At 40.1% G+C, this 288,358-nt stretch overlaps 3 protein-coding genes and 1 long non-coding RNA gene across 14 annotated transcripts; 2 read left to right on the top strand and 2 right to left on the bottom strand.

Moving 5' to 3' along the window:
• Nucleotides 1–52,509: 52,509 nt before the first annotated feature.
• On the bottom strand, nucleotides 52,510–158,766 carry MYRFL (myelin regulatory factor like). Its single transcript, XM_033116129.1, has 25 exons — nucleotides 158,434–158,766; nucleotides 132,584–132,674; nucleotides 118,123–118,190; nucleotides 117,781–118,024; nucleotides 116,896–116,987; nucleotides 112,402–112,552; nucleotides 108,696–108,891; nucleotides 106,583–106,659; nucleotides 105,299–105,409; nucleotides 103,493–103,583; nucleotides 97,415–97,615; nucleotides 84,937–85,045; nucleotides 84,069–84,178; nucleotides 71,588–71,754; nucleotides 70,930–70,993; nucleotides 67,673–67,758; nucleotides 64,870–64,944; nucleotides 64,733–64,788; nucleotides 64,433–64,612; nucleotides 58,938–59,000; nucleotides 58,180–58,267; nucleotides 56,104–56,178; nucleotides 53,264–53,384; nucleotides 52,849–52,923; nucleotides 52,510–52,724 (listed from the first exon to the last, which is right to left on the bottom strand). Exons 1-25 carry the CDS (start codon nucleotides 158,477–158,479, stop codon nucleotides 52,638–52,640), a joined length of 2,724 nt encoding a protein of 907 aa, XP_032972020.1. The 5' UTR covers nucleotides 158,480–158,766; the 3' UTR covers nucleotides 52,510–52,637.
• A 10,191-nt stretch (nucleotides 158,767–168,957) lies between these two features.
• RAB3IP (RAB3A interacting protein) lies at nucleotides 168,958–200,895 on the bottom strand. 6 transcript variants are annotated; one of them, XM_033117014.1, is made up of 12 exons: nucleotides 200,696–200,895; nucleotides 198,944–199,017; nucleotides 191,689–191,964; nucleotides 190,705–190,963; nucleotides 182,242–182,337; nucleotides 181,183–181,260; nucleotides 180,322–180,525; nucleotides 177,788–177,916; nucleotides 176,415–176,527; nucleotides 172,823–172,922; nucleotides 172,666–172,735; nucleotides 168,958–169,889 (listed from the first exon to the last, which is right to left on the bottom strand). In XM_033117014.1, exons 3-12 carry the CDS (start codon nucleotides 191,937–191,939, stop codon nucleotides 169,807–169,809), a joined length of 1,383 nt encoding a protein of 460 aa, XP_032972905.1. In that variant the 5' UTR covers nucleotides 191,940–191,964; nucleotides 198,944–199,017; nucleotides 200,696–200,895; the 3' UTR covers nucleotides 168,958–169,806. The 6 variants fall into 6 exon arrangements, with proteins under 6 accessions (XP_032972905.1, XP_032972903.1, XP_032972904.1 ...); XM_033117012.1 differs by lacking the exon at nucleotides 198,944–199,017 and having other exon boundaries at nucleotides 200,696–200,873; XM_033117013.1 differs by lacking the exons at nucleotides 198,944–199,017; nucleotides 200,696–200,895 and adding an exon at nucleotides 200,490–200,611.
• Nucleotides 200,125–215,052, top strand: LOC117028438 (uncharacterized). Its single transcript, XR_004424125.1, has 3 exons — nucleotides 200,125–200,323; nucleotides 209,359–209,522; nucleotides 214,433–215,052. It is a non-coding gene; the product is annotated as an uncharacterized LOC117028438 (long non-coding RNA).
• Nucleotides 215,053–229,645: 14,593 nt separating this feature from the next.
• Nucleotides 229,646–275,332, top strand: BEST3 (bestrophin 3). 6 transcript variants are annotated; one of them, XM_033117006.1, is made up of 10 exons: nucleotides 229,646–229,855; nucleotides 231,502–231,670; nucleotides 235,084–235,178; nucleotides 235,659–235,892; nucleotides 247,730–247,884; nucleotides 249,057–249,134; nucleotides 249,234–249,386; nucleotides 252,603–252,683; nucleotides 254,360–254,511; nucleotides 274,169–275,111. In XM_033117006.1, the coding sequence occupies exons 2-10, from the start codon at nucleotides 231,519–231,521 to the stop codon at nucleotides 275,109–275,111; spliced, it is 2,043 nt and encodes a 680-aa protein (XP_032972897.1). In that variant the 5' UTR covers nucleotides 229,646–229,855; nucleotides 231,502–231,518. The 6 variants fall into 6 exon arrangements, with proteins under 6 accessions (XP_032972897.1, XP_032972899.1, XP_032972901.1 ...); XM_033117008.1 differs by lacking the exon at nucleotides 235,084–235,178 and having other exon boundaries at nucleotides 231,575–231,670; nucleotides 274,169–275,332; XM_033117011.1 differs by lacking the exon at nucleotides 231,502–231,670 and having other exon boundaries at nucleotides 229,837–229,855; nucleotides 274,169–275,332.
• The last annotated feature ends 13,026 nt before the right edge of the window (nucleotides 275,333–288,358 follow it).

Genomic DNA, 288,358 nt, shown 5'->3' with positions numbered 1-288,358 from the left:
AGATTATCACATCTACACAAAGAATTTTCGAGGTTTAAAGTGAGATAGTGCGTACACCCAGTCCCATGCCACATGCAAAAGTAAGTATTTGATTAATGTCTGCTGCTGCTGCTGTGGCTGCTTGTTCAGTTTTGCCTCTGCACCAGGCACTGGGCTAAACAATGGAAGAGACCACCAGACACAACAGTAACAAAACAGCTCTCCAGACATCCAGGAGCTCAGCCTAAAGAGAAATTATTTGCTTATAGACAGCTTAACTCACTCTCCCCCAAAATGTTCTCTTATACATGTATGACCTCACTCAATTCTCATTTTTGCCAGGTATGAGTAATTTTCTTGGTTGCCAAGAGACTAGGAGATTCCAAATGACTTGCCCAAGGTCCACACCTAACTTGGAACAGATTTTTTTTTAAGTGAACATGACTCAAAGGTATGTTTATCACAGCAAAATACACTTAGTACAAATAATCATAACCAAATTACTGAACTCAGGGCTATGAGAGACGGACAACCAATGAAAGCAAGAGAAAACTCCTCAACATTTTTTACTCAACCCATGCATTTGAGTTAGGGTTCAGGAAATAAGATCACTGTAAATATAATAGGAAGTCATCAAAAATACTTCTCTACAACTGAGATTTTATTCATGCTGTCACATTGGAAGAGCCACATGCCAGTCTCTATCTCTATTTCTATCTCCATCTCTATCTCTCTGTGTTTAAGTGGAGTGGAGATTAGTAGAGAGATACCCAGCATAAGTAGTTAGTAAAATAAGCTCTATGTCGTAGTATATCTTCCTTAAAAGTGATCACTTAATTAATTCAAGAGCACACCTGTCATTTTAATTCTGATTCTCTCAATACATTGAGCGTCTGTGAGAGGTGCGGCAGTGCCATTACATTTCACTTTTCCTGGCACAGTAAGAAAATAAGACAAACTCTGCAGTCACTGACACTCTCCCCACTGCCTCCGTAGGAGACCTGGAAAGCAACAGCCATGATTGTAATGAAATCGTGCGGTTTGTTCCTCATATTGCAGTTTTCGTTGGTATTGTCTATGCTATCTATTTTTCTGTTTAATGGTCAACTGGCTATTGCTAGCATTTACCACTACATTTTCATGGTTTGTTTGGGTGACCCAAGATTTGGTCTTCTCTTAAAGATCCCTGTAATTGCTAGATCTCCTTGAGGATGGAAAGGTGACCATGATGGTGACAGAAGAGGAAGTCGCTGGGGGTGTGGGGTGGTGGGAGCAATTTTCTAGCAAGTGTGGGGTAGAGGCATCTGGGTCCTGCAGTGTGACATTGGAGGAGCTCTGGGAGTCCACCTTGAGCACCACTGGGACTAGGAAGCAGTGGCAATGGGGTCTTTACTACAGACCCTCTCCCCAAATACTCATATAGTATGGTTGGGCATTCCTGGTTGCGTGGCTTCAGGTTCTAGTTCCTCTGCCCTCCCACAAATTCTGCAAACTGGCTAATATCCTTTAATATGTTTCTTTCTTTTTTAAACCAATCCTAGTCCCTTACCTAATCTCTGCAGATTGCTCTGTAGGAGTTAAAAAAAAAATTGATAGGTTTTACACACTAACATGTCCAAAACACTGTTATGTGATAAAAGCAAAATAGAGTATCACAAAACAAAATGGCATATTTCTTCATGTAAGTATATATTTGTAAAGGCATAGATAGCTTTTGAGAGACTAGAAACCCCAATGATGATAGCAGCAGCCTCTGGGGAGGGGAGTGGGAATCGGGGAGCGAATGGGGGAAATACATGTAGCCTTGTCCCTTTTACTCTATATACTTCTTGAATTTCTACAAGGAGAATGCTTTCAAATATTGCTTATGTACGCAACACAGCAAAACAAAACAAACAGAAAAAAGAAAACCAGTGGGCGAGAGTGTAGCCAACAGAGGCTTCTCCAGGTCCTTATCAGCTTGATTCCACTGAGCTAATACCGTGTTTCCCCCAAAATAAGGCCGAGCTGGACAATCAGCTCTAATGTGTTTTTTTGAGCAAAAATTAATATAAGACCCGATCTTATTTTACTATAAGATCCGGTATAATATAATATAATACAATATAATATAATATAATATAATATAATATAATATAATATAATACTGGGTAATATAATATAATACCGGGTCTTATATTAATTTTTGCTCCAAAAGACGCATTAGAGCTGATGGTCCAGCTAGGTCTTAGTTTCGGGGAAACAGTAGTACAAGCATTGTATCATGTACTAAATACAGCGGAGACAAGAATGAATGAGGGCGGGTCCCTCTGCTCTCAGCGGGCTGGACAAGCAGACACACAAACAGATAAATACTATACAGTGTCCTAAGTGGAAGGATAGCAATGCAAAAAGGGTTTGTGGGGAGCCCAGGGAAGGGTGCTCCTAACCTGCTCCAGGATGCATGAGGGGCCACAGCAAAGATTTCCTTGAAAAGGTGACATGACTCTCCAAGTCTTGAAGTGTAAGATAAAAGAAGGGAAGGAAGGATTCAGAGTGTGCCTGACATGTTCTACGAAGTGTGAGCAGGATTAAAATCGCCCTCTCGCTCATCTTCAACCAAGCTGTTTTTGCCCACCGTGTGGACAAGACAGCCGTGGAGGAGACAGCTGTAAAGCAGGCCTCACCGGAGGGAACTGAATGACTGGAAGCACAATCCGAGCATTCAGTCTGAGCTGAAGCAGGCACGGCCGGTCCCGAGGCCAGCTCAGGGACAGCTGTCTCCATCACTGGTAGTAACGCTGCAACCAAGAGGCTTCCTTGGGGCAGACAGTCATCACTCCACCAGCATCTTTTTCAGGCAGTGTGTGGGCATCATCTAAGAGTTTACTATGTTAGAAACTACTGAGGACTTTGTACAAAGATCACAGGATCAGGTACGGGAAGCTCTGAAGGGTAAACCAGCCAAAGCTTGTCTTCCCACCTCGCACCCTAAACATGTAGCTTCGTCCCACCTTCTTTTTATTGTCTACCTTACTCCTTCTTCTTTTCTCTCACCAGCTCTTCCCAACTTCTATTGGAAAATTCAGATTTTTCCTTTGTCTCAGAAGCCCATCTTTGTCACTCCAAGTCTGACATGTCGCGGTTTAGCTAAGTCTTGGAGACAGTCTAATTACGTCAACCTGCTGACATGATGATGGAAGATAATGGCTTGATGAGTTACTCCCTCCAGGTAAGAGATTCATATTTTAACCAAGTCTCTAGGGCAAGCAATCTCTCTGCCCAAAGAGGGAACACCAATCCATGGGAAATGTAATCAGTGTGTCCTCCCTCTGCCATCCTGGTCAGATGTAATGATCCGGGCTCTGTACCCGCTGTGCTACATCACAGTCCAGTTAGGTGCCTGGGTCCAACTCCAGGCTGGTGTGTGAGCTCCGTGAGGGCAGTGCTCAGCAGAGAGCTCAGTGAAAGTTGGCTTGAACTATTGGTGCTGAACTCCAACTTTTCAGTGTTTTATTAAATGGAATGTATTGCATGCATACTGAGTGGATCATGGAATCAAGGAAAGAACTGGAACAACCAGGTTGCAGGGAAAAGGAACGGGCACTTGACAAAGTCATGTTTAAGAATTTGGTGGTTTTCTTCACTATGAGCACCCTGGGCCCTTCATCATTAACTGTTCTCTACAAGGGCTATGACTACATTCCACCTCATTAAACGCCAGTCACACTCTTAGTTTTCAAACATGGCATGCATGCCTACATTCAAACTGTCAAGTTATGTTAAACATGCATTAGCTTGCTTTTAATTTAAACCCTATAGCCTTCAACGATTTAGGGGTAAAAGGGAGAAAAATCCCACTACAAAATTTCAAATTCAATTGCTGGGGTTGGGGAGGGAAGGGGAAGAGGGCCTCTAGGTCCTATAAATAGAATCTTTTGAGATTCAGCCTTCTCCATGAGCTTCTCCCCAGATGCTTAGATCTGCCCAAGGCCCCCTCCTCGGTGGTCCAGCAGCATTTCTTTGGCACTTAGAATATGTGATTATCTTGTCAGGGGCCATCATGGGTGTCTATCTGCCCCATGAACTATATGTGTCTCAAGGAAAAATACTGTATCTTACTTCCTGCCTGGCGTACAGGAGGAGGTCCATAAATATTGAATGAATTAATCTAAATGTCTTTAAAAAAAAAAAAAGCCCACATGCACTTATGTGTGTCTCTGTATCTACATCTAAAAGTCAGGGTCAGAGGACTCTAGTGACCATCCTGCTCACCCTTTTATTTTAGGTAGAATTCTAATAAGCTCATCTAGTTTCCTGCCTACTAAGAACAACAACAAAAAATGGAACAACAAAAAAAAAGAGGGAATGCAGACTGCTTCTAGAAGAGAACATTCATAGCAGCAGTAAGTAAAGGCCTACTAGAGATGAGGGAAAGAAGATTAGGAAAAGTGTCAGAGCCTGGCGATATGTACAGTCATTGACGTCAATAAGAACAATGCTGATTCACCAAAAGACAAATAGATTGTACTCCACAGACTTTGGTTCAGCAGGCAGAAAAATATATAATGTTTTTAAAAGTTAAAAGAAAAATGTTATGCAACATTTAATTTTTTTTTTCTTTTGGATATGTCATCTCTGTCCAAAGAGTAATAGATGAGAACTGCTATGTGTGTTTTTTATTAATTGTTGTTTTTACAGAACTCTCCTATGGTCCCTGCTTTTAATTTTAAAGCAGATGAATTAGAACAGTTTGTATTTCTCCCTTCCAAAAAGATCACACCAAAAATGAATGACTTTGGTGGCTCCTAACCAAGTTTGTCAGAAATAAAACATGACTTTTCCTCAGGCACCTTTGCAACCTCCCTAAGAAATGGCTGGAGAGACAGGCGTTGTCCTGCCCTCCTCCACACACTCCCAGAGTGTAAACACTGCAGCTGCTGGCGTGGCAGAGGCAGGTCGGAAAACGGGGCTTTCTACCGCTCAGTCCTCTTCCTGCACCACTAGCTCCCAGCCTCCTGACCTCCTGAAGGGTGACACTCTGGCTACAAGCAGCCTTTGTCAGTCTCCACCTTCACAGGAAATAAACGCCCAGAGTCACTGGGGTAACAGATACAGAAGCACCAACACATGTGTGAACAGCAGCTCCTCCACAGAGGGTGGCCGTGGGAGCTCCTGCCTGCATTTCCAGCTCAGTACACCCTGAAGGCCTTGGCCATGCCTAACTTTTCAGAGCTCAGAAACAGCTGTCCTGGCCACCCAGTTCCTTATTCCTTTGGCCTGATGCCTTCTACATAATTCCCTGCCTCTGGTGTCCAAGGCCTCCAGCCTTTCAAGGATCAGAGGCTGCTGCTCCCAGCCCAGCCACTCCCGCAAGCTGGGTCACTGCCTTTCCCTCAGCTCCTAAAGTCCCAACAGGGAAAGTGGGGCGGGGGTGACAAGCTCCTCGGGTACCACCCAGTTTCTCAGCGCTCGGCCCCACTCTGAGGAATCCAGACTCATCCTTCCCATCCAATCTACCCTCTCTCCTTTAGATCTCTGTGCACGACAGTGAGGGAACTGTTGGACTATTGCTCAGGCCTTGGGATCAGGCTGCGTCATTGAAGACCATGAGAAGAACAGAGAACAGAAAATCATCACGTGCCCCCAAGAGAGACACCCCCAAAGTCCAAGCAGCCCTTTAGGTTTAGAAACACAGTAGTGGCCTGTTCATTAACTTCTTCAATGTTTTTGAGAACTAAGAACTGTGTGACTAGATATTCATATTCTAATCATTGCCCTTTGATAACTACTTTTTAAAAAATGAACAATTGACACCACTTAATCACATCACAAGTCTCTATACAGTTTTAGACATCTAAGGCATTTAATACAATTTTTCATATTGCTTAACTCAGTGACTAAAGAGGTTCAATTTAGAATAGATCTTCGGAAAATATGGTCGTAAAAGTCCATCATCTGCTTAACTGGAAAAACATTCATAAAAAAATGCAGAATGGTAGTTATGAATAATGAGAAGGGGGGAGAGATCCAAAATGGCACAGTAGATAAACACTGTGCCTGCTTCCTTCCGTGAACACATTAAAATTACAACTAAATTATAGAACAATCAACCTGGAGAACCGTCTGAAGTCTAGCCAAACAGAAGTCCTCCTATAACTAAAAATACAAAGAAGCAGCTACATCGAGACGGTAGGAAGGGCAGAGACATGGAGTGAGCCACAAACCTTCCTGTGGCGGTGGAGAATCAGGAGAGACGTCTCAGCCCCGGATGTTCCCATGGAGGAGTGACAGACCCCAGGCCCCACAGAAGACTCCCCAACCCGGAGTACTAGTACCGTGAAGAGTAGTTCCCACAACATTTGGCTGTGAAAAACAGTGGGGATTCCAACAGTTCAGGTGGGACTGACGGCTGCGGGAAACCCAGACATCCTCTTAAACGGCCCGAGCACAGATTCACTCGCTCGCAGGCACTCACCTTGGGCTCCAGCGAAGGGACGATGCCTCAGGGGGCCTCAGAGACATATGGGGGCAGACTGAGTAGTGTGGCTTCAGGGGGACACTACAGTCAGCATTTTCCTTGTGAGGGGTCTCCTTCCTGTGCAGCCAGTAGGCAGGCGCCATCTTTCCTATGTTGAGCCCGCCCCCTCTGGCCAAATCTCAAATCTGAATCTGACTGGCCTGGTGAGCTCTGCTCCTCCTCTTCCTCCACCCTGCTGACTCAGCTGAGACCCCGCCCCACGCAACTTGCGCCCGGCTGGAGTCACTTTCTACGTGAGCAGCCAGCCCCTCCCACGTTGCACTCTTTCTAGGAAAACTGTCAGAGTCCATGGGCCCCAGGCAGGCAGTGACTGGCCTCGGTGTGCTCTAAGACTTTTGCTGAGTAGCTCCAGGCTCAGCACTGGCACCAAACCACAGTCTACATTAACCTGGTGACCACACTCTTCCCACTCTAGTGACTCCCTGAGATCCTGCCTCATTTAACTTATGTACTGCACGAGGCTTTATCAGTGGATGAAACTTAAAGGAGCCAGCATGTGGCAGCAGGTCTCTGAGTGTCCTGGCTTATTACAGAGTTACCCGAGGCCTGGTACTTGTGACAGCCATCCTCGGTTCACAGTGTGTCCTCTCCCATACACCTCCAAGTTTAGCACAAGCAGCGAACAACTGAGGATTGTTTTGTAGCTCCTACTAGGTAGTCTCTGGATGGTCACAGGCAGTGGCTCACCTGGGCTTGCACCAGAGCCCCTCCCAACAGGCCCTAGAATCAACATAACTGGAGATTGGCTTCACACCACAGCAGAGCACCACCTAATTAGCCCCAAAAGTGGCACACACAAAGGGTGGTCTCAGTAGGCATAAGAGTCTGCGGGGGGGAAATCCCACTCAGTGGGGTAAGCTTCCGTCACAGCAGCCTGTAAGCTGCGGACATGGCCAAACCCCAGAGGCAGTCAGCCTAAGGGTCAATACCACCCATTGATGTGCCAATAGCAATCAAGGCTCAACTATAACAGGAGGGCACAAACAATCCACAAAAGGGACACTCCTGGAGCACCTGGTTCAGGTGATCAGGGAGACTGTGCCACTGAGCCCCACAGGGCACCTACTACATAAAGCCACTCAGCCAAGACTGGGAAACATAACGGATTGAACTAACACATAGAAACAAACACAGAGAGGCAGACAAAATGAGGAAACAAAAAAATGTGTCCCAAATGAAAGAACAGGAGAAAACTTCAGGAAAAGAACTAAATGAATGGAGGCAAGCAACCTACCAGAGACAGAGTTCAAAACAATGGTTATAAGGATGCCCGAGAAACTTCAACAAAGAGATAGCAAGCATAAAAAAGGCATAGAAACCATAAAAAAGAACCAGTCAGAAGTGAAGAATACAATAGCTGAAATGAAGAATGCACTAGAAGGGATCACCTGCAGACTGGATGAAGCAAGCAGAGGATCAAATCAGCTATCTGGGACATCAAGCACAGCAACATTTGCATCATAGAGGTACCAGAAGGACAAAAGAGAAAGCAAGAGATTGAGAACCTAGTTGAAGATATAATGACTGAAAATTTTCCTAACCTGTGAAGGAAATACACATACAAGTGCAAGTCCAGGAAGCAGAGAGAGTCCCAAACAGGATGAACCCAAACAGGCCCACACCCAGACACATTATAATTGAAATGTCAAAGGTGAAAGACAATTGAGAATCCTAAAAGCAGCAAGAGAAAGGTAACTAGTAATTTATAAGGGAGCTCCCATAAAACTGTCAGCTAATTTCTCAACAGAAACTTTGCAGGCCAGAAGGGATTTGCAGAAAATATTCAACGTGATGAAAAGCATGGAACTACAACCAAGACTACTCTACCCAGCAAGGCTATCATTTAAAATTGAAGGACAGATAAAATTTCCCAGGTAAGAGAAAGCTAGAGGAGTTCATCACCACCAAACCAGTATTACAAAGAATGTTAGAGGGACTTCTTTAAGATGGGGGGGAAATCAAAATTATGAATAAAATGACAATAGCTGCATATCTACCAACAATTACTTTCAATGTAAATGGATTAAATGCTCCAATTAAAAGACAAAGGAGGGCTGAATAGATAAGAAAACAAAACCATTACATACGCTGTTTACAAGAGATTCAGTTCAGATTGAAAGACACAGATGGAAAGTAAAGGGATGGCAAAAGATATTTCATAATAATGGAAACGAATAAAACAAAACAAAAAAAGCTGTGGTAGCAATACTTACAGCAGACAAAAGAGACTTTAAAAGAAATGCTATAAGAAGAGACAATGAAGGACTCAGTAATCTCACTTCTGAAGAAATCCAAGCTACTTCAAGGGGCCATGTGCATCCACATGTTCATTGCAGCGCTGTTTACAGTGGCCAAGATGTGGAGGCAGCCTGGGTGTCTGCTAATGGAAGAATGGATAAAGAGCAGGTGGTACAATATATACAGTGGAATATTGCTTGTCCATGGTTCTTCCCATCTGCGGCGGCATGAATGGGCCTGGAGGGTGTTGTGCTGAGTGGAGTGTGTCAGACAGAGAAAGACAGACGCGATGTGATTTCATTTATATGTGGAATCTAAGAACAAACAGAAACATACTCATAGATACAGAAAACATTTTGATGGTTGCCAGATGGGAGGGGGTTTGGGGGTGTGGGTGAAAGAAGGGGAAGGGATGAAAAAGTACAAATTGGTTGTTACAAAGGAGTCATGGGGATGTAGGGTATAGCATTAGGGATATAGTCAATCGTATTGTAATAACTATTATGGTGTCATATTGGTACTAGATTTGTTGGGGTGATAGATGGCAGGGTATTGGAGGGCAGGGTGAAAAGGTGAAGGGATCAAGAAGTACAAATTGGTAGTTACAAAATAGTCATGGGGATGTACAGTAAACCATAGGGAATATAGTCAATAATATGGCAATAACTATGGATAGTGCCAGGTGGGTACTAGACTAGTCGGGGGGGGAGGGTCACTTCTTAAATTATATAAATATCTAACCACTATGCTGTACATCTGAAATTAATATAAAACAATATTGAATGTCAACTGTAAGTGATAAATTTAAAGGGAGGGGGGAAGGGAAAGATAAAAGGGAATAAGAGATCCAAATTTCCAGGTATAAAACAAATAAGTCATGGGGATGTAATGTCCAGAATAGGGAATACAGTCAATAATACTGTGATAACATGGTACGGTGTCAGATGGTTACTGGACTTATCATGGTGATCACTTCTTTATGTATATAAATGTTGAATAACTATGGTGTACACCTGAAACTAATATAATATTGTATGTTAGCTATATTTTTAATAAAAATATTAAAAAGAAAAAAAGATATGAGAAAGATATGAGAAGAGAGAAGAAATGGGCAGCAATGGGATATGATATTTACTGATGCTAAGATTTGAACTGGTAAAAAAATGTCCAATGCCTGCTAACTTTTTACCTCCTTATGCTTCTTTCCTGTCCAGTGTTGCCACATGGAGCCTTCTTGGAAATGCAGTCAGCCATCAGGCAGGCATAGGTAGTATTAGTATCGTGTGGGTCGGGCATGGTGAGGGCCTAACATGCAGGCTGATCTCGGGAACACTGGATTATCATAACCAGCTACCAAGAGGCCTAAATGAATGATGATACTCAAGCCCACCTGAAAGAAATGGTAACGGGGCCATTTGCTTTCTGGGCCAGGACTTTGGGGTTAATATTCCAGATAAACAGAAGAGACCAAGGCTGCCCCCGCCCCCAGGGACACAGAGTTACCTGGGAGGACAGGGATTCCCTGGGAGAGGCCACAACTTGAGATACCTACAGACTCTTAGTAGAGGAGTGCTTTTGGGTGTGACACTACAGGGCAACTGGAAACACGGAAAGCACGGGTTGCCAGAGGACATCATTGTCACCACCTGGAGAAGCCTCAACTGCAGTAGGAAGGAAAGAAGCCAGTGGAAACCAAGGTGAAAAACTAACATGGAGCAAGCCCCCTGATGATCTTATTGGAAACCCTCAACTTACTCGTGGCTGCCAGTCCTACTCCTAGAGGTCCCAGTTATGTAGTAACCCTTTTAGGTTAAACTGAATTGAGTTGATTTTCCGTCATATACTAACAGAATGAACTGACAAACTTGGCCGTTTTTTGACATTGAATTTCCTCAGGACTGAGGAAATATGAGCAGAACTAGAGAAAGCAGAGCTCATAACTCAAAACTACTAGAGAACAGTAATCTAGAGTGTAGAGAGAAAGATAGAAAAAAAGGATTGTGGGAGTGAGGGAATTGTTTCCGTGATATAATTTGTGTTATAAGTGATGATCGCTAACTACATCTATTACAAGTACGATGCTCTTCTGAATGCCTTTCTGTATTAATTCACTTAATCCTCCCACAAACCCAATGAGGTAGGGATTAATATTATTGTCCCCATTTTGCAGATGAGGAAAATCAGGGCATAGAGAGGTTGAGTAAGTTGCCTGATGCCACACAGCTAGGAAATAGAAGACCTAGGGTTCAAACCAAAGGTAGTTTTGTTCCTCAGCCTTAACTGCTACACACACAGTCACACCTTAAACAGAAATGAATTTGCTGTCATGACTGGTTGTGTTGGAAGTCCTGCTTATAAAAACTATGATAAATGTTGTGCTTCCTTTGATCTATTGCTTTAGTCGCTCAACTACTGATTCCCTTGGAGGAGCTAGCCACATAAGAAAATGAAAGCAAAAGCCTACTGAATTCGTTTTATTTGTCTGTGTTTTAAGATAGAGAACTATAAACTATTTTGCTCACTTAAAAACTTTTGAGAACAAAGCTTGTGGAACTTGTCAAAAGAGAAAACATAAACAGAACCTACTCTTGGGTCTACATATTGGCCATTAATATGAAGAGAAATATGAAGAAGGGAAAAGAAGGTAACTTAAGAAGAGAAATGGACCAGGACAGATTACCAAGATATAAAAGAGATTGAGACAGCAGGGCAGAGAAGGAAGACATTAAATAATTGAAAAAGAAAGCAATATACCCTGGCAGGCTAGACACACTGACAAAAGAGAAAGTTGTGGGAGGAGGGGGGGGAGAGAGAGAGAGAAAGAGAGAGAAAGAGAGAGAGAGAGAGAGAGAGAGAGAGAGAGAGAGAGAGAGAGAGAATACTATCCACAGAAATAGAGTTAAATTGCCAGTTCCCTGAGGACAAGTAACATGTCTTCTGTTTGCTGTTATTTTCCCCAGAGCCAAGCACAGTGCCTGACATAGACACTCAACAAATAGCTGTTCGCTGAATAAATGAAAAAGTGAGACAAAAAACACACACACAAAAAAAAAACATAGAAGACAACAGATAGGAAAGAAGCCTGTATAGTCATTAAGCATACAGAGTATGGAATTAGGTGGGCCTGGGTTAAAATTTTGGCTTTGTATCTTCAGATTTGTATGATTTGGGGTAGGGCACTTACTACATTTAATGTTTGTGTCTGTTCGTCACATGTAAAAATAAGACTATGTTCCAGATATTTAGCTATTTATCTCTTCTCTCCAAACCTCCCTTCCGCACTCTGCTTTGGGATGCTGGGGCTGCAACTCTGCAGACCACGTTTCAGCTTTGCCAACTGGTTGAGAAGGAAAAGGGGCCTTATTCCTCCCACCTGCTTCCTGTTCCTCCCACCTGCTTCCTGTTCCTGAGAGCCTCGTTTCCCCCAAAGCTTCTTCACTGCAGGAGCAGTTCTTTTCTGTAGCAGCAACTAACCCCAGTTTGCAGTTTTTCCAACACCTGCAAAGCCAGCTTCCCTGGGCCCCCCTCAGAGACCTTAGCACCAGCCAAGGCCCCCAGGCTCAGGTCTGGAGCTCCCCTCCTGTGTATTTCTAATTTTAATAATTCCAGCCTCTTCCCTTTATTTTTCCCCGAGCCCCCTCGGGGTGCTCGCGGCTTCCTGTATTTGCTGCCTCCTTGATACAATAGAGCTCTCTTTTTACCCTTTTAGTTAGTAGTTATCAGCTTTAAACCTGGTTAGCAACTCTTTGTATTCTATTTTCTCCGTTTAAATAACTAATATGGCTGCTGTCTCCTGCCTGGGCCCTAACTGAAACAGGATGGTGACACCTACTTCACAGAGTCGTGAGAATGGATGTGCAAAGTGCTTAGAATATTGCCTGAGTGTCCTAAGATCTCAGGAAATGTGAGCTATATAACATATAGAGACACAGCAGAACATTTAGACAGTAATACTGGAGATGACACAGATGGCTTTCATAGGTCAACACCTGGACTTTATGACTTTGACAGGTGTGCTCTGCCTTTACAGCACAGATAGAGTACCCGAGTCACATACCACACGTCATTGAATCTAAGATACCACTGATTGTCACACACACCATTCATTCAGTGTGTCACTGAGAAAATTAAAAATCACTATCAACTAAACGATGGTATAGCATACATTGTAAGGCTCATTCTGATATTAGAAATATTAAAATGTAAAAATAAATGTGTGCCTCCGAAGTGATGAAATGCAGTGTTTACACTGATGCTTGGTGAATTTTAGGTAGCCCTTGGATGGCTCGATAGTCATTCTTTATCCCTTCCTCTATAGTACCGACATGAAACACACACACAGGAAAGGTGAAGAAGAAAAGCATTTCCTGGCCCTGTATGGATCCTTATTCGAGGGTCCCTGAGGAAACCGACAATTGGAAATTGACCCCAACAAAATAAATCTTTCATTTGGTGTAGTCTGCCTGTTTTAACCGAGGGCGTACGTACTTCCCTCACCCAGCAAAGCCTTCTTGTTTTCTGCGCAAAAGAATCTAGCACAAAAACACAGGCAAGTCAGAAGTGTGCTCTCTGTTCAGACTCACAGGGAATGGGAACCTGAAGTGGAAAGTGTTCTTGCTTGTTAGCATGACCAGCGGTCTGACCTAAAACTATCCTGTGTTTACAACACTCTGTGGGCTTTTATGCATCATGAGTAAGTTTGGATCCAAATATGTTTGTGGAGAGTGGTTGTAATCAGAAAAACAAGGCATGCAAAAATAATGCCTTGTGAGTCAGTGTATTTCCTGTCCCGAATAAGTTCTTACTATCACTGGCCTTGCACAGCCCCAGTCACATTAGGAAAACAGCCTGGAATTGACTGCATAGCACGCAGATTCAAGAGCACCTGCTGAGGACAGGACTGAGGGGGCAAAAGAGAAGGATGATGGGCAGTTGGTTTGAAGAAGAAAGGCGACAAAATGAAAACTCCTCAGATAGTTCTCATTGGCCAGGATTGATTATCTTTAATTTTCAGGCATTGGCCAAGTAGGGGAACTGCAGCTCATCTCCACCCCGCCCCCCCAGCCCTCCTCTCCGTCCTCTGACTTGATCTGAAGGTGGAAACATCACAGTAGAGCCTCACGCCTCTTCTGAAGTGCTGTGCACTCAGCCGGCAACACTTGTTTGAAAACCCTTGCTGTACTTCTCTATCCTCACTTTCAAATTTTTGCCTGGGATGTGTGAAGAGCAGAATTTAGCCCCAACATGTAAGAATATTGGAAAGGGGACAGTCTGGGCTGCATAAGGACTGGGAAAGGGACTTCAGTGGGACACTCAAAGTGCTTGCTTCATGGAGGTAAGATTCTCTGTCAGGAACCCTAAACAAATTCCTGGAAAGAGAGGATGCATGAAGAGGGAATTAGATCAAACAGGTGTTGATCTGATGTGTCCTGTTTATTGTACACTTATTATGTGGCTACCATTGTGCTCGGCGCTGGAGACGCAAAGACCAATAAGGGAGTTCTAGCCTCTAGGAGCTCATAGTCTAAATATATGTGTGAACAAGCAACCCAATACTTCCCAAAGGTATAAAAAAAGCAGAGTTGAAAGGTCATTTCCACAGGAATAACAGAGGAGGAAGTAAATTAAGAGACAATCACCACAGGATGTTTGCACTTGCTATTCTCCTTCTCCCTGGCTTGAAGCTCTGGTCTGGGATATCCTTATGGATCACTCCTTCAGCTATCCTCAAAAACAGGGCCAGTATCAAGGAGACAAGCGTAAAATGCATGATTCTGTAGGGTTTGTGCCATCCCTAGATCCTCCAATCAAAGACTAAATGTACCAAATCTTCTACCGTATTACCTCCCAACTTCTTCGCTCACAGCACTTTCTCTCTCCACTTGTGTGTCAGCTTTCCTGTGTGCTAAATCTCTCATACGTGATCCGTATTTCTGAATAATATGTATTCTGAGATAAGCCCCTCACAGAAACGTAAGTTGAGCCCCTCCCATAACCAGTCATGGTCGCGCTGTGCAATAGAGACATGGCCCCCAGAGCTCCAGGCTGCAGAGCAGTGCTGAGGCTCTCAGTGCAGGTCCAGGGCAATAGTGTGCTGATGCTGGCATGGCTCCCAAGAACCAATGATTAAAGTCTCAAGAACTTTGCAAGCCAGTTGATGACATGTTGGTAGCTTGAAATCAGCCATCGTGTGAGTACTCAAACCATGGAAATCAGCCAACAGTCCACACTGGCTTCTTTTCCTTCTGTAAAGCTTCTTATTAAGGATTTACTAACACACCATTGCCAAAGATGATCCTTCTGGTTGCACAAAACAGCTTTGACCAAGTAGTTCCTTTAGCAAAGACGAGACAAAGCATGTAGAAGGGGACAGAGACAGCACCCTCCTTCATCCTAAGCAAGGACAAAAGTCCTCACTTCTCCATGCTCAACTATTCCCCAAAGCAGGGGTCAGCACACTTTTTGAAAAGGGCCAGATCATCAGTATTTTCAGCTTTGCGAGCCATTTGGTCATTGCTGCTACTATTCAACTCTGCTTTGTAGCACAGAAACCACCGTAGACAATATGTGAACATTGGGTGTGGCTGTGTTCCAATAGAATTTTATTTATGAACACTGAAATTAGAATTTCATATCATTTTTTACACATCACAAAATATTATCCTTCTTTTGACCTTCTTTCAACCATTTATAAATGTAGAAACCATTCTTAGTTCACAGCTCTACAAAATCAGGCAGTGAGCTGGATTTGGCCCGTGGGCTATAGTTTGCTTACCACTGCCTTGAAGTATGATACATTGACAGGAAAGATGATCCCATGTCTCAGAGAATAGGAATAACAACTCTCATTACCGAGTACTTTATGCACCAAGTGCTATCCCAAAAGGTTTATATAAGTCACCCATTTAATCTTAAAATGATCCAAAGATAAATACTATTATTGAAGCTTACAGAAGGAACATAACGGGGCCAAAGTCACACGGAGGGAATGTGGCAGAGCTGGCTGAGTTTGAACTCATTTTTCCTAATTTGAAAGTTTGTACGCTAGCCTATGCCACCCCAGTTTGAAATCCTGGGTCTTGTGTGCAGGGAATAATCTTGATCATTCGCCACCAACGCACACGTTTATCCTCCTTCGGCTGTCACTTGCAGCGAGCCCCTTTCCCTACTTTCTCACCAGTCATAGGCCCTAGAAAGCATCCAGCAAACTTATCCCAGAAGAACAATAAGATAGGTGAAGTCACACTTGCACCTTTATATTTTTAAAAGAACTTCATAAAATATGGAAATAGGTTGAGTAGCACTTGTGATATATTTCCAAAAATCAGTCTAAAAGGAGGCACCTGGGTCACATGAATCCCGGGGCTGGGCTGCGCCCTTGACTGACACAGGGTGAGTCTGAGCTAACAAATGACTTCTCGACCTCAGGAGCTGGCAGGACAAAGCTAAGTGTTCTACTTCATGCCATTTTTAAAAATAAGGCAGAGAAAATGAATTATCGAGGACAGTGACTCCTAGCAGGAAAGCAGGAAAAAAAAATTATTTGGTGTGTGTGTGTGTGTTTATGGAAGTGATACTCAGAACATTCAGAAATGGGAAAAAACATAAAGTATACAGTATTCTAGGAGATAAAGTGTAATAATTTCTGTAATTATCTTGCCATTACTTTAGTAAAAAAAAATCTGATGACACAAATACAAACTGTTAATACTGTGTTGTTAAATGTGAGATGTTTCATTATTAGCAAAAATGTTTGCTAATAATAACACAAATAGTATGATGAACGAAAGCTAGATTTTTAAGAGGAACATAAATAACTTTGTTTAGCTTGAATTCTAGGATAAATCAGAGGGATGGTGACCTGGGTGCAACTGAGTGTGGTATCCTGACGATGACTTTCCAGTTCAGGTCAGCCCTCACCAGATGACCCCTCACTTGGCAAATTCATTTTACTCAGCTTTGAAATAAACTCAGTCTCTCCTTGCCAGGAAAACTCAGAAATCCAGGCACACACTTAAAGTGACGTGTAGTTCAACCTTGAAGATCAGAATAAACATTCACTGGCTTATGGAAAGCTGATTTGTCTCCTTGGGAAGCTAGCTCTTTAAATAATAAAGTGCCATGCCTGTTTAACCTTGAAAAAGGTCAAGCTACTGGTGATGGAGCCGGGCTTCAAAAAAAGAACCAGATGTCAGAATGGGAACGATCAAGAAGACTGATGGTAGGTAGTGCTGGTGAGATTGGGGAAACAGGCACATACATGCACTTTTGGTGAGAGTGTCAAATGGGGCAATTATCCGGAAGGAAAATTTGGCAACGTGTTGAAAAGGCTTTTTAAAAACTCTTTGATTTAGCAATCCCATCTCTAGAGATTTACCCTAAGTAAATAGTTGGATAAATCTGTTCAGATGAACAAACAAGATATTAATTACTAGAAAGTTTATGGTACTGATAAATGGCCTGAGCATTTATCAATAGGAATTTGGTTAAATAATTATGGCATATCTATACAATGAAAACCATGAAGCCATTAACTAGAATGATATGAATCTTTATTTATAGACATGGAAAGATAGATGTTTAATTGTTACTAAGTTGAAAAAAATGATGTGTTCTCTGATTTTATGGCGGGGGGCATGTGCATGTGCATGTATATGTGTGTACACAAGCACACACACCAAAAAATCTGCACAGCACAATTTTTACAACAACTTGTTTTCTGAGTAGTGTCAGCTTAACTTTAATCTTTACAATTCTCTATACATTCTGAATTTTCAGGAATAAGTATGTATTATTTTTTAATTAGAAAAAAAAATTAACCGAAACAAAAATTCTCCAAGAACTATTCTAGTGATATCTGGCTGTCCTCTTCCTTTAGTTTTAACGCTCTAGTTAATTTTAATAGTTTTTCTCTTCATGACATCTGCCAGTTTTATACATATATATATGCATATATATATATATATATATATATATATGGACAATAAGATATATAATAGAGAGAGAGACAGAGACGGAGAAAGAAATGACAAAAGAGGGCTACAAAATTTATAGTCTATTATAACTACATTTAACAAGTGAATGCTTGTATCATCAAGAAAAACATTCTATATACTTCTATGTAACAAATAGGATTCATGGGGAAATTTTTATTTGCAATGTACTACAGACTGTGTGTAGTTCTGTAATGGGCCACAAAGTTAAAGTGGTATGATGAAGTTCTTTCTCTTTTAACCTTGGTGGAGTATCTCTAGGCCTGGCTGTATAGTCCTTTGGAGATAATATCGGAAATCAAGATATCCATCAAAATTTGAGGCCCTTTGGGAATGCGTGTCTGGAGTCAGATGACTGTGCTGACATCCTTGTAATAGCCTCTGCCTCTGTCCGAAGCTGCTCTAGTTCAGTACAATGGCATACTTCATTTGATGTAGCCCCCGCTGCTCCCTCTTTCTAGCTTTCCAGTACTCTGAGTCTCCAGGCGTACAGCTCCCAAATACATTCTAGGAGCTCCTCAGGTGATTTCAATCCAATGGCTTCCACATTGGAGAATCTACCAATCCCTGTGTGAGAAATATGGCTACCTGTTGCAGGCCAGTAAAAGCCCAACGCCACTCATGGTCCTGTGGTTTCTTTCTTGCCTGCGGAACCAAAGTTTTAGAAAAGTGACTCAAGAGCTGCAGCAAGACAACAGAGTCAGTGATGGGAACTACAGTGCTAGGGGTGGACCAAGGAGCACCAGACACCTGCCTGTGTTCAGGAAACTCCAGATACAGCCCAAGACCACAGCTGCACTAATGGGGCATCAAGCTCCAAACTAAAAGCAGGAGTTGTGTCAACATTTCCGCACGAACGGGAGACTAGGCCCTGGCCAGATGCCACATTTGAATGACTGAGCAGGCTGGGCTTCAGCATTCTCAGCAAGACAGAGATGGATCATTCACAGTGATTTTCTGGAGCAGAACCAGTGGAGCCAACTGCAATAACGCTCTTTGTTTGGCCAAACGTTCCGGTAAGCTGGATAGGAACAGACACTGGGAACGGAAGAGTCCTCAAGCAGCTCCCACGGAAAAAGCTGAATAAGGGTGACCATTATGAAAGAAGAAACAAATTTAAGACCCTCCAAAGCAACTCTGCAAGTCATGTGACCTAATGGGGGCATCAGAAACGGACACAACAGACAAGTCCGGCAAGTGCTGCTACAAACAGGGCAGATGCTCTGGGAAACATTTTGTTTGTTTGTTTGTTTGTTTGCTTTGGAACCTTCTGTTCAGGGACATGAGTAGTCCAGGCAAGGCCTCTCCCTTATTTGACTGATAAGTTGTTTATATAATAAATTACATTATTACATCAATTCATTTCCATTATACCCATCACCACCACCCCCATTTCACCACAGGCAATGGTGGCTTCTTTCACCACCGGCAATCACTGTAATGTGTTTAGTGTGAATATTTTTATTTGCACGTGTTTTTGCAAAACACATCATCTTTTTTGTTCGTGGATTTTTAACTTACACAAATAGTTATGTTAAACATCTCATTCTGTTTTCTAACTTTCTCACTAAGCATGAGCAAGGCTGTATGTTGCTAAATTCCATATGGCTGTGTGTGTATATATATTATATATATATGTATATTACATATATATATAATATATATCATTGTTCCTAACTGCTGTATAATGCCCAGTCACGTGCCTCCACAACATTTTACCCATCTGCCTTCCCAGTGATGGACAGACACTCACTAATATTACAATTAACATCATTGTATGCGTGTGTTCCCTTATGGACCTGTATGAGAATATATATCCAGGAGCTCAATTGTTAGAACATTGGATGTGCATATACTTAATCTGACTAAATTCTGCAAGATTACTTACCAGAATGGCTGCCCAACCTCTACTTGCATTAGCACTGTGTGAAAATTCCCGTTTCCACATACTCAGGGCAGGGACCACTTATAAGAGGTAGGTCACCATATGGAGCCCTTCCCCTGTAGACTATGGATCTTTTGTGTCTTGCTCTCAGACTGGATGCCTGAGTCACAATACCTGAGGAACTCCTGGCAGTTAGTACTGAGAATTCCCTTTGCTAGGGCTCCCTAGAAGAAAGATGAATTAATGTACCCCACTGCTAGTCAGTCATGCGACAAATATTTATTGAGTGCCTACTAAATGCACAGCCCTGTGCTAATGGAGAAAACCTCATGCGGTCTGTGCCTTTTTGTATTTAGAAATTACTGGGAAAGAATGACATTAATTCAAATTCTTACAAATAAATAACGACAAGCATGCAATGTGTTGAATGAGAATTTTAGGACGCTGTAGGGAACCTTACCTAAACAAGAATAAAAGCATCATGAAGGCAGTGAGTTTTTAATACTGTACTCCAGCTTCTAGAAGAGTGCCTGATACATAGTTGGTCCTTGTTAAATAGTTGCTAAATGAATGACTAAAAGAATAGAAGGTCAGTGTTCAGGGAAGGCCACCATAAGAACATGGCATTTGAACCAAGCCTTGGAAGATGAGCAAGGGTTAGTCGGGGCATAGTGGCAGTGGTGGTGTTACCAGGGGCTCTCCCGGATAAGGAGCTGGGGGTGGGTGCATGAAAGCACCACTAAACCCATCTGTGGAAATATTCTCACATGCCACCTCAAGCATGCATGCTCTGGAATGCTGATCTTCTTCAACAAGGTTGTTGGGACTGAGTTCAAATCTGTGAGGTAGGGTCATAGACAATAAAATATCCTGCAGCCTCAGAGCAGAAGACAATGTTTCTGTATCATAAATTGGTTAAAAAAATACGTTTGCATCATAGTCAAAAGAGAACAAATTTGGAATCAGAAAGACCTGAATTTGAATCCTGCTCTATCTCTTGGCAGCTAAGCAAACATATACAAGTTACCTAATCTCCTTCAGTTTCCTTATGAGTAAAATATAGGAATGATAATACCAATTTTATAGGGGTTTTAAGAAAATTAAATAAGACATCTATAAGACATGCTGTATAATAACAAAATATAGTATCATAATGATAATAGCTGCCTATTACTAAACACTTATTTGCTAAGCACTTTACTTCAATTCTGTGTTTTATCCCTAGTACCTACCTCCTAGGATTTTGTGTACACATAAGCACTTAGAACAGTGCCTGGCACATAAAGCACCCCAAAAGTGTTAGATATTATCACAAAATATCTATTTTCCATTTTCCAATATCCAGTATTTCCATTTTGCAGATGAGGAAACTGGGGCTTAGAGAGGTTAAATAACTTACCCAAATTCACATGTCTAATAAAGTGGCAGAACAATCTCAGCCTCCATACTTTATGCTGAGTGTATGTAGGGCCTGGCCCACAGCAGATCCCAAAATACCTGTCAGCCTCTCTTCCCCACCCCCACCCCCATCTGCCCACCATTTTCCCACTTCCCTCCCTTGAGTAGTTAGCAATGAGGAGCTCCATAAAGCCCTCAAGTGTGGACACAACTGTAGTGATGGGATAGTGTATCTCAGTGTTCCTCTACACACACACATCCCTCGCAGAGATTTCTGTCGAGTGTGGAAAGCAGGCCATAAGTATTGTAAACAGACAGAACAGAATGCACCCAGCTTACTTCTGGGCACTCTGAATCTTTACGACAAACAGATGTGGAATCCATAAGCCTTCTTTAAAACGGGAGGTAATTTAAATTAGGAAATATTGAGTCATTTTCTCACTATCTCTTGAAGAAATGGGAAAATTCCATTATGGTGCCTAACAGCTACTATGAATTTAATTTCTAAAGGAATCCAAAATTGGGCAGAATCTAGGTTCCTGAATTCTGGGTAGTCACTGGAATTTTATTTTAAACAAAACAAACCCAAGGCATGAAGAAGCTCAAGTATTCCGGAGAGAGGATAAATCATTTGAAACAGACATATGGGAGCCTGAAACATTCCTTTTACTCTCTCTTTGTGCAACTTATTTTCCAAGGAAGATTCCCCTCAGATGGAGAAATCTGTTTCCTGAGAGAGTCCAGGAATTCTCTTGGGGTCTCTTCATGATCTGGTTGAAGGTACAGTGATTAAGTAACTCCGTCCAGATGAAGAGCCAAATGTTTTCTATCCCCTTTTCCCAGGCTTCCTTTCTCTTCCTCTCCCCCTTTCCCAATTCTTTGAGCTTTTAACCCTGTGATCTCTTCCTAGCACATGAGTTTTCAGGGAGTGCACTAACCAGAGATGGAAAGGATTTATTTTGCAAAATTAGTCTAAATATTTTGGGCTTTCAGCCAGGCACAGAAAAGTCTTCTGAAAGTGAGGAAATGTGCAGACCCAGGGAAGAAAAAGAAATCCTCAGACACAGTATGGGGTGGTTCCTGACCAGATTTGTGAAGACTTCATTCGTGCTCTCAGAAAGGGCCATGGATTGAATCTCTAATAAAGACTGATGCTCAAGGGAAATGGCTGAAATCACACACACACACACACACACACACACACACACACACACACACACTGAATGGGAGAAAAGAAGATGGAGAGAAAAAATGGAGACAAGTTAGACTGTGTGAATTTCATACTAAAGAGATACTAAGCAAACTTGAGGGAATTGCATGGTAAGTTAGGAAAATAAAATAAAATAAATCTGAATGCAAATACAGAATCTATTTTACAAGGTAGGCAAAAATCTAAGCAGTTTGTGTTTTATCATGAATAAAGGTATATTTCCAGCTATGGATGATTATTTAGAATAACTTGTAAAATGAATCCTTTCCATTTCTGGTTAGGACACTCCCTTTTCTCCTGAATTGGTATCTTCAAATAATGAAAGGTGGTATCTGTGTGTGTGTGTGTGTGTGTGTGTGTGTGTGTGTGTGTGTGTTGAATTACTATCTAGATAAATGTGTACTACGTGTCATATTGATTTTCTGGTAATTCAACACTAATTCCTGGCAAAGTATCCTGGGAAATTCCAGACTTATAAAAAGCCTTTCTGGAAGGTCGCAATCAAGATGAGTATCAATCCAACTGTGTTTCAAACAATTCCTGCATTGCTTTTTCTCCTCTTTGAGTAAGAGCTTTCCATTAAATTGCTAGTATTTTAAGAATTTGATCTAATCCTCAAAATATTTCAGTAAAAACTGTGACAAGTGTTACCACTACAATTCTCCAGAGATTAAAGAGAATGCACTTAACCATGTCACTGGTAGCCTTGAACATAAACATGGAATTTCATAACTCATAGTTTAATGAGAAGTCCATCACACACGATAACTTCCTTGCCTTTAGGAATCAGAAATAAACTGTGCTTCATTACTTTAAACCTGAATTTTCTTTAACAATAAAAGGAATTTTCTTTAACAACAATAAAAGGAAGCTATACTATCAGATTCTTTTTCATGCAGCACCAAATCAGTCAATTCAGTGAAGAAAAAAGAAAGACAAATTAATTCAGCTGGCATTAAATAAGTAGAAATAACCTAAAGCTGGGTCAGTTAGCTGCAATGAGATAATGAAAGTGCTTCCTCCACCTGGACACTCTCTTTTCCCCCTCAGCATCATTTCTCCAATTCCATGTGTTTTAGTTCTGTTTGTGTAAGCTGAAGCTCGTGAATATTAGTACTAGCATTACTACTTCTAGAAATAGTAACAGTGAACATGAGCACATGGGTATTATTATAATTCCCATTTTCCAGATGAGGAAATAGTCTTTCAGAGTATTAAGTAAGTTGCTCAATGTCACACTACTAGTGAAAGTGGAAGAGCAGGGTCCTACTGATCGAAGGCTGTGCCAAGTGCAAATCGTTATGGTAGGCTCCAAAGCGGACCATTTGCTAGCCCTTCCCTATAATTCAACTGTTGGTTGAAGTATGCCCCTCCCACGCTTACCTGTACTTCAAAGCGGGCTTTATTCGAATGCAAACTCTATGAGGGTAGGGACTGAGTCCATTTTATCAGAACTGCATCCCTGGCGCTTAGAAAGTAGTCAATGGTCTATAATCAAGGCCGGTTTCACAGGTCTTTGAGCAGGGCGGTGGCGCAGCGCCCCCACTCAGAGGGGATCCATTCTTGGGTTTAATGCTCTGTACGTGCCACCTGGAAGTTCTTAGTAACTGTATCTTTGAAACTGTGTTTTGTAGATAAAGTCTGATGGGATAATGGAGCCCGGCAGCGTACGTGGAACCTTGGCTCATGCGCGGTCTGTCCCACCTCCCACCACCCCTGTCCCTACCGCGTGCTTCCCTGAGTTCTCGGCTGCCCCCTACTCACTCATGGTGCCCTGGCTCGCAACGAGGTTACGTGGTGGGTGTGAAGGGGACTCCCAGTCCGGCCTGCGTCTGGCGTGGGCGCTGGAGGGTTGAATCTGGGCCTTCAGCATCTCCTGGAGGGGCATGGCAGCAGCCGTCCCTCCCTGGTCTGGCCGTGGATTCAGTGGGCGCCTCCACAGCAGCAAGCCTCTCATCCACACCTGATCCAGGTGCCAGGGGCATCCTGGTGTGTTGGATGCTGTGCCTTGGAGGACTTACCTGTCCCCAGACAGGGCCCAACACATCAGGCCTAGTGCTATGCAGGGAATCATGGAGTGGGGCCCAGGGCGCCTGTGCGGATCTGTTTTTCCCCAGGAGCGTCCCTGTACCTGAGGGAGCACGGCATTAAATGTTATAGGAAAATTAAATCAATTAAATTAACAGAATTAAATAAATATTAAATAAAAAATCACCTTGACAGATCATGAGAGAAACCAGAAAAGAAAAAGTTTAATGTTTCAGTACCTTTCACCGTCCTTTTTTTCCTGCTTTTTGAATGGGGGCTGCAAAAGGCCCCGCTGATAAGGTAAAGTGGTCCTGTCAACAATTATGTATTAAGTTAGTAATTTCGACTCTTGGAGATCAAAACTTTCAGGTCTCAAAGTAACCAAGCACTAAGATCCAGGTCTTTTGGTACATTTGATTATCTCTGTTTCGGTACTGGTGTCACTTTAGTACTTAAGATCCTGCAAAGATTTTTGCTGATAAAGTATGTATCTCAGTTACTAAGTTAAACTTAGAAGCAGAACCTCATCCAGTTTTTGTAATGTATTTTCGCAAACTACTGTAATAGCAGCAAATCAATGCCAGTGTTAAACAGGATAACGTTCTGTGAACTTGGTTCTCCTGCACCAGTATTTCAGGACTTTGGGCTTGCCATCCCCAGGGCTCTCAAATCGGCCATTCTGTATAGCTGTGCCTTTCATTCTTACACTCCTCCCTTTTAATCATCATGCAGGAAGAACATCAGATTGAGCTTAGACGGAGGAAAGCTCACCTCCATTATGTTGTAAGACATTAGAGATGGTTTGAGAAACAATTTCTGTTCAATCAGATAGTGCACTTTCAGCCACTATTGAGGTGTTATTTTCTTGTCCATTGTTTTCATTTAATGCTAAATTTACTTTCTATTTTTTAATGATTTTAAGAACACTCCAAAGGCTTCTGAATATACACGTGCAGTTATCCGTTGTGTACTGTCTGGGAATTTGATAGTCATTGTTTTAGATAGCTGGATTTTATGCTGTGGTAGTGGTGCTGTTACACTGGTATTGCACAGGTGTAATGGACCATCTGCTCCATCACAAGGAGAACGTGGGGCAGTGCCACAAGCTAGAGACTACAGTTCTCACTGGTTAGAATGTCCGTGTCCTACCGTACGCATATTAGCCACAGGTACTATAACTGGAGATGACTTTAACCTGTTTATTAGAAGATTTTGAACAGGTTTGAATTATTGCATGAGCAAGGTTTTGAATTTCATTTAACACAGAGCTGAAAACTCAACAACAGGATAAAAACTTTTTAACAAAGCTACCATTCAGCTTAAATGTGCTCATTTTGGCTTTCATGTGTATAAAATTTTATTTTTTGAATTGTAGCAATAAAACCCTCTGCACCTAAGGCATCTTAAGAAAGTAGTCTATATAGCCTGCATTGTTTTCTTTTCTGTATGTTTTGCAGGTAAATATGTACATAAAAATAAATATGTATATAAAAAATCATACACCCAAGAACTTCTTGACAATCAGAGCTAGAATGGGCCACGGACGGACACCTAGGTGAAATCTCCCATATGAGAACTCTGGCTTCGATGGACAAATTTACCTGTAGACATTTATTATTTAACCAATAAAGTTCTTAAGAGTCCATATGATCGCTTTTCGATATGGGTGGGCCATTTTCTAGTCTGAACCCATTTCCCATGGTTCCCTCGTCTCACATTTGACTGCCTTCACATCCCTACACTTATGCATGTGAAGTTTGGCCCCTGAGACATTTGTGTGTTTTTCTCCTGTTTAACTATCATGTAGGAAGATCTGTCATGTCCCCTTTTAGGAATGTAATTCTACAACTTTGTTACCAAAGAGAGTTCATAAATACCATGATGTCTTTGAGAGAAGTAATTATTATGCAGTGTAACATTTTTACATTTCCCCTGTCCCTTACTGGACTATGGACTTTTTTTTAAAGGCACATGTATTAGTCATGGTAGTCTAGCTGCTAAAACAAATAAGCCTCAACCCTCACAGCGGCTTAATACAATAAAGGGTTTTATTTTGTGTGGGGTTTTTTTTTGTTTGTTTGTTTTTGCACTCATGTCATAGTCCAATGGGAGTTAATTGGGGGTGATTTATTCCAGTGTCCCAGGTTCTTCCATGCTGTGATTTCCTCATCCCCTAGGTCCTCAGAATCTCCCTCTAGTTCGTCAGCATTTGGCTGAAGGAAAATAGAGCCTGCGGGGAATTGTGAGAGAGGTTTTTAGGGGTGGGGCCTGGAAGTGACATCCATCATCTCCACACACATCCTACTGGCCTAAACTCACTCACCCGGCCCTACTTAACTGCAGTGGAGGTTGCCAGCCCTTCTGAACTGTACTTTCTAGTGAGGCTCTTTCTGAAATTCAGATAGGCATGGGATTTAAATACAGGGAATGGTCAGCTAATGGCTTGCTTTTAAGCCTGTCGTCTACATTTGAATTTTGCTCTACTCTAAGTTTAAAACCGACTGCAACTTTACTGGCTGTGTGGTTTGTGGCAACCTTCTTGTATTTAACCTTCTTGTTGCCTATTTCCATCTAGCCATATGCCTAGAAAGAAAAAGAAATAGGGTTTGGTGCTATGCTGGGATTGTCTTTGTTGTTACAGTAAAGATCATATGTGATATATTATTGTATATATACGATAGCTGGCACCTACGAAGTATTTCACAAATATTTTCCAAATGAAGAAAATAAATGAGGTGGGTTCATTAGAATGGGGTGGATTCTAGTAGCAAAATGAAAGTTCTGACCTGGGCAGATTTAAAATGAGAGGAGTGTTATTTAGAGAAAATGAGACTTCAAGGAGTTGACTGGAATCATTGGTTCTTGTTTGTCCTCTGCCCCAATGACTAAGTAGGTACAGTTGTATGCAAAGTCAGTCTTCTCTACCCCATTTACTTTTCCTCTTTTAGTAAATTGCTTCTTTCCCGATTAGATTCTTTTCTGCTTATATTTGTCCATTCTCCAAAGAACGTGCTAAAGGTTTTCCCAATTCTGATTCTGCTCTTTCTGTCGTGTCATCAATTGCCTTAAAAACACTTCTATCTGCAAGACAGTAGTGGCTCAGTGGAGCATAATAAACTTCAGCTCGGCTTTAGGACAAAAGAACTGCCACACAGACATGCCAATCAATAACACATCTTCCATAAAATAAGCAGTCCCCTAAATGGGAAAATACAAATGCAGTACCCATTTCCATCCACTAACTCAAGTGCCAGAATTATTCCCTTTGCATTTTATTTTATTTTATTTTTATTTTTATTTTTCCCCCTTCTTCCATGGTGAGAAGGAGTCTGAGTATTATTAATAGCTATATGATGTTAAAGCAGGGAAACTCAATATTTATTAAAATGGTGTAAGTACAAGCCCAACATGCAGCAATCAGCCTAAAGAAACTTAACCCGACACTGAAACTTGGATTCCTCTCGTTCAGTACTCCCACTTGCTTTTCTGCTCTATTTCATTTTCTGTCATAAAAATTCTCTCTCCACAAGAATGGTAAGTCCGGAATTATATTATTGTTATCTAATCTAATTATAGTTGTCAGCTCTAAACATGAAAGTAGCAGGAATAGAAGTCAGAAATTCAGACATTACTTTCTTTGCCCACAAAATAAATGTGGCCTTTTCACAAAAAATTAAACTTGAGTTTCTCAAGGATGTTGGCTTTCAGTCATTACCAAATGTTGTATAAAAGTCTCACGAAGAAATTAGATTTCACACGTTGGATTACTTGGTAATAGTAATAGTAGCAAAAGGAGCAAAATAGTAATAGTAGAAACAATACCTTATGAATGTAGCAAAGCAACCATGCCCCAGCCAGTTGGGTCATCATCACAGCTCAGTATAATAGAGATAGAGTAGCTTATTATTAATCCAGTTATGCAGAAGGGAACACTGAGAAATAATGTGATTTGCCCATGAGCATACATTTATTAAGTGGCAGAAATGCGACCATAACCCAGGCCATTGTCTAAAAAACTTTAATCCTTTCTGTTCTCTGTTTATATGCATTTTGACTCTATTAAATTATGTTGTTTTTATTTTCACATTAACTCAAGGACAACATCTTAGTAGAACATCTGGATTTAATATTCTTGCCATAGACTCTTGAGAATCTGTTCGTTTGAAGGGTTTTTGTCAACAGTTAACCCTTCAGACTGCCTCTCAGGAAAGCAAAGGCAAGACAGTACAGAATTGGAACTGACATTTTTCAGTAGTCAGGGAACAGAAGTTACTTTGTATTTTCTGCACAATGAATCATTTTCAGTTAAGACAGACCGTTGGAGCAACCTGTATCCGTCTTTAAGCACCAGCAGTTTCCAGGATCCAGAAAGGAGGAGTGAGTCACTGAATTGTATGTTTATGTCATAACCCTGATCAGGCATCAACAGAATGGAGAAGATTTAGGAAGTCTGGGACTGCAACATATTTGCAGGCCCAGGCAAAGACCTGGAGTCTGAGCATAGTAGGGAGGCCAAGGGAATATCAATCTTCTGATGAGAAGGAGGGCAGAAGAGCAACGTAGGCGAATCCCAAGGCAGGTCTACAAACAGTCCCTGTTTGTAGGGGAAGGGACAATAATATGTGTAGCACAACAGGAAAATTGACTGAAGCCAAGATCCCTGTCTTGAGCCCCTTATATTCTAATAGGGAAGCTATGACACAGTTACTAGGTATTATAGCCAGGATTCCAACCTAGGCAATCTAGCTCCAGAGTCCCCAGGCACTTCATGGCCCAAGGCATAATTGGTAAGGGCAATAAAAGACGTTCCAGACAAGTACCACATGGGAGCAGAAGGAGGAAGAGGGGCAGGCAGATGACATTCTGCCTGAAGGGAATAAGGAAGGCTTCACAGAGAGGTGCATTTAAACTGAGCTTGCATATTGGGGGAAATTTTGGTAGATGCAGAATAGAATGTGATTGATGGAAAAACCCCACCTAAAATGGTTTAGGCTAAATGAAAACGTTTTGGCTACATGTCTGAAAAATCTAGGGATAGTTCTGGCTTTGAGCTCAGCTTGATTGGGGCTAATATTGTAGCACTTTAGGGGAGGGAGGAAAAGAAAGCTATTTCCTCTACTCTTCTCATTTCTCCACCTGGAGCCCTACAAATTAAACTGACATAAAACAGATTAACTAGAGAAACACAAACGGAGTTTATTAACATGTACAGTGTGCATATATGTAGGAGACACTCAGTGATGAGTTACTCAAAAAGGTGGTTAGCACTTGGGGGTTATAATAGCATCTTAACAAAGAACAATAAATTTGTAGAAAAGTGACAAGAGAAAGGAAAAGGTTTTAGGCGTCCAAGGGCAGCAAACTGTGGGGAGGTAAATATATAGGGAAAACTAATAGAGCAAGGTTTGCTTGTGCAGATCTATCTCGGCCCCAACTTTCCATTTTCTTCATGGCCACAAGGCTTCCTCAGGAGAGGGAATTTCTCATTTTTCAGAAGTCCTCATTTCTCAGAAGTTTCTGCTATTAGTCAGATAAGGAAACCTCCAAGAAGGCTTCTTTCTGCATCTGCTGATTCTCATTTTCCTCTAACTCAAAATAGTCCTAATGCCAAAGTGGCATATTTGGGGTGGCATATTTGAATCCCACACAGCATCTTCAGGACCTGGTTTTCCACTCTCTCTTAGCTCTGCTTTTGGCCACATTGGCCTGACCCTCCAGGGATGGGTGAGTGGGCCTCTCCTCCTAGTAGCAAGACAGCTGCCTCCATCCAGTGGCTGGGCAGACTATCTCCAGGACTGTATTCCTTTTTTTTTTTTTAATTTTATTATTTAAACTTTTATTTACTTAAGTGTGTTTTTCCAGGACCCATCAGCCCCAAGTCAAGTAGTTGTTGCAATCTAGTTGTGGAGGACACAGCTCACAGTGGCCCATGCGGGGATTGAACCTGGAAACTTGTTGTTAAGAGCACCACACTCTAACCAATTGAGCTAACCAGCTGCCCCAGGACTGTATTCTTAAACACTGTGCCAGACTTCTTCCTGCGTGGAGGAACTCAGACTTTATCCTGAGGAGACAAGTTTTTGTGTGGAAATAATAAATCAATTGTCTGTATGTTTCTGTACCCCGATATTAGAATACCTGTATTTAGCAATCTGAGTTTACCTTCATACTTGCTCCAGCCTCAAGCTACTTTGGCCTATATGGGTTGCCTGTGTAGGTGGGGACTAAACCTATTTGACAAGGTAACATTCAAATGGTTCACCAACCCATAATGCTTCTAGAATTCCATCCCCCAAGATTTAGAGCCATTAAATGGGAAACCAAAGGACGTGTCAATGAATTCTGAAGGTTACTAGTATCTAGTCCAATACAGCATCAACTGAGATTTTTGCTTTAAAAGATATGAATTCCAAGAAGGCAAAAAAACAAAAAACAAAACCAAAAACCAAAAACAAAAACAAACAAAAAAACCCAACCTAGAAGTGCATTTAAATCTTATCAAAAAGGAAAAGAAATGTTTGACTAATCACTGGAATTAATATACATGAAGACAGAGTTGTGATTCATAAGCCAAGTGGGGGTGGTCTATGGAAGATCCAAAGATTGTCAAGAAAAATTGTCATTGAGTGTTTAGCATTGCTCTTAGGAGAAGCTGCTGATATGGTGGCCTTGTAAGCACCGGGTTCACTTAGCAGTTGTATCCCCAAACCTGGGGATGGGTATCTGAGGATATCAACCAGAAGCACGGGCCTTGCTCTTAACTCCCTTCCCTCTGACTCCATATTTGCCAAGAACACATCTGATTATAATTAGTTTTCCACATAGAGTTTCCTTTAGGGAACAAATGATCAACTGGCATGACCATCCCAGTTGGCCTGGCAGCTTTGGTTCTCATTGCAAATGCACTGGCCTTCTGTGTGTGCACCACCTGCTTGAGAGGTGGATTTGCATGAACCTGATTACCAGAGAGCTAGTACGTTATGGCGCACTAACAAAATCAACTCAATTAACCTGGAAATGTGAGGTGATCCAACTAACTCACTCCCTTTCTCCTCAACCGGTCTGTTCCTGCCATTTGCAGAGGCCAGGGCAAAGGCACAAATGGAGGACTCAAGCCTGTGTCCTGCACCCCACGCCCCTTTTCTTCCCACATACCACTCTAACCTTCACATTGGGGTCTATATGAGCATCCACAAGCGTACCCCAGTCACCAAGTTCAAGGTCTGCCCCAATCCCTGCCACTCTTTGGCCTTTTGTCAGGCCTAAGCGTGTGCACATGGGAATGGCCATCTTTGGGAAAACAGACCCAAGGAAGAAGCCCAAGCAGGACCTGGCATTTTCTACAGGCCAACTGGCAAAGATGGTCTGTGGATAAGGGGTTGACCTCAGGGCGGGCACATCTCCTTGGCTTTACGGACTCCTCAGTGTGTAAAGAGGAGTTTGCCCAGAGGAGGGCCAGAGTAGGGCCCAGGGCAGGGACTCAGTCACTTAACTCTAAGGGTGAAACTTCCAAAATGACCATCGTTTCCCCCCTCTGAGGACATTTAGGAAAGATCATATTCAAGAGGTTACCTCTTGAGGTGACCTCTCTATCTCAGCTCTCTAAAACTGCAATACTTCCTAATAGAATGTAATTTGCCAAATGGTTGTCTAAGAGGGATCTGACTTAAGCCATAAAATTAAAGCTGTGTCTTGTTTGAAATTGCTCTCCAGAGAATTGGAAGAAACTTTGGGGTTCTCTATTAACATTTATAGCTGTTTCTCAAGCAATCAGACTAAATTCTGACCTATGTAGAAATGTTGTCCAAGGTCACAGCCTTATGTGTCTTAATTATAGTGTCAAGGACATAGGAGACTTTACTTAACTGCTAATGGAAGTGCTAAATCTGAGTGAATCTTAGTATCTTTCAATCTTCGAATCTTCCATAGACCATCCCCACTTGGCTTATGAATCACAATTCTGTCTTCACATATATTAATTCCAGTGATTAGTCAAACATTTCTATTCCTTTTAGATTTAGATTTAAATGCACTTCTAGGGTTTTGTTTCATTTTGTTGTTTTTCCTTCTTGGAATTCATGTCTTTTAAAGTAAAAATCTCAGTTGATGCTATATTGGACTAGATACTAGTACCAAACCTGAAAGAAAGTCTAGGAGCCTCCATTGGCCATGAGAAGACTGACAACTTTATAAATCTTTTCAGAGCTATTTCCATCCCTAGCAGGGTCACACAACAGGGAAACCGAGACAGATAAATTTTCAGTTCTTATTAAAATTAACTTACCAGCATTTTTTTTCATGTTCTTGGCGTATGATCTGGCGGGACTTGCACTCGTTATGGTAAATGATGTTTTTCTACATCCTGGGTTTGAAAGCAAGAATGCAACAGAAATGGTCTTCAAGCTTCCCATCATCCCTTCCCTGCCAATTCCTTTATCCATTATTACCTTTTCTGTGTCTCTAGACAAAAGAAACAGAAAAAGAGGCATTCTGGAGTGGCTCTCATCCTCACAGACAGGAATAAAAATAAAGTCTGGCAAATAGTACTTATCATGTGATGCCTCCTCATACGTTCCCATCTCAAAGTTTAAAATGTGTTCTGATGTGTGTACTCAAAGCCTTAAATAAATCAGACAGGATTAAATGAAAATCCTGAGATAAGATCGATGTGTGTGTGTGTGTGCATGCATGCACGCAATCGTGTTGATTCCCTTTGTGCTTGGTGCTTCTGGGGATCTATGACAGAGCCTGGAATGTAACTGCACACAGGTGTATGTCTTCTCTCAACTGGAGACAAGAAAAGGAAGGGTAGGAGGACATAGCCAAAGGAGACTTGATGGTTAAACATGGGGTGAGTGATTCCATGTTTTGTGAGCCAAAGAATATATTTTGTAATAAAATCAACATTTAGGTTGTATATGGCATATTTATGAAGAGAACAACTCCCCATCCCCCCCGCCGGTGATTCCTGATTCAATGTCCACATCTACACCATGGTAAAATTTTATAGCATGCCACATCTAAAGAGCTCAGAAAACTCTTTCTAGACAATTCCAAGCTCCAGATTGCCTCCTGCCTTTATTTTATATTGTTCTTTCTTCTTCCTATCTCTAAATTCTACTTATGACTCTAAGGCCACTGTCAGGCCTCACATTTTGCCTCTTGATGAGGTTGGGCAGAAGCCAGACAGAATCAATCTAAAAAAATGTGCTGCCAGAATAGGTGCTGGTGGTGGAGACATGTATCGACAACGAGACCTGGCAAATTCTGGTCATCAGCCTAATAAAGTAAGAACACGTGGCCGATGGAAAAATGTCCCAACAGATGCAGCAAACAGAGCCCAGACAACAACAACAACAACAAACATGTACAGAAAACATAATCATACTTCCAGGCCAGCAATGAATGACATCTGCGTTCAGAATAATGAAAACACAGACTATCAATTGTTACAAATTTTTGATACAAATATATTGCAGGATAAGATAGAAGGCAGGAGAGCTAAAATCCTTATGTGCTTTAATGTCCACTATTAAGGACTGATAGCAGCATATGCATATTATTTAGAAACATGGACCCACTACAAGAATAAAGAGCTAAAAGAGTGGAAAATAGTTGCCTCTGGAGAATAGAATGGGTGTGCAGGCAAGAAATGTAGTTTCAGCAGTAAGTTGACTAATCCCATTCAACTTCTGAAATCACATGCACGTATTACTCTGATAAAACACTTTTAGAAATTGAAGTTTACCCAATTCCATAAATCCATGCATTGGGAAGTCAATGTTACTAACTCCTCATTCCCAGTGTAAAGGCAAAGGTTCACAGCATCTCCCATCTCACACACCCCACCATTTGGAGCCTTTCATCCTGCGCAATCCAAAAACACTGAAACTGGGGCAGTGAATTCCCCTGGGCTTGAGTGACTATGAAGGTCTGTTTGCAACATTTCTGGGTTTTCTGCACACACAGGCTTCACATACAGGAGATATTATCGATAGTGTTGTTGAAGAAAGAATTATTGGATAACACTGACATAATTTGCAGTAAGAGACAAACCCTTGCAATACGAGGCTTAGTGTTTCAGGGAATGTGCCCCTTAAATTGCCACCGATGACCATAAATTTGCATTCTAAATGAAGAGGAAAACCAAGTAGGAAAACGTTAAGCAACTCTTGGTTTGTAGAGACAGGGTCCGGGGGTAACAGCCCCTTGGGAGTTTATACAATTTCTCTCTTGAATTCATTTGCACTTCTTCATTGTTTACTTGCACATACCTGGCTTCACCGACGTAAGAAAAGATTTTTATTTCTCTCTGTGCTTATCCCTTAGTTACACACCAGATGCCTTACCTGAAACTTGAACACTGGGGAGAGGCTGCTCCAAACAAAAGTACCAAAGCTCAGAGCCAGAGAGTTCCCTGGAGACAAAGGCTTTTAAAGCCAGTGGAAATAGAGAACTGCAGAATGAGGCAGAGGGGTCAGCTACAAACTGGCACCCCGCCCCCAGCCCAGGGTAACCAGATTCCTTACTGTCCTTGGGGAGAGAGATGCCAAGAGCACTAACTTCCGCCAGGTAAACGATGCTAATTCTAAAACCAACAGTCTCTGGGTGGGGTTGGAACCTCAGCCCGGAGAGAGCACCGCCAAGCACTGGGCTCTAAGAGCACTCCTGACCTGGATGCCAGGCACCCCTTTAGCCAGAGTTCAAGGCTCCATGCTTTTCAGGTCATGCTCCCAACCTCCTCCAGGCCAAGAAGACAAGGGGGAAAGAAAATACCGTTTGGCGGCTACTGCAGTCAATGCTGCCCATGGAACTGTTTGAAATATCAAAGAACCATTACAGCCTCAGACTGACCGTGAGTGAGGTGAACATGCATTCACACGGATCGTACTAGAATAGAAACCAGAGGGTCCGTGTGCAGTTATCAGCTCCACTACTTCCCACATCATAACGGTAGTTTAGTTATCAACTAGTAAATGTCGGCTACATAGCAAGAGCTCCATAATTGTTTAGTAATGAATGTTCAAATCATTTAAGCTTTCTGGGCCTCGATGGCTCTAGATTAAAAATAAGGGGGTTGGTGTGGTTTGGCAATAATGATGCTCACTGATATTTACTGAGCACGTACTACATGCTGGGCACTGTTGTGAGTTAATCAAATGTTTTAGTTGTCACAAAAACCGTACATATTATCTCCTTTTAACATACAAGGAAATCAAAGCACCAAAAGCTGAAGTAACTGGCCCAAAGTTACTCGTTTGGTAAGAGGCAGAACAAGGAGTCAAAACCGTCAAGCCCACGTGTTTACCCACTTTGCTTTGTCAACTTCTAGCTCCTACTATTATTATTCTCACTTTATTCATTGTTACTATCATTGGGAAGATATTTAATTTCTTATCCCAATTCTCTATATAATATACTGCCTGTTTTGCTTCTCATGGATTGGTCTTCTGTGTGTCCATCAATACCTGAGCCTCCAAACGTCACTGAAAAAAAAGCCTGTATATATAACTCAAAATGCGAAATCAGCAATTTTATACCTACCTGTGGGTCAAGTATGAAGGGGAGGGGGACCGCATGTGTATATGTCGGATGACAGAATCACCAACCAAAACACGCTGACAAGCAACTTAAAGAAGCAGCTCTAATAAGATGCAAGGACGAGGGTTCACTCAGCAATGTGCTGCTGAACCAGCTCTCTGAAATCCAAAGGCCTGACATGTACGTTCCCTGGGTAACGTCAAGAGCCAAGGCTGATAGATTCAGAGCAGCCGCAGTCACAGGGGAGGAAAAGCACAAGACTTGGATTCTGATCACTGACTATAGGTCTTACCCGCTACACACCCCTAGGCAAGTCTGTTTCCCTCTCTGAGCCGGCCTCCACTTCTGTAAAATGGAGATGTGTCAAGTACCTCACAGACTTGTGACTGAACAGGATGACATAGGAAAACACGTGGCAAACGATAAAGACTTGCCACTTGAAGTAGGTCCCCAGACCAGCAGCATCATGTCTCTTAAGAGTTTGTTAGAAAAGCAAATTCTCAGGTCCCCCCCTAGACCTACTGAGCCAGAACCTGCATTTCATCAGGTTAATCGTATGCACATTCAAGTTTGAGAAGTCCTGCTCTAAGGCACTGAACAAATGCAGCCCGTTGTAACTGGGCGCTCTGTTTTCCTTTCATATACTGCCAATGAGCGACAACATGGCCAAACAGAAAGGACTGGGCCTTCTCAAAGGTTTCCTCCTTCCGTGGGTCCTGAGGAGGTCACTAGGTAGGGCTGAGCAAGTTGTCTTATTAGCTCCCGGTTGTGCGTGAGAGACACTTACCACAAATACCTTCACAGATACCTGTTAAACTGCGTTGAATACTCTATCAGCTTCCTAACTGTTAAAAGACCTTTAATATAACTGTGAACCTATTAGAACACTGGGGGTTGGATAGATAGCGTGTAAGAACCCCTTGACATTTGTCTAGTAACAAGGTTCAGGACATGCTGCCCCCAAACTGTGGCACCTTGAATACTTTAAGATGAAGGAGTTTGAGAAAACAGCCAAAGAGGACCTCTTTCCCCCAATGGCCCTGCTCCTCTGACATGGCATAGAATTCCCATGTAAGAAGTGCCCGCCCAATATCCCAGAGACAGCTCCTTTGTCTGAAGACAAAGGGATGTGCTGAGAAGAATCTGAACAAACAGGCCTTGCTAACTTCCCCCAGCTTACTACACTTCCCTCACACTCTTTGACCTGTATCTCCACACAGCTGTCCACTCTTCATCAAACCTAGAATAAAAATACTCAGGGGTTACCATTTCTTTGGGTCTTTATTTCCTTATGGAAGCTCACATGTCACACAACATTTATACTAAATAAATCTGTATGCTTTTATCCTGCTAATCTGTCTTTGTCAGTTTCATTTCCAGACTCAGCTAGGGACCCTAAGAAGGTTGAAGAAAACTTTTACCTTCCTTATCCTAGTTTAACTCCTTTATATGTGCATAGACACACACATACACCATTGTTCCTTCTTTTTACCACCAACATCATTTTCTCCATCTTCCACTCCCCTGGTCAAAAATTAACCACATGAACACATATATTTTAATAACCTGTCAAAATGTCATAATGGAAATATTCCATTTGTAAATCACTATTTACAAAAAAAAAAATCTTTGTATTTCAAAAGTGTTTTAAATAGATGTCCTAAATTTGGTTTGTTTAAGAAACAGTCTGTTCCAGAAAGTCTATGACTAACATTTGAATGAAAAACTAAAACGCACTAAAGAAGTATTAGTGTGCAGACTTAAATAATTGTGCACTGTTCTAAAATTTCAAAGGTCAGAGACCTGAGCTCTGTAGAAGTGGGTCAGGGGATAGAGAAAAATCTGCCAGGTGGAGAATATCCCAGATGGGTTTATGTGCTCCTCAGGAATAGTGCTCGTCTAAGTTTTTTGTTTGTTTTTGCTCTTGCCACAAAGGAAAAGGAAGCCAACATATTGGAAAAGCCAAAAACACCCTCTCCTTGACCACTTGAGGGATGGTGTAAATGCCTGACCACTGCACTGTAAACCTGAAGCTGAATTCTAATGAATGTCAACTATAATTTTATACATATATATGCATCTCCACAAGAAGTGGAGTACAGCATTAGGAATAGAGACAGTGGAAATGTAACGGCTGTATGCGACATCAGAGGGGTAGTAGATTGGGGGAGGGGGGTTACCACTTTGCGAGGGGTATAAACGATAAATGTCTAACTATTATATTGTTTTGTATACCTGAAACTAACAAAAAACAAACAAACAAACAAAAAACCACCCTCTCCTTGAAAAGTGAGCTGCCAAGCACTGACTATCTGGTGTACGGCGTAGAGAGTTGCTGGGAGGGCTTGCTTGTCAAGCTCTTCCTGGGCCCAGGAACACGAGAGCTGAGGTAGAGCTGTATGTTCTGGGATACAACTGCATTTCCAAAACAGTTCGATGTGAGTTGGCTTCACTCTACCTCAGAAGTACGGCACTATCTGGTAACAGTGGAAAATCTATAAGAAGGTGCCCATACACTTCTATATACCTATGTACCTTTTCTGAAATCTACATTCACTTAAGATTCAAGCATGTCTACCGTGTTTCCCCCAAAATAAGACCTAGCTGGACAATCAGCTCTAATACATCTTTTGAAGCAAAAATTAATATAAGACCCAGTATTATATTATGTTATATTATAAAGACCCGGTGTTATATTATAGTAAAATAAGACCAGGTCTTATGTTAACTTTTGCTCCAAAAGACACATTAGAGCTGATGGTCCGGCTAGGTCTTATTTTCAGGGAAACATGGTAGCCGTGGAGTGAATCCCCAGGGTCTTTTAAATGAGAGACTGAGGGGCTCATCCTAAAGGAAGCAAGTAGAGGTCTATAAGTTTGGTCCTAGGACAAAAAGCAGCTTCCTTGGAGATGTTTCTAACATAGTAAAGTCCAACTTTCAGATCACCCCTTGATTCAAGTGGCATGAACTCAAACAAGGCGGCCAACTCCTTGGGAGAGGGGGCTGCCGAAACGTAGCTGCCTCAGGTCAGGTTCCATGGAGGACGAGCATTGGCCTCATTAGACCCAGCACTCTAGTGGCAGTGGTGCAGACAGAGCCATCAACGCAGGCTTGGCAGAGGCTGCCAAGGCACAGACCCTGAGGGCCAGTAACAGCCGTAACTTCAGCAGCTATTTGTGGCATCTTTGGTAGGTATCAGTGAGTGAGCCACTAAATTTAGCAGTGGTAGTGACAAGAGATAACTCCCCAAGAAGCCACAAAAGAAAAAAAGAGAATGGCAACTGTCGTGTCACCACTACGGACGACTGTGGTGCACAAATGACATACCCTTAGGAACACTGAGAACTATTTCAGGTAGAATTTGAGAGAGGTAGGATTGGTGGGGGTGTGTCCTACACTGCAAGCTACATCAGAGACAACGAAATATAATTCTGTGACTGTATTAATGAACTCTTGCTTCCCTCCCTCCATCCCAGGACTAGTAGGATATGGGAAACAAAGGATAAAATAGAAAAGTCTAAGTTTGTGGAAGCATGAGCTATAAAAATTAGATTTAGCCATCCAGGATGCTTACAGAAGGCCCAGACGGGGTACTTTATAACAAGACATCACTCTGTGGTTGGCAACATTTACTATTTAAACCTATAAATTTATATGTATACACACACACATACACACACACACACACACACACACACATTTGGTTAGATTCTACTTTATTTTCAATTCTCTTTTCTCCTACAGATACAATAGCACTGCTTATCTCAGGTGTAGTATTATATGCCAATTATACCTCAATTTAAATAAATAAAGAAAATTTAAAAATTGAAATAAAGTGGATATTATAAAAAATGATAGTACTATAGTACTATCATTTGAAGGGGAGGAAAATCAAATATTCAGCCAACTCAGCTCCTACCGAAACCTCTGCAGCTACTGATGAGCCACATATATGCCCCAAGCACAGGGCCCACAATTCTCCAACTATATTTTCCTTTGAACTTTTCCTAATAGAAGTCTCACTCTCATTCGCTTCTTCATTAATGGATAGCAGCACATTGTTCAAGATAGATAGTTATGTGAAATGGAGATGATAATCATATCTGTCTCTCAGAAATATAGGGATCAGGATTTCCGGTCAAGATGGCATAGTAGGTAAACACTGTGCTCACCTTCTCACAACCACATCCAAATTACACCTAATCTACAAAGTAACCATCACTGAGAATCACCTAAAATCTTGCTGAACCGAAGCCCTACAACTAAGGACATGCAGAAGAAGCCACCTCAAGACTAGTAGAAAGGGAAGAGATATGGAATGGGCTGGTCCCACACCCACGTATGACCATTAAAAATTGGGAGGGTTAACTTGGCTGCAGAGGTACCCCCCAGAGGAGCAAGGGGGTCCCAGCCGCTCCCCAGTCCAGAGCGCCAGTGCTGGGGAGATAAGCCACCATAATATCTGGCTGTGAAAACCAGTGGAGATTGTGGCTGAGTGAGATGGAGGGCAGCTGGAGTCCCAGGTGCTCGTTTTAAAGGGACCACACATGGACTTACTCACCGATGGAATCACTGGCTGGCTCTGAGCTCTAGTGCTGGGGCAGCAGTTAGAGAGGCAGCAGGGACGTACAAGGTCTGACAATTAAGTTTACAACTTGTTGCAATGATGTTGCTAACCTTTTTTGACATCAGAGGGATTATTCATTATGAATTTGTACCAGCTGGACAAATAGTGAACCAAGTTTACTATTTGGAAGTGCTGAAAAGGCTGCATGAAAATGTTAGATGACCTGAACTTTCCACCAACAATTCATGGCTCTTGCATCACGACAATCCACTAGCTCGTACAGCACTGTCTGTGAGGGAGTTCTCAATCAGTAAACATACAACTGTATTGGAACACCCTCCCTACTCACTTGATCTGGCCCCCAATGACTTCTTTCTTGACCCAAAGATAAAGGACATATTGAAAGGAAGACATTTTGATGACATTCAGGATATCAAGGGTAATACAATGATAGCTCTGATGGCCATTCCAGAAAAAGGTTTCCAAAATTGCTTTGAAGACTGGCATCGGTGCATAGCTTCCCAAGGGGAGTACTTCAAAGATGACCGTAGTGATATTCATCAATGAGGTATGTAGCACTTTTTCTAGGATGAGTTCGCAAACTTAATTGTCCAACCTCATATGGTGGGGAACTGAGTTGTCTAGCTTGGGATGGGGGCTGGAGGGACAGCTTTCTCCTGGATGGAGGAGCTGGCAGAGGGCACTGTTTCTTTGTTGAGCCCTCTCCCTTCTCAGTATACATATGCAAGTGACCTCCATATCTGAGTCTCCATCGCTAACACAGTTCGTTCACCATACCCTGGTGATTCGAGACCCCACCCCACCCAACTTTGGGGCACACCCATGCCGCTTCCAGGGAATTTTGCCGTACAAACCGCCTTCCTTGGCTCATGCTGCAGACTTTCCTAGGGACCCTCAAAGCTTCACAGAACTCAGACAAGCAGCATCTGGCTTGAGCGCATCCTGTACCTCTGGCTGAGCAGCCCTAAGCCCGAAAATTGGCCTTGTTTTGCAGCTTGGCCTCCCAAGACACTTCCAAACACGGCACATGATGCAGCCATCTGCAGATTTCTTTGTGGATTCTGCTGGGTGGTCCCAAGTGGGGCACTGGCTGCAGCTGAACTTGACCTGCAGTGGATCCCCTCCCAGGTGGCCCTGGGGCTGGCATCCCCAATGGCCAGCTTCAAAATGAACTGGAGTATCACCCAGTCACCTCCAAAGATGACACACCCAAGGGGCAGATTGGGCAGGCACCAGAGCACTGTTGAGGCAGATCCTGCTCTGTAGGATCAATCCTGCACCACAGCTCCTCCACTGTAGTCATGGCCAGTCCTCACAAGCAATGAGCCTGAGGGTCAATACCTGCCACTGATGTGCAAATAGCAACCAAGGCTCAACTACAAGAGGAGGGCATAGACAAAATCCACACAAGGGACACACTTAAAGTGCGTGGCTCAAGTGACCAGAAAGATTGTGCCACTGAGCCCCACAGTGCACCTACTACATAAGGCTACTCTACTAAGACCAGAAGACATAACAGCCCTACCTCATACATAGAAACAAACAGGGAGGCAGCCAAAATGGGGAGACAAAGAAACATGTCCCAAATGAAAGAACAGAACAAAGCTCCAGAAAAGAACTAAACAAAATGGAGACAAGTAATCCACCAGACCTAGAATTCCAAACACTGGTTATAAGGATGCTCAATGATCTCAGGAAGAACTTCAACAAAGAGATAGAAAACATAAAAATGGAGATAGAAAACATTAAAAAGAAACAGTCAGAAGTAAAGAATACAAGAACTGAAAAGAAGAATACATTACAGGGAATCAACAGATTAGATGAAGCAGAGAATCAAATCAGTAATTTAGAAGATAAAGCAGCAGAAAGCATCCAATCAGAACAGCAAAAAGAAAAAAAATTCAAAAAATTGAGGAGCGTTCAAAGGGTCTCTGGGACAACCTCAAGCATACCAATATTTGCATTATAGGGGTACCAGAAGGAGAAGAGAGAGAGCAAGGAATTGAAAACCTATTTGAAGAAATAATGACAGAAAACTTCCTTAACCTTGTGAAGGAAATAGTTATACAAACCCAGGAGGCACAGAGAGTCCCAAACAAGATGACCCCAAAGAGGCCCACACCAAGACAGATCATAATTAAAATGCCAAAGGTGAAAGACAAAGACAGAATCTTAAAAGCAGCAAGAGAAAAGCAGTTAGTTACCTACAAGGGAGTTCTCATAAGATTCTCAACTGATTTCTCAACAGAAACTTTACAGGCCAGAAGGGATTGGCACAAAATATTCAATGTGATATAAAGCAAGGACCTACAACCAAGATTACTCTACCCAGCAAAGCTATCATTTAGAATCGAAGAACAGATAATGAGCCTTCCAGATAAGAAAAAGCTAAAGGAGTTCATCACCACCAAACCAGAATTACAAGGAATCTTAGAGGGACTTCATCAAGATGAAAAAAATAAAAAATATAAATAATAGAATGGCAATAACTACATACCTATCAAAAATTAGTTTCAATGTAAATGGATTAAGTGCTCCAATCAAAAGATAGAGAGCTGAATGGATAAGAAAACAAGACTCTTACATATGCTGCTTACAAGAGATGCACTTCAGATTGAAAAACACACAGAGACTGAAAGTAAAGGGATAGAAAAAGATATTTCATGAAAATGGAAATAAACAAACAAAAAGCTTGGGTAGCAATACTTATACCAGACAAAATAGACTTTAAAACAGACTATAACAAGAGATAAAGAAGGACCCAGTAGTCCCACTTCTGCATATTTATCCGAACAAACCCAAAATGCTACTTCAAGATGTGCTCATCCATATGGTCATTGCAGCATTATTTACATAAGCCACAATATGAAGGCAACCTGGGTGTCCCTGAATGGATGAATGGATAAAAAAGAGGTGGTACATATATATAATGGAATATTACTCAGCCGTAAAAAAGAATGAAATTTTGCCATCCGCAACAACATGGATTGACCTGGAGGGTATTGTGCTGAGTGTAGTAAGTCAGACAGAGAAAGACAAATGTTATACGATTTCACTTATAAGTGGAATCTAAACAACAAAATAAACAAACAAATGAAACAGAAGCAAAATCTTAGACACAGAGAAATTTTTGATTGTTGCCAGGTAGGAGGGGATTTGGGGGAAGGTGAAAAGGAGAAGGGATCAAGAAGTACAAATTGGTTGTTATACAGTAGTCATGGGGATGTAGGGTATAGCATAAGGAATAGAGTCAATAATATTGTAATAACTATGTATGGTGTCAGATGGGTACTAGATTTGTTGGGGTGATAGATGGGAGGAGGGTTGGGGGGCAGGGTGATAAAGGTAAAAGGATTAAGAAATACAAATTGGTAGTTACAAAACAGTCATGGGATGTAAAGCATAGGGAATATAGTCAATAATATGGTAATAGCTATGCATAGTGCTAGGTGGGTACTAGCCAGGGGAATCATTTTCTAAATTATATAAATGTCTAACCACTATGCTGTACACCTGAAATTAATATAAAATAATGTTGAATGTCAACTCTAATTGAAGAATTAAAAAGTGTGGGGGGGAGATAAAGAAGAATAAGAGGTTAAAAATTCCAGCTATAAAACAAATAAGTCGGGGATGTAATTTACAACATAGGAAATATTGTCAATAATATTGTAATAGCATAGTACAGTGTCAGATGGTTGCTGGACTTATTACAATGGTGATCACTTCTTTAGCATAGGGAATATAATCAATAATGTGGTATTAACTCTGTATAGTGCCAGGTGGGTACTGTTGAATAACTGATGTACACCTGAACTACTATAATACTGTATGTTAGCTATATTTTAAATTAATAAAAAATCTTTTAAAAAAACAAATATAGAGATCAAATGCGATAAAGGGGCTATACTGAAGGTTTCATTTCTTTCTGTCCCACATTCCCTACTTAAAGAATCTATCCACCACTATGCCCAGCTTAAAAGGGGCATCTCTACCAACCACTCACATTCTTACCTGGCAACAGCTGATTAAATCTCAGGTGGAGAGCTGAGCCAGGCTGGATCAGTCAGATTCTCTTTCATAGGAATTAGAAATTTGAGAGACTGAGTCATGTTGCTCTGGAGAACCAAGTTGGAAGTTGATGGAGACTTGGGGTGCAAGACCACATTTTGGGGTAGTCATGATGGTGCAAGGGAATGAGTGAACAGAGAAGCTGGCCTACAGAAGGAAAAATGAAGCAGACTTGCAGAGAGAAGCAGGCAAGATGCAGTCCCCAAAGGAGAAACAGAGATGGTGGGGAGAAGCCTCTGGTAACTGTCTAGTTCCCATGAAGCTCGACACAAATGTATGTCCTACATTTGGTGTGTAATTCTTCTATGTTCTAACATGATAAACCCATCATTCTTTAGTTGCTTTAAGATTTTGCTCCTTGTAAGAAATAAAATAAAATAGGAAAGCAATAATTGTAAGACTGTAAAATGGAAAATGCCATACAAATGTGAGATTAGTTTTGTCTTTGAGGATCACTTAGGATGTAGCTGCTAAAAAGCAACCTGGCCTGCCATGCAAGAGCAGCTCTATGTGCCACCTTCCAAATCCTGAAGATGACCAACAACCTCATAAATAAGGTGTCAGGATCTGGAGTCAGCCAGTTGAGCACTCTGTGTGGAAAACATTCAAAAACTCTTGATGAGGCCTGGTAGTCCATCAGAATTCTTTGGCTATGTAGCAGAATCCAAACTCAGTCTAGCTAATGCAAAATGGAAATATATTAACCCACTTAACTGCTAAGTCCATGGAGGGGAGCAGGGCATATATGGCTTGAAATCTGTCCTCCTATCTCTACAGCACCTTCCTTTGCTTTAGCTTCATTCTCAGGCAGGCAATCTACCATGATGGTAAAATGGCCCCCAGCAGCCCCAGGCTTACTCCTACCAGCTTAATAATTCCCACAGGAAGTACCTCTCTTTATAGTTTCAAACTCCCAGGGTCACGTGCTCTTCTTTGGAGTGAGGGAGTGGTGTCAGCCTCACCTGATCCATAGAGATTAAGGGCTGAGGCAAGATCGTTTGCCAAAAGAAATTCAGGGGGTGCTGTTACCAAAACAACGGGGGAGCCATGCTGGAAGGACTTTTAAGAGATATTCCCAACTTTTCCGACCATGAGCACCGAGACTTAAAAATGAGGAGTAAACTTTCTTTAAAAAGGAAAACCTCTTTATATTAAAATGGGAAGAGTGACCAAAAGATTTGTGGGCATATGCTATACACTACCAGCCCTCGTCCACTGCACAAATATTTATTAAGCACCTACGACAGAGAGAGAGGTACCTGTTGATGAGTCACTCGCTGTCCTGAGGCTCAGACTCCCCACCCACAATCTTAGAGCCTGTTCCCTGAGTCATCCCATGCCCCACCCAACGTGTTTTGCTTTTCCCACAGTTTCTTTGAATCTCCTGGGACAAATGGCTTGCTCTTGGAGCTGAGGAAAACTGGGGGCGTCTTTCAGACACAGGAGTCCTTCTCCTGTAAGCAAAGTTGGTAGAAGAGCTACCTCAGGTAGAAGAGGGTGATAATTATTCACTTTGCAGTTCCTGGGATACTTACAATTAGATTCTTTCTTACAAAAAATTTATTCATACATAACTTCCACCTTTTGCCATTTCTCTTTTTAAACACACACGCACACACACACACAGACACACACACTCAACCATAGAAGTCTCTTCCTTCTTGAAACCTCCCCCTTTCCTCCCTTCCATTCTCTTCATTCTCTTTCTCATTTACCTGAGAAGCAGGATTTATCACTTCTTCCCTGCACTTTCACAGCACCATGTCAATGGCACAGTTACAGTGCTTTTCTTTTTGTGTGATGGCTAATTGTGTGTCTGTGTGGCTGGTCCACCAGATGGTGGATAACTCCAAAAGTTCAGGAATGATGCCATGCTTCAGTACCCTAGCACCATATATACACTCTGGCACACAGGAAGTCCTCCACCGATGTTGAAGTGAGTGAGAGAGTGAGTGAAAATGAACAAACTATAGTAGCCTAATTACTGTATAATGCATTAAATGTTTGGATATATTATTAAATATTCATTAAGTGATTTACAATTAATCTGCAATTAAGTTAAATACTTATGCAGTTGTGCTATATTGAATAAAATTCAGCAATGAATATAAACAATGAATAATAGGCTGTAGCTGACTATGAGGTTCTAGAATCCTCTAACAGACAATAGTCCATTTGATTTTCTAGTTTCTATTGGAAGTCATTTAGAGGTGCTTTAAATGTGCTTTGAGAAGAGAATAATAACATCTTAATATTCCAAATAGCAATAACAAAATTCACAATGAAAGAGTGAGAGGAATTCAAACTTGTTTTAGTATGCCATCTTGCCATACTCCCTGGTAAATAAGAGGAAATGTTCCTATTTATCCACCTTTCATTTAATAAAAATGTTTATTGAGCATCTATTGCATGCTAGGCAACATGTTTTCCAGGAAGAAGATAGTGGATGGTAATGTAAGTAATTTACCCTAAGCATAATGGAACTGAAATTCATTAAAAGAAGTGAGAATTTCCAACTTCTTCTTTACTTGTTCAAAATAACATCTTCCCAGGGACCATTCTTAATGATTCTTGCATCCATACTGCACCATCCACTTTACAAAAAGGTCTCACGTAAATATTTCATGTAGTGCTCACAATAACCCTTAGTGTAGGTAGGACTATTATGGATCTAATTTTGCAACCAGGGAAGTGAAGAATCCAATATGACACTAATGGCAAGTTATTGAGCCAGAACCAGGACCAAGTTTCCTGGCTCTAAGTTTGGTTCTTTTTCCAGTTATTCCACATTTAAACAGGAGGTCACACTGGCACAGCTAAAAATGGCTTGAGAACTCCACTCTGGCAAAGACTTGTTATCAAGAGTCTTTCTAAAATATGATCTCTTGTTACATTTGTGTGGGGCCATCAAGAAACTGAAGGACTGAGACTGTGATTTTTGGCACCTATCCCTCCCTCCAATTTTATGTCTTAAGAATTGACAAAGCTTTCCCATTCACAGAATCCAGCCAAGAAGAGATGAAGTTGTGTGCCGAATACTGTTGGTAAATTGGAGGTCTACAAAGCTGTGCTTCTACAAGCTTTAAACAACCACTCATCAAAAATGCACTCGATTCTAAATCCTTGGATGCTTCTTAAGAGCTCGACTGGCTCTTTAGAATCAGACACAAAAATCAATGACATATGTCCTTGAAGAAATAAAAGCCAAAACACTTTTAGCTTTGCCAAGTGAAGATTTTACTAAAGTGTTCCTTGGAGTGAGGTTGATATTTAGCATTCTTAAGTGAGCTGTTAAGCCCTGGTGCAATATAAATAGATGTAACTTAGTGGCTGGTGACAGGAGATTCCATTCATCTCTGTCTATCTACCCTCTCTCCATTCTGTATTATGACTAAATGGCCTCTAATAAATCCTATCAGCTTACAAGGCCTAGTAAATGTAAATATCCCCTACCAGGGCCATTAACACATCGATGCCTTTTTGGTGGTCTCTCAAAACTACAAAGAGTTGCAAAGAAAGGAGAAAATTTCCAAAGGGTAAGTGATGTGAGGCTAGGTACTGAATTGTCTTCCCCTCAAATTCATTGGTATTTGGAAATGAGGCCTTTGGAAGGTAATTCGGTGTGGATGAGGTCATGAGGGTGGGGGTGGTCATGACGGGATTAGTACCCTTATACGCGAGAGGTGTTTGCCCCCTCTGTCTCTCTCTCCACCTGCCTACCCCGGGTGATGGCCATGTAGGACGTAGCAAGGCAGCTGTTTGCAATCAAGGAGAGAGGAGCACTTACCAGACACTGAGCCCGCTGGCACCTTGATTTAGGACTTCCAGTCTCCAGAACTGTGAGAAATACATTCCTGTTGTTGAAGCCATCCAGTCTTAAATTTTCTTTTATGGCAGCCTGCGTTGAATAAGATATATAGCGTAGTGGAAAGGCATGAAATTTAGCACCAGGAAACTTAGCTCACCTGTTGTCCTCGCCTAACCTTTCTGGCCCTCAGTTTCCTTATCTGTAGAATGAATGGAGTAATAGAAATAGGTTCCATCCCTCCCAACATCACAAGGTTGTCAGGAGAATCCAGTGAGAGGAGGTTTATGAAAGTGCTTTGCAAATGGCCAAAACAATTGCTATTTTGCTTTTTTTCTTGAAGGTCTTTCGTTTTGTGATTCGAATAATGTGATGTTGGGAATCTGCCACTAAAGTTTAAATACGAAAATTGTACAGGAAAAAAATTAAAATGAAAAAAGAAGTAGGTTAAGAGCACTACAAAATTATTTTGTTTAAAAAAATGCTGTAGGGTTGAACGCATGCCTGCCAATTATTTTAAGTGAAATTTGATGGCTTGATTGTTTAAAAAAATCTGACAGCTTTCAACATTGTTTGAGTTCTTTTATTAGAACTCATGGAAAATTATTATAATTCTATTGTTATATGCTATATGATTATTTTATATTTTATAGTATTTTAGTATTTACTAGGTTGGTGCAAAAGTAATTGCGGGTTTTGCAATTTTCAACCTTTGAAACAACAATTACTTTTGCACCAACCTAATATAGTTCATATTCTATAGTATTCTCTATGATATTTGGGAGCTAATTAAATTGATATACAGAATCTGACAAATAATTGATGGACAATATAGGGAACTGAGATACTTTGGCCTAAAGTTAAAAATGATACCTATTTTCCAGGCTTGAACTATCCTACATTATCTCAAATGGGGGTGGCGGTATGTGATATTTCAGCCCAGCTCTCATGGACTTTTTTGCTGACTTTTTAAAAAAAGACATGTTTTATTTTAGAACAGATTTAGATTTACAGAAAAATTCTGAAGCTAGTACACAGAGTTCCCATAAACCCCACACCTAGTTCCCCTATTATTAACGTCTTAACATTAGTATGGTATATACATTACAATTTATAAATAAGCCAATATTGGTAACTTACTACTACGTAACTAAAGTCCACACTTTATTCAAATTTCCTTACTTTTTACCTAGTGTCCTTTTTCAGCTCCAGGATACCACAGCACATTTAGTCATCACATTTCTTTAAGCTCCTCTTGACTGTGACTGCTTCTCAGACCTTCTTGGTTGTTGATGATCTTGACAGTTTCGAGGAGTATCGGTCAGGTATTTTCTAGAATGTCCCTCCGTTGGGATTTGTCTGATGTTTTTCTCATCAGACTGCGGTTATGGGATTTGGGGAGGAAGATTCATATAGACATTTTAATTACTTGAATTTGAGGATATGTCAGAGAATTCTCTGGCATAAGGAAACATCTTTTGACCTGAAGCAGCATGGTCCACAGAGGACAGCTCACAATTGGGAAAGTGCTGCAAAAACAAGAGAATCTCCCAGCAAAATCTATTTTCCTCACAGGCTTAACTCATCCCAGAATGCCACAGATTGCCACAGGTCTGTGTACTGTCTTCATTCTTTCTTCCTGAAGGCTTTCAACCAATTTCCTGCAGTAAATTTTCTGTGGGAAGAAGACTTCCAGGATTTTCATGGGATTTAATGGGAAAACAGTATTCATTTTACAGAAATCCCCTTATAAGCAACATTACTGGACTGCATTAGATATCTGGAACCCTCATACTAACCTGAACGTAAGTACATGAAGAAGAACATGGAATTATGTACTGAAGATAATTCTTGTAACTCCTGCTGACAAGCATAGAAGAAGAATCAAATTAATGGAATATCTCCCACACCGAACACCTGGGATGCTATTAAAAAAATGGAGTGGCAACTACAGTATCTAGAGCTAGGTCAGGCTGAAACTACAACTCAGGAGAACCAATAAACTGGAGGAATCCTGAAATACTCCTACCGAGAATTCACTATCTTATTTTATTTTTCACAAAGACTGTGCTGTTAGTAAAAGGGAAAATAATTTTCCAAATATAAAAAATACATAAACATTATATAATATACGTGCATATGTTCTGTCTGCTGTTGGTTTTTTACAGTTGGCAAAAATACCTCAGTGTTTATTGTGAGTGTTTAGTTATTTAATTCCTTTATAATCCCACAATAACCTTAATAACAATTCCGCTCCGTGCAGGTATACCAATAATAGCTCATATATACTTAGAGCCTACCTGTTTTATATATTTTATCCCATTTAATCATATCTGTTGTAGATACTCACTGTCCTCTCTATAAATGACAAAATCGAGGCTTTGAGGTCAATAACCTGCCTAAGGATACACTGATAAAGTTAGAATTTGAATTCAAGACAAGGACTTTTTGGCTCCAAAGATTCAGCTTCTACTAGATTAAACTACCTTTATGTTGTTTAATAACTTATTCAAAATGTCTTCTGTGAGAACAAGGACCAAGTCCTTTCTTTCTTAATAGTTGGGGGTCTCACAATTTCCATCCACATGGCACATGTTTAATAATATTTGAAAATAAGGAAGAAGAGGATATATTATTACTACTGACTACCATTGTCAAGGTAAAAAAAATCAAATTGTCTCATCCTAATTGACTCAAAGGCCAACAGTAAGATTAGGAAAGACCAGCCATCCAGCACACCTGTTACCTGGAACCAGAGCTAGAGTGCCTTAAATCTTCATGCTGTAAGACGTAGAGTACCAATAGAAAATTTGAGGTATAGGAGTGCCAACAGATCAGGGGTGATCGGCATTGAAAAGATAGTTCGTTCACTTTGTGGGGAGTGAAATGTCTGGCTAGTGCATTGTTTTGTGCATCTGAAACTAATTTTTAAAAAATGCAAAAGAAAAAAAAAAGGAAAGGAAAAAAGGAAAAAAAGAAAAGATAGTTTGTTACTCACGGTTCTCAAGAAGAGGGGACATGCCATGCCTCGGGGAACTACACTGGGTCAGTCAGGAAACAGAGGGAGAGGGAGGAACTAGAGCAAGAGCCTTTATTATGGTTTCCACAAGAGTGAGTGGGTGAGCAGGGTAAACAGACTTAGGATTCAATAGTTTGAATAATTTCAGCAGGTTCTGGGACAAAGGAGCTGTCCTTAGTTGTCTGGCATGTGGCCCTGGGGTGATTAGAGCAGATGGAGCGGGAGAGCCTGATAAAGAAGGTGGTTGGGGTGTGGGCTCTGGATTGATTGGTTTGTATTCGAAAAGTACTCATGGGCAAGTTGTTTACTATCCCTGAGAGATGCAATCTGTCCAGGGTCAGCAAGGCCCTAAGATATCAAAACATCAGAATACACAAAATAAAAAACATAGTTAATATACTCCAGCTAGAGGATTTCTTGCTATTCTAAACTGGAAAAGGCATACAAATCTACCCATAAGCCAGGTAGATATATTCAAAGCTAATTCAGCCATAAAGAACTGAGATGGGTCGTAAAGGCCTGTAAGAGAAGCCCTCATATGTAAAAGAAAATCAAAAAGATGAAGCAAAGCAATGACAACTGGAAGATCAAAGGCAACTACCCATATCTGGGCCTAGATTGTCTGGGTTGCTTTAAAAGATGTGTTACAAGCTAGTGCTTCCATCTTTACAAGATATATTTTATCTCTCAGAGAGTTTAGTGTACATCAAACATTAAAAGTAAAGTTACAAGTATTTATCTTAAATCCACTTCATTAGCAAGCTACCTTCTGTAGTCTAGCATATGTAGTACACACACACACCACACACAAACACACACTCACTCACACAAACACATAGCAATAGTTTGCCTGAATGTGAGCTCAGCATCAGACACCACCCGCCCCTCCCGCCAACACACTGTATCACACGTTCTCAAGAGTCTACGTTTAGTGGGTCCAAGTTGACATGGCTGAATGGGCCTTTTTGTTTTCCTCCAAAACTTTGAAAATACATTAAGACAAAGTAAAGTTAGACCTGCCTAGTTTGATCTCATAGCTTCCTTAATACCAGAAACAGTATTTTCAAATCCAAAAGTGCTGTTTAATCCAGGAAATGTTTTATTCCTAGTCATGGCAAAAATCAAACACCACAGTATCTCAAGTTCCAGCAAACACTTTATTCTCCTCATTAATGTCTCAAAACTATTGGAAGCCCATGCCTGAACAAATCTGTTGACAATAAATGTGGGTGTTTTACAAAAAAAAAAAAAAAAAAAAAAAAAAGCAGAAAGAAGATGCAAGAGGGTATAAGTTTCTGTTAATCGTTAATCGTATTTCTGGATATTTTTCCTTAGTAAGGTCTCCAACCAAACTTGAATAAATTAGGCACAATGTCGATAGAAGTAAAAGAAGTAATCTGTAAAGAACATCCCAGCAAAATAAGGATCCGTGGAACAGTCAGCTAAATCCTGTCAGAACAGGAGAAAGAAAGGATTAATATAAGAATGAATTGTAGTTAAAGTATTTTATTTATTATTTATTTATTGAATGGTTCCTTTCTTTCTCATGGAAAAGAAAAAGAAAAAGGCTTACCGGTGCAGCTACACGGAAATGGTACGCACTATCAAAGAATGGGGCCACAGGGAGGCTCCAAATATGCTGAAATCCCTAAATAGTGAGTAAAAGAGAGATCCATTTCATAACCACATTTTACACTTAATTGGAAAGAGTACAGGCTGAAGAAGCATTTCCTTAGCTACTGCAGGAGAGGTATCTGTGACAATAGCTTTTGATAGGGATTGTTGGCATAGCTGCAGCTTCTGAAATAGGCACGGAAGATGCCTACTTTCCGGGCTTTACTCTTGGGACCAGCATCAGCAGGCAAGGAGAAACCCTGGTGTGTGGCTCAAGGTATCTCTCTCTTAGCATGGAACAGAGGTGGTGCCACAATTCTAGACACAGTTCTTCTGGAACAGGGGTATGATGCCACTGAGTTGGAAAACATTACCTGTGTCATCTCCTGGGAGACTTCTTGGTGGCTGTGTATCCCTTTGGCTTCCCTTTTCCTCTGGAAACATATATTTCCAAGTGTGAGTTTGCACTGGAAGACTATCAATGGCTCTGTTGTGCTTCAAGAGACAAAGGAAAGAAAGAGCAAATGGAAAAGCACTGGGCTACAACTTGATAAGAAGAGGGACCGATGGGAACATAACTTGGAAATCCATTCAAAGTTCCCCATAAGCATTGTATTACACAAAGCTCACTGAGGCCGGTATGCTAGCTCACCTCTCATTATTACAGAAAGAAACTCAATCTCTGGTGACTACTGCTATGGATGGAATGTTGTGTCCTCCCAAATTTGTATCGTGAAATCCTGACCTCCAGGGCGATGGTGTTAGGATTTGTGATTAGGCCATAGGGTAGAGCCCTTGTGAGCGGAATTGTGCCCTTATAAAAAGGATCCCAGAGAGCTCTCTCACCCTGTAGGCCATGTAAGGACACAGAGAAGATGACCGTTTATGAAGCAGGAAGCATGACCTCACTAGGCACCAAACCTTCTGGCACCTTGATTGTGGACTTCCTAAACTCCAGAACTGTGAAGAATACATGTTTGTTGTTTAAACCACTCAGTCTGCGGTATTTTTGCTGTAGCAGCCTGACTTGACTAAAACAACTACTGAGATAGCATATGACAGTCTCTAAAACCTAATAACTTACATCACCTCAACATCAGAACTTATCACCATAGATTTTTAAGTGAGTTTTAGATACATTCTTTCTCTTTTCACTGAAGCTGTATTTGCAACTATCTGAAGTTTCCAGGATTTCGGATTCTGCAAAATCCTGGTCTGGGTGGATATTGTTTGAAGCAGCAAGGCTGACAAACACGGGCAGGGATGTGGGGTGAGCCCCATCAGCCATCACGAGACTTTAAAGCCATCAGAGTGGAAGACCTGCCAGAAAGAATGGTTCTTCTCTGGAGGTAGGACCATTAATCATCTTGAAGAGGATGAGCTTCATCTGTCTTTAGAAATGATCTTTTTGCACAAGGGGGATAGCCTACAATTTCATTTGAGTATCTGAGATTTTTATTATTTTAAAATCTCCCATGTTAGAAAAATGGCTGACTTAGTGGCTCAAGATGAACCGGGGCCACTTCAGGGGCTACACTGTTTAAGCTTATCTACCTCCAGTGAAGCTACTGTGTTTCCCCGACAATAAGACCTAATCGGAAAATAAGCCCTAGCATGATTTTTCAGGAGGACATCCCCTGAACATAAGCCCCGATGCGTCTTTTGGAGCAAAAATTAGTATAAGGCCCAGTCTTATTTTTGGGGAAACACAGTAGGAATCAATGAGGAAATGTTAGTTTTGGTTACTTGGGTAGTGCTAGAGAATAGTAGTACACTTAACTCGGAAGAATAACACATGTGGCTTTTGCTCTGCCTTGAAATATAGTGAGTTCTTAGTCATGAAACATTAGCTGCTAGAAACAAACCTTTCCAAGGCAGAGCAGTTGGTTTGAGAGCCCATAGCTCATTGTAGAAGCAAAGCTGATGAGAGAAGGTATATGAAGCCTGAGTGAAACAGAGGAAGAGCCAGAGCAGGAGGAAAAGTGAGGGAGGAGGAATAACAGAGCTGGGAAAGCAGAGAGGACAGAGGAAAGGGACAGAAGAAGAAAAAGAAGAGGAGAAGAAAGGAAATGTGGAGGGAGGAGAAAAGTAGAGAGTAAAATCAAGAGACACAAAGTGAAAACCATCTATCTTCATGGTGAATAGTAACTTACTGTGTATTTTTTGAATGAAGTAGGTCAAAACTCTTAAAGTACCATAATTATTTAAAATTGATAAGAAAAGATTATAGAGTTTATGATTTTGGAGGAAAGGTTGTCATAATAAAAACTACCATTTATTGAGTGCCTACTCTGTGCCAGGAAGGGGCAACGGTCTTGCGTGTCTTAGCTCATTGCGAAGGCAGAAAACTGTGGTTCAAAGGATGGGCTGAGTTTGGAGCCCAGTTCCACTACTTACTAGCTCTGAGTTTCCTGATAGGTTTTTGTGGGTTTTTTTAACCTCTCTAAACCTCAGTGCTCCTATCTGAAAAATATAAACTAGGGGGAAAAAAAAAAAAAAACCAACCTCGGACCCAGTACCAAAGTGTAGAGTGTTTGGCATACAGTCTGTATGTAAATGGCAGCTTAGTAAATGGCAGTCATTAATTTCATTATTATGAACAGTGATTCCCACAGCAGCTCTACTTGTTATGGTACAATGTCAAACTCATTTTATAGATGAATAAACAGGAGCTCAGAGAGGATAAGTGGTTTCTCCAAGATTACAGATCTAGTTACGTGACAGAGATAACATTTGAACCCTAGTCTGCTCAACTCCAAACTCCTGATTCTTTTTTTTGCTTAACTCCCCTGGGGAAAGGAGGTAGTGTCTGCATTAGTGCTACTACCAGGAGCTCTCAAAAATATGCAGTCCCCCCATCCAGAGGCCATGCTATTACCCTTGTTCCTTCCCCATTTCAAAGCGACACAGCCAGGGCAAGTCTGCAGCTTGTGAGCATAAAACCCAAGGTTACTTCCACTTTTTAGGTGTGAGTGTACATCTTAGAGCCTTTCCATTCCACTGCAGAGAGCCTGGACGATCCCACCCAGCCCTCATTTTGAAAACCCCCTCCTCAAGCTGGCCCACATCTCAACTCAACCATCATTAATTAGTTAACATGGACGGATAAATTTCCACCTCCTAACTTACTGATAAAAAAATGTGGAGTAAATTCAGACTTTGTTATTCAAATAATGATAAAAAATGAAATTGTTTTTTACAGCTATGCACTTACTTGATTTCCAGAGAGAATTTGAGATTGGTGGGTGTGTGTTTATTAACAGGAATATTGTAATTATAATTTCCAGACCTAATTGTGGAAAACAAAAAACAAAAAAAACCACAAGTCAAAATATGCTGGAAAGGTATCAAATGGCTTTTTGTTACTCATTATATACTATGTAAACTGTGAAATAGTCTATAATAAATAGTAAATACAGATAATCAAGTTTACATGATACAGCTTTATGTTTTTCAGAGACATACCTGTCAAATTTCAAACTGATCTCTTTCAGGTCCTAATATATAAGATATACCACACAGATTTATAGTTTGCTAGAACAGACAGACAAAACGATGGCAAGTCAAATCCCAGGCCCAATGGACAAAACTGAACACACAGGAAATGACTTCAGTTCCCCTTAAGGAGATACAGATTTCAGAAGACAAATGAAGCAAAGGCCTCAAGCTAACAATCCCTCTGGAAAGGAGAATTGGAAATAATAAATTCCAGCTTTCCTACCGTAAATCACTCCCTTTTAGGAAACATTAGCAGGAAATATTATGCACTTGCAGAACTTGAACCAGCTAAAATTATTATAGTCCTAATTACCACCTAGTAATGGAGAACACACTGCAAGACAGAAATGCTTACGAACATTTCATTTCTTGTATACAAAGATTCTTTCCCCCCTTCTCTTTAAGAGACATACTTGGGGAAAAGCGGGAGATCCTTTGATTCATATTGTAATGAAAACTCCAGCAAAAAAGGTATATCGTATCTAAGTTGTTATGACCTGGCCATCCTTTAAATTATACGTAGAAACAACTTAAAAACAGATAAATGCGGAAAATATCCAGTTATTTTAGAGTCTCTTTAGTGAATACTAAAGTAAGTTGTTAAACATGAGAAAGCAAAAATAAATGAAATAGATCTGCTTTGGCATCAGAAGAGTGTTCTACTGGAGGAAGCTGAGATAAATATAGTTTAGGTCCTATTCTGTGCCTCCCAACATCTGTATGCTTCACGGCAATCCAACTCAGTAGATAGTATCTCCATCTTACAGATGAGAAAGGAATATGCAGGGAGAGTAAACATCTTGTCAACGTTCTGGAAATTGAACCAGAATCACTTCACTCTTCTTCATTATGTCACCCGACCACATTAATTAATGTCTGTCTCTGACTTTTTCAAGGTTATTGAACCTCAGGTTGCTTAACGACAAAATGGGGATTAAAAAATAAACAATCTAGGGATTGTGTGAGAATTCAATGAGATGATAAATGTAGAGGTGATAAACAAATCATAAAGCAACATACAGTTTATTTTTAAAACTCGGGACTACCAGCTTGAAGCCTAAGTTATATCAGGCCGAAAAAGGAATAAGGCTGAGAAGCCATAGGATTTGTGACGCTAGTTCTAAATATAGGGCTTTGCCTTTAACTCGGCAGGTATCCAATACACGTTTATCAAGGAAAGAAAAATAACTCTCCATTCTTAATGCCTACAACGTGCATATTGTGCTTGCTGAGGCTACTTGCACACTATGCTTCTAGATGTATCATTACTCCGGTACAGGTGATACAGCATACACTAGAGATGCATGTTGCTGAGAACTTGCAGTACATGAATTTTTTTCTCCTAGCTGAAAAAGCTAAAACAAGTTATATTTTTTCAGCAATTAAAATAATCATATCCCTTGTTATTTAAATATACAAATGTCAGCTCACTCATAACTTCCAGCCATCAGTAACAATGTCTTTCTTGTCTATAAAATTAATAAGCAGCTTTGCGCCTATGGTTTGTGCCCCCAGAGAGTCAGCCACAGAGCTGCCCCTGAGCTTTTTGCTTTGGACGAACCCATTAAACCAGGAGGCTGGGATCATTGGAGCCGTGGTTTATTGACATTTGCTAATACCAACCATTTTATGATTCCCTCTTCCACCATGTAACAAATGTGTTTTCACTTAAGGAGCTATGTAAGCACACATTGATTTTACCATGTAGCTCTAGCTTTTATTCCAGTCTCAAAAACCCAGAGCCTGAGTAAATTTCAGAAACAATCAGAGAGTGGTGAAGAGGCTTACCCACCCACACTGGAGTCTTCTACTGCAATACCGACGATCTATTATTTGTTGGATTTCCATAATCTGAATAGAACTGATGGTTGTATCAATCCCTGAATTGAGAAGAAATAGAGAAAAGAAAATAAACTCTTCTGCAGAGGGGAAAGAGTGTTGTGCTCCAGCACAGGGCCAAAATTTCAGAACGTACAAGAAGAGTTTCCTAGATAAATGGGTTCCAGTTGCATTCAAATGGAAAAAGAAGGAGAAGAAGAAAGGGGAGGAGAAGTCTTTTTTATTGTTGTTGTTGTTATAGCAAATTTTAAGAAAACTGAAAAAAAAAAAAAGCAAAACAAAAAGTAGGCTCCAATAGACAGCCTCATAACATCCAAAAGAATTTCTGGACCATGCAAGTCCTGCTAAATTGAAATTTATTGAAAATAGAGAGGGCAACATGAAATACAACCTGGCCAAAAGAGAAAGCTTTACAAAACTAGATAACAGAAAACAAACGGAAAATACAGTCCGAAAATAGAAGAAGAGGGAAATTGAAATAAATTATTAAAATCCATGGAGATAACCACAGCTTGTCTAATAATGAGCGAACTTTGCTAATGCCTCCTTAGTGGTTAGGCTGACTTGGATTATAAAAACATAACCCCTGGGTTTTTGCACCACGGAGCAGCCTTTGTCCCCATTCCTCTCTCCAGTAATGCTTTTACAGCTTGTTATTATTCTGCCTGGCTCCACAAATCAAAGAATAGAGTCACTTAAATTTAAACTTACAGTCACTCCCCCAGTCAGGGTTGGTTAGTGTCTCTCCTGCCAAGAATGATGTGCTTCTGTCATCTGAAAAGGAAAAAAGTCTGTCAGTCTTGTTCAGGATGAGAAGAAACCCAATGTGTGCCCTGGTTTGTCTCTGTCAATGGACTGTTTCCCCACTCTTTTCTGTCTCCCACCTTTCAACCCACCACATCCCTATCCCGTGTCTTACCGTGGATTCTCACCCTTCTCCAAGAAGTCATCTGCTTTGAGCTAAATTGTGTCCCGCAAATTCTCATGTATGAAATCCTAACTCCTAGTATCTCAGAATGTAACTATATTTGGAGGTAGGGCCTTTAAAGATGTAATTAAGTGAGGCTGTTAGGGTGAGCCCTAATCCAATTTGACGGGTATTTTTATACAAAGAGGAGATTAGGACACACAAAGAGGTGTGTGTGTGCATAGAGGAAAGACCTTGTAAGGACACAGTGAGAAGGCCACTGTCTGTGGGTCAAGGAGAGAAGCCTCAGAAGAAACCAGACCTGCTAACACCTTGATCTTGCACTGCTAGCCTCCAGAACTGTGAGAAACTCGATTTCTGTTGTTTAAGTCACCTAGTCGTGGTATTTTGTTAGAACAGCCCTAGCTGACGAAGACACTGTCCCAGGTTAGATCCAGGCAGCTCACAGTGCCCTCCTTTCCAATGCCAGAGCACATATTACTAAATCTCGTCTGTGGTGCTCAACCAGTGGTCAATCTATCACTATACTGAAGGGCACGTCATCTCTATTATTGTTTGACTTTTCGTGTATTTTTGCCCTTTCTCGACAAAGCCAGAATTAGGGAACTTCTACTAACATTCTTTGAATCCTCCGTAACTCCCAGTATAACGTGATCCACACAGGAAAAAATCGAGCTTGAGATAAGGACTGAGCTGCAGTGAGCTGAAGAGAGGAATCAGATCACGGGTGTGGGGCCAGAGTTTGCTTGTGGAAAAGGAAGCTGGAGCAGTGGTTATGATCGTCACAGCCAAATATGGCATTTTATTTATTTATTTATTTTTGAAGCTATACATGTTTATTACAGAAACTTGAGCTGGTACAATAAGTTGAAAATAAGAAGTAAAAATTATCCATACTCTTACAACCTTAATAATTGCGTCAAATTCCTTCCACTCTCCTCCCTTCAACCTACACGCTACACATACTCATATAGATGCCTGGGATAACCCTCTGCCTTTGTGTGTGGTTTAAACTTAGTAATAATTATATTATAAGCCTTTTGTCTGAATAAAAAATGATTTTTGAAAACATGATTTTTAAAATTATACCATTATTGTTAGAAATTTAGATTTTTTTCCCTTATAATAAATCATGCTGTAATGACATATCTTTTTGGTGTCTCTAATTATTTTCTTTTTTAAATTATTTATTTCTTTATTTTCAGTTACAGTTGACATTCAATATTATTTTATATTAGTTTCAAGGTGTGCATATAGCGGTTAGACATGAAATGTCAAATGATGGTTGTAAGGCTGTGAAAAAACTGTGTATCTTTTTAGAGTGGATAGTGAAAGCAATCCACTCCATCCAATTCAGTGGGTTGCTAAACAAACCTAACAAAAGCGTTTTAAAGGTTTTGCAGTTTTGTTTTATTTTTTAATTTGTAGATTTTATTCAAGTATATGTACTTTTCAAAAATTAGTTTCAGGTGTACAAAACAGCATAATGGTTAGACATTTACACCCCTCACAAAGTGACACCCCTAAGTCTACTACCCATCTGACACGGTACATAGCTATTATCTAGCATACGTACTTTTTATTGCCTTCCTTCATTTGCATTAAACAATATAGTTTTATATTTTTCAATATAGTTTTGGACAAAACACAAAAATCTTAACCTCTTTTTAACAAGAGACATTAAGTTAATACAATGTGTGCTCTTTCATGGGAAGTAAAAAGAGTCACGCTCTAAAACAAGTTTCTGTTACGAAATTTCAAGATAGGAAACAAAAGCGACAGTGGGGCCAATCACTCCTAAGTCTCTCTGTCCTGGTTGGTACTTCTCACAATACGTGGAAGGGCTTCTTTACTTGTGCCCTCACCTAACTGGGAGCTTCTGGAAGACGGCATCTTGTTCCCTGTCATATCTCCACATAAGGCAAGGAAGGCCAGGCTCCACTGCAGGTGCTCAAGAAATATTTGTGGAAGGAGAGAAGGAAGAGAGGCAGGGGAAGAAGGAAGAGAACAGGGAAGGCCAATCGTATACCCTCTAGAAAAAGGTTTCCTCTTGCACACTCAAAAGGGAAATCCCCCGGGGATGCGTGCAGAGGGATGTTGAAAATGGACGTGGAAAGCTGGGCTCCTTTACCCTGTTAGCAAATGGGAGAAAGACAGAACTTGAAGGCGACAGAGAATGATGCTTTCCTTGAAGAAGAAATGGATCTAGATATATGAAGAGTTTCTAGAAAACTGAATAGTTATTTCCCTTTGCATATAAATATATGTGCTGTCTAACAGGCGTCCAGATTGCTTGGATTCCAGCTATTCCAATAATAATTTTCAAGCACATGTCTTCTGCTATGAGTTTTGCTTATGATTCCTTCCACAGAAGGCTATGAATTTACAAGGCAAATGAGGCACAAAGGAAGGCGAAATCAGAACTTCTCTATCCCTCTGTTTTCTTCTCCTACCTTTTATTCTACTTTCCTGCTGAAGTTGCAGGTAAAGGGCTCATTGGAAATTCTATAAATAAAGCTACTGAGTTGCCTCACTTCCACAGAAGTGTGTTTTCAGGTTCCTGGAGACAGAGAATCCTAAGATAAGATTTAGTATTTAATGAGATAACAGTATTTTTTCAACAGTAATAAAAGGTGAAGTTGAGATCATGCAGATTTAGAATTATGAAAATGGCTTTTCAAAAGCAGGATTGGAAATAACAAATTTTAAATCACCTATAAAACACCTCCAATTTGTCACTTCTTTAAGGCAAGACTATTCAATTCTTTTGGTAGTAAATAGAACATTTCAGCTCTTCCTATTTTTCTCTAATTGAAAGAAAGAAGAGGGAACAACTTTTCTAGTATACCAGGGAGCCTGGTAAGGCAGAACTTAAATTTCATTGTTAGCCAGAGAAGCTGATAGTCGTATCTAGAAGGACACAGCCAGGCACCTTGCAACAAATTTTCTTTCTTTGGGAGATTCTTCAACGTCTCCCCTAGTTATGGGAAATAAGATGAGCAGATACTCTTGTCCCAGAGAAGAGAGTAACAAACCTTCATCTGGTTTGTTAACGGCTACTCTTCCTTTGATGTGAAGAGCTGGTTGCTATAGGACTGAATTTGCACGGATCAAGGATCAAGGAAGTTTTTGAAAATGAAGATTAGATCAGTCCATGACCTACCTACCTCCTCCTGTATAGGATCCGTTGTTCTCAGTACTTCTCTCATACCGGAGGTGGGATGGTCTCTACTGAGGACTACTCTCAGAAAAGGACAGGAGGGGCCTCAAGGTGGACTCCCAAGGTAAGAAAAGAATTTTAACAGCCACAAGTTTTCATGTGTTTTCACACGGGAGAAGGCTTTGGGGGATTTTTGTGGCAGTATTGGATTTTTTCATATTTAAAAATAGCGTGACGACGATGACTGAAACTAGTTTCTTTCTTCAAATTGAACCTTATCCTCACCCTACAGTGATACATGTTCCCAAGTTCAATCAGAAATTGCTTTCATGAGAAAAACAGTGCAAGCATTGCCTCCTGTAGGTGTGGGGGAAAGCTCTCTGTGCTTCAGCTTCCTCACTGGAAAAAATGCAGATAATATAATAACAGTGCCTCCTTTTAGGCTTGTGGGGCTTAAACGATTTATTCATGTTGAGGTTTTATGACAGTGCCTTGCACACAGTAATACTTCATTACATGAAGGTGATGATGATGATGATTGATAAAAGTTATTTACTCAAGACTAGAATATAGGATAATATCAAAAGGAAAAAGAAATTACATTGCCACACCCTGACTTCAACCACTGGCATTATTCTGTGTTAGCCATTAGGGCTGCTCGAAAATATTTTGGTTCATCTTCTAGCTGCATGTTAGGTCTGCACTTCCCCAACTGTTTTTAAATTAGACATGACCAATGTCACTTGTTACCATAGCGTCCTATTCAATCATACTAATAGATACTCATTGCTATTATTTTCATTATCATTATGATTTAGACACATAATATGTGTGTTTATAGAAGATTTCTAAAAACAATAAATTAGCATACATTTGGATGTATTGTATTTGCTCTTACAGAGGTAATTATACTTTTCACCCTTGATCAAGTTTCCATATTTTTAACATGAAATTCTCTTACTTAAAAAGCATCTGTGTGTGTGTGTGTGTGTGCACGCGCGCGCCTAGGAGGAAGATATTTTGAACGTGGAATGCCAACCTTGTGTTTTTCACTGACTTAAAGCTTACCTTGAACTCATTAGAGTTTCTAAAGCCTTTTACATTTGGGCAAACCCAAATTTACATCTGCCCAAACCCTTCTCGGTTTGGGCAGAGAGCCCAGATACTACATCATTTTTTAAATACTAAGTGAACCCCAAATTTTACCTAACCACATGTAATTACCTCAGTCGTGCAACTATTACTATCTTTGTTGGCAACAGACAAATGAAACCCTTTCACTTGAATTAACCAAAATTTCATCCCTGGGCAGGGAATTCAATAGTCACGCGCCACTTAACAACAGCACTATGTTCTGAGTAACGCATCTTTCGGCGGTTTCGTCATTGTTGGAACATCACAGAGTGTATTTGCACACACCTAGATGGTAGAGCCTACCGCACACCTGGGCTGTATGGCACAGCCCATTGCTCCTAGGTTACAAACCTGTATAGCACGTTACAGCACAAAACAACACAAGATTAAATCAAGATTAAGAGAAAATGATGCAACCAAGAGACGCGGCAAACATGACATACATGAGGTTGCTGCTGGCATAACACAGCATGCTGTTTTACAGCAGACCGTCTTTATAAGTAGAAAGAGTACTCTAAAATAAAGATACAAAAGTACAGCATAGTAAGTAATGATAAAAAAAAGTGCTGTAACATAGTTGCTTATTATCATTATCAAGTATTATGTGCTGTGCGTAATTGTATGTGCTATACTTTTATGACTGGCAGCGAAACAGGTTTGTTTACACGAGCACCACCACAAATGTGAGAAATGCGTTGCGCTAAGATGTTAGGACAGCTACGATAGGTGACAGGAATTTTTCAGCTCCTTTATCCTCTTATGGGACCACTGTCATATATGTGGTCCGTTGTTGATCAAAATGTTATGGGGTACATGACTGTCTTATAAATAATTACAAGTTTGTCTATGTGTTGTTTTGAAGATCTTGCCACCCTAAATAGAAGAGTGGGACCATTAACAGACTAGCCAAGTAAATATTGACAAGAGGGAAAAAAAACACCTCAGGTTCAAAGCGCTAGTTGTTTCTCTTTGAACGTCCTTTACCTGCCCATGGCCTCTGAGGGGGTTCCTTCTCCTTGGACGGTCTTTGCACAGGACTTGAGGGGACTCTTCTCATTCCCCAGATGGGGCAGCAATAAATCTCTTGACATGGCAGGATCTCACAGAAAGTGATCTCTGGAACTTGGAAGGAGGATTGTGTGGTTGCCAGAGACATATTAGGTGCTGCAAGGCATTGGGCAGGGGGAAAGAAGCGACAAGGTTAATCTGAAAGGTTGCTTCTTCTGTTGACAACTCACATAAAACACAGGCTGGATTTGAGGGTGAGGTATGTGAAGCTCTTACTTGAAGGGGAGGTGGCTGCGGGTGGCAGGGCCGGCTCTGGAGAGCTTGTAATATTGCTGGAAAGGAGAACAACGTGATTCGTGAAAGAAGCCTTCAAGGATTCTTCTCTTCAAAGGAAAACAAGACTAAACTCTCACCTCAGAGGGAGATGTGGAGCGTGTCGGTCTTGATCTTTTAAGCTAAGTATGTAAAGGGAGACTATCGTCAAGGCACTGTTACAAAAGAAGAAGAAAGCATTATGTGGCAGATTGGATTCCAGATATATCTCATACAACCAGCTGGCCAGAGATGCAGTCTCCTAGGCCACACAGATGGGGGGAGGGGCGGCCATGGCGGGCAGGATCGCCATAGAAACCAGCACAGCTACACTTCGCTGCCCTGGTGAGAAAAAGGCCTTGTCCTCCTGGAGCTCAGAGGCTCCTGGGGCAGTCCATGCTGATGGATTTTTCCACAGAGCAGCCCACTGGCCTGGCAAGCTGTCTCAGAAGCATCTGTCACTAGTGGAAGATTACAAGAGGAAGCGTGTAAATCACTGGAGGCAGCCCTCTGGTCCTTGCAGCAAAAAGTCAGAGCGAACTTCACATCCCACTGGCAGAGGAGGGCTGCACTGTGGAGCTGGGAGAAGACAGGCGGCTCAGGTTTAGTCAGCCGTGGATGCCAAACCCTTTGGCCACTGCTGACATCTTCCAGCTGCCTGTCTTTTCAGAGCACCACACACCCAATTGGACAGAGGAAAGAAAGAAAGGCACTAAAGCATCCATTTCCACACTCCATGGCTTTAAAATAATGAGTATATCCGTTCCCCCTGAAGATCAGAACTTATAGATTCAAATGAAAGCTTTCCTTAAAGGGTCTGAGCTTTGGGAAACTATTCCCAACAATGCTCACACATCCAAACACTCAGCATTCGCTTCCTCAAGGGAGTCTTTCGAACTCTCTCAGGAGCCACACAAGAAAGTCTGCCTGGTGACTTCACAATCCCACTGTGTGCTGGGCCTGACAGGTGGTGACCTAACTCGCCTTCCTGCCAGCTTGACTTCACACCTAATTCTATAGAATGAACTCTTCCTTGTTTTGTTCCCCATTAAAGGTGGTAGATGTTTATCATTAAATATATACACAGTATGTACCACATGTGTGAATTCCACTCATAAAGACAAAATTCCTAAAGTGTTCTCTGCAGCCGCTGATTACTGCCCAGGAAGCACAGCCCTACCTGGGAAAGGTAGTGCTGAGCCCCAAAGGTGCCATCTGACAGAATCTGTTGTGTTGCCCTGGCAACTGCTTGCGGTGGTCCAGTCTCCTTTACTTTGTTCTCCCACACCCCCCACTCTCTGTCTCCCTGTTACTAATCCTTAAATACTCTTTCTGATTTGTCTCTGGCATCTGCTTCAATGCACAGTCCAAGAGCTTGTAAAATCATAGAATGACATAGCCATCTGCTTCTTTGTTTCAGGGAAAATTCTGGTTTTTGACCCTTTTCAGGTAAACCACAGGCCAGAAACAGGATAATAAGCCTTAATTCGTTCCATTTATGGTCTTATCGGTCAATAATTCTGGAAGCACAAATAGTATGATAAGCACGTTAAAAGCAGTCTCTACATCAGATTTAGGCTCCCTAGAACCTTGCCATCAGGTTTTCATGGAGAATGCTAAGCGTGTCTGCTAAAGGTAGAGGGTCCCACTCTCCTGAGTTGGGAATCCCAGCAGAAGACAAGCTCACATAGGAGAGTGGGAAAAGTGCAACAGCTTCTAATGGGAATTCTGTGTCGTGGTTGGTGTCAAATACTTGGGGATGCCTCCCACAGCGAGCAGTAGCAACTGAGAAGTTAAAATGGTAAGGAGACAAGGAGACAGACAGACCCACGCTGTCTCCTATAGCCAGGGAGTTGCCTTAGGTGAAGGCAGAGGAAGCACCCTGGCACCATCCCTTACTTTGCCTCTGAGAATGACTGTCTCCCCTAGACAAGCCCCGAAGCCAGCCCTTTCCCATACCAGATAAATACCCCTCTCACCAGGGGAATGGTCAGGCTAAAAACAAGAAGCCCTGAAGGTCAGAGGCAAGATGACCAGGGCTCAAGGGGGTGGGAGAAGAGGGAAAACGGTGTCAAACACATGGTGATGTGTTATAGAAAGGTGCACTTGAAACCTATAGAATTTTACTAACCAATGTTACCCCCAATAAATTTAATTACCCCCCCAAAAAAATAGATGACCGGGCTCAAAGGCTGAGAGGCTATCACAGGGGCAGCCCAAGCCTGAAGACCAGAGGCCTGAGAGACTCCTGCCTCCCAGTAAGGGGTGACTCCCAGTAAGGGGTGACTCCTCCACCCTGCAGAGGGGGGCTGGCAGTCAAAAGGGACCCAGTACTTGTATAGCAAATACTTTGTCCTTACTGTATTTGTTTGCTTTAACTGCTCAGTAAATGTGGTTACAATTTCATCATAGTGTACTTCTTGGGGTAATCTCACAGTCCTTTTAGTATGAAATCTCCACTTAAGAATCTGGAAGCATCCTAATAAATATGAATGTCCAGGGGAGAATGGATTGTATCCAATTGCTTACTCACTCCCCCTTCCCCAAGTAGACAGGAAGGAGAACAATGAATTTTAGAAAGTTATTTGCAAGACTAAAAAAAAAAAAAAATACACGTACACAACCATATATGGCAAAGGCACAGTGAGCTGGTAAAATATATCAGTTGACTGAAAAAAAAAATCCTTCATCTCACATTTAAGTGCAGAAAGGCTGTGCTTTTCTTCACAGTATGAGTTTTTAAAGGGCTCCCTCACCTCTAAGCTGAATAAAAGGTCAAGGCCCGGTTTAAAGAGCTCCTTGTCTTCAAAGTAAGTAAAAGGTGAGACCTCAGTTCACATGTGAGAAAAGGAAGGTGGGAAGAAAAAAGAGATTGACACAGCGTAACACCGTAGTTTGTCTTACCAAAATGTCATCACAGCAATGAGAGTGATCACCAAGGTCTGGAAAACCCAGTTAGGACACAACTGGTTTTTTCCTGAAAAATAAATCTATAAAAAGATTCAGTAATGAGCAGTGATAAGTCGGCAACACGGTCTGTGAGAAGGACATTGGAAGACTCCCTCCCAGCAAGGATCTTTGCTGCTCCCTGGGGGTGGTGGATGTGCTCCCTTCAACCTACATCTCCCTCCTCCACTTTGCCTCCCTGAAAACAAAGCTCTTTCAAAGCCCACTACAAGTCCTTCCCTTTCCTTGACACTCCAGGCTTCAGGCATCTCTCTTTTCCCTAACATCCTGCAGGACGATCATCTGTACCATTCACTTAGCACTTATTCTTCAAGTTTTATGAGAGAACAGGACCTACCGGACAAGATACTCTCAGAACCCAGATGTCTCTCTTAATAGGATACTTTCAAAAATCAAAAGGTCTTCAAGATGGAATAAACCCCAATGGAAGAATTTCAGACATCATGACAAGCCGTGGAAAAGATTTTTGTGACATGAAGTACTACTAAGTACTCTGACACAAGGGTATCCAATTCTGTCTCCTATTTTTAAGGACAGTTCTGGGCCTGTGTCTTATTTATTTTTCTATCTATTCAACAAATATTCACTGAGTACTGCTATGTACAATACTACAGAGGATTTGACAATAAGCAAATTACAGTCCCTAGGAAGTGAATGAGGAAAACTTTTAGGACTGATCACATTGGCATAAAAACTGGCCTATGTGGAATGAGCCAAGAACTTCAGGATAGACAGCTGTGCAATTGCTGGGAAATCTGGCTAAACAGAGAGGAGAGGTTTTCTGTCCCCTTAAAGAAGGTGCTCCTTAAATATGAGTTTTCCCAATAGGGAGTATTATGTTTGCTTCCTCCTGGGAATATAGGGCAGAATCATGCTTTTGATCAGGAGGGAAATGGAGGATGGTGGTAGTTAAAAAAAAAAACAGCTTAAAATTGGTTTTTGTTTGAATTTCTTGAATATTAATAATGATGAACACTTGTACACATTTATTATGTGCCATAAACTCTTCTGAGTGGTTTACATATACTAATTTATTTAACCCTCACAATAATCCTCATAATCCTATAAGGCAGGTGCTGTTAACCCCATTTTAGAGATGGGGAAAAATGAGGCCCAGGAAGGCACAATTCCTCACCCAAGATCACACAGCTAGGATATGAACCAAAAAATATTGGGCTCAGAATCTGTGCTCTTAACCACAATGCTATGCTGTCTCCCCTCTTCCATCTGCAAAAAATGAAACACTATACAATTTAGACACTATTGTGATTATTGAAAAGGTCCTCGTGGCTTACCTAATGAACTCCTTAACCTGGTGATCCAGAAACTGAGCCTCACCTACATTTTCAGCCTCATCTTCTACTCTCCTCCCTAACCAACTCCCACCTACTCCTTCAACAAAACCAGTGCCAGCTCCCAGACCTTGGCTTATCCCATTCCATCTGAAACCTCTCCTACAGCTCCGGTTATAGCTAGCCCACACTTACTCCTCCTTGAAGGCCCACCTCCCGTAAGACTCCTGCAGCAGCACTCTGAGCCTCTCCAACTACGACTGTTTGTATTTTCTTCTGATTTTCCCTGTTTGACAAAATTTTCTAGAAGGGGCCACATCTCACCTTTACCTGCCTTCCACAGGCCTTGGCAGCCACAGTGCAAAGTCTCTGAGTTGAACACGTGCTCTTTAAGGCCCATATAACTTCCTGACTCTGTGTCCGCATCCCAACCCCCCCCACCCCTCCCCCCCCCGCACCGCCCCACCCACACACCCAAGACACTGAACCACTGAACATTTTTAATTTAGATCATGAGCCGTCAAGGAATATCTTCAGATTGAGCTCTCCATTCGTGCATTTATTTGACAGATGTTTCTTGAGTCCCTACTATCTGCCAGTCCCTGGGACACAGGGTGAGGAAGGCAGCCATGGGCCTGCTCTCATGGACCATACAATCTAGTTCGTATGCTGAGGAACTGCAAAATAAAGAGATTCTTTGGTTGCAAGATGGGACCTATAGAGGTTGCACATGACCAAATTGCACCAATCAGGGCTGCGATGGATGTAGATCCCATCCCCTATATCCCATTGCAAACTGGTTAGTACAAGGGACACCTTCCCTACACAGTATTTTTAATGTTTTGTGTTTGTTGAACAACCTGCTATGTGCTGAGCACGGCGCTGAGGGCTTTAGCTCATTTAATCCTATCAACAGTTTTGTGAGGTGTAATGCTATTCTCTCCATTTCCCAAATGCAATTAAGTAACTTGCCCAAGAACACTTCTACATATATATTTATCCATGCATTCCTGCTTATCGGTACACCAAGACACCTGTCAGCAGCCTAACATTGTAGTAGGTTTTCGTAGAATATTAAACTCTGTCTGAATACTTTTACACTAGTTCAATGCAGTATACCATGAAGAGTAGAGAGTAAAATAAGGCAACGGCCCTAACTAACATAAGGTCATCCCTTAACAGGATATAGATTAAGGTCCTGAATATCTTCTTTGGGGAAGGACCACCTTTGGAACACTGGTGGGTCAGAGGGAGCAAAATGACTTTCACGGCAATCTATGAATTGCAGCTAGAAAGGGAATATCATAGCTTCTCCCTCCCTGACATGTCTCTGCAATGGACAGGGTGTCCTGTAAGTTAATCAATGATGAACCTTCACTTTTTACTGTAAATGCTATCCTATTTGACGAAAGTTCTCGATTCATTCATAAAGTCCTCACATTTTAACCTTTGCAAGCACGGAAATACTTACTCTCCATTTGCATATATGGAACTAAATATCAAAGGGAAAAGAGGGATTTGAGGATTAACTGACATCCCTTTGGGATCTTCTGAAGTTAAAGATAAAGGACGAGGTAGAGTCAAGGCATCCACACAGATCTGACAGCCGGCGCCCTAGCCCTGTGGAAGCTGGTGAATTTCACCTGCTGAGGACACTAGAGATAAAAACTGGCAGAATAATATTTATGAAACGAACGTGTTCTGTACTCATTTCTCTAAACCTCTCTTTGACAGACCAGTTAATATCTACTAAAGGGATGGTATTTAAATACCTGAAGCACATAAAGATGCAAATTAGGGAACCCATCAACAAATAAATGAAGAAAAAAATCTTGATCAATTTCTCTAAAGACTTTTTCGTATAGAACGTCATCTCTGTTCATTAAATGTAAATTTATTTACCTTGTTGGGTTTTTTGGGAATGGCCTTTCTTGGAGAAGATGTGCTAACAGTTCTGCTAAATTTGCTTTAAAAAGAAAGAGAGAGAATTAATTACTATTTAAATGCCTCTCCAGGAGTTACATGACAAAGGCCCAGATGTCACTAACATAGCAGTATGATTTCTTTTGTAATACAGTGGTAATTTAAAAAAGGAAAAGTCAAGGCAATTGACAGTTCCTTTTATGGAAAAGAACTTTAGTAAGCATAAATGAATGCATTAAACATTACATTTCTCTTTATCTCAAAATTATACCCTAGGAAATGTGTATTTACCTCCTTAAGTAATCAAAAAAATGAAAGTTTTTTTCCCCCTTGAGGACAAAATATGATTTTCTAAATTTAGAAATGGCCACCTCCCCTAGTTAAAGGTGGAGCTACCCTTTTGCTAAAATACAGCACTTCCTGTAACAACTGCTCTTAAACAGATGTGTGATGTTTTGTTTCATTTTAAAAGCTGTAACAGAAAAAGTATGAAAATTATCTTATAGGGCAATTGTGTTCCAAAACATTCTAAAAGAAGAAGAGGGACTTAATCATTAGAAAGTAATGGTTGCTGCCGGATCTAGTCAGGGAAAGACTCCACTCCTTTTTCTCATTTTTGTGGCAGTCCTGGGTATACCTGATTGAGCTTGCTTCACTGGCTGAAGACTTCCAACTACTGCTGAGCCGCTTTAGCCTGGTCAGCTTTCTGTTCCATATTTCTAACTCTTCTATTCTTTCTTCAAGGTTGTTGGTTAATTTGCAGAGCTGCTTCACTGCACCTACATTTTCCATAAAGATCTGGTCCTAAAAATGAAAATAATACAGAGTGTATAAATTTACAGTTTGAGACCACCAGAGAACTGTCCGTAGCCCATTTGAAGACAGCTGGAACACACCACTGAAAATGGTTATATACATACACAACCTCAAGTTCATTCGAGATAAATCTGGAGAGGTTTGCAACTTACAGTGGTCCTGCTAAACTGCTGGCTGTGTAGTAAAACTGCTCATGTTCAATTTGCAATAAAATGGAAATATGTCCTTGTAACCCAGGAGAGAGGATGGAGCTGAAGGATATTGTCAAGTTTGGAATCTGAAGAATGATTTTCAATGGCCATTATACTGTGTTTGAAACTCATAAAAGGAAAGTCAGAGCAGACTTCTGAATGTTGATTTGTGTGTGCATCACTAAATCCTCATAAGAAATGACTCCAGTTCTTCCTGGTAAAATGTGCATCCAATTGCACAGAAGAAGGAAGGAGGAATGAAGACCTGGGCTTTTCTCTGAGTTCTGCCACTGACTATATGTGAGACCCCAGGTAAGACATAACAACCTCTCTAAGCTTTAGTGTGTTCATCTGTAAATGACAGGAAAATTCTGGAGGTGTTAATTTCTGCTTTAACATCCAATGAACTATCATGTGCAATTTATTTTTCAGCCTAACTTCCAAACAAAATTTAAAACAACAGTACACTTAAGTCTTCCTGTTCGATGACATGCCAGAAAGACCAAGAAAGGGGAAACCAACCAAAGCCATGGTGTGCAAGCTGGCATTACTTCCACCACCCATACAGTTCAGTTGTCTTAGGAACATGTGTGTCTGTCTCTCAGCCATAACAAAAACCTGGAAAGCTCTTATCAACATACACGCTGATACCATGATCTCTCCTCCTTCCCCCGTCTGTTTGCAAGTTCAGAATGCCATGGCACCTTTGGAGCTTATAGTGGCTGGTCCACTATTGTAAAGTGATGAGCTAGAGGCCAAAAGAAAAAGGCCGTTTTGTGGTTGGGGGATCAAACTCAAGAGTGTGTGTCCTTGAGATTCTCATCATGCACACCAAAGTTTTAAGAGTTTCAAATGCTGTAAAGCAAGGACTCGGAAAGGATTCAAAAGCTGAACATAGATTTAAGGCTAAGTTCATGCAGTTTAAAAGACATGTACACTGATATAAAACACACTGGGAAAGAGGTTAAGCATATAGTCAATTTCAGAATACTCTAATATTGTAATATTATGGTATATAGATCACTTAAGTCCACCATAAAGGTGAAAGGATGAAAGTATTTAAAATAAATATAGCTACAATAATTTGCTAATGGTGCACACATAAGAGGTAAATTATAACATCAAAAATAAAATGTTGAAGGGGGAGTGAAAGGGTAGAGTTTTTGTATGTGATCAAAGCTGTTATCTGACAAAAATAGGCTGTTATATCTATAATGTATTTTATGTAAGCCTTATGGTAACCACAAAGCAAAAATCTGTAGTAATACCCAAAGATAAAGAGAAGGCACAAAGCTTACCGCTAAGAAAAATCATCAATTTACAAAAAGAGACTGCAAATGAGGAAGACAGGAATAAGGGAAATACAAAACAGCTAGAAGACAGTAAGATAATATTAGTAAGTCCTCACCTATCAATAAGTACTTTAAATAAAAATGAATTAAATTCTCCAGTCAAATGGCATAGAGTGGCTGAATGCATTTAAAAGGAAAAAAAGAGAAAAAAAAACAAGACCCAACTCTATGCTGCCAACAAGAGACTCACATCAGCTTTAAGAACACACATAGGCTCAAAGCTAAGGGATACAAAAAGAAAATTCCATTCAAATGGTAACCAAAAAAGAGTAGGAGTAGCTATACTTATATCAGATACAATGGAATTAAAATCAAAAACCGTATCAAGAGATAAAGAAGGACATTATATAATGATGAAGGGGTCAATTCATCAGACCATATTACAATTATAAACACATATATATGCACCCAAACTGAGTTTAAGATGACTAAGTTCTAAGGATCTAATGCATAGCACGGTGACTACAGCTAACAATACTGTATTATATAGTTGATAATGGCTAAGAGAATGATAGGGGAGCAGGATTTTGCTACCCCAAAATATATCTCTTTGGCACAAGAATTATTTTAGGCTGATTATTTTCAAGAAACAAGGCTTAGGAAGAGCTTTGTACCTCCCCCTAAACTGCCTAAAATAATTGAGAGAGAGGGCCTGTTTCAGGTAGAAGAGCTATACCAGACATAGCTAGGAAGAAGATGATCTAGGTGTGGTCTACTGGATGAAGTGGGGTGGAGGGGCTCAGCAGGGGGGGTGTTTGTTTAAAGTCCTCTCTGTGTCTCACTGTTGCCACAGGGCATAGCAAACATTTGCTTTTTCGTCTACGTGGGAATTACCTTCGTCCCCTTTGAAGTCCCAGACTCCTACCCCCTTCTCTTTAGCTCTGGATGGCATCTAAGCCTCAACTGCCTGATGGCCCTCATATTCTCGTGGAACCTCCATATATACAAAATTAAACTTGGCTTTTTCTCCTGTTGATCTGTCTCATATCAGTTTAATTCTTAAACTAGACACAAGAACTTATAAGGGCAGAGGAGAAATTTTTCTTCCCTAACAGAGTAAACCTTAAATGTTCTCACCATACACACACAAAAAAGGTAATTATGGGAGGTAGTGTGTTAACTAACCTTATTGTAGTAATTATTTGAAAAATATAGTATATGTATCAAATCATCATGCTCTATACCTTAAACTTACAACGTTATATGTCAATTATATCTCAATAATTCAGTTGCAAGGGAAGATACTTTATTTAAATAAGATTGGACATGAATTGATAACTGGAATTTGAGTGAAGTATAAATGTGGGTTTCATCACCAGTGTCTCTAATTTTGTATATGTTTGAAATTTTTCATCAAAAATGTTAAAAATAAATAAATTACAAAATAAAACCAACCAAACAAACAAAAAAAATCTCCTGACAAAAGCTCTTCAAAAATTTCTAATTCTGGTACAGATTTTCTTTTACTTCTGAATGTGTTTAAATAAAAATAAAGCAGAAATGATGACGATAAACATAACATTTTATGGTTCTAAACATAGAAAATGTCATATGATAATTTACTGTTTACATTGTAGGAAGCCTTATACTGTAATTATGACTGTATTACGTAGTGTGTTGATGTCCACCCAGCAGTACAAAACAAAAGATTCCCAGCAATCATCTCTGATTCCTTCCCCCACCTTACTCCCCAGCAGGCAAGCTGTCACACAATGCTGTCAGTTCAACATCCTAAATCTCCTGAATCTACCCACTTCTCTCCATCCTCACTAGCACTTATATGCATGTGTGTGTGTGTTTATGTGTGTGTGTATATATATATTTATATATATTTAATATATAATATTTATATATATATATATTTAATTCTTCTTGGCAATTAGATTCTTTTTAATGTTTGCTTGCTACATTAATTCCTGATGTAGCCCCAATCGAAGCAGACCATGGAAAACGATGCTCAAGCCCAGGTTCAACCACGGTCAGCTCTGCAATGTCTCTCAAACAGGATTTTTACTGCTGCCTCATTAGAGAAGGGCAATGGCTGCAATTGTCCAGCTACTTGTCAAGAATGATTTTTTTAAAAAAAGAAAAACACCTCTAGTTTCTACAACTCAAATTTGCTGGCACCACACATCTCCCAAGTAGATCCAACAGGCCAGAAAATAACTCATGTGTTTTCCTATTTAAGAAGAAATGAAATAAAGGTGGATAGGGAATTTACCGCTACCATCCTAATTATAATTAAGGTCCTCACTTTATGGATCCAATGGAAATTTACCAAAAAATAAATTTCTAGGACATGCTATGGAGATAGACTCTTAGTGGAATACTTCTGACTTCTGTCCTCTATCATCATAGTGAAGCCAGTATAAATGCGTTCAAAAACTAACCTAGAATTTTTTGAAAGTCTTTTTTCTATGCGAGTGAACGGTCCCTATGAGTTCATCGTAAGCATAAGTGTACTCCTAGATGCCTGAGGGACTTTTTCTAAATACACACATCCAGATCCCATGGAGAGACTTGTATTCGTTAGGACCGAGATGGGCATAAGCCTGGGGCATTTTGAAAAGCTTCCCTCTCTGATGCCCACTCTTGCTTAAAAACGACTTTGTAATTACTCAACTCTGTCTAGTTATTTTTAACCATTTTCGATGGGACCCACTAGCTCAGCTGAAATGTGGCTTTATAGTTGTGATACAAAAATGACTAAGCCAGCTTGCCACCAAAACATTGCTCATGAGACCGTGACGGGGAAGTGGTAACTGCTTCACACCACACAAGAATCTCCCACCCACAGTTTCAGACTTACTTCGGGACGGGGGTACATACGGACAGAGTGAGCATACTCTTTGAACGCACCCGTAGGGCAGTTGGGCAAGTGCAAGTACACATGTAAACAACAGAGGCATTCGTGAAATCAGAGTTATGCTCTAGCTCAGAGTGGGTCCCTTACGTAAGCTTTGTCTTTCACCATAGCCCACTGCACACTCTGCGCCCCCACCGTACTCAACCATTTGCCCTTGGCTAAACATGTCCTGCTGTCTGTGGTCTCTGGAACTAGCACAGGCTTCTCCCTTTACCATAACCATCTGTCTTCCCTCTCTTCCCACCTTCCTTACACTTAGAGTCATATTTACATGTATTATAAACACCTAGTGACAGGGCCCCACATTTTGTGCACAACCAATTCTCCAGCTCAGGGCAGTAAGTCAGTACATATTTAATGATGAAATGAATGGTCTTACAGTGGTAGTTCTTGCTCTCTAGTGAGAGTGAAGACAGTGGCCAAACTTCTAGCTGCTTTTTTTTTTTTTTTTTTTTTTAAATCTGCGGTTGCTCTCAGAAAAACAAAAAGACTAAGGTCCAAATTTCCTTTTCCATGTTAGGAAATGCCCATGGAAATGCAGGCGAATTAAGCAAAGAAACACTAGTGTTTCATGTCCTCATTGCAATGGGATAGTGGGTTCAATTACACCCAGCAGGCTGGTTTGCACTATGGTTTGGTCCTTTCCTCTTTGAGAGGAGATTGGCTCAGGAAAGAGATGAATGTCCTTTCAGACCCCCTCGCCTCCAAGGAAACCTTTGGACTCCGCAGAACAGTTTGCAAGCTCCTGCCTGGGTCCCTTGCAGGTCTGACAATATATGAGCCCACAATAGTGAGGAGCAGACAAGCAGCGGAGGTGATTTTTCCTCTCACTGGAAACTACAACTTGTCCGCTGTCAACAACACTGAATAAGAAGGGTAACTAACCCCGATGGCAAAGAAAGCTTCGAGAAGTTGAAATAGGCTCTTATTTCTTTCCCAGTTAGAGTCACAGCCTTAAAATCTCTCCTTGTGGCATCTGATGTTGCAGGGACGGACGTTTCATAATCAGACCATGGGAATAAAACAGCCTGTAATTGAGCATTATGAAAATGATTGCCAAAGGGAGAAAAATTGTCTTTAGCCAATGGGTGTGTCTGGCAATTGTTTAGGCTTTGGATAAACTCAGCTTTAGATCTTTGTCCAAGAGTTTATTTTGTGGATAGTTCTCCAGGCCCTGACATGGATTTAAAAAAATAGAATCACCAAACCAGAAAAGCAGGCTGCTAAGATGGTGTGGAAGCTCAGACCTCCAGGTGACTTTCTAACAGGTCCCTGGCAGAGAGGTTTGCCTCACATGTATATTTCTCTTCAAGGAAGACAACTCTTGGGCTCATTGTCCTGGATGTTGTGTTTTGCCCTCTGCCTTAAGTTATAAAGGAGAGCACAGAGTTATAAAACAGTTTAAAAGTATGTGTTTCATTGTTGCCTTTTATTTGTTTGCTTTAAAATTCTTGCTTAATTTTTGTTACCTCTGTTGAAGTGCAATTTTCCATGGAAGGTCTGGAGTTTTTTGACTGAGACAAGTTGCTGACACAATATGTAAATTGCAGTTTTAGGTGTCTGGAACAATGAGTTCTTATCCCAACATTTTATTACAAAAATTTGCAAGCATGTAGAAAGGTTGAAAAAATTGTAAACGCCCAAATACCCACCATCTAAACTCCATAGTTAGCATACTGTTCTATTTCTTTTACCAGAACATTTAGCATACTGTTCTATTTCTTCTCCATCTATCCATTCAATTAATTCATCTTCTTTAAAGGCATGGGGGGAAAATGAGCAATAATGTTTTAAGAAGACATAACTATGAAAAGAAATTTTCCAAGAAAACAATAAATGGCCTACTTCTCTCTAAAATTTTTACCAAAAAAGAAGAGAAATTTCTCCCTGCTTACAGTGGAAGGAGGTCCTAGGAAAGAAAAAGATGATCTATCTGCAAATGGTGATCAGTTGTTAAAATATCCAGGACTGGTTGAAATAACATAGGAACTTGGAGTCAAATCCATCAAGTGAGTGCAACAGGGAATGCTTCCTCATGACAGTAAAGTTATCACGGGCAGTGAAGGAGTTCTCCTTCCTCTTTTGATGAGAAAAGAATGGACTTTTAAACCAACTGCTGAGCAGGTCATTTAAAAGCCCCCATTTAGATCCTGGGCGGGCTATTTGAACTTAAACTAATATAGAATTTTTTTATCACTCAGTTATTCTATATTGAAAAAAAAAATATGTCACTCTATTTAAAAAAATAATTTCAGAGACATGTGAAGTGGTGGCCTGTCTGAATGGCATCTGGAAAAATTTATTAACAATTAACCATTTATTAGGTTCTACTATGTTGTAGACAAACTTGGGAGTCCTAAGAAAACTTGCATTAACAAAACTCACTTATGAAAAACAATAGCTTCTTTGGTGGGGGACAAAGTGATTAAGGTAGAATTTTAACTCACCATAATGAAGTTATTTTTACTGTAGAACTGTAAGGAAGAAAAAAATTTGTTTTGTATAGCTATAAAAGTGACCTTATGATCTCCAAAACTTGCCAAGTTTTGGACACAGTTTTATCTGATGCTGAAATTTATGCTCTTAACCACAGTGCCATATACTATCGGCGATTTTTCAATCATCAAAGTCAGTGATATTTTGGTAACATTCATTTCCCTCGCCCCACTCTCCCTGCATTTCCTGGTTGAGCCTCTCTGCTCACGTGACTTTTTGGCAATGAGCTTGCTCCATATTCTCCAGCTTTTGCCCAATCCCTTCAACCTTCATAGGTCCTCTCCTTCCTCTACAGCCCTCACTGGATTTGTTCTGCTGCTTTTAGTCCTCTTTGCTTCTTATTCTATATGATCTCGAAAGCCTCTAGGGCCAGGCAGGTAACAGGAAGCAAAGATGTGAAGACATGTGAAGCCACCCCTCCACACGTTGTCACCAGATCTGATATTTCCAGGGCATCAGAAATCTGACCTTTGTGTGAGGATCTCCTGAATTTTGAAGGTAGGCACCAAATTTCAAAATGTTTAAAACACAGTGACAGGGGGGAAAACGTCTACAGGCCAGACTCGGCCCCAGACTTCCAATCTGTGACCTGCATCCATAACCTTTCCCTTATTCGTTGATATTTTATCCATGTCAGCCGCTTCCCTTCGACCCCACCTGCTCTCTCAAGTTCCACACTCCCAGTGGTCACCTCTGCACATTTCCATCGGACTGTTCAGCTGATATCTCAAACTCAAAATTAAACTCATTTTTTTTCCCAGACAACCACTTCTCCTTCAGGCGTCTTTATGTTAATAGAACCAGTTCTCTTCCTTTCATTTAGATTCAAAATTTCAGGCATTAACATACATACATTCTTATTGAAAACCCAGGATGTATCAGACACTGTACTAAACAACAGAGGATCGACAAGGCACATTCTCTGACCTCCAGAAGCTCACAGTCTACTGGAGGAGACACACCACCGAGAGAGAATGACAACACACTGATAAATACCCCAGAAGATGTGTATTCAGAGGCTTAAGTATGGAAACAGGATTAATCCAAGCATCATGGAATTTTTAATTCAACCAATATTCATTGACTTCCTACAATATTCTAAGCCCCGGAGTTAAAGCCACACATCAAGTACTGAAGAGACAGTTTTGAAAGACATAGAAGATTTTTTGCTCTCACACAACTAATTAGGGAGATTGGCAAAGAACAAGGAGGCAAATAAACAAGATAATTTTAGTTAGGGAAAAAGGTCTCCAGACTGCTGTGAGCAAGTTTGCAGTATGTCTCCTGCTCTGAGGCCCAGCTGAGAGGGCGGACAGGTTCTGCACCAGCCAGAGGGTGGACCGTTTTCTAATTACTACGAAGACATTATACACCCTCGCAGCGGCCCTGAATCTTACAAAGTGAAACCAAGTGGTGTGGAGACTATTCAGATGAGGTGGTCAGGGAAGGTCTTGCTGCTGAGTTCCAAACGATGAGATCATCGAAAAGGAGGGTGTTTAGTGCAGAGAACACTCAATGGAACAGCTCTAAGGCAGACACAAACCTGGGGAGCACGAGGAACAGAAAATTAAGCTGGAGGTTAGAGGGGCTAGCCACAAGATGTGCCTGTGTGTGCAAATGCATCGTATTCTGAAGGGTCTCAGCTTCTTTGCAAGGTGCTTTGGGGTTGATGTGAATGTTAGGGAATGACTTAGAAAGAGAAGATTCCAGCTAGGTTGCAAAGGGTTATCATAGTTTAGTCAATGAAGAGCCAAAAGTGGGAAAGGGAGATTGTATGATCAGAGATTTGTTTTCTTTTGTTTTTAAGGAAGACAAGTCTACTAGTGGCTAGCTAGAAAGTCAGTCATGTCATTATAATAGGGAGAAAATAGAAAGAATAAAGAGGGGAGATGATATACAAAAGATATTACCAAAGTAGGAACAATAGGACGTGGTGTCTACTTGGATACTGTGGATGAGAAAAAGGAAGGTTTGAGAGGCCACCTGTGATCCCCTTCCTCAGTCACACCTTGTCCTAAGTTCCTCATGGGTTTGAAGGTCCGCAAGTTCTGACAGTGTCTTCTTTCACTTGTCTCTCAGTCTCCCAGCTTCCTTTCCATACATGAATTCCTTCCTGGTCTCCAGATAGCCTCCCTCCTTCCTCTGAACTGACCTGCTACTTCGTTTATGCACCCCACAATACCTCTCACGTTGTACCTAGCTTAGAGCTTGATTACGTGTGTACTTGTTTTATCTGTAAGTTATCTGTAAGAGAGGAACCAAGTTTTATTTATCTCTGCATGACTCAAATGACAATTCCTGCCTCATTATAGTTGAAGGAAAAATAGAATCAATGAGTAAAAAGTAGCTACACATTAAGTTATAGTAGGGTGGTTTGTAACATGCAGTCTTAGCAAAACACACACAGAGATTAGTCAATAAATAATTATCCATAAGGTGAACTTCATCTTTATGTAGACTTAGTTGTGAATTTGTTTAAGGCAGTTCTTACATTGATTGTGTACATTTTTCTTTTTCTTTTTTCCCCCTTCTTCTGCCTCCCCACCCCCCACTCCAGTTCAAGCCATTGTTTCTCAATCTAGCTGTGTAAGACACAGTTCCCTGACCCATGCTGGTATTATGAGCCTTGTGCTTCCCCCTGGCTGAGGGAGTTGGTCACCAGTCAGTGGTCGGCTGCTCACGGCAGCTCTCGCGGTCTGCCAACCACTCGCGCTGGCCACTGGCTGCTCCTGGCAGCACACAGTAGCCCACAGAAGTATACAGCAGCCCACGCTGACCTCCGGCTGCTCACGGCAGCCCAGCTCCAGGGAGAGCCATTGTTCACAATCTTAGCTGTATAGGACATTTGGTGGAAGCGAAATGGAGTGAAGAGTGGAGAGACTGTATCTTAATCTGATCTCCACCAGTTACCACAGCACATGAAGCCCAGGAAGTCCTAGCGAAGTTCCTGAACGCCAGCAGCCCTGGATGTGGCCATCAAAGACACCACGCTGCTCATACAAATGGGTGCAAAGCCAGGAAAGCAAGAGGCTCTCTGTACATCTTGCTTTATTTTATAATTAACAAAGAGCATGGGACAACAGGAGCCGAGTTCCCTGTTTTCTTAATAAGAAAGAATAAAGAAGACATTCTGTGAAGTCCTCATACAGAATGTAGAGGAGGGAGATTCCACAGCCTGGAGAATTCAACCAGCAATTGAAGTCTATCCTCGGAAGGGAGCCCAAGGAGAAAGCCAGGATTCAGGGTGAAGATAGTCATCGGCTCTTGGTGTTATGGATTCTGTAAACGACAGTGGCCTGAGTGATGTCTCTGGAGATCATTATAAGATCCTGTTACCAAGAGAATCACAACTTTTCCACTCTGGACTCCTGCCGGTTTTACTTATTTATACACTGAACGCTGCCTTGATATGTTGTGCTCCTCAGGTGACAAATGAGCCTGGTTTTCGGGAAGAGGAATAGCACACCCTCCTTTCCCAGTGCCCGGTATTGCCTTCCTAGGAAAGAACTTGGGCTGTAGCCTCTCCTGGGAAAGGTGGTGAGTGGCCCTTGGAACTCCTGTTGCTAAGAATCCCAACTCTCCGCATTTATCTCAACTGGGAATGGGAACATACTGGGCCAGGGGGAGAACTAATTATTTTGCTGAAAAGTGAGAGTCATAAGGCCCTGGGCAGACATTACCTACAAAGAAAAGAGAAATCTCTTTCCTGAGTGTTCTAGGGGAGGGCCAGAAGTGATATCGCTGCTACCAGAGGTGGAATCCCAAGAGTTTCCACCTTGGCAGCCCGTGACACACTCCCTAGGCTGTATCCCGAGACTGACAGCTGTGCCTACGCACTTTTCTCTCACACCAGGAAGCTTGTGAGGGTGACTATTCTACAAATACCTCTGAATATATTCTGTATTTGAAGTAAATAGAAACTATGTTATGTTTTAAGTAAATCATTAGAAAAACTCAGTACTTTCTTCTGAAAAATAAATTTCTCATGATCTACCTCTCAAGTGAAATGATAGCCTATGTCTGAGGGAGAGACCAAGGAATTTCTTCTGGAGCCCAGGGCTGAGCAGGCCCTCTGATCCTGTTATCTAAGTATTTGTTGTCCATGTGCGTGGAGGTAGAAGACTGCGGAAGGGTCTAACATGAAAACGCACCCCCCACCTTGCTACTCCACGTATGGCTTACTGAGCAGCGGAAGCGGCAAAACTGACATCACCTGGAGCAGGGGTGTCCAAACTGCGGCCCATGGGCCAACTGCAGCCCGCAATCCATTGTTAACTGGCCCGTAGCAAATTCCAAAAATATATTTCGTTTACTTAAATAAATGACGTGAGGCAATACGTACTTCACCTCGAGTGAGTGGCCCGGTTGTTTGAGTATTTTACTGCCTATGGCCCTTGGCGAAAACCGTTGAAAAAAGTTTGGACACCCCTGACCTGGAGGCTGGTTAGAAATGCAGGACCTCAGATTTCACCCCATTCTGGTTGAATCAGAATCTGCATTTTCTCCCCCCCTACCCCGCTGATTCTTTGAAGTTGAACTGGCAGATTACAAATTCGTCTCCACTCAAGCATCTCTCGCAGTTACTGTAAAATCCCCGCAGCAGTCTGCCCTCCTAGCAGCAAATGTAATAATGCAATGGAAAGCAAATCAGCAGCAGGGTGAATCTGCAAAGCTTGCCAAAGAGGCAGGATTTAACAGAGTTAACAGACGTGATCTCGGAGAAGTACTCAAATCACACGCAACGCACATAGGCAAGTGAGGAAATGGCAGCCTTAGACCCCTTAACAAGCGAAGAAGAACTCATCCACAAACACGGTGACATTCCTCCAAAAAGAAAATGATTTGAATATCAAAGAACTAAGACAGGCCCTTGGGGAAAATGAGGAGGCTCATGAGTATATTTGCAAAAATGATCCACTTTATGACTGAGGAATGTGCTGTGAAAGTCAAACATACAAAAAACTATGCTCCAAAGAGAGAAACCAAACAACACGTCAGCCTTCAATCGTTTGAAGGAGGAGCACATTGGTTTAATGATAACTCAAATGATATCATGTGAGGTAAGTTATACTTTCATACGTTTTAGTGCCATTTTTCAAGACAAAGTCTAATCAGACTTGTTGTCACTATTTCTCATGATGTTGGGTCCTTGTTTTAAGTGCATTCCTGCTAGTTTCCCACGGCCAGTTTCCCTCCAGCAGTAAGACTCGCTGAACTTTAATGCTTATTGTTGCATACTCCTTTTCCTTGTTCCCTTACGGGACTTCTTTCTGGTGCCTATGACCTGTGTGGGAAAACTGCTACTCCACAGCTCAGTTTCCTGGTTGGGTGTTTTAGCACATTGTGATGTCACAGAAGGGGTTATAGCTCTAGTGGCAAGTATCTGATAGTGGTTACCTTATCGACCATAAGGAAGTTCTCCAACGTCTCTCCATTTTCACAGGTGACATCACCGACCTCTCTTACAGCTCTGGGCAGGATCTCTCGCACCTCCTGGGCAATCATTCCTAGACACAAAACACTCCAACAGGTTTAGTCAGGAAAAGACCTTTCTGGAGCAAATCTTCCCAGGCCTACATCAGAATACAATACAGACAGCCACAGGGGACATCTTTGCAAAGAGATGCTTAGCCCTTCTCAGCTTTTGCTTTGATCTCCGATGCATTTGAAGCAGAGAGAATTTTGAGCCAAGAACCACTATAGGATTAAAGTGGGAGTGTCATTTTCTTTACGTTTCCTTGACTTTGGGCCAAATGTTGGAAGGAGTAAGTACCTTAAAATTCCTCTACATAGAAGCAAGCGTGGGTCTTTAGCTTGAATTTTTTCTTTTCCTGCAGGAGGACTTTGCCCCCTAAATGGTCCTTCTTTCTTTAGGATTCCAGGCTTGTAATATAAACACCACTTGCCCCTTCTCTGACCTAGACCCGCCTACCCTGCCATCTGCTCTCTCCATCCCAGGACTGCCCAGTGCTGCTCCTCAGACAGTTTGAGCTGCCATCTGCCCCTCAACCTTCATCCCATGAGCAAGAGGACTCCAGTGAAAAGAAACAATATATTCAAAATACTCCACCAGGTACCTTGGGGTGCAGGAGTTGGGGTAGGCTTGAGTAAAGATGACATTTTTTTTAACGTTTCCTGTTCTGGTGATTATGGGTTTCACAGAGGACCAGTTAGACCAATAGGACGCTGTCAAGTGCCAAACCTGAAGGGTTCCAGGTAAAAAGGGAATTCAAATTTTAATAGTTGACAATGCCAAATTGTGTACCTGTTTGGTGGGCAGTGTTTATTCCCATCGCAGATGCGAATTCAGGTTTGTAGTCGTATTCGACAATCCTCATTTGGGCTATTCTTCTCAGCTGCTCATTTGTGTCAACCTAATTTAATTAAAGAAGAACAGATTTCACTTGCATAGGTATTTCGTATTCAAATCAATGCCCAGAGTGACCCAGAGAGATTAGGAAATGTTGAAAAATGGGATTGTGTTTTCCTCTTGACCAAACTATTTTAAGAAAAATTTGTATTTTTCTCCTTAGAGAAGCCAGCGTTTCAAGATTCATGTCAGTGACTTCCAGCCACTGATTTGTAAACTGAACCAGAGGTTTTATATCTAAATTCCAGGGCAAAGCCTCCCTCATTCATGGCTCTTGCCTTCCTTCCCTCCTCTGAAAGGTGAAGCCTGCTTCTGAGAACAGAGGTAGCTCACTTTGCAGAGAAACAATTGCTGTTCAGGATTGCAAAGTATCATTTCCAAATGAACACACAAGTATAAACACCAAACAAATAAAGTCTAACTTGTATTTATAAGTTGAAAATGCAATGTTTAGTTCAAGAACATTTGAGGTATAGATGTATCCTCTATTGTTGAATTGCTCTTGGACATTTTGCTAGGAAAATGTCTTCAGGTGGCAGATTACAAATCCAGGTTGCCCACCAGCTGGACAACCCAGAGCTTCCCCTCCTGGGATGGCTCCTCCCCCAGAGCACCCAGCCAGTGATGGTGTCCTCTGAGCTCATTGCTCTTGGAGGTTGTCACTGCAAATTCCTCAAAAAATTTCACTAGGTCCCAACAAAATGATAACAACAGTGAATTTTTCCTAAAGCTAAGTATATTTGATTCAAAGGATTCCCCTTTGAGGGGTTTTCTGTTTGTTTGTTTGCTTGTTTGTTTGTTTTTAAATGCATTAATGGTATAGCAAGGTTGATTTTTTTTTTTTTAATGACCTTATTCAACAAGTAAAAAGTTGGCAGCCCTAGGTAGGTCCCCTAAATTTTCTTTTAGTGAAAGGTTGTGACTTGGTTGGCACTTCATTGGCTAAATGGATGAGTTTTACTTCTGGTACTCACTGCTATTTTAATAACTGCTATTATCCAAAGCTTGGTTCAATGCATTCATTCCTTATTTTATTTGACTATTATTTACCAGTCACCTTCCACATACCACACCCTACACTAAGTGTTGGGACTTCCAAAATGGTTGCCTTTTAAAAGTTCAAGGTCTAGACAGGAAGGCAGACTCATCACATAGGGTTATATTACCATAAGATATGCAGGGTGATTACGGAATTATGAATAGAGAGAATCATTGGTGAATATCTAAAACACATTCAGGGGAGCGTAAAGGAAGGCTTCCTTGAGATGGTGAAGCACAACCAAGATCTTGGTTGTTCTCCAACATGTTCCATTCTTTTCACTTCAGGACTTTAGCTCATAGCAACTTCCCTGCACTCCCCACCTTCTCTTCCCCCAATTTAGACCTCCTTTCACCAGAGAAGCAGTTCTTGATCTCCAAGACTAGTAAGGGTCCCTCTGCTTATGTGCTAATGGCACTTGTTCTTTTCCTTCATAGCACGAATCCAAGTCATCACCCGACAGCTAGTTGTGTCACCCTTATTATGTCTTTCTTTTTTTCTTTTTTTTAAAATTTATTGGGGTGACAATTGTTAGTAAAATTACACAGATTTCAGGTGTACAATTCTGCATTACATCATCTATAAATCCCATTGTGTGTTCACCACCCAGAGTCAGTTCTCCTTCCATCACCATATATTTGATCCCCCTTACCCTCATCTCCCACCCTCCACCCCCATTACCTTCTGGTAACCACTAAACTATTGTCAGTGTCTATGAGTTTTTGTTTCTCATTTTTTTGTCTTGTTTTGTTGTTTTTGGTTTATATACCACATGTCCGTGAAATCATATGGTTCTCTGCTTTTTCTGTCTGACTTATTTCGCTTAGCATTATACTCTCAAGATCCATCCATGTTGTCACAAATGTTCCTATATCATCTTTTCTTACCGCCAAACAGTATTCCATTGTGTACATATACCACAACTTCTTTATCCATTCATCTATCAAAGGACATTTTGGGTGTTTCCATGTCTTGGCCACCATAAACAAAGCTGCAATGAACATTGGAGTACATGTGTCTTTATGTATAAATGTTTTCAGATCTTTTGGGTAGATACCCAGGAGAGGGATTGCTGGGTAATTCCATATGGTAATTCTATTCGTAATTTTTTGAGGAACCTCCACACTGCCTTCCATAACGGCTGCACCAGTCTGCTTTCCCACCAACAGTGTATGAGGGTTCCTTTTTCTCCACAGCCTCTCCAACACTTGTTACTATTTGTCTTGTTGATGATAGCCATTCTGACTGGGGTGAGGTAATATCTCATTGTGGTTTTTATTTGCATTTCTCTGATGATAAGTGATGTTGAGCATTTTTTCATATGTCTATTTGCCATTTGTATGTCCTCTTTGGAGAAATATCTCTTCAGGTCCTCTGCCCATTTTTCAATTGGGTTGTTTGTTTTTTTGTTGTTGACTTTCATGAGTTCCTTGTATATTTTGGATATTAGCCCCTTATCGGAGGCACTGTTTGCGAAAATCTTCTCCCATTCAGTTGGTTGCCTCTTTATTTTGTCGATGGTTTCTTTTGCTGTGCAGAAGCTTTTAAGTTTCATATAGTCCCATTCATTTATTTTAGCTTTTACTTCCATTGCCTTTGGAGTCAAATTCATAAAATGCTCTTTGAACCTAAGATCCTTAAGTTTAGTACCTATGTTTTTTTCTATGCAGTTTATTGTGTCAGGTCTTATGCTTAGGTCTTTGATCCATTTTGAATTAATTTTGGTACATGGTGACAGATAGCAGTCCAGTTTCATTCTTTTGTACGTGGCTATCCAATTCTCCCACCACCATTTATTGAAGAGGCTGTCTTTCCTCCATTGTATGTTTTTAGCTTTTTTGTCAAAAATTATCTGTCCATATTTATGTGGTTTTATTTCTGGGTTCTCAATTCTATTCCATTGGTCTATGTGTCTGTTTTTCTGCCAATACCATGCTGTTTTGATTATGTAGCCCTGTAGTACAAGCTAAAGTCAGGGAGTGTGATACCTCCAGTATTATTCTTTTTTCTTAAGATTGCTTTGGCTATTCGGGGTCTTTTGTGGTTCCAAACAAATCTGATGATTTTTTGTCCTATTTCTTTAAAAAATGCCATTGGGATTTTGATGGGGATTACATTAAATCTGTGTATTGCTTTGGGTAATATGGCGATTTTAACTATGTTGATTCTCCAATCCATGAGCACGGAATGTCTTTCCATTTCTTTGTGTCTTCTTCAATTTCTCTCAAAAATGTCTTATAGTTTTCAGCATATAGGTCCTTCACATCCTTGGTTAAGTTTATTCCTAGGTATTTTATTCTTTTTGCTGCAATTGCAAAAGGAATTGCTTTTTGTATTTCTTTTTCTGAGATTTCATTGTTAGTATATAGGAATGCAATGGACTTTTGTACGTTGATTTTGTAGCCAGCAACTTTACTGTATTTGTTGATTGTTTCTAATAGCTTTTTGGTGGAGTCTTTAGGGTTTTCTATATATATAGCATCATGTCATCTGCAAAGAGTGATAATTTAACTTCTTCATTCCCAATTTGGATGCCTTTTATTTCTTTCTCTTGCTTGATTGCTCTGGGAAGGACTTCCAACACTATGATGAAAAGCAGAGGTGATAGGGGACAGCCCTCTCGTGTTCCTGAACGTAGAGCAAAGGGCTTCAGTTTTTCACCATTGATTATGAGATTAGCTGAGGGCTTGTCATATATGGCCTTTATTATGTTAAGGTATTTTCCTTCTATACCTATTTTATTAAGTGTTTTAATCATAAATCGATGTTGTATCTTGTCAAATGCTTTTTCTGCATCAGTTGATATAATCATATGATTTTTGTCCTTTATTTTGTTTATGTGATGTATCACATTGATGGATTTGTGGATGTTGAACCATCCTTGTGCCCCGGGGATGAACCCCACTTGGTCGTGATGCATAATCTTTTGAATGCATTGTTGTATTCAATATGCTAGTATTTTGTTTAGGATTTTTGCATCTGTATTCATCAGAGATATTGGTCTGTAGTTTTCTTTTTTTGTGTTGTCCTTACCGGGTTTTGGTATCAGGGTAATGTTGGCCTCATAAAATGAGTTAGGGAGTACTGTCTCTTTTTCAATTTTTTGGAAGAGTTTGAGCAGGATTGGTATTAGATCCTCTTTGAAGGTTTGGTAGAATTCACTAGTGAAGCCGTCTGGTCCCGGACATTTGCTTTTGGGAAGGTTTTGGATGACTGATTCAATTTCGTTACTGGTGATCGGTCTGTTTAGATTTTCCAGTTCTTCATGGTTCAGCCTTGGAAGGCTATATGTTTCTAAGAACTTGTCCATTTCTTCTAGGTTATTGAATTTGGTGGCATATAGTCTTTCATTGTATTCTTGGATGATCCTTTGTATTTCTGTGGCGTCCGTGATAACTTCCCCTCTTTCATTTCTGATTTTGTTAATTAGTGTCTTCTCTCTTTTTATCTTAGTGAGTCTAGCCAAGGGTTTGTTAATTTTGTTAATCTTCAAAGAACCAGCTCTTTGTCACATTAATTTTTTTCTATTGTCTTTTTGTTCTCTATTTCATTTAGTTCTGCTCTGATTTTTGTTATTTCCTTTCTTCTGCTGACCTTGGGTTTCACTTTTTCTTCTTTTTCTAGTTCTTTAAGGTGTAACATGAGGTTATTTATTTGGGATTTTTTTTTGTTTCTTGAAATAGGCCTGTAATGATATAAATTCCCCTCTTAAAACTGCTTTCATTGCATCCCAAAAATTTTGGTAGGATGTATTTTCATTCTCATTTGTTTCTATGTATCTTTTGATCTGTCCTCTAATTTCTTCTCTGACCCAGTCGTTCTTTAAAAGTATGTTGTTTAATCTCCATGTATTTGTGTTTTTTCCTGCTTTCTTTTTGCAGTTGATAACCAATTTCAAAGCCTTGTGATCAGAGAATATGCTTGGTATGATTTCAATCTTCTTAAATTTGCTGAGGCTGATTTTATGTCCCAATATATGGTCTATCCTTGAGAATGTTCCATGTACACTAGAAAAGAATGTATAGTCTGATGTTTTAGGATGAAGTGCTCTATATATGTCAATTATGTCCATTTCATCTAATGTGACATTTAGGGCTGCTATTTCGTTATTTATATTCTGTTTGGATGATCTATCCATAGCTGTCAATGATGTATTTAAGTCCCCTACTATAATTGTGTTTTGGTCAATTTCTCCCTTTAGTTCTGTTAGTAGTTGCTTGGTATATTTCAGTGCTCCCTGATTGGCAGCATAAATATTGATGACTGTTATGTCTTCTTGTTGTATAGTCCCCTTTACCATCATGAAATGTCCATCTTTGTCCCTTGTTTTCTTTTTCACCCTGAAGTCTGTTTTATCTGATATCATTATGGCTACACCTGATTTTCTCTGGGTACCATTTGCTTGGAGTGTCAATTTCCACCCTTTCACTTTGAGTCTATACTTGTCCTTGTAGCTGAGATGTATCTCTTGGAGACAGCATATGGTTGGGTTTAGTTTTTTGATTCAATCTGCTACTCTCTGCCTTTTTATTGGTGAGTTCAGTCCATTTACATTTAGGGTGATTATTGATACGTGAGGATTTCCTGTCATTCTATCTTTAGTTTTCTGGTAAGGCTGTGTCTCCATTGTTTCTTTGCCTTTTTGTTGTTGTCTATTATTTCTGTGTGGTGGTATTCTATGATGTTTCCCTCTGTTTCTTCTTTTATTACAGTATATATTTCAGTTCTGGATTTTTTTTGAGTGGTTACCCTTAAGTTTATGAAAGAAAGTTTGATATTTAGAGTATTCCATTTTCTTCAGCACGCTTACTTTCTCCATTCCCATATTCCGGTTCAGGCCTTTACTCTCCCCCTTTTTATGTTTTGGTTGCCACAAATTGTCCCCGTTGATGGTGGTCGAATAGACTCTTTTAGTATTTCTTGTGGTGCAGGTCATGTGTTAGAAAATTCTCTCAGCTTCTGTATGTCTGAAAAGGTCTTTATTCCTCCTTCATATCTAAAGGATATCTTTGCTGGCTTTATTATTCTTGGCTCATAATTTCTCTCTTTCAATAGTTTGAATATTTGGTTCCACTCCCTCCTGGCTTGCAGAGTTTCTGGTGAAAAATTTGATGATAATCTAATGGGCTTTCCTTTGTAGGTTACCATCTTCTTTTCTCTTGGCTGTCTTGAGGATTCTTTCTTTGTCGTTGATTTTTGACAGCTTTAGTACAATGTGCCTTGGAGAAGGCCTGTTGGGATTGAGGTAATTAAGTGTTCTATTTGCTTCTTGGATTCAAGGATCCAGTTCTGTCCACAAGTTTGGCAAGTTCTCATCAACAATTTATTTGAATATATTCTCTGTTCCCTTCTCTCTTTCTTCTCCTTCTGGTATGCCCATTATTTTTATATTGCTCTTTCTGATGGAGTCAGAAAGTTCTTGTAGAGTTCTTTCATTTCTTTTAAGTCTCAAGTCTCTTTTTTCTTCCATCTGTGTAATTTCCAGGTTTCTATCTTCGATGTCACTGATTCTTTCCTCCATCTGGTCAACTCTACTACCTAAGTTGGTTATTTCATTCTTAATTTCTTCTATTGAGTTCTTAATCTCCAGAAATTCTATTTGGTTCTTTTTTAAAATTTCAATCTCTTTCGTAAAATGCTCATGTTGTTCTTTGACTGTATTTCTGAGTTCATTAAACTGCCTTTTTCTGTTTTCTTGCATCTCATTGAGTTTTTTCAGAACTGCAATCTTGAATTCTCTGTCATTTAAGTCACATATTTCCATATCTTTAAGTTCCTTTTCTGGAGACTTTTCACTTTCTTTCTGAGCTGTCTTGTTGCCTTGGTTATTCATGGCAATTACTGATTTATTATTTCTCTTCCTAGATATCTACAGGAGTGGCTTCTGCAACATGTAGATAGGAAGAAGTCTTTCTTTTGTTTTCCAGTACTTGTTGGTAGAATGTTTTATTTTCTCTCCGACTGCAGCCTTTTTTTTCTCTCTCACATGGTAGTGCTATGTTTTTTTGCACTATTCCAGCTTCTCACACAATGGGGGGATTCCCTGGGAGACGGGCTTCTCCTCTGTTAATAGTTAGCCTGGGTCACAGGGCGCAGTGTCCTTGTGGGTATGCGGAGAGCTTTTGAAGTTCCAAAGCTCTTCCTGCACCAGATTCAGAGCCCGTATGTTTCAGCAGTTCTGTTTACTCCTGTAGATAGGAGTAAACTCCGCCCAGATAGGTGGGGCCAGGGGCGGGGTGAGTTGTGAGAGGTGGCCCAGAGCAATGGCGGGGACCACCACCACAGCCAGTCCTGCTTCCACAGCTCCCTCCCCTCTGCCGGAACTAGTTGGGCTGCGAATTTGTGTCTGTGGTCCACAGTTCTCAGAACAGCAAATATTCTGTGCTTTTGATCTGACACTGCTACTGTTCCGCTTCTAGCAGCAGGCAGGTGGGGGTGGGGTGAGCTCTGGGAAGGTAGGGAGGGGGCGGCTAGTCTCAGTGCCTAAGGCTTCCGTTCTCTGTGGCAGTGAGGGCTTAAACCGCCGGTTTCAGCCTTCTTCCCTCAGTCTTTGCTCTGCCATGAGCGTTGGGTTCAGCCGTGTTATATGCTGCCCCCTCAGCCCTGTGGGTCATAAGCGGAGCCCTAGCAGTCCGAGTTCTTCCCTCTCCCGCAGCTGCGGTAGTTCCTGGATGCTGCGAGCTCGGAGCACTGAACTAGGTCTGCGTCCTGCGCCCACGTGGCTCTGTCTCCGCACTTCTCTCTACCCTCTTCCCCCGCTTGCTCGATTCGCCCACCTTTAGGTGAATTCATTAGTGGGCCTCTTCGTCTTGCCTGTCTGCTGTGCAGGGAGTCCTTTGTGGAGTTATTGTTGTTCGATTAGTTGTAAATTCCAGGGGAGCTTTACAGAGGTTCACCTCACGCCGCCATTTTGATCCGGAACTTATTATCTGTCTTTCCTGTAGGCTACACCCAATGTGGGTGACGACATGTTTGAGGCCATGGTTTTCTGTTCATCACCATATTACCAGTTTCTAGTATCATTCCTTGAATGTAGAAGGTGCTCAACTAATATTTGTTAAATTAATGACTTTAAGATAGCAGTTAGGAAGGGAAAGATGTAAGGTAGGAAGGTGGGTGGAAAGGGCGAGACATCAACAGGGATGGCTGAGCAGAGAGAGCACCATGAGCCAAGTCCCAAGGCAGCAAATCCCCTGAAGGATGTCTGCATCACAGAGGCAGGGTTTGACATTACTAGGTTATAAAGATTAAGGCCAGAGTAGGGAAGGCCTCACAGGCCGTGCTGGGAAAGAACAGTCCAATCTCATATTACCCTATGCCTACATCTATCACTGTGAGCTCCATCATCCATGCAACGAATGTGTACCAAGTAGTTACTATGTGCCAGATGCTACCCCACGCCCTGGAGATTGAATGAGTTTTCTTATCTGGAGCTTCGTTTTAATAAAAGTTCTATTCCTTAGGGTAAAGCCTATGTCTTGCTCATCTCAAGGACTGGTCAGGGTCTAGCAAAGTGTCTGATATAATAGGCACTCAGAACTTCGATGAAGAAAAGCAGGAACGAAAGAATGGAGGTAGGGAAATGGCAGAACAATCCCTGACACTACCAGAATGGAAGACGGGATCAATCGGGAGCCAGCCTGGACTGGCCTAGCACTAGCCGGCCCTACCTGGTTCCCCACTCCCTGCACTCTTGGGAGTCCCGTGCTTACTTTGCCTACTTCTCATTACCCTTGTGGTTCCCACATGAGCCCCCATGGGAGACCAAAGTGGAGGCAGTGTCAGTTTCTTTGCGGAAGATGGAAAGCCGAGAAGGATGTGCACTCAAGCTGTCTAGGCTACATAGAGGGAAATGACCCCTGGTGTCTAGCTTGGAGCCTTGAATGAGTTTTCCCCAAAGACATACTGTTAGACATAGCAATTAGGTTCTATAGTACTATTGCCATTGTATTTCAGACAGATTTTTGGCCAAAGAAAATACTGAGGGTTAGCTTGGGGATCTAAAGACCTTCTATAACAACGTTTCTTTAGGAAAATGCTCTTCTGGTTTCTGGCTTGTAGACTTCCCAAAGCTAAATTTAAATTGCTCGTATTGCATTTTCCCTATGTATACACTTGGCTTAGGGAAAAGCCCTTGAGGCAAGGGCTGTGCCTTCTTGGAATCCTCCGTCAAGAACCACACACAGACCAGCACTTAACGCCATGCCTTGCTCATCATCTGTGTTGAGCAAGAAGCTAGAAACTGAATTATGGTGTCTGGTTTGATCTTGCCCACAGCAGTTTTGGAAAGTTCTGACCATGAGTGCTAACAGCTATTACCGTCACGCTGCCTCCTGCCCGAGGTTTCTATCATTAACTCAAGAATTGCATCACAGAGAAGACATTCCAGTCCGTGGGAGTTTAGTGTGTTCAGGGAAAGGGATCTTGTTAGACGTCATCTGGCTCTGGCCCACAGCCAGGACTATCAGTCTCCCATCAGGAGCAGCTTGAGTGACATTGGCTTACCCCACACTGAGGAACTTCTGCATGTGGCTGTGGCCCGAAGGGGAGACTTTGCATGTTTGAATTTCTTGAGCTCTTCATACTTTTGTCTTTAACTAGCTCACTGCTGGTGCAGTTGGGAGAAACAAATTTTTGAGCATTTCACTTTGATTTTTTTTTCTGGCTTTTATTTTTTGAGTCTTTTGCTGCCTTATTTTCAGCCTTTTCTGCAGAATTTGACTGACGCCTTCAACTTTCAACTTCCTCATTTATTTTTTTGCATTGACATTGATGTTCTTCACACCCCTTTGGTTTTCAGCATAGCCTTTTCACCCTAATTTTGTTCGGTTTCCATTGTAAGAGCTGCATTTCCTTCTGCAGTCTGGAGACACATCGATAAGCACAATGCCATTGTCTGGGTAAGTTAAGCTGCTCCTCTTCGGCAACTTCATTTTCCCAGTGCTTCAGTTTCACAGGTTTCAATTGTATCTGCTTTATCTTCTCTGTGTCTTGGCTATCTGTCCAGATGAGCACCAGATATCTCCTCCCCCAGGGCCCGCTATGCAGGATGCGCATGTGCTTCATGTCTGCAAAGCAACTGAAGCCAGGGCAAGGCAGCAACCTATATTCATTTTCCCCGGTCCTGGGATTGGGCAAAATGTTTGGCCGTTATATTTGCAATGGCTCGCCCAGGAGCCAGCTCTGGTTACCGTGCAACTTTAAAGAATGAAGGATGCGTGCTTCCAGTCCTAGGCATGCGATCAGATCAACCAAGGGTGGCCTCCCAGCACATTTGGAAGAATGACTCTCATGTTTACAAGTTGGAAAAACTGAGTCAGGGAGAGGTGACGATGAAGTTCACACATCTGTCATCAATATTAGCGTCTTCTCTCTGTCTGTCCTATATGGCCAACAGGACAGACAAGATTTCTAGAAACATGTATTTCCTAAATGTGGACAGACCTATTAAGAATAAGTATATGAATATGAAATAATGTAATACATGAATTACATATAATTTGCATTTTTACAACTAAATAATAATAATAATAAATCTATTTGCTTAGCCTTATATAGCTAAAAATTGCTTCATATAAATAGAAAAAGCCCTCCACCTGGGTAAAATGAATCTGAGCCTTCCCTGCTCACAGAAGAATAAACAGAGGCATAGGATATCTCAGGGCCAAAGTTCCTGGGCCAGTGGTTGCCAGAAACAGGATGAAAACTCGAGCTTCCCACCGCTGACTGGCCTCTTTACAACATCATGCTGCCGTGAGCAGGATGGGGATACAGGAACCTCACATTTAGAGCCTGGATTGGGATAGCATTTCACTTTATGGAGAAGGCTTCCTGGAAGAGATCTGAGAAGCTCTAGGGAAGTTTGTCATTTTAAGACAATATATTCTTTTCACACCAAGGAGAGCACCATTTGAAGACGTTTGGTAAATGAAGTTCTGGAGAAAGCCTGGTAGCAGGAGGGGTTGTGGAGGACTTTCTCCCCTTGTCATCTTCCATTCACATTTAGATAAGACCTGGTGGGGAATTGTATAGCCAATTGCAAGAATAAGTTTGAGTTGGCGTTCTCTGAAACACAGACAGTTTATCTCTCTCTCTCTCTCTCTGAAAGGCAAAAGCACAATATCTAGGACTGGGAGCTGAAAATGTATGTGAGAACTTTCTAGCCCTAAGAGTTCCCATCTGGCCAGCAGGTCACAGCTCTTCTAACATGAACCGCAGCTTCTCAATCAGCACAAAAGTCTACAATTACAACCATTCTTTGGAATCCTCTCTGCAAAGGAGAACATTCCTTGGCTGGTTTAGAAAAACCAGTGCAGATTTGCACTGGGAAAGGAATGTAGTCTGGAAGAATGGCCAATGATTTACAGATTAAGTCTCCTATTAACTAAAAAAGCATGAGAAAAGGAGGCTTCACAGCGCACTGAGTTCAGAAGAAGCAGTGTGAGTGAGAAGGTGGGGAAGTGGTAGAAGCAGTGAATGGAAAACTGGTAAATGGTGGAAGAGCTGGAACCAGGAAGGATCTGGCATCGGAATCCTAATAATCCTTTCGGTCTTCACAGCAGTTGTGACTTTCCCAGACGATTCAGTACTTATTATCTCAACGGGTTAAAAAGTATTCAAGGCTCGGTGAGGCAGGGAGGGAGGTACCATTTCCGTCTTACAGTTGAATTTTGGCAAGGTTAAGTGTTTTGTCCAGGGTGAGCCCAAAGTGTCCTGATTTCTAGGCCTGATGTCTGATTTCCACAAGGTGGCTGCCTTTCCACTGAGGGAGACAGCCTTGACCTGGCACCATAGCTGATGGGATTTACCTAGGAAGGCTAAGGAAGAGGAGCTTCTCTAGCTGCTGCTCAGAAAAAGATGATGTGTGGGGCAGACACTGGCTGGCAGGGCTGGTGCCGGGGACCCTGGGAGGAAGTGGCTGGAAAGGTTGAGGAGAAATATGAGCAGGAAATGGACTGAGACAGCGCTTGGAAGATGCACAGGGAGATGAAAATTTGGAGATGGAAAGGAAAAGGCCACCTCCAGCAGTTGACAATGCATGGAAGGAAGGGCAATGGCCTGTGGAAAATAACTCAGAGACTTCCTGCTTGTAAAGCCAGGGCTGGGCTGTCATCGCCCACTGTTCCTGCCAGGTAAGTCCATTCTCTTGGGTAGGAACTGCATTCTAGTTTCGGCAGCGATGCCTAACGGCTCCAACACTCCTAATTGTTAAGCAGTCTCACACCACAGGCAACATGTAGAGATGCCCCGCGCGAGGCGTGTCAGAGGCCAGCAGGGCCCAGCACATCTGACTCAGGGGTCAGGGGAGGTGTCCGAGGCCTGCCCCATGCTCACCTCCTGGATATTCTGCTTTGCCCGGCTGTCAGACGGATGCATAATTGTCCCCATCACTTTCATGTTACCACCGACAACCAGGGCTTCGTCCGGTGCATCTGTGTTGATACCCACTCGACCATGACAGACAACAGATTCTGGAACTTGTCCTCGCTGCCACAATGCATCACTGTCATTTTCAAATTGCCCAGGGTTAGAGGCCTGGAAAAATACACAAGTATATTACAATTAAAGTTACAGTAGCAGGAATAGATGATTACTTTATACCTCAGAGCAAAGGAAAACAATGTTTCTTAAGTCTTTCACTTGAGAGTCATAGTATGTAGGATGGGACATTCTGATAAATAACTGGGGCTCCAGGAGAGCCAGGAGGCTACCCTAACTGCTCTGCCCCCATGAACAGGAGCTCAGGATGCCCTGGTTTGGAATATCCAGTCTCTATTAAATGCATTTGGAATTGAGAATGTGTCAGTTATACTGGGTGGAAGATGAAAAAGACAACTCAAAATGACTATCTTTTCAAGGATAGTAATACTAATGATTTAAAACCAGAACATGACCTCAGAAAATATTACAAGCTCGTTAAAGCTCAGATAAATAAAAATACCTTGCATTTAGCTGGCCCCTTTATACTTTCAAAATACTTTCATATTTATGATTTCATACTCAACTGACAAGCAAATGACAATACAAATATATTTAATACACCTTAACTGTTCCCTAAACAAAGGTGGTCCTAGAGGAAGAATAATTATAGCTACATTTGTTATGTGCAAATCCACACCCCAATTCTATAAGCTATGTACTATTTTTTCATTGCTACTGAAAGGATACTCTGAAAGGACAAATAGCCCAAGGCCACAAAGCTAGTAAGTCGTGGAGCTGAAATTATGCTTCCGTTGATTATTAAATAATGACGCTAACTTTGCCTTTTTGTGCTGTAGCCTAGGTGTAGCCCTGGCCGAATTCAGTCTTCAAAGAAAATCCAACTGAAACTTTAGACAAAGTTCTGGAGATTTTACTCTTAAATAAAATTCTTTGCTGAAGAATTTTCCACCGTACTGCCTTCCCTCCTCTCCACTTTTCTTTAGCTGCTGAATATATTTCCAAATACCTTTAAGCAGGGATCTCCGAATCCCTCAAAATCCTTACAAACAAAATTAGTTGGTTTTCAAAATTATCACCTATCCTTCTAAATCTGATTTTTGAGTGTTTGAGGCAGGGTGTCAGAAATTCCGACCAAACAGTAGGGACCCTGATCATCTAAAAAGTCAGCACTGATGCAAAGCCTTCAGTTTTTGCCTTTCTGGTGGTATATGAGATATTGCAATGTCTGATGATTGTGCATAGGTTATCTCTGAAGAACACTCAAGAAACCAATAACAATAGTTTCCTCAAGGATGGAGACTAGCAGATGTAGAAACTGAGGTGGGAGGGAGATTTACTGTTCACCATATACTCTCTTGGTATGATTTGAATGTTTTTACCATATGCATGTGTTACCAAGTTGAAAATAATAATTAAAAGCAACCACAAAGTGTAATTTTTAGTTTGGGTTCAGTGAAAGAACTTTTAGGTGTCTTTGACTTCCTGTTTCATTCCCACCTGTCTGAACCCTGAGCTGCTTGGAAGACTCAACCATTGACACTTGCTAGACAAAAGCAGCGAAAGAATATAAAGTAACAACGTTGAACATTATTTTGTGTGAATTCACTTGAACAAAGAGCTTTTCTGTAAGGTCCCTAGAGCCCCCTTGGCTGTGAATGGCAAATTGGCTTTGACTCAAATCCTTTTATAGCAAGCAATCAACTAAATCCAAAGGTATGCTGTATAAAATGTTGATGGAATTTGCTCTGCTCTGAACATAATGAGCCACTTCAAGGAAACAAAATAGGACAGTGATGGATTTTTTTTTCTTATTGAGCTTTGGGATAATTATTATCATGTTGGTAACTGATAACAGAACAGCAGATGGAAGTAGATTTAATTTTTTGAAACAATTACAGCAATCTCACTTGACTTTCATCAGATAAACACTCAAATCCCTAAAATACATTCAAATCATTTTGAAAAGGGCCAGAGACCTATGATATTCTAAGTATATTGCTCTAAGGAGGGGTCCTCATCCTTAGTGGAAAATGTTTTTATAATTTTTATAAAATCTGTGAACTTATTGTCCTTCTCTAGTATCCAGAATCTTAATGTGTCAAACTGTAATGGAATCACAGAAAAACTTTCTGGAATTATAGTGGTTGATTGATAGCAAACACCAAAATGAATTAAAATTTCCAAAATAGTTTATGTATCCCACAGCCTCATATATTTAGGGAAGACCTGAACATTTTAGTCTGTGTTATGACACAAATTGGCTGTGTGACCTCAGAGCAGTCACTTAACCTTTCTGTACAGTTTTCTCCTCCGAAGAATAAAGATAATAATGTCTTCTTTACCTATCTCACAGTGTTGTGAGAATTTATTGAAATCATCTGTACATGAACACTGCAAAAATGAGGATGGATAGTCTCAAATCCATCCTCAATACCCTCTGCTGTGAATAGCAACCACAATTCAACCCGTAAACAGTTTATCTGCTCTCCTCAGCAACACACCTGCAGAGTTGCACGGTTGGGGGGAGGGACGGAAACAGCTGTGCACAAAGAACACAATGTAAATGGCGCCCTCTGCAGGTGCTTGGAGTAGGAAACAGCAATGAATAGCAATTTGAGGCTTGCTCTAAGTTTGGAATGGAAAGCTGGAATTTTTCTGCTTTACCATTGTTTGGGCTTCTAAAGCAGTAGCCAAAGAGTGTAACAGCAGAGTTTGAACTGAGGAAGGCAGCTCCTAAGAAACCAATTCTTGTACCCTTTGAAAGGGCTATGGAAAATGGGCCTTGAAATGCTCTCTAGCCATGCTACTCAAAGTGGGGACCCCAGGGCAGCAGCTGCAGCCTTCCCTGGAAGTTTGTGGAGAATGCATATTCTCAGGCATCTCCAACCTACTGAATCAAAAACTGTGGGGGTAGGACCCAGGTAATTGGTACATCTTTGAAAGGCAGAAAAAAGTAATCAAGCCTCCAGCTTGCAACACAGCACCAGACCAGGTTTAATGATGTGTTTTAGAAAGAAAGTGAAGCTGAAGGAAAGCCTAGTCATTAACAAGGAGAGTCTGACGGAGCTCTGCTGGGGAATGCTCCCAGAAACACACCCCTGGGAAATAAATCTGTTTTTTGGAGTAAACTTTAATTTCCATTAAATTGGTCAATTTACACTACAGGACCATAATATATTTCTAAAGCTGCTTTGATTGACAACCGAAAAGGATTTACTAGGTCCTGCTCCCCATTCTCTCTCCAAGGAGAATTCTGACAAGCTTGGTCTCCTGAACCCCTCCTGGAGGCCTGAAATCTCATCTCGTCCAACCGTCATATAATCACCCTTCTGTGGCTCTCTGTTGTTGGGAGGAATGATTCTTAGGGCTCAAAACGAATCTGCTAAATGCAATTCAAAGTTCTCGGTTTAATGTGGTCAGGTCTTGCAACATCTTTAATTGTCAAATTTTTCTTCCCTCATTCTGGAGCTCAAACTAACAGAGCCAGGCCGTGGCCTAAGAGGGCATATCTGGCTTTTGTTTTGTAGCATGTAGGCTGGTCTGCTCTCTGCCCAACCCATGATGCATATATCTGTATGGAGTGCTCTGGAAGCTCAGAGGGGCTGAAATGTATTCTATGGACATTTCTAAAACTCACTGATTCAAGCGACATTGCCATTTCTGAAATTCAGTTTTTTTCTTTGGTTGGTTTAAACATTAAATAATTAAATAGATGCAAAAATCTGCATTCGTTTTCACTTCTGCATTTTGGGGCTAGAATGAAATAATATCAATAAGATATTTCCAGTTTGGGGATGGGGTTTATTATTATTCTTCTCATTTTTGTTATGGTAACCCTTGGTTACCCAGCACATTTACAGAATAGGGCATTCTCTTTAACCAAAAATTATGGCTAGAAGAAAGCAATCACATCTGGAATACAATTTTTTTTTAAATAAAATTTCAGTGAATAACATGACACCTGATCTATGCTGAATACAACTGCATGTTTTTTAGCATTCATACCAAATATGAAGTGCAGAAACTTTCAGCTTCGCAAAGTCATCATTCTGAGTTAAATTATCATTGCGTTTTGGATATGAGGATGCGCCGATTAACAGTGTTTTGATAACAGCATGTTAGACGGTGGGGTTCCCTCTTACATTGCTGCTGGTGAACTTGCACAGCAGCCAGAATATAGCTTTGCGGGAGCTGCCAGCAGGAAATGGAGGAAGCTCGACACCAGGTAAATTATTCAAAGTATGCAGGTGACTAGCAGACTGCACGACTCAAGCAGGAGTCACACAGCTCAGAGCAGCACTTTCGTGACATCCAATCTCTGCTAACTGAAAAGAATGGCATTGTCTGTCTTTATTTCTTCCTGTGAGAAATCAGAAACAATACGCAGCCTAGGTTTCCAGACTTTATTTAAAATTAGATCCATTAGTGCACAGAGCAATCCCAGATTACATCAGGTGAGCTGTCGAAGGCCACCCAGAGCCCTGTGGAGGGAGGGATGGGAACCTCTGCCTTTGGCTCATGATAAGGGAGAGGGCCCCACCTGCCTTTCTCCGGGAGGAGCCTCGTTTGCCACAGGTTAGATCAGGCCCCACAAAGTGCCGCCTGGGGCATGCACGCTGGCAGGCAGGCACACAGCCCAGCCCACACCCTGGGACATCTGAATACATCAGGGTTTTACCTCATTTCCATCATTACCTCACCTCCATTAAAACTTTGAGACATAGTTTAAGGATTTCCACTAAGAGGTAGCTTATTATTTTTAATTGAGTAAAAGACTTACACAGAGAGGCCCTTTGTCTCAGAACAGCTCAAGGCAAGCAAGGAAAGACTCACTTTCCGAAATGGGCAGATCTTGTCCTCAGGCCTACTGGGAATGGCCGCGTGTGTGGGCATGCCTGTACTGAACGCTTTTCCGTGTAGTAGTTCATATGTCCACCCTGTGTCACTTCAAAGACCCATGACAACACAGCCCCTCCCAGGACTGCCAGGCCTGTGGCTACCTGTTCCCTCATGCCCCTGGCTTCCTCAGTAGTGGCCAGCCTGGCCTCACACAGCTGCAGCTGCAGCTGCCAACAGCTTCATGTTTTTGTGGCTGCCAAGATCCTGTCCACAGCTGTGACCAATCAGTCATTCAGCAAAACGTGCTGAGCCATTACTATGTGGTAGGCAGGGGCCCAGATGCCGCGGGGGTCACCCATCACTTTGGGGCATGCGATGCCTTCCCACCCCTTTCCCTGCCCTGTGAGCTTTGGGGTCAGAGAGAACTGGGTTGGAACGAGACTCCATCATTTACGAGCTGTGTGATCATGAATGGTTTCTTACCGTCTTGCTCCTCAGTTCCTCTGAGTGTAAAGAACGGAACACAAATGTAAAACCATATAAAATGATGTCATATATAGATTATTTAGCCCGGTGCCTAGAACGTAATGTAAAAACCAGGGTTTCTCAACCACCGCACTGCTGACATTTTAGGAGGACAATTCTTTGCGGGGGGGGGGGGGCTGTCCTGTGCATTGTAAAGTGTTTACACAAATGTAAAACCATATAAAATGATGTCATATATAGATTATTTAGCCCGGTGCCTAGAACGTAATGTAAAAACCAGGGTTTCTCAACCACCGCACTGCTGACATTTTAGGAGGACAATTCTTTGCGGGGGGGGGGGGGGGGCTGTCCTGTGCATTGTAAAGTGTTCAGCAGCATCCCTGGACCTTGACCCACTAGATGCCAGTAGCACCCCCAGCTGTGACAACCAAAAATGTGTGCAGACATTGCCAAATGACACTTGCAGAACAGAAGTTCTCCTGGCTGAGAACCGCTGTGTAGAAACTAAAATAAGAGTATTTCCTATGACTATCCTCAGTATCGACTGAGAAACAGCATACTTCAAACATGCCACTGCAAATGCAAATTCCACTTCTCAGGGAGAAAAGCATGTCGGATCCAGAAAAGTCAAAGAACTGAGCTTACCCTTACAATGATCCTTTCAGAGATGTGGGCAGACAACAGATACAACTGGTCTTGGTTAGCAGCATACAGTCCAACCACCAACATGAAGTACCTAATTCAGAAACAGCAGACCAATGCCAACACATCAGGGAACAGAGACATAATTTGTGCAATCAGATACCAGCCCACAGTTATACAATAGCGAATTTACCTAGATGGGTTTGCCCATTTAAAGACTGTGTACTTAAAGCTTTTCCCCCTGTGTACTTAAAGCTTTTTTTTAGGGTTCTAAGTTGCCCCTCCTGTGAAACGAAAGAGCAGCTGATTTACTCACTGTTGTTCTGGGTCCACCCTTTGTCCAGTCTGAGGTATTGGTGCACAGTGGTGCGAGCCCCAAAGCAGCCTCCACTGGGGAGACATCCTGCTGGGGGCCTGGGCTCGGCCATCTGTGCTGATCTGGCACAGGCGGCATTCCTGGGCCCTCAGTACAGCACCGCTCACTGACACTGCACAACAGGGAGTCATCTTAGAGGATCCTTGGTCCAGAGTCACCCAAGCTACATGTCCTAGGCCTCAATGGAGGGAGACCCAGCAGCGTTTGCTCAGCCACACGGGACCCTTCCCACCCCAAACTGGTCTTGGCTATGGTCCCAGAATCTTCTACATCCTCTACTCATGACTTCAGTCAAAACCCTGGACCTTCCCCTATGGCTCCCAAGGCAATTTTCATCCTGCAATTTCAATTGCTTCTTAATATGTACCATTGATGAGACATTTTTAAGATCAGACCATTTCCTGAAAGTCAAAATACTGTCCTTATCAGAGAAACTTTTGCTTTAAAAACTGCACGAAAAACTTCACCAACTTCCTCAGTAACACTCTACAGACTCTCCAATCCCTAGAGAACAAGAGTTCTCCTTTGTATCTAAAATCAATCAATAGTAGTAATAATTGTTATTGTTGTTGTTATATTATTATTATTAATTATTATTATTATTATTAGTTACCATCTACTGAGCACTCAACATGTCATACACTGGGCTAAGCCGTTAATCTACTTTATTTCCTGTAGATCTCCAGAACAATCCTGTACACATAGGATGTGATTATTGTCCCCATTTTACAGAATAGGAAAATGAGTCTCAGAGAGGTTCAGTGATGTGCTCAAGGTCACCCAGCTAGTAAATGGCAGTATCAAATATCCAAATTCAATTTTGTCCAACCGCAAAACCTATATTGTAAAACCAGTGGTTCTCAAACATAAGCCTGCCTCAGAGTCACCGGGAGGGCTTGTTAACATACAAATTGCTGGGCCCCACCCCGGAGCTTTTGATTCAGTAGGTCTTGGTTGAAGCCTGTGAACTTGCACTTCTAATAAGTGTCTAGATGCTACTATCTCTGACAGTCCTGGGACCACACTATGAGAACCACGCGTCTAAATCATTAATGCAAATTTCTTTTCTTTTTGTTTAATCCAAAAAAGGTTAAAGTAAAGCTGCAGGATTCAGGGCATATTTGTGACCAGCACACAGATTTGAGAAATGCAGTCAATCCTCGGCCCTTGGACAGCTGTGAGATGTGCTCACTCCTGAGACTCGTGGCAAGTGGGTGGGGGCTGGGCATTGCAGAGATGAGGATGGACAAGAAAGATGTCTAAGGTAAGTGAAAAGTGTTAATAAACTGAAAGAGTCACAGAAAGGAAGAAAGTGGCTGAGGGGGGCCCGATTTGTGGGCTAGGAGGGCCCAGAGGAGAAGAGGCGTCTCTGGAGGACACTCCGGTCAGACAAAGCACCGATCACCGCAGGATAAACATAGTGCCATTGGTACCTCTGGTCAGGATTTGGTTTCCCCTTCTTTCTCATGTTATTTGCTGTGGTTTCGCTGAAGTGTAGTCGGCCCAGCGTTACTTTGGTGACTTGGTCGGCCAGCAGGTCGATTCTAAAACAAACAGCAGAAATACCAAGAGACTGGAAAAGAATGTGGAGTCTTTGATCATATCTAACCCAGTCTGAGATTCTTAAGTATGTTCAGTCCCCAGTTCTCATCACACTGTGGAGGACAGTTTATTCCATTTATTGATTTTTAATAAACTATCCACAGCATGGCCAGAAATGGTTGCCAGGAGAGGCCACAGAATAACTCTTGAATGGTAAAAAATACTCATTCAGCCAGAGCTGAAGCCCAGAGTTTCTGACTCATAAGGCCGGTATGCTCCCTATACCACTTATGGGTTATTTTACCTCCACAATGGGGAGAAAAGACATATTTCATTTGAGCCTCTGCCACTGCTAATATAACACTCGCCTCCTGACCAAAGCAATTTCTCTTGGTTCCTCCCATCTTTGCCCTCTCTTGGCTTGACTGTGGGAGGCCACTTGTTCCTAAGGATGATCACACATAGCCTGCCTGAATGAGGGAGAACCAGGTGCACCGGGCAAGTTTAGAGCTGTGCTTATACATGTGGCTCCCACTTAGTGTCAGGCTGAGTTCCTGCCTCTTTTGTCCCAGCTAAGGGACCATCTTTTTCCAGGCCCAAATGGGACTGACTCAGGGTCAAAACCCTGAGACGTCTCAACTGCATCCCAGCCAAATCAGTGGAAAAGCAAATCCTATTCCTAAGTCTTTCTACAGGGGACTTTCACTTTGGACCACCATGTTGCTTTGGATAATCCCTGTCCTGTACGCTTTCTATTTTGGAACCTATTAGGAACTCTATCAATATAGCTTTAAGAAATAAGAAAAAAATGAATTGTAAGCAAAGCATGGATCCAGAACCTCGAAATTAATTCCAACAGCGTAGTGCTGATTTAAATGAAAAATTAAATATCCATAATCTATCTCAAGGAGGCAAAGTTGTTAGCAAGGCTGTCAGTAGTAAATGATTATAAAAATAATACTGACTTTAAAAATGGAGCTTTTTATAAGGAATTTTTTGCAGTTATTTCAATGCATTTTACCTACTTTATTTTTGTTGATAAACATGTGTTCAACAACATTAACACATTATTACTAGTTTCTACAGTAGGATTCATTTTAACTAAGCAAAATAAATTGGATAATAGGCCTTCTTCCCAAAACATTCACAAAGGAATTCAGAAAAGAAATTCTTACTTAACAGGATTGAAAATCTTTTTGCTTCTATCTGCTTGGGACTGTTCAATAGCAATTATTTGATTGGTGGCTTCTACCTGTATGGAACAACATAAAGTAAATTAATTACTTAATAAATTAATTTATTAGTAAAAATGTTCATTAGTAAATAATGTTCCAGTACTTAAGTTTTCCAAGGCATTATTCTAGGCACTGGGTAAGTCACTGAAAAGATGTATAAGACAATGGCCCTAATAGCAGTATGCTATTGGTGAGAGAAGAAACAAATACCTGCAAAACTACACAATGAAAACACAAGACCGCAGAGTATTTCAGGTAGACAGTGAGTACAGAATGGGCTAGCAGGTGACTGAAACATCAGGAGCCAAACATAGGAGCAACGCAGCTCAAAGGATGCATGCGTGTGCTCATTCATTCATTCATTCGTTGCTTTCATTTATTCATTCATTCTATAAATACTTGTTGAGCACCTGCTATGCAGCAGACGTTCCTTATAGTACTAGAGATGAACAACTGACAAAATTAACAGAAATCTATACCCTTGAGGAGCTTACATTCAAATAAGAAGAAGCAATCATGATAAAAATAAAATACAGGAAATGACATTTATTCAGTATGGACTACAAACTCTTCTTGTCATTAGTGAAAAGTGACAAGGGCATAGTGAGATTTGCCCTGATACCTATGGCTTGTGGGTATTCTCACAGTAACAAACTTGATGAAAAGCAATCGGGCAACCTACATCAAGAACATTATAAAAATGTTCATTTATATCTTTGATGTGTAAATTCCTCGTCTGGAATTTGTTCTCATGTAAAGAGTGGTATACAAGAATGGAGGTTGACTGCATTTTCATTAACAACAAAAAATTGGAAATAAAACTTACAGGAATTCATATGGTATATCTATGCCATAGAAAACTATCATTTTTGTGAACAACAGTTGATAGCGTCTTCAATATCATATAGTGTTATTTTTACAATATATTAACAATATGATTAATTTTAATAACATAAAAAATAAGGAAAAATTAGGCTACCACATGGTGGATCGAAAATATGAATAAAGTTTTTTCTCTTCTTCATATTTTTCTATTGTATTCAAAATTTTCACAATGGACTCATTATTTCCAAAATCAGAAAAATGTGACATTTTTGTTGCTTGTTTGTATTTGCTTTTATTTTGTTTTGTATTTTGGTTTGGTTTGGTTTGGTTTAAGAAAAGCTGATATATTTAGCAGTCTAGCCCCATTTTGGGAGGCTCAGTGCCAAAGCCCAGATTAATGATCAGAATAAAACATGTGGACAATGGGTATTCCTCTCCCAAAGGCACTGGATCTGAGGTAGTAATTTAATAAATACTTATTGATCACTCAGAAGACATCCTACCTGACTTCTAAGCCCAGCTCTGTCATTTATTATCTTAAATGAATTGCAAAACATACAAGGCCTCAGTCTCCCCTCTCTGTTAAACTGGAAAGGAGCGGGGCATTGACAAGATTAGTGGTTCCTTGGCTTTTTGAGTCAGGACCTCTTTGAGAATTTGGTGAAAATGTTGAAGCTACTCCATATGAAAATGCACCAACATCAAAAAGTATAAAATAATTAAGAATACATTTAGTAGAAGTACAAGATTTACACACTCAAAACTATAAAACTGCAGTTTGAAGTGATGTTGTGCCAGTTTCTGAGTCCAAGTGAACGAAATTGGCAGCTTCTGCTTCCTGTGTCTTGGAACATTTATTCTTAGAACCTATCCGCCATGCTGGGAGGAGGCACAAGGTATCCCAGAGAGAGGTGACATGCAGGAAACCAAGGCCACCCAGCTACCGCCACCTTGCGTTCCTGGCCAACAACCAGCATGAACTGACAGATGTAAGTGAACCATCTGCAAATTGGATCCCAGCCCAGTTAAGCTGCCCCAGCTGATGCCTCCTGAACAGAGATGAGCTGTCACAGCAAAGCCCTAACCAAGTCGCAGATTTGTGACCCACATAAATGATGGTTAATATTTTAAGTTGCTAAGTTTTGGGGTAGGTTGTTATGCAGCAATAGACAATTGGAACCCTTAATAAATGTTGGCTGAATGAAATGGAACTAAATAAAAGACTTACCTTAACCCCAAAAGCTTTCAAGTAAAACATTTCTATTGGCTTTACGCCCATTTGGGTTTTGACAAATTTTGGACTTCCCCGAACTTGGATATGGATGGTTATCTGAAAATGGTTCTTCTTTTGGCAAACAAAAGCTTCATCCGCTGGTGAAAAAGTGAATCCTTTGTCTGTGACAACTCGATATCCTATACTGGGTCTATGAAAAGAGGAATCAAGAAACCAGTTTTACAAATATTTTCTACACATTCTCTTTCATTAACCGTATTAATTGCATAAACATTTCAAGAACATATATTGCAGGAAGTGCCTTTTGCTATATTTAATCAATCGATTTTGTGAATTTTTAGTGAGGAAATGCAAATGATATTTCAAAATACAGCTGGCTCTCTCACCGCTTTTTTCCTCGCAAGGAAGGAGCACAATTCTTGCCAAATGGAAGCATTATTTCCTCAATCTGCCTTTTCCCTTTCTGCTTTCTAGACTTCTAATTTGGCTTCACCAAACAATAGAAAAATGGAGACTAGAAATTGGGAAGTCATCACGTTACTCAGACTTGTGAAATATCTGGGATAGAATTTATCTCTTTTCTCCTTTAAAAAAAGAAGTCTCTAAATTTTATCAGCAACACCACACCCAAATGGTCACTCAGACGAACGAATATTCAGCCTACTGGTGGTCATAGGAATAAAGCAGACAGGTCAGAAATACCAGGAATAGCTTTAAACCAGATTAACCAGAGCCAGGCATGTTACTAATTGAAAACTTGTTTTCAATGGTCACTTCCTTTTTATCCACCCAACCTGGTAATAGCACTGAAAACCTACTGTGCTGGTGATTTCTGCAGAAAGAAATGGAATGATAGTTGAGTGGCTAATCAGACTCTAGCTTTACTTGTTCTTATCAAATCATTTTCAATAGCAAAGCTCCATGGTTAATTAAATATTTAATTAATTAAATATTTTACATGTTAATAAAAATAAAACATATTAAATGTATACCTTGATGAAATAGAGAAGAGAATATAGAAGTTGAAAACTCCTTTGATGAGTTTTTTCCAGACATGCTGTGGATATGGAACATGATTTTTAACTCATCAAGGATGCTGAAAGGGGGATTTTCCTCAGGAAAGTAGCTCCTTCTCAGGACCACATGAGGAGGAGAGCAGTGCTAACTGCTCTGCTAGCTCTCTGCTACCGTGTGGATTTTTGCATCCTGGGATCTTAAGTGGAAGGCTGCCATTCTAATGAACAACACAGTTTCTAAATTTTCCTCTAATTCCAGAGACAGAAAATATTAGTGGGTCTCTTGGCTAAATACGATTTGCATGTTCTTGGCAAGTCAAGCCCCTTCCCAGTGAATCAACTCCCTGGGTCATTGATGACCCTCAAGTAGCTGATCAGTCAAAGCCTCCGGAATCATAGCACCCGCCAGCAGCAACAGGAAAATCCACTGAATGAAGAATTTGATACAGACCACATGCCTTTTGCCATCGGAACTTAACATTGACTCGGGTTTCTAGAACTAATCTGCTAATTTGCTCATCTAAAGGCTAGATGGCTTGAATTGTATACATTTTACTACAGAGGGTAGTAAGAACTGTCTTGGTTGAGAAAAAAAAGGAAATATCTTTTGTGATTTTCCATGTTTCACTGTCAAAAACTCTGAAGGAAGAAGGTAAGGTTTATAGTTCACATATGAGTAGTAGCCTGAAATATAAGGACAGCTGGAACAGAAACTGAATCATCCAATAGGTACACTTTTAAAGATTATTCCAAATCTTACACACCAATCTCTGGTTATAGATATCTATTTACCTAAGAATAACAATTCTATTTTCGATATCAAAAGTTAATTGTAAAAGTCAACTAAATTGGCTTTTCAAAAGCTCTTTTTAACATAGGTTTTAAATATCATTCAGAAAAAAAAGATCTGATACATTTTCAATCCCCTAACGTTATTGCTTTTAGGTAATTTAGGGAAACGATGTTTTCCTAACGAATCAGACATAATAATCAAAGAAGTGACAAGTGATTTTCCGTCTCAATGATATGAGTAGTGAAATTGAGAGGGCCTGATTCTAACCCAGATGAAGATTTCCTTCTTTTTTTTTTTTTTTGCTTAAGTGAATTACGGCTTCAAAATAAATATACCTCTACACCTTTGAATTGATACCATTTTTGTTCTTCGTATTTTTCCAGATCAGTGGACCAGAGATTGGCTGCTCAAATAAACTTTAAAAAAAAAAAAAATCTATTCAAGTAAGAAGAGAGATAACAGTTACCTCAAAAACTCAATTAATTCAGATGCATAGGACTAGGAAGCTTTAAAGTTGTCAATTAAAAATCTGTGCCTGTGTATGACAGTTTCATACCTTGGTCTTAGTATTTAAGATAGAGCATGGAACATTCCCCAAAAGATAATCAAATGAAGGATAAGACTCAAAACCACGACCTAACGACTTACTTTTTCTAAGTGCACACAGTGGCCAAATTGCAAAGTTGTGACATTCCAATGACACAATTAGCAATTTGCTTCTTTCTGCCTCCTATGAAACACACCAACTCCCAAAATCTGTTTAACTCCTTAGATTTTGTTTTAAGGAAAAGTTTTCTTCCTTCTAGTTGATTGAACATAAAAATCCTAGCAATAAGTTTTGCTCTTAAAAAAACGTATATTTGAATTTGGAAGGTGAATACCACGAAGGTCCTGAAGTTTGCAGGGCAGCATTTCTCATTTCACATTTTTTTACTTGAAAATTTCACATTTTTTTACTTGAAAAAAATCCTACTCTCTAACCATTAACATTTTCTCGTGTTTCAAGAAGGCATTTATAATCAATGAAAATTCTAGAAGAGTTAGGTGGGTAAATCATATCCCCAGGAATAAAGAAAAGTTTTAAAGAATGTTTTAAGAGCAATAATGCACAAGTCCACATTTGTTTCTTGAAACTATAATGTCGTAAGAATAGGATGAAACTTTTCCATTTAAGGATATTTTGTACGGTTTGATTTCAGTCTTGGAATACAAAACCATGGACCATGATTGCTGCAGGGTATATTGAGAATGAGCTTGACAATCCTGATTCGTAGCATAGATATTGGGGGAGGAAGGTGTCACTAGCTAAAACTGTATTGTGGTCCCCAAAATGTATTCTCTGGAATTTTAAATTAACTACAGGATTAAATGTTAGTAATTTGGGAAATCTCCGTTTTCTAGCTTTTAGTTTAGACTGTACTGTGATCTCAGCAAGATTGCCTCTCCGTCCATTGTTTAGTGGGTAACTTATAACAAGTTAGAACTACCAGTCTGGATTCCTGAAGGCCAGAAACCCAAGTCCCAGCTATTCAACAGTTAGAATGCAAACCAAAAGGAGTGAATACATGGAAAATAGAATACGCTTGGTTGGCAACTGCCTCATGAGAATTAGCTGCAAGTTTAGAAATCATGTATGAATCACATGTTGAAGAGGGAAACAAAGGGTGAAGAATAAGAGGTCACTAGCTAACTTGCATATTGATCATTATAGGGAACCAATAAAGATTATCTAAAACGACACCAACGTAAGGAGTAAGACACACTTTCTCACTGACCCATCCCATTTGATCAGGGGTGGCAGCAAAGCCCAAATTCTTGGGTTTAGTCTTAAGAGTTAGCACTGTCTTTCTCACTCGCCAGCCCATTGCAAGGGATTCCTCAGGCCACTTACAGTGTTTTGTAATGATTATTTAATAAACTATGCCAAGGAACACTTTGGTATGGCTGCCACTTCAGAGCAGGAAAGAACTGGTCCACAAGCGCCGCCTTCTGTCCCTCACTGTCGTCGTCTTGCAGTTCACTGCTGTGACTCCTACCTGTCACTGCAAAGAAACAGGGGTGTTAGAATCTTCCCCCCAGGCTGTTTTTTCTAGACTCACAGACAGCTGCATGGAACTAAGTAACAGGCCATGCAGGAGGCAGAGGGACCATGTGGGAAGTGACAACGGTCGGGAGGCAGGAAGCATGTGGCTAGCTTTGTTTCCTCATCTGTAGAAAGAGCAACTTAAGGTCAGTGATCTCTAAGGTGCCATGGTGAGCACGTGCTGGAGACGTTGCCCTCAGTATCTATCCACAGGTCCTCTGGCACAGTATCTCCTCACATCTGTTCTGTGTGGTTCCAGGGAAGTCTCTCATAGCCTGAGGAGGGTAGGGGACCTGGGCTTGCTCAACCAAAGTAAAGCATTCACTATTTGCATCAGTAATTGCATCAGATGGACACATGGCCTAATCCACTCCAAGCAGAGAGGCTCTCAACACTTCAGGGAACGAGGGTTCCAAGATGCTCCTCTTTTCCATGAGGTTTGAACCTGTGAGATACATCCCCAAGAGCGCTGGCACCATTTGGGGACGTGAGGGGAACGTCTGCCAGCACAGCAGAAGGCATTGTTGAGATGGAAGGGCACCCAGTCCTGATGGCATAATTTGAGTTCTGGAATCCAATCCTAAACTCTTGGGTTACAGAAGTCAACAAATCCCGATTTTGTTTTTTATGTTGGTTCGTGTTTTGCTTAAGGCACTTTGAGGTTTTGGGTTTTGTCCTGTTTTTGTTGTTGTTGTTGTTGTTGTTGTTGTGAATTGTAACCAATACATTCTAATTTGTTACAGGTCCCTTGTGGCACCAAGATTCTGTGGTCCAACTAGCTTTTTTTTTTTTACCAGCAAAAATGGGTTTATTCTGGAACAACAAAGAATTGCAATTCTGGACAAGCAAGCTATAATAAAAGCCATAGGCAAGTCCAACAAACAAAGGAGGGGAACATTATACAGAGAAAGGAAATTGAGGAGGGTTTTGAACAAAAGTCCATTGAAGCTTTTTGAATTTAGAGGAGTTATTTATTCACTCAGTGTTTTACTTCCCTCAACTGCAAAACAGAAATTAAAACAGGTGTCCTGCCCAACTTGCAACATTATGTACGCAGAGAGAATAACGTAACACAAGTGACAGCATTCTAAGAAGCTGATACCAAGCAAGATAAAGTGATAGAAAATATCTTGTTAACATGTAGTATGAACTATATAAAATTGCTACTTTTGTATGTCAGAAATGGTCAAATAACTGCAATTTCACATGTGCAAATTACTATTTTTGCATAATCCTTGCAAGTTGTTTGTCATTATTTGAGTGTGCCTCCAAACTGTACAATTCAACTGCAGATAATTTTTATGTAAATTCGATTGGTATGTTTGCTGTTCCCCTTTTCTTTTTAACTCCCCTACCATCACTCATGGCTGACACCAGAAGTGAAAAGGAAATAGTAGGTGTTCACAAGATCAAGTTCAGGCTGTAAGAACAACACAGAAATATGATCTTATCTCCTATAGAAAGTGTATTAGCCCACAGCTTGGAAAATGCAGGAGGGATATGGCTGCGTTTTCTTTCACTCATCAAATTTCCTTTCTTTAAACTTTCATTGAGGACTTCCTGGAATAAATAAATACCAGAACAACTGCTTCAGGTTGTTTTTGGTCCCAAATGTTACAAAAAGTGTGTTTTTCGTGGCGTATCACTATGACATGTCACATAAGCAAAACATCTTTTTTTGTTGTTTTTTTTCTTTTTTGGTTTTTGTAAATATAAATTTGGGAATGATTTGTCAAAATCCTGAGAAACTTTTTCCCAGATAGGAATACAGGAGTTTGACAATGTAAGGCTCTTCATGCCTTCACTCCTCCAAAAGTTTTTCAAGAAAACAAAAACAACAACAAAACCTTTTCATCATTCTCCTGCTTATGCCAAATATAGAGAAAGGGAGAAACTGGTTCTTCCATCATCCTTTCCTCTGTCCTCCAATGAAGAGAGGGTAAAAAGGGTGTTCAAGAGCTTGAAGTTTGCACTCCGATGGAAATGGCTTTGAATCCCAACTCGACGTTGAATGGCTGTACAATCTTAGGAAAATGGTTTAAGGTCTCTGGGAGTAACCCTCTGACACACTCCAGGATTGTTGAAGGGATTCAATGAGTGATGTCTGCACGTGCTTAGCATAGCGTAGGCCACAGTAAGGGTTTAAACAATGGTGTCATCACACGTACTTGTTTCAACAAAGGCGACTCAGCTGTTCCCAAGAAGCCTTGGCAAATACTTCTGTTCTTGGCCTCCATGGTAATGCTGTCTGATGTGACATAACTAACGCCATGTGCTTAGTGAATGAATACCAGCTAGCTCAGGCCCTTTCCCACTCAAGCATGGTGGCAGGGACAAGGTGCCAGGGGGAAGCTGCTAAAGGGCAGCTCCACTCCCCCAGGTGCAGGAAGGGAGGGTGGGCAGTGGGCAGGGGCCATTTTCCTCCAGGATAATGGCATTTCCCACCGGTTCCCATCATAGCTCCTCTGTAACTGTAATGAAAACATGCATTTGGATTTTTGCCCCCTCCCACCCCTGCCTTTTTTGCCCTGGGAACTGTTAGCTGGAGTCAGTTATTTTCAGTCAGCTTTTCAGTGACCTTTAAGTAGGAGTTAAACAAGGGATTGGAGGATTCCTATCTGTTGGGACATTCTAGTTTGTCTTCCATGGCTGTTCTGTGGAGAGGGTGAAAAATCAATGCCCTTTCCAGGGACAGCAGTAGAAAATCACAGGATGTTGCCTAACTCTGAAATGGCCAGGATGATTTGAGCAACAATCTGGTTAGATGAGGAAACTCTTGGAAGGTTTGCCCAGGACTCTCGGTGAGCTGGTGCATCTGTGGGGGAGTGAACAGATGGTTCTCTCGTCTGGCTAAGAATTTACTCAGTTTTGTGTTGGAGAATCATATGGAAGCTGCAGGCTGGATGCAATGATCCCTGAAGAAATTAGAGTAACTTTTCATGAGAAGGCGGAGAGAGAGCTCTATATTATTCGGAAAGGGGGCTTTGAGTTAGCATTTTGTGTCTCTAGGGTTGAAGAAAAACCAAGCAACTACTGGCCATGGTGGATCCATGGAAAAGAAAAGAAGACAGTAAGAAGTTTTGTTTATACAAGGCCTGGATGCCGAGCATGTGTGATCACAGACCTCCTAGGGGGTGGCGATGTGTGGACTTGGCTGAGAGGGTGAAGTCATTGTCCACGAAGGATCCCCACAGCCTATGCTGGAGCTGAGGCCAGATGTCCGGGAGGGGACCAGCTCTTGTCATGTGGCTGTGAAAGGCAAAATCAGCCACACAAGCAGGTGAGAAAGCCACACGCGTCTACTTTCAGGGCAGTCCAAACCCCTGGGCTTTGGGGACAAACGTGGGAAGGGGAACCCCACGAGGGAAATCTTGGACTTCTTGCCAAACTGATACATGGGAATAAAAGAGATTGTGACTTGGTGCCCTGAATTTGGGGCACTATTCACACCACCTACTTTTGACTATTTACAGTGGCTAAAAGAATTGGTACAGAGTATTATCCTTTTTCCTAGTAAGTGCCATAGCATTTACTCTGAAAATTCTGAAGTTCAAGGCTTCCGACTTAAATAACCCCATTTGTTCTGAACTTGATCAGGTCTCTACCCTCAAAACATAATGTTATATAAGACAAAAAAAAAAAAAGGTAGTGGGGGGAGGATGACCACTTGGGCATCAGATGATGGTGCTAAAAGACTTCTAAAATGATTTTACAAAGTTTCAAAGATCTGCTGGAAACCTGCTCATTTGAAGTGAGTGCTAAGGAAGCTGAACTTTCTGCCTCCCTGCTCCACTGGAGAAATCCTTGGAAGTCTTGCTTCTCAGTGGCCTTCCAGGAGCCAGCAGCATCCATCACCTGGGAGCTTGTGAGGAAGGCGGGATCTCACACCCCATTGCAGGCCTACTGACTCAGAATCTGCATTTTACCAGGATCCCCGGGTTATCTGTTGCACACTGAGGTTGAGAAGGATGCCACTGAACAAAGCAATGAGCACACCGGCAGGCTCTTGAAGGTGCTGCCTAGAGTCTGAGTCCTCTGAGACACACTGCCCCTGAAATTGAAAGGACTGGTGTTTCATCCCCAGCAGAGACAGCGAATGGCATGTCTTCCTGGGAGCTCCTGTGTGACCCCACCTGAGGCCGCGTGAAACAGTCTGTCAAGAGGGAAGATATAAACTCCCAGAACCTATCACTGCCTTTCTATGAGAGAGAAAATAAGTCTGTAGGGCTGCTCCAAGGCTGGTTAAAAAAAAAAAACCCTGACTGAATGGGCAGGGCAGTGACAGGCCCTGGGTTGGCTCACTTGGGCAGGAGTGGTGGGCCCACGTTTGCCCGTCCCCGGAGTCCTCCAGCGTCTGTGTGCACTTCCGCTTCTTGGTTGGTGGCAATGAGGTTCTAAAATCGAGAAACCAAAAGGCAGGTTAGGGCTCTTCTTTGCACTCCATATTACATTAAATCAAATTTCTTTCCCAGGTCTGTGTTCTCTGCCTTCCTAAATTAAGGTTCCTTGAGCCTTACTAGTCTGCAAAACCAGATCCATTCATGGAATGAATGGAGCAAGCGCCTATTCCATGAATTCTACTAGTCTGAAACTTCATTTTCCTCTATCCAATGGATCTGGGATTCACCTTGAAAAATAAACTGATGACATTTTCAAAGGCAGAGGACTCAAGGAGACAGAGAAGATACAGACTTAAAATATAAGTACACATTTTATACCTGAATTTTTTTTTCATATGGAATTTTGCCACAATTTTTAATGGCCTTTACTCTTTTTGCCATCTTCTAGGTACAAAAGTTAGAATAAAAGGTAGAAAATGGGAAAGGACGGAAAAGAGAAGAAAAGAATATTAGTGAATGTTCAACTCACATAGTTGTTTGAGAGCTCATTCACAAATTCCCTCGAGTACAGTAGCTGAGGCTACACACACAAGCAGTGCTTTCTCCATCACCCAGCATCTCCTTATATAATTCTGACACTTTAGCTTTTCATTGAATGAGGACCTTGGGTTTAGTGGGTTTTTAATTAAAAGATGGTCTAAAGCCAAGAGCACTGGGCCTGGCCATGCCTGATACATGTCTCAACATTGCCATCTGCTGGAGGGGACGCCACTGTTCATTCTCTACTGGCACTGCGGGGGGGCTGGCTGCACTGAGGTCTTTCAGAATTCATTATCTTGCTCTTTACCCAGGGCTGTGGCACAGAGGCTGCTGATGGTAAGAACAACTTATCGCCAGATGGGAGGACACAGATTGGTCCAGGACGGTCGCAGGATGACTGGTGTTTGGGTAGCAGTTGTGAAAGCCACTGTGGATAAGGCCAGAGTTCATCATTTCCGAGGAGCTCTGTGGCAGGTGCACAGGCAGTGTCCCAGGTGCAGCGGCGGACTGGAGAAAAGGAGCTGGAGTCCTACGAGTCGGGCAGCATGTACCTGGGGGAACACACAGGTGAGACGGGCCTCTCTTCCTCACCACCCAGAGTCCAAGAGGAGGAACAGTGCACGATGGGCCAGAAGCCAAGGGCACTCACCTTTGACCTGTGGAGGAGAGCAGGAGTCTGACGCAGAGTAGGGTGGGGTATCCGGGAGCTGCCGGTGCCTGAAGGTTAGAGACAGGTGTTGACTTTTTGTTGTAACCTATTCCATCTTTATATTTTTGTCACAAACAGGAAGCAGCCCTCAGTGTACAATACCCCCAGGGATGGTTCCAGGGGTTTCCAGGGTCATGCCAGTGCCCTGTGTTAAATGAGTGGGCTTTGAGTCAGACAGACCCAGCTCTTCCACTTCCTAGCTGTGTATCACGAACAAGTACTGAGCCTTTCCAGGCCTTCTGTTTCCTCACCTACAAAATGGGAATAATCATTATACTTTCCTCATAGCATCACTGTGAGAATTAAATATGTTAAAATGCATAACATAATGAGTGCTCATTATTGCTTTTTAACATTCTCAAGGTGCTTACACCAGAGAGATGGTTGTACATAGTGTTGGGGCTAAGACAATATAAAATGTCACCACTGAAGCAATGGTTTTCCATCTGTGCTCTGGGAGATCCCAAAGTTCTTGGAAGGAGCTCAGGGGTTTTATTAAAAAAAATTTTTTTAGTGCCTGGGGAAAAGAATGCATAACTTTTTTCTGTTTTATATATTGAGGTACGAGTAAAATTTCATTAAAAAAACGAGTACCACCATTAACAAAGTGTGAAAACTTCTGTTCCAAAAAATCTATAGTCCCTTATGGCTCAGAAATTCTGTGATTATAAGTCATATATAAGCACCATCACCCTCCATTTAATTCTCTTCCTGGAGAGGAAGCTGCTGTGTGTGGTTGATTAAAATTTCAACCTCTTACAATAAGGAGAAAAGTCAGTTTTTATTATTTACCAGAAAAGTTATGTTTTCTTCTTAAATTGGTTGTTTATAATCCTTTCACTTCTTATTAATAAGGGAAGAGAGAACATACATTCACCTTTCTCCAAAAGCCCCACTCAAATGAAAGGAAAGGAATACAGAGGCATAAACACGAAAGTACATAGAACTCATGAGCTGAGAACACACCAGACCATATTTCAATGACATTGGTGCAGACAGAAGTAGGATAGATGGTAACTGAGTCAGCAGAATGGAAAAAGTAAAAACAGGAGTTCCTGGGGACTGTGAAGGGAATGTAGGAGCCAACAATAAGTTATCCAATTTGAATGCAACTCCAGAAAAGCCCAAGAATTAGAGTCACCAGGAACCTCTGAATTCAGGGGTAAGGTGGGGCTGAAAACAAAAGGATTAATTGAAAGTTTGATTAAGAAATGGTTGGAGCAACTACCTCCACCACCTCAACAGAAGCTACAAAGTTAAGTAAGATTTCTCCAACTTAACTCTGGAGAAATGGATCCAAGGAGACTATGGAGCTCCTGGGCTAAAAATGGAAAGATTAATTAAAAGTCTAAATGCTGAACTGTGAGACCCTTCCTCAACTTGTCTTTGCAGATATCCAAGCAGATTTTCCACAGTAAGAAATTACCGTGTTTCCCCGAAAATAAGACCTAGCCAGACAACCAGCTCTAATGCGTCTTTGGGAGCACAAATTAATATAAGACCCCATATTATATTATATTGTATTATATTATATTGTATTGTATTATATTGTATTGTATTATATTATATTGTATTATATTATATTATATCATATCATATCATATCATATCATATCATATCATATATTATATTATATCATATCATATTAGACCCAGTCTTACATTATATAAGACCCAGTATTATATTATATTATATTAATTATATTATATATTATATTATACTCAGTCTTATAGTAAAATAAGACTGGGTCTTATGTTAATTTTTGCTCCAAAAGACGCATTAGAGCTGATTGTCTGTCTAGGTCTTATTTTCGGGGAAACACGATAGAAGTTCCTTCCCTAGAAAAATTAGGTGTCTGCAGGAGGGGATAAATGATATTTTGAAATCACCCAAGGAAATGGCCAGTCCCTGCCTAATCTCTCTACAATGAAACCCATCCTTTGAGAAAAATGGCTTATACACAGAACATCTTAAAGAAGAACAAACGAAGGACCTGACATTTTCAGAAAGCCTTTGAACATTAAAGACAGAGAACAAACAACTAGATAAATAAGGAATGCAAAAGAATCACCAAAGAAAGCTCTTCTACTCCTGATAAGACGGGTAAGCTCCTACCTGACCTAACCCACCCACTGATGAAAACTATACACTCTGGGGAAACTTTTTTTTATCTACCCTAAAACACTAGAAAGTAAACAAAAGCAAAAAGATTCTGGAGCAGCACTGAAACTTGCACTAAGGTAATGGTATAAGTTATTACCTGTTTATAGATTTTAGCCTTAGAGCTGGTTGAAGTCAGAATCACAGAACAGCTAAAACGCCAATAAAGCCTATAATCTTTCTGTCCTAAGAAACCAGAGAACAGAGTTTGGGGCAAGCACAGGTACTGAAAGTGAAAGTGGAATCTTGGGAAAGAGAGATTGAGAGAGAAGAAACCCCAGATTTTATGTATAAACTTGGCCCAAGTACCTACTGACTCCTGAATCACCCATGTGTGGGGCTGACTGCACACAGACCGACCAAAAGACCAAGGACTGAACTGAAATTTGAGTTACTGTCCAAGAGATAGACTTTACAAATTGAGTCTAAGCAATATAATTGCCTAGTAAACCAAAGTATATATACTCTCCAGAGGAATATAAAAGAATCTAGACATTCACGATGTCAGGATATAATTAAGAAGTTCTCAATTACTCAGTAGGAATAAGCATCTTTTGGTTACAAACTCTAAGTTGATGAATAAACTGAGAAAACAACTCCAAAAACAATGTTACCCGTAAATATACAACTCACTATTACAACAACAAAAGAATTATTCAACAAAGAAACAGGACAATACAGCCTAGCCTCGAGGGATAAAACAGTCAGTGAACACCAATCCAGGGATGATCCAGACACTGGATTAGCAAACAAGGATTTTAAAGCAGCTATAATAACTAACCTTAATGGAACAGAAGAAAATGTGTTTGTGAAAAATGTTTTAAAGACAAAATCTCAGCAAAGATATAAAAACTGTTACAAAAAAAAAAAAAGACATAGGTGGAAATTTTAGAATTGAAAACAATTTTATATATGAAAATAAAAATGCTGAAAAAAAATTACTTGGTGGCATAACAGAACTTGAAGATAGATCCGTCGATATCATCCAGTCTAAAGAACAGAGAAAAAAATAAACTAAAAAAGAGGGAGATAAGAAGACATTCATGAATCTATGGAGAGGACGGAGCAGAAAAATAAAGATATAATGGCCAAAAATTTCCCAAATTTGGTAAAAGATATACATTTATAGGTTCAAGAGGCTCACCAAATCTTAAGCAAGGTAGACATAGAGAACATTGCACCTAAGTCAACTGTGTTAAATAGCTGAAACCACAAATTAAGAGAAATTCTCAAAAGTAGCCAGATAAAATTAACACATTACATGAAGGATAATGGTTCAAATGATCAATGACTTCTCGACAAAATCTCCAAAGGTGAGAAGACAGCACAACAATATCTTTAAAGTGCTAGAAAAAAAATCAAAACTGACAATCTAGAATTTTATATCCATTGAATATCCATTGAAAATACCCTTCAAGAATGAAAGCAAAATAAAGACATTTTCAGACAAAGAAAATTTTAAGTGAATCCGTGAAAAGACATGCACAATAAGAAATGTTAAAGATATTATTCAGGCTAAAGGGAAATATCAACTTTAGGAAGGAATGCAGAGAATAAAAAATGGTATATATCTGAATGCAAATTACTTTTTCTCTTAATTTCTTTAAAATATATACCGTGTTTCCCCAAAAATAAGACCTAGCCGAACCATCAGCTCTAATGCGTCTTTTGGAGCAAAAATTAATATAAAACCTGGTCTTATTTTACTATAATATAAGACTGGGTCTTATATAATATCATGTAATGTAAAACCAGGTCTTATATAAATTTTTGCTCCAAAAGATACATTAGAGCTGGTGGTCCGGCTAGGTCTTATTTTCCTGGAAACACAGTGGGACTGTGGCAAGTAAAAATTGTAACATTATCTTGTAGAGTTTGTAATGCATGTAGTTGTAATACTTCACACAACTATAGTATAGAGGATGGGAATGGAGCGTAAATGAAATTATACATTTGAAGATTTCTGTATTTTATATAGATGATATTAAGTTCTTAAAATATAGAGAGCAAGAACAGCAATATAAAAGCATCATCTAAATAAAAGGTGGAGGAAATACAGTATCTAAAAGGATTGAAAAGTATCTGCCTCTGGGAGAGCCAAGATCCTCTGCAAGCGACATAGGGAGGAGGAGGGCAGAGGGTTGCTGGGTTTCATTATAAGCCATATATACGGTACCATTTGACTTTTTAAATTCTGTCCCTATATCCCTCTTATGAATCTACAAATTAAATTTAGTAATTGACTCTTTGGCCTCACAATTCCACATTCAAGATTCTAGGCAGTTGTTAAGTTACCTTTACATTATCAGTACCGTGGAATTCAATAACGTTAATAAAAACTGAAAATCCTAAGTAAATTATCAATTTACATGAGAAATATGCCTTGGCGTATTATAAGCAGGAATGCCTACTCCATTCCTTTGTGGAGAACCAAAGGTCCTCGATTGAGTGGCAGCAATATGTGTTGGTGGTTTTAAAAAGAAGATTTAAAATTTTTAACTGCTTTCCTTAAAATTTAGTCTCCCTTCCAAAACTTATCACAGTTACTCCTTTATTTCACTGCACTCCATGCTTGATGCATTTTAATATATGGAGAGAAATTTTGCAGTTCTTTTCAGAGAGTTTGAGGGAAGAATTAATGACAGCTACTTTCAAAACTAAGCAAATTACTTTTTAAAAAAACTAAGCAAATTGTTAAAACAAGGGCAATGATTAACTTCAAGAAAAACACTGTTGTTTGGGACTGTTTCTAAGCTGCTAACTTCTCCACACTCACAGGCACCATGTCAGGAAACCCAGCAATGTACCTGAGACTGTTTTTGGACTTTCTCCTCTGAATTTGCCTATGAAGCCAAAGGGATTTCCATGACGTGGGCCTAGGAAGCAACAGACAAAATAGGTCTCTCCCTGAGGGGCTATCTCTGTCTCTAACTTGTGTAGGAGATAGTTGAAACAATCAAAAGATTCTTAGCTGCTGATTAAAAAAACAATAATAATAATAATTTGCCTTCTAAACCCTTTTGTCTCAGACACACAACTTGTTTTGAGTTTTGAAGGACAAATGGAGAAACACAGTCCCCTGGAGGTTGAATGCCATGCAAACCAAAAGAGAGGGTGCAGAACAGACTTTTACCCTCCAGCTGATGGGGATTATACGTACATCCATGACCTCTGCATGCTGCCCCCAAAGCAGCCAGTATGTATTTCTTTCAGATTGCAACCAGGCTTGAGCAGGTATTTATTGAGTGCCTACTATGTCCTGATGCCTCTACTAGGCACTGTGCAGGACATCGTCCAGTATGAAGACATGGGTTTCATGTGCATACCCAGCTGGGACAGCCTGCACTCCAGCAGTCCAATCCGTTTTCTCCAAAGACTCCCCCAGTGCCTTCACACCCCTCTGCCCTTTCTGTAAAGTTCTATCGCACAGTGAGCTCAACTCAGCACGGTGCCTTTTACAGAGTTAGTGCTTCATAAATGTGAAGTGCTACTTTTGTACATCACCTATAGCCGTAAATATGTTGATATATATAAATTCATGTGTCGAGAGAGGGCTTTCCTGACCACCCAATCTAAAGCGACCACCCCTCACTTTCTACCCCCTTGCCTTACACTTATTTTTCTTATCTCATGGAATGACGTTATACTACACGCCATTGTCTTTCTCTTGCCACCAGAGTGACACGACAGCAGTGCAGTACCAAGAGTGAAGGCCTGGGAATGACTTAACCCAGGAGCAGGCAATAAGGAAATGTGCTGTCTGGGGAGAACTGAAACACAATACTTAAACCTACAAGTCAGTCTGCTTTTTTCATCCCCACGCACCACCAACTCAGAGAGAAATGCTTGAGTGCCCTTCAGGGAAGACTGCTTCCCACCACACTTCCTTAGAGGGGGTTTCATCTGTCTTGTTCACAGTCGTACCCCATTATGCAACTATAAAAGCAGTCACTCTTTAAAGTATTTTCTCCAATTTTTCATGGGTACGATGTATCCTCCCACAAGGCCATTCACATTAAGAGTATATCTTAATAGTGTGTGGGTGGGTGTGTGTGTCCTGCATCGTGCCCAGTAGTGAGCATGTAGTAGGTACTCAAAAAATACTTGATCGAGCTTAGTTAGGGTTTGTACCCACCACCTAGAACTTGGGATAGGAAAGGGTCATGGCATAAATGCCACCAGTGAATAAGGTAGCCCAAGAAAATCATTTCATGATGGGGCAGTGACAGGCAAGAAAAGCATGACCTCACTCCTTCCCTCCAGCCTGACCTTGGCAAATGGCAAGGAACCTGACATCCCTCACACCCATCTTCTGCTCCTTTAGAAATATATAACCTTTACGGAAAACCTACTCTGGGCCAGACACCCAGCTAGCCCTCTGCCTGTGTTGTCTCATCTAATCTCTAGTATTGAAACAGGTACTATTGAAACAGGCAATGAAACTGGGGTTTGATGAAGTGAAACAACACCCAAGATTATTCATCTGGCCAGAGTTCATGCTCTAAAGAACACGATGTTTTCACCTAATCAAATTTTTTCATTCTCCACAAATCTCTTTAGAATTGAGAGGTCGCCATGTTTCAGCCTTTCTGTGTAGTCTTCCTCCTACTGAATCAGGGTGAACCCAGAAGTCAAACAGGTCAATGAACTCAAACAGCCTCTAACAAGCTCTTCTCATAGAACTAGGCGTATTACCTCACTCCCTTTCATAACAGCACAGTAAAGAGCTTATCAGCCCTATTCCTCCTGAAGCACAACTAAAATACGCAGCTGGTCATTGACTCCTAATTCAGTTTGCCATCCAACCCCAATAAGCCAAGTTCTAAGTAAAACCCAGAATATGAGATGCTTAATCTCAACCATTAAAATAGACTTAATTTGTCTCTAAGTTCCCTTCCTGTGAAGTCACTCATTCAAACCTGTGAAGCGTCACCTCATACATTGTTTTAAGTTTTTATTTATTTTTCAATTACAATTGACATTCAATATTTTATATTAGTTTCAGGTGTACAGCATAGTGGTTAGATGTGTACATAATTCACAAAGTGATCTCCCCAATCTCGTGCATTTTTAAAGGAAATAAAGTCTGTTTTGAAGATTCACTAGTCTCTTTTCCAGAGTCTGCCTTCCTCTACACACACACACACACACACACACACACACACACACACACACTATATCCTTTTTCACTGCAACCTCCTGAGTTTTATTCTATCCCCTAACTATCTAGCCTCCCGCCCTCCAAGCAGCTCTCCACACCTGGACATTTCCCGGCATGTCCACTACCACAGCTCACCTTATCCCAGTTGGTAACTGGCTGGCTAACCTAGGGAATCAGAGAAGACTTCAGCCTGCTCGTCCTATGCAGAAGCTGTCCTGGACTCTGCCACACAGGAAATAAAGGGTTACAGGCAATTTTCAGAAACCTTCACATACTGACAGGACTGTCCCCAGCCCAACAGACCAATCAGATTCACAAGGAAACATGAGAATGCCCTGAGCAGCATATCCCAATGCTCATACATGGGAACATGCTTCCCAAAAGGGGTTTATGGCCAAATCAGTTTGAGGAACTCTGCATTTCCCTTCCCCAGTTGCACATTAACACACCAAAAGCTCTGAAAAGTCCTGCAGTAAAGTTTATTTAATTTTGTTTAAGCCAGTGAGTCATAAGCTTATTAATTGATCATGGAACTTTTATTTTTTTTCCCCATAGCATCTCATGGGACCAGTTTTCTATAGAGAATGTAGGGGCATCTGTCTTACAGGGCCAATAATTCCATAAACTAATTTTTAATATGTTTTGAGATTTGAAGATCTGCCTGTGAGATTCAAACTGGCTCTCAGCAAGTTTGCAGTCTAGTGGTCTCTTAGATCACTTAGATCAAGAGTTGTCACTGACACCACAGGATGGCCACGGGGTTTGAAAATTAATCTGGGGAACGTAATTTAGTGGTTACCAGAGGGTAAGGGGGTTGGGGGGTGGGAGATGAGGGTAAGGGGGATCAAATATATGGTGATGGAAGGAGAACTGACTCTGGGTGGTGAACACACAATGTAATTTATAAATGATGTGATACAGAATTGCACACCTGAAATCTATGTAATTTTACTAACAATTGTCACCCCAATAAATTAAAAAAAAAAAAAGAGTTGTCACTGACATTATTTTTAAAAGCACAATTCATAGGTAATGTAATAGCGAAGAAGTAATCAGGACGTGCAGTAAACTCAGGTTTGAATCCTCGCTCTGCCTTTCACTAGCTTTAAACCTAGGCAAGAAAACCTGCATCCCAGGGCTATTGGGAGGAATGCAGCTAAGCTATGAAAAGAGCCTGGTGTTTAGAAATACTCAACACTTGGAGTATTTGAATAAGTTGTACAGATGTCATGATCGTTGAACAAGCCCAACAACTCTATGGTCATGAACTGGCCCTGTTTCCACTTGTTCTCGCTCAGATTTTTATTGCAGCCCAACTGCATGCACCTGAGCAGTTTTTATCAGGCAATGACAGGTTAAGTGTTCATAAGACTTTTCTTTAATGGGCAAGATCGCCAACAATCTTTGCAAACTATGGCTCAGATCCATCCTGAGTCACACCTTTGGCAGATAATGTGAGACACATTTAATATATTTCCCTGAAGTTCACATTCCTCCAAAATAACACCTAAAACATCAATGAATTGAAAAGCTGCACATAGAAGAAAGGGCATGTGTTCTAGAGCCAGACACATTTTAATGCCAGCTTTGCCACTTATTTACCTATGGAGAGTTATCTAACCTCTTCAAACCTCAGCCTCCTCATCTGCAAAATATGGACAATATTGGGCCTATTTGGCAGAGTTGTTAAAAGAATAAAATGTGTAAAATCAAATACATAATGAAATAAATGATTATGTAAAGTACAAAGAATACTGCCCAACTCTTGGTAAGTGCTCAAAAAATATTAACTCCTTCCTTTACTTACTTACACACCTCAGCCACCCCCAGAGGTAGAGTGAATCTGATTGGGCAAACCAATAGCGATAGCCTATAGGGAGATATCTCTGGTCCTGAAGGAAGAACTATTATTATCATGGAGACTAAGATCATATAGCAGATTTCAGAACTCCCAGGTAAAAAGATAGCTTTTTGAATAAGACTTTTGTTCACTTTCCCCAAAAAACAGCTCAAGTTCTTTCCTGCTAGTTCAAAAAGTGATTCAGATGATTAAATAGAACCGTGGTGGAATCAGCTATACCTTCTCTTATGGAGAAGTCACATAGGGGAGAAAGACTAGAAAACTGGCAGGTTGTTTCCAGACCCGAGATGGTAAGGATATATATTGCCCACCCTCCCCACAGGAATTCATGCTGGCTGCTTGGTTGGAGTGAGAAGAATGTGAGGGCAGGCACAGGGCAACTAGTGTCTGGGTTCAGCCCATGCAGTGCCTGGAGCAGTACAGTTGGCTCAGAGTGCAGGCTCAGACATTGGGCAATTTACTCATTGTGTGTGTGTGTTTGTGTGTGTGTGTGTGTGTGTGTGTGTAACTAGCTTGCAAAATGTTGAGTTTCCCTTTTACTCATGGTCATTTGGTAAGGAAGTTTTTATTGGCAAAGAGCAGCAAAAACCAGTTACCAGAAATATCTGCAAACAGGTTTCTCCATTACTATTGAGATTCAGCTTTGGTTTCACTCTCTGTCTTTCATGGGGGAGAGGAGGGAGGGCATTTACAGATATGCCGAAGTGAGCTCAATAACAGACTGGAGATAACAGAGCAGGGTCAGTGAACTTGAGGAGAGATCAACAGAAATTATCTATTAGAAACAACAGGGAGAAAAACCATTGGAAAAAAAATCAATCGAGACTCAGGGACTTGTGTACAGTACAAAACATCTAACATTTGTATTGTTGGAGTCCTAGGAAGAGAAAAGAACGATGTTGGTACAGAAAAATAAGTGTGAAGAAATAATAGCTGAAAACTTCCAGAGGTAGTAAAAAAAAAAGAAAGAAAAAACACACGTAAATTTACATATTTGAAAAGTTGAGTAAATCCCAAATACTATAATCACCAATAAAATCGAGCCATATCATAATAAAACTGCTGGAAACCAAAGATAAAGAAAATATCTTGCAGCTGGAGAAAAATGACATATTATATACAAGGGAATCGTGGTACAAATAACTGTTTCTCATCAGAAACCATGGAGGTCAGAAGGCAATAGGTCAAATTTTTTAAGTGCTGGGGGAAAAGAACTTATCAACAAAGAATTCTAAATCTACAATCATTCTTAAAATTTTTAACATTCCTCTCATAGTAATAGATAAAAGAAGTAGATAAAAATCAGCAATGATATAGAAGATCTGAACAATGTCAACCAATTTGACCTAATTAGCATTTATAGAATACTTCACTCAAAAGCAACTGAATGCACATTCTTTTCAAGTGCACATAAACATTTAGCAAGATAGGCCATATCCTGGGTCATAAAGCAAACCTTAACAAATTTAAAAGAATTAGAATCATACAAAGTATGTTCTCCATCCATAATAGAGTTAAACTAGAAATCAATAGCAGAAAAATATATGGAAAATTCCCAAATATTTGGAAATTAAACAACACAGTTCCACCTGTCCATGAACCAAAGAGGATGATGCCTCAAGAAAATAGAAAATCTTTTGAGCTGAAAGAAAATTAAAATATAGCATATCAAAAACTGAGAGAGGCAGCTAAAGCCACAGAGAGAGGGAAATGCATAGCATTGCATGCTTAAATTAGGAAACAAAGAGAGGTCCAAAATAAAGAATTCAAATCAAGCCTCCACCTTAAGAATCTAGGGGAAAAAAGAGCAAACTAAACCTAAAGCAAGCAGAAGAAGAAAAATAATAAAAATAAGTGTAATAAATAAAAAAAGTGTAATAATAAAAATTAGTGGAATTGAAAACAAGCAAAATAGAAAAATATCAATGAAACCAAAGCTGCTTATTTGAAAAAAGCAATAAAAGTGATAAATATCTAATAAGACTGATCTAAAAAAGAGAAAAGAAACAAATTACTAATATGAGGAATAGAAGAGAGACTATCACTACAGACTCCTCAGAGTCTGCAGAAGGCTAATAAGAAATACAATGAACAACTCCATGTTCATACATATGAAATGGACCAATTACTTGGCATGGGGGAGGGCAGCGGAAACAAGCTACCCAAATTCACCAAAACAGAAAGAGATAAGATGAATAGTCCTGAATCTATTGGATAAATTTAATTTGTAGTTAAGATCTTCCAACAAAGCAAACTACAGGCACAGATTATTTTACTGCTTAATTCTCCCAAATATGTAGGAAAGAAAGAAATCCTATGCCACACAATCTCGCCCAGAGAAGTTAAGAGGAGGGAACACTTTCCAACTAATTTCATCAGCCTTTGATTACTCTGATTGTAAAGCCAGAAAAATGCCATAGAAGAAAAAAAATACTGCAGACCAATATTCTCATGAACATAGATGCAAAATCTTCAACATAATTTTTAGCAAATTGAACCCAGTAATATATAAAAAAATTATAGATCACAACTAACTGGGATTTGTCCCAGCAATACAAGTCTGTTTCAATATTCGAAAATTAAGCAAAGTAACACACCATATTAATAGACAGGAGGAAAAAAACTATATAATCATGATAAACACAGAAATAATATTTGACAAAATTCAACATCAACATCCATTCATGATAACAAACTAGGAGTAGAAGAGAATATCCTTGAGTTAGTAAAGCAAAAAACTTACAGCTAACATTATACCTAATAATTAAAAAAACCGATTGATTTCCCTCTAAGATCAGAGATATCTGCTCTCACTACTTCTCTATTCATCATTATACCCAATACCTAGTTTAATAAGACAAGAAAAAATATCAAAAGGTATACAGTTTGGAAATAAAGACACACAAATGTTCCAGTTTGCAGATGACATGATTGTCAGCATAGAAAATGCTAAGAAATCTACAAAAAAGCTCCTAGGGCTAATAAGTGACTTCATTAAGATTGCAGGACTCAAGTCCAATATATAAAAATGAATAATATTTCCCTACAATGGTAATGAATAATTAGAACCTAAAACTGTGGGAAGGGTTATGTTTACAATAGCTCAGAGAAAAAATGTAAAATATTTAGTGTAGGATTTGTATGCTGAAAACCATAAACACTAATGAAAGAAACCAAAGAAGGCCTAAATAAATGAGAGATATACCATGTTCATGGATTGGAACACTCAATTTGCTAAGATGTCAGTTCTCCTCCAATGGATCACTAGACTTTATACTATCCTAATCAAAATCTAAGCAGGATTGCACAGATAGCAACAATCTGATTCTAATATTTACATGAGAAGTCAAAATAACAGTGTAAAGGTAATTCAATGGAGAAAAGTTATTCAACAAATGATTCTGGAATAATTGGACATTCATATACAAAGAAATTAACCTTAATCTCTATCTCAAACCTCACACAAAAATTAGCTCAAAATGGATCATAGACCTAAATATAAAACTCTAAAACTTTTAGAAGAAAACAGTAGAAAATCTTTGAGAATTTAGATTAAGCAATATTTGTATTTCTTAGATATAAAGTATAAACCATATTTGAAAAATAGAATAAATTGGATATTACCAAAATTTTAAAACTTGGATATCACCGAAATTTAAAACTTTGGTCTGGGAAAGAAACTATTAACAGGATGAAAACATAAGCTATTGACTGGAAGGAAATATTCACGAGTCACATACCCAACAAAGTTTTTCTATCCAGAATATTTAAAGGGTTCTTTAAACTCAAAGATAAGAAAACAGCCCCAATTTTTTTAAATGGGCAAAAAATTTGAACAGATACTTCACCAAACAAAGTGCATGAATAGCAAACAAACACATGAAATGATCCTCAATACCAATAGTCAATAGGAAAATGCAAATTAAAACACAATGAGATAACATTATAAACCTATTAGAATGGCTATAATAAAACTTAAAAACAAAAACTGATAATACCAAGAACTGGTGATGAAGAGAAGCAACTGGATGTTTCATATATTGCTAGTTGTAATGCTAAATGGTATGGCCACACTAGAAAATTTGGCAATTTTTATCAAGTTAAACTTACACTTACAATATGACTCAGCAGTCTTTATCCTAAATATCACCCTAGAGAAATTAAAACTCTTGATCACACAAAAACCTGTGCATGAATATTTATAGAAGCTATTCATAATTGCCAAAAAAGTGGAAATAATCCAAATGTCCTTGAATGGGTGACTGGATAAATAATCTGTTATAGACATTCAATGGAGTCTCTCTCCCAGTAAAAAGAAATGAACTATTGATCAAAAACATTATGCTTAATGAAAGAAGCCACACTCAAAATGTTATATATAATATGGTTTCGTTTACGTAACATTCAGGAAAAAGCAAAACTATAGGGACAGAATAAATCTATGGTCACAAGGGGCTTGGAGTGGGTGAGGGGTTTGACCACAAAGGGAAATGTTTCAGGTGAGAAGACTGTTGTGTGTGCTGATCAGAGTAGTAATTAAATGACTATATGAATTTGTCAACACTCACAAAACTGTACAAACACAAAAAAACTGAATTTTACTGTATGTAAATTAAACTTAAAAAAAGAAAGCTACAGTGGCTATGTTAATATGAGAAAATAAGAGAAGAAATCAGTGAAACAGAAAACAGAAAAACAATTAAGAATATAAATTTAGCCAAAAGCTGGTTCATTGAAAGGTTAAAAAAACTAATAAACTTCTTGCCAGATTGATCAAAAAGAAAAAGGAAAAAAAAAAAGACACAAATTACTGATATCAAGAACAACAAAAGGAGCATCACTATAGATTGTACGGACATTAAAAATATAACAAGGAAAGATAATGAACAACTTTAGGCCAGTGAATTCGACAACTTAGATGAAATGAACAAATGCATTGCAAGATATAAACTGACTAAGCTGATAACTACCCATAGATAACCTGAATTGCCCCATATCTATTAAAGATAGTGAATCAGAAGATGAGGACCTTCCTATAAAGAAAACTCCAGGTTTAACTGGCTTCACTGGTGAAATCTACCAAAGATTTACAGAAGAAATAATACCAACTCTATCCAAGCCCTTTTAGAAAATAAAAGAGGAGAGAATACATCCCAGACCATTTAATTATCTTATAATTTTTAAAACATCAAATGGAGAGCAATGCTCTCATTACTTACAAGGCCCCCAAATCGAAATCACTGCCCAAGAACTCTTCCAGTAGACTTGTATCCAGGGTTGGGTCCCCCAGATTGTCATTGGTCCCCTGAGCTGCAAAGACAAATTGTAAATCTTGAGATTCATGAAGATTTCAAAATGGCTAATGACTAAAACATTGACATGCTTGCATCCAAGAATTTCAAAGCAACTAAATGGCATAATGCATTTATTGAGAGTCGTCTTTCTTCCATTTCAATATTTCCTTCAGAAATCTCTTCAGATGTCACCCTCCTCCAACAGCCTACCCTGAATGTCCAAGGCTGGGTTAGGTGACTTTTTCATGTACTTCCTTTATCACCATGTGCTTTGCCTTATATACTATTACAATTGTTTGTTTTTGTGTTTGTTTCTCTATCTAAAATGTTTAAGGGCAGGGACTGAGTCTTTCTTATTGTAACCACAAGAATCTATGTATAAAGAAGGCAGCAATAAACATTTATTGGATGAGTGGATGGATGGACAGACAGATTTTTTTTTCCAGTTTAGTTGAATAACATGTTCAATATATTGCTTCATATTTTGTTAGACTTCCCACAATATAACACAATATTTCTGTCCTTTTTCTTGGTTTAAAAACTTGAAAACAAACTTATTGTTTTCATTCTGATCATAATTAAGATGTTAGATTTTTATAAAAGAATATAAAGTATAGGAATATATTATAAAGAAGACAAAACAATCTTTATTTGCAGATAACATGACTCTACCTAGCAAACTCGAGAGAAACAACTGACAATTAGAAATAATCAGGAAATTCAATACAGTAGTTGGTTAAAAATAATATATAGAAACTACTTTCTTATATATTAAAAAATAACCAACCAATCATTCAATAAATATAAAGAAAAAAATAAAATTCCCCTCAAAATAACAAAAGCATAAAATATCTAAACACATATTCAGGCACAATTTTTTTTAAAAGCTTAAAAAACTGTACAAAGGTTTGTAAGAGATTTGAATAAATGAAAAGAATTACATTGTTTTTAGACTAAAAGACTCAACATTGCAAAAACTTATATTATTTAGGATATCTGCCAAACCCATATATTCATTTTCTGAGAACTTTCCCCTTGTGTTTGTAACACATAACCTCTACAGGCACCTGAGTCAGGGAGAACCAATTCATTGGTTGGCCAGTTATCTATCAATCCAAGTATTTCTCCCAAGAATTTGAACTAATAGACTTTAAAGCTTGTGGTTGAGATTAAGTCATGTAATAGCTAAAGCTGTGGACTAGAGTAATAGTCTTAATATTTCTGCCACACTTACCCAGGTCTTTCTTGATTTTTAACCCTTACTGAGCCTGGTTGTTTCACTTTTGCTTTAATTATAATGACAAAGTCTTTATATACCCAATAAACCTTTTTGAATTGGTTTGTATGTTACCTGAAATCAAATAATCTCCAAGTTAAAGTGTTCTGAAATTCTTCTGGAAAAATAAATACCCCCAAATCGCCAAAAAAAAAAAAAAAAAAAAAAATATATATATATATATATATATATATATATATATATATATATATATATAGAAGGGGAATAAATAAGTGCCAAGAAACATACAAATGGACACATTAAAGGAATACAAACAAGTCCAGGGCATATCAAATATTACATATATATGGAAGATGTAAAAATTTTTAGTACATGATAAACATATCCTTTAACACCAGTGAAAAAAGATTGGTTATTCAATGAAATTTATGTGGAAAATTGGCCAGACATTTGGAAGAAAAAAACCCGGATCATTTCTCTGCTTCCACACCAAAATTCCAGATAGATCAAATATTTCAACATAAATAATAAATGAAACCATAGAAAGAAAGCATGAGTGAATATTCTTATGAACTTGAGATAAAAAAAGCTCTTCCAAGCATGGCATGAAAACCAAAATTATAAAGAAAGAGACTAATACATTTCATTTTTTGAGGGGGAAAATTTTTTTTAACATTTTATTTTAAAGTAATGTTTAACCTTAAGAGAAACTATAAGAATACAAAAGAACTCACTTATACCCTTCACTTATATTCACCAGTTATTAACTTTGTGGGTTTTTTTTCCAGGTACAGTTTAAATATGTGATACTTCAATTTTCTGTCCCCTACACCAATAGCCCTCATGTAATCCGGTGCCTTGTGTTCTTCCTAGGGCAAGGTACCTTGGAATTCAGATCACTGCACCAGTTACAGGAGGGACATTTTATGTTTAGCTTTTGGCTTGGTATCTCATCCAAAGGCATGAAAATAAAACTTTAAAAATCTTGAGCACCTCCCAAATGGGAAAAATTGATGGGTACCAGAGACAGGTAGAAGGGAGGGAGGGAAAAGAGAAAGGAAATGCAAGAAAAGAGAGATCACCAACTCCATTCAGTGGCATGAATTAAGAAGCAAATAGATAGAAGAGAGTCCTAAAAGTCGAGATGGTCAGAAATGACCTGATAATGGAGTTTAATCTTGAGCTAGACTTTGAAGGAAGTACAAGATGGAGCTGAGCAGAACAAGACTCATTCATTTTTTCCATTGATTCAACCAAGATTTGTTAAGTAACTACCATGTGCCAAGCACTGTACAAGATCCTAAGGACAGAGCAGTGAAAAAACAACAACAACAACAAAAACCGAAAAGGACTCCCCTCACAGAGCTTGGATTCTAAGGAAAGGAAAGGTGTCAATAGTGGGGGTGGGGGTGAGGGAGGACATACATAACTTATGAGAAATAATAAATTAATAAGATATTTTTGGACAGTGATGAAAATAAAACTAGTGGTATGATAGACTGAGGGAGAAGAGCTCCTTTCGACTGGAGGCCTTGTTCAGGAAGCAGCCAGGCAGGCAAATATGGAGGGCAGAACATGCCATGCAGAGGGAATGGCAAGGACAAGAGCCCGGGGGCTCTGCCATGGTTAGCATGTCTGAGAAGCAAATAATTCCAGAGCGGCCAGAGCACAGGAGCACAGGGAAGTGGGTAGGAGAGGCAGTCAAAGCAATGGAAAGTTTTTGGAAAGTGACATGATGTGCTTTACATTTTTGAAAGGTCACTCTGGTTGCTTTGTGGGGAAGGACTACAAGGGGACAAGAACAGAAGAAGGGAAATCAATTCACACAGGATCACAGTTGTGGAGGGACATGCAGAGGCAGTTAGGGGTTCTTACTCTGAGCGAAGCAAGAGGATTAGCACTTCACCTGCATTATCTCATTAATCCTCGTAACAGCCCCAGGAGGTGGACATTATTATCGACCGTTTACAGAGAAGGCTAAGTGATTACACAGGTTCACTAGCTTGCCAGGGTCATAACTAGTAAGTGACACACAGGGAAGCCAACCAGGCCTGCCTGATTCCGGAGCCTGCTCTCACTACCCCCTCCCACACCTCCCCCAACAATGCCAACCAACTGCAGTGAAGCAACTTGCTTCTACTACTTCACTGGGCTTTGGTCAAGCTGATTGCTAAGAGAAGCAGATGGAGGGAAAGATCTGTTTAGTTTCCTGCTGAAGCCCCTGCTGGTGTCCCATCTGCTTTATACAGGACCCCTGACACACACACACACACACACACAATTCCCCAAGAAGAAACAGGAGGTGGCCCATAGATGCTAAGACCTGACTGATGTGCCACTTGCTTTCCATCCCCCACCCTCCCCCATTCCTGTCCCCCGGTAGAAATAGGAGATGGTCCTCAGCTCCCAGGACCTGCCCTGTGTGATTTGTCCAAAGCCCTTAATGAACAAGGAGAGATGACCCCTGCTGTAGCTGGCTTTCTCTAGGACTCCAACATCACATCTGTGCCTTCCAGACCCAAAGGAAATTACTCAACAAGATAAATTCATAGTGTCAGATAAAATTGTTTCCAGGAGGCTTTACACATACAGGGACACTCTCTAACGGCTCTTAAAATAAATCTCATGCTTTTAAAAATAAGCACTTTGCTCTAAATGTCTTAAAAACTGGTTTATAACACCCAAACCTGCGAAGAGGGCATCGTTGGGCATCCCACAATCGAACCTCAATTGTGCCCTTTTCTGCATTTATCTTTGTGCCTGGGAAGGGCTGTCACAGTCCTGCTCACAAAACCCAGACCTCCTGGGAGTGCCAGAGAACTGTCCCTTTATTGCTCTCAGAAAGCAAAGCTCTTATTCGGGGCGGCCGAATGGCTCAGTTGGTTAGAGTGCGGGCTCTTAACAACAGGGTCACCAGTTCAATTCCCACATGGGCCAGTGAGCTGAACCCTCCACAACTAGATTGAAGACAATGAGCTGTTGGTGGGGCGGCCGGATGGCTCAGTAGGTTAGAGCGCGAGCTCTCAACAGCAAGGTTGCCGGTTCAGTTACTGCAAGGGATGATGGGCTGTGCCCCCTGCAACAAAGATTGAAAATGGCAACTGGACTTGGAGCTGAGCTGCGCCCTCCACAACTAGATTGAATGACAATGACTTGGAGCTGATAGGCCCTGGAGAAACACACTGTTCTCCAATACTACCCAATAAAAAAACAAAAAAGCCCTTATTCACCCTAGTTTTCTGCCTCCTTCCATGCACAGTGACAGCAGCATAGTGACAGCTGCAGGATGGTAAGCTGCCCTGCTGTCCTTGGCCTTGGGCAGACTAGGAGAAAGCACATGGTTATGAGAATCAATCTTCCAGGGAGGGCCACAGACAAACCCAAGCTGCATCCACAGGACCTACTAACACATAATAAGCCTTTGGGGAAACAGTGCGTCTCCAAAGGTATAAGTAGGGTGTGCACAGCTTTTCATTACTCCCTCCCTTCTCTGTCTCTCTGTCTCTCTCTCTGTCTCTCTCTCTGTCTCTCTCTGTCTCTCTCTGTCTCTCTCTGTCTCTCTCTCTCTCTCGTCCTACATAAAGACCTTTCTTGTTTCTACCTGATAGGCTCCTTTCCCACATCACTTTCCTCAACCCAATGTCCCCTGCTCCTTCTTCATCTACACTTTTTGTCCCACAACAACACTACTCAGAGTATTCAGACAACAGGCAAAATAACAATATTTTTCTGTTATGACAACTCTAGGTTTTTAAAAAGATTCTAAAAAGCAGCAGTGAGGATTCCCCTCCTGGTGTCCCTTTGGATTAAAACATAGTTTCCCTCTAATATGCCAGTGTTTCTGAGAAATTGGAGCATAAATGTTCATGGATGTTCCGAAAAGGAAAGAGGAGCGGTGGAAAAAGACAAGAAAATGGAGGAGACGAGAAGAAACCATAGTCTCCTTTTCTAATTTCTAAGGATACCTTTGTCTTGAAAATCCACTGAAAATAAAACTGGATTTAAAATCTAATGTGGGTGTTTAGAGTCACAGTGAGTTCAGAGGTAGATGAGTAAACATGACATTTCCCCAGAGACATTTCCAATCACTCATTGACTAATTGTTTCCTTCATTTATTGAACATTTACTTAGCATCCACAATGTGCCTGGGAATAAAATCAGGGATTAGTTTACAACCCCGTGAGAGGGACAAGAAAATCAGCTGTACCAGCACAGGGTGTTCATGTTAGAATGATTGTAGGCATGGGTACCACGGGAGCCTTTCAGTTAGGCTGACGGGGGGTGGAGTGGGGGGGTGCAAGGATTTCCTGAAGGTCACACTTGAAAGGAATTTTTAAGGATAAGCCGAGGGTGATAAAAAAATAATAAAATTCTAGGAGCAGAAAAAAAGCATGTGCAAATGAATTCCAATAGTCCGCAGCAGGACTCCTGTGGAAAGGTGCCAGAGCCGGAGGCAGGTAAAGAACATGGAAGAATGAACGCAGTGCTTTTCATGGATCCACTGCAAGCCGCATATACTTTTAGTTCCACCACTGTAGCAATCACCTGGTGTGTGTCTGTCTCTCTCTACTGAACTCTAAGCCTCTCTCAGGTAGAAACTGCCTCTTTTTGTACAGATCCTAAAGCATATAGAACAAGGAACATGGCAGTTATTCAATAAATATTGAATTTGTTGGGTGAGTAATAAGATTTGCATGAATAAATGTGATTTTGAATGGTGGCAGGTATATCTAGAGAAACCGTCAGACAACAGATCATGAAGTTTTATAGGTATCAAGGTAAGGAATTTGTCTTAAAAGTTATGGAAACATTGAAAATTTTCATCAGAGGGTTGGCATTATCAGGTCTATAGTTTTGAAAGGTCTCTCTGCCTGCTGTTGGGAACGAAGCTGGATGAGACTAGAAGGAAGAGACAAGGTAAGAACACTGCCAACATTTGCCATCCCTCATTAAATCACTCAACACACAATCAAAGCTGCTATTGACCAGGCACAATGCTAGAGACACAAAGACAAAGGAGCCTTAGTAAGGAAGGGTCCTGGCTCTACAATCAGGCCTGGAGTCAAAGCTGGCTGAGGCACTTCCCAACTGTGCCACCTTGGGCAAATTACCTGGCCTCTCCGTGTCTCAGTTTTCTTCTCTATAAAATGAGGAAAACAAGAGCATCTACCTCACAGAGTTGCTGGGAGGATTAAATAAAATCGTGCTTATTAGGTGCTCAGCATAGTTCCCAGCTCAGTAAACACACCCTTTGTCATTATCCTCAGTTCCTGTGCTCAAGGAGTTCACAGACTAGTGAGAAAAACTGGCATAAAAACACACCATAGTAACTTGATGTGAAAACGGAGTTGTACACAGAGCATTATGGGACACTTAAATGACTCAGCAGGAGCAACAGGGTGCCAGAAAAAGCTTCCAGGAATGGGGTCCATGAGGCTGGAACCGTCAGCAGGAGCAGATCCTGGGGCCCTGAAAGCCATGAAACCGTGACCTGGTACAATGGAGGTAGGGTCAGCAAAGTGGAAGAATGTGCTGTGGCGAGCAGGAGCTAGCTTGTACAAAGTTCTGCACATCTTTTTCCACCTCCATATTTGGTGTCATGTTAATAGCTTGAAATTAGTCATAGCGGGAGGATTTACACCATGGAAATTGGCAAACACTACAAATTGGGGAATTTTTTCCCCTAAAGAGTTGATTGTTTAACATTTACCAGCACACCACTGGCTGTGAGTAGTATGAGAAAGAAGATCCCCATCGGACTTTGTGACTGATTAGAAGGAATCTAGGCTATTCTCTTCCCTGTTATGGTGGCTGGGTGGGAGGTTGTGCTGGTGCCTTGTGAGAAGACATATGAGAGTTGGGAGAGGAGCCTGAGAAGGAGCTGGAGGAATTCATCTGCTCAGGGTCATATCGTGTCAACCCTGTGTTTGCATCCTTGCAGACAGAAGTGAGCACTGAGCGCTGCCCCCGGAAACACTCCACCTAATGCCTTGGAGTCCTGCGAGTCTCCCAGTCCTCCCTGCACAGGTTGTCCTGCATTCATCCAGGAAGAATCTAATCAGTTCTTTCAAACCGAGTTAACATGACCATTTGTTGGAAATAGTGACCAAATTAAGACTGTCTCTGGACTTTAATGCGCTATGAATCACCTGAAATTCATGTGCCCGATAATCAAAAGATAAAATGAAAATTAACCTTTATCCAACTTCAGCAAATAAATAGTTCAAGCACATTGTGTAACAGAAAGGCAACACCCACATGGGTTTTCTATAACTGTCACAGATGCAAAATTCTACAAAGGATTGCTAAAAACCTGGCTGCTGGACTCCACGAACAGCAGAAGACATCAGGGAGCCTGCAGCTGCCCATCAAGAACTGGCGATGCAGGTAGATTTCACTTCCTGTTCAGTTGCCTGACTGGCAGATTAGGACACCCTCCATGGAAATGTGTATCTTGACTTCAGCTAGACACTTAACAAAATTGTTCATTCATTCATTCAACATTCAACAAATATTTTAATGAAGTGTGTGTGCTAGGAACTGGGGACACAACAGTGGGCGACAATCTGGAGGGGCACCGAAAGGAAGCAGACAGTTACCAACATGGTGTAATAAGTCAAGGGGGCTTCCAATTCTATTTGGAGGGGAGGGGTGGGCAGTCAAGAATGGCTATATTTGTAGCTAAGATGGAGAAAAGTGGAGAAAATTACATTAGAATTAAACGAATTTATACCTGGGAGAACAACTGTACCCCAAAATGTTAACCTGGAAAAAAATCCTAAGATTCAGTATAAAATGACTCTGCTCTTATCCTTCTCAATAATGCTTTTTGTGATTTGGATAATTACAGAGAAAGCAAACTGGCCAAGTATGTAGTTAGCTTGAAGGAGGTTGGCAAGGTGCAATATAGTATGAAAGAGTCAGGTCTCATCTGGACCCACTGGATTTATGACTGACTGACAAGATAAAATTTTATAGGTTAAGCCTTCAGTTTTACATTGACTTTTTACATTATGTAAATACGGGATGGGGAAACTTGGCTTATGAGTGAATTGGTGATAAAGACAGAGGTCTTTTAGTTGCATCATCATGAGGAAGTAATGGGAAAAGAAACTATGATAATAAAACAATAAAATCATTGAATAGTGAACTAGGATGCTGAAGTCCCATTCCTCAATACACACGTCCAATCTTGATGACATGGGTCCCATACCTTAAGAGGAATGTTGACAAATAGTGGGGTGTCCAGAGGAGAGCCAACAGAGTGTGACAGAATCACAAGTCAAGCCACATGAGAGATGGTCAATGGAGAATAATAATAATAATACTTGGTAACTTTGTTGAGCACTTTATATCCACTGATACTGCGCTAAGAATTTTACAGCTACTTTTTCATTTCATCCTCACAATTTCATTCTATCAAATATGAAGTATTATTATCCCCATTTTTCAGAAGAGCACAGTCTTAGTGAACTTAAATAACTTGCTCAAGTTGCAGTAACACAGTTGTTATTGCAGGGGCTCAGGGATTTTCTACTATAACATAATGTGTGTGCTCCTGAGCAACCTTGCTTTCCACAAAATCATGCAAAGTAATGAAGGAAAGTAGGGTTGAGGCAAACCACTCAAAAAAAATAATAAAAACAACAACATTCCTACTAAAAATGTAAAGAACACATAAAATTATTATTAATGTTGTTAAGTACTTCAGAAAATATAGGAATTTACTCTTTACAAAAAGGATGTTAGAAAGGGGTTACAAAGAAGAGTTACAGCTGCTGAATTATAAGGACAGGAGAGAGGAGGAAACTGAAATTATAACTGGTTTAAATCAATTACATTAGAGCTACCTTCCTGAACTCAGGGACTCTCCTCCCCTCTCTGAACACACTAAATCCATTTTCTCCTCAATAACATGTACTAATGTTAATAAATACAGGAAAAAATAAAACACCAGAAGAGAAATAAAACACAAGTGCATGTTAACCATAAAAGATAAATTTGGGAAACAGAAGCTGACAAAAGATTTTTTTAAGTGGTATAGGAACACATTGAGAAATCTTATTGATTTTCTGTCCAAGATTCTGAAGAATTATTGTTCTGGTTTGGTCTATTAGAAAGTCTAATTTTGCCAAAGGCCAAAAAGGAGGAGGAAGAGGAAGACCATCCCAAAGGAAGGAGATCTAAACAGGGGATATCCACCACAGGCTGGACAGGTGGTTGGGCTCATCTGAAACACACAGCGTTGAATACTAAATCAAGACCCCCATGGCACAAATTCAGGAAAATGTGACAAGGAAGCTGCCCACACTGTGGCTTTCAGGGGTGCCCGGCCTGCCTCAGCAGTCACTTCCTGTTCTGTCAAGACAGGCAGATAGGAAAGGGACAGCCCAGCAGAGCAATGGATGAGGTCTGGGTTTCACGTCCTCTTAAATTCAAGAAATAAAGGAGGGAAATCCAGAAGGCTTGGAATCCTGGGGAAAGACCAGGTTTGGTGTTTTATATTTACTAATTCATCAATTTTTTCTGAGTACCTTCTATGTGCCAGTTCCTAGCTGCTGAGGCTGCAGCAATGAATGACACATAGTTCCTTCCTTCCATGTGTCCATAAGAGACAGACACAGAAAAAGGCAATACATACTTTGAAAGGTGAAGTGCAAAATACTATGGAAAACACGGGAGCCAGGAGGGAATGATGCCAGGGCCGAGAGCTCAAGGGTGAACAGCAGTTATCCAGGTGAATAAGGGAGGACAGAGTGTTCCAGAAGGAGGGAGCCCCATGTGACCTAGAATCAGGAAAAGCATGAGAATTTGGCAAACTGCAAAATAGGCAGACCTGGGTTAAATTTCAGTTCCCCTGAACCTCTCTGAGCCTGTTTCCTTATCTGGGTTTTACCAACTTAGAGCGTTGCTTACAGACTAAATGTAGTAACATATATAACCCACTACTAACATGTTCTCTCCTTGACCAAGCTGTATTCAGACTTCCCTGAACTTTTCAACAAGGGCTACTTCCATGTTTCTCTGTGCATTTTTCAATTTGAGCAAGAAACCTGATAAATCAGTTTAACCAGCATCCCGCATTCTCCATATATGATCACCCTTGTTATCTAAATTAGGTTGCTCATCCTCCATCATTGCCCAGGTGATGTCTGATCACCCTCGCCTGTGTTCAACAAGTCTTGTTAGATCAGTTTTTCCAGAATCCCCCGTACCCTGCTCCTTGGCTAAAAATTCCCACTTGCCCATACTGTATACAAAGTTGCACTCAGTCTCTTTCCCCGTTTGTCAAAGTTGTCATTATACCTATTGTGAAGGTCTCTTTTTTGAATAAAGTCCTCCTTACCATGCTTTAACAGCATCATTGAATTTTTTCCTCCTTTAACACTATGTGCTAGGCTCATAATAAATGTTCATTCCCTTCTTATTCCTTCCCTGTTCCTCACCTCCACCCCCTAAACACAGGACTCAGAAACAATACACCAATTGCTGAACTTCGGCAGATTGGTTTCATCAAAGCAGGGGGTTAGGGTGGTGATTCCTGATCCAAGATGGTAGAATAGATACAAACTGTGTCTGCATCCTTCCATGAAATCATTAAAATTACAACTAAATTATAGAACAATCAACCAGGGGAACCATCTGAAGTCTAGCCAAACAGAAGTCCTATGACTAAAAATATAGGCGCCGGATGGCTCAGTGGGTTAGAGCGTGAGCTCTTAACAGCAGGGTTGCTGGTTCTATTTCCACGTGGGCCAGTGAGCTGCGCCCTCCACAACTAGATTGAAGACAATGAGCTGCCGCTGAGCTGCCGGAGGGGCGGCCAGATGGCTCAGTTGGTTAGAGTGCGAGCTCTCGACAACAAGGTTGCCATTTCAATTCCCACAGGGGATGGTGGGCTGCGCCCCCTGCAACTAAAGATTGAAAATGGCGACTTGACTTGGAGCTGAGCTGCACCCTCCACAGCTAGACTGAAGGACAACAGCTTGATTTGGAGCTGATAGGCCCTGGAAAAACACACTGTTCCCCAACATTCCCCAATAAAAAAATAAAATAAAATAAAAAACTTAAGAAGAAGCTATGCCAAGACTTGTAGGATGGGTGGAGACGAGGAAAGGGCCCCAAACCACCCTGTGGTTGTTGAGAATCAGGAGGGATATTACAGCTACAGAGGTTCCCCACAAAAGAGCAAGGGACCCCAGCCCTCCATACCAGGCTCCCCAGCCCAGAGTACTGAAGCCAGGAAGAGGAGCCCCCACAACATCAGGCTATGAAAAACAGTAGGGATTCTGACCATTTGGGTGGGCTGGAAGGCTGTGGGAAACCCAGAGGTCCTCTTAAACAGCTTGTGCACAGACTCACTCATTTACAAGCACTCACCTTGGGCTCCAGTGGAGGGACGGTGGCTTAGAGATATACAAGGGGTAGACTGAGGTGTGTCGTTTCAGGTGGAGGACTGCAGGACAGTTAGCATTTTCCAGGTGAGGGGTCCTGCTTCTGTGCAGCCGGCAGGTGGGTACCATCTTTCCTATGTTGAGCCCACCCCCACAGGCAAAATCTGAATCTGATTGGCCTGTTAAGCTCCACTGCTCCACCCTGCTGACTCAGCTGGGACCTCGCCCAACCCAACTCATGCACCACAGGAGGCACTTTCTCCCAAACAACCAGCCCCTCCTGCATTGCACTCTTTCTTGGAAAACTACTGAACAGGCCCCAGGTGGCAGCAACTGGCCTCAGTGCTCTGAGACTTTTGCTGAGTAGCTCCAGGCTCAGCACTGGCACCAAACCAGAGTCTACATTAACCTGGTGATCACAACTCTTCCCACTCTAGTGACTCCCTGAGAACCTGCCTTACCCAACTTGCCTAACCCACAAGGCTTTATCAGTGGCTAACCTTGAGGGTGCTGGCAAGTGGTAGCAGGCCTCCAGGTGTCCTGGCTTTTTGTGGAGTTACCACAGGACTTGTACTGGTGGCAGCCATCTTTGGTTCACAGCTTAGCCTCTCCCACATGCCTCCAGGTTTAGCACAGGCAATGAACAACCATGGATCACTTTGCAGTTCCTACCAAGTAGCCCCGAGCCAGTCACAGGCAGTGGCTGACCGGGGTGTGCACTGGAGCCCCTCCCAAGAGGCCCCAGAACCAACATACTTGGAGGTGGGCTTCAGACCACAGCAAAAAACCACCCAATTAGCCCCACAAGCAGCAAACACAAAGCGTGGTCCCAACAGGCACCAGAGTCCATTGGGATGAATCCCACTCAATAGGGTAAGCCTCTCACACAGCAGGCCATAAGCTGTGGATGTGGCCAAACCGCACAGCCAATCAGCCAGAGGGACAATACCACCTACTGATGTGCAAGAGCATCGAGGCTCAACTATAACAGGAGGGCACACACCACCCCCACAAGAGACACTCCTGGAGAGACCGGCTCAGGTGACTAGGGAGACTGTGCCATTGAGCCCCATAGTACACCTATTACATAAGGCCACCCAGCCAAAACTGGGAAACATAGCAGAACTACCTAATACATAGAAACAAACAGAGAGAGGCAGCCAAAATGAGGAAACAAAGAAATACATCCAAAATGAAAAAAACAGAGGAAAATCCAGAAAAAGAACTAAATGAAATTGAGGCAACTAACCAGAGACAGAGTTCAAAACAATGGTTATAAGGATGCTCAAGGAAATTAGTGAGAACTTCAAAAAAGAGATAGCAAGCATAAAAAGGGACATAGAAACCATAGAAAAGAACCAGTCAGAAATGAAGAATACAATAACTTAAATGAAGAATGCACTAGAAGGAATCACCAAAAAACTAGGTGAAGCAGAGAACTGAATCAGCCATTTGGAAGACAAAGTAGCAAAAATGCCAATTGGAACAGCAAAAAGAAAAGAGAATCCAAAAACAATGAGGATAGTTTAAGAGACCTCCGGGGCAACATCAAACAAAGTATTTACAACAAACATTCACATCATAAGGGAAAACTTATTTGAAGAATTAATGACTGAAAACTTTCCTAACCTGGCAAAGGAAATAGACAGACAAGTCCAGGAAGCGCAGAGAGTCCCAAACAGGATGAACCCAAACAGGCCCACACCTAGACACATTATAATGAAACCGGCAAAGGTGAAAGACAAAGTGAGAATTCTAAAGGCAGCAAGAGAAAGGCAACTAGTAACATATAAAGGAGCTCCCATAGGACTGTCAGCTGATTTCTCAACGGAAACTTTGCAGGCCAGAAGGGATTGGCACAAAAAATTCAACACGATGAAAAGCAAGGAACTAAACCAAGAGTACTCTACCCAGCAAGGCTATCATTTAAAATCGAAGGACAGGTAAAGAGCTTCCCAGGAAAGAAAAAGCTAAGGGAGTTCATCACCACCAAACCAGCATTACAAGGAATGTTAGAGGGACTTCTTTAAGATGGAAAAAAAAATCAAAATTATGAATAATAAAACATCTGCATATCTATCAACAAGTAAGTGGATAAAATGATCCAACCAAAAGACATAGGAAGGCTGAATGGATAAGAAAACAAACCCTTACATACGCTGTCTACAAGAGACTCACTTCAGATGGAAAGACACACACAGACAGAAAGTAATGGGATGGAAAAAGATATTTCATGATAATGGAAATGAAAAAGGAAAAAAAAATCTGGGGTAGCAATACTTATACCAGACAAAATAGACTTTACAACAAAGGCTATAAGAAGAGACAGTGAAGAACCCAGTAATTCCACTTCAGGATATTTATCCAAAGAAACCCCAAATGCTACTTCGAGGGGACATGTGCATCCATATGTTCATTGCAGGATTATTTACAATAGGCAAGATGTGGAGGCAGCTTGGCTGTCTGTTAACAGAAGAATGGATAAAGAGGAGGTGGTACATATATATACAGTGGAATATTGCTTGGCCCTGGAGGGGAATGGGTTCTTGCCATCTGTGGCGACATGGATGGACCTGGAGGGTACTGTGCTGAGTGGAGTATGTCAGACAAAGACAGGTGCAATATGATTTCACTTAATGTTTTCTATTTTACTTATTTCCCTTGCTTATAGTGTGTGCTTCCCCCTCTACTCTTTTTGTTTGTTGGTTTCAGGTGTACAAAACAACATGATCATTAGACATTGAGACCCCTCACAAAGTGATAATTCTAAAGGCAGCAAGAGAATGTGGCCAAGTCTACTACCCCTCTGACATCATACATAGTTATTACAGTATCATTGACTGTACTCCCTATGCTGTCCTTTACATCCTATGACTATATATTTTTTTATTCTGTTTTGATTTCCAAACTTTACTTACTGATTATCCCCAGACAAAAACAACAGGAGTAATTAAAAGCTTTGATACTTTTCAAAGAAGTGGAGAATTTAATTTAGTTATGTGCCTCAAAGCCAGCTTCCCCAAACCCTGCCGGTGTATGGTTGAATGACATGTTTGAGGTCAGAGGTTAACAAGGTCGGCAGATAACATTTTTCATATAAATTTCCCACTACCCCAGCCTTTCCCAAAAGACTACTGACAGCTCAAAGGACTAGTGCTTTTACAGTGAGAGGGTCACAGATCATCAGTAAAATGAAACAAGTTCCCTCCTTAAACTAAATTTGCAGTCTCCCGACTTCAGCCCTTCTTACAGGTTTACTGTGAAATGAGCACAAAATGGTTAATACTAATTCAGGAACAGGACAATAATAACAAGGTTTGCCTTTCCACTTTGATTCTATCCCCTAATAAGGAATGCCACTAAACCCTGGAAACATGGTATTAAGTTTCACTGTTCTGTCATTTCTGAAAAATGTTGATTTCAGGACCAACGTGGAAAAGCTGAACCTTTTGCAATAAAAGGAAATACTCAGTACTTTGTCCTTTGTTGCTTGGCAACTAAAGGCTATAAATGGATTTTATGATTATAAAGGCTCTGGAATTAATGTGAACATGTAAAAGTTGTAATAACTCCCTGGAGACAGGAGTGCTTCTTTGAAAAAGAAATGTATGGAGATATACATATGTAGCTTATACCTATTCTTGTTTCAGAATAACTAACGTAAGCAATTTGGTTCCTTCACACTTGCAAATAGTATAATAAAGATCAATAACTATCATTTACTTCATCATTTCAGCTTTTCATCATTAATCCTCAAAACCCTAAGAGGTAGTAGGTGTTGTTTATCCCCATTTTACAGATGGAGAAAACTGAAACTTTAAAATATTAAGTAATTGGCCCAAGGTCACAAAACTAAGAAGCAGAGGAATCAGGATTCAACCCCCGGTCTGCCTTCACCAAGGCCTATGCCATTAAACACACACCACAGAGGTTCCTAGGATGCATGTTTCTCGGCTCCTGATCTTAGAGGACGTTGATCACTTGAATCCTACGGGAGTGACTGTTTCCAACTGTCAAGTCACACGATGTTCTTCTGAGAACACATTATTTCTCACGGCTATACGTGACAATTTCCCTTATATTGCTAACCAAATATCAGGGTATCATCTTGTAGGATTTTTTGTCCTGAGTCTGGTTACTAAAAAGGACAAGATTGAGAGTCAGTATTTTCTGCTACACTTCCAAGCAAATAAATTCCTTGCTACCTCAATTCCCTCGATAGACTTGTATGTGGCACCACGCAGTGCTACGGCCAGTGCTGGTGTTCTTATATCTTTGCATTCTTATTGGGAGCCTTATCTTTTGAGTTTCTGTGGCTGCCTGCTCCACGAACATAAACTATTGTTGTTTAACCACTAATGCCTCATCTTATGGTGCCAGAGCGGGGCTTTGCCAAAAAATGCCAGATGGCACTATAGTAAGTACCAACTGCTAGCACTCCAGAATAATTTCATTTACAGAATGGAATTACATGCAAATTGTCACACACACACACACACACGCCCTGGTTATTTTAACAGGAGCCATAAGTTCTACAGCTCCCTCTACAGATGTCCCTTTGCAACCCGTTTACAAGACACTGTGCACAGCTAGGAGCACAGGCCTTCAGAGAAAGACAGGCTTCTAACTCCAAGCTCTGAAACTTAATAGCTGTGTTACCTTGGGCAAGGTACAAACCTTCTGAGTTTCTGTTTCCGCATCTCTAAAATGGTGATAACATTATCTGCCTGTTCATTTTGTTGTGCGAATTAAGAATTAATACAGCTAAAGGTCTTAGTACAATGTCTAACATAGAGTCAAGCATTCATTAAATGGTTGTGGTTTTCTTTCTGATGACAGGCTGCTTCAGGGAGCTCCTTTAAAAGAATAAACTGTTTTATAATAAAATTATAAAATATTATTATTTTTTATATTTAATAATAAAAAAATTATTTTTATAAAAAATTATAAAATTCATTGGGCAAGAACTGTATGTCAGGTGCTATGCAGAGTACTTCACACACATCATCTTACTCCTCTCACTCGTCTCCTATGAAGTATACCTACTTCATGTGTTAGATGAGCCGTCTCAGAGAGTCAGCGTAGCATCTTATGTCTGCAGTAGAGGTGGGAATTGAAGGCAGAGTAATCAGGATACAGAGCCTGTGCTCTACCTGCTATGTCAGTCATCACCACACATGCAGGCTGGAGTTGGAAGCTCAGGGTTCAGGATGTGTGATTTGTGATGGTGCCCAATTTCCAGAACTGATGTGGGTGGCCTATGAAATGCAGCCTCAGCTGGGAAAGATGCTATAATCAGGACAATCCCCGTGATCATTCCTACAACCCCAGGTCCATTACCTTGACTGGTATCCTGGTGGCTCAACGTCTACTTTTGCTCAGGACTAGAGTTTCCACTCCTCTGTTGGACTCCTAACATCCTCTAGTGACTTCCAAGCATTGATTCTCAGCTCAAGACCTGGTCTGAGTTACAGCCTGAACCTCTCAGCTACGGACTTGGGTTTTGAATTCTCTCCATCACTGGTTAGCATGTCTGCCATGCTTCCTACTGAGCACCACACCACCTCCATTCCCTTCCTGCTAATAAAGAGTTCCTTTTAAGGGAAACAGAGTTACCATGCCTACGGGAAGATCATGACTGTGGGTCATAGATCCAAGAGTAACCGACATAAAAAACAGTGATGAGTTGCCTTACCCCCGAGTTGATCCTGATAATAAAATGTCTAAGAAAAGGAGCATAAACCTTTGTATAACACAATCAAGGCCCCTGCTTTTCCACCAGAAGTTTTCGTCAAGAATCTCATTCGTTTAACACATATTTAACAAACTTTTTTCTTTTTCTTTTCTTTTTTTTTTTTTTTTAAAGTAACTGCTACATTCAACACTAAGCCCACCACGCTGATAAGAGAAAGTCAGGTCCTCACATGGAGGTATTCACTGTCTTCTGTGGGAGACGGATATGCAAACACACAAACTGAACTTTGATGTGAAGGCTACACATCCAAAGCTATGGACAAAGTGTTGGAGAAGCATGGAGAATTTTGCTTCTACCTTTGCCCAGGGAAATTTGCTAGATGAAGAAGTAGGGAACTGCATTCTGGGCAGAAGGTACAGTCAAAGACCCAGTGTTTTGAAAGGGCAGGGTGTAGTCAAGGAAACTTGAAAAAACCCTTGTAGCTAGAGTATAGATAACAATAACAACAATACTGATTATGATAATAATACTAATGACAGTAACAAACACATAGTAATTGAGGTACTGTTCTGACACTCACGCACATTGGATCATTTCACCTTCACAGTAACCCAGTTAGGTAGGGACTAGCAGTATCCCAATTTTATAGATACAGAACCGAGGCACAGAGAGATTAAGTAACCTGCCCAAGATCACACAGCTAGCAAGAGGCAGCCAAGATTAGAACTCTGGCCCTGGAACATGCTGTAAACCACTTACACCAAACTGCCTCTAACAGTTGTGAGTGTGGGAGTGGCCCCTGAAATAAGGATGACTGGAATGTTACATGGGGACCATTATGCTAAGCTCAGGCAATGAAGATTCAACAGAAAAGTTTAAGCAATGGCATTTGTATGAGCCAACAGCAAATGGAAGGTAGTCAGCACAAGGAGAGAAGTCAGGAGGCTGTTGCAAGAGATAGACTTTCAAACCAAGGGGAGGTTGCAGCTGAAAGACATTTCTGAGGTTGAAGCAGCAGAAGTTGGTAAACAATTAGCTATAAGAGTATGTATGGGAAGAGTCATCAAGGGTGACACCCCAGTTTCTAATTTGGGAGGTTTGTTGGAGAGGGAAGGAAATATAGGAGGCAGTGAAGATTGAAACGAGGGAAGGGAAGGATAATGAGCTCCACTTTGAATGTACTGATTTGGGGAAATGAGGGACATGCGTGTATGCACACAGGTACATTAAACAGCTGTAAATGTAGGTCTGGAACCTGGCAATAGAGTTTGGGGGATGTTGATCCACGGAAATAAATGAAACCATTGAGGGTAACCTTTTGGTGCTCACATAAAAGAGTGTCTGAAACAGGACTTGGGTAGACACGGAGGAGGGTGATCTATTGAAAGCACCTGAGAGGAAACAAGCTGCAGGAGAACCAGAGGGAAGATTCCATGGAATCAAATAAGAGAGTTTCCATGAGTAAACAATGGTGATGGTGAACAAATTCCAGAGAGAACGTCAGGAGGATGAGGGCTGAAGATTTTTAATGTGATTGAGCAATTAGGAGAAATTTCAGAAGATGAAATTGGCACAAAAGCCAGATTACATTGGACCAACAGCCACCAATACCGACGCCAACACTTGGGCATCATCCTTGATTCCTCTGCCTTCGTCTCGCCTGTTCTCCTGCTTAAAACTCTCCAATGCTTTCCGCTCACACTGAGAATAAAAATCCAAACACTGACGTCATCTTCTACCACCCTCCTCATTGTCACTCAACACTGTCCCCTGCCCCTTTCACGGCCTCTTCACCCCACTCCACCCCCGCCCTGCCCACTCCAAGCTCAGGAACTTAGAACAGGTGTTCCCTTTGCCTGAAATGCTTTCTGATGGACGATGGCTGATGGATGACGTGATCACAGTCATTAGTCAGGCCTCAGCTTGCATGTCACCTTCTCAGAAGCCTTTCCTGATTGCCTGAGCTTAAGAAACCACTCTCCCTCCCTTCATCAGTCTCTCGCTGCATCATTATCCTGTTTTATTTTCTTCATTACTCATATCTAAAATCATCTTATTTATTTATCCTCTTTCCTTCAGCAAGAAGTGGGGCAAGGACTCTTCTTGGTCACCACTGAATCCCTGGCCAGTAGGGCAGCATCTGGCTCCTTTCAGTTGGCTGACGGGATAAGTGAAGGAAAGAAATAAATGATGACCTTACAGCCACTTATGACCTGGATGACCCTTAAGCAAGTTACTTATCCTCTGTCGGCCTCATGTTTCTCATGGGAAGATACGAATCCCTCACAGGACTGCTTTGACGCTAAACCAGGAGTGTCCAAACTTTTTTCAACGTTTTTCATCAAGGGCCATATGCGGTAAAATACACACAGCTGGGCCACTCACTCGAGGTGAAGTACGTATTGCCTCACCTGGTTTATTTAAGTAAACTAAATATAGTTTTGGAATTTGCTGCGGGCCAATTAACAATGGATCATGGGCCGCAGTTGGCCCGCGGGCCGCAGTGTGGACACCCCTGCTCTAAATCAAGAAAATGATAGTAAAGTAACAATGAGAATAATAATAGCTAATATTTATTAAGCTCTCTGTGCCAGGCATAAGACTTCACAACCCACATTATGAGATAATACAATTATCCCCTTTTATTACAAATAAGGAAATGAAAACCTACGGAGGTTTACTTATCTATCATCCCAGAGGGAGTAGAAGGCAGAGTCAGGATTCACACGCAGGATGACTAACTCAGAATCCATGTTCCTAACTATTATTTTATACCCAGCACATCTTAAATACTCAATAACAGTTATTATTATTATTATTAATTAGTTGTAGATCAAGACTTAGCAAACGTTTTCTATAAAGAGCCAGATAGTAAATATTTCAGCTTTTGGTCTCTGTTGCCACCACTCAGCTCAGCCATGATAGCATCAAAGCAGCCATAGATAATCTGTAAATGAATGAGTATTTCCAATAAAACTGTACTTACAAAATCAGGCTGCAGGCCAGATTTTACCTGTGAGGCCACAGCTTGCAGACCTCCATTACAGATGAATAAGTGATGATATGAACAGGTGTGCACTCTATATTCCATGAAAAATTTCCTTATTAAAGAGTATAAATAGTATAATCCCATTTTTGTTTTTAAAAAACACACAAGATGGACACCAAACTGTGGACAGCAGTTACCACTAAATGGCCAGATTACAGTGAAAATTATCTTCTTATTTCAGGTTATCTGTATTTTCCAAAATTGTCTGTGTATTGAATGTTTAGTTTCCAAGACATTGTGGAGTCTTCCAGAAACCTAGTTCTCACTCCAAACTTGAACAGATGACAACATCAATAACACCAAAGAAGGTGGTGGCGCCTCCTCTCAGGAGAGGGTCTGTCTGGGTGGTTTTGTTCCAGGATTCCTTAGATAGCGATAACCCTGGCAGGTGTCACATGCAGGCTGTGTGCAGGTGACAGAGGTTAGCTCTGACCTAATTGTGGTGCATTTTAAATTCTAATGAAATTGCCTTCACCTTGGGGATCCCTGCATGAAAGAAGAAAAGAGATTTCTTCTTGGTGGCACCAAGCCCACACCTCTGTGTTGTCGATGCTTCGTGGCATAACAACATGGTTTCTAACCATCTGCTAGCATCAGATACAAATGTTCAGATAATCCTAAATTGCTTGCATGAGCTGGCTGGTTCTTCTTGTCCTTGGTTCTTCTTCCCAGTTTCCTGGAAAGTCCATGCTGTCTCCACACAGAAGTAGAGGCTGCCTCACTAACATACAAAGAGCTCCTACCTCTGTGGGGATGCTACATGACGTCTCAAATTCCACCAGCAGAGATTCGCTGAACCTACCCTCAGAGAAGGTAACCTTTTTTGACTCATTTGATGAAAACAGCTTCATGTTCTATGAAAGCGCATTGGACACAAGACTGTATAGAGATCTATGCTGGTGTCAGATCATTTGCCATTTGTACCTTCCGTGCAAGCTTAGATATTACTGGGACAGAAGAAAGAGAGCATAAGGGTGCTGGTGGTGTGAGAGGGTGAGACAGTGGTGATCCCGAAGTGAAAGAAAGACAAAGAATTGAGATACTGGCCTGAGGCCAAAGATGCTGCAAAGCAGTCTTGCCCATGGCCAGCCCTGGGCAGCTTCTGCCCTCCACACTGCGTCCCACTGCTCAGAGCTTCTGATAACTCTCACAGGAATTCAGAAACACCGACCAACCAGAGTTGGTTTCACTTTTGGAGAAATAATATATAGGGAACCACTTAAGACATTTACCATCTTATCTCTGGTAATAATGGAATCTGAGGCTTTCCCCCAAATAGCAATACTTTGTCTCAACTGCCTCTGTTTGTTCTACTCCCTGGACCTTCCTACTCCTGGGCAAGTTTTCCTTCTCTTATATTTAAACTTACCGGGTTCTCTGAGGCTAGAGTTCAATAATTGTTTGTTGCATAGAATAGTCTTTTGCACAGTTTTTTTCATTCACTTATTCTTTAAATGTCTTTGAGTGTCAATTGTACGCAGACATCATATAGGCACTTTTCCAAGCTACATCTCTTTTCCATTCAACAATTCTGCTTCCCCTCCCCTCCCTTGAAGCCTTCCTAGATCTATCCCACCTGGGCCGGGCAATTCAGTCACTGCTTTTCTGTCATTTTCCACAATTTCCTAAACACTTGGCACCTCCATGGCATTCCTGTACAGCTTGTGGGCAGCAGGTGTTTTTGCCTAGCCTGCATTCCTACAAACCTCTTTTAATAACAGCTGCCTAGAAATTTAAACCTTAAGCAGAGAGACAGGGGCAGAAAATGTTTGAGGCTTGTTTGACAGCAGCTTCCTGAATGGAATTCCCTCCTCTTAGATCTCAGGAGCTGCCCACAGCTCTGGTCCGAGCTACCCTCCCCCACCCCCAACTTCAATGAGTGAGCTGGAGTTTCAGTTGACCGGTTTCCCTCCTGAGTTTTTCGTTGTGATCTACTCTTAGCATGTAGTTTTCCCCACTCAGTTCAGTCAGGGCACGACTTTCCTCTTTTGCTGTCACAATCAGCTAGCAAGCATTTGAGAACTTCCTTCAGGACATTACAAAGAGGATGAGCTAAATAGCCTCTCACCAATTCAGAAAATTGCCTCTTCAAAGATTAAATATAATGAATAACAAAATACTCTTCTCAAAGTAGTTTTTATAAACTATTCTAAAAAGCTTAGGAATAAAAGATGAGTCTTCTGATATCAAAGTAGTGCCCAAAGAAATGCCCATAAGAAAGCAAATTAAGAAAGTAAGGTCTCAGCTTTCAAAAACAAAGTAAATTGAGGAATGAGATTTACTATACTTCTTTTTGTTTTTCCTTTTTACCTGGAGGGTTGTTGTAAGAATTGAATGAAATAATGAATGGAAAGTGAATAGCACAGTGCTTGACACATGGTAAATGCTCAATAAATGTTATTAATGTACAAACTTAAGGTAAAATTGATGAAGTTTTCAAGTTAACTAACTTAAAATTTTGCAAGTGTTAAAGGATATACATTTTTAAAGATCAAATCATGAATCTTATACAAATATAAAATGAACGTGTGTCAAAGACTTGATTTCCTTAATCAATAAAGGAAGCAGGAAGATGTTACAACTGCTTCAAAGAGAATTCCAATAATAGATCTATCTGTGTGTGTCTATATATATATATATATATATATATATATATATATATTATATATATATATATATAATATATATATAATAAAAAGAGCAGATACAAATCTAGATATAGATATTTAGATACATATATCGATAGATAGATAGATAGATAGATAGATAGATAGATAGATAGAAATATCTAGATCTGGATGTGCCATGGAATAAATTCACAAATAAATGCAAAATCACTCTTACAGGAACTATTGATGCCCTAGTGGTATAATTCATTTGCATATATATAAACAAAAATCATTTGCATTGATATCAGATATCTACAATTTAGAGTTTTGAAACAGCTCTAAAATAATGTCTGAGGGTCAACAGTATCATATATATATACACATACACACATATCCTATTATACTATATATGCCAATTTATAACCCACTTTTCCCCCTTTATATGATAAACATTTTTCCTTATCATCATTTTTAATAGCTACAAAATATTCCATTACATGGAAGAACCATAAATTATTTAACTAATCCACCACTATTAGAAATTTAAGTTGTAACTAATTTTTAGTTATTATAAATAAAATAATGTGCCTTTGTTCTGATAACCTTTCTCTTATGGTGATACCAGCTTTGCTGAAAAAGTCAAGCATTTCACATGGTATCTGAATTTCCAGAGCATGTTGGGATCCCTGGGATATCTTATCTGCCTCTTCTGCTTTTGAAGCTAAGGCAGACAGTGGATTGGAATTAAAAGTGGTGGTTATTGGACTTGGCAAACAGTAGGAGATCAACATTTGCTGAATAGTGGAGGTAATAAAAAATTGAGAATTAGTGTGATTTTCAGGTGTATAGATGGGGGTCACTTCATCCAGTGCTTCAATTTTTATTTCTAAAGTCTACTATCTTTTCCATCTATTGATTCAAAGATAATGTAAGAAAAACACTGATGATTTTATTCTCTTTCCATGGAGAAATGACTCCCCCTCACGAAAAAGGCTTATGGATCAACAGAGTTTGATTTGGGCTAAGAAAGACACTGTTATAATAATCAGATATTTTAACAAGCACCATGGAGGACTTGTGGAAACTATATCCCCAGAGAATTCTGAAAATACAAACAAGGACAGTATTGGGTCCTACACATAATAGCACTTCCAAAAAATGGAAGGTAGACCAGATGAACTTTTCAGGTTTTCTCCAGTTTTTGAAAGAAATCAAGGGGACTTTTTGCATTTACAAAATGAAAGGGGTTTCTCTAAAATAAAGCAGATGTAACTGCAGCTTGGTGCTTGCTAGCGTGTTTCCCCGAAAATAAGACCTAGTCGGACCATCAGCTCTAATGCGTCTTTTGGAGCAAAAAATTAATATAAGACCCAATCTTATTTTAATATAAGACCGGGTATAATATAATATAATACAATACAATATAATATCGGGCCTTATGTTAATTTTTGCTCCAAAAGACACATTAGAGCTGATGGTCCGGCTAGGTCTTATTTTCAGGGAAACACAGTATCTACTGAAAGTTACATAGAATGTAAAACCAGGCAATAACAATCAAGCAACATTAGTATGCCTACTGTGTGTCAAGAATGACCCAGGTGGACACACTAACTTGGCCACTGTCAGAGACAGAACACTCAGTGGGATGGATCACAGGGCTGAGATAAAGTTAAATTCTCTTAGTTGTATATTCCTTCTTGCCACTCTAGCAAAATTCAAGCCACTACCAAGAAACGACCGTATTGTGTTGATTCCTTCTGACAGTGATCTAGAATCTCACTATTTCTTCCGTATGACTACTCTTTAGTGTTCTTCATTATGGGGCCTTGGGTCAATTCCATTCAACCTCTAAACATCTAGTATTTGTCAGATGCTTTACTGATCACATGAAATTCTAACCGCACTTTCTCAATGTGCTGCTAACTGCCCTCAGGATTCTGTGAATGAACAGGTCTGCCCTCAGTTCTTCTCACACTCCCTCCTGGGATACACCTTGAAATGTGTAAAAGATATGGCCATATTTCCCTTCACATGGAAGTCTGAGCATGGCTGATAAGAAACTAAAGCCGCACTGACGTGGACGCTCCCAAGTGCACACCTAAGAGGTGCCTCGAGACGGCAAGTCCTTGCTGACATTTTCAACAGACCCACCATTAGAATATCAACCCAACTAAATATGAGAAGCTGTACTGCCATTGTAGGTTTTTAGAAGGAAGAAAATCTGTCTAACATGTCCTAGAGCATGCTTCTCCCTTGGGGAAAAAGATCATTAACTTCAAAAACAAATCATTATTCAGTTACACATTTGTAAAGCATAGTGAAAAACAAGGATGGGAGTGGGGGAAGAGGTATCCCCTTGCACTTGCAGGCTGTTTTAATGATACCAACAGGAAAACTGTTTTAAATAAAATCTTACATTTTTCTTGTGTTATAGTCAATAATTTTAGAGATAAGACAAATCTGTAAGTTTTGAAATGTAGGGAATTAGAAGGAATCTGATCTAGCACAGGACAGGGACAAACAGTAGTAACATAGATATGGTGACCCCTTGATTCTTTTAACCAAGCTATAGGATGGAAAACCTGTATTTTTCTTTTTTAATCACTATCTATACCATTGATTTTTGCTCCAAATGCAGCAAATAAACCTCCACTTCAATTTCAGGACAGTTAATACAATTGTATTTCTTCCAAGGCCAAGTTTACATGAATTCCAAAAAGGTGAAACAATGATAGTGAGCAGTGCTGTTTCTCAGAAGCAGGAATTCCATGTTGGCAACTGGCCTCTTACCTTCGAAGAACTGCTGCAGGGCTTCGTTTTCACCAACCACATCCATGGTGCTGCAGTCCTAGCAATATTTCCTCACAGAACAGGGTTACCAGACATCAGGAAGTCAGTGCTGCCCTCTTGACTCGAAGCCTATGAGTGTGCTTGGAAAATCTTCATTTTCTTTTTATTGGAGCGAAGCATATTTCAGCCATAGAATGGTGCCCAGAAAGATGGTTAAGTTCTCAAAATGATTATAAAACCAGAAGGATACGCAACCATACAGAAAAAGAAATATATATATATATATTCACGAAGAGGGAAGTGGTAACAAATCCATCTATGTTACTGTAGGGAAATGTTCCTACTCTGCCTTCTGTCTTTGTTTTAAGGACCTTTGTCCTTAGTGACACATGTAATTACATAAATGGGCAATAAATACATAGTCTTATCTCCTATTTGTCCTTTTACACTAATATATTTGTATCTCCCTTTCTATCAATCAGATTGATTTAGCCACAACCAAGCAAAGATACAGGCTTGGTTTTGTGTTTTTTTCCACGTAGAGAAAGGGGGCAAATCAATATAATTACTTTGATAGATACCTAGAATAGTAGATAATTTAAATGGGTGTGATAATGAAAAGTTAGGATTTGTTAAATATTTCCAAATTTACTCATAGTGAAAATTTATATTCCTTGATACACATCTAGTCTATTTACTTCAGAGTTTCTTTGAAAAGTATAAAGTATTAAGAAGTCAGTCCCTCTAATGATCAGTAAAATTGCACTTCTGATTTAATAACTTTTACAATCGAGTTTCTGGTTCACTACTAGTTGGTTTCACTCCTAAATATAAAAGCCATACCCAAATAAATGTTTTGTTTTCACTGCTTAGCTATTAATTTATTTAATGATAGCCTAAGAAGAATAAAATTAGGAAATTAAATCAGTTCTTTCAGCCCCTTCCTTTTCTTTTTTTCCCTTTGCATTTTTCCCTTTTCTTTTTGCATTTTGAAAATGTTTCTCATCTACAGAAAAACTGATAATACCATGAAATACCCATATGCTCTTCATCTACATTTACTAATTACTAATATTTTCCCACCTTTTGCTTTTTCTTTCTGATGTATAAATATACTTTGTTGACTGATTCACTCAAAAATTAGTAGCTGACATCTTGACATTTCACTCAGTAATAACTCTGTATGTCTCCTAACAAGTAAGGACACATAATCACAATATTATTATTATTACACCCAAGAAATGCAACATTAATTTAATATTAATAGCTCATATATAATTTCCACCACTGTCCCAAAAATATCTTTTATGACTTTTTGTTTTCTGATCAAGGATCCAAAGCCATATGTACATGCATATCCAATGTACATGCATTGCCTTTGGTTATACCTTTTTAAAAATTTAGAACATTCTCCTCGTCATTTTGGTTGGTTGGCTTTTTATAACATTGACACTTTTTTACAGTTCAGGCCCATGTGTTTATAGAATGTCCCACATTCTGACTTTGTCTAATTGTTTCATTATTGTTAGAATTAGTATAGGTAATATGGTATACTTCCTATTTTAAAACTTCACACATGTAAACTGTTCCTTGAAAACAAGCAAACTAATTTTATCTTGGGGCTGGAAAAAAAGAGGCTTAGAATTCTATTTTGAAGTTGACATTGAGACCCAGATCTTTAAGGACAGGTCAAGTTGTTCAAAGAAACGAATTTTCTATTTGTTTCAGCTTGTGCTAAACTCTCTGCTGGGTGCAGGGAATAAAAAGATAAGTAAATAATGGTCCCTGCCCTCCATAGGCTCAAATTCAGGGCAGGTGAAAAACACAAGTAACTATAGCTCAAGGCCAACTCTGATAAGAGCTGAGGAAAACATTCCAAGAGAACAGAGAAAGGAAAAATGAATTTAATCTGGGAGGATCTGGAAAGGTGTCACAAAGAGCTGGAATCTGAGGAGACAAACAATGGATATGTCTTTAAAAACCTGAGCAATATGAGTGGAGGGGAGAGAGTACAGGTATAGAGACTGGTATTACAGTGTGTACTTTGTAGAGTGAGAGATAAGATGGGAAATAGACTGAAGAAGGATTTTGGTAGATTTTGAATGTAAGGCTAAATCTGAATTTGATTCCATGCATATTCATTCTACTTATATCTACCAACAACTTCTGTTTGGGTATTTGTGGTGCATGGTAATAATTAAATCTAACACAGAAAGGTAGCTGTGTTCAGATGTGCTGGTTAGTTCAGTAACAAAAGTTAAGCCAGTTAAAAAGCTACTGCAAGAATCCAGGTAGGTAGTAATAAAGCCTGAAGATGATATATGAGAACCCAGAATTGGCTACTGATTGGATATGGGGAACAAGGAAGAAGTCAAATGTGATTTTTAAAGGGATTTGTATGCTTGTAGGTGTTAATATGAATTAATACGCCCAAAACATGTAGCCTATGAGTAAGTCTAGGCTCCAAGGGAAGCTCCTAGCCAAGTTTTCTTGGAGTTCAATGGAAGTACGTCATCACGCTGTATCTATTACCAAATATTGATGATTCAGGATTCTATCCAGTTCACTCACACACTTCACATTCTCAGCAGCAGAGCAATGAGTGATAGGAAAGACCGTAGAGAAAAAAATAGATTCCAGTAAATGGGAGGAGAAGCAAAGGTTAGAATTGGGGTCCCAACCTCAACTACTTAAAAGGTCAGGCAGGTGAATAAAATGGGTCAAAGAAGGAAAAACCAGCCATGCAAGCATATTGATATAACTGACAACTGACCCTCAGTCTCGGTGTCAGGGGGACAGTCAGGGGTGATGGGGCATAGAGCAAACCAGAGAGCATGTGCCCTGATAAAGGGTGGAGCTGCCCAACAGGGGAAGTCACCCAACTTCCTCCAAGAATGTGGGCTCGTGTTGTTAAAATGGCCAGTTTTAAAAGAGATACTGGAAATACAGATTTTAATTTTAAATCTCATTTTAAAATGTTGCAATTAATTTGTTTAAAAACAAAGAGAAACATAAACCAAAAACCTTGTCAAAGACAAACAGCACACATGTGAAGACAATCCGAACAACCAATCGAGTTTGAGAAAAGTAAAGAGAATTTAGAAAAAAGTTGTCGGAAAGCAGGAAAACCAGATCTGTATTAATTAATGAGTCCAGAGCATACAGGTGAGGGCACAATCCAGCTGGTGGCATCTGGGATTGAAGTGGAAGTTTCTCCTTCTCAGAGAATACTGCTGCCCATATTTCCTTGATTATGGTATTACATCTCTAACATTTTCCAATTCTATTGGGCATCTCCATTTTGCAGATTTCAGTGGAGATTCATTCTCTTGAATAGTAGCTGTGGTTTGAATTTGTTTTGGTATTGACATTTCCTGGAGAACTCCAGCAGATAGACAAAAGCCGAGCTGATGTGGTTAAAGCTGGGGATGTAATGATAAGAAACTTGTCTCTCTTGAGACCGTCCCTGAGACCTAGAGCTCCAGAATTCTCGTATTCATACCACAGTCTGTGTGTGGACTTGGACTTCCTTGAGAGCTGCCTTTAGGAAGGGTTTCTGGTCTCTGTATTTCAGCAAGTTTGCTCCTCTTCTGTGGTAATATTTTTTTTTGTTTTTTTTTTTCAGTTTTAAAATGATTCATGCATTGTTTTCAAAGCTGACTTTTACTATTATTTCTCTGTTAACAAGGAAAACTTGATGACGATTTCCTGTCAAGTTTTTTTTTTCTTTTTTTTTTCCTAAGTGCAATGGGAAGCCACTTTCAGCGGGGGTGAGGGGGGGGAACTTTCAGCAGGGAAGTAACATTACCTGATTCATGTTTTAAAAACATCACTTTGGCTGCTGTGTGAGCAATTGTAGAGGGCAGGAGTGGAAGCAAGGACAGGAAGGGGTTACAGAAGTCCAGATGAACAATGATGCTGGCCTCGACCGACTGGTAGGAGTGGACATGAAGGAAGGTGAACAGATCCAAGATACATTTTGGAGATAGTTGATGGGACTTCCTGATGGACTGGATTGGGGGTCATGGTAACAGAAATGGCGAAAACAAGCATAAGCCCTAGATTGTTCCTTAAGCAACTGGGAAAGTGTTCAATCCTGTTAGGTTGGAGATGCCCATTAGAAATCCAAGTGGAGGGGCTGAGTAGGCAGGTGGACATGAGTCTGCAATTAGGGAATGGATAATGTCAGGGCTGGAGAATAGAGTTATGAGTAATTGACAAAGTTTTCAAAGCCAGGGGCCTAGATGGGATGATCTAAAGAAGGTGTAAAGAGAAGTGGGTGGAGGCAGGGCAAAGCTCTGGAGATTCAAATATTGAAAAGCTAAGAGCGAGCCAGCTAGAGTTGTAACCAGAGCTGTCACAGGATACTCCAAATTCCCAACCTGGCTTACAAAGACCTACATGGTCTGACGCCTGCCTACTTCTCCAATTGTCTCTTCCTACACTAGGTCTCCTTGCTGTTTTCCAATATGCCAAGTTCATTTCTTGCACAGGAGTCTCACACCAGCTTTAAATGCTCTCCCTGCTCTCCTCCCTCACAAGGCTTCCCCATGTTCCTCACTGCTTATCTTCAGCACCTACCATAGCACCTGGCATATACGAGGCTCTCAAATGTGTGGGAAGGAAGTCTCTCTTTCAAGAAGTTCTACACAAAAATTACAGATACTGCTGGGTCTTTATTTGTCTACATATCAAAAACAGGAAACTCAGTTGTCTGTGGAGATGGTAACTGTACTGCAGTCATGAAAAAAATGAACTATTTTCTAGCATACAAGTTAAACACAACTACAAATTCATACTGCTTTGAATTCTCTGTTTTAAATATTGTGTCTCATAGGAGAAAAAATTACCTTTAAATTTAGACTTGTATATCCCATACCTACTTAACTTCTCCACTTTGGTGCTTAATGGGCATCTCAATGTGTCAAACATTGAATTCTTACATCCATTCCACACACATTTGTCTCTATTCCAGATTTCCCCACCTCAGTAAATTGCAGCAATAGGTTAAGGCCAAAAGCCTACGATTCAGACCTGATTTCTCTCCTCTCCTCTCCCCCAAATCCTTTTCAACAGGTCCCATCATCCATTTTACTTACTGTTTTGGAATGCAGGTGCATATAATTGGAAAAAATCATAATCCTTGGTTCGTAATACGCCACCAATGGTTTGTGCATGATTCTTATTCATTCATGTATTTACTTTTAATGACAAATGAACCCATCATCCAACCCAGGGACTAGGGAACATTAACAATGACTTACTCATATATTTGCTCCTCCCAGTTCTCTCCCCTCTCCTCCTTCACATCCAGAGGTAATCCTATCCTGAACTTTAGCACTACCTTGTTCTTTTAAAATAGTTTGTCCTATATATGTATGCCTAAACAGTTGTTTAGGCATACATGTTAGTTTTTGTGCTTTATGAGAAGCTTTATGTCATATGTAGTCTCCTGAGAGTTGCTTTTTCACTTGGTCTGTGTTGTTATTGTGTTGCACATAGCCAATCAACGTTCATTCCTTGTGCCGGCCATTCATAGTCCATATGTAAGCACTCAACACTTTACCCTCCTATTGATGGGCATTTGGATTATTTCCAGATTTTGTGTGTGTGTGTGTGTGTATGTGTGTGTGTGTGTTTCTCCAGGACCCATCAGCTCCAAGTAGTTGTTTCAATCTAGCTGTGGAGGGCACAGCTCACACTGGCCCACGTAGGGATCAAACCAGCAACCTTGTGGTTAAGAGCACCACATTAACCAACGGAGCTAACCAGCCGCCCCCAGAACATTCTTGTACATGTATTCTGGGGCGCTTTGTGCAAGTATTTCTCTTGACTATATGCTTAAAAGTGGAATTGCTGGGTCGTGGGTAAACAAATTTTCAACTTTCAAATGAATGGTTTTTCACAGTAATAATAGCAATTGGCACTCCCATCTGCAAGGCATTCATATAAGTAATCCTATTGATTGAAACTTTCCAAAACTTGATTTTGTTGGACTTAATTTTTCCCAGTTGAACATGTCACTGTAGTCTTGATTTTCATCTCTGATTAACAGAAATCAAAATCTCAGTATGTCTATTGGCCCACGTACATTTCCAGTTCTGTTTCAGTCTTTTGCCCATTTTTCTGTTAGGCTCTCTGTTTTTTCCTAGTTGATTTGTAGAATTTCCGTATATATTGTTGAGACTGATCTTTTACTAGTTGTAAGTTTCGCAAATATCTTCTCGTAGTTTGTAGTTTAGCTTTACTGTCCTCTAATGGACCAAAAGTTCTAAATTCACAATTTATAATATAGCATTTTTATAATGTTATCTTTTACTTCCAGTTTAAGTTAAAATAGGATCAGGAAGATATTCACCTATATGAAATGCAATACATTTCACCTATAATTTCAACTCTTATTTTCTACATCAGGTTTTAAAGTTTCAAGTCATTTACAAGAGTTTTTTGTGTGTGGTGTGAAGAAGAGATCCAATTTTTTCTTTTTTGTCAGCTCCATTAATATTTTGATCATTGATCTATCGTGACTTCTCTAACATGAAATGTACACGTATGGGTCGGCATTGGGGCTCTCTATTCTACTCCGCTGGCCATTTTGTCTGTTTCTGCACAAATGTCACAGTCTCTTAAATAAGCCTCATAAAAAGCCCTTCTAGTAGGATAAGTTCTTTCTCCTTTTTCTTCAGAAGTGCCCTTGTCATTCTTCATCCTTTACTCTGTCACATAAAAATTTCAAATCAGTTTGTCAACTCCAAGTGAAATGTTAGGACTTAGATACATTAAATCTAAATATCAATTTGGAGAAATGAACAATCCAAGATGGCAGAATAGATAAATGCTGTGCTTGCCTCATCCCATGAACACATCAAAATTACAACTCAATTACAGAATAAACCTGGAGAATCATCTGAAGTCTAGGTGAAAATAAGTTTTATAACTAAAGATATAAAGAAGCCGCGTTGAGACTGGTAGGAGGGGTAGAGATGCAAAACAGGCTGGCCCCAAACATCCATGTAGCAGATGAAAATTAGGAGGGATATCTTGGCCACGGAGGCCCCCCACAGAGGAGCAAGGGACCCCAGACTCACACGAGGCTTCCTTCCCCATCCAGGAGTACTGGTGCCAGGAAAGGAGCACCCACAACATCTAGTGCTCCCAAAACAGTGGTGATTCCGACCATCTAAGTGGGACAGAAGGCTGCAGGAAACCCAGACATCCTCTTAAAAAGAACTGCATACAGACTCACTCACAGGCACTCACCTTGGGTTCCGGCAGAGGGATGGTGATTTGGGGAGCGTCGGAGGAATACGGGAGGCAGACTGAGGTGTGTGGCTTTAAGCAGCAGCATAGAGGTCAGTCAGCATTTTTCCTTTAGGTGGGCCCCACCCAGCCAGCAGATGGGCGCCATCTTTCCTGTGTTGAGCCCACCCCCTACGATTTCGGCCAGCATCTGACTGGCCTGGTGAGCTCAGATGCTCCACCTGCTAACTCACTGAGACCCCACCACACCCAACTCGGTATCACAGGAGGCTTTATCTGTGCTGACCCTTACTGGAGCCTGTAATTGGCAGCGGGCAACAGCAGGCCTCAATGTGTCCTGCCTTTATGCAGAGTTACCCCAGGTCTGGTATTGGTGGCAGCTGTCCTCAGTTTGCAGCGTGGCCTCTCCCACACACCTTGAGGTTTGGCACAAACAGCAAGCAACTGTGGATTGCTTTGTAGCTCCTACTAGGTAGCTCCCAACCAGTCACAGGGAGTGGCTGACCTGGGCCTGCACTGGAATTCCTAAGAGGCCCAAGAACCATCATACTTGGAGGTCGGCTTCAGACCACAGCAGAGCACTGTCCAATTAGCTCCACAAGTGACACACCCAAAGGGCAGTCTCAACAGGCACCAGAGACTGCTGGGGCGAATCCTGCTCTGTGTGGTAAGCCCCCCAGCACAGCAGCCCATGAGCCGTGGAAGTGGCCAAACCCCACAGCTAGTCAGCCTGAGGGCCAATTCCACCCAAAGACATGTCAAGAGTAACCAAGGCTCAACTATAAACAGAGGGCACAACCAACCCACACAAAGGACACTCCTGGAGCACCTGGCTCAGGTGACCAGGAACTGTGCCAGGACCCCACAGGGCACCAACTGTGTTTCCCCAAAAATAAGACCTAGCTGGACAATCAGCTCTAACACATCTCTTGGAGCAAAAATTAACATAAGACCTGGTATTATATTACTGTATTGTATTATATCATATATTATATTATATTATATTATTAATTATATATTAGACCCAGTCTTACATTACAGTAAAATAAAACTGGGTCTTATATTAATTTTTGCTCCAAAAGATGCATTAGAGCTGATTGTCCGGCTAGGTCTTATTTTCGGGGAAACACGGTACTACATAAGACCACCCGGCAAGAGAGGTAGCAGCACTAACTAATACACAGAAACAGAGAGGCAACCAAAATGAAGAAACAAAGGAATACATCCCCAATGAAAGAACAGGAGAAAACTCCAGGAATAGAATTAACAAAATGGAGGCAAGCAATCTACCAGAGAGTTCAAAACACTGGTTATAAGGATGCTCACAAAACTTAGTGAGAACTTCAACAAAGAAATAGCAAGCATAAAAAAAGATATAGAAACCATAAAAAAGAATCAATCACAAGTGAAAACTACTACAGCTGAAATGAAGAATGCGCTAGAATGACCAGCAGACTAAAGCAGAGGATCAAATCAATGATTTGGAAGACAGTGTAGCAGAAAATACCCAATCAAAACAGCAAAAGAAAAAAAGAATTTAAAAAACGAGGAGTTTAAGTGACCTCTGGGACATCAAGCGTAACAACATTCGCAAAATAGAGAAACCAGAAGAGAGAAAGCAAGAGATTGAGAACCTATTTGAAGAAATAATGACTGAAAACTTTCCTAACCTGGCGAAGGAAACAGACATACAAACCGAGGAAGCACAGAGAGTCTCAAACAAGATGAACCCACACAGGACCACACCAAGATACATTATAATTAAAATGGCAAAGGTTGAAGACAAAGAGAGAATCCTAAAAGCAGCAAGAGAAAGGCAATTAGTAACTTATAAGGCAGCTCCAATAAGAGTGTCAGTTTCTTTCTCAACAGAAACTTTGCAGGCCACAAAGGATTGGTACAAAATATTCAATGTAATGAAAGGAATCTACAACCAAGACTACTCAACCCAGCAAGGCTCTCATTTAAAATTGAGGGCCAGCCTGGTGGCTCAGGTGGTTGGAATGCTGTGCTACTAACGCCGAGGTCGCAGGTTCGATTCCCACATGGGCCAGTGAACTGCGCCCTCTACAGCTAAGATTGTGAACAATGGCTCTCCCTGGAGCTGGGCTGCCAGTGAGCAGAGATCGGCTTGGGCTCCTGGGTGTTGCCATGGGCTGCTGTGTGCTGCCGTGGGCTACTGTGTGCTGCGATGAGAGGCCAGTGGCCAGCATGAATGGCCGGCAGCTGGCGAGATCTGCTGTGAGCTGCTGACGGATGACTGGGGACCAACTGCCTCAGCTGGGGGCAGCACAAGGCTCATAATACCAGCATGGGCCAGGGAGCTGTGTCTTACACAACTAGACGGAGAAACAACGGCTTGAACCAGAGTGGGAGGGGGAGGTGGAAGAAGGGGGGAAAAATAATAAAAAAATTGAAGGAGAGATAAAGAGCTTCCCAGACAAGAGAAAGCTAAAGAAGTTCATCACCACCAAACCAGTATTACAAAGAATGTTACAGGGACTTCTTTAAGATTTAAAATACACACACACACACACACACACACACACACACACACACACATATATGAATAATAAAATGGCAAAAGTTACACATATATCAACAATTACTTTCAATGTAAATTAATTAAATGCTCCAATCAAAAGACACAGGGTAGATGACTGGGTAAGAAAACAAGATCGTTACATATGTTGCATACGAAAAATTCACTTCAGATTGAAAGACATACACACAGACAGAAAGTAAAGGGATGAAAAAAGATATTTCATGAAAATGGAAACACAAAAAGCAGCTGGAGTAGCAATACTTACACCAGACAAAATAGACTTTAAAACAAAGGCTATAACAAGAGACAAAGAAGGACCCAGTCCCACTTCTGGGTATTTATCTGAAGAAACCCAAAATACTACTTCAAGGAGACATGTGCATCCATATGTTCATTGCATCACTATTTACAATAACTAATATGTGGAGGCAACCTGGGTGTCTGTCGATGGAAGTATGGATAAAGAGAAGGTAGTACATATATACTCGTATGTTAACATCCTATAATCAAAACCTTATAGTGATTAAGATATATAGAAAAAATATTTAAAGTTTTAAAAAAGTAAGAAAATATGTATACGTAGGTAGGAAATATTTGAAAGCTAAAAGGCTATTCTTCGATAATATTCACAGTAACTTTCTCTAGGTGGAGAGATTGAAGTGATTTCTCATTTTTTATTTTTGCTTTTCTATACTTAGTATATTTCAACCATGAAACTCTTTCCTTTTATAAATAACTTTAATAAACAGTTTCTCTACATGATGTCAGTTTTACAATTTGGAACTTAGAGATCAAGTGGTTCTATGATCATTGTATACTTTGTATGTACCATCCTTTCAATCCACACTTCTTCAAAGTTCCCTGCACATACGTCAAACTCCTTATTTATCTTTATATCCTTTCAATGCCTACTACAGTACTCAACATATCTAAAGTATGAATATATTACATCAAGATGTTAAAGAATGCATCTCTGGGATAAAATGTGACTGTCCTCTGTTTATTATATTTAATCACCATAATACAGGGATTCTTTAAATTACAAAGAACAGATGATTAAAACAGTAACTTCCAAACTTTTCAACAGAAATCTTTAAGTAAAATCTTGTTTTGAATCCCAAAATATAAAACAGACAAAAATAGAGCCATTCTAGTGGAGGGACTAAAGCTGACCTTGTCCACTCAGCCCTCTTCCTTGACTCTCATAGGCTGCTGTGCAGTTTGGAAACAACAATTCAATACATTCAACTGACCCCATATGCTATGTCAGAGCTAGAAGAGAAAGCAAAAACACATTCAATCTAACATTTATTTATTTAGCTTTTTATCTGCAACTATAAATTACAATCACTAGTACACTTGTAATTCCTTATAGTGTGTTCAACTAAAGAATAAGCAAACACAGAATAGGTCAGTTTAAAAGAAATCACAGTACTTCTTAGTGTAATTTGCAAAAGAGGGAAAAAGTCTTGGGCCCACTCCTTGGAAATAAATATCAAGTAACAGTAAAAATATTCAGCCATTTTCCAGGTATTCGGGGAGGTTCATGCATGGTCCCAGGCAGAGCATCAGAGTTCCTCTTTGAAATATCCCAGCTTTGCCAATGACATCTCTTTTCTCAACTGCATAACTTCCCAAAACATCTGATCAACTATACAAACAAAAGAGAGACACATAAATCACAAAATACCATCTTAAGTATTTTTAATCTGTTTCACTGGACATTTAAGATGAACTGAAACACCAACTGGCATTTCCTAATGACATACCTAATGCCTAGACATTCTATCGCTATTTCACACAAACTTCTTCATCTTCTTGTGAGCACCCCAGTTCTATCAATAAATAAGCAATATTCACCAATTTGCCACAACTACTTGTTAGATACATCAATGACTATCACTTTAGCCGAGGCATTTCAGTGTCCTGAGTAAATGCTGTTGCCTTCATAAGTAGTTACACTCAATGCTCAATTATGCAAGAGTTATTATCTAACTTCTGGGTCTTCTTGTTCTAGTTTGCTGTATCTTGGCCATTTCACCATTCATTAACACTAACAGAGAGTGAGAAGGACAAGAAACAGTCCAGAGAACTCAGTAACATTCTATGTGCCTAATAATAGGGAAAGTTTTGTATATGGCTCAAATTAGAAATAAAAATAAATGTAGAGAATGATCTATAAATTTCAATTATCTTTACTTTTGTAAGCCCTGTCTGTAAGTAGAAAAAAGATGGCTCTATATTTCATACGATAAAAGGTCTTCATTTGACATGTGATCAGATTAAACTGATTTAGATCAGTAGTTCTCCACCAGGGGAGATTTTGTTCCCAAGGGTTCTTTTGGCAATATCTGGATACATTTTTCATTACTGGCATCTAGTGAATAAAGCCCAGGGAGGCTGTTAAGCATCTTACAATGCACAAGATAGGCCCCACAACAAAGATTTACCCAGCTCAAAATGTTAACAGTACCAAGGTTGAGCAACTTTGCTTTAGATTTAGCTGCCCTAAATTCTTTTGGCACAGGCACAGATAATAAATAGATGTTTACATTAATAATATTTATTTACTACAAACCCACACAGTATATGATGTGTATCAAATACTGTCAAGTGGAAGAGTGATGGAAACCAGAAAAGAAACTACTTTTATCACCATCGTTCCCCCATTATTCATGACACTATCTTCCTATTTTCATAAATTATCTTTCAGCCTTCCCTACAAAACCTAATATTTTAACAAGGAGGAAAAATATGCTTGACACTTTAACATAACATAAATCATCTGTTCTCCAGCCTAAATCATGTTATCCACCAATAGGATTCAAAAAGATGTCAATTTTATTAAAGTCATAAAAAGTATTGTATAGTTTAAAGACTACTTGTCCGCTACACAGCTTTCTGAAATTCAACATTAGAGACAGGTTTGACCTTTATTTTTTTAGATAATAAAATATAATTATATGGTCTTCTACATAAATATGACTGTTCGTAACATACCAGAGCTTGAGAAATGCTAAACTAAGTTTTCATGGGCATGACTAATTTTTCCATAGAATTAATTAAGCTTCACCAGTTTACATGATTGAAAGACAGTCATTTTTAAGGATAAGAATATTTTCAATGCAAAAATATATATAAACAGGAAAATTTTCCACAACTTCAAATACAAAACTGGCAGACTTGTCTCTAGCCTACCATCGATTATTTCTGTTTTCAAACAATCATGTGTACTCAAGAAGCACTGCTTTGAAGCTGTTGGGCCATAGTCCTGGAATTTAAGATATTCGGCTGTAACAGCCAAGATTTGGAAACGATCTAAGTGTCCATCAATAGATGAATGGATAAAGAAGATGTGGTACATATATACAATGGAATATTACTGAGCCATAAAAAAGAATGAAATCTTGCCATCTGCAACAACATGGATGACCTAGAGGGTATTATGCTAAGTGAAATAAGTCAGGCAGAGAAAGACAGAAAGACAAATACCATATCATTTCACTTACATGTGGAACCTAAAAAACAAAATAAACAAACAAAACAAAAACAAACTCACAGATACAGAGAACATTTTGATGGCTGCCCGATGGGTGAAAAAGGGCAAATGATTAAGAAGTACAAGTTGGTAGTTGCAAAATAGTCAGGGGGATGTAAAGTACAGCATAGAGAATATAGTCAATAATACTATAATAAATATGTACAGTGTCAGATGGGTACTAGACTTATGGGGTGATCACTTTATTAGTTTTATAAATGTCTAATCACTATGTTGTATACCTGAAACTAATATAATACTGTATATCAACTGTAATTGAAAAATAAAAAATTATTTTAAAGAAGATATCTGGCTATAAATGCATCAGTTATCATGAAAAACTATATTAAAACAATATTAAAACACTTGCATGAGGTTGGCTCTCCTCGATATATCATCTGCATGTTTCTGCTAATTTAGAATATAGTAATCTTTATCCCATTCAGAATTACCCTCATGACTGCTTTACTAATTCACACGTGAAAGCAGAAAATACAGAAAAAAATTGTTAGCTCCTTGTGGTTTCCACCAGTTAAAATAAATCTGCCCACAGCTAGAGCTCGCTCATTTTTCTCTCTCAAGGAGTAAATACAATGAGCTTGTACTCCCTTCACACTTCCTATGTGGTTTACCATATACCTCTTAAGAGTTAAAACTCCCCCCCTGCTTAAAATTCAAAATTAGAGTAAAAGGAGGCAAACATAAGGATTAAACGTAATATGCTTTAAAAGAGACCTTTGTTCTCAAATTCTCTACACATTTTATTAGAACTAGTAAGAGACTCAATATAAATATACCAATAATAAAGTTTATTTGAACATTGCTACATGACCTATACTTTTCACTGAACTTTTATGTAAATATTTTATAACGAATTAGGAACACTCACCGTCCTGCTGTTTCACAAGTCCCTGCTGAATATATCGAATGTATGTAAAAAAGTTACATACAGAAGTGATCTAGGCCAAAAGGGAAAAAATGTCATAAAATATCAAATGTCTCACATAAAAGCGAGCTTTATTAAAATTCATGGTTAAGTTACTTACCCTGTATCTACAAAAAGGAGAAATATAATAGTAGTTGCTTGAGTCCCCTAATTTAATTCTGTGTTTACAGGACTTACTCTGGCCAGTGAGAGCACATTTTCTGTAAAATAACGATACAATTTAGTTTTTTAAAATTAAAAGCATTTTGCCCCTACCTTCTGTACAAGCTGTCCATTCATTAAGAACAAATATTTGAGAATCTACTAAGTACCTGGCACTGTTCTAGATGCTGGGCTATGATGAAAAAGACAAAATCCCTCCCCTTTTGGGGTTTACATTCTAGTATAAGCTTAACAGCATAACATTAACCATGGTTCTAGAAATAGAAATTAAATGCTTTAATTGTATGCCCTGTCCTGGAGAAAATTTACAAACGAGTGAGCCGATACAGGACAGCTCTCAGCTTTCCATCAGGACCTCAACTTCCTTCTCAGTTGGAAAAAACCTAATGATAACTATTCAAGGCGCAAAACACGTTACTGATAGCTTGCAGGATAACAGCTTCCAGATAGAGTACTTTCTGATGTGTTTGGTTGGTTTACATGCATTTAATGTGGTACCTAAGCCTGAGTGAGAAATACAAAATAAGTCACCTCACAGAATAAGTCACTTCACAAAAATACTGAATTTTAACAATTATATAAATGGTACACTACATTTAGACATACCATCCTGTCTCTCTATTTACATACTATAAAATCTAAAATTTGCTATAAGGGCTTTGTGGTTGGAATTAGGCTGTTTAAGCCTCTTGAAGGCAGAGACTGTATCTTATTCATCTTTAAATGCCTGGCACCAAGCATGTTCCTGGCACACGGCAGACATTCAATGACTGTTGATAAGTGATGGACCACCTGTCACTCACTCTACTGCTCAACAGGAGTGATAGACAGCTGGTTTGTCTATCAGGTTGGACTTGCAGCAGTCCAGCTGTCCCCCTAGTAAGCTAGGAGCTTGGTTGAATACAACTACCACTCCCTATCAATGCAAAATTAGTGTAGCTGTAAGTAAAATAAAGTGGCCAACAGCATTTTATATGACATTATAAATGATATAGTAAAGAAAAATATATTAAATGGTCATTAAATTTCAGCTACACTTACAAAAAATATACATCTGACTGTGTGCCTCCGTATTAAGAAAACACATGGAGAATGTGTATACAACACAGGATAATTCTGGAGGTGGCCATTGCAATCACAAAAGAATTTTTACCTTTTCAAAGAAATTTTGCCTCACTGTTCCTTCATTAATAAATTCCTTTAATTACCTATAACAGTATTCTTGAAAAACACTAAACTACTAGCTTTGGAAGGATAGATGAACAAGAAACTTAAGGCACAATGTTGGAAGTCTTTGGAACTTCCAAAAGTGTAACTTACACAAGATAAAAAGTACTATCAAGCTGATAATTTATACCTTCCCTTCTGGAAACAGACTATACCTGTTTATCTACTATTTTGTCTAATTTTGAAAGGCTCTGCTAAAGTTGTTTTAAGTACCAATTTTTTTAATTAAAAAAAGTGTTTAACATCTCTTTTTTAAAGCCATTTGTAAACGATCACAGTCAATAATTTTTATGCGAGCTAGGTCTTCTGTCCTCCAATTCTGATGTTTTGTAACGTGCTACACTACCTCAGTATCTCTTAACAGCTCTTGTCCCAAGATTTCAAATCCTTGTTTGACATTTTCACTCGGGATGTCAACATGTTTAAATCTAGACCTATCATCTTCTTCCCCAAAGCAGAGCCCCTCCTATTAGTTTCCAAAAGTCATATCATTCTTCTAGTCAGTCATCTCTAACTCCTTTGTCTTTTATCATCATCCCCCCACCAGAATCTAATCACCTCCTAAATTTTCTTTAAGATTTTCCACATTTTTCCTCTTCATGCGCTCAACATCCTCTGCACACAGTTTCCTTGTTTCTAAACTTTCAGTCCTATGTATTATTCTTTATCTACACAAATTCCACCCACGCTTCAAAACCCCAGATCAAACCTCCTCCCTCCAAGAGCAGTCCCTGAGCACCACCACTGGATTGATTTTTGTCTTCCTCAAAATTCCCAGAGCACTGCGCCATGCATTTATGGCTTATTTGCATAACCTAGTCCATGAGAGCCTTAGCCAGGGCCGTACGTCACATTTCATAAAAGAGGACAATATCTTCCGTAAGTTTTTTTCCACACTAACAAAAACTGGGTTTCTGGCCCCATTCCCACAAGCACAATGTCCTCAAACTATGTAAACTGTTCCCTGACCCTAATCTGTATAATTATTTTACTAGAATACTATATAAACCCACTTTAACTGATATCTTCATTTGTTATCATGTGATATTTGCACATGCATAATATGCGTGATATATAATGCAAACACAAATTTAAAATTTTACAATAAAAACTACTATATGCTATATTTACAATAAGGTATAACACAGATCTTAAAAGCACGAAAACGGCTATCATTAATGATCAGGATAAAAATACGTGGGTGTTTGTGATGGAGAATTTAGGAATGTAAATACCCTCCCCCAAATTCAGAGGCCACTGTGCACATGGGGAGTGTAAAACAGGACACGGCTCTAGGTGGCTATGTGGCTCACTGAGCAAAGGCATGACTAAGTCCCCTCCACAAATAGCCCAATACCAACACTGTGTGATCCTGTTGAGAATGTAATGAACATAACAGGAAACAGGAAGAATCATACAACTCCTACAATAGGCTTTACCGCCGACCTGTAGTGAATCTCAACCAGCCTTTTCCTCTTTTGTCTTCAAAATGATCCAGACAAAACTCACTTATGCTCTTTGGGCTTTCCAGTTCCCTATATTAATCTAATTCTTAACCAACAACTAAGCAACTTCCTCAGAATCTTTCCAAGTCACTTTCTAAACTGCTGGGCCAAAGGTTTGAGGTACTGTTGATTTGATTTTAGTCTTTCTTCCTCCTGGGACTGGATGGAAAAAAGCCTGCCCTGATATGAAACGTTGGAGTCTTGTCTCTATAATTTCCAAATACCTCTCATATATGGAAGACAGAACTGATTATTTACCAAAATGAGAATCCTTTCTTATGAGAGCATGAAAGGAGAGTACTAATCAAGTCTTTTGGTATCCAAGTCTTTTTGGTACCTGTTTACTTGCTTGATAAGACTTGGTCTAATTTACTGCCTTCCCAAGCTATTTTTGGTGGTACCCTCAGAAAGAAACATTTTACACAGAAACAAAGGACACACAACTATACAAATATGTGTAACAAACAAAAGTTCTGCTTATGACCCACTAAAGTGAATGCATCATCAACTAATGGACCACAGTCTGTGGTTAAAAAAAAAAAAATGTTTCTAACATCTGGTCTACCGGGATCCCTAACATGTATGTGTATTTTTGTAATTAAAAGCGTTCTCCTTTGATTCTTATTTGAAATGCTGTATTCCACACTGTCTGGGGATTTGTGCTTGAGCTGCACAGGTTCTACACAGACAACTGACAACTGACAAGAAATTTAAACACACTTAAAACTAGAAAAACTAAATAACACATAAAACTTTAAAACCTCAGTATTTTCCACAAGACATGGTTTTGAAACATACTTTGGTCCTCCACATTCGACTGCAGATGCCTTCACAAATCGAATAGGCTGTAATCCCACTGGCTCAATGCTCAGAGTATTGTTTTCCACAGCTTCCAGAACAGCTGAAGCCAACTTTCAAAAAAATAAAAAGTATTAGACACTATGCTGGCAGAAAAATATCCAATTATTCTATAGTAAACATATTTTAAAAATTATTCTTTGCCCAAGTTGCACTAGCTTGGCCTTAGCCAATGAAAAAGAAAGAAACCACATAATATTGGTTTGAACTGTTTTATAATTCAAACCTTGTTATGAAAGGCAATTCAGTTATAGCTAAAGAACTTTTCTCATTATCTGGAAGAGGATTAAAGGCATTCATTCCAGTCTCTGTTAAACCTTCCCTACAATTAGCATCCACTGTTAATGTAACTTCAAAATGAATATCCCAGTGCTTCATTTTGCTAATTGTATGCAATGTTTTTAATATTGGTCATTCATAACACAGCAGTATATATTAATTATAGCTTTATAGCTTTCTGAAGTTGTATTTCTGAGTACAAGAGAGTCTACAAAAAAGAGGAATTAATGAAATTGTCAAATACTAAATGCCCAGATGGAGACGGTAGCAACTGACAAGTAACAGATGAAATCGGCCAACTACTTCAGTGTGGCAAGATCACTAACGCAGAATGGCCTGCCTAACACCAGGCCCGGAACCACAATGAGTAAACAAATCTTCACATCAAAAGCGTTTTACTGCTCATCTTAACTTCTTCCAAGTAACGTTATCATTAAACCCTCTAAAGATTTAACGTGAGACTCTTAGTTAAGATTAAATACTTTATACATTAATAGACAGGATATTTGCAGACAAATCTTCCATGTGTAAGAAAAAATTAAAATTATGACCTTACGTTTGTATAGTGACTTATATTTTTAAAAAGCTTTTGTACCTACTTAATGCACTTCATTTTATCCTCTTAACAATCCTATGGACATAGGCAAGGAAGGCACTTTTTTTCCCACTTTGAAGATGAAGAAACAAAATATGATTTTTTTTTTTTATCATGTACAGATAAGCACAACAAACACCACAGAGGGCAGAACTTCCCTCACCCTGAACCGAGAATCAAGGAAGTCCTACCCCCAATACGTATTTAATCCTTCGCTCCAGTGTAACACACATTTTGGTATGAACGAGCCTCTGCTCAAATAAGGAAAGATGTTCAGTACCTGAATGCCAAGAAATTACTATGATCCTAATGTGGAATGGAAAAATTGTAAAATGCAACATTTTATAATAACTTATTTATGTAAGATATTCAAATACATGATTTACTAAAAGGTATAGTAACAACTCTAATGCATTCCTATAAAATTTTTTTAAATTACCTCACTTTTTGAGAATGTTAAACATGGGAAGATATCTTCCTGATAGATTTTGTCTAAGAAAGGACACGTTCTGTCCATTGTGGGCTCATCCTTCCAAGATCTGAATTCATTATACAGAGATAAGTCAGCCTAACAAACCAAAAGAAAACACAAATAACTTTTTAAAAAACACAAACATAAGCTCACTTTATAAAACTAAAACAATTTAAACATTACTGAAAAAAAGAAATACTCTTCATTTAAAATAATAAGTTGAGTCACTCTTGATTAGTTATAATACCTGGTATTCAAATTCCCAAATGACTAACTGCCGCTTTTCAACGCATTCACTCTTGGTGTCTAATGATGCTATCATTTCCCGCCCCCCCCCCCAAAATAAAGTGGAGCTTCTCTTAAGACACATGTGCACACTGTTCTGAAAATAAAAAATGATGACAAGTCTTTTCTGAAAATAATCAAAAAATAACTTGGACCCAAGTTAATTAAAGTGTTTGAATAAACTGAGACTCACTAAATTGTGAAACCAAAAATTTGGGGTCAAAAATGACACGAATTGTTCTGCCATTACCTGAAAGCATTTCCAAAGGAATTTCCAAAATGTTTATTTTATAAGCAGCAAGATTAAAAGAAGCACACATATAAGCCTCCTACATTGACTATCTTAAAATGTAACGTTTATTCAGGTATTTGGGGCAGATGAACATCCAGCAACTACCAGCTGAATTACCAACAATATTCCAGGCTGGCACTTGCCTTCCTAGTCATTCTTCCAGGTGTCCCTCTCTTTCCTTCCTCCCTTTTAACAAGTTTTTCCTAAGTATTCTTCAAGCTCATTATGACCTGTCACCTGCACCCAGCCACCCTAACAGAGTCAAGTCCCTCATTCTGCTGCATCTCTAAGCTGCTCCTGTCCAGAAGCCCTGGGTCCCCTAGAAATGATGCACTGACTACAGCTATGGCCTCTAGCACAGCTGAACCTTCCTCGGATGCACAGGGCGTCTACATGAAAATAACACAACCTTTCCTACAGACTTTAAGGTGCATCATGGTAACCTCAATGTAAAATTTTCTCATCCTAATCCATAAATTCCTTGAAATCAAAGCTAAGGGCAAAAGGATAAAAATATTAGGAAATAAGCAACCAGAATTTTCAAATTTTCTTTGTCAAATTTATCCTTCAACGGACAGAAACCCCAAAGCAGATAAAATGGTGTCCTAAGGAAAGATTCTAGTTTAAAGGCAATAATTTAAACTATTTATTAAAAACTGACTCTGTGCCAGGAACTATGGTAAGCAGTTCACAAACAGTTAATCCTCACAGCTACGCAAGACAGACATTATGATCTCCATTTTACAGATAAGGAAACTAGGGATTAGAGAGGTAAGTAAGTTACCCAAGGTTAGGAGCAAGAAAGCAGGAAAAGTTCAAATTCACATCTAAGTGACTTGACCTCAAAGCCTTGCATAATGCATGTGGGTGTACATGTATGCACATATGTTTGAAATATTGCAAATGTCATGTCTGAATGCCCTCACCCTATTTTCTACAGAAACATGAATATGTTTCATTTTCTTTTGGACTATTATATCTTTTACTAAGACACAGGTTGAATTTATGTGTTTCTCCTTTGTCTAATAAAACTTTTTGACAAGTTTTTCACAAAACATTAGAATATTGTATGTATCTGGAAATCTAATTATTATCTTGAAGTTATATGCTGTCTATTCATATTTTAAGGGATTTTGTAAATAAAAACAAACCTTTAAACTGTTCCACGAGAAAATATTTAAGTTTTGTTAGTGTATACAATAGGAAAAAGGTTACACACTGAGAAACCATAGCAAAAATACAAGTTGTACCAAGCAATTAAAAATGTTAAATTCAAAGAAATTAAAGTTATAACTTAAAAAAAGTTTCTTAAATATTTAACAGAAACCAATGTGAATTTTAGATTTTGTTACATTCAGATTTGACAAAGTACTAAACTTCTCTCTCACTGACAACTTTTGATAATAATTAAACAAAATGTAATTCAATTAAAACAGATAACAACTTTGTATTTTTTGTTGCTTAATTATCTGAATTAACTCTAGGACTCCCTTTACTTTTACTCCTTTAATTCTACTTCTCCCAGAATTCAAATAAAAGTAACATACTGTTATTTACGAAAATCACCTTATTTTTACACATTTCTTACACTCATATTTTGTTAGAGAGCCTTAGCAAGAAATTTTGAATAGCCAAATCAGTAAAGCCACCCACTCTCCTTTATGCAAAGTATGACAATGTGCTCCCTAAATGAAATATCAAGATTAAGAAACTTACCAAGTTTCCAGCAGGTACTCCAAGGTCAGCCAGGTAGAGAATGGCACTGAAGAATCCCTGAAAGCAGCCAGCTCTAGATAAAGCCTCCCCCATCTTAATACTGTATATTTTGTACTAAAAATTTTGCTGGCAAAGATCATAACTGACACCTCAGTGAGGAGAATTAGTAAGTATCAACAGTCAGAGGGGACAGTCCTTGACGAGTTACCTCTTTGCAGTCTTTTACAATTGGCTGTATCACATTGAGGTCCTGATGACTGCCACTCATAGCACTGCTTGTACTTTTATTTCTTGTATGCCCCTTTTTAAAAGGGATCTTTCCACCTGGCAGAGGCTCTTGTGTAGGTGATGTTGGAGAACTGGACAATACAAGTGTCTTCAATGCAGCTACTTCAGCTTGAAGTACATCAATCTTGAAAAGAAATCAACATAGTTGTGTACACTAAATACATTTTATGATAGATGCAGCTTAAGGTTAGCAACTTGGTGAAAACACTTTCCTTTCAAAAATGAAATATAAGTTTTCTTTGTATTTCCTGTGGAATAATAAAAGGAATAATAAAAGGAAAACCAATACTAATAAAAGTAAAACTAAGTTTTTTGATGTTTTCATATGGTTTGGATTCAGTTGCTATTCACAATAGCGAAATTTTAAAAATTATCAAAATATCTAACATTTATGTGAATTTTCAAAATCTTCAAAATATAATAGCTTATGATTAGTTGTAGTTTATTCCTAAAACAGTAAATAACATTTACTCTAATAATATTTTGATAACTTTTTTTAGTGAATTGAGAAAATAAATACTAACTTTAAAATGTGATTATATAATCCTTTAGATAATATATGTGATTCACAAGTCTTTGACTCACTTGGTTCTAATATAAATGGATACCAAATGTTCACTATTAATTTCGTCTACACAAGTAGCTATTTTCTCCTTGATGGTTTCTTATTGTTTCCAAATCTTTACAATCAAAACAAAACCCAGTAAGTATCAAGGTATCTTTAAAACAGTAATCACTAATTTCTTTACATTTTATACTATTAAAAGCAGTAAAAACTTACTTTTCCTTGTGCTTCTTTCAGCTGTTTTTCTGCTGTTGCCTGCTTGACATTTGCTTCTCTCACCATCTTATGAGCTTCCTGAAAAAGTTAACATCTCAAATTTGGAAACAAAGTATTTAGCATTTGTTTTCAAAAATCTTTTCATAAGTGATTGACACAAAGATACACAACCAAAATGTAGCCTGAAAGTAAGCATTCAATGTCAAATACTGAAATAGCAGTTATCAGCAGACAGACAAACTATTAGGAATTAGGAATAGGTACCTTCTTTTAGTACCTATTACCACTGAGGCAGCCAAGTTGAGTCAATTCTCTAATCCATGGTTGAGTAAAGGTCTGTGAATGTGATGAAGGAAAATATATGACCCACATGTCAAACGGAACTTCTATACAGTTAGGTTCTTATAATTTGGTAAACATATATATATGTTTACATATATATGACTAATTCATATATATATGACTAATATTTATATTATTAGTCACAGGAAAGGCATACATAAGGGACAACTAAAAACAGTAACATCAATACTGTTTCTTGGAGAACCCTGACTAATATACACCAAGAATGCTAAACGTCCTACAATGTCAATGGTACCCCTACTGAGAAACACTGCTTGCGTTGGGTAAAAATTTTGGTCCCAGTGGCAGGCTGGAGATAAATAGGAGTACCTTCGAACAAGCAGATGTACGTTTTAACATTCCTCAAATCATCCCATATCTGATATACAACAAGGGTTTGCCATTTTTGTTGTGGAGTCACATAAAGTTACGCTAAAGCAGCCTCTAAATACTTGGTAAAATCAAAATTTAAAGTTACCTTTCTTTCTACATACGCATTTTTAAACAACCTGATACTGGGTAGCCCATAGCAACTCTTTCCTTTTCACACATTTTAAGTTGCAGACTCTATATTTCTTCAAAGTTTCATTTTTTCTTAGAGGACTTATAAATATGCATAAAGCTAAGCATATGTTTCTCAAGATTCCCTCAAAAAACAATTCTATCAATTTATAAAAATCAAGACACTGCTCTTGGCCAAGACGTAAATAGACCAACCTCAAATAGACTAGCTGTGAGTTCCTCCAATTCCTGTCCAAGTTGATCTCGTACTTTAGAAAGCCTCTCACATTCTTCATCTTTTAACTTTAGTTCCTATGAGAAATTGATCATGTTACTTTGGATTTCCATAGTTTGAAGTTACATTCAGCAGACTATATAATCTTTATGAATAAAACTACAAAATTTAATACTGTTCCCTCCTAAAATGTTCACATTGAAAATGTCTATTTAGTACTTGCTAAGTGGAAGACAACAAGGCAAATCTAAAATTACAAATAATTCTACTTCACATATTAAATGTTCATGTTTCTTTCATAAAACATCCAAAGATTAGATATGATCGTATATGACATGTGAAAATAAACAATTAAATGACTTCTTTTTCCCCTTAACTTTTCTCTGAACACATTTATTGCTATGAAGCAAGCAATTTCTTCAATTATACTTATTCATTTCAATAAAAGTTTAGTGGCTTTTTTCCCAATGTTTACTTTAAAAACTGTTTACTTATTAATAACTTTATGTACCATACTGTAGTAAGTCTAAAATTTCCATTAGGAGACTGTACCATTTTAACACTGCAACCAGAGGCAAATGATGCATATTTGCATTTAAAATTAAGAAGGTTAATGACAAAAAAAAAAAATCACATCCTACATTTTATACATGATTCCACAACAGGTCACAAATAGAGGTTAAAAAATTTCTATATTAAGATATTACAAATATGCAATTTTATATGTTGCCCTAAATTAATCTTTCAAACTTAGAGATTAAAAAAAAAATCCAAGCTCCTTATATACTGGTCACGATCACACTAATAAAATAATAGGTTAGTTGTGTTATAATTGTGGTGGCAGCATAGTTTTTGAATCCCCCACGCACAATTCCTGAAAGCCAAATATACCAATTGGGATATCAATAAAACACAATGACTACATCTTCAATATAACTAGATAAAAAAGAATCACCTCAAACCTGAGACTAGGAGAGACTGAGGCTACACTGCATGATCAGCCACTGTGTGGAAGGGAGCAGCAGGAAGTAAAAGGGACTACAGAGGTGTCCTGCAAAACCTCAAAACCCAAAAAATCATTACAAACGTCCTAAAAGGAGAGGATTCTACCCTTGGTGGAAACTGGGAAAACAAACAGGAGAAACGAGCAAGTTTTTCACAGCGCCAAGTTGCTGGTACGTGCAAAAATCTGTCCTGGGGCAGCAACCAGTACTGTGAAGCTCTAAACTGTCAGCAATCTCAAAGCATCCCGTCAAAGAAACCTTTCCAGGACAGAGCTTCAAATTAACAGAAAAACTCTTGTAATCTGAAACCAAATTGCAGGATAGGAATAATGGAAATAGAGAGAGTGAAGGTTCAGATATTAGAGGAAGATAAGTGGCAAAGTTCCAAAGGAAATAGACTGCAGAAAGCACTATAAGAAAAAGTAAATATCTTATGATGTAATGTTAATAAGCTCGCAGAGACCCTGGGCTAGAGGAGAAAATCTGCTTGAATGAGGCTTACCTCTGAGACACAGAAGTGGCTACACAGATACACCAACAACAATAGAAAGGGAATCCCTTGAACATAAAACTCAGAAAGCTCTCCTGGTTTATCCTATGCCTTCACAGGAACCTCCTCCTAATAGTCCAGGGAAATTCAATTAATTTAAACATAGAAAACAAACAAAAAATATGTGAAGTTGTCATAATAAATAAGTTAAACACAAAGCCAAGTCACCTATAAGGGAAAGAAAATCAGATTGGTATTAAACATCAACAGCATTTATGCTAGAAAACAATGCAGTAACATTTTTAAGATCAAGGTAAGAAAAAACATGAGATGAAGATTTGATATCCAGCCCAAATGTCCTTCAAGTGTAAGGCCAGAGACAAAGAGTTATAAACCTGCAAAACTTCAGAGAATGTCTTTCGCATGAGCATGCCTGAGTGATCAAGTGAAGAATGAGTTTCAGATAATCAAGAAAAAACTAAAGATTTAATATTAAAGACGGGGGATGAGAAACAAATATATTTAACTACAGAGCTACAATTAAAAGATGGGGAGGGATATCAAGAGATGAAAAGACAAGCCAAAGACCGGGAGAAAATATTTTCAAAAGACATATCCGATAAAGGACTTTATCCAAAACACACAAGAGAATTCTTAAAACTCAACAGTAAGAAAATGAACAACCTGATTATGAAATGGGTAAAAGACCGGAATAGACACCTCATCAAAGAAGATACACAGAGGTCAGATAAGCGCATGAAAAGATGTTCCCTATTATGTCATCAGAGACACACAAATGAAAACAACAAGCACCACCACATACCTAATGTCAAAAACCGGAACACCGACAACACTAAGTGCTGACAAAGATGAGGAGCCGCCAGACTCTCATTCATCGCTGGTGAAAATGCAACATGGTGCAGCCACTTTGGAAGACAGCAGTTTTTTACAAAACTAAACATACTCTTACCATACGATCCAGCAATTGCACTCCTTGCTATTAAACCAAAGGAGTTGAAAACTTACGTCTACACAAAAACCTACACCCAAATGTTTATACATTCCTAATTGCCAAAAGTTGGAATCAACCAAAAATGTAGGTGAGTGGATAAAAAAATTCAGTTGGGGAATGAATAAACTGTGGTACATCCAGGTAAAGGAACATTACTCAGCGCTGAAAGAAACTAAGCTTCCAAGTTATGAAAAGACATGAAGGAAAATGCATTATTACTATATAAAACAATCCAATATGAAAAGGCTACATACTGTATGGTTCCAACTCTATGACATTCTGGAAAAAGCCAAACTATGGAGACAGTACAATGATCAATGGATGACAGGGTTTAGAGGGTAGAGAGGGACAAATAGATAGAGCACAGAAGATTTTTAGGGCAGTGAAACCATTCTGGATGATACTGTAATGATAGATACATGTCATTATACATTTGCTAAAACCCATAGATGTACAACACCCAGAGTGAACCCTATCTCTGAACTTTGGGAGATAATGATGTGTCAAAGTACGCTGATCAGTTATAACAAATGTACCCCCCTGGGGTAGAATGTGGATCATGGAGGAAGCTGTGTGTGTGGGCACAGGGCTAATATATATATATGGGAACTCTGGACTTCCCTCTCAATTTTTCTGTGAACCTAACACTGCTCTAAAAAATAAAGTTTATTTCTTTTAAATGGGGATAAAGCTGACAAAACAGCTTTAAATGTTGTAAGCTTTAGAAATGTAAAAAATAGTACACACAAAAAAATAGGAGAAAGATGAAACTAAATCACAAACATCTTAAATATTAACTGGGAATAAAGGGATACAAATCACTTTGAGGCTCACACATCAATTAGTATAAACCTAAACATATTTAACACCATAGAGATTAACATTAAGATAATACCTTAACTAAAATTTAATGATACAAGAGAAAGAAATAGTAACTAGATAATTTTAGTATTGCTTATGGTAGGTAACAAAGGCAATAGTAACTAAAGGGCTAAGAGATATAAATATCTTTGATTAAAGGTAACAACTATGGAAATCAAACCTTCCAAAATACCAAGAAGAAAAAAAGAAGGAAGGCACAAAGAAAACAGCACGTAGTGAAAAGGTTTGTGTACGCAGACAATAGACATTTGAAAGCCATGTGACAGAAACAAGCCCAATGTAGCACATTTATCAATAAATGTAAATGGGCGTAACTCACCTATTAAAAGAAAAGGATTTTCAGATTGGCTAAAAAAGCAAAATCCATCTCTATGCTCTATACAAGAGACATACCTAAAACAAAGTGATTCAGACAGATTAAAAATAAAAGGATGTGCAGAAGTATACTAAAAAATGTAATACAAACAAAAATAAAATAGGGATCTCAATCTTGATATCAGACTAGGCAGAATATGGGGCAAAATCATTAGAGACAATGGAAACTTCATAACGCTAAAGACTACAATGCAAAACGAAAACTTTACTCCCAAATACAAAAATATAAAAGTAGACCTAAACAAACAGAAAGAAGGACATACCATATTCTTGGATAGAAAGACATAATAAAGATAGTAATTTTCCCTGAGTTAATTTATAAATCTATAAATGCATAAATTGAATACCAAGTTCTTGCAAACTCTAAAATTTCACTATTTTATAATTATATATGAAAACTAAGTCAATTCATTCAACATTTCCTATCTTATTTCCCCGAAAATAAGACCTTGCTGGACAATCAGCTCTAATGCGTCTTTTGGAGCAAAAATTAATATAAGACTCAGTATTATATTATATCATATCGTATTATATTAAAGACAGGGTCTTATATTATATGAGACCCAGTATATTATATTATATATTATATTATATGTTATATTATACCCAGTCTTATAGTAAAATAAGACTGGGTCTTATATTAATTTTTGCTCCAAAAGATGCATTAGAGCTCACTGGCTAGATCTTATTTTCGGGGAAACACAGTACTAGGTCGGCACTATGGTAATCCCTCAGGATACAAAACCAAATAAGATACTGCCCCTTGAGAAGCTTCCAGTCCATTAGAGCAATACATAATGTCATTCATGAAGGCAAAATTCTTCAATTGCTCCCTACAGTCTACCAAAGTGGCATAAACCTCACCCTAATACTAAAGACCCTTTAAATGTGCTCAACTTCCCTTTTTAGTTATTTCCCTTGAGCCAAGCAGTAAAGCTAGAGTTAAATTGGTCTGATTCTTTATTTCATTCCCCAATCTGTTCCCATCCATCTGGGCTAACCCTTTTCCCTGTAAATGTCTGATTATTTTGTCTTTATGTTTCGAGGTCCAACTTAATCTACCTATATGAAATCAAATTTGTATTTCATGTGAATGTTTTTTTAAAATTTAATTTGTACTTTTCATTATTATAATATAGTTTTCAAAATTCATTCCTTCAGCAAACATTAATTTTATGTTAACTAGATACCAATTTTTCTGTTAGTATCAGGCATTCATCTAGGTGCTACAGACACAGAAAAGAAATGAGCCCCAGTCCATGATTTTCACAAAGTTATAACCTTCTGAGGGTAGCAAACCTTTAAAGAGATTCACAAAGCAATTTGATAAGGGCTATAGTAATCATATGCATATACTAGAAAAAGTAGGAGTTTACCAAATGTAAAGGAAGGAATAAAACAGTATGTTTTATAATAGCTAAAGATGGGGAGGATTGGACGCCACAAGAAAATAATGCCAGAAAGTTAGGTTTATGGCCAGTCCTGAAAAGTCCTGGCTAAGAAATTGGGACTTACTTTAAAAACAAGGGGAAATTATCTCAAAGGCGATGGGAAGTCACGGACAGATTTTAAGCAGAATAGTCACAATCAGATTTGCAATTCAAAGTGATAACTTGGACAGCGTGGCTAGCTTAAAAAAAAAAAGAAAAAGATTGGAGACAAGGAAAACAGTTGATTACTGCAATATTTTAGGGATGAGAAACACATTTAGAGCAGCAGTACCAGAAAAAGAAATTTGAGAGAGATTTAAAACACTGAGTATCAGGACTCTCGATCAAGTGTATTTCCTCAAATTTAAGATGTAATTTTTAAGGTAACATTTTATACATCAAGAAAGGAAAAATGCTGTCAATGAAACTATGACACACTGCATCGTTTATGCTTCAGATTCTCATTTTACACTTACAGGAAGAATTCTTCTAAACTGAATTCTATGAAACTTAACAACCTATGGATTCGAGAAGCTCAGCAAGTCCCAAGCACAAGAAACCTGAAGAAAACTACACCAAAGTACACCATAATCACTTACAGACTTACAGTGATAAAGGAGAATCTCACATCACGTGCAGATGAATAAAGGTAAGGCTAACAGCTGACTTCTTGTCAGAAACAATGCAAGCTAGAAAATACTAGAGCAACATCTTTAAAGTACTAAAAGAAAAAAACTATCAATCTAAAATTCTTTACTGAGTGAAAACGCCGTTCAAAAGCCAAGGAGAAAAAAATACCTTTTCAGATATACAAGAGCTAAAAATAATTTAGCTCCAGCAAACACAACAAAATTGTTAAAAGATGTCCTTCATATAGAACAAAAATGGTATCAGCTGGAAATCTGGATCTACATGAAGGAATGGGGAGCACTGGAAACGGTAACTGCATGAATAAATATAAAAGATTCTTTGTTACTTAAATCACTTAAAAAGATAATCAACTGTTAAATGCAAAAATAGTAACAATACATTGTGGAGTTTAAAATTATGAAGAAGTAAAATGTATGACAATCACAGCACAAAGGCTAGGAGAGGAAAGATAGAAGTCCACTTTTATAAGGTACTTACACTATATGTGAGATAGTATATTATTAGAAGATAGACAGTGATAAGTGAAAGATGTATACTATAAACCCTAAAACAATCACTAAATTAGCATAACATATATAGCTAAAAACCCAAAGGAGACAAGATGAAATCACACAGAATATGGAATTAACCCAAAAGGAGGCTTAAAAATAGGAAAAGGGGGTAATAAGCACAGATGACACAAAGAGAAAACAAACAGTAGATGGTAGATTTAAACCAAACCATATCAATATCATATTAAATGTAAATGATCTAAACACACCAATTAAAAGGCAGATTATCAGAAAGGATAAAAAGGATATCCTTTAAAAAGATAAAAAGGACCTAACTACATGCTGCCTACAAGAAGCCCACTTTATATGGGAAGACAAAAATAGGTTAAAAGTAAAAGGGTAGAAAAATGGTAACTATCTGGCTTCCCTTAAAGAAATAATCAGAATAAAGAGAATGGCTGTTGACTTAATTTTGATTTACAAATTGCCATAATTCAGGAAATATTTTCATATTCAAAAGTCCTTTTCAAGACTTGAGCTCTAAGTAAGTATTAACACTATCTTGTACTCTTCATAATAAAATTCACCATACATACGTGTTCACAGGTTCACATGAATAACCTCAACAATACCTCTAAATACAGCAAATTAAAGATTTCAAAAGATATTCCCAATTTGAGTTAAGAAATTAGCAATCTGTTCTGATCAGTAAGTAACTACAATGTATTCTCAATAGTTTACCTCTATACAAACTGATTTCACTTAATACTGTGTATTAAGACAACATAGTCTGAGCCAGATGGCAGAAGCCAAATACAATTACATCTTGGCACACCCCTTGTCTTTCGGAAAAGACTAAAAAGGCTATTGATTTTTCTTTTTGATAAAATATATTTAACCAAAAATGTTTAACATATCTGCATGGCTGTTGAACCATTAGCCATTCATTAAAGCATTTATAAAGAATATATATGCCAGGCATTGTACCACATTATGCCAGGCACCGGGGATACAAAAATCAATGTTATGCTCTTGAAAGACAAATCTAGTAGGGAAAGGGTGGAACTACATGTTCGTGAAATGTCATACCATAATATGCTAAAAATTATACCTAGGTCTGTCCTATCTTCTCAAGTATCCACATGTGAATTGGTCCATTTCACCTAAGTTGTGAAATGTATATAGAGTTGTTCATATTATTCTTTTATTTCACTTTTGATGTCTGTAGGCTCTGATATCCCGTTTCACTCCTGCTACTGAATATAATGTATGTCTTCTGTCATTTTATTCTTTGTTAGTCTTTCTAGAGGTCTGTCAATTTTATTGATATTTTTAAAGAACCAGCACTTCGTTTCATTCATTTCTTTAGTTTTTCTGTTATCAATTTCATTAATTTCTGCTCTTTATTACTTCCTTCCTTCTGCTTGCTCTGGTTTTTATTTTGCTATTTTCCTCTACATTCTTTAAGTGAGATCTTAGATTATGGTTTGGAAACTTTTCCTTTTTTCTATTTATAAATATTTAGTGCTATAAATTCCCCTCTGAAATTACAGTCTCAGGAAAAACAGAAAGATATGGCCACAAATATGGGGATAAATAGCAGAAATTTTAAAGATGACCAAGTGGGAAATAGAACACATGACCAAGAAAGGAAAATTTTCCAAGGTAAGGCACAAAAATATTCAAACCCAACTACATGACAAAGGTAGTATTACTAAAACATTCCTCAAAACAAAATGACTTGAACTGAATGACCTCAAGTAAAGGACCATAAAGCCAACCACATATAAGAAGGGAAAAACCCACACAAGGAACATAACCCACCAAATCTGCATTCCAGATAATGCAAGATATGGAGCAGGCAATGTAGGGGACACAAAAAGACTTGCAGAATCTCATTTTTCCAGTTATGACTCTTAGATGAGCTTCTTTACTACTCCGAGAACTTCACAGATTAATAAATGCTGCCCAACAGGAGCTAAGGCTGTGCACACGTGAAGGGAAGTGTAGAACTATAATGATTTCATTTGAGTTACCCCACTCCATTAAAAAAATGTTATTATAACTTCAAATATAATATATGGAAGAATAAAATAGTTTTTTGCTTACCCTCTGAGCTTTTGCAAGTTCTTCTTTTAATCTTTCATAGCCCTTTTCTCTCACTTCCAAAACAGATGGGCTTCGTAAACGGGACAGGCTATCGGTACTCAACCCGAAAATATCATCATTGCCATCACAAGCCTCTGTTACAGTAGCACCCTGCAAAAACTCCCTCTCTGCACTACAGTTGTCCTTTCTCGAAGTTAATTTAGTTAACCCAGCTGTTACTCCAGAGGTAGAACAAGGTGCTGGGTCTGTCACATTGATGCTGTAAGGGAGAGTTCAGAAAACATTAGCGTATGCTCAAATGTAACTGGCGTAAAAACACAGGTCTAAAACACTCAGGCCATAAACACACAGGTCTGTCCAATTTGGTAGCCACTATATTTAATTAATAGCATGTCCTCAGTCAAAGCTAATGTAGTTTCAGTCCTTAATAGCCACATGTGGCTAATGGCTACTATATTAGCACAAGATACATTTTCATTATCACAGAAAGTTCTATTGGGTAGAACTGCTGCAGAACGGAGGTCCGCAAACTAAACGCAGGCTAAATCCAGTCTGCCACCTGTTTTTAAAAGGCCCACAGCCAAGGATTATTTTTACATTTCAAATGGTTGTGAAAAATCAAAATAATATTTTGTGGCATGAGAAAATTATATGAAATTCAAAACTCAGTGTCCATATGTGAGGTCTTTTTTGGAGCTTATTCATTTACGTACTGTCTATGGCTGCTGTTGCACTTTTAACACTAAAAGTGAATAGTTGCACAGAAACTATATGGCCCACAAAGCCTAAAATATTTACTATCTGCCCCTTTACATAAAACGTTTGCTGACCCCTGCTGTTGAATAGTAACATGTATTGCTCTTCAGGGACAAGCTTACATTATTCAAATTTTCTAAAACATTAAAACTTAAAATAAGGTAACCAAGCAAACTGTCCATCTGTTTAATACGATACTCCCAAATAGGCATTTTGATGATCTCTTACCTGATACTAGATATTTCTGAACAGTTTAAACGTCTGGGGGATGAATACACAGGTTGTGTAGGAAGGTCAGAGACATCCAAGGCGTTAGCCTGGAGAGGGGCCGAGCACAAAGCTGAAGGGTGCGGCCGATAGATGACACCTGGCGAGGTAGTCTGCTCGTGAGCTCCCGATTCATACACGCCAAGGAGGTCTGGAGAAGTAGGTGAAGCAAGGTTTACTTCATGGAAGCCTTCCAAGGGATCATTAGCCATAGCAAAAGCCTCATCATAAGATAACCTACGTTAAAACAAAAAGCATGTAATTATTTTGGTAAGCCATTTAAAATTAAATGAAGATGTATAATTATAAAATGTGTTTAACATCTGTTATAAAGTATAAGCTTACAATAAAAGAGATAGCAAAGAAAAAAACTACAATCATTTCACATTTAAGTGTCCTCACAGTATAAATATTACAAAAGGCAAATAATTTGATTTGGAATAAATTTGAAAGTGATAGCTAATACTGTTAAAGCGAGTCAATTAATAAGTAACAATGAGGAATGATTAAAAATTTGCTTGATATTTTTACTTTGTTATCATATGTGACATTAGTTAGAATAAGTAGAAGAGGCAGTAAAATATACAAAGAGTGCCAAAAAATGTATACACATTTTAAGAAAGGAAAAAATGTATTAAAATTGTAATAATATATACTGATAACAAAAGACGAATACAAGTCATGTGTATACATTTTTTTGGCACCCCCAGTATTTTGAATGAGACAGAGCTGAGTTCAATTCTCTGTTCTGTTCTGCCTCATACTGGCTATGTGACTTTGGGTGAATCAGTGTTTTTTCTTCTTTTGTATTTTCAAATACATAATTTCCAATTTACATAAGAATTGCAGAGCTCTTATGTATCTTTCATCCAGATTATGAAACTGTTAACATTTTGAAATCATTTAATAGCTTTCAGACATGATACCCACTATCCTTTAATATCTCGTGTATATATCCTAAGTACAAGGACATTCTCCTATCTAACCACAAAACCATCATCAAAATCGAGAAGTTAATGTTGGTCAATATTACCATCCAATCAACAGGCCCCAATCAATTTTCTTTGATTGTCTCAACAACGTCCTTTGTAGGCCCAGAATCTAATCCAGGATAACTGTATTACATTTCTCTAACCCTTAAATTTTCCCTCTGACAGGATGAGAATGGGGATAAAAATATTCCCTCCCTTCTCCAGATTGCTGTGAAGATTAAGGGAGACAATCCACATAAAATATTAGCAGTGTGCGATGTATCTGGCAATAGTATTGCGTCAATAAACATTTGTTACCATAGTCAGCCATTAACAATAAGCTGTCTGTTTCAGTTTCTCCCTATACAAAAAAATATTTCATGTAATACTCAATTACAACATAGTGTACATTAAAACTAAAAAGTGTACCATTTAAAGTTTTCACTTGAAGAATCTAAAAGAAATCTTAGAACTCCTTTACTGATTTCCCACTGTCGATAGCAGGGGTGTCCAAACTGTGGCCCATGGGCCAACTGCGGCCCGCAATCCATTTTTAATTGGCCCACAACAAATTCCAAAAATACATTTAGTTTACTTAAATAAACCAGGTGAGGCAATACATACTTCACCTCGAGTGAGTGGCCCGGCTGTTTGTGTATTTTACCACATATGGCCCTTGGTAAAAAACGTTGAAAAAAGTTTGGACACCCCTGGTCTATAGGATAAGCACAAACTTATAAGCTCAAAAATCAATGTCTTCTATTATCTGAACCCAACCTCTCTTTCCAATTTTTTCCTTCCTACAATAGTACTTGGATAATCATGAGTAATATCTTCCCAGAGCTTCCCCAAATTCCCAAATATAAGCACCAAAGTAGCACAGAATCTCTTCATTATATATATAAAAAAACTCATTCATTAAAGTGAAAATTTTTACTCTCATACCCTTAATAAAAATTGTTAAAAATAAGTAGAGAACAAAGGCTGCTGTAAAATTGGGAAAGAAGTGAGTTGACTAAATATTTACATATTCTCTCAAAATTAAAGATTACATGTCACAGACCTTCAGGAATATATACGGACAATCAAAACTGTAACTACTAAGTCTACAAATGCCAAATTCAAATCCAATCAGTTTTCTTTATTGTAGCAAATAGTAATTTCAGTCCTCAAAATGAAATAGTCCTTGATTTTTCAACCCAAATATTTCACTATGCCAAATGAAAAATCACATTAACAAGGAATTTAAAGTGTTAAATACTAATTATAATTTATTATTTTTTCATCCAAAAGAATATTTTTCATTCCTTATTCATAATTCACACATACAAACACACCAAGCAAACATCTAACCCTGAATATTTCATTTCCACTTGAATATAATTTATTAATCAATTCACTTTAAGGTAGCAAATCGGGTTATCAAACTGTGACATTTTATCAGTAACTATTTCATGATGCGTTCTATCCCATATACTAATTCATCTTTCTACATCTTAGAGAATCACTGAATCATAGAATGTGAAACCATTTGCATTTCTGGAAATGCAAAAAAATAGTACAAATCCTATGGAGGAAAATTTAATATCTAGCCGTATGATGTACTCATTAAACCTATGAACCAGCATGCCCACTTTTAGGGGTTTATCCGAAAGATAAACTGACAAAAAAAATAAAGATACATGCATATGGCTAACAATACTAGCAAAAGATTGATTGCGGTCTTGTATACAAGATTAATTGAATGAACTAAGATACATCCTCATAATGAAGCAGTATGCAGCTGCAAAAAAAATGCGTAATATCTACATACTGCTATGAAGTGATCTGGAAGATACACTGACAAGTTAAAAAACTGTGTATACTAAGCTACCTTTTATCTAGGAAAGGAGAAAATACAAATTTACTTATATGTATATATAACATATAGGTATTTATATGTATATGTACTTATATTTTAGAAATGGAAGGATAAACCAAAACTAAGAAAAATCACTACCTATAGGAAGAGGGGGAGAACAGAAAAAGGGGACAGGCATGAAAGCTAAACTTTTCTGAATGGACCTTGCCTTGTAGATTTGAATTTGAGCTTGCAACCATGTAAATGAGTAAACAAAATTAAATTTTAAAAAAGAATCTCTAAAAATAAAACAAATGAACCTCGCTGTATATTGAGATGGCAGCTTAACCACATGGGGAAAAGCTATAGCAAATGATTTTAAAACATAGTAATAAAACTATATATCCCTAGTGGAATATATCCTAAGGACAAAAGGAAATGAAAGAAACTATAAATTATCTTCAGTAATCCTATTAGTATTAACACTAATATTGCTATTCTGAAACTATTATATGTAGGATTAAGCAAATTATTATGTTAATGTCATTTGGAACAGATTTTTAGCATATGAGAAGAGACATAAATAAAAAAATCAAGGAAATTAAAACTCTGAAGTCCTAAATTTTAATCAGAAATATCAGGAAAAAATTTCCTATTAAGAAAATAATTTCTAACTTTATCCACTGAAAAGGTATAGCAACAGTAACCAGCTCAGGAGCAATGAGTACGTACATACCCCTTGTGCTCAGAATAATACCATTTCTTACGGAAAAAAAAAAAAAAAGAACAAGGACTCCTGGAAAAATGGTTGAGTCCAGGCCCAGGGCAGTAAGTACAAAAGGACCCTGGAACATCTTGTTATACAAGGAAACAGGAAGCAAGAAAGCTATCAAAGACTACTGGAGTGATATCAAAGAACTCCCACTAACCAAAGATGGGACAATCTGAACATCAAAAAGGATAGTATCTGTAAAGAACTGAAACAAAAATATTTTTAAATCCATGAGTTCATGATGACACTAAAGTTAAATCTCACTGGTCCCCTTTGATCGGTGCTATGGAACCAATTTCTTATTTTGAAAACTGGTAAAATAAAGGAAAGAATCATATATTTATCTTGACTCTCCTGTATATCATGGAACTAAACAGTTTATGAGAAAAAGTTCTTCCTTTGAAAAGGATTCCACTTAAATATAACTTTGCAATCCTAATGAAATAATGGGTCTAGGCAATAATTATCAAGAACTATTAAAACCCTAAGGTGAAAATCTATCTGGGGAACTTCATAATTAACGGATCAGTATGACAGTACCTGAATGACATCTTATCACAAAAAGGGAGAAAATCCGACATTATGAGGATTATGTGGTAAAAGAGGAAATGAACATCCCCACCATCCATGAAGCATTCTTGCCCCCTAAGAAAAAAAAGGATCCCAATCCAATCAAGTGTCTAGGTTTTCATCAGTTTATGGGAAATACAGAGAAGAACATATTAAATAACATCATAGGGATAAAAACAGCAAAATCTAGACTTTGGGAAACTACTGGACAAACCACTGGACAAAAAATATGATAGGACATTTAGGGAATGACAGTTTGACACTAGTGAAACTAAGGAAAAAGAGAAAATCAGACTGGAGAGGCACACATATGACAGGTCATTAAAAGCTTCATTTAACATGGAAAATGTTGCTTGCAATTTATCCTGAAGAGATGATCAGATGCACATTTTAGAAAGTGTCTATGTACTGTGATACAAGAACTTAAACTTCTTAGGAAGAAGAAAATAGAGGCAATTGGTTAAAAGGCTACTGCAGCAGGCTAGGCAAGCGATTATGAAGGTCTGATCTCATGCCAAAGGCATACGTTATGAACGGGGTAGATGGAGGCATAAATAAACTGCGGAAAAAGAAGTAGAGGTAATTAAAAAAAGACTGAAGAGCTATAACTAAATACCATGTGTAGATCTTTTCTGAATTCTTATTTGAATAAACCAAATGTAAAAAACAAATACTATGAGACAATTCATATACTTTTATTATGTTTACATTTACAACCCTGTTAACTACAAGCAATAAAACTCTCATAAGTTTGAACTATTTCAATAATTTTCATTCTTTTTCCTCTGATCTAAGTAATCTTAGCTTAAGGCTATATAGCTGTTTAATTTTGTGTTGCTGATATCCTAAGATAAATAAACATTACATTTTCACTTTTTTCAAACCATGACTATATACATTTTAAGCTTTGAACTATCTCATTTACTTATAAATTGAAAGGAAAAGCAGAAGGAAGAAAGAAAAATAGCAAGTTAATGCTACCTGTTGCAAGTATCCCTCTCTTCCTTCCTATAGTCCCCTCATTTCCATTTCTACTGCTAGATCAATTTCTATACATCCTACATTCTTCCACTGACTGTCCATCACCAAACACAGCACAGTACCTACTGAGTTCCAAGCCCAATGCTAAACTATAAAATGGAATAAGATGACTTAAGCTCTCCCCTCAAAGCTTGCATACTCTAGAGGAAGAGACCTCTTTATCAATGAACATTATTAATACAATATAAATATCAAAATACATACCAAAATAGAGGCATGTACTCGGTGTTTTAGAAGCATAAAAGAAAAAAACGTACTACCTGACAAAGCTAAGGATATCAGTACAGAAAAGGAGAAACTATTATAGCTGGAGAGTTTTCAAAAGCTCAGATATTTTATCACTGGGATATCAAGTACATTTAAGTAATTAATTTAGTAACCAATTTACTACCCTTTATTGAAATCCATCTCAACCAGAACTATACAGGACAAAGGTTTAGTCTGATAAAGCATGCTCCCTCAGAATACCTTCGAAGCTTTGTCACTACCTCAACACTGAACCATCTCTACCGCACTGCTCATCCTTTCTTCCTCCCTACTCTCCAACTATTCTGACACTTATTAAAATGACAAATACATATATATACACACACACACACACACACACACACACACATATATACGTGTATATATATGAAAAGTTCCTCCTAAAGTTTGAGGAACTTATAAAAGATACAGGAATAATTATATGGCCTACCTTTCTGACTCCTTATGAATATTTTCCTTTAATACCCACTGTGACTTGCAGAGCAGATATTCAATGAATATCTGATTTAAAAAAATCTCTGGTGACACATGAAGAATTATTTATTACGTTAAGTATCTCATGAGAGCTAAATTAAAAACAATTCTTCAGCATTACAACCTACACACGTGGAAGTAGGAGAGCGCAATGGCTAGGAGCATGGACATTAAAACAAACTGCCTGACTAATCTAGTCCTGTAACTTCATTTAGCTGTGTGATCTTGGGCACGCTACCTCTCTCAACTATAAAAAGGGATGGAATTAGGGATTACCTAACTCCTAGGTCACTGTGAGAGGAAATTTCTATAGTGCTTAGACCAGAACCTGATACATGGGAAACTCTACCCAATGGTGCCAGTATATCACCATCATCAGAAAACTGGAATATTTTTTAAGCCAGAAATACAAATGATAAGAACACCTTTCAGAAGGTGTGTAGACCAGGAATGGAAGAAGCAAGCACATTAAGAGTTCCATTTTGGGCAGTCACACTCAGTTTTTAAACCTGGCTCTGCCATTAATCAGCTATATCACCATTGGCAAATAAGTAACCATAGGCAAGTTATTTCACCTCTCTGAGCCTCAACTTCCTAAACTGTAAAACGCAATCCCACCTATATCCCAGGAATGTCCCCAGGACTAAAGGAGACAGGGACCTAAAGCAAGAGCACTGGGCCTGGCCCACTGTCAAGTTTATATGTCTCCCTTGCCCCACCTCCTCACATCCCATGTGGAGTATCTCCCTAAATTTCATCCATTAAAAACTTAATATTAGGTTGAACCATATGAAAAACAGGTGACGACTAGCAAATTCATATGGTTCCATCTAATACTGTATCAATTCACAAATGGAGAAAATAAACTCAGGGAGGTGAAGTGATTTACTCAAGGTCACATGCACAGTAAGTAAAGGGAGCTAAAACTTACAAAAAGAATTGTTTTAAGATTTAATAATTTTTCATTTGGCCAGCTAATTGATTCAATGAGTCCTGCTCAGGATGAGAGGAAAGGAGGTGAATACTATAACCACAATAATGTATGTAAAACTACTGTAACCTACAAGCTTTTGTTCTGCCATATTAAAAAAAAATGATGGGGAGCTAGATTTCTAAGAATCTTTCAACTTTAAAAGTTATTTGTGGAGTGTCTGTATGTGTGTTGGGGTGGTTGAGGGTTTAGGGAAAAATAGAGGAAAAATATTAAAGGAAGAAGATACATAAGGACACTAATTCAAAAAGTACAATTGTATCTAATTAGAAACCTGGCTGATTACAAACCCCACAAGCAGCTGAACATCAAATATCCATCCAGATGAGAGGTTAGAGGTATTCAATACCACGGAGTGGGTTGACTGCCAAACACATAAAAAAGAGCTGTATTAAATGTATCCACTTTTGGGGGTGGCCGGTTAGCTCAGTTGGCGCTAATAACCCAAGGTTGCCAGTTTGAGCCGCGCATGGGTTGCGTCCTCCTTTAAAAAAAAAAAAAAAATTAGAAGGAGAAATAGATTAAGTAACCTAAAAAAAAACAAATGTATCCACTCTGATTCAAAAAGGTATGCACTAAGGTAGTGGAAAAAGAAAAAAATTAAAAGGCTTTTCTTCTAACAGCAAGAAATACACCATTGTAGTAAAATTGTACATAACTGCTAAGTTTTTTCTATACATTCCACAAGGGCTTCAGGATTAGATCACTTAATCCATATTTGGGATACAACGTCCACCCAAAAATGAAAAGTCCTATCAAAATGCACAGTACTAGTAAATAAATAACAAATGTTAACAGAACAAGGCCCCATAAAACTGGTGGAATATTTAACAGCATCAGATATTCACTATGATAGGTCTACAAATGTATTCTGCCTCTTCTCCTTGATTTGTCATTCACGTTTTGTTTTTTTAACTGCATGAACAAAAAATGAGGGTGAGGATAATGAACAGAAACTGGGTCTTTCAATAGATTTACAATGGAACAGTTTTGCTTTAATCCTCTTATCGGCCTCTGCTCCAATTATGTAATCATTCCATGGCAAAAGATTACACGGATCTTTCCCTACACTAAAATGAAGGAGCTGGAGAGAGAAACACAAGAGTGTGAAACAGGTAGCCTTTGGAATATGTTGTATTTCCTCGAAACTAAATTGTTTGCCTCTTAGGAATCGGTATTAACTCAGCGCTCTCAATTTACCCTTTAGCCATTTACAGATTGTTTTTTTTAATCCCTTAACCACTGGCTACTCTTCTCGCGCTGTAGGTCCCACCAAACACCATCACTTCCAGAATCCATTAAGCTCGCTTTTCCCCCGGCGGTCGGAGCGAGATGTCATCGCTGGAAGAGCAATGTAATCACAATAATGTCTGTCTGTGCAGCTCGTCTCAACTCCCCGAAACAAAAGTCAGGCTGAACTGGGCTGCCTCCTACGGCACGACTCCAGGGCGCTTGTTCTTGCCCACCAGGTTTCACCGAAACCTCCCGAGAGTGACCTCTGCGCCTCGAGATGGTGCCTCACACGTCTTTCACTGAGACCCCTGGTCCACGCCTACAGCTTCACCACGATCCGGCTCCTGCGCTGAACCGAGCTCCAGACTTACTCGGGAACTCTCTTTCGACTCCCCTCCGCGACCCCGTGCCCTCAGCCGCGCGCGCCCCGCCTACAGGTAACCCAGCTCCGGGCTCCCAGCCGTGGGTGCTCGGGACCGCGCAGTTAATGAGTAACGCGCCCGTGCCCGGGGAGCGGGGGAGGAGCCGCCGCCGCCCGACGTCCACCGGCGGTCCCTGGGGGTGCCCAGATGCCCAGAGCCCCGCGCCTCCGCCGCCGCTTACTGGGGTCCCGGAGCCCGCGCGTGCCGAGGCGAGGGCGCGCGCTGGCCGGGCCAGGCATCCGGGTCGGATCTCCGTGCACCGCACCCTCCGCCGCGCCCGCAGCTGCACCTGCCACGGCCGCCCCCCAGGCCGGCTCGCGTGAGGCGGGCGCCAAGGGGGGGCGGTGCTCCGCGCCGCGGGCCTCTCCGTCCCGCGGCCGCACTCACCTGACGAACCCACGACGGCCGCTGCCCGCGCTCAGGGGCGCTCACAGAACCCCACAGAGCGCGCCCCCAAGCAGCGAGAGGCGGACGACCGCCGGCCGACGCCGCTACACTTCGCCGCGGCGGGCGCACTGCGCCGGGAGCCGCCGAGGGAGCGTGGGACTGCGCCTGCGCCGTGAGCGGGGCCTGAAGCGGCCCGGCCCCGCCGTGGGGAGGCCGGCTGGGGGCGGGGCTGGGGCGGTGCCTCGTGGGGCCCGAGGGGCCTGCGCGCTCCCGCGCCCCCTGGCGCCTAGAGGTGCTTTTCCCAGGTACCGGGGTTTGGGCCTCAGGTGTTGCTGAGGGCGGTTTCCCGGGGAACGAGCCCGAGTCGGCGCACAGCCTTGTTTCCCTGGGCCCCATAGGAGGTCTTGGGTTAACTTCGAGTGTGCTAGGCTCGGCCGGAGACGGAAAAAGAACCTTCGATGTTAGTTAACAACTGCTAGAACCAACCTGAGAAACTTGGTGTCCATATAGACCTTATAACGTGCGCGTGTGGGTGTGTGTCGGGGGTGTTGGGGGTGGGGAGTGGAGAGTCCGATAGAACCCAGATCCCGTCATCCCAGCTGCTGCTAGAGCATTCGAGAATGTCGTTTCTGTACCTGCCTTCTCTCATCTTTTGTGTCAACTCTATCAAACTTCCACACTTCTTTAGGAACTCCAGGTAGGAAAAGTGAAAGTACACAACCAAGCCCCTAAAATCTGATCAAAAAGAGCAATCACCGCGTGTGTCTCTGTCTAACTAAAATGGATACGTGCAACTTATGTAATACACACATGGAATAGGATCATCATTCTGTATATTGAGTACATCTATTCGAGGCAGTGAATAAGAGAGTAGGTTATGTGTATGGCTATAGGAATCAGAATTCCTGGGTTTGAATTTGCCACCTACTAGCTGTGTGACCTTGGGCAAGTTAATCTTTAAATAGCCCCAATTTTCTGAACAGTAAAGGAAGATGGTAAGAGTACTTACCTCACTGAGTCGTTGAGAGATTAAATGGTTAAATAATGTAAACACTTAGTGTACCGCATGACACAGAGTGCCTGACGAATATTAGCTGTATTATTAATAACATTATTACTCTTATCATCCACCTATAATCCAAACAGAAACCTAGAAAGTCGTTATTTACTCATTTATACCACATTTCCCATATATCAAGTCCTATCCATTCAAATTCCCAAATAATTCTTAAATCTATCCTACCTCATATTCACTGCTGCTAAATATGACCTTCCTCATTAATAGACTCCTAACTACTCTTCCTTATACCATGTCGTTCATGTCATGTCATGAATGAATGCCATTCATTCATCAGACATTTATTGTGCTCCATCTATGTGCCTACTGCTGGACAAAGGGACATAGAAACCATTACACATAATCTCGACCACAGACTCAAACATAGTGAGGGAGACAAATACACGTATGTCAATTACTGTGAGCTTCTTGAGAACAGGCACAAGGCCTGACATGTAGTAGGGCTGGCTCAATAAATGCAGAATGGGTGAATGACATACATGGAGATGTACTCTCTTGGTATAGAAGTGTTTACAGGACCAGTCCTATAATATATTCTACATAGGACCTTAGACATCGTTCATCTGTAGGAAATAGTAAGCGATAGCCATAGGTCTAAATCCGATGTTGGTTTATTTACAAATCACCCACTATCCATGAGGCTATTTGGAATCTATGAGTACTTACAGGTGTTTTCTCTCACATACTTAATCTGCCATCATAGTTTGAGAATGCAGAGAGTGATATGGGTAGTTACCTACAATAATACTTTAGTGTCCTTGCAGCACAGAAACCAAAGTACATTACAGAGTGTTAGATACTCAGAATCTCAGCCTGCAAAATATATAATGTGTTGTGAGCATCCTAAGTTAGATTGCCCAACCATAAGTTAAAGAGATAGATACTTCACCACTTTAAAAACATGATTTTTAGTGTGCTGAAAATCACACTATATTTTGTAGTGTGATTTTGTAGTGTGCTCAAGTTTGCCTCCTTTCTCTTTCGTTGAAAAATAAATGACAGTATACAACTAATGTCAAATACAACATATAAAATAATATTATATATTTTTTTAAATCTTAAGACTTTCCCATCCATACCTGGGACCAGAAAACAAAGGAGACGAGTGCAGATATCTAGAAATTTAAAATTGAACAAATCATTGTAAGGTTGTTACCCTTAGTTATAATTTTTATTGCTTGTTTGCCTCTGTTTTATTTTCAAAATTCAGAAAATGTTGTATATTTACATGGTACTTTCCAGTAATTATATTTACATGGTACTTTCCAGACTTCACATAAAGTATGTCATGAGTCCTTTACAAAAAAATAATTTGACATAGGTATAAAGGTAGTTATTCTTCATTGTTACAGATGGAGAACTTGGATCACCAGAGTCAGGGCTCTGGTCTGCAGAATGCAGGGTAATATATTACAAACAAATGAAGTTAAAACTCTTTTTTTAAAAAAAAAGCATACTGGATTTCATGTCCAGCAGTATGGCAGACTAGATACTGGTTGATTCTCCCACCAAAAACAACTAAAAGTGCTAAATAAAATATATGAAACATCTTATCAAACATATCAATCAGCTGACAAGAACCCTCAAGGGCAAAACTAGGTAAAAGCAGGAACTCAGACAGTAAATAATAAAGAGGAAAAAAAAGGGGGTGTGGTTACTGGGAAAAAAGTACCAAGGGCAATCTATCATTTCCTTGTCTAGCAAAATAGTTACTTGTGTGTCAGTGCTCACTGCTCACATTCCCATAAAAATTTGCCTTCGCGACTCCTGTACAAAAACAGAACTGTCTCTAAAGTATCTTTCATTAGGTCACTTATATACAACTCTGCATTTCAGGCCATTTTTCTAATGTTGGAATGAACGACTGAAAAGATCTGAGGGCTGAGAGAAAGGAGCTTAGACTCTAAAAAGTATGGTTTCCTTCAAAAGAGTCACTTTAACAAGCTACATACGTATAAGGAAATGTTTTGAGAATGGGCTTTGGATCCCGTTTATTTCACAGACACACACAATTTGCCATCCATTAAACACATATTTATTGATTGCTTCTCTCTGCCAGGTACATAAATAATCTGCAGGAAGAGGAAAGAGAAGGAGAGGTGAGACTTAATGAGAGGGCTTCCTGGCTCCCCACAGTGTTTCAGTCCCGGGTTCCAGTCTATTTCTGAGACTTCCCTCATTCATCATTTCCCATGTGTTCTGTGAGAAATCCTTGTATCCTTAAAATAATGCCCCCATTTTGCTTAGATTTTGAATGGAAAATACAACATATAAAATAATATTATATATTTTTTTAAATCTTAAGACTTTCCCATCCATACCTGGGACCAGAAAACAAAGGAGATGAGTGCAGATATCTAGAAATTTAAAATTGAACAAATCATTGTAAGGTTGTTACCCTTAGTTATAATTTTTATTGCTTGTTTGCCTCTGTTCTATTTTCAAAGTTCAGAAAATGTTGTATATTTACATGTATATATACAATGTTGTATATTTATAATCTTTTCATGGAGAGATTGGTTTCCATAGCAGTTAAAAACTCAAAATAACAGTAACTTAAGCAAAATAAAATTTATTCCTCTCCTGCAAATGTAGGAAGTCCAGGGTTGATGTGGTGGCTCTCTGATCAACGTGGACACAGCCGTCTTCTCTCTTGTATCTTCACCATCTTGAACATGCAGCTCCTGCCTTATGGTCCATGATGGCTGCTCAAGCTCCAGCTATCACATCCTTATTTCCAGAACATAGAAAGGAGATAGGGGAAGAAAAGAGCACGCGCCTTTACTTAAGAACATGTGGAGAAGTTGTATACATCACCACACTTACACCTATTGGTCAGAACTTGACTAAGTGATGTTCAAACATGTAGTCTCTTTTAAGTGGCCATGTGCCCAGCTAAAAATCAGTGGTTCTAATACTAAAGAAGAATGGGAGGACAAATACTGGAGAAAACTAGCAGTCTGGCTCATCATCAGAGATCAGACTTAGGGTCAAAGAAACAGTGATGGGGTAGAACATACAAATAGAGCAAAGACGTTGTAAGGAAAACATGCAGTGTGTTCAGGGATGGTGAGCAATGCAGATTAGTTAGCACATGGAACAACTGCAGGTAGATAAGCCTAGAAAGATACATGGGAGCCAGATTGTAGCTCATAAATGTCCATGGGAGCCAGATTGTATTTCATAAATGCCATGTGGTGGTCAGAAGAGCGTTCCTGTAAGACTTTGAGCTGGAGAGTGAAATGATCAAAACAGTGCTTTAGGAAGAGGAACGTGGTGGCAATGCCGACAACGTACTTGAGTGAGGAATGACTAGAGGTAAAGAAATTAGATAGGAAGCTACTATGAGATAGTGAGTGCTTATATTGCAATGAAAACAGGCAAGGAAAAACATTTCAGAGGATGAATTTGTCTGACGCAACAAGTAATTAGATCCTCCCTCGCTCCCTCTCTTTCATATTCAGCATCGTTATCCTTTTGGGGATCAGCACAATGACTTTATTTGGGGAAGTACACTTTCACCATGTTCGGTTCACATGATTCAAATGGAACTGAATTCCCCCCCCCCCACTTCAAGGTGAGCATGTGACCCACGCATACCCAATTCAAGAATCTTGGTCTCTGGTCTCTGGGATTAGTTCATAATAAGCAAATGACTCAAGCAGGCAATGACAGTAGCTGGCAATGGAGAACATGGCTGAGAATGGGACTGACAGGGAGTAGGCAGATCTGAGAGGTAAAAAGACCCAGTGTGAGTCCTGATCACGTTATTTGACGTCCTGGATCAAGTTGTGACTGAAGCTGAAGCACCTGAACTTTTTAGTTGTATGAGACAGTAATTTTCTCTTTGCTTAAGCCAGTCTCTGTTGGGTTTTTGGCCACTTGCAACTCAATATACAGAAAAAAAGGCAAAGAAAGCATCGATGATAATTCCAAGCTTTAAAAACAGTGTAGTCTACCTTTCTCATACATAGTATTAATAGACTTGACTCTGATAAATTTTATCTGTTCCAAAAAAACCAACTCTGCATTCAAAGAGAGGATATTTGGTATAACTGGGAATGATCACAGTTATGCTATGAAAGCTCTAAATGTAATTACAGAGTCATAAAATATTAGAGCTGGAGGAAACCTCTAGTCATCTCACCTCACCACCTATTTTCACAAATGAGGAACCTGAGACCCAGAAAGATGAAGTGCTTTATCCAAAGTCACAGAGCTACTATGTGCTGGTCTCAGACGCAGGTCTTTGGAATACTAGTCTATGTATTGCCATTGTCCCAGTCTGACATTTCAAAACAGGACATCTAAAAAATATTTTCAAATACATTTGAAATACATATGATAGAAATAACTCCCTACGAAGCAACCATTTTGAAAGGACAATATTCATTTTGAAAGCATAGGCACGAGAACTGACTCTGGGTGGTGAACACACAATGGGATTTATAGATGATGTAATACAGAATTGTACCCCTGAAATCTATGTAACTTTACTAACAATTGTCACCCCAATAAACTTTAATTAAAAAAAGAAAAGAAAGAAAGTAAAAGAAAGCATAGGCATGCCAGCAATATTCACCACAACCTCGTGAGGCTAGGTGATCTTTCTGTACGATGTTCCTGTGACTCACGTCACTATACATTAAGTGACACCAATCATGCTGTGTTGATCACTGATAACTGAACCTGGATAAATACCTGAGCCAAAAGCAACCTGTGTGGTTGGTTAGTTTGGGTATGAGGAAGGTCAATCTTCTGAAGGGGCATGAAGCTCTCCACGTCAGGGATCCTCCATCCTGTTGACTGAAATCAACCCAGTGAGTTCCTCTCTCTTTGAAAATATGAATGCTAAGTGTGCACAGAGACAGTGGTCATTCAAGCTCAACTGGTAACCCAAATCAGGATAAACTATCCTTAATGAGGCCTATTGTTCATCCTCGTGATAGAAATACTGGGACCCACATGCCCTGTAATGTCTAATAATCCCTATATCTATCTTTGCAATTATTCCTTTATGCATTCATTCCCTTATTTATTGAACGTTCCTTTGAGGACACATGCTGATTTAGATGCGGGGAATATGACAGAGAATAAGACAACGTCACTACCTTTATGGCGCTTCCATTCTAGTGAAGGAGACAGTCAACACAGGAATAGATATGTAACATAACGTTAAGTACCGTGTTTCCCCGAAAATAAGACCTAGCCGGACCATCAACTCTAATGCGTCTTTTGGAGCAAAAATTAATACAAGACCCGGTATTATATTACATTATATTATATTATATTATATTATATTATATTATATTATATTACATTACATTGCATTATGTTATATCAGACCAGGTCTTATATTAAAATAAGACCGAGTCTTATGTTAATTTTTGCTCCAAAAGACGCATTACAGCTGATGGTCCGGCTAGGTCTTATTTTCAGGGAAGCACGGTATATATATTATATACATGTTTGTATATTTATAAATATATATGAGAGAGGGAGAAGAAAAATATATCTTCTTTTTATATAGCCATGGACTATTCACAAAAATTGACATTAAAATGGGCTTCAAACAGGCCTGGGAATTTTATGTCTTATAGACAGGGGGAATGTTCCTTTATTCTCAGCCTCCTTTTAGTACAGCTGGCTTCTCTTTTACTTCCTTTACATATTGAACTTGCAGATGTAAAAAAAAAAAAAAAAAGAAGAAGAAGAAGAAAACTTGAAAAATCACTGTGACCCACAACAATGTAAAAGGATTTATTTTGTTTTAAATTTGTAAGATGTAAACCCATGTGCCCAATGTATAGAATAGAATGCTATAAAGCAGCAGTATCCATTAGATGACCTAACTGACTCTTGATTAGCTAGAACACACGAACTTTTCAATGGCAATCTCTGTCAGCCAGGAATTTGAGAAGTTTGGTATAAACATGGATGTTTACCACAGGTGGAGTACTACAATGAAAGGGTGTGGGGGGATGCTTCAATACTAATTCAAGACAGAAGTCTGATGCTGCTTGCATCAGGCCAGTTTGTGATTTGAGCTGTGTAAGAAAGATTCTTTTCCTGGTTCAAGAGGGGGGGCTATTTTTGTTGTCAACATTTTTCATGCAGGTGCCCTTACCCACCACCAGACTGGACAAAGACAAATCACTGTGTGCAGTTTGGATTTATTTTAATGCAGTCAGAAGGCTAGGTTATGGGAACGTGTTAAAGAAGTGCTTTGAGGTCAAAAATTTTAGGCACGAGAAGGTTCTCAGAGGCCCAACTTACTCATGCAGGGGCCCAAGAGATTGTGCTTTCTTGCTGGTCTGATGAAACATCTGAATGTACTGAGCTTGAAACCCCAGGGGAAAGGAAGGGCTTTTGTTTCAGGAAGTGAAGATCTCAGGCTCAAATCAGACATATGAATGGAGCTCATGGCAACTTCTCTGAGCTTAACAGAATTATAGATTTTGAGGAGTTGCTGTACTATTTTGGTAGAAATAAAGTCTAAATTCCAGAAGACATATTTTGATGAATATGAAACAGACTTTTAAGTTTCTGCAGTTGCTTTTGGTGTGCAAACCTCAAGATGTGTTTGCACTACCAAGAGTCTCTCCTATCTGTGTAACCTGGTAGCAAGAGGAATTCAATTTCACAAACCTGGAAGAAAACTATACTATCAAAAAAGACAATTTAATTAGAGTTTGAGAAGTGGCATATGATTTGCAAATTTGTCCTAAATTTCTGTCTACATGGCTCTCTCTTTCATGAAACTGCTAAAATCTAGCTTGATAGCAACTGTCAGTAACCAAAATTTGGAGTAGAAATTCAGCTGTAAACTGCTTGAAGACAGTTCAGACATCTCAAGAATTATTTAGTCGCATACATAACTGTGTTGTCATTGACATAATCAAAATGAATCAACGAATTTTTGCTTTAGGTAAATATCTTTCAGGACCAGAAATACTATGACATCATCCCCATGTGAAATAAATCTTGCCAGACAGGCAGACACTTTTGGCTGCAAGAAATGGGCATCTGTCCCCAATTCGATGCCAGCAATGCCAGCTCAAGGCCTCGATGATTCAGATAATTGTAGAATCTGACCTTGAGGCAAAGAGCTGGAAGCAAGATGGGAAATATCTAAATACTGCTTAGCATGGTATAGTATAAGGAGTGAATGAACAATACAAACTTTTAGTCTGTCACTTAGGGAATTGAAATTTTCAGCATATTGTTATTATGAGGCTTTGAGTCAGGCCTCACCAAGAGATATGAGTCATCCCTAGTTTTGGTAGGCTACATGTGCATTTTTATTAATAGTTGCCTAAATAATTTTGAAGGATTATTTTTACATTATCCTAAAAAATCCATAGTTTTGAATATCGGTAGGAGAGAATTCAGGCCACACACATATGAGTTTGTGATTATCCATAAAATGTTAACATCACTATTCTAAAAAAAATAGAGAGGACTTCTGATGTGAACATGACTAGCTATATTAGTATTTTCTCTTTCTATCTTTGAAAATCATTTAAGAGCTACATCTCCCCCCCACCCAAATCCACAAATCTTTCTTTTTTCTTTTGCAAACTAGGATACAAGAATACTTGCGATCCTAAAACGTGTATAAAGGTGGCCAAAAGCAGCTGAGAATGGACAGAAATGGTGTGGGAGGAAGTAAAGAGAAGAAACACAGAGACAGATGTCAACAGCAAGAAGGCCAGCTAGACACGGCTAGCAAAAGTATAATTTCTGAAGGTAAGGAACACATTCTGAGTTACGGAAACTGTATCCTTTGTTTGCAAAAGGAGGTGTGGAAACTGGGGCAAGCCATGCTGCCAACAAAAGACCCTATACGAGTTTGATTCAGAAAGATAGTGCAAGTGGGACTGCACAAAGAATCCCACAGGTAAGCCATATTTGCAGGAAGCAATCTGTTCAGATGGCAGCAGGGAAAAGAGCCTGTATTTAGTGAAAAACCAGCTCCTTCCCACCCTTACACCCACTTGTGCTGGAAACTCTTGCAAATAGCTGGCCTAGGAAGATACACTTCATTCAATAATGAGATGTGAGAAAGGAAGTAGCACAGCACCAATACAGAGACACTGTCACAGAAATTTTGGAAAAACAGGAGAAAACTGAACATATGAAGAACACTTTACCAGTAAAATGTTCTATGGCAGACACATTTTTGAAAAATATCTTTCCCTGAATTAGGGGGGGGAAATGAGACAATCACCTCTGAAATAAATGAAAGGAAGGAAGGAAGGAAGGAAGGAAGGAAGGAAGGAAGGAAGGAAGGAAGGAAGGAAGGAAGGAAGAAGAAATGCAGTAATTCAAGGAAGATATAGCAGGAGGTGGTGAAATGAGAGATTGAAGAATTCAAATGAGAAGCAGTAGAAAAAAGCAAAACCACCACAAAAATGAAGAGAAAAATAAAAAGAAAAGAAACTTAATATAGAGAAAAGAAATGAGAAAAACGAGCAAAATAAAATGAAATATCGAATAAAAAAAAATTAGAAACAAAATAATAGATACAGAAAACAGGTGAAGGAGATTTTTTTTTTTTAAAACTTACAATTGGTGCCCCCCAGGAAAAGACCCAAAATAATGGAACAAAACAAATATTTAAAAATATAATTGAAGAAAACTTTGTTCAATTACAAGAAAACTTACTTCTCTTTATTTAAAGACTATATTATATGCCAAGGACATTTTACCTGGTGTAGCTACAAACTACAAAGAGAAGGAACTAATCCTTTTGGGAGGTTACAAACAATCAAGTCATTTATAAAGGGGAAAATATCAGGCTGTCCTTAGATTCTGCACAGCAACATTCATTACAAGAAGACAATAGAGTAACATATACAAGATACTCAAATATACAAAGTGGACACAAAGACTTTTTATGCTTGAAAGTATAAAGACGACAGACAAAGAGTTGTTAATATGCAAAGCCCCAGGTAACATTATTCCTATTAGCCGTTCTTAAGAAAACTACTAAAAGATGAACTTTAGACAAAAAAAAAAAAAAAAAAAAAAAGATAAGTGACAAAACTACAGCAAAAGGACTGCTTGTGAACATTGTATTAAATGGAATTCTTCCATTGAGCCCTCTGGAGTTCATCCATCATCAGCCAAATTCCCTATATTCTCAACCTCTTCGCTGAACATTTCATTCATTTCCTCGCTCCAGAAACTGGCTCTCCTCCAGGGATATTGCTTCTCCTGCAACCACCTTACTTAGTGGCTGTTTTTTCTCCCACAGTCTTCATGTACCTACCTGGGCCTAACGTCGGGGTAGGCTACCTCTTCACTCTCACTGTCACTTTCAAACTTTTCTCACTCCCTTCCCTGAAATCTCCAGCTTTAAATCTCATGTCATCAGATTAGTTCACCCCATAATATTCATTTTTGCTGTCATCTAGTGACATTTGGGTCATGCCCTCTTTTTTTTTTTTCTTTCTTTCTTTTTTTTTTTTGCCTGTCATGTTTTTTACTAATTACTAATTATTTTTTTATTTTTCAATTAAAGTTAACATACAATATTATATTAGTTTCACGTGTACCACATAGTGATTAGACATTAATACACCTTACAAAGTGATCACTCTGATAAGTTTAGTACCCATCTGACATCATACATAGTTATTACAATAATATTGACTGTATGTTGTAATTTACATTCCTGTGACCATTTTGTAACTGCCAATTTGTCCTTCTCAGTACCTTCACCCTTTTCACTCATCTCCCCAAACCCCCTCCTATCTGGCAACCATCAATTTGTTCTCTGTATCTATGAGTTGGTTTCTGTTTCGTTTGTTCATTTATTTTGTTTTTTAGGTTCCACATACAAGTGAAATCACATGGCATTTGTCTTTCTCTGTCTGATGTCTTTCTCTGTCTGACTTACTACTCTCTGCATAACACCCTCTAGGTCCATCCATGTTGTCACAACTAGTAAGAGTTCATTCTTTTTTATGGCTAAGTAATATTCCTTTGTATATATGCACCACTTCTTTATCCATTTGTCTATCTATGGACACTTAGGCTGCTGCCATATTTTGGCTATTGTAAATAATGCTGCAATGTGTTTCAGTGATATTAGGTCCCGTCTGATAATCTCTGTCTTTAGTCTTAACTCTTGGTAATTTCAATGCATATTGTAGGTGATCTTTCCAGCCCCATAGTCTCTCAGTTTTTGGAAGTCCTCCACTCAAATGACGTTCTCGACTATACCTCAGTCACTCACCCCAGAGTCATGCTCTAGATCTTGTCATTATCCATAGCTTCATGATCTTACTTTCATCATTTTACTTTCTGACATCTCACTTCCCATCTTTCCAATTTATTCCCTTTAGTAGCCCAACTCCAACAATACTTTGATCCCTAATCAAGGGGGGGAAATGATACAAAGTTATGCATTGCAGCACTATTCTCAAAAGAAGAATATTGGAAACAAACCAAATGTACATCGTTAAAGGCCTGGTTAAACAATTTATTTAAGGAAGGGAGCAGTTATTTGAACCAGGAAACAGGGACCTATACAAAGAGGGCTGCCTGACAGAAGCTGTCACCTTCAGACAGGGGATGCAACCAGCCTGTGATGACTCAGCAAGGAAGGAACCATGAAAATAAGTACCCAGCTTCTCTCTTTTCACTCTCTCCTGTTTTCTGCGAGTGACTCAGAAACTGAACAATTATGAATTTGCCTTTTTTTCAGGCCACTTTGAGAAGACACAGGTGTCAAACACTCACTACTATTAGGCAGGGTTCAAGTTTCATCTAAGAATCCATGGCAAACCCTGCCTAGGGAAATGGCCCTCGACCTGGGAGTCTCCTGATCCTTGAGGATGCTCAAAGATAGTTCTGGGGCTCAATGTACTATTTTCAACATTTCAAAAACTATACCACATAGAAATTGTACATTTATCCTTGATAAGACTGTACAAGCAAACAGAAATGTCGTGTTTGCAGCTTTGAGCTGGGATAATATGAACTCGTGCTGATCAGCAGCGTGATAAGCGCTTTTATACAATTTTGGTTATTAAAGGAAGGAACAGCCTGTTAAAGGCCCCAAATGCAGATACCAAAACTAGGGAAGTTCTAGGTCTTTCCTGATTTCAGAATCACTGAATCTAGATGGTATAGCCTATAATGTATTAAATTCTTTTACCCCTAAAAAAATCACAAAATACATTCCATTATTAGACTATCATAACTAAAACATAGATGTTATAATTTGTTCATCTGGACTTATTGACTAAGTCTCCAGGATTAATATGATAATAAAGTGGTGTAAAATGTTTGCATTAAAAATATGAAATAGTATTATGTAACATAAAAACATTGTTCTGATTCTAAATTCAGTGGTCAGATTTGATTCTTTTTTTGAATTCTAGAAGCATTCTTTTGTACACTCAACATTGCTAGCCAAGCACCTTTAGGGGCTAAGTTACATTAATAATTTTGTATATTCTGTTTGTTCTGATCAATATTTTACATAGTTTGATGCAGAATTTGATTTTTTTTTACAGCAGGTCTATGTTATTAAGCTTCTTTGAGAACAAAATCAAAAGGGCACTGAATAAAGAATATTTTGTATTCTGTAACAATAAAATCTACTGTCTGAAGGGGTTGGTTGACTTAAAAAGTGATGGGTTTATGAAAGTCAGGAAGTTGCTGATTTCAGAAATGCCAGAGGGTATGTGGGAGAGGGTACCAGCGTGATCTTCAGAGGCCATAGCAGTTTATGGAGACCGAGGGGGACAGCTGCCTAGAAAAGAAGAAAAGCAGAGGGAGTCCCTGTTCCTTCCCATAAGGCATCATTACTTTCAAAACCGTCAAGATGTCAAAAGCATTAACAAGATAAAAATACAAACTAAAAGAGTTTCCCTCTAAAACATGCCTGGAACCTGAGGTGATTTTTGATGAAGATAGGTGACATTTCCAGGTGCTGGTGTGTTTCTTATCAATGAACACTCCAATCCCCTGTCCATGAATGCACAGCAGCCTCAAATTCTCAGGCCTAGACCGTCGCCTGACTAATTACATCCGCATCCATGATAGAGCTCGGGGAAACTCAGGCTGGGTAAAGTCAGAATGCATAGAATTTCATTTCTTTTATTCAAGACAATAATTCACTGACAAGATTATTCAAATGAAAAGGCTTTGAGCATATGCAAGAAATGGGAAGTGATCCCCTGTCAGTGCTGGGAGCCTCCTGGGAGAGTAGCATGCCTTATCAATGTTGCAAACTTCCATTTGAAAAGCCAGCACATCCCAGTTGGGGGCACAAACTGAGAACTGCCAGAGCCTAAACAAAATGCAATGGGGCTTAATTAATGCAGTCACAAGCTTTAGATCAGTAAAGCTCCAGATGAGTGTGGTGACTGATTTTAAATAAGACCTTTCTTTTCAAATTACTTTTAGCACTCTACATGTGTTCTCCCAAAAGACTAGTACAAACTGCTTAAGGATAATTTCTGTAATGTGGAAAACTGGGGACAACCTGCACGTCCATCAGTAAGGAAATGGCAAAATAAATGACGGCATATTCATTCTCTGGAATCTTAGGCATCTGTTTAAAAGAATGAGTTTGATATCAAAATACCGACAGAGAAAACGGGCTATGAGTTGTTGTTTTTTGTTTGTTTTTTTTTTTACAGAACAATGTGTATTGTATGCCATATCTGAAAATTTTCTATTTTGCAAAGTAAGCATATTGCCCCTTCTCAGACCAAAGTGCTGCCGTTGCTGAGCTCCTGGAGATGGCTGAAATTCAAGGTGGAATTCTGGGCCTACATAGCCCTACTTCCCCACCAAGTTGCCCTATTGGCCCTGAATCATCACTCTAGATTGGGATGAAATGCACTATGGAACAAAAGAACTGACTGCCAACGGCTGGAAATACGGGGAGATACCGCCCTATGGGATGAAACACGGCCAATGGGAAATGAGAGGCAGGAGGTATCTGAGCAGAAAAATTCCCTCCCCTGCCTTCCTGCCATGGACTACTCTGAGTGTGGTTTCTTCTTGCAGCCTTTCCAGAGGAGTCCTGCATGCCAAGTGGGCACACCTCCCAAGCACCTGCACTGTCTTTGCCAGGCCTGTGGTGAAATGGTGGCTAGTACAATGACATATCACATCACGTTGCTCTGCATCTTTTTTATCTTGCTTCCATTGTGTTCTCACCATCACCATCTTCAGCTAGCGTTTCCCAAATAAAGTGGTCGCACTTTAATCCTTGCCTCTGGTTCTCCCGTCTAGAGGATCCAGGCTAAGAAAACGAGCAAACTAGATTTTGAGGCTATATATGCATTTTTGATAAATGTATATACAGGTGCATATACCTAAACCTTTGTTTGTAAATGCATAGAAATGTGGGAAGGCGACACATGAGACCTTAAACAACGGTCTGCCTTTGCTGCTTACATTTTTTAATGAGCATGTGTTACTTTTGTATATTAAACGGAACGAGAACTTAAGACCATAAAATTGTGCCATATATGAACAAGCCTAGCATATCTTCCCTGCTTTAACTCTTTGCAGTCTTTAGTGTATTCATAAACCATTGCATTTCTCAGGCAAAGTTAGTTAATAATATTCCTAAATGTTTTAATCTGAGTGTGACAGTAAATCACTCTTCCTACTCACCCGCTCACACACACAGGCAGCACCACCCCCCACCACCCCCCGACACACACGTCTTCCTGCCTGGCAGACCCCAGTTATATTTGTATTCATTCATCTTTCAGTTATTCCCCTTGTCATCTTGGGAGTATGAGGAACAAGCTGAAAAAAGGACAGAGAAGCAGGCCAGAGCCACGATATTATCAAGGTAGTGTATTAAGCAACCATGGAGACTCCCGTCCCCCAAATTCTTGATTTGTGGGTAATAAATGTGCTCACTGTTTAAGACATTTTAAATTGGGTATTTCATTAACTGCCCACAAACGCATCCTGGGCTGACTATTTATATGAACATGTGTGTATATAATTTTATACATAAAATAATATATAGTGTATACATATATTCTGGGGTCATGTATCTCACCAGAAACTAAAAGGTAATATTGGTCTTATTTATCTGTATATTCTCAGCTCCTAACATGACACCTGCTAATAGTAGGCACCCAACAAACATTTCTAGAATTGAACTGACTAGGTCCATTCATCTCAATCTGCAATTTACATATTACACATCTGGTGGGAGTTTAAGTAATAGCAGAGAAGGGAGGGTACACAAAATACAATCCAAATCACTTCTTATCCAAAAAGCTTAAGGCTATCAGTAAAGTTAACGATCCAAACTAATCACCAAACTGCATTATTTAAATCATTATCATATTGCACTAGACATTCCAAAGGATAACAACAAACTTCAGTGGGAACTGAAAGATCAGACTCTTGTTTCCATATGACTTCCAGATATAACCAATTAAACACAACTTTAAAAAGCATTCTGTTCTTGGTAGGATAATCCTGGTGTTTGAAAAGAAGAGTATAAGTCGGATATTACGACAGAAGCTGACGCGTCACCAACGAAGAATTCAGGTTGGTGGTAGAAGTAACAGTTCCCACATGTGAAAGCCATTCTGTGACCTACTTCAAGGCCCTCATCTTATACCTGGTCTGAAAGCTTCTCCTTCAGTGGCTCCAGAACTGCAATAACAAAACTTAGCCAACTGTAAATTACAGGCATGAGTGGGGAAAACTGTTGACACAGACAAATGACGTTCATTTATGCAATTTTCATGACCCTGGTACTGTGTGCCAGGATATGTTCTAAGGGTTTTGCAGCGAAGCCAAGGGACAAAAACCTCCACTCACATGGAGTTTTTGTTCTAGAACTGGGAGAAGTGGATTGGGAGGGGCAGTAACCAAAAATTTCAAAAATTCATTTTAGCCCTTAGTTTCCTAGCAAGGCTAGCTCTGAAAAGAACTTGTAAAAGCAACAAATTTCTGTCATGTTCTTCCCTTATCACGCTCTTTCTAGCCCTCTCTGGTCCCGTATGCATCACGCTTAGGAGCGTCCCCACACTCAACCCCCACAAACTACTGACTTTGGGCAGTGTGTCTGGGCAACGGAATCGCCAGCTCTTGCAATAGAGCTCACTAAACTATTTTCTGTGTGTTGTTGTAATCGTTGTTGTTGTCTCCAAAGCTCCCAGCCTGCTTCAGGTCTCGCTCTCTTCCATGTTACCAGCCATCAAAATTGACCCAATTTGTGTCTTTTTCCCCAGGACATGCTCACTACTAATGTGTTACCTGATTTTAATAACTTTAAAATACTAATACTCTCTGATATTTGCAGAATGCTTTTGTATTAACCATTTCAGAGGAACTCACAGAGTATTTTCTCATACAGTAACCATTTGTTCACCCTACTACTGCAAGAGATAGGCAGCTCAGGTTTCATTTTCCTTTTTTTAACTCCTGAGGAGACTGGACCTCAGCAAAGTTGAGTCCTTTGCTCAGGGTCGGTGGCGGGTGGGGGGGAAGCAGAGTCGGCATGTGGAGCCTTCCAACTCCTTAACAGTACTATAAAAGTTACTATAAAAGTTTCCCCTGTCCTTTTGTGCTCTTCCCTCCAGATAAGAAGTTGAATTATTTTGATAACATTTCATTATAACTCTAATGGTGGAAGTGCCAGGAGTGGGCTGACGGAAAAGAATCCTGTGCCAGGTGCGTCTTTCGTATCTTAAATCAGCTGGATAGAATTTCTGTTCCACCTTCAGTTGAGCCAATACTGTCAGAATCACTATCTAGTAATAGGTAGACGACTAATTAGACTAAGTAATACAGCCCGTGGGCCAGTATTAGATTATTGGCAACTGGGCTACTTCCTGTCCCTTGCAGTGCTGCTGGCTCCTTCTCCTGCCCTCCCCACCCATAGACATCCCCTTCCACTCAAGTCAGCATCCAGGTGGTACCCCTGCTTCCTCCCCTCTCCCTGTATCTGATATTGCTAGGGTGACCGCATAACTATTGTCCAAACCAGAGCAATCCTGAGGAAAAAAGAGGGCACTATTAATAATTATGCCAGGTCAACAGGTGTAAACCAGGGTTGTCCTGGATAAACCAGGACCCGACTTATTATCACCACCAAATAAAGGGTGAAAACTTTTTAAAAAAACAACTGACTGAGTTCAAGTTTGGTTTTCTTCCTTGGTCTGCTTCCTTGATAAAGGAGCCAGTTTGTACAAATGTCACCTTACGTCACGCAAAAAGGGAATATTCCTGAGAAGTTGCATGCTATAGAATGCATAAGCAAGTTTGCTCATTAAGGAAACTGAATTCTTGGGAAATGTAAAAAAAGTCTTTGACAGTGTACCTCCCCATGTCTTACGTAAAGTTGTAAAATTTAAAATGTCTACAAAAGCTTCTTACTAGATAGCAAGCTATACTGGCCATGGTTACATGTAAGTACAATATTTAATTCTCACAGAAACCCTGTGGAGCAGCACAACATGGAGTCCTGACAGGACACTGCCTTGTGAAGGCATCAGACTGAACAGATACTGCTGCCCACCTTACTCATACAGCATTGGCTTTGTGTTTTCACATTGTAAAATAACATACGCTCGTTGTGAAAAAAATGAAATATATACAAAAGTTAAAAGCAGGAAAACAAATCACCCAGAATCATCACCTCACAAGTAACCATTATTAGCATTCTGGTATATAAATATTTGTAGTTATACAACTTTTTTTTTTTTTACTTAGTTGTGATCCTACTATATATAAAATATCTTGCTTTTCACTTAATTTATATTACATGTATTTCCATTTTGCTATAAATTATTGATAAGCATAATTTTGAATAACTGCACAAGTAATCTATTATGTGGAGAACATCCTGTTTATTTAACTATTGCCAAGTTGTAGGGCATTTAAGTTGTTTCCAATGTCTTATTATTATAAACAATGCCAGAATGGACACTTTATATTAAAAGCATTTTCTGTACTTCATGTTATTTCTCGAAGCTAGAAATTATCTTAAAATATATGCACATGTTTTAAGATTGTTGTTACATATTACAATACGCCTTCCAACAGGTTTTCATCTGGTTTATATACCCATCAACAATGAATGTGTCCCTCACCAGCACAGAATATTTCCATATGTGAAACAGGATATATGTTTTCTATTTTGCATTTCTCTGGTTTCTAGAGAGGCTTAGCCGTTTCCTGTATACCTGCTAACTAATTGTATTTTCCATTCCACAAACTGTTTGCTTATATCACTGGTACACCAGAATTTTTACTAAAATTGCAAAATGGAAATATGTATGGCATACCTTAATATATTCAGACCTGACTAAAATAGCAAAAAGATCCACTAAGGATCATTCCATGAATTATGGAGAACAATATACAATTTCCTATAAGGAGAATTTAAAACTTAAGTATATAAGCAACAAAACAGTGCTATTCAGTGAGGTTCTGATGTTAATTTCCATCCTCATCAAGAACTGGCAAAACTCTGAGCCAGGGAGGCAGCTAAGGCAATGCTCTCGGTCCTGGTCAGTGTGTGTCATGTTCTTTATTTATCATCTTACTCTCCTCATTGTCTTCTTCAGTGTTTGAATGCTTAATCACCTCATGCCTCCTGCTATGGAAGCTGAAGCAAATATCATTGCCATCTTTACAGATAAGAAAACGGGTTCAGAGAGACATGCAACTCGCTCAAAATCACATAGCTGGTAAGGAATCGACACTTTCCGATTCAGAAGCCCATGTTCTTTCCATTAACATATTTTTACCTCAAGTCAGATGTTTAAAAGCATTCAGGATAAGGAAGAAGCAAGGGACCTGGAGAACATAGTAAACTAGCAGCCATTAAGTACTAGAGATGCCTTATCCAGATTACACAGGGCATCAACAACATGAAAACATTCATTTCATAGGCTCTAGATTATACTTTTTAACTTTTATAACATTTTATAAATTCCCACCTATTCACAACCTGGTTCTTTTAGCTACTGTTTTACCTGAAAGGTAGTTTAGCGCAGTGGGAAAGCGGGCAGGCTCTGGAATCCATCTCTGCCTGAGCTTGAATCCCAGCTTTGTTATTTACCACCTTGTAACTTAGGCACATTAATCAAATGCTCAGTGCCCTCAGTTTCCTCATTTGTTAAAAAAAAAAAAGGCAGGGGTATGAAAATAATAGTATTAGGTTGGTGCAAAAGTAATTGTCTTTGCAATTGTTTTTAACCTTTTAAAACGCAATTACTTGTGCACCAACCTAATATATACCACGTAGAGTTGTAGGGAGGAGTAACTGAGGTAATACATATAAAGCACTTAAAGTGGTGCCTGGCACGTGGAAAATTATTCAAGTAATGTTAGTCGTTGCTGTCATTATATATATTAATTTATTTAAACTCTTAACAACCCTGTGACCCTGTGACAACCTTACTGTGATCCCCCTTTTATGATGAAAAAACAGAGAAGCTATACTAATTATAAAAACATAAGACACTGTTCAAATCTTAAAAAGGATCCCTGGCTATATGTGTGAACCAGATTTGAAAAGCATAATGCAGTATGTTTTCATGTCAGTGAAGTATAAAAAGTTAAGGGAAATAAGTTACATTTTGCATCGAAAACAAAATAAGTAACATTAGACACTAACATAAAGCTTTTTTGTCAACACTGAATGGTAAGAAATATTGTAGAGATTTTTAAATGGTTTTCTGTGTACCGTAAAGTCTTAGCAGAACGACTGTCGGTAACCTAGAGGGGTGACAGGGATGCTGACAGATGTTGCAGTCACCCTCCTTTGTACATTTTAATAAACGTCTCTATTCACAATAGGCTTGAATGCTTGGTTTCAGATATCTGTGACTCATGTGTAAATAATAAATGTATTAAAAACATATTTTATGCAACAATATATACTTTAGTTTTGAATGAAAAGTGCACACGCACACACATTTTCTTTAAATCAACGTTTATCCTGAAACCCACCATACATCAAAACGCTAGGGGAAGCCAGCATAACTAAAATACTTGTAATGAGTGCTGGCCTTAAGAACTATTACATTGGGGAAATAGGTACACTTGTCTTCTGCCTCTTTCTTTCCCCAATATAAGACCTTAGCTGAGCCATGGTCTCCTACCATGTCCTAGGAACCCTCAGGCTTGACTCAGGGAGGTAAATGGGGGCTGAAGATTGTTGCAAATGTGGAGATCTAGGAGAATTTACCAGTGAATGGCGAACCAACCGTGAGGTGCCTAGAGGAGGAGGAAATGGTGGTCAGGAGGAAAGAGGAAATAATATAGGCATGGTGGGGAAATGAGAGGAATGGATACAGAGGACTAAAATGCATGAAAGCCACCGCAGATAGGTAAGATTCACCTATTTCAAAAGGAAATGAAGCTACCGAAGATCCCTGGGCTGTGGTGGAGATAAATGAAATGACTTATTCCTAAGGGCTCTGAACTATTAAGTCTGAGCCAAGAGGGATAGAGTGCATCAAAAAATACAAAAATGAGCTTCTTAGATAGCCTGTTGCTTTGTATTTACAATAATTGCACACTGCAGTGGACAGCAAGCAATCTACTTATCTATATATGTGAACTTGACCTCTGGTTTCTCCTGCTTCTCATCTACAGGAGTGATTTAAGAGTTACATCTATATTTGCAATCTGCAGAAGTGAATATTATCATCAATCAGCCTAGCCACTCATACATTGCTGCATGTGACCTAAGCACATCTAGGAAACCATGTGGCTACCTGGATTCACTTTAGCCATCCTAGAGATCGTTGAATTTTAAGTTCACATTGAGTCTCCCTGAGCAGTGAAATAAATATTGTGTAGATAGAAGGGAAGGAAATTCGATGGATGGGGACAGAGACTGGGTCGTGGGAAGGGAGCAGGTTTTCTATACAACCCCCGAGCGGATGGCTCTTTCCTCCCGACGGAGATCCTTCAATGACACTGCCCCCTGAAGTTCCCTGAGAACCGTACTATTTCATTTGTGTGTATAGCAGAATGTAATCTTTCCCTGCCTAACACTGATTTGTTTATGTCTGTCTCTCTTTCCAGACAGTGGATTCTTTATAGGAAGGGATGGAGTGTTATCCAGCTTGTACCCCTGGCTCCGAGCACCATGTCTGGCACATAGCCGTGACTCAATATCTATTTATTGAATGATGGAATGAAATGATCAGATACATTTTTTTAACCTATGAAATTTTTTGCTTAAGAAACTTTCTTAAAGCCTGCAAAGTAAGGTGGAATTCACTGTTTTGTGCTCAAAATCCCTTCAGCCCCTATTGGCAGTCCGTGGAAATTTATGTAATCTGATTATTTATTATGTCACCAATCCTCTAGAGTTGGACACAGACCAGAGGGTTGACCCAATTAAAAGAGACAGAGGGACATATGAGTACTTCACACAACAAGCAATAAATTAATACAAATAAATTTAAAAGCTGTTTAAAAACTCACATCTTGGAATTAAGCCTAAAGTAGATATCCTTAATTTGGGGTTCATGGATCCTTAGCAAGTCCAGGGATGAACTTCAAGGGGCATATTTATGAACCACCAAAAGAAAAAAGAAAAGTCAAAGTCAAAACGAGGTATATGACTGTGTATTTTGCAAGGGAGGTGATCTATAGCTCTCGTCAGATTCTCAAAGGTGTCTATGATCCAAAAATAATACAGTCCATTACTGCAAAGAGACACTTGCAGAAGCATGAAAAGAAATGTGCACAAGGATATTCATCACAACATTGCTTGAAAGTGAAAAACTGGAAGCAATTTAAATGGACTTCAATAAGGGAGTATCGAGCACATACATAAAACATGTGATATGCATGCTGCCTTTCATTCCACAGCATATTGTGCAGTGAAAGAGCAGATTAGCACCCAGCATGTATAATATGATCTCATTTATGGAAAATAATATGCATGTGTATCTAGGCATGCAATGTCTATGGAAAGACAGTCACCAGATGTTAACAGTTATTGTTCATTGGTAGAATTTGGGACATCTCTGTTCTTTCGTTTTTACATATTCTGAATTGTTTGAATTTTTACAGTGAGCCTGTTGTCATTTCGAGAAAACAACACTACTGTTTTCAAGAATTTGATGGATTATTTAGAGAGCGCAGAACCATAATTGGCAATTAATAGAAACTTGGAAATTATTAACCTTAAAGTTGGCATCAAAGAGATCCCTGCTGCTCTCCAAGTAGAAAACAGAGTGGAATGAATCATAAAACTGACCCAGCATGGCAAATCCTATGTCCAGGTCTGAGCATGTTCAAAGGAAATGACAACTGGTCTTGGAAGCTCCTGACTCCATATAGCTCACCGTGAGCTGGGTTTTCTGGGGAGACACAAGAGCTCCAAACCAGAAGAAAACCATGTGTGTCAGAAGTACAGATAGTTGCCTATCATCACATGTGGTTGTGCCAGTCAGCCTGGTATGTGGCATGACCAGTTCCTGGAAGAGCTCAAGCTGCTCATCCTCTGAATCAGATTAGAATCTTCTTTCCTCGTAAGTGGACAAAGACCCGCTTTCAGCCTTATGTTTGAAAGGATCATTTGGAGATGCCAACCCTTCTCAGAAAGACTGTGTGTGGATGCCCATTTGCCAAAAGCAACTGTTGCCCCTTTTAATATTTCTCCATCGAAGCTCTCTGGTTTGCTATCACAGGAATCTGCCTCAAAAGCTGTGCATTTTCAAAATGTCCCATTGCTTGGTGTACCCAAATGTTCACATCCTGGAATAATGCACCATAGTAATATTGGAGACAGATGAGACACTACCATAGCAGTGGATCTGAAGACCCACATCTCTCATATATCATTACTCTGCTATTGGGATTGCATCATTAAAATTCCACTAAAGGACGTTTCATAACTTAATCTTCACCAAGAATTATATCCCCTACCCAAAAGGGCATTCAAGGTCAAGAACTCCAAGGCACCTTCTGAGCCACAAGAATGATATCTCCACCACCTAGGCCATCATCAAAGAACATTTCCTGTACTCATCCTTTCACTATACTGTTATCTTAAAGGGTACCTAATGCTTTTGTCACTGGCCAAGTGAGTGCTCAGTGCCATGCCTGGAACAAAATGACACTGTGGAGTAGTCAACAGGAAGTAGAATGAATCAATTTATATCTGCTTCTCTCCATTTTGAAATATTTTGTTGCCATTTAATATGCAATAGTCTGCCACTCTGAATCTCCTTGCAGTCAGTAAAGAAAACAAAGCAAAAGGTGAGAGGTGGTGTTACAGATGAATTGCCTGGAGGAGACCATTCACACCCCTATTCTCAGCCCTGAGTCACTTAGCTAAGGAAACAGAAACTCAGAAAAGAGGTGACCACACAGAATGCAGAGTTTGCATCCGCAGTACAGACAGAAAGCAAACTCAGTACTCAGGGCTCCCTGGGATACCTGTCTTTAGCTTTCTGACACACTGTAAAACCTATCGCAAGAAAAATAGAGTCCTTTTTTTTTATTCTATAAAAGCCATTTATATGAAAAAGATGGTCTAAACCTCTAAATAAAAATATATGTTCCCTTATTCATTCCACAAATGTTTATTGGGTGCCTACTAGACGCCAGAAGCTTTTCTGGGCATTGGATATAAAGCAGTTAACAAAATAGTCATGGAACCTGCCCTCATGAAATGTACAAGCAGGAGAAAAAGTGGAAGCCTCTCTAGTCTCTTTTGAAATGTATTCATTCAATATGTATTTATTGAACTAGGCTCTATTGAAGGTACTTTTTTTGTCAGTGAACAAAACAGACCGCTCCCAGCCCTCAGGCAACTTCTAGTTGGGGTAAACAGACAATAAACACAATACATGTGTGAACTATGCGGTATATTCAAAGGAAATAAGCCGTGTGGATAAAAAGCAGAAGTAGAGCAGGATAAGGGGGGTGGGGAGTGCTGTGGGCAGGGAGCCCTCCACATACATGCAGGGCCAGGAGCAATTCTAAGTAGGGAGGTCAGCTCATTGGGAAGATATCTGCGCAAAGACTTCAAAAAGGTGAGGGAGACAGCCCCTTAGAGATCTGGAAGAAGAGCATTCCAGGCAGGAAGACTAGCCATTCTTAAGGCTTTCAGATGGGATGAACCATGCATGGTACGTTCGAGGAAAGAAAGGAGATGAGTGTGGCTGCAGAGAGGTCCATAGCGTAATGAGAATAATAGGAAATGAGACCAGAGATGAAATGGGAACAAGTCATGGAAGATCCTGCAGGCCATTTAAGGATTTGGGTTTTTACTCTGAGAGAAACTGGGAGCCACTGAGGGGTTCTGAGCAGCAGAGTAACCTGACTTACCTGACTTACCTTTAATAAGATCATTCTGTCTTTTTGTCAGCACTGACTGAAGGGAGGAAGTGAGGAAGAAGGGAGAACTGCTGGGAAGCTGCCCCAGGAAGCTGGGAGAATGATCGAGATGATGGCTCGGATGAGGTGGGCGGAGTAGAGACAGGGTTGTGAGATGAGAGAGTGAGGTGACAGATTCTGAGTATATTTTGAAGGTGGAGCCAACAGAATTTGGAAAGATTGGACAGTAGTATGAGAGAAAGAGAGGAGCTGAGAATGACTCCAAGGTTTTTGACCTTTTGGAAGGAAGGAATGTGCATCAACTGAGATGAAGGTTGCAGGTGGAGCATGTTTTAGGGAAAAACTCAGGAGTTCAGTTTTGGGCACGTTGGGTTTGAGATGCTGAATGAAAATATCAAATATAAGTCTGGAGATGGGTGAAAGATCTGGGCTAGAGGTCTACATTTGGAAGTGGCATCTAATAAGATTTTTTATTGCATGTGGTTCAATAGGAAAATATGGATGCTATTTTAAAAATACAAAATTATATGGGAACAAAAACTGAAGTGTCCCCTTCACTCTCTTACTCCAAGCCCACCACTCTCCCCAGTAGTAACCACTCTTAAGGAGCTAAAAAAATGTTAAGAAACTAAAAAAATATCTTCAGAATGCTCGACGTACCATATTAGAAAATTAGAATCAACAATTGTTTTTCATTTCCACGTGCATTTTACCACATAAGAAAAGTTTTAGACTTGTCCAAGTATTTATGCATAGAATTTTTCCTGTTTACCTATATCTTCCCTTTACCCATACAGTAATGTAATTTCCAAAATGGTCACCTTCTACCATGATGGTGATGATGTAACAGAATTTCACAGCTGTTTGGAATAAACAATATATTTGGATTTGCATGCCTTTTCGTGTGAAATAAAAGTGATTTTTAATTGGTTCTACGTTGCAACTTTTTTTGTAGCAATCTGGAATATACCTGAGCTAAGCGATACCATGCATTTAAGAAAAATTATTGATTATAAAGTACTGGATACACTTTAAGCACCATAGTGATAATTCTCTAGACACTAAGCTTTCATCCCTAAAATAGAACAAAGTTTCTGTACCTTCCATTAGAAAAAGATAACCTTCAGAATTTGAACTAATGCATTTCTGTTTTGTTGAGTTGGCAATTACTCTCTGTAAGGAAAGTAATGATGACTTCTCAAATATCCAGTGTCTTATGAGTTTAAAGCTTCAGCTGTAATAAAACTCAATAGTCTTTCTAGTCTTTGGAGTTCAGTACGTCTCCCCTGAAATCAAAGAGAAAATAAATCAGTTGAGGAGGTTTCCCACCCATTTTGTTTGATTTTTGGCAGAGTTCTATCTCCAACATATATCAGAAACTGCCACACATCTGGACGACAGCATGGCTTATCCCAGTCAGCTCCTGATTTTGCAGCTATTGATCCATCATGGCAACCAATACATAGTTTCCAAGAAAGAGCAAAACATGAGTTCTAAAGAAACTTACAGTCTCACTGAGCCAATAAAAATTTATCTGTGGGGGAAAAATATCACTGTGAGTGGTTCTCAAACCAACTGAACCAAGGAGTTTTGCTGTGGGGGAAAAAAAGGTGAATGAATGAAAAGTCTCCATTGAACATTTACTCTATGACTTTTTCTTGAAACTTTGGCACTGACTGCTATCTTTTTTCTAGAGAGATCCAGCACACACCAAAATGAATAAGTGTCAGAAACAAATATTAACAGAAAAACAGCTCATCATACTTAGGATCAGCTCATCATACTTAGTTCAGCAACTTGATTTTTTTATGGCACATGAGCTCCAAATTGCATCTATCTTCGCTGATAAAATATTCCTACTTGCGGAATCAAATAAAACACATCAAAATTACATGGCACCCTACAAAGGACTGTGTCACTTGAATAAATTTGAAATCATATTCTGGAGTTCTTATTCTTCATGAGCAAATAGGCTCAAAGAGCAAATAAGAGTCATCTCAGACTTTTTTCTCCTCCTTCTCTCCCTCTTCCTCACCTCCAGTGGTGGTTTTCCTTTGGGCTCTCTCTCACCATCCTTCCTCTGCATTCCACTCACCCACCACCCTAGTTCATACCAGAACAACCATAATAACCTTCAAACCGATTCCATTACGACAGTCCCTGCCCACTCAAATCCATCAATCTCCCTTCTCACAGACTCACCTTCCTGCAACACAGGTTTTTTTCAAGCCCTTTTCCTGTTCAAAAATGTTTACTGATTCCTTGTTCCCCATTTAATAATGTCCAAAAGTCCCCATTTACCAATGTCCAAAAGTCAGAATCAAATCCTCCAAAATACAACAATTTCTGGTCTTTGGTTAATGTTTGAATGCAAAGTTTTGCATACACATAACTATGTGCAATCAAGTACTCAAAATAAATTTGGCAAAAGATTTCTCATGTCAGTGGAATAAGTAGATTAATTTAAAATGAAGATGGGCTTTTAAAATAACTGGTTCTCCTTTAGGAAGTAGTAGTTAGTGGCTACTTAAACTTGTTTTCTGTTCCCTTTAGGAACAAAGGGTGATTTGTCTTGACATCTAAGGATTAAATATCAGTATTCCCGTCACTTAGAAATGATCGGTTTTTCTTTTTTTATGAATTGTCCTGTCATTGGAGGTTTACTGGAATAAAAAACAAATGTGTTTATCAGGACTGTTGAAAACCAGAGTGGTCAAGATGACAAAATTTGATACTTGCTATCAAAAGAAAATATGACTGGTATAGTTATTTCAGATGCCTGAAATTGCCTAATTATCTCTCATATTGTTTGCTATTAATCATAGGAGTTAAAGTATTTTCTACAAAAGTTTAGAAAGATTAACTTTATGCCAAATGATTATCATTCCTCTAGGATGGCATGACAGAGTACCACTCTGTTCTTTATATGTTGCTTTCTTTTATTTTTTAATAGACATGTTACTTTTAGAATCTAGAAAAAATATGCCTATTTTAAACCATAAACTTTAAAGTTTTCTTCAAAAAGTTATAAGAACAGTTAACTTTGCAATTTGGCCTTTGTTAAATATACTGAAAGAGGCTATAGAGGCTTGTCACCTCTAATGAGTTAATTTCTAAATGACATCTTTCCGTACCCATTAGAAATAGCCACCAGACTCAAAGGTCAACAAGGGGAGTTCATTCATTCAATCTAATCATTATTAACTAATTTGAATTTAGAATATTTTCTCAAACCATTAATTAGTCATTTGTCAAAACAGCCTGATGGGAGAGAGGGACATAATTACCTCTGTTTCAAAGCGAGACCAGCCAACAGTGCCCCACAGAGGAGGCAGATCCCTGGTTATGCAGTCAAGACGGCTGGGAGTCATGCCACGTTGCAGGGCTACCACACAACCAACAGAAGATGCAAGAGTGAAAATTTAAAAACTAATAATACCTCATAAGCACTTGGGTTTAGATTTACTCAAATTTTATAACATTGATCCGTCTTGCAAACCTTTACAAATGCAACATCAGATCTATCCTACCATTTTTCACGGCAACCCAAATATAAAATGTGTGGCATTGCATATATGCTTCTAAAATAGTCACAAATTCCCCCAAATATACTAACGGAAGCATCGTAGTGAAGACAAGGTGATAAACAACAAACACATGTTGAATATCCACTATGCACAGGGCTCCATGCTGGAACTACAAGCAGGGATGCGCAAGAAATCAGGCACCTCTAACTCCATCTTTGCTCTAAGGTACTCATAGTTTGATAAAGAAACCAGTCTAATGCATTTGAAACTTAAAAATACTGTAGTAAAATGTCTAAATGTGCATATTCCCAATTCTAGAATAAACATTTTTTTCCTCTATATCTTTCTCCACAAAAATACATGTTTTTTTGTAGTGATTTTGTAGTTCAGTGTACATGTAACTTTAGAAGGTTGGAAGACTCCCAGGAGTTGGTCCTGCAATCATTCCATTATTTAAAGAATGTGCTCGTGAACTCTCTCTTTTAAGAAGAAAACGCGGAAGCATGATCTAAGAGAAAACATTTTCCTAGCTGACCATGGAAAGATCACAAAGGTAATCATCAGTGTGTAATCATTTTCCACTACTAAGCCATCCCATGTACTAACCCTATGCTCTTTTAAAAATTGTCCGTCTCTCTCAAACACACATGCTTGTTGCTTTTAATGGAAGAGCACTCTCAATACCTCTCCAATGAGTGTAAATCCTGTTTATAGTCATGTCTGCCCCAGTTTACGGCTTCACAAGAATTTATTCTGCGTTTTGAGCACACACAGACTGCCCTAATTCCCTTTTTTGGATGGTGGAGCCTCTTCAGAACTCTTTAGGGGGGAAAATGGCTCTTTCTTCCTTGATCCCAGGGCAGAGTCCAGATGAAAATAACAGACCTAAACGGGCCCAACCTCCTTCACGTCACCTCCGACTTCTCATTCAAAGGGGTACTTTGGGCGGCAGGTGGAGTTATAATTATAGATTAGAAAAAAGCCACCTCAGCAGCTGCTGCTTCTGTTTGTTCCCGGCTATAACTGTCATCAGTGGGCAAATTGGCATAAACAGGCCTCCACAAGTGGAAAATCATTTAACTTCTGTACTTGTCTGGGTCCTCTCAGTGGCCAGACCACAGAAAGAAAATCTGTGCACGAGCGAAGGGTGAAAGCGAAGAGTTCAACAACGCCTGTTCAGTGGGGAGCCTGAAGATTTTCTTCCCTGTCGGAGACTCCACACCAAATAACTAGGTTAGTGCTAAAAGAGTATACCTCTGCATTTTAATTCTGACCTCTACTCTGATCTTAAGTTCTTCTGACAGAATTTAAATAGAAGGCGGAACTGTTACATGACAGAAAGCTATTTCAAGACTGTTCGTTAAAACTACTATGAGAAGAAATTATGAAATAGGCTTATTATGCTCCTCTCCCAATTTGGGCTGTCCTCACATTAGACAAATAGACAAGGTAAAGATAGAAAAATGAAACCAGCTTTGTGGCATGAGTCCCATCCTTTCGTAATGCCACTTACTTATGCCAAAAGGCCCTGTTTTATTTTTTTTTTTAGTATTAAAATCAGTAATGTGGAAGGCTAACGTTTGTGATTATAGAAAAATACTGTGACTGTTGTTCCAGAGTTTTATTTCCTTAGGGAAACTAGGCAAATTACAGTTGGATTGTTTTCCCAGCTCTGAATAAAGGCAGTATTTTTTTTGTTGTTTATAGCTAAATGTGTGCTGTAGACTACTTTAGGTAAGAAATTGGCTATAGGATTTCTTTCTTGTGTCTAGTACAATTCTATCTAAAAAGCTCCATAATTTCCATCTAAGTAGCTCTGTAAAACTCCTCATAGATTCTTTTGAAAAAACCAAAAGGTTTCAAAGAAATATCATTTCTTTCTGTGTATGCTCCATGTTTGCCAGAGATTAGTTGAGCAGGATTTTCAAAAAACGATTAGGTTTCTTTGAGCCATCTTCTGAAAACCTGAATGATTAATGTCTTGGTGAAAAGCAATGGAATTCCAAAGAACTCACTGAAAGTTGAGGCCCCGTGTTCATCCTACCCTCATCCATGGAACAGATCCAAGTGGAAAGAGTCCTAAATAATGGCCTCATTTCTTGTTGTTGTTGTTGTAATTGTTGTTGGGTTCTAAACAGAGAATGAACCACCCCTAAGCATTTTACGCTACACTTTTCAATGGGAAAATGCACCTTCCTGAGTATCATGGTGGCCCAACATTTTGTCCCCCTTTGGGAGTGCATAGAGTGCTAACTACGCACTCAGCTCCATGAGGGATATACCACATCCAACTAAACCACCAAAAATAACCCATCAATTAATTCTCACAGGAACTTGCTTCTTTCCCACAATATCTCCTGATGTCTAAGAAGAGAGCCATAACTTCCCCGTAGGAAGTTTAAGGGTGAAATAAATACCTCTTTACGTACTTGAGCAAATAAAGCCCAAAGAATAAGTTTGGGCACTGCTTTTGGAAATGTCAATTGATATAGCATATCAATACCTTAACTCTTCCTATGGATTAAGAAAATATATGATAGGCAACATTATAACATATCTTACATATATCTCTTATTTAGTCATTCAAATATTTATGGAGTAATGGCTATGTAATCTAAAAATAATAATACTTAGAAATTGAGGCAGGCTTACAATTTCTAACATTACTCTTTCCAGAGGTGCCTTTCCTCCTTTTTTCTACTAAACCATTTAGCACCGAGGTGGTAGTGGTCCCCAAATTCCAAATCATACAAACTGAGACAGGCAAAAAAGGGGAAGATGGCTGAGCAGTTGCTGGCTGGGGTTTCCTTTGAGATACAAATTTATGCTCTGTCTTAAACATTGCTTCTTACGTGTGTTTTGTCTCCTTGCTCTTCTAGAAAAAAAACTATCCACGATGACTGTCACTTACTCCAGTAAAGTAGCCAATGCGACTTTTTTTGGATTTCATAGGTTACTCCTCAAGTGGAGAGGCAGCATCTACAAACTACTGTACAGGGAATTTATTGTGTTTGCTGTTTTTTACACAGCAATAAGTTTGGTGTACAGGTACTTTCCTTTGCATGTTTCCTTCAGTGGCCATCAAAGATCACGTGAGAATACAGTCTCAAAAATCTGAGCCCTGTGGTTGCCGCTGACTTTTGCGTTACGTAACCTCCTCCTTTGCATGATCCTCTCTGTACCTTCTTCTCCCAGAACAGGGTATTTTACTCCACACCTAACCATTTTTAGGACATTAAGTAGACGCTAACCATCATGTTCAGGTGGTTCTCCTTCCAGCTCCACGTTCATTGATCACGATGAGGTGTTAGTCATGCATCAAGAATGTTGTTATAGGCATAACGTGGAAGATGTATGCTTAGATTCTCGCTATGTGATCATTTTGAAAGGAAAGTCCACAGACGAATAATCATTTGTGCCTCTCTCAGTTATGTTAATTCACAGTTTAAATTTGTGATTTGACAGCTTGTGGCAACTACCTATGTAATTAACATGTTTGTGAATGGTGTCTATCAGGCATATAAACCCTGATACAAGAACTTTCTTTCTTTTTCCCTGGATTGACAAGATCTTATCCAGGATGGTGCCTGCCAACCTTACCTATACCTCAACTAAAGAAAAAGCCTGAAAATTAATTTATTTTCTTTATATTTTCTGAGTTTGGGGCATGTTATATTCAAAAAAGGAGATGTTTGTTCTTTATAACATCATAAGCTATGCCTGTCAGATTGACAGAAAATTTGAGTAATGTTTTGTCCAAGAAACATTTTTATGACTAAAACTTATAGTCTTAATAAAATTTTATCAATATTATAAAAGTGAAGCTTTATGAATGTTTTTAAATTAAAATTGATTGCATACATTTCTTCTCTGGGGGAAGTTAAAACTTAAAGATAAGCTAAAAAGGTTTTTGAGGCTGTATTTCCACCTTTTCTATGTACATCAGTTTGTTATTTTTCTTCTGCATACAAATGAACAAATTCGTATATCATTGCTCTCACCTACATTCTTCCTTGCCGCAACAGGACCCCAGTTGAAGAAGAGGGATGTTAATTTAGCTGGTTGATAATCATCGAAAGTAGAATAGGAAGGGTTATTTTGCTACACATCAAAACAACTGTTCCAGGGGTGGCCGCGTGGCTCAGTTTGTTAGAGCGTGAGCTCTGAACAACACAAGGTTGCCGGTTCAATTCCCACATGGGCCATAAGCTGCGCCCTCCACAACTAGATTGAAGGACAACGATTTGGAGCTGATGGGCCCTGGAGAAACACACTGTTCCCCAATGTTCCCCAATAAAATAAAATAAAATAAAAACAAGAAAAAAAAAACTACTGTTCCAAACAAATGTATATATTGATATACATTTTGGCAAAACATCTTTAAAGGGAAAGTTTTCTTTAAAATCTCTAATAATTATTCAGATATGTCTTATAAATATATTATTTTGACTATGTGTCATCCTTCAGAATATGAAACGGTGGAAGACATGTGATGTTTCAGGATAATTGTCTCATTAGTTTATTTTTACTAATGTGAATTTATTGCTGCTACTGCTGCTTAGAATAGAATAGCCCTTAGAACAGTTGCACTGTAGCCAGAAATGCTCCATGGGGCTTTAACTTTTGTTCCAATATCTTATTTATACCCCACAAAATTATATGCATATATTTTTTCCTACAGACTAAAGAGTGCATACATTTATAATAATAACCATTAGTTCCAGTCATCCTTCATTTTTTAAAGTTCAACTGTAAAATTTGTTCAAATAGATCCGTATCTCTTGATCAAAGGTATACCAAGAACTATAGGCTGAATTTGTCAAGGAAGTCAAATATACATGTAAAAAAATGTAGAACAGTTTCATTCCCATGTCTACTAATGACCCTAAGTTTTTAAATCCTACTATAAGCAAATAATTATACTTAGCAAAAATCATAAAACAGCACCAGCATTAATTGATTATATCTCTTCCTACTTTTGTATGGATTTGACAAAATAATATGTGTAGTACTTTCTAGTTAGTAAAATTTCTATGTGTCTATTAGCTAAATATTTTTCCTTTGGCCAATTATTAATAACAATCATTTTATTATTAAGTACACCATATGTTATGTTGTTTTCTATATAATATAGTGTTTAATCCTCATAACATCCCCGATACATAGGTATTATTATTCCCATTTACAAATGAGAGAACTGAGGCTTAGAGAGATGTAAAAATATGCTCAAAGTCCAAATCTGTAAGTGGTAGATCTGGGATTCAAATCTGGCTTTGTCTGATCCTGTGGTCTGTGCTATCCACAATTAAATCCTCTTTGACCATTTCTATTTGAGTATCAGAAACCATTCTGGCTATAACTTGTCAGTAGCATGACTTTGATAGGCCCGTGCAACCAGTAGATGCCTCTCTTGTCAGCTTTTCCTGATTTCAGAATGTCTGACACCTCCTCAAAGCTGAGGCAGGAACTCCACCCTACCCCGCACCCCACACCCCACGTACTTTCCTTGTCAGCACCAGCTCCCAGGTCTTCTTCTGCAGTCTGATTGGTGGCTCACTGTTACCCCATTATTCCTCTGCTTCCTTTCTCAACGTTCTACTGACCCAAAGAGGCCTTTGAAACATGTCAACTTGGATCTTTTTAAGGGAGCCCTTTCTCCTTTGGAACAGCTACACTCATTCATGGATGCAAATTCATCTCTTTTGCTTCTCTTTCCAGATTTTGATTATTATTATTAACCTACCTTTAGACATTTCTTTGGACTCACAATCCCCTCCCAACAACAGAAATATCAATAATACGTCCATTAAATGAATTTATGTTTAACAATACCATGAAATGGATTTGGGTCAGATCTATAATATAAATTTGGATATTTATACCAAATATAATAATAAAGAGGTTCACTTCTAATTGTTAAATCTGTGTTATTTTATATTTTAAGTAATTGCAGTCTTTAAAATAAAGTTATAATATCCCTTGTAATACAACAAATCAACAATGTGCTGAGTAGATATTCAAGAGAAAGTAAGATCAAGATGTCCAATTCAGGGCCATTACTTAATGATAATTGTAATCTATTTAATCAAGATACTTTTTTTTGAGTACACCTGACAAATCACTGAAAAACAGACTCTTTTATGAGGTATCATGCTCCAAATCCAATGCACTGATCATATAAAGTTTAAAAATATAAAGTATTTAGAAACAAAATGGTAAATAAATTTCACTGTCTCATGACCAACAATATTTATGTACTAAAAATGTTAGTACTTGAACTATTCAGACATAAAAAAGCTTTTGAGATACATCCGCTTAGATAGAAAAGAAAAAGTGATTGCTCCTTAAAAAAAAAAAAAATTAAGATTATTTGTGCTTAGTTGTTTGCACTGAATGACACTTGCAAAGCAGGTGCAGAAGTATAATATCATAAAGGGCTGTGCATTTTATTTTTGCTCCAGATTGTTACTTACAGGAGCCCAAAAACGTTACTTTGAAAAATTATCAATTTACTGTGACAGATATGCTGAACAAATTCCAGTAACCTTTGTGCTTGGTAAGTATAGGTCTCACGCAGAATGCAGCCACACAGCTGTCTCCGTTAGGATGACACCGATGAGTCTGCATGGGCGTGTTTCCAAGCTGAGAGGCATGCCTGAGAAGCCACCGCTTGCAATAACCAGAATCAACCATATGGTTCGCCTTCTAGGCTGCTTTTGCTAAATTAACACCAAACAAGTTTGAGGTAATTGTCTGCTATTGGACCATGACGCTTTCTCTTCACTAACTCTCCATGTTTGCTGTCAATATTTGAGTTCTAATACCCACTGACTGGGTGCTATGGCATTGCCAGGCACAAACTACATTTTTCTTTTTTCTGGAGGGCAAAATCATAAGGTATGGATAACAACATATTTTTACACCCCAACCCCTAAAAAGGCTAAAATTCTGCTAAAAGCATCAGTGTCGACAACGTGTCTGCTGTAAAAAAAAAAAAAAAAGAAAAAGTGCTTTATAGTTTCCTGTTATTCTGCAGGGTTTTACGTTACTCTGGTCGTGAACCGATGGTGGAACCAGTTTGTGAACCTGCCTTGGCCAGACAGGCTGATGTTTCTCATCTCCAGCAGCGTGCACGGCAGGGACGAGCATGGGCGCCTGCTCCGCAGGACGCTGATGCGCTACGTCAATCTCACGTCCCTGCTCATCTTCCGCTCCGTGAGCACCGCTGTGTACAAACGCTTTCCGACGATGGACCACGTGGTCGAAGCAGGTATTGTGAGTGGCTTTTCCTTCCATGGGCTCCTTTCAACCTAGACGGGAACCTTCGAAATTCCTTGGAAAATTCCTTTTATTTATCCATTCATTCAAGAAACTTATGGATTACCTACTATGTGCCAGAAACAGTCTTAGCAGGCAAAAACAAATAAGATATGGATCCTGCCCTCAAGAAGTTTACTTAGGGGGCAGACGAGGGGAAGCAGACAGACCGTCAATCTCAAATTTGCAGTCACGTGGCCTTTAGGTAAATATTATAATAATTACCATATTTACTAAACCCATCTGTAGTATTACCTTACATTCTCTAGCACTTTACTGTTTATCCACTTTCCTAAATATTTCATTTGGGCCTCAAAAAAACATGAGAAAGGGAGGAAACAGATTCAGAGAGGTCCTGACCCGCCCTGGATCACACAGCACACAATTACAACTCAGGCTCAGAATTCCTAAGTTAATACTTTCCCCCAAAATATAAGTAGATTCTGCCGGGAACCAGCAATGTGGGTTTTCATCTAGGCCAGGGGTGTCCAAACTTTTTTCAACGTTTTTCACCAAGGGCCATATGCGGTAAAATACACAAACAGCCGGGCCACTCGCTCGAGGTGAAGTACGTATTGCCTCACCTGGTTTATTTAAGTAAACTAAATATATTTTTGGAATTTGCTGCGGGCCAATTAACAATGGATCATGGGCCGCAGTTGGCCCGCGGGCCACAGTTTGGACATGCCTGATCTGGGCAGACGCTGAGAGAGCAGTAAAAGGCTGCTGCAGTGTGGGTCTGTTGTCTCTCCTACTCCTCAAAGTAGATGCAGCTATTCTGCTAGGCTCCCGGACCTGCTATGCTGAGTACAAATCATGTTGGAAGGATGGTTCTCTTCAGAGTGTTAATATTTAGCAAAGAAGCTGTTAAACCAGCCCTCAGTGGGATGAGGATTAAATGACATAATTCTTGGCATGTGCTGACTAAGTGTTGGTTGTTTGCTGGGTTAATAGATCGAATCGTGTTGGAATGTATTAATGAATGTACAGAAGACATAAGAATCATTAAATGATTCTGACTTTATATTCAGTATGGTCTCATATTAGGTCGCTGTATCTATTCTCCTTCTCTGAAATATCCCTGAAAATAGCTGGGGTTTTTTAAGAATAATGTTTTTGTTTGTCTTTGGAGAGTTGTTTTGTTTTGTTTTGCTTTGCTTTGGTTTTGCCTTCTTATTGGGCAATATAGATAGTGACTGAGAAAACAGTATGAGTTCGCATCCTTACTCCACTGACTTACTAGCTACATGACCTTATGTGAATTACTTAACCTTTCTATGCTTCAGTTTCCTCGTCCATAAAATGAGTTTATAGTAATTTATAATACTACCTATTTCATATACCTCATTGGTTTGTTGTGAGGATTAAATAAGTTAACATTTGCAAAGTGTTTAGAGCGATACCTGGCACGGTAAATGTTACATGAGTTCTTGCTATTAATAATGAAATCATCTAGTACAACAGCATAACATAGCCCTTTGGTCACTTTAGAAGACTCATTTGATATGACATACCAGGTGTTCTTGACCTAAATGACCAGGAGGCTGGGAAAATCAAGGTGGAAATAAAGAAGGAGGGGTTTTGGGGACGATGTCAGGGGTACAGATGGGAGACAGTAACGGCTGCAGTGAGTTGTTAAGAATTCAGGTGGACATTACCAATGGCCTGGCAAATGCACAGGTATGTGTATTATGATGTAAAACCAGTAGGAACTTTAAAAAATCAATTGCCATGCCTCCTCCAAATTTGAAAGTTGAATACTGCTTTAGAATAACCAAGTGGAAAATGCTATTTGATAACTTAATGTTCTTACCCTAAGGTCTATGGGATCAAATGCGATAAGAATCACCACTTCTGAAGAAAGACTTAAAAATAAATAAGAAAGGTTTGACCCATTCAAAATTGATGAGTGAAAGCTCAAGATTACTAGGATGAATAAAAGTGATATTTCTCTAGTCCTGACACATCCTTGGAAGGAAGAGAGTGCATTCGGACAGGAACCAGACGCCAGGCCCAATTCTCAAAGCAAATCTCAGCCTCTTAGCGTCACCTTCATATTAAAAGCAAATCAGGAGGAAGCCGGGTTGGCTAGCGATGGAGAGGCCTTTGGGACCTCTGGATCAGACCTGAGTTGTGCGCAGGTCCGAAAGGCAAGAAGAAGGGGTGAGGTGAATAGGAGAATGACATGATTTCATTTCTTTTAGGTGTGATTTTCATAATACCAAAGCTCACTCCTTGTCAAATTTGTACAAATGCCTGTCATATACTTGTGTCCACCCTTTTTCTCTTTCCAAGGCATTTATTAGAATATTGGAATACTTTTCTCTCAACCACCAAAACCCCCAACCATTCTAAAGGAATCTGGAAATCAGTCATTCGTTCTTTGAAGTACATTTAAATGAGGGTGTCTCAAGGTGTGATCTGAAGACCCACAGGCCCTTTACATCTTGAATAACTTGAGTTGTTTATTTAGAATGCATGGTCCTAGGCCCTACCTCAGACCTACTGAAGCAGAGCTATGGGATGTAAGGCCTAGGGAACCTGCATTTACCGTGTTTCCCCAAAAATAAGACCTAGCCAGACCATCAGTTCTAATGCGCCTTTTGGAGCAAAAATTAATATAAGACCCGGCCCTATTTTACTGTAATATAAGAGCCGGTCTTCTATAAGACATACAAGACCCCGTCTTATATAATGTAATATAATGTAGTATAAGACCGCGTCTTATATTAATTTTTGCTCCAAAAGGCGCATTAGAGCTGATGGTCGGGCTAGGTCTTATTTTGGGGGAAACAGGGTAAACGTGCTTCTATGCTGCTTCTTTATACACTGAACTTTCAAAAGCACTGAGTCTTTTCTGAGCTGTTTATTTTTCAAACTCTTTTTCTCACCCCTGGTAAAAGGCTTTGGCAACCACTAAGTAATTCATTGCCATTAATAAAGTAGCGACGACTAAGAAAGAGAGTGAATTCAAGGTTTTGGCCATGCTGGAGTTCCCAGCATTATGGAGAGGCTTCCGGGCAGCAGTCTGGTCAGAGACCACTGTCTAGAGCAGGAGTATCCGAACTTTTTTCAACGTTTTTCACCACGGGCCATATGCGGTAAAATACACAAACAGCCGGGCCACTCACTCGAGGTGAAGTACGTATTGCCTCACCTGGTTTATTTAAGTAAACTAAATATATTTTTGGAATTTGCTACGGGCCAATAAAAAATGGATCGCGGGTCGCAGTTGGCCCACGGGACGCAGTTTGGACACCCCTGGTCTAGAGGATTGAAATTAGACTTGATTGAATATAACAAGTATCATTCTGACTATGATTGTTTTGTTGGTTTGTGTAGAGCGGCTGAAGAAGGGAGAGAACTAGGGGAGACAGTAGGGGTCTAAAGCTTTTGCAAGCGCCCTCTGGGGTAATCACTGATTACCGCAACAAAAAGGTCCCTATTGCTCTCCTTCTTTCTTAAGTGTTTTCTAGAAACAGCAGGAAAAAGGGTAGTGGAACAGCTTGTGAGCTCGGGAGCATAAGGTTTGTGTGTTAAGTGACGGGGCAAATGTTCCAAGCCATGATCCTGGGACCTGGGCGAGACGCTTCAGAGGTGGGGTCCTCCCTGGCTGCCCCACGGCCAGTCATATGGGTGGACCCCTCTCTGTCCGTGTGCAGCACTAACTCACTGACTTCCTGCTCCTTTCCTCAGCAGACAGTGCTGACTCAGGCTGCACACAGAGTCAGTTTCCAAGCTCTCCCAACTGGGCTCATGCTTCCACCACTCTCTGACTCTCCGTTGCCTGTGCCAACGTTTCTGGGAAGAACAGGAAGTTCAGGAACTGCAGAAAATGTTTGGCAGATCCCCTGAGCCCAAAGCCAGGATACCTGCCCCATCGGAGGGCAGAGAGGGCAGGAAGTAAAACACGGGGGCCCCAAGGGTAGGGGCAAAGGCAGGACGCTGAGGGCACAAAAAAACCTCTTGTCAGGTGACTTCCCTACATAATATCACCTATCTGGAAAAGTACATGTTCTCCAACTTCTGTGTGCATTAGATATTGTTAAAAATCAGTATTGCTAAAAATGCAAATCCCAAAATACAGCCCCAGAGATTCTGATTGAGTAAGTCAGGTGTGAGGTACAGAAATGAGGGTCTTTAACAAGCTTCTGGAGACTTTGGATCACACTCTGAGAACCAAGGAGTTTTAAGGTATTCGGGGTTTTCCTCCCTCTTCTTCTTGCTTCAGAGAGGGCCCCTGCCACAAAGATTCGGGGCTGGCCAAGACAAAATGAGTGGGAGGGCAGAGAATGAAGGCCAACATCGCCTTCTGATGCATCTGGCAACCACTTGACGGGAGCCCAATGAGTGACGTCTCTCACCTGCTAATCCCTGAACTTTCTTTGCTTTTGACAGTCTCATTATATTATTCTGGAAAATTAAAAAGACTAAAATGTATACTGCTGGGGAAATGCATATGCTTCTTAAAAATAAGAAGTTTTTTTATTTCTGTTCACATTAAAACAGAAATATAACGATTGAATGCTAAATAATGTCTATTTGTGCTGAAAATTCCATGAACTGGTCTGTTATCAGTTACTTACCAGAGGAGTGGCAATATAGACTCTGTCATTTTGCCTATTGACTACAAACCTACCCCGGAAAAATCTAATAATTCTAATCACCTGTTCTGGAACATGTCACTCATCCAAGTCAGGTCAGGTGCACAATTCCAGATCTTTGCTGATTCATGTGATGGCTTTAATTAGGTGCTTACGTTATGGTCTGACACTGAATCAAAATATTTTATCTTGTGTTTCACAGTGATCAGGAGAAGAAAATATTTCTCTTCAAAATGACTCACCAGAGTATAAATGTAGATAATGGGAAATTATATACATTCCTGTAAAAACATTACTAAAGCTGTTGCTAAATCTGTCATGCGTTTTCTCATTCCACAAAGATTTATTGAGTATATACTATACGCCAGGCACTGTCCTGAGTGCTGGAGCACAGCTGTAAGCCAAGAACGGATATGGTCCCTATCCTCAAGGATCAGTAAAAATGATTACAAATCTTTTCTTCCATGAATCGTTTTTGGAGACAAACATAACTATGTTAACAGCTAAATTTTCTATCTCTATATTGCATTTGTATTTCTCTAAAATAATTTCCTTCTGTGCTTTGTAGCCCATAATAGTGGTTAGAAGACAGTAAAATTTGAGGAAAGGACACCTTTAGTTTTCTTAAATCTCTGGAATCTTTACCTGAAGTTCTTCGAGCTTCTTCTATAACTAGAGAAAGCCTCATGAGAGCCCATAGGAATTTTTATCAACGCTTATAGTTAATAGACATTAATACAACTAAGCAATCTCCCAATTGTCAAGTGGCTATAGAGATGAAAATTCTAACTTTAGATGCACTGGCTGGAAGGCTAGCCGCATTTGAGTGTCTGGCGTATTTAGATCATTTAATCTGTGATCTTCTCTCACTAAGTAAAACCAAACGGATTTTGTATATTGACTTTCTGCCCTGTCCCTGTGGTCTCCTGTTCAAGTGTTTCCTGATGCATGCCACGGCTCTGGAGCTCCTTGGTCTCTCTGAAATCTCCATTGCTCTGTGTTACAGGAGAGATGGTCAAGGGGACAGCAATATTCCCAGCTGTGCCAGTGTTTCCTCTGTTGGCTGAACTTTTACAGGCTGAGTCAGTTACCCTATAGTCTCACATGATGAGCCCAGAACAGACAGAATGTCATCTTGTGAGTGAAACTTGACTCACCTTTGTGCACTTAAATTACTTAGAAGAGGCAGTGCACCGTAGAACCAACCTTCCTTGAATTAAGGCCATGCCTGGGCAGTCTCAGCTGGTCAATGTTTGCTGGCTCCTCACAGTTCTGTTTTAGGAATCAAATCAAGGATAACCACTCAATGTTGCTCCAAGTATGACCGTAGACCACATTTATTGAATTATCAAGGGTACTTATTTCAATTGCAGGTTCCCAGGCAACCTATGGAATCGGAATCTCTGCAGCTTACAACCTAGGAATCCACAGTTTTAAACAAGCTGCCAAGAAGTGCTGCAGGATGTTTGACCCAGGCAAAAACGCTAAAATGGCCAGCTTACTGTGTGATTCTATGCACTCGAGTCGTTACCAAACTCTGTGGCAAGTGGGAATAAACAGGGATATTTTAAAAATACTGATGTCAGGCTCTCTTCCCCAGACACTAGGATTCGATAGGAATAGGGTGCATCAGTGGTTTTTAAAGCCCCCAGACCGGGTCCGGCCGAGTGGCTCAGGAGGTTGGAGCTCCAGGCTCCTAACGCCGAAGGCTGCAGGTTCGATTCCCACATGGGCCAGTGGGCTCTTAACCACAAGGTTGCCAGCTTGATTCCTTGACTCCCACAAGGGATGGTCGGCTGCGCCCCCTGCAACTAGCAACTGGCAACTGGATCTGGAGCTGAGCTGCGCCCTCCCCAACTAAGACTGAAAGGACAACAACTTGACTTGGAAAAAGTCCTGGAAGTACACACTGTTCCTCTTCTCCAATAAAATCTTTAAAAAAAAAGAAAAAAAGTAAAAAAAGAATTTAAAAAACTAATAAAGCCCCCAGATCATTCTAATATGGAGTAAAGTTTAGGAACCACTGCACTAGGGCACATCTATTAACTCCTCCAACTTTCCCTGCTAACCGCCTCAGATCTGTTCACCAAGGCCAAATGAAATTATTGGCCACCTGGGCAGGTGAGGCATTAAGAGTGCCAATTTTGTGTATGATAGTTCTTGTGTGTCATGTGTAGAAGGCAGTGAACTACCAAATGTAACACTAATGTAGGGACAAGTCATATATGGCTGACTAGAGATGTTTTGCTCACGTCAGGAAGATAGAAGCGTTTCTTTGTCTCTGTTTAGCATTGCTACCCCAGAAACTGATTTTACTCAACCATCTCCTACTTCAAGCTTTTCAAACTGTGGTTTGTAACTTATTATTGGGTTCTTAAATCATTTTAATGGCGTGCAACCAGCATTTTCAATGGAATGGAATGCAATGGAATGGGATAGAACAGAAAATATCAGCAAGCACATCATGTAAAAGAGCCAATAATTGTTTTGTGAACCATACATATCTTCCTGTGGTTCACAGTAAGAAACATCTGACATACAGCTCTACACAATGTGATTCCATCTCTTTCTCAGTCTCATTTTGCCTCCCCTTGAGTGTCCCAGTTGGGATTACTAAACCTCTACCATCGAATTTAAAGGACAGCAGTAGTTGAATTTCGTGGCTTTGTTCCATTCATTTGGAAAATATGGAGATGAAAATGAGCCAGACACGTTGCAATCTTCCTGAAAAAGTCATCTCTCTTGAGAAGGGCAGATGCTGAATGCACAACTTTTTCAGAAAGAACTGGCAACAAACCCATTCTGCCTTCAAGCTTTGAGATGCAGAGCTTTTAGTTCTTCTGCTAATAGAGCCTCATTTGCACACTCTGCTTTAAGGGCAAAAGACATCTGCTTCAGCTTCAACCGAGGAAAAATAGATGAACTGTACAGCAGACAAAGTCTATGATGACTGGAATATTGCTTACCAATGGACTTCATTGGTCCTTTGACTTGAGGGCAATAAAATTTTGCCTTAAAGTAGCAGATCCTACTCCACCAAACCACAATTCAGGTTGCAATACAAATATATATATATATATATATATATATATATATATATATATATATATATATATTATGATTTGAAATATTTAGGAGGGTTCTTTGGGATAAGTGGTAGGAAAATTGCTGAGCAGAGCTGAACCAGCCTGAATGCCAGAAGGAAAAGATATAGCCAGAGAAACTCTAGGCAGAAGCAATGGCAAGCGAAAATAGCAATGTCAGGGGTATGGCTAGGGCCTGAGGGAGTGTGGCATGAAGACAGACATGTGAAGGAGACAGGATAGTGTGAGGACCAGCCAACTGACAGTGCTGCCAAAGGGTAGCAAATCAATACCTGTGGTTCATAGAGCCTGGGAGATGAGGATAATGGCCACGTTCTAAAAAAGGTCATCGGTCTCTGGTAAGAAGCCTGAAGTGCTGATGAGGGTAATGTTTCATTTCATAACACTCTTTGAGTTGATTTGACCAAAATCTAGAGATTTCTTTTCAATCGGCCAAAACCTTAATTTCCAAAGGTGGTGTTACTGTGGGTAAGATGTGTGACACTGCAAGGAACAGCAAAAATTATTCTGCCTGTACACTTTTGGAGGACACATTAATATCTGGTTCATCATTCATGTTTCGCAGCACCTAGCACAATACTCAGTACATTTGAGCTGAAAAGTAAAAATTACCAGCTTTCCTTGCTCTATATGTCCCCTTCCAATCCATGTGCCCATGTGCTAAAATGGGGGGAACGGCCGGGGTGGGGGAGGGAGGCTCTAACTCTAGCTTTGGTGTTTGCAGTAAATAAATCCTCACTCTGTGTATTTGCTTTTGGCTGAGAAGCCAAGAGAGAACTTGCTAGCACATTTTGAGCCATACTCTTGAATAAAAAATAACTAGAAGTAAAGTTATTCTTTGGTCGAATGACAAAAATTGCAGCCAGTATATAAATGGGGTCATTTGTGAAAATTGCACTATAAATCCCAAGAACATAATTGTTACATAATTGATATGAAATGTCTTAGAATAGGTTTTCAGGTAAAGGCTGATATACTGCCAATAAGTCTTTAAGCATAGAGCCAAAACAGGGCAAGTGTATCTATTAACTTCTTGTAATAAGCGTTAGTCATGTTCTGCAATTCTTCAAACAACAACAAAAACAATTATCTGGATCATATGACATTTTGAGATGCAGTGAGAAATGAGAAGAGAATTATCAGGCTCATTTTTATTTTTGACCTCCAGTGAGAGTCCAATTCCCCAGTGATGGGCCGAACCCTTCTAAGCTAATATAAATAACCTGACTATTTTCTAAATCTAGTCTCCTGTTGGTAAATATTGGCTTGCAGTTGTTACTCTGTTTATTTCAAATACGAATAAACAGAATCTTCCTTCAGTGGGACAGTGATTTTCAAACATTGCAGTGTGTCACAGTTTCCTGCAGAGCTTGGTAAACATACAACTGCCTGAACGCAATTCCATTAAATCATCCAGGAAGATTGAAAAGAATGCTGATGCCTGGACCTCACTCTGGACCAACTGAATCAGTGTCTGGGGATAAGGTCAAGGCATTGGTATTTTCTAAAAGTACCCCCAGGAGACCCTAAGGTGCAGACCCGGTCGAGAAGTCCTGCCCTGCTGAGTGATTTAGTAGGTGATGGTGAGGCCCAGTCTTCTCTGTGTACAATAGGTGTCACACATAATTCTGATACCCGTGATCCATGGACCGTATTCTCAAACACACTGGCCTTGAGCATGTCAAAAATCTAGGGAACTCCAAAGCTCTAGGAATAAGTGACTCTCAAAATGTACATGTCTCACTTCTCCTTGGATTTCTTTTCTGTTATAGCAACACCTCTTAAATAAAACTCAGTCTGCATGGTAAGGAGGGAGCATTAGTTGAATGAAGCAGGATATCCAGATTCATAAACTAAGGTGTTTAAGGATATTAAATGTGTTACATTAGGGCGAAAGTTGATTTTCATCTGAATGTGTTATCAGAGTTTCATAAACAAGTGATTGCATTTCTGAGACAAAAGTAACTTCAAATTAGTATCTCAAAAAAATCAGTTTTAGAGATAAACTTTAATTCAGAAACAATCATTTATACTAAGTCATAATGAACATTTAAGAGTCCCCTTAAAGTGAAAAGTCAAAGGGGTTAGTAAAAGGATAGTCATTGCAGCATTATTTTTAATAGCAAAAACTTTAAAACAACCTAAATGTCTATTCAAAAGGGGACTAGTTAAATAAAATATTATGTACAATTAACTAGAATGCAGCCATTAAAAAGAATAATGCTGCTCTCTATGTATTAATATAAAAGATCTCCAAGAATAACTGAAAATAGAAGTAGATGGTAGATATGGATGTAGTAGAAGACCATTTGTGTTTTTAAAAATTAGTCCTGTGTGAAATTCATGCTATTTCTCTGGAAAGATACCCAAAAAACTCGTTGTATTAAAGGTTAAAAACAATTGCAAAAACCGCAATTACTTTTGCACCAACCTAGTAGTGATTTCCTTCAGAGAGGGAAACTGTGGCTGGGAAAATGTGACTCACTGTCCCATTAGTATTCCTCTGGGCCTTTTGGATTTTTGTACCATTTGAATTAACCAATCGAATTTTTTCTTAAAAATAAAAGGCCAAGTGTAAAGTGTAAGCTTTTTAAGTGAATCTTTTTATGAACCAACCCGGGTACATATTAGACATCCAATAAGTGTTTGTTTATTAAATAAACCTGCTACACTGTTCCTCCTATTATTCAAATATCTTATTTCCTTGGTGTGCTGGTGGGCAGGGTGGATAGTTAACGTTTCACATACTATATCATGCGTCAGCGCTTACTGAGTACTGAGTACTAAGTACTAAGCTGAGCATTATGTTACTCTCTTGATATGCGTTCCTCATCTCAGGTAATTCTGCAACATCCCTGTGAAGTACATATTATCATCTCTCTCTTACACATGAGAAAACTGAGGCTTAGAGAGGCCACTGCAAACTGAAGCAAACTGTGTCAGCCACACACAGACACATACATCCATACACACACCCAGACACACAACATTAAAGAAGCACTTTTAAAGTGCATGCAAAATGTTATGAGGACTATGAAAACAATCTTCTTTGCCCTTCCAAAGGCACTTAGCAGGGGAAACATTTATGTGTAACATACTATAATACAAGGCAAAAGAGAACCCCATGGTGGGAGCGTTGAAGGAGAGAAATCCCAGGGAAGGGGAAGGAGGGAATCACGGAAGTCTTCACAGATGAGGACCTGGTTAATTACCCTGTTTCCCCGAAAATAAGACCTAGCTGGACCATCAGGTCTAATGCATCTTTTGGAGCAAAAATTAATATAAGATCCGGTCTAATTTTACTATAAACCCGGGTCTTAAACAATATAATAAAAGACTGAGTAATATAATATAATATAACATAACATAACATAATATACTACAGGGTCTTATTTTACTGTAAGACCAGGTCCTATTTAATATAATATAAGACCAGGTCTTATTTTACTATAAGACTGGGTCTTATGTAATATAAGATTACTATAAGATAAGACTGGGTCTTATATAATATAATATAAGACCGGGTCTTATATTAATTTTTGCTCATTTGAGCTGATTGTCCTGCTAGGTCTTATTTTCAGGGATACAGGGTAGGAGTTTTGAAGGGAGTGGCAGGGCAAAAAGTCATGGGATTCATGTGTTCCATACTGTACTAAGTGTTGTATATACATGGTCATCTTTTATTCTTTTAAACCTAATCATTCTAAGTATCTTTCGTCCCAATTTTAGATGAGTAAATCAAAACCTAAAGAAGAAACCTTCCCCAGATGTTCTAGTTCACATTTAATGTCACCTTACTTCCTATGGACCATTTCTATTACGGACTGTCAACGTTCACTACCTCATCTATTGATATATAACTGTGTGTTCACGCACCATGCGTGTGTGTGTATTTGTATGTGTGTGCTTGTGCATACACATTCCTTATCTCTAATACAAGTATAAACTGCTTGAGAAAGGAAACTTTATATTTCTTGAATATTCCCCCATTACATGCTCACACAGCAGACACTGAAATATTTATGGCAATGTATTAGTGCTAAACTGTCTGTATAATCCAGCTATTTTCATTTTGTGTAAAGGTTTTATGACAGCAGATGAAAGAAAATTATTCGACCACCTCAAATCTCCTCATCTGAAATACTGGGTTCCATTCATCTGGTTTGGAAATCTGGCAGCTAAAGCCCGGAAGGAAGGTAGAATTAGAGACAGTGTTGATCTGCAATCATTGATGACTGTAAGTACACTATAAATTGTCAGTAAAAAATGCTAATCAGAGGCAAAGAGGGACCTGGATGCGGCCGGTGTGACCAGGGCGAATCCCCTGTGCTCAATTCGGAACCAGAAAGGCTGGGCTGGTGTCAGAACCCTCACCACACCGGACATGGACAGCACACAGGTTCTAACTCAGATTGATTGGCAGTGGTTGCTTGGAAACTCTGTTTTAAACAGAATAAGGCTTGCAATATGCTCTATAAGAAAGCGTTCCTTGATTGATTAGCAAAGTCTGCCAAGGGCTCTGAAAGATCTGGCCCACACGGCATATTTGCCTCCCTGGCTCCAGGATCCTAGAATAAGACCTGGAGTAGAAATAAACCTCCCCGGTCAGCTCCCCAAAATTGGAATAGCCCAAGGTTAAGCCAGCTTTTCAGATGCTCCAGGAAACAAAACTGTGTTTTCATTCAATGATATAACCCTGATTCATCTGAGGAACAAGTTAATGTAAGGGCTGGATAGATTTGTGCCATGACAGCCTCCTGCCTGGATTAGGCTAAAAGGAGTGAGTTTAAAAATAGCTCCCCAATGAATGTGGACTCTCCTTCCCAGTCTCAGATAATAACTTAGGAGCAATAGAGGGAAACAAAAATCAACAGTCCTTCCTGCTCCAAAGAAATATAGATTTTCTGTCAATATAAGCATGCTTGTTTGGGAAGGGGTGTTTAGGATGGATTTATTTATTTTTTTCTACGATCTATAGTAAGCATGTTTCAAAACAAACAAACAAACAAACAAATCTGCTCGCCACATAATTTACCAAAGTGGCCAGAAATGACTTCTTTAAAATATTAACCACTGCCTTCCCATCACCTCTTCGAACCAATGTCATGCTGAAATATTGAATTCAATAGATTAGGAGATATTTCTGTAAAGTCCTGATTTAGCATAACATTAAGTACATGTATATTCAAATGTACTTCTGTTTTGTACATTGTCGAATGATGTTCATTACTTGTCATTTTCAGAATTCCCCTTTTGGGGTAGCTTTCAGAACCAATGTGCCGGCCCTGCAAAGTCAGCCCCATCATTCCACATCGTCAGGAAAGACATGTCCATATTCCAGATCCTAGTAAATATTTATTACCACACACATCATTTTAGTAAATTGTATTTTCTCTGTTTCTGGCTTAGGAGATGAACCGGTATCGCTCTTGGTGCAGCCTCTTATTCGGTTATGACTGGGTCGGGATCCCGCTGGTTTACACCCAGGTATCAGATGCGCGTGACTTTTCTTTCCACTTGCCCACTTTGGCTCGTGCTATAGGCGACCAGCGATGGGCTCTCACTTTGGTTTCCTCTCCATTCCAGGTTGTCACTCTGGCTGTCTACACCTTCTTCTTTGCGTGCCTCATTGGACGCCAGTTTCTGGATCCCACCGAAGGCTACGCGGGGCATGACTTAGATCTTTACATTCCAATCTTTACTCTCCTACAGTTCTTCTTCTATGCAGGATGGCTCAAGGTAGCCAACAGGCTCAGTGTCATACGACCCACTCTGTAATCTCTGGCATGTGCCACACTCTGCACGCTGATCTCGCACTGAGTCTAGCAAATCATTCTCGAGTGAGTCAAAGGTAGATTTAACATTTAGTAGCTCAGAGATGCTATTACTTTTCAATCAGGGATTAAAGAGTCAGGGATGTGGTGAGTACGGTATTGCAGCGGACTGAGGCAGCTCATTTATGCAAAAAGATTACCAGAATGCTCTTTTATGGCTATTGATTTTTTTCAAGTCTTTGTGTGCTCCCATTAGGATTACAATATTGTAAGTAAAGCAATAACTGTACCTGCGTTGATATTTTATACAACAATAAGCAATGAGGCAGAATAAAAGAGAGTAAATAAGAAGTCTTGTATATCAGACTTTTGCGTTAATCTTGTATTATTATCGTGGTTCTGCTCAACTCTCTAAATAGCTGTGATTCCCTGAAATCCCACTAGCTGTCCCACAACATTAAATGCATCCCATTTTCAAAACCAGAACTGAGACTCAGAAAAGAATTCATCGAAATCAAAACCAGAAACACCAGGACTAATGACAACATTTGGTTTGCCAGGAAATTAAAAACAGGTGAGAAGTGAGGACGACTTGTCCAATCATCAGTGTAGAATTTTATTTGTTCCCACCACCACCACCATCGCCCCCCTCCTCTCAGCCCTCCCTAGATGTATGTGTAAATAAATATCAGAAGTCTGGTTCTTCCATCTCTTTTGTAAACTTCTGAAAGAGAATGATACAGTATGTGATGGGAAAAAAAAAATTGGAGACAATGGCTACATTAGGTTAATTGAAATCTAATTACAGTTTGAAGATGACTTTAACAAAATAGAATTTCCAAATGTTTGACCTTCCAAACAGCCACATATTGGAGTATACCATTGAGGTTTTTCAGGTGGCGGCAGCAGTTTTCCTGCAGATGCCTTTACTTCCATTGATTTGAATCTTAACCAGGGAAAATAAATTATGTTGGCATTTCAAATTATACTCCAAAGAGTAACGGCATATCCTTTACAAATGGCCAAAACATTTTTAACCAGATGACGGTGATTCTTAATTATTTTTACCCATTTAAGAGAGAAAAGAGCAAGAGAAACTAATACTCGTAGCTCTCATTTTCCACAAGAGAAAAAAGTAGACTCACTTTGTAAACAGAAAATCACCAAAATTGGTCCAAATGCTCAATCATTCTGGTCTTTTCTTGTCCTTTCCTCTGAGCTGTGCTGAGCTTTTTCGTCTTTGCTTTGTGTCTCTGTGAGGAGTTTGGCTAGCCTCTAAAGAACAGCTAGTTCCTGCCTTCTGACATGCTCTCTAAAATATTAACATTCTTTTCCTTTACGAAATATTTTTAATGGCAAAATATGAAAAGACAATCTTAGCTTCATTATGAGATAGGTAACCCAAAGAGAAGTGTGTTTTCCCACCACAGATTGTATCTCAATTTCTAAATAGCTGTTTCGTCTCGTCCATTCTAATATTTATGACTTTTTTCAAAGTGTAGAACACCTATCTTGACCTTTTAAACAGCATATTTATGTAGTTATTTGCTGGAAATGGAGTCTCCAAGAATGTAAAAAAATGTTTTTGTGAGATAGTTAATTCAGAGACAGAGATATTATTTTAGTAGTTAAATGTAGACCCTTTGACTATATGCAAGACGGATCCCATAAAAGTGAAATTCTGGATATAATAAAAGTATTTTCAGGACCTGTCTAGTGTCCCATGTAATTTAAAGAAAACTCCAGGCAAGAAAGGGTAGATAGCCCTTTGGAATTTGCAGTAAAGGACTTTTTTATTATTATTATTAAAGTTTATTGGGGTCACAGCGGATAGTAAAGTTACATAGATTTCAGGTGTACAATTCTGTGTTACATCATCTATAAATCCCTTTGTGTGTTCACCACCTGGAGTCAGTTCTCCTTCCATCACCATATATTTGATCCCGTTTACCCTACTGCTGTGAGGCTCACTGATTCAGGCCCTGCGTAGGGCTGTCCCTTAGAATAAGGGGAGTGATGGTGGTTCTCAAAGCTGGACATGCATTAGAATCTCCTCAGAGCTTTACCCAGTACGGATGCCTGGGCTCAACCTCACACCCATTCAATCAGAATTTCTGGGGGAGCGACTCAGGCATCAGTTTTTTTAAAAAGCTCCCCAGGTGATTTTGATGTTCAGCCAAAGTTGAGAACAACTGCCCTAAGTCGTTAGACTTCAATCCTAAAAGAATAAGTAGGTAGATTTTCTACCAAATTGTCTCAGAATCTAGAAACTCAACTAATCAATGCCTTTATTTTATACATTTGCAAGTTTTTCCCATTTGGGCCCAATAAAAAAATCTCTCTCTCTCTCTCTCTCTCTCTCTCTCTCTCTCTCTCTCTCTCTCTCTCTCTCTCTCTCTCTCACACACACACACACACACACACTTCCAGATAATAAAAATCAAAGGGAATTATTTAAAAATGAGAATAACAGTAAGTCATATTTGACATATAAATCTCTCATTGAAAAGGTCATTCAATTCAGGAACATGGTAAAACGTCTAATATTGACCAACTATTAGAAGATATATGATAAGCTACCTAAACTTTTCCCAGTGGGAAAATTAACTTACTAAGTAACAGTAAATCTTTTGGGGTAAAACTAAGTAAGACAAATTCCGGCTTTATGACTTACTAGCTCTTTGACTCATTCATTTAGCAGTTATGACCAGTAATTGTGAAAGCTCCTTGTATTCTTTTCTTCACTTGTGATTTAAGTCTTGCTTTGCTGTCTAACTCCCCATGCTTACATTTTGTCTCGTTACCTGGGTCATTGTAAATTCCTTCAGAGCACAGGCTTCGTACCCCTCACAGTGCCCGGTGCAATGCCTTGCACCTTGTCTGTTCCTTTAATACTCACTGGTTTGATTTGTACATGAAAATCAATTATTTGGCTCCTAAACAGTACATGGCTTCTCCTGGATAGGGCGTGCATTATCACCAGCTGAACAGACAGATCGCATGCAGGTGCATCATTCACAGTCTGCTGATAAATATCCAGGTCTGTAGAACAACCCACTCCCCTCTCGGCTTCACATTATGGAAGTGACAAAAAGCAGAGAGTAAAACAGGATTCGTCTTTGACTCCATTCTTAGTCTTCGCAAGCATCATGACTGACGTTTTCTGTGTTCTCCGCTGCAGGTAGCTGAGCAGCTGATCAATCCTTTTGGAGAAGATGATGACGATTTTGAAACTAACTGGTGCATTGACAGAAATCTGCAGGTTGGAGGAGCTTTTCTTTCTTTTATAAACATGAATAATCACTAGTGATGATGGAAATCTAAACAGACTCTGAATGCAAGCCCCTGAGCTTCAGAGTTTTAGCCACAAATAAAGGAGGTTTGGCCCTTCGGTCTGTTGTCTTGGATCCTTTTGGGATCTCACAGGTCCTGGATCTCAATTCCAGTGAAATTTAGCTCCTTTTAAGGAGAATGTCAAGGTAGTTTTCTTTGTAAGTTGCTTTATTAGTGTTACCCAGCCTCTTCCATCTCAGTATAGAACAGTATTTTAATTTATTCTTTAATCTGTTTTCGACTGTCCCCAGAGAGGTTAAGAGTGACACAAAATGGCAGCCAGACACAATCCGATGTGAGTTCCCCAACTCATATCACGTAGGTCCCTGTAGTCAGATGTCCTGCAGCTGGACACTGGGACCATGGGCCACACTGAATGATATCAAATAGACCTTAGAGCCCTTACCCTGAAGCATTATTCCAGAGAGGTTTTTCATGAAGAACCAGGATGAAAGAATTTTCCTTTTAGGCAAGACTCGCCTCAGACCATTCTCTACATTGAGAACTACAGACTGAGAAAAGGCCTTGAGCTTGTCTATTTATTTCAAGTCCTTACTCAGCTCTTAGACAGGTTTGAATATTTCACCATAGATCTGTTGGTTTGCAAGCTGGCCCCTGTACACGGAGGGCAAGGACAGATGGAAGAAAGAGCCAGGCCATTCCAGATGGGTAGGTGGCACTTCTAATGAGCAAAGGAAACTTATATTCAAAGCTTGTCTTGGGTGACCACAGGATGAGTAGATCTCCACACCCACCTGCCAGAAGCTTAAAAGTTTATATAGAAGACATCAGTCATGTATGCCATCCAGAGGTTTCTCAACAACACGTTGCTCTCTCAAGCCTGCATCCCTGAAGTGGCTCCCACTGTGGGAACAGTGGGCAAACGTACATTCCAAGGACGGGGGAGGGGTGAGGAGCCTCCATCTGCCCAGGTCCAGCTCATAGGCCAACTGGTGGTCACGGCCTCTCCATCACCTCCGCCAACAATCACATGATCAGTCTGCTAGGGAGGAAGCGTATGCCTGGGCCACTCACTCTTTGTAACAATTGGATCCCCAGAGGATTAATAATTTATCTATGCACCAGTGTGTCATAGTCAAAAGAGAGACCACTTTTATAGCCTCAAGCAGTATAGGTTTGTTGATATATTTATCCAAACAAACACAAACTCAGGACACAGAAGAAATGATATCAAATCAACAGAATAGGATATTGAGAATCGTCAGATTCCTGTATCTGGGCTGATGTGGTTGCTGTCAGGACAGCCACTAGACAATACGGTAACTGAGCGAAGAAGGAAAACGTGCATCTCCTGCCTCCAGGTAAGATGCAGCTCCACCCTGAGGCATGTGGCTTGATGAACCTAGTCTGGATCGTCATACAGCCCCACTTATCCCATTGCCAAGTGCCCTTGTGCCGTAAACAACATGTGCAACTGTCTGCCGCAGCCCTGGTGGCAGCAAATATGAACTCTAGACATCTGTATATTCACTCATTCAGGGTGTGTTCCATCCCACTCCAAATTCCCCCTACCCTCTGGAATTTATTCTCTCTATATATATAATTCACATCTGAATTATTCTAACACTGTAACAATGATTTCAGGTCTCTCTTTTAGCTGTGGATGAGATGCACATGAGTTTACCTAAGATGAAGAAGGACATTTACTGGGACGATTCTGCAGCTCGACCGCCGTATACACTGGCAGCTGCTGACTACTGCATACCCTCATTTCTAGGGTCGACAGTCCAAATGGGGTAAGTGCATTTTTTAAAAATTCATCAATATTTGGAAAATGAGTAGGTCTGATCTTTTTTTGCCCTCGTCTTGAAGTTACTTTCATTACAAGTCTCAATTATTATCATATAATGGTAACCTTCTTAAATTTCAGATGTAATTAATATGCCAAAGGAAACTATAAAGGGAGGTTCAGCTTTAATTATGGTGTGTGTCTGTATGTGTAGTTTCTGCTTTAAGTGTGTGTGTATGTGTGTATACACGAGAGTGTTTTGGGGTAATTTGCATTTTACCTTGCTTTTATACTGCAGCAAACTTTACCAATAGTTGTGAAACTATCATTTTTTTTCCTTCCAGTTTGATGAGTAGTTTAACTAATCTATGTAGATGTTTATTGTTGAATTGTGAATTAATCATAATTAAATGTATTTTTTAACAAATATTTATTGAGCATGTACTATGTAACACACTGTGTTAGACTACTCGGAGACAAGCAAATCTTAAGGAATGAGATGATTTTTATCAAAAGTTTTCCCTAAGATTATAATTCGGTCCAACTATGTTTAGTACACAGATCAGTCTCTGTTCTGTGGTTTTAACATAATAATCTGTCCCTAGGTATTATGAGCCTTAAATAATGGGCTGAGGCCTGAAGTAAGTCATGCACAGTTCTTGAATAATTTTAATAAATCTAATAATATATTTGATTTTGGAGACATGTGTAAATGTGGGGGCATTTAAGCACATTTGCTGAAGATAGATGCCAGTTTCCGAATAACTTTAAAGAGAAGCGTGTGGACAAATTTAGAAAAGTAGGAAGAACACCTTAAAAACTGTAGAAGGGAAAACTTTGGTGGAATTTTTCTTGTAACTCTTGGTAAAATTATGGCGCTTCATTTCCTGAGGCCAGCTCTAAGCAGATTAGTACATCCTGCAGTTGCCACTGGTGACCCTTCTCTCCCTTCCCCCAACAGTGTTCAGCCCTCCTCTTTCCCCACTATCAGGATATCGAGCATCAATCCTATTCCTATTAGGCTTTGCTCTTATTTAGCCAAACGTCTCCTAATCCTCATGAACAGTGGTTTGTGATGTTCCAAAGGAGCCTCTGAGGCTGAAAGACCTGCAAGACCCAAAGACAATGAGTGACAAAGTAGAATTTCAAAAGTTGTGGCAAATAAGATGATTTAGGAGCCAAAGGATTTGCCTTTTTTCCTCAAGAACACCTCAGAGAAGGTTGCCTACTCCAGGCTAGACTTGCTTCTGCTTCTAGAGAGACGGCTGAACCTGCACCGTCCTGTCCAGGGCTTCTTCCAGGCCCGGGGGCTCATCCCCACCCCAGCAGATTGCTCAGTCTCCATGACTAGCAATCTCCTGTTTGTACTTCTCAGCATTTTGTAAGGCATTCTACAGTGGCAGTTTCGTGGATGTCTGGCAACCTTCTCAATTTAGAAAATTAGCAGATTTTTTTCTGTGAGTTTGTTTTTAGATAATTAAATATGCTTTCACCTTCCTCTCCATTGCCATCATAGATTAATGCGAAGTATTTGAAGATTTAACTTAGAAAAGAGACCAGCATCATTGATCCCGTCAGGGAATTATTGTGATGAGTCTATTGAGACTGCAAGTGCTACTTGTGCTCCATTTCTTATGTCCACTTAGTTGTGTTTGCATGATGGTTAAAATGATTCTTTGTTTGTTTGTTTTGGTCTCAAGATTTTTATCTTGATATTCATATTCATCCTAATCATTGTAATTTTATATTCTTATATAAGTGTCCACAATTCTTCAGCGAATGTTAAATATGTATTTCTCCTATTTCTAAATATAGAATCAGGGATTTACAGGACCTCAGAGAAAGTATGTAATGTAAACGATTATTGAGAAGATTAAATGAGATTGTAAAGATAAAAACACTCTAGCTATAACTATAGACCATTATTATCAACTAGTACAGATCTCTTATTCACAGAAAGATCAAACAAAGCTAAGCTATTTTTCATATCAAACACTAACCCTGGAAATTTGGGACAGAAAATCAAATGCTTCAAAGAGAACCAGGAGATACAGTATTTAGGATAGAAGCAACCTAACTGTCCATCAACTGATGAATTGATAAAGAATATGTGGTACATACATACAATGGAATATTACTTAGCTATAAAAAAGAATGGAATCTTGTCATTTGCCACAACATGGATGGACCTAGGGAGTATTATGCTAAGTGAAATAAGTCAGACGGAGAAAGATAAATACCATGTGATTTCACTTATATGTGGAATTTAAAAAAACAAAATAAACAAAGAAAATTGAAACAAACTCATAGATACAGAGAACAAACTGATGGTTGACTGATAGGAGGGAGGTTAAGGGGGCTGGGCAAAAAAGGTAAAAGGGATTAAGAAGTACAAATTGCCAGTTATAAAAATAGTCACAGGAAGGAGAGACCCAAGATGGTGGAGCATATAAACACTGCCCATGTTCTTCCGTGAACTCATTAAAATTACAACTAAATTATAGAACAATGAACCGTGAGAACCATCTGAAGTCTAACTGAACAGAAGGCCTACACCTGAAAATTTAAAGAAGCCAGGGTGAGACTGGTAGGAGGGGCAGAGACACAGAACAGACCCCACACCTGCGTGTGACAGTTGAGAATCAGGAGGGATATCTCAGCCATCTTGGTTTCCCCTGGAGGAGCAAGGGACCCGCATCCCCCACATCAGGCTCCCCAGCCCAAGTGCTGGTACCGAGAAGAGGAGCCCCCACAACATCTGCCTGCAAAAAACAGTGGGGATTCTAACTGTTTGGGTGGGTCAGAAGGCTGTAGGAAACCCAGACATCCTCTTAAACAGCCCACGCACAGACTCACTCGCTCACAGGCACTCACCTTGGGCTCCAGTAGAGGGACGGTGACTCAGGGGTCCTCAAAGACCTACGGCAGCGGGGCGGACAGGGAAGGGGGCAGACTGAGGTGTGTGGTTTAAGCAGAGGACTGTGGGACAGTCGGCATTTTCCCAGTGAGGGGTCCACCTTAGTGCAGCCGGCAGGCAGGCGCCATCTTTCCTGTGTTGAGTCCACCCCCACAGGCAAAATCTGAATCTGATTGGCCCGGTGAGCTCTGCTGCTCTGATCTGCTGACTCATTCGGAACCCACCCCACGCAACTCGTTCACTGCTGGAGGCACTTTCTCTGTGATTAGCCAGCCCCACTTGATTGCGTTGTTTCTTGGAAAACTATCAGACAAGTCCCAGGTGGGCAGAGACTGGCCTTGGTGTGCTCTGAGACTTTTGTTGAGTTGCTCCAGGCTCAGCACTGGCACCAACCTCAATTCTTCCCACTCTAATGACTCTCTGAGACCCTGCCTCACCCAACTCATGTATCACACAAGGTGTTATCAGTGGCTGAACATTAAGGAAGATGGCAGGTGGCAATGGGCCTCGGGGTGTCCTGGCTTTTTGCAGAGCTACCCCAGACCTGGTACTGGTAGCAGCCATCCTCAGTTTGTAGCATGGCCTCTCCCACATCCCTCCAGGTCCAGCACAAGCAGCAAACAACTGTGCATCGCTTTATACCTCCTACCAGGTAGCCCCTGGCAAGTCACAGGCAATGGCTGACCTGGACCTGCACCGAAGCCCCTCCCAAGAGGCCCCAGAACCAACATACTTAGAGGTTGGCTTCAGAGCACAATAGAACACCACCCAATTAGCCCACAAGTGGCACACACAAAGAGCAGTTTCAACAGGAATGAGAGCACCCTGGGGCGAATCCCACTCAGTAGGGTAGGCCTCCTGCACAACAGCCCATAAGCTGTGGATGTGGCTAAACCCAACAACCAGTCAGCCTAATGTTCAGTCCTACCCGTGGACATAGTAAGAGCAATCAAGGCTCAACTACCGTGTTTCCCCGAAAATAAGACCTAGCCAGACAATCAGCTCTAATGTGTCTTTTGAAACAAAAATTAATATAACACCCAGTCTTATATTATATTATATAAGACCTAGTCTTATATTTTAGTAAAATTAGACTGGGTCTTATTTTCTTTGGGGAAACATGGTATAATAGGAGCACACATACAACCCACACAAGGGACAATCCTGGAGCACCTGGCTCAGGTGACCAGGGAGACTGTGCCACTGGGCCCCACAGGACACCTACTGCATAAGGCCCCCAGCAAAACTGGGAAACATAGCAGATCTACCTAATACATAGAAACAAACACAGAGAGGCAGCCAAAATGAGGAAACAAAGAAATGTGTCAAAAATGAAAGAACAGAAGAAAAATCCAGAAAAAGAACTAAATGAAATGGAGGCAAGCAACCTACCAGAGACAGAGTTCAAACCAATGGTTATAAAAATGCATAAGGAACTTAGTGAGAACTTCAACAAAGAGATAGCAAGCATAACAAAGGACATATAAACCATAACAAGAACCAATCAGAAGTGAAGAATACAATAACTAAAATGAAGAATGCACTAGAAGGAATCACCAGCAGACTAGATGAAGCTGAGGATCAAATCAGCAATTTGAAATACAAGGGAGCAGAAAATACCAAATCAAAACAGCAAAAAGAAAAAAGAACCCAAAAAAATGAGGATACTTTAAGAGACTTCTGGGACAACGTCAAGCATAACAACATTTGTATCATAGGGGTACCAGAAGGAGGAAAAAAAAAGGCAAGAGATTGAGAACCCATTTGAAGAAATAATGACTGAAAACTTTCCTAACCTGGCAAAGGAAATAGACAGCACAGGGAGTCCCAAAGAGGATGAACCCAAACAGGCCCACAGCTAGACACATTATAATTAAAATGGCAAAGGTGAAAGACAAAGAGAGAATCCTAAAAGCAGCAAGAGAAAGGAAATTAGTAACTTATAATGGAGCTCCTATAACACTGTCAGCTGATTTCTCAACAGAAACTTTGCGGACCAGAAAGGAATGGCACAAAATATTCAACCTGGTGGAAAGTAAGGACCTACAACAAAGATTACTCTACCCAAGCAAAGTTATCATTTAAAATCTACGGACAGATAAAGAGCTTCCCAGACAAGAAAAAGCTAAAGGAGTTCCTCACCACCAAACCAGTATTATAAGGAATGTTAAAGGGACTTCTTTAATGGAAAAAAAAAATCAAAATTATAATTGATAAAATGGCAATAGCTACATATCTATCAACAATTACTTTCAGTGTAAGTGGGTGAAATGCTCAATAAAAAGACATAGGAGAGAGGAATGGTAAGAAAACAAAACCCTTACACATACTGCCTACAAGATACTTTCAGTTTGAAAGACACACAGAGACAGGAAGTAAAGGGATGGAGAAAGATATTTTATGAAAATTTTAAACAAAAAAATCTGGAGTAGCAATACTTACACCAGACAAAATAGACTTTGAAACAAAGGCTATATAAGAAGAGACAATGAAGGGCCCAGTAATTCCACTTCAGGGTATTTATCTGAAAAAACCCAAAATGCTACTTCGAGGGGACGTGTGTACCCATATGTTCATTGCAGCATTGCTTACAATGGCCAAGATGTGGAGGCAGCCTGGGTTCTATTGTTGGATGAGTGGACAAAGAATAGGTGGTACATTATACAATGAAATATTGCTTGGTGTGGAAGAGAATGGGTTCCTGCCATCTGTGGCAGCATGGATGGATCTGTAAGGTATTTTGCTAGTGGAGTATGTCAGACAGTGAAAGACAGATGCAATATGATTTCGCTTATATGTGGAATCTAAAGAACAAAATAAACAAACAAAACTGAAACAAACTCATAGATACAGAAAACATTTTGATGGTTGCCAGACGGGAGGGAATTTGAAGGTATGGGTGAAAGAAGGGGAAGAGATTAAGAAGCATAAATTCGTTGTTACAAAGTAGTCATGGGGATGTAGGGTATAGCACAAAGAATATAGTCAATAATATTGTAATAACTATATATGGTGTCAGATGGGTACTGGATTTGTTGGGATGATAGATGGGAGGGGGTTGGGGGAAAGGGTGTAAAAGGTGAAGGTATTAAAAAGTACAAATTGGTAGTTACAAAGTAGTCATGGGGATGTAAAGTAAAGCATGGGGAATATAGTCAATAATATGGTAATAACTATGTATATTGCCAGGTGGGTGCTAGTCAGGAGGATCACTTCTTATATATGCTGTACACCTGAAATTAATATAAAATAATATTGAATGTCAACTGTAATTGATAAATTTTAAAAATGGGGAAAGGGGAAGGGGAATAGAGGTCCACATTTCCAGGTATAAAACAAATAAATCATGAGGATGGAATGTACAGAGTAGAGAATATAGTCAGTAATATTGTGATAGCATGGTACGGTGTTAGACGGTTGCTGGACTTATGGTGATCACTTCTTTAGGTATATAAATGTTGGATACCTATGGTGTACACCCAAAACTAATATAATATTGTATGTTAGCTATATTTTTAATAAAAATCTTTTAAAAATAGTCACAGGGATATAAAGTATAGCATAGGGAATATAGGCAATAATATTGTAAAACTACATATGGTGCCAGATGGATACTAGACTTCGTAAGGTATATAAAATATAAAGTCTAATCACTAGGTTGTACACCTGAAACTAATATATAATATTGTATATCAACTACAATTGAAAAAGTTAGAAAAAGAATGCAGCAAAATGTTATCAGTTGTCAGAATGACCTCTTTTAATTAAGATGGCCTATTTACTAGCATTACAGGAACAAGCACAGGCAAAGGCAAAATTCTATTAGGGGAGGTTTTCATGAGACATTTAACTGGACTCCGTTAGAACTAACTGACAAAAACAACCATTAGGCAATAGCTCACTTGATCTTGATTTTCTGGGTAAACAAAGACCATTGAAGGGAGCCTCGCTATCCACAACTGTAGTGTTTGTTAGACAAGATGTTTCTGGTTGCCTGTGATAAAAAACCAACTTAAACTAACTCAAGCAAAAAGGGATTTCTTGGGTCACATCCAGAGACTAACCTACCTTTGGGTGTGGCTGGACCTAGAGGCTCAGTGAATGTTACCGGGACTATTACCCTCTCGGTTCTGCTTTTCTCTTCAGTGGCTCTGGTTTTGGGCAGGCTCTTCCCTCCTGATAGTAAAATGACAAGATGGCAGCCAACAGCTCCAGGTGTGCAACCTGTCTTCTCAGCAAATCCTATGGAAAGAGCACATCTCTTTTCCAACTCTTAAAAGTAATGTACTGGATTTGCTATGATTGGCTGGGCTTGGCTAACGTGCCCATTCCTGAACCAATCACTATCAACCGGGAGACTCAATATTTTGATTAGCCAAGCTAGTTCACATGTCCATCTTTGAACCAAGGGGTACGGTCCGCCCCCAACCAACCACATGGAGTAGATGACGTCTCAAGAAAAATCAGGGTGCTGTTACCAGGAGAAGGGTTTGCTGGGCTGGCAAAAACAATAGGTGTCCTCTAAAATCATAAAAGATATTCCCTAAGCATTGAATTGTTCACTCACCAAATATAAAGTTAATATCAAGTAATCTATCTGACTGAGGCTCAGAGGAAAGGGAAGAGAAAAGTAAGGCTTATTGGGACACAGGTGGTTTTGCTGATGATGATGGAGCCACTGAGCTCTGTGCATTAAGGTGGAGACCAGGTGTCAGCATAGCACGTATGCAAACATCTCAGAAAAGTGTTTTCTGCTTGATGAACATGTAAAATCCTTTCCTGGGTAAGAAAGGTTTTCACTTTACTTATTCTATTTAAAGTATATGTTCCCAGGATACTGAATTCAAAAATCAAATTTCCCTTATCTTTTCCTATCAGTATTTCAAGTTCATTATCACAATTCCCGTGACACAGAAATTCTAAAATCAAGGCAATGCCCTTCAATAACTGAGTAAAAGTACTATTCAAGGGCAACCTGAGAAATTACTCTGCCTCATTTTCTTCTCACATTCAGCACACTATTCATGTCCACATAAAAAGGAAACTCCTTGGAGATAATTCCTTTGTTCTCTACATTCGGGAACATGTTCAAAATATTGCCCTATTTTCTATGCATGTAGCAAATATACATTACTGAAATAAAGTTTTTCCCCCTTTTTATCTCAAGTACAAATTTAAAATATCATGTTTCCCCTTATGCCGTCACATATGGAAGGCACTCATTTGTTCACGTAAAAGTTTTTCAAATCCTACTATCTGGTAGGTTCTATGCCAGATGGTAGAGATAAGCAAAAAAACAAAAACAAACCAAAAAACCTCTTAGGTTCATAGGTATAGATGAGAAATGCTCAGACTATTATGGAAGCACAATGAAAATATACTTCATCCAGCCTGGTGAATCAGAGAAGGCTTCTTGGATTTGGAGGTTCTAATATGCATCTTTAAGAATGAATTAGGAACTAACATACAGATAGGAGTGGGGGAATTCAGCAGAGGGTAGCTTCCAGGCCACTGTGAGCAAAGACAGAAAGGAATGATAAATAATGTTTTTAGAGTAGCAATGTTTTAAAAAATTCAACTTTACTGAGGTATTATTGACATAGAAACTATAAAATATTTAAAGCACACGTCGTGGTGGTTTACTATTCATATACATTATGAAAGGATTCCTCCATCTAGTTAATTAACACATCCTTCACCTCACATACTTATCTTCTTCTTCTTTTTTTTTTTTTTTTTGGTGAGAACATTCAAATTCTACTCTGTTAGCAAATTTCAATTAAACAATTGTTATCAACTCTAGTCACCATGCTTTACATTAGATCCTCAGACCTTATTCATCTTACAGCTGCAAGTTTGTATTCTTGGTCCAATGTCTCCCTATTTCCCCCAACCCCCACTCCAGACCCTGGCAACCACTTTTCTACTCTCTATTTCTATTAGAGTAACAATTTGATACACAAAGCAGAAGAGCCGAGAAATGAATCTGAAGAAGGAGGTAGGGGTTAATTATGGAGGGTTTTATAGTCTGGGTAAAGGGCTTCAGCCTTTTTCCAAAGCTATGAAATGACATGGTCACATTTGTGTTTCAGATAGGTTAGCCTAGCCGCTGGCTAAAAGATGGGTTGCTAGGGTTAGGATGAGCCAGAGTCCACTACGTGGTGCACTTGGGACTAGTATATAATAATAGTGAATGTCAACCATAATCTTAAAAAAATAGTCATCGGGATGTGTGGTGCAGCATGGGGAACATAGTCATTGATGTTCTAATAACTATGTACAGTGTCGGATGGGTGGTAGACTTGTTTGGCTTATCACTTTGTGAGGTGTATAAATGTCTGATCACTGTGTTCTGTACTCCTGAAACGAATTTTAAAAAATCAAAAAATAAAAGACTAAAGCCAGAGACACCAGTTAGCAGGCTGTTGGTGTAGGTGTGTGTGAGTATGTGTGTGTATGTGTGTTGTTAGTTTAATTTAGACAGGAGAGGATAAGGGCCTGAGCTAGGGTGCTAGGGTGGCATTCTGGGGATGTAGTGGAGATGGCACAGGGACAGACCCAAGAAAGGAGGAGCTAAGAATGGGAGATTGGTAATGAACAAAGGATGACAGAGAGTAGAAGGGTAGGAATTGCTCAAAGAAAAAGATGATGAGCTCCCTTTTGCATGTTTTGAATTGAGGCATCTGTGGGCAATTCACAAGGAGAAGGACAGCAGGGAGATACATTTGACTGTCATTGGTACATAAGTGTCCTTAGAACCGTACGAATGCGGGGGAGCACCCAGGAGCAGTGTCAAGTGAGCACAAAAGGTAGAATAATACCACGAAAGGGCGATCAGAGGAAAGGGAGTCCTTGAAAGAGTCAGAGTAGGAATGCTTGATACAGATGCAGGAGAAGAACCCTGAGAGTTCCCTGTCCGAGAGGCCAAGGGTGCAAAGTTTCAACATAAACCCTGAAAAATGTCATAGGAATTTGCATTTGAAGGTCATTAGAGACTTCAGTGAGAGTGGGGGGCAGAAACCAAATTGCAGAGAGTTGGTGTGATTGGGAATTAAGGATATCAAGACTGCCGGTGGAAACGTTTTTGAAAAAATAATCTTGTTATGGGGAAGTTCAAACAAATATCAAAGTAGAGAACAAACCATAATAAACCTCCATGGACCCATCACCTAATTATACTATTAAGCCATGGCCAACTTGTTTCATCCATCCTCCCACCCACCTTCTCCCTCCCTGTCATTGTATCATCGTGAAGCAAAAATAACCACAATCCCATTGACTGAAAAATAAGAATAAAACAACATTTTAACCTCATAACAATTCCTTTATTCACGAACAATCCAAGAACTACTTTTGTGAGAAGTCCGGATAGACGGGGAGGAGAAAGACTAGACAATATCCAGTAAGAGACACAGAGTCGAGGGCAATGGCATATTTTTTATTTGTTTGATAATGTTTTCGGATGGGAGCGCCTTAAGCGCGTTTAAAGGGACAGGGAAAGCTGCCCTTCTCCACCCTGCCACCATTGCTTAGAATCACTTTAACTCTCTGCTGAATTTCACTTTATGCTCCCTACCTTATTTGGACAGATCCATGAAGACTCCTTATGGTATTTACTGCAGGACTGTCCACTGTGTGAGTTAGCATCCCTTTTCATCAGAGGACCCACAGGGAAAATTCTGTCTCAGACATCAGTGGGAAAAAAGAAAGTTTTGCCTTTTCTGAGCAACTCTTACACTATTTACCTCACAGACTGAAATTTATCATTGATGAGTCTCCTTTTCTCATCAATGGCTGCTGAAAGCTGAAATCCAAATTTTGCAGCCCACCTTCAGTAAGTCTGTGGGATGTGGGGGCATGTATTTCTAGGTACCGTGTCTGTTGGCCCCATTTTGTTATTGTTCCTCATTCTAGCTCTCCTACATTAACTTAATTTTATATATTATTGCATTGCATGTATTTTTACAAGCCACCTGAAATCCTTTGTAAGATGAAACAAAAGACAGACTGAGCGAAAGGAGCCCACCAGAGGACAGGAAAGACACAGGAACAAGGGGGTTCAACAGGCAAGGTCTGTCAACAGGCAAGGCTGGGGCTGGTGGTGAGGAGTCAGGCCTCAGCGCCTGAGCCAGCAGGAGGGAGTTCAGGATGCACGTAGTGAGGGGTGTGGGGGAGATGCTGCCTGTACAGCTACTGAAGCAAGAACCAGTGTTCTCACCACATTCAATCATTATCATGTCTTAATCCAAAGGAAGTTTTAACAAGGCCCATCTTTCTCTGTCCAATCTGAGAACAAAAAGTTTGTTTTAAAACAATATTTTAGGGTAGCCAGTTGGCTCAGTTGGATAGAGCGCAGCGCTCATAATACCCAGGTCGCCAGTTCAATTCCCACATAGGCCAGTGAGCTGCGCCCTCCACAACTAGATCGAAAACGACCACTTGACTTGGAGCTGATGGGTCCTGGAAAAACACGCTATTCCCCAATATTCCCCAATAAAAATTTTAAAAAACAAAACAAAAAACACCAATATTTTTATAATTTCTAACACTAAACTAGTGCTGAATTTCCACCTCCCAATCTTTGTACGGGGCGTATTAAAAATCAACTTCAGAATGACCACTTTGAATGAAAAGAAAAGGCCAGTTGAAAAATCTGAACTGCTGACTGCAATCCCATTTAAAATGCACTATTTTATTGGGCTTTTTGCCATGATTCAAAGATGTCAAAACATCCTCACCTTTATAGCAATCTTAAGGAATGGGTCTATGAAATCAATTAAGGACCCGTTTAGTAAAGAGGAGATATATTCAAATTTTGTGTGAGAGTTCCTTCTAGTTAAGAGTTGAGGAATTTAAGATTTATTTGTTACTGTGAAACTACAACCACTTACCTAGAAATAATGACTTTTACTTATCTATCTTCATTCAAAAAGCTCTGAGAATATGTAGCAATAATATAATTACTCTTTTGCAATTATACATACACATATTTAATGTGCACAAAGCATTTAGGGTTTTATAGTAGGTCAAAAGTATTCTTAGTGATATTAGTTCAAATATACCAAAACATGTATTTTAGCAAGGAAAGATTTTGTTCAGTAATCCTTTCTTAGCCAACTATACTTAAATATTTTAGCTTTACAAGAAAATACATAGTCTGTTAATACACTATTGCATGCTTGGGTCATAAATAACCAAAAATATCTTGAATTCTGAATCACTAACTTCAACAAAAATGTATTCTTGGAACATTGATTTTCACTTAATGTACTAGAAAGGAAGGAGAGTCAGAACCTCCCAAGGAGATGAATGTGCATTAAATTTATAATTTTAGCATTTACTCAGGAATTTTTTCCTATGCCAACATGGGGTCCCCATTGGTGCTCTTACCTTCTAAATGGTATAAGAGGAACGAGGTATAGATGGCTTAATTTCCTTTTCTAACAAAACTCTTACAGAACACAATAGTACTGAAAGGTGAGGGACTTTAAGTGAACCCCTATTTTGGGCCACAATTTCTTTTTGCGTCAGCCAGCGGAGGCCAGGTGAGCATAACCAGAGTGGTATCATGAGGTTACCGGTAGATACGCCCATTCTTTAACCAAATTTGCCATAAGGCTTGGTCCAAACTAGCAGAGAGGCAACAGAGAGGCAGCAGGGGGGTCTCCAGCTCTGCGTGCAACGTTCTGAGCTAAGCCCACCACTCATGAGGCTCCACTGGCTGGAAGCTGTCCCCCAGCAAGGGAGCAGAGAGGAGGGGCTGAGTGGGTGCAGCCTCGGTCCACTGGGTTTTCTTCACAACGCTTGGCCCCACACCTCCCAGCTCAGTGTGAGGGCTGCTTTGCCTACCATATAAATCATCGACTACAGCTCTCACAGTGATTCTGCAGTGCAGAAGGTTAAAAATAACAGTATTTGCCTTTAATGGGTTTGAAGAGTACATTTTGCCCTGCCTGTGAATAAGTGCTCCTCCACCCGTCGGGCCTCTGCCCTGATAGATTTCCCCACACATTATCGGCTCCTTCCAAGGCAGTTGCCTGAGTGAGGACACTAGCAATTTGCAAACAATAAATCTGACGTGGGAAGTAGAACTCATATTAAATATCATTTCCCTCAATTCCTCTTTTCAATTCTGTTGAAGTGACCTCTTAGTATTTGAATTTAAATTGTCAAAACACAACTTTCAAAGTGGTACGGAGAAAGAAAGGCAAGCACCACACAGTTTTATCCTTCAATCTTTTGAAGCTCTGTATTTACTTGATCACACTAGAGAAGGGGGTTGCTTTGCAAAAAGCTTGCTTTGAAAAAAAAAAAAAACTGTATTCGATCTTTGAAGTCATTGGGGCTGTTTTGGTCTTTCTATATCAGATCCACACCTGGAAGTCTGAGCGTGCGCTGCCACCTGCAGCGTCCTATCTCCTGCCTCTCTGTTACTGCATCGGGAGGCAAAAAGTGTTCTTCTGCCCCCCTCACCACTCCAAGCATCTTTCCAAGAGCCCTTAATTAAATCACTGCCGCTCGTGCCCTCAGAGATTTGTCATTGGCAGAGAAGACGGGCTGATGGTTTTATAGGCGCTCAATACATATTTTGCAATTTGGGGTGGCTATTCTTTTAACACCTGAGATTAAAATAAGAACACAGACATCAATCCAGACAATAATCGGACCTGTAGAAATAGTGCATGCTCTCCCTCCCTCTAGATTCAACTATAACCAACTAGCCTGACTGGTCTAACATAACCTATTCTCTCTCCCCCATCCATCCATTCAAGAATACCCCAATACATGGCACTACCTTTCTCATGCTCACTTTTTTCCATATTTCTGTATCGATGATTTATATTGCACAATAAAGGTGTACTGCCAGTTTTGACAATGTCTGCAAATGGCACAAAATATCGCATCGAGAGGCAAGGTCAGGGCGGTCCCGCCACCTGAGCCGTGCCATCTTCCTTCCCCAGAATAATCCAGCTTCCTCCCACCCTTATATTTCCTCTCCATTCACCCAGTTCCTAGTCTTACCAGTAAACGGCTGTAATAGGCATCCCTTCTAATGTGTCAGTTGTTAGGTGACAGGTATAGTAAAATTTTTAAAGGAGACTCCGGAAGGAGAAAAGGAAGTGACCTTGAAGCAGACCTTGGCCTTTCCTCTAACCATGTGCAAGAAGTCGGTGATGATTCGGAAACCACCACTGAAAGTTTGCCAGGTGATGAAAGAGTCCTTTTTTAATAGCTTCAACTCTTCAGAGCTTTTCCACATATATATTACTCCTTTTGAACTCCCAAATAACCTGATAAGGCAGGTAGAGTAAGGTAAACTTGTCACCAGTTTACCGAGTATGATGCTAAGTCACAGAGAGGTTAAGGGGGTCTCCTTAACCTCCTTAACCTCTGAGATGCTGTAGGTCTCCTAAGGTCACACTAGTTAGATTGCGTCTGGACAGCAGCTATCCTGGATCTGCAAGCCCCCAAATAAATCATTTTTCTTACCACAGAGGCAATTCTCAGATTCCATCTTCTGGACACTAATGGCTGCATGGCACTTTCCATGAACGTCCTCCTATCTCTAATTACCTGCGTAGCTCAGTTCAAGTGAATTCCAGAATATAAGACCCAGCTTTTTCAGCTGACCTTCTCTAATATATAGCAATATAATGAGGGTGCTGATATTCTAGCATATCATGTTTCTGCTGTAATTGTTGAGGGGTATTTTAAGTGGTATTATATTTGGGCCTCAGAATGGTACTAACCCTATATACACTTTAAACAGCAAATGAGGAGTAGAAAGTCTAAAAGAACCCGAAAGGTATATCCAAGCCTCCCAACTGGGAAATAAATAATCTCTACAAGCACAGCAGGTCCTTGAATAACATCATTCCAGTTCAACATCATTTCATTATAACATTGATGAGATGCTGTAGGAACTTACCTCTTGTTTATATAAATTAGCCTATGGTCAAACTGGCTTCCTTATCTGTCGTTCTGTTTCAAGTCGCAGAATCTATCAATGACATTAAGTGAGGATTTACTGTATTCGATTCTATATGCTGTAAGCTTTAAACTATTTTGTGCTTACACCACAGTTTCTGCTGTCATATTGAGAACTATGACTCAGAGAAGGGAAATGGGCATTGTGTGTTGGCAGTGAATCCTCCACGGACGGTTTCCTTTAGAAGCAAGTGCATTAGGTTTATCATGCGGGGCTTTCACACTGTTCTGGTAGCATAAAGACTGGAGGGCTTCCATCATCGTTTCAGCATGAGATTCCTAAAACTGTCCCCCCAGACCTGAGACCACCAAGTGTTCTTCCAGAGACCCATTTTCTGACGAATGGTGTGCAACATTTCCAAGTCATGTTTCTCACCCAAAACATTTGTTTGACAAGACTCATCAGTGTTGCTTCCCATGTAGCTTTTCCAGCTTGGACACCAGTACCAAATGACGTAACTCTCACTAGGCTGTCCATTCTCAGAGATGACCCAGAGCTGCTCACGGCCTCTGGAATAAGAGTCCAAACCCCTCTACCTGGCATACAAGGCTCTTCAGAACACAGTCCAAGGCTACCTGTCCAGCTATCCTGTGTGTTTTGCACACACTCGAGTATTTCCTAGTCCTCGCAAACACCCTCAACTTTCTGCTACCTTATTTGCTCACGTCACTTCTTTCACCTGCAATACTCTCTCCCTTCTCTGCCTGTCTGATTCCTACTCAGTATCAAAAGTCCATCTCACTCACTGGGACACCAATTTAGCTATTTATATCCACACCTTATCCCTCCTTTCAAATTATGTTATACAGTCCTTAATGCAACAGCTTTGTTCATGGTGCATGCTCGATAAATTTAGTTGGGTAAGTGGATAAATCTCATGCGTCCACACCACAGTCCCATGAGGCAGGAAGGTACAGTGGGGTCTCATCGGCAGCCCTGCTCGATGTCAGCTGGTGAATCAGAACATGAGCAAGAGCACTGGGCTCTCTGCAGTTTGCTCTTTGCAAACTGGTCTGTTTTTCTCCAGTTTGTGACCCAGGGTCTTAATCTTCTTGCTCCAGGTGAGGGTACATATCCACCACAACGGTGCATAGTGAGAAAGTTGTTTCCCTTAGGATTTCTGAAGCTTCAAAGTAATAATAATACAAACATTTTTTTTCCAAGAAGAGTTGGTGATTCTTGCAAGGTTGTTCAGGAGGAGCTAAGGAAAACAAATCCCAAACAAGAAGTCAAGATCCCGAGTGGAGGACAGAGGCCTGTCCTTTAGAGAGAAAGCCAGCTCCCCTTCGGGTTCCCAGAGCACGTCCAGGGAGGCAGTCTTACTGAACAGCTGCACTGGTTGCGGCCCTGGTGTTCTCCCTCACTGCATGGGTTCCTGAAGTGTGACTGGGGATCTGACCTAATGAAATCCAACAAGCAGGGTCACCAAGGCCACTGAAGCATGAGTCTGCATTTCTCAAGTCCATGTAACAGAAGCTGAGCCGAGCACCGCGGAGGGTGGGCCAGAAGGCTATCTGGTAGCCAAGGGCACTGCTGGGGCTTTAGAATAACAGCACGAGGTTGTAATCGGATGCCATCCCGGGACATTTAGGCAGTTAATCATCTCAATCACCCATCTTTTATTCATAACCACGAGGAACAACGTTTTCTTTGCTCACTTTTCCCTTTCAGGTTACACCAATATTATGATGCCCTTACTTTTTCCTTATGTCCCATAAAATGCACCTTGCATAGTTCAAGCATCTCGTCACCGTGGGTGTTAGTATGAACGCTGGACTGGGGCGGCCCGAGCACTGTTGCTCCCAGAACCAGCAGAGGCAGGAGTAGGCCTTCACCACCCAATAACCCTTGTCGTTATCTCAACTATCCACTTCATTTCAGTCTTGAAGGAGAAGATTAAAAATGGTAGGATTATTTGTTTTGTGTCCTGAATGTTAAAAATGCAACAGGAAATTCTTAGCAATAGCAAACCCATCAAACACAATCACAAGGGGAGCCCAACCACTGTGTGAGTCCACAGCACACGAGAGGATGTACTCTTCCCACAAGGCTCACACATCCTCTTCAGGCTTTGTATCAGTGATTAATTAAAACCAAAGGCTTTGGAGGCAGACTTCTGGGTTGGGCTCTCATTAGCGACATACCATTAACGAGTCTCTCTGGGCCTCAGTTTCCTTATCTGTAAAATGTGAATAATAGCAATAGCAAATCAAAACCAGAATAAGATATCACACTTGTTAGAATGGCTATTATCAATAAGCTAAGAAATAACAACTGTTGGAGAGGATGTGAAAAAAAGGAACCCTCGTGCACTGTTGGTGGGAATGTAAACGGGTACAGCCACTTTGGAAAACAAAATGGAGCTTCCTCAAAAATAATTAAGAATAGAGCTACCATATGACCCAGCAATCTATTTTCTGGTTATCTACCCGAAAAATTTGAAAACATTTATTTGTAAGGATATGTGCACTCCTTTGTTCACTGCAGCATTATACACGGTAGCCAAGACATGGAAACAACCTAGGGTCCTTCAGTGGATGATTGGATAAAGATGTGGTACATAACCAAGTTTGGACAACTAAGTTTACAAACTTGTTGCAATGCTGTTGCTAACCTTTTTTGATATCAGAGGGATTATTCATTATGAATTTGTACCAACTGGACAAACAGTTAACCAACTTTACTATTTGGAACTGCTGACAAGGCTGCGTGAAAAAGTTAGATGACCTGAACTTTTCGTCAACAATTCATGGTTCTTGCATCACGACAATGCACCAGCTAACACGGCACTGTCTGTGAGGGAGTTTTTAGCCAGTAAACAAATAACTGTATTGGAACACTCTCCCTACTCACTTTATCTGGCCCCCGTTGACTTCTTTCTTTACCTGAAGATAAAGGAAATATTGAAAGGAAGACATTTTGATGACATTCGGGACATCAAGGGTAAAACGACGACAGCTCTGATGGCCATTCCAGAAAAGGAGTTCCAAAATTGCTTTGAAGGGGGGACTAGGCTGGCGTTGATGCATAGCTCCCCAAGGAGTTGTACTTTTAAGGTGACCGTAGCGATATTTAGCAATGAGGTATGTAGCGCTTTTTCTAGGATGAGTTCGCGACCTTAATTGTCTGACCTCATACGCTGTTTCCTCGAAAATAAGACCTAGCCAGACAATCAGCTTTAATGCGTCTTTTGGAGCAAAAATTAATGAAAGACCCGGTCTTATATTACATAGATATATATATAATATATATAACACATATATATATAACATATATATATATTATATATATATATATATACACACACATATACACACATATGACCCGGTCTTATAGTAAAATCAGACAGGGTCTTATATTAATTTTTGCTCCAAAAGACGCATTAGAGCTGATTGTCCAGCTAGGTCTTACTTGCAGGGAAACACGGTGTATACAATGAAATACTACTCAGCCTGAAATATTACCATTTGCAACAACTTGGATAGATCTTGAGAGTATCATGCTAAGCAAAATCAGTCAGACAGAAAAGGATAAGAACCATATGACTTCACTCGTATGTGGGATATAAAACAGAAAGCAACAAATAAAACAAACTCATAAACAGACAACAGAAGAGTGGTTGCAAAGGGGAAGGGGGTCAGGGGAGGATACAGAAGGTAAACGGGGGTCAAATTTATGGTGACAAAAGGAGACTAGACTGGGTGGTGAGCACACAACGCAATATATTATGGTTTATACACTTGGAACTTATATGTTACTAAGTAGTGTCGCCCCAATAAATTTAAAAATACCAACTCATATTATTGCTGCGATAAGTGAAGTAATGTGTGGGAGGTCAGTAAATGTTAGCTCTTATTTGCAATGTCTTGAATTTAGCGATGGTCCTTTGGTTTGGGGGTTTTATTGGTCCTGGGGAGAGCATGACCTGTTCATCTACAATAAGAAAGAACATACACCGTTCTTTTTTAATGTCCAAGTCTGTAGATCAGTGTTTCTCAAAATATAGTGTGGGCATCCCTGCAGATCCCCAAGACCTAAGACCCCAAGACCCAAGTTCTTAAGGTCAAAACTATTTTTTTTCCAGTTTATTCAGAAATGATTGATGTATATCACTGTATAAGTTTAAGACATATAGCATGATGGTTTCGTTTATATTGTGAAATGATTACACAACAGGTTTAGCTGACATCCATCTTCTCAAATAGACACAATAAAAAGAAATGAATAAAGAAAAACATTTTTTCTCCTCATAAGAAGAACTCTTAGGATTTAGTTTCTTAACAACTTCCCTACATATCATACAGCAGTGTTAGCTATAGCAAAACCATTTTTGTAATACTAAAATGTTACTGGCCTTTTTCCCTCTCATTCTTTCGTGAGTACACGGTGGAATTTTCCAGAGGCTGCATGCTATGCGGTGTCATCACTTAACAGTTAATGGAATATGTGCTTGTACATTCTTACGTTGTTTATATTCGTTGGTTATCATTTCTAATACAGTAAATAGCAATAGCTATAATCCACATAAATAAATCTCTTTGGGGTGCTCAATAATTTTTAAGAGTTTAAAGGATCTTGTGACCAAAAAGTTTGAGAACTTCTGCCAGATTATTTCAAGTCAAAGTCGCACTCCCCGCCACCCCATTTCAAAATCTGTAACATAAAAATACCAAACTCATTCTTAAGTGTGAGACTCTGCCCCCGCAGAGTTAGGCCCCGGGAGCTGCTCTGCCTATATTTTGTCGTTGTGTGTTTCAGGCTGGCTGGGTCCGACTTACCTGGCGAGGAGTGGCTCTTGGATTTTGAGAAGCACGGCTATCGCCATTCCATGATTAGAAGAGTCAAGAGGTTCCTGAGTGCTCATGAACACCCCTCCAGCCCCAGGAGCAGAAGCTATGGGAGGCAGGCCAGTGACAGCTCCATGTTCTTCCCTCAGAGTGACCTCAGCCCAGCCAAGGATTTCCTGGATGTGCCCGTCAGAGGCTCTCACAGGGCCTCAGGCTCCCGGAAGCAATTCTACTCCCCAGAGGGGAGCACCAAGCTGCACGCCAGCCTGGGAGAACTGTCCACAATCCGGGAGACCAGCCGGACAAGCACGTTACAGAGCCTAAGCCCATCATCCAGTATGAGGGCCTCCCCCACCAAAATGCCACAGGTCCCTGAGGTACTGATCACAGCACCAGGGCCCACTTCCGATGACCACCACCACGACTCCACTGCCTCCATCCAGAGCTCTGAGTTCACCGGGGTTCAGCCAAGCAGCCCTGGGCAGCAGGAGGACCCTGCGGGGTTGGTCCTGTCCCCCTCAGAGAAGGGGACACCTCCTCGGAGCCCCAGTCCCCAGACTGTCTCAGCCAAAACTGAGCGAAACATCTTCAGGTTTGCACCTGAGGTAGACCCTGATGATAATGACATGTTCCCGAAATGGTGGAGCCTCCCAGGATTCCTGGAGTCCAGCCACACCTCCCTGGCAGGTCTAAGTCCGGAGCCCGTGAACCCTGAGCCGGCTCTTTTACTTGACACGGAAACATCCTCAGAGACCAGTGGAATCAACTTTGTGGCTGGCTCTCAACTCTCTCCCGATGTGCTGTATCTGATGGAAAACCTGGACACCAAGGAAACAGATATCATAGATTTTAACAATGAGCAAACAGAGGAATCACCCAAAGGAATGCCGGAGAGTTCTAGGACCTGGTTCTAGTCCAAATTCTTACTTTCCCAAAGTTCAGCATTAGTTCCAGAACATACCTGGGGGGCTGGTCAATTTTTTTAAACAATCATACTGTATAAGCTATTTAAAACTCTGAAGGGCATTATGATCCTGACTTTTTGAGAACTAAGAAAATCAAACACATTCACATCATCCATCACAAAGTGACTTTCATGGACATTACACAGACCACAGTGATGTACCTTAACCAAATAAGGAATCATATGTGTATATATATATATATATATATATATATATATATATATATATACACACACACACACACACACACACACACACACACATATATATGACTTACAAATCATAGAGTGTTAGATCTATGGAAAGGGCCTTGTAGATCACAATTCAATCCCCCAGTTTTACCAATAGGGAGACAAAGGAGTCTCTGTTTGTTTCTTTATTTTCTTTCTTTTCTTAAATTATAAAGATAGGGAAATGGTTCATATAATGCCTCAAAAGCTGCTTCCTAATTATGATTCTTTGTTTGAGGCTTTGGAACCATTTCACTCCCACTTTCTAAACTATTATTTTCACTTCCAAACTGTTAAGCTTCATCAGCCTCAGAAAGCTCCATCTCTCTCCACTTGCTTTTTTTTACTTTCAGGACTTCATTTTTCTCTTCTCCCCCTTTATTCTCCCATGCTTTTGTTCTTCCCTTCCTTCTAGTTGTGCTCCTGCTCTCGTGACTCTAAGCTGTCCCACCTTTCACGTTATACTGTTTTCTCTTGCCAACTCTGTTGCTTACTTCTTGCCAGCATTTTCAAAATATGAGACATTGGCAAAGCCTCCTGCAGAAGAACTGAAGCTGTCAACAAACCCAATTTGACTCACTTCTGGCCTCACAGTGGAAGGGCGTGGGAGCTGACGCCATCCCACCATGCCCTCGGCAGCCGTGCCCATCTCTTTCTGCACTCACTCTTAGGTCTTGGACACAGGAGAAAACTGAAGCCAAGAGGGCATGAAACTTGCATAACCAAATGCTATGTAACCCAAGAATAGCAAGGCTTGAATGTGTTTAACTCAAACGCTCACAGCAAAAATCCACATCAGGTCGCAACGTGGGACCAGTTACTGTGTCTGCCGGGTTGTTTGGGACAAAGTAGGATATTGGAGCTGGGAGGTGAAGGGGGTCCAGGACGGCGTGGTGGGGATGGAATATTGACGGACTCCCTCCAAGGAGCTCTTGAGGTGGCTGTTTGTTGGGGCTCCCAATTTTGTCTGGAAGGCCAAGTCTTGTGAGTACTGCTTTCATTATTTCTGTCATATGACGAAACTTGACCACATATGGCGTAAGAAATAAAATAACCCTCATAGCTACCATTCATTGAGTGCTCAGTGTTCCAGGTAGCAGCATGTAAAGATCCCAGATGGCCTCAAAGGGATCTTAGGAGCTGATATACTACTATTATGTCCATTTTCAAGATGGAAAAACAGAGGCTTTGGAGAAGTAATGTGATTTGACTATTAATAAAACCACGCAGCCAGGAAGTGGCAGTGCTCAGATTCACACCCAGGTTTATCTGACTCAGGAGCTAGACACCTAACCAGTGTGAGCCCTCGTTGTGCAGTGCTGTCTGCAAGGCCCTGAACTAGATGGCAGTTTGCCCAGAATTCCAGAGGATGCCCCAGGGGAGCCAGCCTCGGAGGCCTCTCTGGGTCCGCCCTGCTGATGTCCACAAGCATCTTTTGTGAACATACAGGAGGGCGTTGCTCCGCCTTTGGGCCCCAGCCAGGGTCTTCTTCATTTTTCTGAAAGGAGGAAGTTGGGAGGACCCTCTCTTCCTTCCCCCACTCCTCCTGATAAGCAATGTTATAATTAGCATATGTTTACAAGGCATGGCAGCCTCCAGCCAGGCCACCCCCGCTGCTGCATGACAGTGATGACCTTTTGCTTTAACTGGCTTTTCTCCAAGGACTAAAAGGAAATAATATTGGAAGAAATGTTATGCTCCGATGGACCCCTATGCTGTTTCAGAGTGGTAGCACCTGGGAAGGCACCGATATTCCCAAAGCATTACACACAAGACACTTCTAAAAGGCAGGAGCTTGAACCTTCTCACAGCCTATTAAAGCCCTTCTCGTGGATGTTTCAACTTAAGTTCCTCTACTCTTTTCTTTGGCTTTATCTATTCTTCAAATTCAAATAGGTTGCTACGTATAGCTGCTTTTGAAACATAATCAATTTCTGTTCCTAAATTCAAGGTGATCAGTGATACACAAATAGAATCAGACATTTTGTGGAGGACTAAGAGAGTGTTCATTTCCCTCTGCTTCTACCCATCCCTTATTCACCTTTGTCCAGAGATTTAATTATTTAATCCAATATTTTGTCAAAACCTGTGGTGGCCTCCTATTTCCTCCTTGCACTGAAAACTGAATAATGATTTCACTGAGCCCATGTGGTTGAATTCAACTATAAATTCAAACCAGCGATTGCCCGGATCAGACGAAGAAATGCTATTGCTAGCATGAGAGTATAGCTTACATAAATAGTGACAGTATTATACCAAATATTACATAAGAACTCATGCCAAGAAGCTGCGAGACAATGGAGAGATACCTGACCCAGCTTCAGCCTTTATACATGTCTTACTTAAGACCAAATAAACCATATCTTCTAGAGAAATAATTTGGCGTTTTGTTTTTCTAGAGGGATTTCTTTTTAGCACAAAATAGTAACAGTGGGTTGGATTGGTGAACCTCCTCCCCATGGGCCACGCAAACTCATGGACTGTCCCATTTATGAATTCCCCAGCACTTGCAGAATAACAGGGAATTGGTGAAGTCCTGGATGATGTCACCAGTTGGACTTTTCTTCGTAGACATTTGTGAAACAGGAAGCAACTACTGACTGTCAGGCATTCGGCTAAAGCTGAGTGGGTAGGAGTTTGGCCGCTCAGCACTCCTCAGCCTTCTGCAGGTTTAGGGGAATGACAAAATGCCCTCTGAAGTTCAGCTGGTTGGTTTGATTGTATGTTTGTTTGTTTCCTTTCATCCCTAATCCTGTTCCCTCTCCCAACGATTTTAATTTGTTAAATGTAAAGCCTTTTGTTTGTATACATTCTAACAACATGTGGATCACCGTTTGGTGGGCAAGTGTTTTTAACTTAGGTAAATGTAAATAGGTCTCATCTGGGGTTTTTGTTTCTTTTTTATTTTTCTACTCAGTACAATGATTTTAAGATCCTCTCAGGTTGCCCTGTGTACGTCTAATCCATTGCTTCTAACTCCTGTGTACTGTAAGATGTCTTACTTACCTATTCCCCCATTAACTCCACCCCGTCCACAGTAAGCACCCTCAAACGCGGACCTTTAAGGCCCCATAGGAGAGTCCCTTTGGGGTGTACACCCATGAGCAGCGCTGGGTCACGGTCTGAATATGTCCAACCTGACGACGTATGATGAGACGGCGCTCCAGAGTAACAGCACTGACTGGCACTCCTCCTGTAACACGTGCTGTCTCCACCACCCCACTCTGCCCCCTGCTTAGCATCACCCAGATTTCCAAGTTTTCCATTCTAACAAGTGTAAAGTGACAATTATTTATTACGGCATTTGCCTGCCAATTAAACATTACTGATTACTGTAGCATGACATTTATCTGATTTACTAATGACATGAAGCACCGCGTCATATACTTCTTAATTCTGTCGGGACTACTCTTTTTCAAATTCTCTGCCCTTTTATCTGATGGAGCTTCTATATTTTTTTCTGTTGATTTTTCAGGAGTTCCTTCTATAGTTTAGAATGATAATAGGTCTTTGTTGGGTTTGGGCATAGCAACAGTCTTTTCCTCTGTGTGTGTGTGTGTGTGTGTGTGTGTGTGTGTGTGTGTGTGTGTGAAAAAGCGTTCATGGTGTTGTGTATTGAATGGAAATCGTTAATTCTGATGTAATCAAGTTCATCAGGTTTTTTTTTGTTTTATGCTTTTGAAGTTTTGGATAAGAAATCCTTCCCCAGCCCCCATGTCATGATAGTCTCCCACCTTTTTTCCTATTATCTTTACAATGTTAGGTAGGGATCCCGCTTTTATTTTTCTCTATAGAGTAAGCCAATTTCCCCACAACACTTCCTCCTAAACGACAGTTTATACGTCCCACATATTTCTTGCCAATCAGATGCACCGGTATGAAACAAAATAGCACCTGAGAGAACTAAAAGGTAGGTGGTATGAATGGAAAACAGAAAACTGCACCCCAACCTCATAAAACTCTAGCTCTGCCCCACTGGATACACTCTTTCTCTAACATGCATCCCCTCTTGTCATCTTTCCACTGGTGATTTTTGCCCCCTTCCAGTGTCTGAAGTGGGCAAACTTTTGTTACCCCTCTCCCCCATGCAAAAGCCCACTAAAAATAGGCCATTGGTTGATCAGGTGAGCCTAAACTGCAAGAGTAAAGCCTGATCCATACGGAGCTCTTGCGAAAGAAGAAGCAGTGATGGTGTTGCAGGGGTAGTTCAGGATCCTTCAACACTCAAAGGAAGGCAGGGTCGAATCCAGAGAGCTGGAGCCCACCATCAAACTACATGTAGGGCCTGGGATCAGTAGCGCAGGGGGCGTTAACAGCAGGAGGCCAGCGTCGCTTGTTCTTGCTGGCTGATATCTGCCCTGGGACTCGGGACTTCCCCACACTCTGTCTTTACTCTCCTGCCACAGGCTGTGCTCAAAGAGGGGCGGGTGTCGGGTGTTTACTGGCACGCTTGGGACCCTGGCAGATGGTTACAGAAGAGAACCAGTCTCATCTTCTCTTTATTCCTCAAAAAACTGAAGCTTTCTGAAATGCAGCTTTCTTGATACGAATGGTAAATTTATTATGCATCCACATGGTCATTGGACTCTACAAACTCCAAAGAGAAAAGCACTTTTCAAGATTAGAAAACACTTTCAAACACAGGATCAGTCATGGTTTTTTTTTCCTCCCCAGTAAAAATGGATCTCGATTACTTTTATCACTCAAAAATGTGAATACAGGCAAGTTCCCAAATGGCACATTAGCTCTCTTCAAGTTTGCTCCTCCTGACCCTGATTCAGAGGCTGTGTGCCCTGCCACTCTGCCAAGGAAGAAGGCCCAGGTGTAGCTGCAGGAGGTCAGGTGAGATAATGCCATTCTCACGGCTGTATCAGAAGTAGGGCATGTGCTCTCCAGTCCCAGGAGGCAGCCACACTCCTCCGCTGGCACAGAAGCTCTGTTCACTCTTGTTCAACCAGCATCCCCCGTGCTTAGGACAGTGCCTGATACGTCTCAAAAAACATACTAGATGAATGAATGCTTGAAAGAAAGAATGAATGAACCAAATTACATCTAAACCCAAAGTCAGGAGACCCGAAATCTCAATCCAATATGACCACAACCTTAGCTGGGGGGTCTCAGGCACGTTACGTGAACACTCAGCTGTAAAATGAGTGGTTACACTAATTGATTTACGTTCCCTCTCAAATGTTGTTCCAGTCACATTTATGGAGATGTATACGTGGGGGAGGAAGGGAGAGATGGTTATGGTCACTATGGAGAAAATGGAGCCAAGTGGAAAAAAGAAACACAAAAGGAGAGTGGGGGAGGGAAGGGCAGAATGAATGCCTGTGGGGTACTTGGTGTGCCGGTGCATACATCATTTCAATCGATCCTCACAGAGTACTGTCACCCATCGTACAGGAGGAAATAAAGAAGTTAAATAACTTGCCGAAAGTTTCACAACAGTTAAAATTTCAATCTAGGATTTGAACCCAGGCCTCTCATGCTCATTGCCGATCCCACCATTCCACACTGCAATCAAAAAACAATGAACTAGATAAATGTCTAACCACCATGCTGTACATCCAAAACGAATACAAAATAATATTAAACATCAACTATAATTTAAAAAAAATAGTCAGGGATATAAAGTACAGCACAGGGAATATAGTCAATGTTGTAATAACTACGCACAGTGTCAGATGGCTAATAGACTTATTGGGGTTATCTCTTGGTGAGGTATATACATGTCGAGTCACTATGCTGTTTTGTACACCTAAAACTTATTTAAAAATTTAACTAGGACAGGATAGGAATTCCAGTATGCAGAACCCAACAGATTAGCAGTCAATCACTAGAACCACTCAGCCGGCTGCACTGATTTAACCTTGGAAGACGGTGGGAACCGTGGGAAGCTAACGTTTATTGAATACCTATTATGTGTCAGGTGCTACGGCAAGTGCTGCACATACATTATCACATTTAATTCTCAGAGCAAACTGTGAGGTGTCTCTATGCTTATTTTCCAGATAAACAGGAAACTGAGGTTCAGGGAAGTAAAATAGTGTATTCATGTGGCAGAGCCAATAACTGGCAGAGTTGGGATTCAAAATTAGGTCTGCACAGAAACCACGAGGCAAATGCATCATGTCCGTGAAGGACAGCCCAACCCTAGAGCCTATTTCTCTATAAACACCTTCCCAGGAGGTGCACCCGTTGTCCTCCTGCTCCCTTCCTGCACCCGGAACTTAAACTCTCGGCTCTAATATAGGATTGTACTTGGTCAGTAGTCAAAGCTCGTTCGGGTGCCTGAGACAAGTCTGCAGATCCAGGGTTAAGACTTCCCTGGGTGCGTGTGACGGGTATAGGCGCAACCCTCCGAAAGCTGGCATCACATCAAATTGACCCGTATCAATGTAACTACATGAACTTGGCAAAGGAAAGGGAAGCACGTGTACCCATGCATAAAGGAAAAAAACCCTTCCTCACTTCCTCCCTTCCTCGCAGGGAACATATGCCTCCGAGTGAGTGGGAGATGGAAGATGGAATTCCCACTCAATACCGTGCTGAGAGTGACTGGTGTTTAAAGGCACAACACTAGAACGTCTCGAACTTGGCTCCTACACACCAGCCATGTCAGCTGCAGCTCAGTTGAAAACTCTTCACTGATCTTCAGCACCCAGGCATGTAGCCTTCCTGAGAAAGGTACTTGATTAGTGCCCGACGTGATCCCTTCCTAACAGATTTTCAGCGGTAATTTTCACTACCGATTTCCTCATTCTGTGCCAAGTGCAGGGGCGAACCCCTGCGTGAGGTCACCGTGATATGTTCGTTACACAGGGATTTAGGCCGGGCCGTTCCAGAAGTACCAGTTTCCATGAAGAGAAAGAATGACAACAGAAGTAGTTAAAGCAATTTTACTGAATCTGTATTTTTGTCCTTTTTCTACGTTAGCAGAATTACGTTTACTAATAAGTCCCTTTACTTAGCATCCTGAGACAACATTAGATATGCAATTGGTCTGCAGTGGGAAACTGGTGGCTGGTAGCCTGATCTGATTTCCTGACAGCTCTTGCCTAGCCAGGATTCTCCAGTTTACCAAAGCCCCCACCACTCCCTACCCCCTACACCAGGCCTGCTTCACGCCGTTGTGGCCTGCTTGGCCTTGGTGGGTCTCTGGAGTTTTCAGTTCTTTTACCAAAGCATCACCAGCTCTGTGGAGACTTCAACCACTGTGAGATCCCCAAACTGTGCAAAGAGGAAAAGAATAAGAAGATGCCAAGCTAAAGGCCTCAGCTCATCTTTCTACTTACTGCTAAAACCTCCCAGCAGCCCCATGCGACCATTCAGACATGTTAAACCTGGATTCTTTTCTCTCTCTGACCTGCCTGTCTGGGTGAACTGTACAGTCTTAGTATTCTCCCTGGCTCAATGACAGTGTAAATCATTCGAGATGCAGGAACGCCCAGCACTAACCACTTGACCAGGCCCCCTTGGCAGCAGACCTTGCAGGGATGTCAGATCCCAGACGCCCCAGGAACAGCATGTCATTTCTATGTCATTCCCACTGGAGTAACTCGAGCCTCTCCACTCAGGTTTGTGTGGCCACAGCTGCTGTTCATAGTACCTGGCAGCCTGGCTGTCTCTCGCCATGGGCAGAGGCAGCCTGGGGCCTGTTATTTCCAGCCATCGACCTCAGGACCCATCCGTCACTCTGAGGTCAGCTCCAGAGCAAGTGGCACAGAGCGCTGAATAGCAGGGGCAGCTGCACAGAGTGGGAGATGGAAGGATACGCAATTTTTAAAAGCCAGCTTCACTCTCCTAAGGAAAGGGTGAGTCAGTAAGTGGAGGAAGAAGAAACAGCTAAGAATTAGGGAACTCTGTTGGTGTGGGAAAGAGATCGCTGGGAAGATCAAACCCGCGCACTGCTTGGGAAATAAAATTTCCTGAAGTTGATAAAAGCCTGGATGTCAGGAGACACACAAAATACAAGAGGCAAGAACACGTGTGTTCGTGAGTTCTCTCCCTGCAGGGCATTGGCTTTGTGTGTAGCTAGTACCAATTCCAGAATCCCTTTCCTCAGAATATACTTCAGGGGACACTCAGAGAGACTGTGGGAGGAGCCCTAGGTGTCTGAGCACAGAGAGTAGAAACCCAGCATCAGAAATGACCCTCTCCCTCAGCCGTCCCATCATCATCTGTAGGGTCAATGCCACCTCCATGCACGGCTTTTGCAAACCCCACTCTGTTGTCATCCCATCAATCACACAGTAAAATCTGGATAGAAACACATCTCCTCACATCCGGAGCTGTCCAGAGTAGGTGGTGAAATCTAGAACTTGAAATTGCTGATACACACAATCCCATCCCTGCTGGAATCAAAAAGAGCAGATGGAGTTCCCGTGGGTATCGTGCTGCCCTGCACCCATGACACGATGCCAGCTAGGACCCAGGAATGCACCTTTCTGAAGCATTTTTCAGCAGACAGTATGTACTTCTGTTTGTTGATCAGGGGCAAAGGCGATGTAAGACAAATCAACAGTCTCCTGTAGTCACAGTAATACCAGGGGCGCAGAAGGCAGAGCGAGCTCTTGCTTTTACTTTACATTCAACTCCTAAAACCAAACTTCAGACGTGGCTTGGTCAACCCGTGTCAAGAAGAGAAGTCTCTAAACGGAAAGGGCAAAAGTGTGAGCTTTTGGAATCAGATTGTGCGGGTTCAAATACTGGCTCCACCACGGCTTCTGAAATGGTACTTAACCTTTCTGTGACTTGGTTTCCTCACAGATAAAACGGGGATAATAGTAACGCCTAGTACTGTGAGAATTAAATGAGTCAATACATACAAAACTCACAGTACGTTGCCTGTCATATAGTAAGCACTTAATGCCTGCTGTCATTATATCACCATGTTACTGAATAGTATGGTGGTTCTGACCCAGGGCCCTGGGTTCTATCGGGGCACAGACACTTACTAGCTGGGTGACCTCGGGCAAGTTACCTGAGGGGCCTTAGCCTCAGTTTTATTGGCAATAAAATGCATTAATGCCAGTACCTTCCTCATTGGGTTGTTTTAAAAATTAAGTGGAACAGTTACTGGAAAGGAATTAACACTGTATGATGCAAAGTTATGACTAATTGTTAACTATCTTTATTATTAAGTTAATGAGATGGGTCTGACTTTAGAGCAAAACTGATGTTTGAGAATGTTTAATGTTACTTCTGTGAAGGTGCATAAAAATGACTCTTTTGCTAAGTCAAAGATCTAAGTATGTAATTTCTTAAATAGCCTGCTTTAGACCAATTTGATAAAAACCAGCATACAGCAAACTCCACTTGCAGAAGAAAAGGACAAAGACACGGATGAAAGGGGTGGGGGGAAGGATGAGGGCGGGGATTTCTCAAACCGCCCAGTCCAGCCCAGCCTGCCTCCAGGTGACAACATTTCAGCCTATTGAGCTTGAAAAGCCCCAGATCAGACCTTCCAGTTTCAGCCATCTAAAACCAAGACTCTAAGCAATGTTCTCAGATGCACTTGAAATTTTCTCTGGGGGAGGAGATTTGGGACATAAGCGGGGCTGTATGGTAATCACAGCCACCCCGAGGGTGTGGGCGGCCCCTGTCTATGTAAACAGTTAGAGTCACCCCAAATCAGCATGTCATTTCTGGAGGCCCAATCTCTCATAAAACAAAACAGGAAGAAGGAGACGGAGGAGGAGGGGAGGGGAAGAGGGAGGGGGAGTGAGAGGGGGAAGACAAAAAAGCCACACTGCCTCCCAGGAGGGGTCTGCTCACCACACAGGCCCCTCCTAGAACCCGGGCCTGACAGGCTGAGGGACAACCCAGGAGCCTCAGGACCCCCGGCTGGGACGGCACCACCAGCCCCCACCAAGTCCAGCGCCAGGGAGGGACCTGAACATGAGAAACTGTAGAGGAAGGTGCTCCAAAGCATGGAGGGGGTTGGCGCCAGGGGTCCTATGTCCCTTGGTCAAAGGTGATAAAGGGAAAAATAAAAGAAGGAAGCATGGGGTGGAGTGGGAGGAAAGGGGAAAGGCAAACATGGGGAGAGATGTCCTACACATGTTCAGGCCCGTTCAGTAATCCCAGTGCCATGGGTGGCCGCCTCCTAAATTCTGGACAGAAGGCCTGAACACCTGCCTGTAACCCACGGGTGTTACCAGATTGGGACTGAGGGCAGCCCGGGCACATACACTTTATTTCTTAAAACTTTTGTTAACATTTAAAATCGCTTCCAAATAGGTTGTTTACCAAAGAGAGAATCCAAGAAATGGGCATCCAAGAAACGGGCAGCAATGTAATAAAGACAAGTGTACTATCGGAGAGCACGGAGGGATGAACAGGCCCCTCCAGTGTGCACAGTGCCTGGGGACACTGGTCAGGCTGGGACAGAAGGCGTGGCTGCACCAGGAAGTCTAGCACAGCAGTCTGAGCAGAGCAGGGAGCTCGAGCGTTCACCCTGTCTCGGGCCCCCAAATCCAGCCAGTCTTCTCTTTCTGAATCAATGTGACATCATGGAATAGAGAGTCTCTTCACCAGCAAGACACTAAGGAACAGACCTCAGAGGCGCGCGCACACACACACATCTTTTCTTGAGACCAAATCTTGCCAAACCAAAAACCAAACTGTTCTTTGCATCTCATGATCTCCAGACTCCTTACCACCCTCATCTCTCTGTACGGGGAGTGTCATAATTTCACAATGGCCCTATTCAAATGTGCACGCAGAAGCAACCACAGTACTCCCCATGTCTTTTTGTGGGTTTTTTTTCCCACCGTGTACAAGAGACCAGCATAATCAGCTTCCTTGTTACAGACACACAACTTCCACTACGTAGCCCCATGATGAGGGGATCACGCCTGTTCTTTCACTGCTGTACCCCAGAGATTAGTCTGCTGTCTGACATTGGTGGATTTGTTTAATAAATGACATTTTGACAGTAGAGGCTTATTTTTTATTTTGTTTTAGTTGTAGTAGCTAGTGGTGGTCGTTGTTATTACTAGTCAGGAGGAACAGTTTTATTTTGGGTGTATTAAACCCCATCCGAGTAAATATATCAAATAGACAACTGGAGATGCAGACAAGTCGGGGCTTGGAGAGAGACCATGGAGTCACCAGCTCACAGAGATTGAAGCCACATCACTGGCATGAACTCGCCTAGGAATTCAGCTAATCCAGGACCTCACCCTTTTTCCACGTGGCCTGCCAGAGCCAGCGACCAGCGGCACAGAGAACACGGGCCTCTCCTGTGCCCCCACACGGCACCCAGGCAGCAGAGCCGGCGGTTCACTCCCCTTCCCCTTCTCCATCTCCACCATTCCCGGGAGAGTCCCCCTCCCACAGTGAGGGCGAACGCCTGCGCTCCTTGCGCACAGGAACTCCAGAGGAAAGATCTGCATCGAATCTGCACTCCTGGGAGGGGCAAGGTCGGCTTCTACTACTGCTAGAGAGTTAGCCACGTCCAGCTCCGAAGCTGGTTTCTTTCTCGGCACGGGGCTGGGAGCTTAGAGGTCAGCAAGCAAGGAAGGCCATCTCTGCGCTTTCTCCCCACATCGGTCTACCTAGGGTAGGCGCACGAGCTGGGAATCCTGGTGTCCCGGGAACGTGGCCTCCCTGGGCCAGGAGTGCCCTCTGGTGGCCATGACAACACTGACGCTCACGAGGAGAACACCGTCAGCTAGTTGGTCCAGAGACCAGAAGAGCACTTACCAGGAGCATTTAGCAGGAGCCGGACTGGTAATAAAATTTCACCCGTGTTATCCCATTGGCGGCTCATCCTAACCCTATCACGTCCCGCTGTTCTACTGTTTTCCCCATTTTACAAATGAGGAAACGGAGCAGAGCAGTCAGGTGACTTACTTGAAATCACAAAGGGGAGAGGCTGGTCTCCTCCTGGTCCTCTGTCCGCATCTAACTCCTCGAGATAGACAAAAGCCATTTCAAAAGGAAAGGCGGAATTTAAATACATACGTTTTTCATTATAAAAGTAAACCCTTTGGGAAAATTGCCCATTATCAAAGCCACGGTTAGCATTTTAACATATCTTTTTTTCCTCTCCTTTTCATCTTTGCTTTTTTTCATAACTGTAATCCAGGTGTCATATAAATTCTTCATTAATGAATACTCTTAAAGATTTTTTTTCCTTTAAGAATTTTCTATTCTTAGATGTGATTTGCACATTTTTTTTTTTAGTCAGAGCAACAGGTCTTTGCTGGGACATCCGGGAAGAGTGTGACCCAGAGTTCCACGCCAGACTCTCTGTACTGTCCCAGCCTGCCCGGGCTGCTTCCCACAGAGCCAGCACTGCTATGGAGACTGGGTGTGGACATGACACCTCAGGACAGGTCACAGGGCCAGTTCCAGTGCACTGCCCACAGGGCAGGTGTCCCAGAGGGAACATTTGGGAGGCTGACTCACTTCCAGCAGAGGTTAGCAGAGGCTCAGAGTGTGGAAAGCCCCAGGGCAGCCATCCACAGCGCCTAGGATTCTTGGGAAGTTTTCCTCTGGCCGCCAGAGGGACTGGCTGTGTGGCAGCCCTCTCCATAATCTGTCTCACTTTCCTGCACTATTTCCTGGAAGAGTGCCTCCATCTGCCAGAAGCTTCTTTCCCTCTACCTTAACACTCCCCACCCACGCAGTCCCTGTGGGGCTGTGGCCTCTGGAGTTAGACTCCCAACTCTCCACTTACTAGCTCAGTGACCTGGACAGCACTTACCCTCTCAGACCTGTTTTCTCATCTGCAAAGTGAGTATAATAATCGTTCGTACTCAGAGTTGTTAGGAGAGGTAAATGGACATTTAGCTGAGTACTGAACACATAGTAAGAGCTCAATAAATGGTGGCTGTTGTTCTAGAAACCTTCTCCATGTAGATGGCTTGTGCAGAAAGGTGCAGAGCAGCCGTCTGTGCAGCGGGTAGCTGGAGGCCACATGGAAACAACTCGTCACTAGCCTGGAATGTCCAAATT

This window comes from Rhinolophus ferrumequinum, chromosome 10, assembly GCF_004115265.2.
Source record: "Rhinolophus ferrumequinum isolate MPI-CBG mRhiFer1 chromosome 10, mRhiFer1_v1.p, whole genome shotgun sequence".
Lineage (NCBI taxonomy): Eukaryota > Metazoa > Chordata > Mammalia > Chiroptera > Rhinolophidae > Rhinolophus > Rhinolophus ferrumequinum.
Note: the sequence above shows the minus strand (reverse complement) of the source record. Positions and strands in the feature narration are given on the sequence as shown.

Excerpts from the sequence above, each read along its gene's own strand:
- BEST3 (XM_033117007.1), top strand. The coding sequence starts at position 231,519 with ATGACTGTCACTTACTCCAGTAAAGTAGCCAATGCGACTTTTTTTGGA. Across the intron at positions 247,885-249,056 it reads ATCTGCAATCATTGATGACT|GAGATGAACCGGTATCGCTC; the intron begins GTAAGTACACTA and ends TTTCTGGCTTAG. Across the intron at positions 249,135-249,233 it reads TCCCGCTGGTTTACACCCAG|GTTGTCACTCTGGCTGTCTA; the intron begins GTATCAGATGCG and ends TCTCCATTCCAG.
- RAB3IP (XM_033117014.1), bottom strand. The coding sequence starts at position 191,939 with ATGGCTAATGATCCCTTGGAAGGCTTCCATGAAGTAAACCTTGCTTCA. Across the intron at positions 176,528-177,787 it reads TAACATTCTCAAAAAGTGAG|TTGGCTTCAGCTGTTCTGGA; the intron begins GTAATTTAAAAA and ends TTTTTTTGAAAG. Across the intron at positions 172,923-176,414 it reads GTCGAATGTGGAGGACCAAA|AAAATGTGCTCTCACTGGCC; the intron begins GTATGTTTCAAA and ends GTTATTTTACAG.
- MYRFL (XM_033116129.1), bottom strand. The coding sequence starts at position 158,479 with ATGGATGTGGTTGGTGAAAACGAAGCCCTGCAGCAGTTCTTCGAAG. Across the intron at positions 105,410-106,582 it reads AAGATTTTCAATCCTGTTAA|AATCGACCTGCTGGCCGACC; the intron begins GTAAGAATTTCT and ends TGTTTGTTTTAG. Across the intron at positions 56,179-58,179 it reads AGTAGAAGACTCCAGTGTGG|GTCTGGAAATTATAATTACA; the intron begins GTGGGTAAGCCT and ends TTCCACAATTAG.